Genomic DNA, 287429 nt, shown 5'->3' with positions numbered 1-287429 from the left:
TGGGATGTGATACTGTGGAAATGACAGGACGGTCTGATGTGTCAGACTCTCACGGGACAACAGGCAGATCGGAGAGAGGCTCCAGTGGGAAAGCGCTGAGGTTTCAGTCCGAAAGTGTTGTGTGGGTGTTGCTCACATTGTGTTATTTCTCTTTTTTTTTTTTCCAGAAGGAGATCTGAAGGGCTACAGACTTGTGGGTTTAGTGGTTACAGCCTCAGTGAAAATGACTTGTAATGTTTTAGAATAGGACCCAACAGGGAGATGTTAAGCACAAAAAGACTGTCGCATACATGTTTGGCTAAAACAAGTTTCTGAGAATGAGCTATTGCGTTTCCCCTAAAGTGAGCATGTGTATTTTTTCCTTTGCGGTGACATATAGGTGTAAACATGAGGGGGTGTAGCTCAGTGGTAGAGCATTTGACTGCAGATCAAGAGGTCTCCGGTTCAAATCCGGATGCCCCCTGACTTTATACAGGAGACAGATATCAATACGAGTCGCTTCAGTGGAAAATAAGCTGTTAAACAAGAAACTTTGATCAGTTTTAACTCAGAATTAATGATGATCCTCTTATGTGCTGGTGTAGAGCTAAAAAAAAAGTTACAAAACATGTATGAGTAAGAAGTTACGGGACTTTATATTGACCATTGTGCAGAGGAGTCGGGAAAAGTAACACTAGCAAAGATAAGATAAGAGGAAACTACAATAAACCAAAGTAATCATTGATAGATGAATGTAGGTCTCCATTCTGGTCGAAAACAACTGATCACCCCTAAAGCAGGTGATAAAAGGGCAAAATGCATTAATAGTCACTGCAAAAAGCTTCTGCAGTAAGACTTTTGTGATTCCCTCATTTGTGCTACAAGTAGTCATAAGATCTAGTAAAGCGCCTTTAGGACCTCACACTTCAGAGCGTCCTGTTACTCGATCCGTTACCCAAACCTCCGCTACCTCTCCTTCCTGGGCCTCGGGGCTTTGTGGTGTTTCTCTGCAGGCAGAAAGGAAACTACCGCTAATATCAGGAAAAAGCTTGATCTGTTTCACAATACTCACGTCTGATACTGCAAAACCCCACACAGAACGATGACAGACGCTCAATCATCTCCACCGTACCCCACATCTGTTGCTATTTAGGACTTTAATGAATGTTTGCTCTGCATCCAGACGTCTATTAGTAACTACAAAGAATAATTACCCCCTCTTTCAGTTTCAGATTTCAACCTTTTACTTGTTGTTTTTACGTCTCGTGTGGATTCTAGCTCATGTTTTTGTAATGCGGAGTGAGTAAAGTTCAGTCATGGCTTATTGTTTACCAGGAGGGCGCTCCACAGGGAGCAGTGTGATATACAGCAACAGGAGAGGCAGGACAAATTAAGGAGCCGTGACAATGAAACGCAGATGTGACTGAGGGGCAGTCAAATTACTTCACTGCCATGTGAAAACAGCGAGAGACAATGCGGAGAATGCCAGCTTAATTGTCGAAGACAGTTGAGTAATTGGTCGAAAATACGATAGCAAATTTTTTTACTTTTCTCTGTAAATGTAAGGAGACAATAAAGCATCAAACTCTTAATGGGCTTCTATCTTTAAAAGCCCAGTGTCCAAGATTGAGAGGCATCTCTGAGAGTGATGAAGGAGCAGACACTCCTTGCTTCATACTTTTGAAAAATTCAACAAATACTGTACAAAAGGCGTCTCTAGAGCCAGTGTTTGGTTTGACTGTTCTACACTATATGGTGATGCAACTTGGCTGACACCATGAGGAAATAAAATGCTTATTCTAAGGTAACAATAACACAATAATTCTTATTTTCAGGTGATTACACACTGATGGAAATATAATTATGCATAATATATTGCTTTCTGCCCTCAGATCACTTTCAATTCTATGCACTGGACCTTTAAAGCAGCTTTTTTACATGCTGGAAAATGCACGTCTGCATTTTTTCCTGGTTAGAGCAATCTAATGCATAAGAAGTGAATTTCAAGCTATGGCAAGCAGGCAGTTAGCTTAGCTTAGCATCAACAGCTAGCCTGGTTCCATCCAAAAACAATAAAATCAACTCAAACTGAACTAATTATCACATTTAATAACCCATAAAACTATGTAGAGTTCTATGCTGGACTGTTTCAAGCTGGTATTCAGAGAAGATTATGCAAAGTTACTGATCAGACCCAAGGCACAGGCTGAGCAATTTATGAATTTTAGCATGGATAAAACAAATGAGAGTTCAACTACTCCAGTAAAGCCACATCAATATGTTGTGGGGTTTCAGTTTCTGTGTGATCTCTCATCATTTTCCCAGCTATTTAAGCTCTTGTAGTTCAATAATCTGTTAATTGCTATTAATATCTGGGAATCTGTGTTAAATGACAGCAGAAGGACTCTGCATTAACTGATGAAGCCTAATAAGGCCAAGTAGGGGTTGGCCTAACCCTAAACCTCTGCATTTTTACCAGGTTAGAGCAATCTCATGCATAAGCAGTGAATTTGAAGCCATGGCAAGCAGTCAGTTAGCTTAGCTTAGCATCAACAGCTAGCCTGGTTCTATCCAAAAACAATAAAATCAACTCAAATTGAACTTATCACATTTGATAACCCAAAAACTATATAAAGTTATGTGTTGGACTGTTTAAAGCCGCCACCCGAGAAGATTCCACCATGTTATTGATCAGGCGTAAGACGTAGTCTGTAAAATTAGTAATTGATGAATTTTAGTATGGATAAAACAAATGAGACATGTAATGTTTAACCATTGATTTAAAGCCACATTAATATGTTGTCAGGGGTTTCAATTTCTGTGTGATCGCTCATCATTTTCCCAGCTATTTAAGCTCTTTTATTTTAATAATCTGTTAATTGCTATTAATATCCGTAAGTCGGTGTTAAATGACAGCAGGAGGACTCTACATTAACGGATGAAGCCTAATAAGGCCAAGTAGGGGTTGCCACATGGCATACATTGAATATGCCACCTGTCAGGAAAACCAGCATCGTTACAGACTTCACACATCAACACACACCTTCTTCCCAGACTGTCCACCCTGGTCAGTTGAGGGAATCTGTTCTGTTTGTTACTGGGATTAATCTCTGGCACCATCCTTAGTTCAACTGCAGCCAAGAAACAAGAGCAGCTTCTATCCCACAGGGCAGCGGTTTATCTCTTGTCATGGGTCCAACTGGGCTGATCCTCTCATATTAAATGGATTAGCAGAGGCCTTGCTCATGAAAAGAAAAGGGATTTACCATGTTGGCATTTTATTTTAACAGTAAATGTAAATCATGCAGTCATTCGAAATCAACTCTTTAACCTGTGCACCACTTTAAAATGAGAGAAGCATGAATGTTTTTCTTCATTATTTAGCATTTGTCACGTAAAGTGTCAGAAACATGATTCTTAACCGACCTCCCTGAGTATCGGCCTTGTTTGGCTCTTGTAGTGTCCGTGGGAAACTGTGGCATTAGTGCTGGTTACAAGCCATTTGATTTCCCATGGGAGACATCCATGACAGAAACAGGTTAGTTTGGGACCCAAATGCTGCGTGGCATGACTGGGTTAGAATAGATCATGTTGCAGATATCAGGAAAAATCACATGAAGGGTATACGGTTTGCCCTGAACAACAACGTCACTCCAAACATTTTTTCTTCCCCAGACGTCTACTGCTTTTTTTTGTACGCTGCACAAATACAAACCAAGAATTCCTCAAGTGATCATTCCCACTTCTGGAAGGCTGCACTTCAAACACAGACACTGTGAGATCTCTGCCAGTCTTAGACTAGATGGATGGCAGGTGCTCCTCCCTGCATGTACTCTTTGTATTAATCTCCTTGTGAAGACAGCCGACCCCTCACCCTCACCAGCTTCCATACAGGCGCCACACTAATCACACTGTTTAATGGGAGGCCGTCTGTGGCCGAGCGCTCGCTCCAGCCCAGATGTGAGGAGATCAGGCTGGGCACAAACAGGCCTGACCCTGGATCAGCCCTGAGTCCCTGCTGCAGGACCAGGCTGTGGACTGTCAAGCTTGTGTCAGTCTATGGAGTGCAGCCTTAACATGGATCTTCACGACGATGTTGCTGCAATCAGGAGGTTGTTCTTAATTGGCATAAAACATTAAGCATATGTTTTGTTTTTGGTCTTCTTCGATGAAATTAATGGAAGTAGTCCTTTAAAGTCTGTTCAGAAGTGTGCTTTGTTTACTGCTGCTTCACATTATGACCTTTACTGTGCAGAATGATGTGCACAGTTTGGCAAGTTCATCTGTGCTCAACATTAATCTCAGGATAAGAACTGACTTTGAAACAACTGCAAGTCAATCATGATCTGGTATGAAAACCTCCACATGTGTGATTAAACACTCAGTGAAGTAGGGGGCGTCTTATGTCCAACTTTCTTTGTTAAAGACAACATTTACACATTTCCAGACAACATTTTTAATGAGGTGATCAAGTTTTATTTTGTGGAACACAAAATGCCAAGCATATGTAAATTATTATGAAAGCTGAACCGCATTACTGCACATAAAACATTATATTGCAGTAATTTTGACCACCCACATTGGAGTTCTTTGAAATGCCTCTTCAATCACAACTTTCTCACTGCATTGTTAACAAGGAGAGGAGAGAGAGAGAAAACAAGAGTGATGAAAGCCTGAAAGACGGGGGAGAGGAGTTTTCTGGAAACTCTTTAAGTTGTAATTTTTAAGTGAATTACATTGGAATCTTTATTTGGTGATAAACTTGACTTGACAGCATTTGATGACAAACTGCTAGATGGTATAATGTGTTAATAGAACATAGAATGTTAATGATGTTGTAGTTAAAAAGCACAATGTAACAGTTTGCGTCAGTCTTTTAAAAGTATACGACAACTTCTAATGAAATGATGCTCAACCAACAGGATTTCGGGATTTTCAGTGTTATGTACTTAATTGCAATCATTTAATTAAGCTGACAAACTTTTAAAATGAAGTTGCTCTCATGTTGAGTAGGGAGGGGAGTAAACCTGACATTGTGACATCAATGTGAATAAAATTTACGACAATTATATTGAGCTACCTCAACCTGAAATCTGTTTAAAATCAATGTATGCAGACATTTGATTTAAAATTACACAGAATATTAAGTTGATGCAACATAATTATGTCAGCCCATCCATCCATCCACTATCTATACACCACTTAATCCTCATTAGGGTCGTGGGGGGTCTGGAGTCTATCCCAGCTGACTTAGGGTAAAGGCAGGAAACACCCTGAACAGGTCGCCAGTCTACCAAATGAATATAATTAATTGTGCAATCATGCATTTAATTAAGTGGTGGGAATCTGTCCCTTTAATTTATTTTTAGAGTGTATGACACTGAATAAATGAACTACAAAGGCTAATGTGTTTAAAACAAACAAATCTATCCACATTACTGGGAACAGTGCAGAATGATAAGTTTTTATGTACCTCAATTAAAAGGTTAAAACCAAAAAATTGTCAGGATCCCTGCTCCAGCCCCTGATTTGTTGACAGTCTCTCCTCCTTCTTGCCTCAGTATGTGTCTGACTGAGCAGCCACTGAATCAGCACCAGTTCAAGACCCCTGTGCAGCTATGGTTACCTGCCTCTGATTACACTCCTCTGCATAAAACCCCAGACACATTGGACTCTACTACCTGTTTCTTACCTCTCTGCATTACTCTGACCCTGTCCTCTGCCTCATGGATTCCTACATACCGCCTTCCCTGATCCCGCAGTTAAGTTTTCCTAGTCTTTTGCATTGAATTTGGCTGTGTCCTGTTTCATTATTTCCCTTATTTCAGTCTGTTCTTGTGTGTTTCTGCTGCAGCTGCAGTGTCTACAGTACATCCAGTAACCATAACAACCACCTAGACCTACAACCCAGAGTCTACAAGACAGTTTGTGTAAAAGGCTATTATTAATTATGAACTTCTTAATGTTGTTTTACTGTCAATAGTTTAAAGTCTATAAATATTATACAATCAGAGATTGGATCTTTTTGTGAAATTGACATGGGTATTTGTTTTTGTACTTTTTTGTGGCACTCTGTTCCATGTTGAGTATAATAAGCCATATAAATAACAAACTTTTGATATAATGTATGTTTTGTACATTAGTAATTCATTTTATGCATAATTTTAATTTATTTTTGGTAATAAATTAATTTAAGCAACAGAAAATCTGAGGCGCCACTTGGGAGCCAAAAGAGCCGAATCTTTTTAGTGAGCCGAACCATAAAAATAAATTCCCATCGCTGCTGCCCTGCCTCTTAGCTCCTCCAGTAATTTGGCTTCCTTTTGAGATTCTTAGCTCTGTGGCTTAGTTCCATATATGTTGTGTTTTCCTTTGTCACCCACAGACAAAGTGTGTGACAGAAATTAAATAAGACTGAGATGATACTGCAACAGATGAAGGTAAAACACAATTACGTTAAAAGTACAGAATAAAAAAGTTAAAATGAAGTTGTTTTTTGACATCTTGAATTCAACACGGTTACATTTCTCCCACCAGGTTTCCATCATTCTTGGTCATGTGAGCTACAGTGAGATGCCTCTGCTAAGACTGACATGGATCCGCTATGATTAAAGTCTGTGTACTCCATTCACTGAGGCAGGATTGAGGCCACACTTACTCGCTGGCCCTTTCCCACAACCTCCAGGCACCTTGGAGGAAGTCATCCATGCATAACTGTGCTCCTTAATCAAAGGCTGAATGTAGAAGTTGTCCCAGAGGTTGGCTGCTGCAAGTGCGGCATTAGCAAAGCACATGCTCTCCTTTCACCGGCAAACAATGCTGCCCATTGTGTCGGGCCTCAAGCGTCTATTTTGATTTAAAGAAGGGGGACCTCATGAGCAGACAGACAGTGATGAGAGACCAACAGGAACAACACACAGGATACGTTCAGGACCGCACGCCGCTAGCAAATTAACAAGTCTCGGGTGTCAGCATCATCCTCCAGCTGAAACACTCCTCACGGTTTACTGCAAAATAACACAAAACAACCACAAGTCAAAAACATCTGATATCACAGAAGATTTGATCAGCGGCATAGTTTCTGACAGGTTGAATTTATCTGTGTTTTTAACGGATCTAACAGACTGTCAAAATAGAAGCTTACTGTGATAAATGGATGAGATCCCTTTACGCTGATAATAGCATTAGACCAGTCATTAGTGTGAGGAAGCCTCACACACAGGACAGCCATGCAGACCAATAAATGTAAGGAAATGTCATAAATGTTCATTCAGTTGTGACATTTAACCTTTTTCTTTCTAATTCTGTTGTCTGTTGGTGAAGATAATATCTTAAACATAAGTGAGATCTGCAACTTGATCCCACCTCCTCTGGCCTCTGTCCTCTGGTCTTATTAATAGCAGTGACCCATCTTTAAATAGGACATTGTTTTGTCTATTGTCTTTCTATCTCTGTGCTGTCCTGATCACTGATGCTGAAGCAGTGCAGTAAACATCCTCTGACCCCGCCAGCCCACCGCTCCCATTGAAAAACTCACTGTTCTTAATCCTCAGTTGCATTACGAAACCCTCGGTGTGTTAAGAATGTGCAAGAACAAAGAGGCCAATATGCTTTCTGATTTAAAACATATCTGTTTTTAGTACATAAAAATGAAGGAGGACTTGAAGCTATAAATGAAATTTTTTTGTCTAACGTATTGAATGACAGTGTAACAGAAGTTGCTCACAGACATGAACCTATAGAAAATATGCAGCTCCTTGTGGCTTTGCAGAACTTTATAGCCAGTTTCAGTTCATTGTTGAGGTGGTTTTGCAACAGGTAGCTGTTTCACTTAACAAGCTCAAACTACTCTTTGCCCACTTTCTTTTCAGCACCAAATAGCAGACAGACAGAATTACACATTAGCTGGTGAAAATAGTGAAGCATTTATTAGCCAAAGAGTCAGAAAGTTGCATCGGGAGGTGGAGGAGACCCAAAATGGAGCTTTAAAAAAAGAAAAATGGAGTTAAATCGATCAAGTGGCTAGAGGTGCAACTCCAAGTGAATGAAAAGAACTGTTGGGGATGTAAAAAGACAAATACTTGCTAGCATGCTTAAAAGATGATACATCAATGTTGTTGTTTCTGCATTTGTGGAAACACAACACTAACTTCAAACAAAGACCTCAAAATATTGCAATTTCCCCCCCTTAAATTAGGAAAAGTTATGGAGGCCCCAAAAGGACACATTTTTATGAACTACTTTTGTTTTCCCTCTGATGCACAGAAAAAGTCTCAGCTTTTTAATGATATAATAATATGTATTAAAGCCCACAAAGTGTCATATCATCTCTCCTTTCAGAGCATTTTAAACTGGCCGTGTATTAAAGCTGGACCAACAACAACTGTTTCCATGGATCAGAAAAAATATTGTGAGTTAAACCAATACTCTCTATGAAAATGTTAAAAAAAAGAAAATTGTTGTCTTTAATTTTTCTTAATAATAAAATTCAGTTGACTCAAACTTAACAAATAAGTCTTGACATGAGCATTGTGACTTAAACAGCAGTGATGCTACTGTAAGGAGATGGAAGATGGCAAATGATAAAAACAAAACTGAGATGTTATATTTTCTACTTTTAAATGCTCCAATGGAGAATTGGTGCCACTGACAATTTAACTGAAAACAAAACTCCTGATATTCATATAGGAGTACGTATACATAAAAAGATGCAGATGTTCTTTCAGCTTATTCAGATTAGCTGGAATTAGATTAAAATTTGCATTAAATGTGGACGTAAACTTTACTTTTGCACATAAAGTTCAACTACATTATCACAGTCCTTTTGTCTTGCTTTAAAATTGCCTAAATGTTGAAGGAAAAAGCACCTGCTGTAGGGCAGTAAATAAAACTTGCCTAGACATGGTCTCTCTTTTTTAACATGATTAGGCTCAGCATCAGACTGTTTAAGAGGAGTCTTTTACAAGGATGTGTAGGGGCTTGGAGCTGGGGGTGTGCTGGAGTGGTGGCTCCCCATTCTTCCCATTATCCAGCTTTCCATTTTCATTGGAATGAAGGCCATCTATCAGGAGCCCCTATAGGCCCTTTCAGAGCCGAATAAAAGGATCACTGTGGACGGACCTGTCTGTGGGTTGCTCAGACATGGAAGACAACAGATGTGTTAAACATAGGCAGCTCCCTCACAAAAAGCCCAGCGAGTCGGGGCTGCGTGCTGGCTAATGGAGAGGCAGCTTTATGTTAATTGCTGAATGGAGTCAGTCAAAGCTGCTGCGAGCCTTCGCCGAGTACGTTCAAGGAATCCCACATCATAAAGAAGTCCTCACTTCCCTCCACTCTCAGGAGGAAGGAGCCACAAAGAAAAGGCCATAAAATTGTTAAAGGGTCTATAACCAAAGTGCACCATTGGATCCCTCAAAAATCCGCCCTGTAACTTTACCCGGATGTAAAGCTACAATGAGACTTTTGTTTCACAAGGATTTGGATCAATATAGCTTCAAATCAGAAGCTGGCAAATTGATCCCCAAAGAATTGATACTCCTGATAACTAAATCCTTCTTTTGTACTGATGCTATATTAGAAATAAAATCAATACCTCCCAAACTGATGCACATTTGTGAAGTTTGACTCACTAGACTAATATGCTGCCTTGTGTTTTCACATGAATGTCATCAATTACACATAAAACAGTAAGAAATAAAATGCGCTAAATGCTTTTCAAATTATTCTATATTAAAAATTTGTGGTGCGAGAAATATTTAGCTCATTTAAATTTAAGTATCATTCTTCAATGTGACAATATTATAAATTCTGTATATTATAAGTGAAAGTCCTGAAATTCTTGTCAGCAAATTGTAATTTCAGTATTCAAATTGAATTTATAATGCACAATGGCCCATTCGAATGTACATGTTATTGATTTTTAGCGCAGAGGCAAAGAAAAAAGTAGAATTTTAATCTAAGATGAGAAAAGTGGAGCTGAATTTAACTGTTTTAGTTTCGTTTAGTTAGATTATTTACCGTTTCCCTGAAGAAATCATCTTGTTTCAAAAACTATACAGAAACAAGCGTGAACCGTTACTGCTTTGTAGTCATTAAATTATCATTTTAGCCCCAAAAAATTCACTTAACCCACTGATATCTAATAAAACATTGAAGTTATTACACTTCAAGGACAGATTTTTTCCATTTGTTAGAGGAGAATAAGACTTTTAGGACTCTCATTTCTCAGTGAGATGATGAGATTTGAAGCATTTGCATCAGACCAAGGTACATAGTAGTTCAAGAAATTACTGTAAATAAGTGGAGTAAAAAGTGTAATATTTCACCCTGGAATGTTGTGAAATACAAATAGAAAGTATAGTAAATTATAACTCATTAACTGTATATAAGAATAAAACTCTTAATATCTGTGATTCTACCCCTGATATTAGGTATTAGATATCAAATTTTGTGTTTTCTGAAATTACTTTATTTTGACTTTGAGCTTCTTAGTTGGAGATAACAATAGAAAACATGGCTTCTAGTAGCTGCTGTTTCCCTGCTGGGGCCACGCTCGCCTCCTGTATTCCTGTGGGAATCAAGATAATGCCGAGAGATCACATCGTGTCGCAGCATCACTGATTTATTGTATTTATTAACTGTACTTTAAATTTATTTAAACGTCCTTACAGACGTAGCAACAAGCAGTGCAGCTTATATCAGAAAATACATGAAATATCAGCCACTTTCTGCTATGTTCAGAGGGGTTAAACTCAACCTCTGCACCCCAGTATCCTTTTGTCACACTGAAGGAGGAGGAGGAGGAGCAAAGGTCCCGGCATCAAACCCCAGAGCCCAAACAATGGGAGCTTGGCGTGGACAGCCCGAGGCGAAGCCATCTGCCATGGAGAGAGTGGAGTCTCTTTGTCAGCTATTGTGGAATGTGGAAGCAGATTGATGAGGGCCGGGTGATTCCTTTAGGGCCCGACGGGGCAGCAGGCAGGGCAGAGACACCACCAGGAACTCCCTCTCCTTCTGTCTCCACATTCAGCAGTCACATGCTGCAGCAGCCAGACGCTCCAACCTGGGAACATGAAGAGGGAAAGTGTTTGGAGAGGATGATGTCGTGTGTTAGAAAATCAGACCACTTGTGTTCTCAACAGGCACTCCAATAAAAGAAAAGCTTTATTTTAATCCTTGTCATTGATAGCCTGGAGCAGAACGGGAGGAATTTTCTTCTCCGCGCCGCAAAGTGTAAGAATGATCATTTTCTCCCTTGTTGCATAAGAAGTGGATGCGGGCTGGAGCTACGTGTGTCATTGTAGTGTGCTCCTGCTTGGACGATGACCTCCGACCCTCCCAGCAGGTGTCTGTGGTTGCCCTCGATTGAGAAAAGCCAGTCCAGAAGCTCTTTGGCTCTTTGGAGTGGGTGGGTCAGCAAGGCGAACAGGGCAGATGTTGTGTGTGAAATCCCCCGGGGAAAGTGTGCCGCCACCGAGGGAAGGGGTCAGGGCAAAAAGGGTGGATCTGTGACACAACCAACACAACAGAAAACCATGGTTTCCATGGCAGCTTGTCGCATCACTAAGCCGTCTGTTCTCAGGGACATAAAATAGCACTTCAGGCTCTGGGATCTCTGACAAAACAAGCCTTTATTTTGCTTCTGGTGGCCGATTAACAACAGAATCAGAGATGAGATGGTTTAGTTTGGAGTGCTTTTGTAGATACAGGAAATTTGACTTGAAAGTGAGATTTGCCATCAGAATGAGCAGGAACTAAGCTTCGTGAATTCATTTACATTCTAAATCAAAATTAACTACTACTTGATTTGGTGGAATTCATCTGCAAAATCAGCTTAAACTATCAAATTTAAAGTGAATAAAAAACAGAAAACAGCTCCTGTTGGTGTTGTATTTGTGTATTTAGCAAATTTTGTACATGTTTTATTATTATTATAGTGTATTTTAAGAGCAAACTAATTTTTCTCTGATCTCTTTTTCTGCAGCCCAGACAAACACAAGCCTAAATCCTGACTAATAAACAGTCCCTATAATAAGAAACTTTAATGTCTGGGGACGGATTCAGTTGCGGAGCTTCAAAGCCACAGGGTGCAGTCGAAATAAGACGGAGATAAAAAGCACAGCCTGCTGTCCTGACTGTTTACTGTGGCTGGACTCTGAGTCATTTCCTTTGAGGTGACGGTTGCAGAGGAATGCGACTTTATGCTGATGTCTTTGATCGAAGCCTGGCCTTCATCAGGTTATCTCAGTGTGCACTAAGTGGGCCATAAAACTAGTCAACTGACTGAAAGAAACCCCACTCATGAGCTGACCACATCCTTATTGCAGCTTCAGGGAGATTTTTATTCACCATACTGTAGCTGAAATCCACATATGTCATTATTTTAGTATCAACATGTGACTACTAAGCTTGTTAAAGACATAACCTTGAGCATCAGTAGCCATAAAGAGCATGTGGTAGATCTTAAAACTGTGATGAAATAAAACTTTGTTCCTCTCAAAGGCTGCACAAAGGAAGTGCCAGCTCCAGAAATAAATAGTTTAAAGGAAGAAGAGGAGATTATGAAATGTTCAGTACAGACATTTTAAGATGAGGTTGCAAGGAGAAGCATTGCCTCCATTTTTTTTAACATTTTTTTCTTGCATGACCTTGTCAGTAAAACACCATTGTGCTGAAGGTCTCTGCCTTCCTACAAAGGGTCTTTTCTGCTACAATGCTCGTAGGCCAAACGCTGGCTTCTGATAGAAGAGCTGTCAGTCATGTGACGCATGACATTTGTATAACATTACCGGGGTCACAGCCCACAGTCAAGATGATGGGAGTGGATGAAAGAACGTGGGTCAGGACTCTGGACAAATCTTGAACTTCGGTCTGCACGAAGAAAGCGCAGGTCAGAGTATGCTTAGATATGCATCTTCAGTCAGCGCTTGGCTCCAGTGTTTGAAAAGAGTCACTCAGTGTCTCTTGGTCATTGCTCTGTGGAGCTATTGTTGAAGAAACTCAAGGAACAGGCTCCGAGGATAAAGAGTTTCATATCGTATCAGGATAATCCATCAAAGGATTCAAAAGACAATGAGCATGCTCCAATAAATACAGAATATATTAATTTAAAACAATCTTTTTATGCCATGAAAGAGCTCAGACATGAGACTTTGATCCATGGTTACTCAAACTGAAGAGGACAGTGGTAGTTTAAAAAATACATTAATGCTAGTTCTATGTTCTTATTTGATGTCTGCACTGCTTAAAGTTTAGTTCCTTTTTTGTTATAGTCAAGGAAATAAATCAGCAACACTAAAGGCACACTCCCTGTACTCTGTACCATGCAATATCGCAATCAAAACATAACAGCTGCAATAACACTTTGCAGAACATTGCTTCTGAATACAAACAATCATGAAGAATTTTGCCATCTGACAAGGCTTCAAACATTTTCATTTTCTGGTGTCCTGGATTATATTTCATATTTTCACCCTTACCTTAAACAACACCCTATTCGGATACAGTTTAAGAGTTTCCTCCCTTTCAGAACAGTCAACACACAAAAGCTGACAAATGTTCTACTCTTCATTATCAGTGCTACCAGCTCAATACATTGTAGGAGATGCTGATTGCGTGCAAAGTGTATTAGCTCCACAGTACAACAGTTATTTTGCTTACAGTCTTACAGCCATGCTGGTACCTCTGTGAGGTTGTACATTAGGCACAATAGCAGTTTCGCACAGTGTCTAGATTTACCAAAATACTTTGAATTAGCATGATCAGGTTACTCCTATAAATTTTGTTCTTTACCTTCGTATGATTTCTCATAAATAAAATAGTTGTTGATGTATTCAAGTCTAGACCGAAGTGGTGGACTGACTCACAGACTGATATTGCCAGTACTGGAACCATGAACTCATGGAGCTGAGAAGGAAAATACAAGGAAGGAGACAAGTAAATGAGATGGAAACAGAAAAATTTGAGAGTGGATAGCTTATTTACATAGAGTTAAGCTGTGGTTTGCAATAGCTTTGTCTGTAGATTATATTGTAAAGGAATTTGGGCAGGCCTTCGTCCTAAGTCAGCTGTATGTATAGATAATGGGTCGATAGATGGAATTTGGCCAAAACAATGTGAAAGGTAGCTTAGGGATCACTGTAGTGCTTACACATCTATTTGAGCCACCAGTGCCTAAAAAAATCAAAACTGAAAAGAAATTGGCTCAAAATTTAGAGGATGATAAACAAAATCTGACTGATGAATCTCTGGACTTCCTCTTATCCATACAGAGCCAGAAGATAAATCTCTGTATTCCTGTCTTATGCCAAAAAGGATGCAGGTACCTTCAGACCACCACAAGCCAACACAAACATGGAAACCTCATCACTGCCTGAGCAGAGGTGCCGGGAGGAGTCCTTTCCTCTCTGCGAATCTCCCTCTGATTAGCAGGAAAGGGTCACCGTCCTTTGACATCTCTTTGTCTCTGTAGTATTGACGGAAAAGATCCTGATTTCCCAGGTCATCGCCGCTCCTTCCTTGGTCTTGGCCAAAGTTTGCCTGACCTCGGTGGAGACAACGTGAACGGAGTCACATAACCAGGAAAAGTCCACATTGTGATTTAGCCTTTGTAGTCTGCATGTTCTGAATACCGTCCTGGGTGTTTTTTCCTGTAACATCACCAAAATACTTCACGGATACAGTGACACGTCAGCGGGGCATCAGTGTGCTTTTAATTAGCGGATATCAGTGAATCAGTGACCTGACCATCGGTACATATAAACAGTTTTAACTTTCCTTTTCCTGCCCCACTGTTCTGAAGAGATCTGCTCGCTTCATGGATATATTTAACATCCGAGGACGGTCTTCTTGTTTCAGCCATGAAAAACACAACATCAGCCAGCTTTAGCCTCCACATGCCAAATTCAGCAACAGCCTGGAAATAACATAATACAAGCCAGACAAGAGAAATCACAGAGGGATATAGCATATATGGAAATGGCAAACATCAGTTGGAGGGTCTTCAAAGCCTTCGAGGACATTACACTTGCCAAGTCAGGCTGTGAGGTTGCATCTGGGGTCCTTTATAGATGACAAATGAGCATTTCCAACAAAATATCTTCCTAATTATGCTGTTTTATGTGACTTTTACAAGACTTCATGGCAAGTTCACCCCAATGACTGGACATTTCTTAAAATCCTGCGGCTTTACAAGTGTCACTTCATGCTTTCATGTTGGTTGTGTTGACTGTAAAATTCTCCATGACTTTTGGGGCTTTTGACATGATTCCCAAGCTATTATCCCCGATCGGGATCCTGTCTATGTGTTGGCGTAGACTGGAATAACAGGACGACTGCTGAGTGGGATGTGAGCCACCCAGCTTTGACCTCCATCTGCAGTTTCCTCTCCAGCCTCCCTGGGTGGGACTCTCCCCCAGAGCCCGAGGCCGCTAAAACTCACACATATCCACTGCTCCCCAATCATGTCTCCAGTTATGCAGCGCTACAATCTCCCAGACTGGCTCTAGTGTTTCTCAGGGTGCTAAGGTTAGGGGACCCTCGTAGTTGAGGCTTTGTTGCAGTTGGGCTGCTGCCACCAGAGATATTAATCTGCAGTCATGGAGCAGGAAATCAAAAATAAGCTGTAGAACACACTGAATTAGCAGGAACAGCGAGTTAATCCACCTTCTTCATAACAATAAAGTAACAGACTTGTTTCTCAGAAAACATCTTAGTGCTGAGATCATCTAGCAAAGAGGGAAATCATCTTAACACAAGACCTTGTGGGAAATGAGCCTCTGTTTTATTGGCTGCTTTAAGGTAAGCAAACAGTAAGATTCGACTGATTTAAACATACAGATTAAAAAGAAATAAAGATACAGTTGCACCATATTATTGGATTTGCTTGATGTTGTGGTTAAAAGTGAAAATGAGAGCCTGTGGTAGTCATTGGCTCTTTATAAAGATGGAGAAACCCTTCTCTGTGGTGGCTCCAAGCATCACCATCTTGGCAGTGCATCACTTCATCACCAACGACTGTCCTACTACAGCATCCATCTTTCACTCAAAACCCCTAAATTGTGCATAAGACTTAAAGGTAACATATATGCTGAAAATCCTTTTTTAAAAATTGTATTCTGAATGTGTTATAAACTCGGAGGTATTAAATAAAAGCTGTAAGAAAATGAAGGGGCTTATAACTGCCCTTCCTCTAGGCCCTACTCAACAATGTAGCCAGTAGTTTGTAAATAGGAACAGAGGAACCAATAGTTGTGGAGCTAAAAATGTGCATAGTTCTGCCCCATTTCGACTGACAGTCCACCAGGTTTATTTACTTTGTAAAACTGTTCAGCTAAGTCTAAAATGTCTCAGCCATGAGTAAAGCACACCAGATGTTTAGCTTGTCATGCCCTCCCCGTTAGGGCGCAGCAGCAGCCTTCCCTTTCCCTTTTCCCTCATGTGGGCGTGAGTGAGATGTATGATTGTGGAATGCATGCATGTGCAGCCGCTGGATAATCACCTGAGTGAGCTCACCTGGCTCAGACCAGTACACGATGCTGGACTATCGAATAACAACCCATGCCTTTGCTCTGTTCATGTCTGCTTTGGGTTGACCCTGTGCTAACCTGTGTTGTCCTTTACCTCAGTTCTGTGACCCTTCCTGCTTTCTCCATCTGAAACTTCAGCCCTACCTGACCAGATCCAACCTGGTCCAGTCTGGATTCACTTTCTGTGTCCTCCACCTGGCTCCTGCACCTGCCAAGACGTCATTCCTGCCACGCCACACACCTCATTCGTCCCCATTCCCTCACCATCTTTCCCCACTTAGTTGTCAGCTAAGTTAGCTCCGCTCTCTCTCAGGTTCTCCGTAGAATATGGTGCTTGTGTATGCTGTTGAGCATCCGCTAATTTGCTCGGTGTAGCTTCGCCGTATTGGCGTACAGTATTGTGTGAGTTGGTACACTCTAAGAAATTTCCCTGTAAATTTACAGTTAAGAGCTGGCAGCAAAAGTTGCCAGCAGCGCACTGTTATTTTACAGTAATCCTACCATATTCTAAAACAACAGTTTATTACTGTAAAAAATATTACGGTATTATGCTGTTTAGAGAGCTATTTCCTGGGGCTTTCAAAATGAAAGCTCCAGAAAATAGCATAGCATAGAAATGGCTCAGACAAGAGATGACTTTTCAACATTAAGCTTTTATTAAAGCCAATTCTGTATCAAACATAGTTCAAAAACTGACCTATCTAACCCATTCAATTTCAGTAACATACAATCATTTCCTCATGCTGAACAGGTTCCCATTGTGCATGTTCTAGTTCAGGTACACTGAGTTTGATTGAACACATTCAGCAGCTAACAAATGTCAAGTAATTCAAGTCTTGTAAAATAAAATCTATAAAAACAACTAATGATGTTTAACAGGTTGTCAACAATCTGTTTAAAAATTGCATATCACATTTCAGGTACCCTGCCTTCAGAATCAGTCTTTCATAACTCTTGATCATGTTCAATAAACACCTAGTCAAGGAACAAACCTGGAACTGAAGTATTTTATACTGAATCCAACACAATACTGAGACTTGTTACCTTAAAATGACAACATGAACATCTGGTTGCAGACTGGGCTTTTCCTTTGTCAAAGTGAGGTCCTGTGTGGAGAGGTGCTGTGGGTTTACATGAAGTCCCACTCAGAGTCCATCAGTCTTTTTATAAAGGTGGCTACATGGGGATTTACAGTAGATGCCTTTTTCTGGAGCAGCTTCCTGACCTCTTGGACATCACCTTCTCCTGGCTGGCCTTTGTTCCCCTCTCAGGGTTGATACCAAGAAAGCACCTACAATGAAATGACAAAGAAAGAATATATTAGGTGTGTAGGCAAAGATCCCTTGAACATAATATGGAACTCTGTCACATTAATAAAAAAAACTAATAAACAACAACAACAAAAAACAGGAAACTCAAATTATTAAGCAAAACAGAGGCTTCCACTTAGAACAGCTGTTTAGTTCAATACACATTTAAATCTAATTTTTGCAGCCGTTTGCATAACAAGCAAATTTACCTTTCCTAAGTGGAGAGAAAAGCAACATGACACATCCTACAAACCTTTTTAAAACTTGAAATTACCCAAATGGTCAAATGCAGACAAGTCCATGTGGAGATCTGATAACAGATCAGTGGAGCATCACATTGTATAGTTGATCAAAAATTACATGAAAGACAGAGATAGCTAACCGAACCTAGTTGGATCTGGTTGCTTAGAAATTCATTTTCCTGGTCTGGTTTAAAAGAAAGACCCAAAGTTGTGTCCACTCTGCAGCTAAAGGGGAGCATGCTAGCTGCTAGCTGCTAGCTAACAGTGTGGGAAACGTTAGCATTCATGCTAGCGACTCGTGGCTAACACCAGGCAGTAACTGGCTATGTTTACGTTACTGTCAAAGAATAAAACATAAAATAGACTGACAGAAATAAAAAGTAAGGCTGACTTTTTAATAATCACAGTTACCTTGTTCAGTGAACCAGAGCAGGATGGATCAGCTCCAGGTGGTCCCTGCAGGTCTGAGCCCGGCCGAAAATCGTCGTCTTCAGTTCTTCCTTTTCTCCCAGTTCTTCCCTCAGTAATGAGTAAAATCACTGATACATAATATTTTAAACCTATTTCATCACTTCTTTGTGTTGACTGTTTGCTGAATGCGGTGATGTGCAGGAAGATTTGCTTAGACGAGTTACGGTCGGACTGCAGCAACAGTCACACTCAAATCAACCCAAACCAGAAAAATACTGTAATCTGCTGTAAGATTGTACGGTAGCTTGCTGTTAATATTTTGTTCTTGAAAAATACGTGAATTTACAGTATTCAGCTGTATTTACAAAGAACGGTATATTGCTGTGCAAAATATGCTGTGTTTTTACAGCAATTTGTTACAGTGTAGCTCTGTCCAGCCGTAAGCTTTCCTAGCTTGGTCTTACCATGTCCTGGTTAGTCTCCATCATAAAAATATTATCAGCTTTTTTTTTTGTCCTGCCACGGTTTCCGTAATACTTCTGGTTGGTGCAGGGTGCCCTCCATCCTGTAGTTGTATCCCTTGGGAACAGTTAGCTTGTGTACTTCCTGTTACGTCAGTTCCCCGTTTCCCTTCGTAGAATCTGTTGTAAATATCGTTATTTTCAATAAATCTGTTACAATCTGTCTGTATCTTTGTCTTCCTGCGCTAGAGTCTCTGTCCCGATCCTTGACACAGCTGCAAGAGCAAACACAAGAGTCTTTATGCATTGCCAGCATCTCAGAAAATGAAGATCCAATGGGTTCATTTTAGTTTTGATTGCACACTAAAAGATATCAAGTCTTGCATTTGACTCAGCTTGTGCAGCGATGGCGGTTCTATAATGTCTTAATGACAGTCCTCATCAAATGTTGAAGTTTGTTGTTTACTTTATAATTTTAATTGCAATAATCTTGCTTTGTATGGAGTGATGTTGACAAAATGTTAAGACTGATGGAAATATAACGGCACAAGAAGAAATTCAGACTTGATGGTTCTTTTTAAAATGGATGACGTCTTTACAATCCATCACCAGGGAACAACGTATGTAAAATTTCACATCAGTCTAATTTATGTCATATTATTGATGAACAATCTTTATGATTCATCCACTGGGATTCATTCATTTCTGTACTGAAATTCACAGCTCTCAAATAGTTGATATTTTGTTATGCAAACGCCCTCACCGCTCGTTTCAAGAGGCTTTTCACATGTTCACACACTGTTTTAGTTTTGACATCCACTTACATAAAGACACAGGAGATGAGCAGGATCAGCATGTGGCTTAAATTTGCCTGGTTGCCTCATTGGCCTGCCGAGTCAAAAGCTTCCAGCCTTTAATGGAGAATGGGGTTCAGTCCGACGCATCGTTCAATCCCCTCAGGAAGTATGTGCAGCAGTGCAAGCAGAGGAAGTTTATTCTGCTGCTCAACAGATCACTGTTTATGTTGGGGCCACCTCTTGAGGATGCAGAGCCGGCTTTGATTTCTTTTTCTTTTTTTCAGCATGTCATTAAACGAGTCACTTTTTTCCACACAAGTGAAAAGCAAACAAATGGATTCTGTTTTTGCTGTTTCATTGTTGCCACATACCACCATTTTGGTCATTATTGCAACGTTACGCTGATTCTCTAAGTCTGGGCAGTTGGTCAGCTTAACTGTTGTTGAGATCCAAATCCAGTGTGTATTGTAAAACATTTGCATGCATCATTAGCATTATATATACAGTCAAAAGAAAACATGACAGCTTGGAGTTTCTCAGGGTTACTTGATTGTGAACTCTTTCCATGCTCTTGTTTGTGTTCATATAGAAACTGGTAACGAAACAGATCATTGTGAAACTTGGCATTTCCTTCCCTTTATGTTTTAAGCACACAAGCACAACAGGATCTGAAACACAATCATCCTTTATTAAGACTGTCAGGGCTGAGATAAGTAGCCTATATGTGTTTAATCATATATGTATTGCACAGGAAAGATTTTTATTACCGTTAAAGTTGATTTTTGGAGTGTGTCATGTAGTGAATGTTAAAACTCAGAATTTAACAGACTGCAGATCTTCATTCTTCAAGATGAGGAATGATGTTACACAGACCATTTAGTGTGCTGGCCAAGCTAAACTACTTTAATATTTTGCACGATTGGAGGAGCATGTCTTTTTTCAGCCTTTGCAAAACCAAAAACACAAGTCTAAAAAAAGGGATTTACTCCTTTCTGCAGCAGCTGTTTTGATCATATGTCTGCTTGATTTTACACATTTAGCGCTTTGTTTAATTGGCAGACAAATCTCTTTTTGAACTTCACTTGTTCCCACACTTCTTGTCCAAGAGTGCACCACTTGTTGGTTATTATAAAATAACAGTTGTGCTGTTGGAATGTACTTTTATGAATTGCAAAACAACAGCTGCACCTTTAAGTTTGTTTTCTCATGTATTTGTAGCTGCATTGCTTTGATGAGCACCTTGTTTCACTTTTCAGTAACTACACATTACACATTAGAGGGAACTGCAGAGAGGAAATAATGTGTTTAATCGGCTAGTTTGCACGCTACCTCCAATGATAACCTCACTCAGTGTTATTTCCAAAGCCAAAGAGCATTTGTTTCTACACTAATTTGTGAGGTTACATAAAAAAAAATGCCTCTTCCTGATTGGCACATTTACTGTTAAGTATTTCCCTATTGTGTGAAAGTTTATCCTGCGTGCTACTATGTCAGAGTAAATGTTTGCGGTTCTGTACAGCTAATTTTAGGAGAGCTAAACACAAGGACGACTTTACTATTGTTCTTATCTGTAATTCTTGAAGCCAGAAATGTAGAGAAGACGGACTGAGGAAAGTACAAAAAAATTTTTTTCCTATACAGAAATTCTTTTACCACAAGTCAACACTACAACTTCCGACATCAAACCATGTTTCTTTTTCTTTACGGGCCTTTTCCACCTTTTTTATGAATACAGTTTGTGCTTTGCTGGTCAAACCTGCATCACTTGAGATCCTACAATAGAAAATAACTGGGGGTAACTATCCAGCCAGTGTCACTAGAACTAACCTACACTGCAAAACAGGAGTAGTGCTGTTTCTTTATTTTCATATCTACAAGATCATAAACTGATTAGGATGTGTGCAGTTTTACTCAGGCTATACATATAAAGCAGTATTATATGTGTAGCTATCAAGATCCCTTTTTCAAGTTTCATGTTTCAAAATGAGTCTGCATGGAACATTAAAAACTACACAAAAGGCTTTCAGACCATCTCAAGCAGCTAATGTGACATTTAGGCTCTATTAACTCTGTAAACACACACACACATCAGTCTGTTCTCTCTTTTACCAAAGTATATTTTCATATAAGGTACTAAATGTCATTTGGTCCCCAGAGGCGCAGCGTTACAAAACATCAGAGTTTCCTCTCTTTGAATTGTGGTGGTCTTACAGATGCAATCTATCTTAAGATAAGTAGATCTGCTGTTTGTTTTAGTGGGAGAAAAATGTCGGATTTGTTTTTTCTTTTGGGGAATGTTTGGGATTTGCTGTTATCTCCGTCGTGCTTTACACACTGCAGTGAAACAGAGATGTTCTGGCAGCCAGGCACACAATGGCAGAGGGTTATCAGCGGTGTCCCCTCAGCTTCTCTAGTAGTGAGACCCCCCTAACACCGCCTCTGTTTCTCAGGGAGGGGGTCCTGTTGCAAAATTTGTTTGGCCCGCAGAAGAAGTATGTCAGCCAGAGTCGCGGCTACCACTGAGGACATGGAGGTCATGTTCTCTGTATGGTAATGAATGGAAATGGTAATTTTCATTTTTTACACAAAGACACCATTTAGATGCGTTTTCCCAAGTTCTTGCATTCAAACTTCTACGGGAGAGCTGTGACTCCTTGAGAACTTTATAGTAGTATTCTCAAGAAATAGTTCCAAAAAAATCAGCCTACATCAGCAACTTTCAAAAATTCAATTCGGGGGACATTTTCCTTTGACATCGCATTACTGATTTTTGATTTTATAAAGTGTTTTTTATTATCAAGAAGAAAATTCAACCATATATCTGTGAGGTCTGTCACTAAGCCAGTTCCACTTTTTGCTGTCACAAGAAGTTGCACAATTCATCAGACATTAAGATAGCATTTGTATTTCTGAATTTACTTAATCCTACTTTGAACCTTCCCTAAAAAGAAAAACCCTAATAATCTCATGATTATGGAAAGATTTTTAACATATGTACACATTTTTTTAAAGCATGTCTTCTGCCAAACTGAAAAGATGCAAAATATCCTCCAGATTTCCTGAGCTATGAATCACAAAGTTGGTCTGCAGAAACTGAAACTCTGCCATGATGTTAAACTACATATGAGAATGTTTCGGTACACAAGGGCCCATATCCTCCTTAAAGCACACTGAAGTGGAAAAACTGACGTTAAAGCGACCTTTAATGCTTAACGAGGTCGAATCTGTAGGAGATCCCATGAGAAAAACCGTACTCTCTGTTTCTCTTTGTATTGTCTGAGACCTAAAAATACTTCATTACCCTTCTCTTGGTTAGTTATTCATTGTATGGACACAAAGAGAACACAGTTCAAGTCAGTCAGACAGTGGCTGGGCATGCTCCTTCCATTTGATCTCTTTTGTTCTCTCTTCAGCTGTAATTTACTGAAGCAAGAAGATACTCTTTTTTTCTCTGTTTGTATAGAAAATGATAATGAAACAGATCATTGAGAAACGCCCTTTCTTCCTTCCCTTTGTGTTTGCAGCACAGAAGTAAAGCAGGACTTGAAATACAGTCCATGTTTAAGGGTTATGTCATGGCTGTGATATGTATGTGTTGAAGAGATGTGGACATAATTTCTTCTGGATGAACCAGTGGGCTCAGGGATGCAGAAAGGGCAGGGAAGTTAGAAAATGTGTAGAAACAAACTAACAAATCATTGGTTTGGTCGTGAAAATTGTTGACATCTTTATGTGCAAAAGGAAGCCATTGTTTTCTTAGTGTATGCAGTGGTGGGACAAGCATTCAGATCCTTAAGTAAAAGTACCAAAACAGAAATGTGAGTCATGTATTAAAAGAATTTGCAAGAAAATGCAGCTTCAGAATTAAAGCAAGTTTGCTCCCATAGACATATATTATTTAATATATTATTAGTAGTGAAGTGACCATGAGTCTTGATTTCACATTTAGACCATCCATCTGAGTTCTTCTCAGACCTTCACCTGTGGGTTTTTTAGAAATCCTCAACAAACTTTGATTCTCTTCACTGAACAGTAAAGTTTGTGGAGATCAGAAGGTAACATTAGTTTGATAAATGCCTTCAACTACTAGTAGACTTTATCTGGAAAGCAGTTTTCTGAAATGAGTTCTTAGTAAATCTGTCCACAATCAAACCAAGAACATAGAAAGAGGAAATGTTTGAAGAAACAACTTGATGTTTTCATTTCAGACTAGAAAACGCTTTAAGACCTTGATCTGTTTTTGCTCTTTTTGATCGTTTTATTGTCTCCTCTGTTTAATTTGATCTTCTAAAGTCTAACTGGTGTCTTTTCAAATGTTTCGTCTTTAGTTTGATTCTTCTTAAATGTTTAGTTTTGCTCTTTTCTCACCTTTTATTCTTTTCTAATGTCTGATTTGATTTCAAAATGTTTTGTCTTTTTAATGGTTAATTGTTTTTTCAAATGTTTTATCGGCTTGTTTGAGTTTCTTTTTCTTTCCCAATATCTAATGTTTCGATTAAATCTTTAAGGTTTTTCTTTTGAAATGTTTTACCACCTTTTAATGTTTAATTTTCTTTTTAAATGCTTCATTGTATTTTCTGTGTAATTCCTATTTGAAGTTTTATTGTCTTTAAGATTTAATTTTCTAATTAAACATTAAATTTTTTAATTAAATGTTTTGCCTTTTTTTTGTGGCCTTTTTCAGCTTTTTATTGGACAGGCATAGTGAGAGACAGACAGGAAACAGGAGAGAAGAGTCAGGGGGAAGACATGCAGCAAAAGGTCAGGAGCGGGAATCGAACCCGCACCGCTGTGTTGGGGACCAGCACCTGTACATGGAGCACCCGCTTAACCCGTTGAGCTATACGTGTACCCATGTTTTGTCTTTTTAAAGGTTTAATGATCCAATTAAATGTTTTGCATTTTTTAAAACGTTTAATGTTCTTCTTGTTGAATTGTATCTTTTAAATGTTTGATCCTGGAAAATATTTTCTCTGTACTTTTGAATATTTGTATTTTAAAAATTTTGTATAATTTCATAATGACATGTATTGTATCTTGTCGAATTATCTCATTCAATATTTTGTCTGTTTAATAGAATTTAATGTAATTTAATGTTTCACTTTATTAAACAGACAAAAATATTGAATGAGATAATTCGACAAGATACAATACATGTCATTATGAAATTATACAAAATTTTTAAAATACAAATATTCAAAAGTACAGAGAAAATATTTTCCAGGATCAAACATTTAAAAGATACAATTCAACAAGAAGAACATTAAACGTTTTAAAAAATGCAAAACATTTAATTGGATCATTACACCTTTAAAAAGGCAAGACATTTAATTAGATTATTAAACCTTTAAAAAGACAAAACATTTAATTACAAAATTAAATGTTTAATTAGAAAATTACATCTTACAGACAATAAAACTTCAAATAGGAATTAAACAGAAAATACAATGAAGCATTTAAAAAGAAAACTAAACATTAAAAGGTGGTATATGTATATATAATTTAATTGTATTTAATGTTTAACTCTATTAAACAGACAAAACATTGAATTAGATAATTCAACAAGATACAATATATGTCATTATGAAATTAAACAAAATTTTTAAAATACAAATATTAAAAATTACAGATAAAATATTTTCCATAAGTAAACATTTAAAAAAATATAATTAAACAAGAATATTAAACATTTTTAAAAATGCAAAACATTTAATTAAAAAATTAAATGTTTAATTACAAAATTACATCTTAAATTTCTTAAATCATTTTAATAATAAAACTTTTTAAAAGTTTTATTGTATTAATTTTTTTCCTTTGATTTAATTGCTTTTTGTTATGTAGTTTATTTCTTTAATCTTCTTTTTCTGTCAAGATTTTAACCCCAACCTTAAAAATGAAACAAACCCTTAAATCACAATGAAAATACTTCTGTTGTCACAATCATGAGTTAGTCATTTATTCAGTTTATCAATTCAACTTTATTTGTTTAGCACCTTTTACACAGATGACAAAACTGAACAAGCAAAGAGAAAAAACTATGCTAAAACTATGATTGAAACTCAAAAACATTAAAAAAAAAAAAAAAAAAGATTTAGTATGGTAATAAAATATGTTGTGTCCAGGGGATGGAGGGAGTTTATTGAAGTCTTCTTGGGCTCACATGGGAAATCATTTAATATATAAACTTGATATTCAGTCTAAGGAAACTGGAAACTGCAGAGCAACAGAAGAACCAACAGTATCTCCTGTTTTCTCCTTTAGTGAGTCGACTCTTCTTGTGCTTTCAGACCAAAGAACTACAGATTCTTCACAACCTGCTCAAACTCTTGGTACAGGACCTCACCACACGGGTCAAGAAGGTTTCTGTCTCATTTCTACTCTGAAGCTCACCTTCTCCTGCTCAAACTGCTGACAAATGTTTTTGCTGCTCTAAAGTCTGGTCTCCAGAACTTCCTAAAAACTCTCAAAGTCTCTTCTGCTGCAGGTTGCTTTGTAGAACTGTTACAGAAAACCTCACTAAACCACATGGAGGGGCCTCAAGATAGTCGTCCAAATGAAACCGTACAAAAACCAAACTAGCACAACCCAAATGCTAAAGTCTCCTGCAGCCTACCAGAGAACCTCTGAGAACAGAGAATCAGGACAGGAAATCTTACCTTCTAGACAACCAACACTGGTTCACAAACAAGAATACAGGATGTGTCTGACCAAAAACCTCTGAAGACTCACTACAGCCACAACTCAGCTGGAGCAAATCCACTAATCACTGCACACATTAGCACCATGTGCTGACTGTGGCTAAAGAACCACATTTACCAAGATAACGATCCAGTACAAAGCCCTAAAACACACCAAGAAATACATTAAAGACGATTTTACTGCTGGAAGCTGCAAGCCAACACCTAAAGAACAAACTGAAGCAACAGAGTCAAACCCAGTTCACTGGTGAAGGAAGCAGAGGAAATGTTTGTCTGCAGCTAAATAAAGCAGGAAGACACTGAGCTGCTCAGGTGTTCCTGATAACACCAAGCAGCCACCTGGACAGCCAATAGGAACACAGCCACCTGGACAGCCAATAGGAACACAGCTTACTGGAAGTCCAGAGGGCTGGGTTAGTGAAGGAAATTCAATTTAAAGTTGAAGCAGAAAGTTAACAAAGAAAGTTGAAAACCACCTTCTGATACCTGAAATCTCTGAGTTTTCACACAAAGAACACCTGAACATGTCAAACTGGCTTCATAGTAGAACCATCATTGTAAAAACGTCATAGTATGGTGTGTTGCTCAAAAAACATTAGGACCCGGCTGTCAGGGGACAAACATGTAAGAAACATGAGAACAGAGAGAACCCAACCAGTAGGTCACAGTTTATCATCCCCCAGTCATCTCCTGAAGTCCATATGGTGAGAGACATCAGTATCTGGTTGTTCATTTACCAGAGGATGCTTATAATCATGCTGATGTGGTCTGTACTCTACACTATTTTAGTGACTCAATAAATGCCTCAGTGGTTTTTTTAAAAATGCTTTTTAGTTTTTAATAAACATTTAACAGCCTATATGTAATCAATAAATGGCCTTTGCCTATCTTAAGAAAAATTCAATCAGAACTCTGATTTGTTAACAGTACTAAATAAATCAATAAATACATGCATACACACAAAAATAAGTTAATACATTAACTGTGTTAAGATAAGATTTAGATTTTTTTAAAAAGTTGTTTATGTTTTTGCAGAATCCAGTATTACTCACTGGTTGGTCATTACATTTTGTTAGTTTGATTTCACTGTTTAAAATGATGCCACCTCTTTTCAGACAGAACCTGTGATAATAAAACAATACAGAACTTTTAGTTCCATGTTAATAAAGCACTTAAAGCTTTAAGTATGGCTAAATGCTTTTTTCAAAATTAAATATATCACTCCTTAGGTGGTAGTGGCCCCAGGTTCAGTAAAGTTGGAAAGATATTCACAGATTCGGACTTCCAGCATCAATAACTCATTAGATATAGGTTGTCAAAACATAAACGGTGCCTCTTTCCCATTGTTGCAAGGCAGACAATGTGCTACAAGCCCAGTTTTATCAAAAGTAGCTGTCTTCCAAGCTACAGGAATAACATTGGTGTCTATGGAGTGAACAGGGTCCGTCTGCAATTTGCAAAACCGCTGCAACAGTAAAGAGAGACAAATATTCAATAACTTCACTCTTATACATTGTAGTGTCACTAAAATCACTGCAGCCTTCAACTGGCTCCTGTTGACAAAGTGTTTTAACAGAAATGTAAATGCTGTAATTTGATTCTTTTAATGAACCATGTAACTTGAATGGATGTGATGCTGGTGTGACCACAGTGCACACGTCTGATGTTGCTCACAGTGGTCCAAGGGACGTTCAGGGAGTTTGTGTGTTTGCTCAGACTCAGGAAAAATTAGAGGGAACATTGGTTGTAGCTGCTGCAGATGAAGTTAGTTTGAGCCACTTCATATATAGTTTTAAAAATAAGACGATTAATGTAAGAGGAACGAAGAAAAAAAACAAAGTTCTGTTTTCAATTTTTTGATTTTTTCACAAATGTTTTGGTATTGTAATGGATCATTTGAACACTGGGAAGCCTGAATATTGAAGGGCCAAAAAATAGTGGAGCTGGTAACTCAAAGGAATCTGAAATGTGAGCTCAACTACATACCGCTTTCTGCAAGAAATCGGAAGCCAAAAAGGTTGGAAATCACTGATTTAATCTTCAACGATGTGTCTTTAAAGTTTCTTGCATTAATCACTGTGTAAAATATTCATCTTGAAAGAAGTAACTTAAGCTGTCAAATAAAGTGAGTGTAAGAGAAAGTATAATGCTCATAAGTAGCACAAAGCTGCACTTACACAGTACTTGAGTAAATGTATTTAGTTACTGTCCTAAACTGGGTATATCCCTTGTTAACAAGCAGTCAGATCAGTGTGAATCTTACTCCTCAACTGGTTATCTGAACATATAGTGAACACAGAATTATTAGGAAGAAGGAAGTGGATCATCTCTTGACAACAAGTAAAACATTGCACTTCTATTACAAGCATCCTTTTTGTTGTTTTTGACCCAGTAGGTCACTTTCCCATCCACAGTGAGATCTGTTATACTAAAGAAGATGTACACATTCAAAAAGAAGCAATGATAGTCTAATTAAGCTGAACACTGTAAAAACTGGGCCACTGTGACAATTTCTGACTGAGACGGTGGGAACCGAGGTCACACATGAGTCGGATGGTGTTTTCTCATGAACAGTGACTAAGTGAAAATTAAAACAGTGGCGGCCAAAAAAATTTTTTTTTAAAAATAACACTGTCAATAACAACAACAAGTATCTCCACAACACTGTGGTTTGGTTAAGTTGGTTGCATGAATTGGTTTTGCAAAATGCAACTAACTGTGGTTACCCAGTTCAGCATATTTATGGCCTATGGACAGCTTATAAACTCATGTGGAGATATGTGGTGATTTTTTTTCTATTGTGAAATTATGCTTTAGAGTGACAAAACAAGGGAACATCAGAAAGCAAATTAAACATCACCAACGATTTAAACTACATGGCCCTCTTAACTACAGTTGCTACTTCATAAAAGTACTCCGCTCTTAAATTATCTTCCTCTTTGCATTCGCTGCAGTATAAAGGAGGAAAAGCTACGTTATCAACAACAGCAACAACACATCCAACTCTCTGAGCAGTTGTAAGCAATCTGTGCTTTAAACGGCAGCAAGAGATAAGAAATGGGATCCACCAGAGGAGGCAAGATGGAGAGATCGATTACTCCGAGGTTTCCCATGATCCTGTGTCTCTCCGGGGAAGAGTGAGCTCCTGCTCCGGCGCTGCGTGGGTCTCTTAACTGTCATTATCGCCGATGGGAGCCACAATAGGTCGGGGAGATGAGATAACATTGTGAGCAGCGGAGCAGCAGGTGAGAGGCTCAACGGGGCACGATTAGGTGTCCGGGTCCCAGGGTGTAGCATTGCCTGGGGGCCCCGGGGGCCTCGGCCCCACCATCTGCCGGGGTGAATTCCTCTTGCTGCAGAAGAGCCGCTCAATAGCAGCACAAACTGTTGCTGTGGGGCGCTGCTTTGAGTTTCTCCTGTTACCTTTTTATAGAGAGAAGTGTTACACTTTGCAGTTCTTTTGTTACAGTCTCACAACACCAAGTGAAAGAATGCATGAAAACAAAGGTGAGAAACTCGTGGTATTTGTGTAATTATTCTTGCATTCATTAAGAAGATCTGCTATATATCTGCTGCAGATGCCAAAGCATGTCCGTCTGCAGAATGAAGTCACCTGGCAGCAATTGAAAACAGTCAAACATGCAGTCCAGATTCTGCCTGTTTTCATGGTTTGCAGCATTTTGGGGGCTCCAATGGGAGGCCATCACTCAGCAGGAGCACACCCCGGGGATCCTCCGATGACAGCCGGACTGGATGGTTCACACATGACCAGGGAGCTGCTGCTGCACACTACAGCGCCAGCCCCCACTTTGATCTGACAACACGGCTGTAAAATTGGAGATGCCCGCTGCACTCACACATGCCAGACACGCTGTCTGTCTGACGGACAGGCATGAACGCGGCCAAACATGAGAATATTGAATTAGGAGCAGTGGTGTAAATCTAGGATGTGCTTGCATGGCTCTCAGCTTACCAGGCGGACCAGGTGAGGGACAATGAATCAAAGTTTTGTCACAGATGCTCTTTGATGTGGAGCCATGCAAGAATAAAAATTTTACCCTTTGGATAATTTCCACTCACGGGTAAATAAGAATGAGCGGTGCAGTATTTACAAAGCACTGACAGGCGTATTTGAAGAGATAGAAGCAGCCCTGATAAGTTTGCATGAGAAGGGCAGCAGCCACATCTGTTAAATCACTTAAAATCAGTTAAGAAGCTCACGGTGCTGTTGTAGATATCAGACACTAACAACTGTGACCACAACCTCCAGCCTCAAAGTCATAGATCTAGCCATGCTCATTAGTCACCATATCTACTTTCACTGACATTAACTGACTCCCAAGTGTAGGTGCTGACCCATGTTTAATACGTCTAAGTACAGTTTGCAGCCACTTGTGTGTCGCTCAATGCCACATCACTATGTTGTTGTTGTTTTTTCAATAGGATGCTGTTGGACGCAATTCTGTCCTCGATTCAAGAACACCGTCTGTCTTTGTGCAAAATCTGGAGGGCTGATGACATGTCCAGATGTGGAGGGGTGACCCTGTGCTGACCCATAGTAGAGCCCACATTGTTCCTGTGGTGCACACCAGCAGTGAGCTGCAGGATAGTGATGGGTTTAATGGTTGCATATTATATTGCAGGGAAATAACAAGAGCTGAAAAGCAGCGGGGTAAAAGTAGTATACATTTACCCCTCGTGAGGTTCAGTAGACTCAAATTTATAGGTCATGCAGTCATGTCCGACATTTACCCTCCTCTGTGGAAACTAAAGAATTGTCGTAAATCAGCTTTTAACTTACAGAAAGTGCTACACATTGGTGACAATGCAGATATTTAATCAGTGTGGGAGGTTTTTAAGAAAATAATGGCTTTTCTGGAAAAAAAAAGAGCTATGGTCATAGATATTATTTTGTGGAAAAATACAGTAAACTATACTTAATAGCCATTTATTTGAACTGAGTGTTCTCTCTAAATACATAGCAGTCTATTTGCAGTATTGCAGACCTGTGGTTCATGTAAGAAAAATACAAATAAATAGATGCATTTCAACAGTTTGAGCCCAAACATACACTTTTGTGCACAAGCACAACTCTGTATCCTGCACCGTCTGTTATTCTGCTTATAGATCAGACCACAGGATGAAGGGCTTTATCTGCTACAGCCCAGGCTCCTCTACACTACATAGAACAGGGCCTCCATCTGTTCAGTCCATCAGGTCTGATCCACTGCGGCTGTTTCTGCTGGAAAACAGTTTGGAAGCTGCTGACAACAACCCAAAGCGAGGGTCCAACATACAGCCCCCCTACCTCCTACTGGGCCACCAGAAGGCCTCTGTTTTCATAGCGGCTATTACCCTCATTGGGTTGACCCTCTGAGCTAACATCGCTGCCATTAGATACACAAGTAAGTACGACTGCAAGTATGCGCTATGACACTGAGTAAACATGCTGGCAAACCTGAGGAATGTGAGACAGCTCAGCTGACTGTGTGTCTGCTGCCACAGGCACAAGACAGACATGGACGGCATTGTTTGAAGTCAGTTCATGGTCTCATGCTGTGGATTACAGTCGTACCTGCATGTAAATGGAAGTCTTTTTACTGATATTTAAACTGAAAAGTGTTCCCCTACATAACAATATGTGAGCTAGAAGAACAGAATGTAGGTGTTTGTTTTGTTTGTTTGTTTGTTTGTTTGTTTACTGTCATTTCTCTTTAAAGAATAGATTTGTTTCATATACATGGAGGGTCCGACTGAGCTGCCAGTTTGTACTGACAGATGATGCACTAAATCTCAGTCTGCAGAGTTCATCTTCACCTTTTGGTGATGCCTCCAAATGGAAAATTGAGAGCTGTTTAGCAGAAGCATGAAATTGAACAAGACTGGCTTCTCCATCACTGAGATTAACATTAACACCCAAAGGTGGAGCCAGTGGGTGACCCAGGGTGGCCTGGGGCATCACAGACTAAAAATCTGACCACCATAGACACGGAACCATTTCTCTGTGGCAGTTGTTCTCATATAGATGCATCATTGTCACTGAAAAGCGTTGGATATGTCTGTTTTGTCAAATATAAATAAAAATAATAATCATTTTTGATGTGCTTTTATTAGTTAAAATGTGTATGATTCAACTGTGGAGTTAGCTGAAACTCTTGTTCAGACTTTTAGAGATAAAATGATGTCTGGATGAAACCTACTTAGAACAGCTTGGAAACAAGTCATACAAACTGCAGAACAATGCAAGACTGACCCAGAACCTATATCCAAAAGTAAGAAACTGCAAAACAAAAGGCTCGATAATGACGTCTCAGCTAGATGGGTGTCCTGAAGCAAACAACGACACTTTAGCGAAAGCCGTCTTCCATGTGTTGCCTTATTTAATATAACGTAAGATAAAACAGAACCCTATTAATCCTAAAATAAAATCTTGCGCCAGATATTTCTCAGAAGAAAATACAAAACATGAGAATAAATGCAGTGTCGAAAAGAACATCAGTAAGATATAGGTACAATACATTAGTAAAAATAAAAATTTCTTAATTAAAACAAGGCTAGAATAGAAAAGTAAGAAATAATTTTGGTAATGAGTCTGAAGTAGATTTTAAAAAGCCTAACTTTAGAAACAATTCCACATTTTTAATCAAATAAGGGTCATAGAAAAAACATGAGTCCTCATGTACTTCTACATGGTAGTCTTACCCGCATAAGCAAATGATAAGCATGTGACCAAAAAAAAAGACTTTTTAAGTCTACAGAAATTGACAGGAAATATTAAGAAGACTTTTTTCTGCCTCAATGTGAGTACTTGTCTTGGCCTGACAACCCCTATAAAAAACTGCCTGACTCCAAGACTGTAACCACCTAGAGAATTGCGTGATGCGAGTGTACACAAACATAACAGAACATATATGGTTTCAAATCTGGCAGTCAACTCAGCATGGAAACAAAAAAACATCTGTCTCCATCCTGTGAATCACAAGCTTTATCTGGAGTTTGTGACTGACTGAAACTCACTCACAGATCAGCTGATAAACAGTGGCCACACTACCAAACACATATCCATCACAGTTTGACAGTCAGCTTGGGTTTATTATGGCTGGCCTGGACTTTTGGAGCGACCAGACCTCTGCCCTCAAACAAACACTCGATGGGAGGATGCGTGCTCTCATGTGGGCTGGGTGGCCTGCTGGGCTGTCATGCTCCCTGGGGTGTCTGCTTGTGAGAGGGCCTGTTATTCAGAGAACATCCTGAGGCCCTCCCACCCTCCTGTAGTGTCTGCAATGTGGGGAGAAGGAGCTGGGAAAGCCCCGGTACAAGAGAGGACAATTTGCGGTTTGAAGCTGGGACACTGCTGTTGAGACAAACACTTGCTGGAGAGCTACGTTCTGACAACAACAACAAAAGTATAAACTGTAATTTGAGGGACATGTTTGGTTTTTTTCATAGCAAACCTTCAGAGGAAAAGCCGCTCACTGTGCTGATCGTTAAATAACGGGGGGATTACTTGCACGGCTGAGCTCACATTAACCACTTTCTCCTTCACCATATGGTCCACATTCACTAGAACATTGGGAAACAAACATCCACTGCATCATTATGTTAATAGTGACGCTTCTGCCGTGGCACTCAGTGGCCAGACGGTGGATGGTGGAGGGGGGCCGGCTGATTCCCATACAGAAAATCTGTCATCTTGTCAAGCAGAAAGAAGGACACATGCAAATGAATCAGCTGATGCAGACGGTCTGAGAGACATACTTGTTGAGCATATGTATTTGCATATGTTTATCCAGATCTTGGATGCTATTGAGCATCATCATGGCTGGAAAAGCACAACTGAAGAAGGTTGTATCATGGCAACAGCATCTTGAGAGGATAAAGTTTCTTATGCACAATACAGATAATTTGCATCAGAGGCTTTAGCAAACTATAATTAAGGATAAAGGACATTTAGATGGTTTTAACATTGGTAAAGTGAAGAGGACTGTTTAAAATAAGTAAACTCAGCTAGGTTTCCTGGTTACTCATAGGTGCAATAACACTGTAAAACTCGACACTGTAGGCTTCTTTAGAACTGAGCTTGTTTTATTTTACTGAGTTTTTTTAAATCCTATTCTTCCTTCTTAACTCCCAAATTTCTGTCACATATGCAACACATTCAGTCTGAATGCAGTCTGGATTAATTAGTTACTAGTACACAAACAACAACTCTGCAATGCCAGTCTCCTCACCACATAAATTAGTGAAGCTACATAAACTGGTGGCTCCTCCAGGGTTTCACGTGTTGGATTCTAGTGTGGATGAGAACATAAAACAGCTATTTGTTGCCCTCTGCTGGACACATTACTGAACCACCGGGAGGTGCTGCTATAAACACAAGCTGATGGCTTAAAAATGCCAAATATCAAGGTATAATACTATCAATATGTTAACAATTACTAATTATTTTAGTATTTATCCAAGCTGAAGTATTATACCCCTGCATATACCCTCATTTTGCTTGCATGTTTTGGGTCCACTGCGATAGACTGGTGTCGATTTAAATCAGCTATGATAGACTCCAGCCCCCCCGCAACCATAATGCGGATCAAGCGGTGTATAGATAATGGATAGATGGGTTTGGGTCCGCTTGTTTTCTTAGAAATCAAAGTCACTGCAAATCAATTTACAGGTGCTTTAAGAAAAACATTTCTATCCTGATGGGAGTGGTCTCTTCTATGATGGCAATGCCCGGGACCAAGGGTCACTGCCTGGATTAAAATGATTGCAATCATATGTTAATTTTCGCAGTGCTCAAACCAATTATAAAAGATTATTAGAAGATTATGACTCAACTATCATCAAAACACCTAATCAAGGAACATCTTTTGGAAGAATGGTGTTTCATCCCTCCAACAGAGTTCCAGAGACTTTCACTGAATCAATGACAAGATGCATTGTAGCTGTCCTGGAGGTGGACTAACACTCCACTAATGCACTTTGGTGAGTTTTTACTGTTTGAGATTTTTTTAATTGCACATCAACCCACTTTCAGTACTATTTTTCTGCTCATTGAAATCTAAGGCAATGTTTCAACAACATCTATTAAAAATAAAGGTTTGAAATTTTTAGTTATTTCTCATATCTGTTTTAGAATCTGCTACATTTGAACAAGTAGATCAAACAATTTCTGATTGTGGGTCTGTTGAAACACGAAAATTTAAGCCTCATGAAAAATCCAATCTCTGAACACACTAACAAAAAAATTAATAATGCAGGAGTCAGCTTGAGAGATTTCCTAGAAAATTGTGTGTAGTTGCATGCCATGACACAAAATATACAGAAAACTTTTAATATTAAATACTTGGTCACGTAAATAAAAAGCAAGTTATTTTCATTCAACCGTCCATACCTGGCACAGCAGATATCACAAGTTGTACCACAAAAACAAAAATATTGGTAGACAGCCTCTGAACTGAACTTGCTCTTGAGCTAATGTTGATCAAAGAGCCTCAAATTTCAATGTGAGAAAATACCCACACACAAAGTGATTTGATGAGGGATTGATTTTTGTGTATTGCTATGTAGTGTGTGAATGCTCTGAACAAAATTTCGTTTTGACAATGACAATAAAAGATTGAACTGACTGAATTGAACGCTGTTGAGTAGGATATATCTTTTTTTTGTTAGGATGGGGGTGTGTGTGAAAGTGCAGCACCATAAAATCTGGCAATTACTGGGAGGACAGAGGTTTGTCCTTCTGACAAGTTCTTCTCATTTTAGATTTAGAAAGGTTTCCTGAGGAAGACAATGATCCATTTCATAGATGAGTCCTATAACACTGTGTCACAGAACAACTGATGTCAAGCACTGTAGCTGTACCTCATTTATTTAATCATTCTAGGAATTCAGTAAAAACATGCCGAAAGTAAAGCAAAACAAATAAGGGAATATGTAGCTCTACAACCAAAGATTGGGATAGCAGACTGAGAAAAACAGCAGAAAAGGCAATTTAAACAAGGTTTTCTTTATTTGACAATGACAAGTCAGCCAACAGCAGCCTTCCTGTTCATAGTCACACACTTAAAACTTTTGGAACTGCTTCTTGGCTCCAGCAGCTTTTGTCACTTTGAGGACATTAAACCTCACAGTCTTGCTGAGGGGTCGGCACTCACCAACAGTCACAATGTCTCCAACTGTGACGTCTCTGCAGAGAAACGCAGGCAATAGAAATGTTAAGAGGCTGGTGCATCTCTGTCCAAAACCAAGCTGACAAAATGTTTCTATGGTTGAGCAGGAGATATAAAGCTAAGCTGCATCAGTGTTTGCCAAAGGCAGTATCGTCAGAGCTTCCTGAGCTTGGAAGACCATCGTGAGAAAAAGCATCATTTGCAGCAATATAAGACACTTATTGACAGAACATCATCAAATGAACCGACATAGACAACTGAATGATACTAATTTACTGACAATTCTCATTTCTATGAACGGTAGCATACCTATGTTGCTGTTTGTACACCTTTAGCTTCAATAATCACACTGTTCAGTCATACACTGAATATAGAGGAAAATCTATTTTCCAGATGTTTCACATACACATTCCTAGGAAACTAGGTGTGAAATTCAACACATACATGCTAGCTATTAGTGGATGAATCCTAAAAAAAAAATCTGTATGTGAGAGGTAATACCTGAAGCAAGGAGACAGATGGACAGAGAGGTTCTTGTGTCTCTTCTCAAAACGGTTGTACTTGCGGATGTAATGCAGGTAGTCGCGTCTGATAACGATGGTCCTCTGCATCTTCATTTTGGTCACCACACCTATAAAGGCAGACAAAGAATTACAGTCTGTGTTGAACAGCTTGCTGTGGACATTACAGAAGGAACTCAACCCAGAGGATTCAGCAAGCTGCTCCTTCAACTTCTGTCACTCAACCACATCAGTATTGCCATTAGGCATTGTCGTCAGAGCCCAGAGGACTTGGAAGACCATCGTGAGAAAAAACATCATTTGCAGGACAGTGACAAAAAAAAAGACAAGTCAATATATAGGTTGTGGGCAAGGTAGCCTCTTCTGACTTAGATAGTTTAACAGCATTTTTTAAATGCACAGCAGAGGGAAAAAAAGCTAAAATGAGAATATATTGCCAGGAAATGTGTGGAGTCTGTGAAGTATTTTACTGACCAGAGAGGATACGTCCACGGATGGAGACATTTCCAGTGAAGGGGCATTTCTTGTCAATGTAAGTGCCGTCAATAGCCTGCAGAAAACAAATACAAAGTTTGTTAATGTTATCACTCAATACATAATCCTAACTTTGACATCAAGTCATATTCGTTTTGACTGCATCAGTGTTGCCAAAAGGCACTGTCGTCAGAACCCTGCAGGCTTGGAAGACCATCGTGAGAAAGACATCATTTGCAGCTTATAAGCAATTGCTTCAGTATCTTTTATTTATTTTCAATAGATTGAAGAATCTTTAAGTAGATTAGTTACCTCTCTTGGGGTTTTGAAGCCAAGCCCGACACTCTTGTGGTAGCGGGGGAGCTTTTCCTTGGCTTCCTTGCCACCATCAGCGACCAGGACACGCTTTTTGTTCTGGAAGATGGTGGGCTGTTTCTGATAAGCCCTCTCGGTCTGGAGAAAGGAAAAGACATGGCATGGTAAGGATGTGTAATACAAACGTCTTAAGACTCACTGTGCACATTTCGGGTACTGGCCGCTGCCCTTCCTCGCTAGCTAGCTCAATACCGACTTCCTCTTACAAAAGATTCCAGACACATTTTGATGAAAACACAATTGATCGAATAAATTGTGCTTGAAAAGCTAAAATGAGAAAAGCAATTATTGGAGTTACATGTGAAGAAACACATCGTTAATACAGTCGACGGTTGACTAGAAGCAGGCTAAGCTAACCGAGGTAGCATTCCGGCTAGTACAACGTTACACGAGGGTGTAAAATCGGCAACAACAAATGCTACAGAAACATGTGTGAATGTGGCTTGAAATGGTTTAGCACGACGCATAAGGAAACCGCATTAGTATATACTTTACGTAAGGTGGTTAGGAAGTTTATTTAAACGTATTTATATCGATTTAAATTCACCACGCCGTTTCGCTGAACGTACTTGTGCATCCGCCATCTTTGCCTGCCGAGTCGTAAAGAGGCCTGAGCATGCGCGCGGCGGACCGAAGACGACGAGGCACGGGAAATGACGTTTAAATAAAGGCGAGGCTCAAAAAAATCAACACATATATGTATATGTTTCTTTTTTTTATTGCTTTACAAAATGTTTTTTTCTAATACATCCAGTTAACTGCAACCGTGACACCAGTTTAAAGCCCGGTGTTTATTTGCAGGCAAATCTCTCACAAAGCGCCGTCCACAGCGTGGCGAGGTGAGTAGATCTATAAAACATGGTGAATCCCCTGAACTAGCTTTGCTATATCACATCAGTCCCATCAGGCGCCATTAGGATTTTCAGATCTGATCTATTCGCCGCCGCCATCGGTTGATGTCACCAGACACAAAAATTAAATGTTGCCACATGATTGTACGGAAGTCTGAGCGATCTAAACAGAAAACAAGATGGCATCACACCCGGGAGGAGGCGACCAAGGTACGAGCTAGCATCAGCGATATTATGAAATTAAATTGATTGTGACAGTGTCGCAAACCGTGTGGTAATAACAGATAATATGACGCTTGAACCTTAAAGTCTTGGTTTGTAGTTGTAGCTCGGTTACTTGCTAGCATTAACATTAGCCGTACAGATGTTAGCTTAGCAAGAGCGCTAAACGTTAGCTTTATGTTTGCTAGCACAACTGTGCGTTTTTATAGATAGCTTGGTTAGCTACCGACATACCCCCACACCACAGTGAGTTAGCAAAATGTTACCAAAAGATATAGGAAGAATGCAAGCTTTCACGTAAAATGCTCAAGTCCGTCGGCCAGTTGAAAGAGTGTTTAACTTCGTCAAATCAATTTAGGCTAATTCATTTAGCTGACAGCTTCGACATTACGTTTTTATGTGCTTTACACTGTAAAGCTGCTCGGCTGTAAAGATACAATGATTTTTAAAAGTAAATCAAAATCACGGTCACATCACAAGCAGCAATTTAAAGCTTTTTTATTGCTTAATTTAAGTGTGGATAGTCTAAATCTTACTGTAACATGTCATAGATTCAGATGGAACACAGTTGTTTCTTTAATTTGCGTCTCATGTGAGGTAAAAAATTGTGGTTGTAAAATAGTTGTATCAGCATTTTGATGATTGACCTTTGTTTTTCAGGAAATGGCAAAGAACAGCTCGTGGAAGTAGGAGCTGCTTTGTTAAAGGAGTAAGTACATACTACACACTCGTGTTTGTCATTGTTTTTTCATCTTTGAAATAGTAAGGTGGTTATTGTATGTGTGTCTACCTGTGTAGCTTCATTTTTGAGCGGGTTCAGCGGCATGGAGACAGTAAAACTGTAGTGACAAGAGCACAGCTGGGTGGAGGAGAGCTGGTTGACCCAAGCCATAAGAAGCTCGGTCAGTGCCTGCAGCAGATTGGAGATGAGCTGGATGGAAATGTGGAACTCCAGAGGTAGGATAACTGTCAATGTTAAACCATATTCATGTACTGAATGATTGCAAATCATTTGTTTAACAGTGATAACTACATAATTACCCTCTCTCTAATCACTGAATGTTTTTTTTTCCCCAGGATGATAAATGATTCCTCACTCAGTCCTACAAAAGACGTGTTTCTGAAAGTTGCTGTTGAGATCTTTTCAGATGGAAAATTTAACTGGGGCAGGGTGGTTGCGCTGTTCTACTTTGCCTGTCGACTCGTCATTAAGGTATGTAAAGCAGTTGTGTTATACCTCATTTCATTATGAAACAAAACAGCAAGACATACCTGCATTATGGAATTACTGTCATGCAATTAGATTCAAAATTTTTCTCTTAACACCTTCTCAGGCTCTTGTAACCCAAGTTCCTGATATCATCAGAACCATTATTCATTGGACCATGGACTACCTCCGGGAACATGTGATCAACTGGATCAGGGAGCAAGGTGGCTGGGTAAGGAGTTCACATCATTGATTAGTAGCAGAATTTGTGCTCATGACTGATGGTAAGATGCTCATTAATATTCTTGTCTACCCATGATTTTTAGGAGGGTATTCGTTCCCACTTCGGCACTCCCACATGGCAGACAGTGGGAGTTTTCTTGGCAGGCGTTCTCACCACTGTTCTTGTCATTCGCAAGATGTGAGGGGTGTGTGAAGAGCTGACGGAAGAAGGATGGAAAGAACTATGACTGAGGGAAATGGGGACGGGAACAAAAACATAAAGAAAATATCAGAAGTGAACAAGTTAAACAGGATGGACTTGTGTTTCTGCCTCCCATTCATATTTAAGGATTGGGAGTTGGACTGGAAGCGCTGTCATACCCATGATCCCTATGCCACAAGGAAGTGAGCTGTGCTTGATTATGTGCACATAATGGGAGAGTGAAGAGGTTGTCAGACTTGAGCAAGGAATGCATTTTAAGTAATTTATTTTATACTTGGTACAGAATAAAAAGAAGTCACTGCATTCTGTTTTCTGCTCATAAAGATATATATACAGACATGTTTTGATTAAATTAAGAAGTTCCTCTCTGTGTTATTTTAGTTGTAGTTCTGTTTTTTTTCATTCAGCTTACTTTTCTGATCTTCCCATCCTCTCCATTCATTTCACTATAGTGTCTGTATACCAGCAAATTCATACTCAAATGTATTTGTGAGTGTTCACTGGTGTATATCTGCAGCGATCTGCAGCCAAAGAGTGTGTTTAGTGGTGGTCATGTCCCATTAAAGTAAATAGATATTTTTGCAAACAATTTCAGCGAACAAGACAGTGAAACTGATAAGGAGAACTTAGAATGCCTGCTGCAAGTACTGAGTTCAAACAACCCTGACAAATTTCTTCTCCCTCTTCCTCTAAATGAACAGCTCAGCTTTATTTCAATGGATAATAAAAGTGCCACACCAGGGACTTATGTACAAAGTTGTGTTTACATGTACCATGGGTTATCACATGATTTCAAAGTCATACCAGCAAAAATGCAATAGACTGAATATAAATTGTGTAACTTTCAATCATATGCTGTTTTGTGGCCTTTTGGCCAACCTTGAAAATATAACATAGCTCCCAGTAAGATAAATTCTACCTGTTTTTTTTGTCTTGTGATGTTGAATGGAGCTGCATACTTGTCAAAGAAAAGTGAAAGAAACTGCGCTACAGAAACAGAAGGCTATGGATTGCTCACAGATACCTCACTTTACACATACTCAGTACTGTATTTCCTCGTGAGTTATTCAGACAGAAGACTTTTTATACATTTTTCTTGTTTGTCAGTGCCTTGGTGGGATGTTTTTTTTTTTTTTTTTACTATGAAATCACTTTGATATTCTCGAGTTTTCACCTTTTCTATCACATTTGTAAAGCTGAAATTTGCTTCAAGTCTCCCTGAAAATCTTTTTTTGCAGTGACCTTGTATGTTGTAAAATGAAAAATAAATCTTTTAATTCTTACTGCAGCTATGGATTTGCATTTCCTACATAAGCAGCGATGATTTTATTTGATGCTTAACAGTAGTATTAATAAAACAATCATATTAAAGTCATTTCATTTCCATTAGTTTCAAATGTTCAGTATATAGTCCTAATTTTATTATTTATACATACTATTTAAAGTTTTATCAGTACAAACTATCATGACTCTAGCCCATGTTTATCTCACATATATCAATATTTTGCTATTATTCTCAGAAAGTGCATTGATGTCATGGTAAAAAGTATAAATTCAGTGTTAAGTTCTTGGCTATTAAAAAGCTGCTCACTCAATGAATTGAACTCAGTCGTTTTTACAGCCTTCAGCTCGTTAGATAATAAATTTGTGTGGTTTTTTTTTGGTGGTGGCCACAGACCATTTCTCACTCCTTATCCTTCCTGACTGATTTTTGGATTGTTTTGCATTTTGCAAATACACTTGTGAGTGCTGGCAGCATGAGGCGGTACCTGAAGCCGATTTAGGTAGTGCACCTCCTCCGAGATGGCACATTCATATGTAGATTTGCTGTGTCTCCCAGCACAGTCTGAAGAGCATGGAGGAGATACTAGCAGACAGGCCTTTACACTAGTAGAGCTGGATGGTGCTGTATACGGGCAACAACCCAGCAGCAGGAAAGTATCTGTTTCTTTTTTACGATTAGTACTGCCAGAACCTGACACAATGACTACCAGAGGGTTAGTCGTGGATTTTTCTGACCGAACTGTGAGAAACAGACTCCATGAGGCTGGCATAGGGCCTGTGCTCACAGCCCAGCACCATGCAGGCCAACTGGAATTTGCCAGAGAACATCAGAAGCATGTCCAGGCGTTGCTAGGAGTGTATTCAGGCGTGCGGAGGCCATACACACTACTGAGCCACATTATGAGTTATTATGAAATTCATGCAAGTTGGAGCAGACCGTGATTCAAATTTTCACTTTTACGTTTGGTGTGATTTTAAATGCACCCCTCACTGGGTTCACGATTTCAGTTTTCAATGACTGTTCTCATGTCATTTTGTTCTCAATTAATTACACAATGTACACTACCGTTCAAAAGTTTGGAGTCACCCAGGCAATTTTATGTTTTCCATGAAAACTCACACTTTTATTCATGTGCTAACATAATTGCACAAGGGTTTTCTAATCATCAATCAGCCTTTCAACACCATTAGCTAACACAATGTAGCATTAGAACACAGGAGTGATGGTTGCCAGAAATGGGCATTATGGAGACATTCCATTAAAAATCAACCGTTTCCATTTAGAATAGTCATTTATCACATTAACAATGTCTAGACTGCATTTCTGATTCATTTAATGTTATCTTCATTGACAAAAAATGTGTTTCTTTCAAAAATAAGGACATTTCTAAGTGACCCCCAAACTTTTGAATGGTAGTGTATATTAATAAGGTTGCTGCACAGCGGCTTGGTGGTTATGACCGTCGCTTTGCAGCAAGAAGATCCTCGGTTTGCGTCCCAGCCTGGGCCTGGGATCTTTCTGCATGGAGTTCGCATGTTCTCCCTGTGCATGTGTAGGTTTTCACTGGGTGCCCCAGCTTCCTCCCACAGTCCAAAAACATTGAACATGCTCAGGTTAATTGGTGATTCTATACTGTCTGTACATGTGAATGTGTGACTGTTTGCCTCCATGTGTAGCCCTGTGATAGACTGTCAACCTGGCAACCTGTCCAGGGTGTCACCTGCCTTCACCCTAAGTCAGCTGGGATAGGCTCCAGCACCCCATGACCCCACTGAGGATTAAGCGGTGTATAGATAATGGATGGTTGGATGGATATTAATTAGGGACTTTCAACTTGTATATTTGGTTTGAGATCAGTGTAAAATCCAAGTTGAATGGTAAATGTTGGGGCACCGCAGCACACAACATGTCATTTTAATTGTAGGGAATTTGGATCTGATGATGGTAATTGAATTAAATAATCCACTCTTCTACGTTATGTGATTTTGCAACCCAAACTAGGCCTGCAACAAAATTTATTGGATTCTTCCTTCGCCAGTTCCAATGAAAATTAGCTTGATAGTTTTTACTACTGCTGCCGACAGACAAAACAGTAATGAAAAGATATCTTCCATGGCAGAAGCAGTAATTCTCTGGGTGTTATAAATTTCTGCTCTGAAATAAAATGTTCCGCAAACAAATGGACAAATATCTCCATCCTTCACAAATGAGATGAACCACATGAATATGTGACCACATACTTTTTATAGCATAGTTTTGATCTTATAAAAGACTTAAATAATGTCATAATAACTTTTACATTTGAAATGTCAATGAAGCTTCACTTGACATCAGGTTTTTGAGAAATTTTGTAAATCCCAGATAAAGTAATGCTAACCCTCATATAATGTGGGTGACTGTAGCCGCTACTCCTCAGCAAGTTATTACAAACAGGTTTAAAAGAACTGTTGCAACACTGCACATTTCCTTATTTTTATTTATTTAATGTAAACAACAGTGCAACATGTAAACATCGCAAGACTTGAAGCAACACAGTAACTGTCTGCCAATATGATGACAGCTATTAAAAATTGCAGTTTTTTCTAGCATGGTCCCTGCAAAATGGCACAAATAAGAAAAAAAACAACATAGGTTTAAAACTGTCCAATACAAGGCAACAAGATCAACATGTAACATAACACTGCAGGGCTCTATCTTGTCTCCAGCACTCCGTCTCTGATCCTCCACTTCCAGGCAGAGCTGAAGTCCGGAGCAGGAACACAGCAGAGCTCCAGACCGGACTCCTGCACCTCCTCATCGGGAGCGATCTGCTCGCCCTGCTGCGTCTCCAGAGTGAACACCCTCTCAGAGATCTGCAAAGGAGACGCACATTTAGGTTTCTTACTTTGCCAAACAAGAAATCCAGTCTTGACATGTGAGTGTGCGCTGCTGCCGGCTCTCACCTGATCGCTGATCCCGGTGGCGATGTGGCCCACCTTCACCCGACGCGTCTCTCTGATCCGGATGCTGTTCCTGCTGAAGTCTGTGATGCAGACGTCCACCCCTGCGGCAGTCACAGAGCAAAGATGGTGTGAGGAAAATGTTTGGTTATATATTAAACAGTTGAAAATAAGAGAAGATGTTGACGTTTTTCATCCTACCTTCAAAACAGCAAGGTGGCGGTACTTGTGTGTGACCCAGCAGATCAACACTGAAGACCTGCACGTCTGGCTGACTGCTGCAGGAGAAAACACCGGAGCTGATGTCGTCTCCTGGGCTCAGGGACCAGCGGCCAGAGTCCTGGGAGGAAATGAAAATAAAAAGAGGAACACAAGCCAAAAAGTTAGTCTGTTAATACTTAAGCCATATTGATAGACACCACTGAGCCCTTTACGTGACTTTCAGTTTAGGAAGATGTGTCTGTGTCTGATGGCTACACTATTGATATTAGCTGTGTCATTTACTAACACTGGATTTTTTTTTTAAAGAACCTCTGACAAAAAAAGGCTTTTTCTCTGTGAGTGAATGTCTATTAGATGGCGTAGATGTTAACAAGTACAGACTATGATGTTGCCTGGCTTTAAAAATGGAATATACAGTACAGTGACTAAGCATTTTTGTCTTAAATTCCCACATTTTGGATGGAGGTGTACCAGGAGACAAAGGGATTGCTCCTTAGCTCAAGTCTTAAATTATCACTTATTAATCTCACTCTAAATATACACCCTCCATATACAGCTAAGCATATTGAAAGTATGTTCTTCTGTGTATTTATGGGTTACCTTTTTGTCCCATGGCTCCCAGGTGGAATAAGGATCACTGCTGATACAAGACAACAGCTGCTCCTGTGTCTCGGCAGAATGAAGCTGGGACAGACTGCTCAGGTAGAAATCTGAAAACAAATGGGAACTCAGTGAGCGGATGTCAAACATGCACCAGATCTGACGCATGAAAATAAGCAGAGCACTGAAAGAAACCTCACCTCGCTCCAGTTTCCGGAGCTCAAGTTCAGGTACAGTTGTCATATTGTTGCCCCTCTTGTAGTTCGGCTCAGAAATCAGCATTTGTGGACCGAAAGGTGAGCCTCGCTTTGACTCGTTACAATCAGCCGCTACCACCTCCGTCTCCTCATCGTCATCCAGGTTCTTCGTCCTCCCCCCTGCAATGATCGCCTGCTCAAGAGAATCTTGACGTTCCTCATCCTCAAAGTCAACACTGCTGTTAATGTGTTGCAGGGAGTCGGGAGGCTTGGTGGAAATGTACAAGGGCTCTGTGTAGGGACCCTTCACTGGGCTGGTGAGTCCTCCAACTGCAATCACATAAACCACATTACATTAGTGATGATATATCGCAGGGAGTGTGTTCCTTTATTTGTGGTTCATTTTCAATCATCACATCCAGATTAGAGGTGACAAAAATTCAAATACACTCACAGAGTCACCCTCACTTCAATGCAGTAAGCTAATGAGCAACAGAAAGTGTTGCATAGGCATTTTTTGCCCTGCATTTTGCCTCTCAGGACACATCCAGCACCTGACTACTCAGGGCTGAATAAACATACTACCAGGTACATTTTTTAGCAGATAAAAATCACCTACACCTTCACTGGCAGTTAATATTGTCCTAAAAAGATGCTAGATTTGAACAAAGAAGTCAAATTAGTCAGATTAGTCAAAGAATTGCTATACTATAATAACTGAACTTTCACCTTTGGATGTATCACCAGCTTCGATATGAACACTTTGATTAAAAAATGCAGAGCAGCTTCACTTCACCTTCTCTCAGAGCTCTGTCAGTTTTTTCTTTGAGCTCAGATGCTGATGATCTCTTCACTGGATCCTTCTGGAGTCCTGCTTTTATCACTTCAGCAGTCAGAGGGCTGCAGTCAGGTGGGACCTCTCTCAGAGGCGGTGGCTCATTAGCAATCTGTAACCATCAGAGGAAATGCATTCAGTCAAGATCAGATATCACGAGGACAAAATCAGGAATGAAGCGGCAGGGTGTAGTGTCAGTGTGTTTACCTTCAGGTAAAGTCTACAGGTGTAGTATCTTGTCCATGGCTGACACCCGTTGAGCATGTGCAGTAACATACAGCAGCTGCTCCACACATCTGCTTTGGCTCCACGGGGTTCCCCTTTTACAATCTCAGGGGCCATGTGGGTCTCTGTGCCCTTCATATCTGCATTGAATTACATTGCGAAAACAGTTGATTGAGACACAATAAAAGGCTAAGTTCCGCATCTTCTCAGCTGCATGTCTTAAGTTACATCACATTTACCTTTGGACCCACTGAGGCTCTGTCCTTGAGCGTTGAGTCTCTCTGCATGTCCAAAGTCACACAGGAAGGTTTCTCTACCGTCCTCCGACAGCAGCACATTGTCAGCTGTGGGAAACAAGTCCAGTCAGTAATCTGCTGTATGAATAGTTGATTTCCATGACTTATGTGCAGTTTGTGGATGACATAATTAGAAACAGGGCAGCTGCATAGGAATAAAACAGAAAAAGGATTCAAGTAAAAGTGAAATATGAAGTCACCGAGGGACAGCTGCTGCACTCTAACAATAAGCACATAAAGACATCTGGCATTACTGCCTTGTTTTTTCTGAGACATTACAGACACCAGGTGGCGCTTGAGCTGCACCACAAAAATCACGTTTCGTTTGCCCTTCTGCTTTTGTATTTTTTGTTCTTCCTCCAACTAAGTTCCCATTCTGTTTTTCTGTTTCCTTTATTTAAAAAAATACTTTATACCACTTTATTTTCATCTTCTGCCTTCTTTCTGTCCGTGTACTTTTCCTTCTCTTGTTCTCTCGCTAACTACTTCCTGCTCCTCTTACCCTCCCCCAACAGTTTCATTCTCCCTTTTCTTTCTTGCTCTCCTGATTCTGGACATGCGCTGTTTGTAAAAAGTGGCGGTGAGTCACACTGTGGGAAATTCCCAGCCCGTCTTCTTCTCTGTTGCAATTTCACAACACAGGTGTCTGAAGATCAAATCTAGATATCTCTCTCTGTAAGTCTTAATTTTCCACTTCATACAATAAGAATTAAAAGTGATTTTACTCACATTAAGTTTCACTATTATTACGTTGGAGTTACTGTTGTTTAAATTCATCATGAAAGTGTTTATGGCCCACTGCCAATATCTGATATTGATATTTAGTCTTAAAATTTAAGACTTTAGATGCTGTGGACTATAAAAAAGACATTTACAGAAGTATACTAAAAGGTTAAAGACAACAAAGAACATAATTTAGTTTCAGTAAAACTTGTGAAAAAGTAAGTAACTTTGCTTTCTGCATTTCTTTCCTGTTTCTCAGACCAACAGAAATAATCTCATTTTAAATGCCTGACTGTTCAGATACCTGCACTGAACTAACAAATTAATCATTACTTATCTCTCCGTAAAACAGTTTTTAGCTATAGTTTAGGCATATCAAGTGACAGGAATTCTGTGGCAAAAGAATTACACCTTCAGGAGATCCAATCAGTTTTAAGATTTGTGTTTTGGCTTGGCATAACATACCTTTGATATCTAGATGCACCACTTTTTTCTTCACCAAGTACACTAGCGCTGTTAAGACTTGAGAGTAGTAGTGAAGACTGAGGTCCTCTGGCAGCCGGCCACGCTCCACTATCAGCTGGCCTAGAGAGCCTGAAACAACGAGCAAGGTCAGAGCAGGACAAAGGACTGTGTCTTGCTAATATTTACCAAAACAGCTCATCTGACTCAACTGTTCCTTGTTATTACAGCCGGTGAGGAAGCCAAAGTTTGATGACAAAGGAAAAACGAGTGAGGTAAGAGATTGTGTTCATCAGGCAGGGATCTCCCATCGCAGATATTTGGTGCAATTTGGACCGTAACACTTCAAGGAGCCTCAACAGTCATCTCAGGCATCCCAGAACCACCCACTTCCACGTCTCGACAAGAATCACATCCGCATTTTCTCTACTCTTGAACTTTCTTGTCGTCATGTGACACCTACTGTACATGTGTTTGCACTTAATTCGCCACATGTGTTTGTTGGGCCTCGGCAGCAACAGTGGCAGCTAGTGCCAACAATGTGTGCTGTGTGTAAAGAGGAACAAATGAAGCTTGTTTACCAGATTTGTGGTCCATCAAGAGGACTACATTGAGCCCTTCTCTGACCACTCCAAAGAGCTTCACCACACGAGGAGATCTGAGGGCACTCCACGCACCCACCTCCTCACTGCTGAACCTCTTCAGGGCAATCTGTGAGAAAAACAATGGAACAAAAGATCATACATAAGATACTTGTAAATGAGGCCTGAGGCTAAGAGGGTAATATGCTCTGCGTTACCTTTTTAACGGCGAATCTGAATCCTGTGTTGACATCTTGAGCGATGTGTACTTCGCCATAAGAGCCTTCTTTGATGAACTGTGAGAGGACATACTCACTCCCTTCCTTGTATTCAGAGTCCACAGGCTGGATTTTCTATCAGGAAGAACGAGGAACAAGTTAGTTTGGTTGAAGCACATTTTAAACCAAGGAAGCAGAGTGAAGCAAAGCACGACGTACTTCGTTGTAAAAGATTAGCCCCTCGTTAGTGACAGAATCAGCTGCTGAGAGCTCATCTTCCTCCTCCCTTGCGTCCATCTCCACATCTTTGAAAAAGGGCCCTGCATAGCACGGGTCCCCCTGGCTGACGCTGCCCCTGAGGCCTGCGAGGGCCAGTGACGAGTCCCCCACACTGCTGAGGGAGTCTGAGCTGCTGTCCTCATAGGACCGGAGATTGGAGAAAGAACCCAAGACCTCTTTAGGCCAGTTGAGAGGAGAGCAGCTGGAGCCAGTGCTGTAGATCTTTCCACGGTACAGAGAGGGTCCTCGATCCTGCTCCTCTGAGCTTTCAATGCTACTACAGCAAGAGGTACTGAGGTTGCTGCTCCCTCCAAGAGATGACTCCTCCTACAGGAAAAAATAAGTTGATCAGAGGACACAGTGTTTACATTGTCAGGTGAATTTCCTCAGCGGCTGAACAGCCAGCATTTCACTTCCACAACAGAGGAAGGCTAATGTTTAGACGGAAATGTCCGCCAGCTGCCAAGGAATGTGGCAATTTATTGTTGAAGATGATTCACAAGGGAAGAACTACAAAGACTTTCAGCTCTTCTCAGAATACAGTACACTAAATAGCAACCTGCTTTTCAAATCCAAATGCTTTATTACATACATAACTCAATAAGATGCGAAGAATAACCAGAGTTCTCACCAAGATCTGGACTCGAGAACTTCCACTCTCCTGTTCAGGGACTCCAGAGGGCATCCGATGTCTCTGTCTCTCCTTCTTCTTCTCCAGTTTCTTTGTCCCTTTGCGCTTCTGCCGCCTCCTGGTCTTCTTTCTAGGGGTGAGCTGCGCCGATAAGCTGCTTGGCTCCTGGACAGAAGCTGCTGTCGGCCACGCCACGTTGTTGTGCTCGGAGGATACTCTAGAGCAACATGAATTCAAGACATGGTTAGAAAATTCAGTATAACCTCAGTGAGTAAATATGAAATGTAAAATGCAGGGAATGTTGTCAAGGAAATGTCATACCTGCTGGTGTAGCAGTTAGGGATGGGAACAAAGGAACGTTCAGAACAAGAGGGACTAAATTCTTGAGAGGATTCACCTAAAGAGACCACAGTGTTCGTGTTAAATTCTGTCCAAGCGGTAATTTCATATGCTGCATCTTAGAGAAAAAAAAACAAAAAGACATATTTACATTCTGCCTGAGCAATAATGGTTGAGGTCTTGAACGGCATTTCTCCAACTTGTTCTGCGGTTCCATGTGTGATGAGTTTATTAATTGTATCCCATTTTACGTAGGACATTTTGCTGTCCTTTGCCTCATCCTCCTCTTCCTCCGTCTCCTGCTCTGCGGTGGAGCAGGTTGGGCACGACCCCTTCAGCTCGGCTTGGTGTGATCCGGAGAAAGGTGCTGTTGAGTTGAAAATCCTCTGCCTCACCGCCATTTCCTCTGCTGGGTCTGAAAAGAGAGAAGATCACAAGTAGCTGATAAGTCAAGGTCTTTCTCAACAGTAGCATTGTGTTTTCAGGTTCTGTTTTTTACTTAAATGACCACATTAATGCTAGATAAGAAAAAAATCAGTTTCAGTAATTGGTTACAGATGTCCAGGTGCATTGCTTTTCTGACAAAATTTTTTGGGAAAACCTCAAAAGAAAAATTGAGAAGATGTGTACAACTGATCTACATATCAATCTTTTGTCTATGAAACGCCAGAAAAGAGTGATAAATGTTTACGCAACCCAAAAATATTTCATTTACGATCATATACAACAAAAAAAAACATCAAATCTTCATATTCCAGTAGGTGGAACAAGGAAATGTTGGGCATTTTGCATCATAAAACTGTCTTAAAACTATTATTTAATAGTTGCTAATGAATTTCCATTTGTAACCTTAACAAACAGCATTTTAATTATTGTTTAGATAGAAACTGATCTCGTTGAACTTGCTTCCTCACTTACACAGTTACTACATCGTACAGTTAATCACATGTTTGCTGCCAGTCATTGAAAGTAAGTGACCTTTACAAATGTTGCGTAGTTTGTGCTAGAAAGAAACAGTTCCTCCTAAAGTTCAGAAAGGACATTCATGATCTGTTCCTTTTGTTTAGTTCTTAATATTTTTCTGTTTGTATGTTAATGACCTTTTGCTAATGCCACCAGGCTAAAGAAGTTCATAATGTGTTTTGCAGAAACACCAGTTGTAATCAAGCAAAACAGAAAAGCTCATAAACCTTATTTAGCTTAAAATGACATGTTTACTCTTGTCGAAATATGCACAAACACACAGTTTAATGCAATAATGAACGGCTTTCAGTCGTCTACCTTACAGTTTGTCTGAAGTTTAACATATTGGACTACGCCCTATAAGTTCAGGAACACGATGATCACTTGATTATCAAACCGAACTGAAACTTTGAAAGTTTGTGGTGGGTAGATGAGACAGGAAACTCAACCCTGGCCTTGTTTTGACAGTTGCAACTGTGTCGTTCAGTGCAAGTGCTCTGTTTCAGTCAGAGGAAGTAAAATAGGTAACGGCTGGGTTGAATTTCCAATAAAGATTTGCATGACTACCTACCTGTCGCTCGTAGGCTATGACCGGCACAACATGTATGACTATAAAACCAACACACAGCTCAGACACACCATTCTCAACTGAGAGCTGCTTACATGCAGTTTGAAAGGCACAAATTAAGAACTGGGACAACAGTTGCAGCACGTTGCATCAGGTACATTTGATCTCAGATTCTCACACAAAGATTAATCCTAAAATCTTCTCTAAACCAATTGCACTGCTGCCACAAGACCTTTATGGTCATTTTTGCATTTACTCTACTAATACAAGTAATGTTACAGAAAAACTGTCATCAAACTCTTGTTGAATTTCAATTAAAGCTCTTTAGTAATCACATTACCTTCGGTGCCGACTTCATGCGCTGCAAGATTACCTAGAACTGAGCAATTCAACTGCCACTTCCGTCTTAAACCTCTGCATCACCACACCCCGATAAATTTACGTGGAAAGGAAATAGAGAAAGCTCTACCGCAACAAACACACCATCATAAAAACAAGTCTGTGTACGTGTGAAGCAGAGGAGCGTGTCAGCGTACCGATAGATGCCAGCCTGAACTGCCGTCTCTTTCCTGGGAATCCGCTCTGACTAACGTGTCATCTACACTAACTAGGTGCTTTGGTTGTATGCCTTGTCCTTCATGTTCTAATTTTCAGCAACGTCTCGACACAGTCTTTGCCACTGAGGCGCTCTGCTCTGCTCTGATCGGTGCTGGCTCTCGGCCAAGGGGGGGAGGAGCCGGCTGACTTATGGGAAATGCATCTACACTTCCCCATATTCCCCCCTCCCTCCGCTCCCTCCAAACAGGGCTGGTTTGCTCGCTCTGGCCAAGGACTACCGTAGATTAAAGGATAACATGTTTGATTGTCACGATCGACTGTGAACTGTGGAAAGTGACACAACCCTCTCTTGGTGGCATATCAAGATATAAGGAGGAAATAATGGATGTCATCTGTACAGAAGAGCATCTAGTATAAAAGCAGAGTATCGACAAACAGCTTGTTAATGTGGAAGTGTCACGTTGAGATGATTAGGATGACTTTCTATCCATCATGTGCTCCAATATCAATTTACAGTTTCATTTAGCTTTTTCATCCAAGGTGACGTACATCTGAGAGTAGATACAACATGAGGTAGTAGGCAGGCAGGCAGCACTAAGGGTCATCGCTGGACAACTGAGCCCTGACCAGGATTTGAACCACTGATCTCCACAGCCCTGTAAAATTCTGATTCCAAAGAGTCTGTCATGTCACACCCACAGCCATTCTCCACTATATTTCCTGTTGTTAAAACATCAACAAAGATTTGTCTTTCTTCATGGCATTATGAGTACATTCTTGTGGAAAATATTGGCCGACAAGAGAATTTGGAGCAACCATATGAGCTGTCACTCATGTGAGGCATCTTCTCTGTGTACCTGACATAAACGCTTTTCTTTTCAGAAAAGAACATTTTCAATAAAGCAGCAAAACAACTTACTCATATAAAAACCACTACAGAACACAGGAAAGTCAGAATAGCACTTGACTGGCCCTGTTGCGTGCCATAAATGAAAAAGCTACATGTAGGTTGCTCTCTGCACTTCTACTGATAAGGATATTGTTTGTCATGACAACAGTATCTTAGACAAACTGGTATAAAATAGGTAGATAGGTTTTGAAGCGTCTTTGCCAATCTATTCATCACTAACTTTGTATATTACATAAGTAGTTACAGATGCAGCTAACAGTCATATCTATTATTGATTAATCTGCTTATTATTTTCACAATCAATCATTTTGTCTCGAACTAAAACAACTAGTAAAGCACTCAGACAGTGCAATGCTCTGCCAAGGCTGCTCAGTCATATGATTTCCGATTTTTGTCCACGATTTTTTCCGATGTTTGCGGTTCACAGCGGTGGACTTTTAGTAGGATCGCAATCATGCAATCGTCAGCAGGTAGCTGACGTCGTGTTCACTTGTAGTCATAGTTACAGTGACACCGTGCCGCTGTCTTGCAATGATACAGAAATGTTCAACAAATTCATGGATCCAGACTATAAGCGGCATCACTGCCAAAATCTAATCAACTGGTCCTCGTGTCATTTCTGACCTTCCCTGAAGATTTCATCCAAATCCATTAGTCTGTTTTTGAGTTATGTTGCTAACAGAGACAGACAGACAGTCAAACCAATGCCTATCGTCACATAACTCCGCCGAGGCTCAGTGTCCTTGGCAGAGTAATTAGTCCATTAATCAGTAAAAAAATAATCTGCAATAGGTCAATAGTTTTAGAAGTTTTTAGGGGAAAAAAATGCAAAAAAAACCTCACCAATTTCAACTTTTTAAAATATGAATATTTTATAATATTCTTCTGATTTGGAAATCTTTATATATCTTTAAGACATTTTTAAGTTGTCATGTTGGGCACTGGGGAATTGTGATTAGCATTTTTTGCAATTTGCTGATTTGATCTGTAAAATGTCTGAACACAAAATAAAAAATCTTTTCAGTGTATGTCACAAACCCAAATTTTTAAATACTAATTGCTTAACCATTGAATGGACTACTTGTCTACAAATTTCTTTTTACTTTTCAGCAGTGTTTGGTTATTTTGTTGCTTATCTACCTGAAATATTTACTTATTTGCCCAAAGAGCGCTATTATTGTATACTAACACATGAGATCTAAAATCAAACATGCAAGACAAATACTTTTGAGAAACACAACACTGTCAAAATGAGAAGCAGCAAATCTTCACAACCATGAAACTGGAAAATGATGAAGCATTTTTAGAAGAAAAACAAACTTTGGTAACTGATTATTAAAACTGTTGCTGACTGCTGTAGCTTTGAGTCAGTCAAATAATCTAATAATTGTTAGTGGTCTTAACCCAATCCAGTCAAAACAACCATTAAATACCTCACTACACTTTTCTAAGATTTGCATAGGAGTTACTGTAAGGCAATGGATTCTGTCAGAATGTAAAGGCAGATCTAATACACTTGTAACTTAGAGAATAGACATATTCACCCTAACTGTTACATATAAAAAGATACAACCCATTGTGATTTTTTGTAAAAAATTCTTGAGCTAAATTCCACACAGTCAGTGACTATACTGAGCTCCCTTCTGCTGTTCATTCACATGGATTAATGAAATTCCAAGGCGGTTAGTAAGAACAGCACAAAGGCACTCAACCTGGAGTCGGCCACAGAATACAAACAGCCAAGTGATCCTTGAGGGACATGCTGGCTGCTTCCCACTCCTGGACTATGCAACACTCAGAGTTTTTCAGAAACCATCTGTATCCACACGTTTAAATCACAGGATTCAGTCAAACCTTTCTGCATCTCTTAAACAACTTCCCTTTTTTCACAGTTAGAAATTGGAGTCGTTTCAGTTACGAAGTGCAAAGTCCTACTAAGACTCCTCTTTTTGCATTCAGCTGATAATGTTCTGTTAATTAACTGTAGGTACAAGAAATGTCAAAATTCCTCGGATCATTTTGAATCACGTCAGAATACGTAGGAGACATTAATATTTCAGTTTGCTCATGTTGTTGCTTTCATCTGTTTTATGTTACTGGAAACATTATTGAGTTTTGAACTGAAGGAATCTGAACATGACAACATGAGTCTCTATTTTCAGAGACACGAAAAACAAGAAAATGAATCAGTTAGTCTAGAAAATTACCTCAAGATTACTCAATAACGGGTATTATGCAAGTTTGAACTTGAAATATTCATCCCTTTCAATATCACTTTGATAAATACCAGGAAGTTAGATTTATTGCACTTTTGTTGCACAAAACGATAAGAAACACGTAAATTTGCCATAAGTGAGAAGGAAATCCTCATGTTTCTTTAGATATGTACATATTCAAAACATTACCACTTAGATAAAATGAAGTCTAATACGTAGAACTTGAAGTCTAGGGTGTAATTCATATGTTGTATGCTATGTTAAATTATGCTGCAGTCCAATGTAAACTAACTTTGTATGCAGTGACCACATTTTATTCAAAGTCTTATCTGCACTTTCTTGCCATTGTGCAAAGGAAATGAGAATAGGACATTTGCTCAGACAGGACATTGGGTTTTTTCGCTCAGGAATGGAGCCGGGCCAGGCCTAATTCTCTGTAAATGCAGACCAGGAGTTTGATTCTGGTCCAAAGAATTGTCCTGCACGTATTTGTGCTGTGTGGAGAATGAGCAGAACTTGGACCTGACAAACAGAGCCTGTCAGATATGACTAATGTAAACAATTAAATCTAGTAGATATGAGCTAATAATTGCCTAATGTATAATACATCAATCAGGCCAGATAAGAGTTGATTATTGAGCAAGATTAACAACATAAACACGACATGGAGAGATTTTCTTTCTTGTTTTCTTGTGTAATAGGTGTGTCTTATAGCTGTAAATGTACTTTTTGTACCCTGGGGCATACTTTTGATATATGTATTTTCAGATTATCGTATGCATTTCGCCTTTTCCTAAAAGATTATATCAATAATTCCTGCAATAAGGCCTATTTGGCAAAGAAAAATATCCAACAACTTGGTGCCACTGACAGGAGTAGAGTTTAAACCAGAGATCCGCTTCATTAGGCGTGTGTCCGGTTTTGAAAAACGTTGTTAGTCAAACTTACTGTAAGTAGCTTGAAACATACTACTATTTACAGTTCTGGCCTTTGTTATTTTGTCACAAACTGGGAAAATGTCCATTAAGTTAAGGTTACCTCCCATTAGGTATATTCTGGGTGTATTCGCTCTCAACTAAACCTTCCTTCCGCCATTTCGCACAAAACTTCGCCCCAAATGTTGTAGTTATTCGTTCAGAAGTGAAACATTTGAAACAATATAATCTTGTTCTCGAAAACAAAAGAAGAGACTTAAGTCAGAGAAGTGTTTACCTGTTTAAAATACGTTAAGGTAAAGTAAATACAGTAGAGTCTTCACTTACCGATCTTTCAGACAGAAGGCGTCGGCCGATGGCGACTCACATCTGTCTGAGCCGAGAAAAACGCCTTCCGGTTACATTTCAAATTTTATTTCCCTAATTTTATAGCAACAGCATTTATTTGTATTATGGGGTTAGGGTTAGTGTCACTATTAATAAAAAATATGCAGTTTCATATATTTATTGCTGTTTGTGTTCCGTAAAATATGCTTACATGTTTTTGTAAGTCACAGTTGTGCTTTTAATTTGTAGAAATAACGTCAATGCTTCTTGGATGCATTTACTTCTAACTTGACAATTTAGTTTAAAAAAAAAAAGAAAAAAAGCCATTTCTTAAATTTGAGTTTGTTGTTGTTGTTGTTGTTTATACTCTTTTCTAAATAACCTCCAGTTGGCATTCAGTCTTGCTCTTGAGATTCATTGCATTTCATTTTTACCAAGATCAGGGCAAACCACAGTCAGATATTCCCTTGAGGTAAGACGCCCACCCACTATAATTCCCCTTTGACCACTAAATAAAGTCAGTTTTCATGTCAGGCCTTTTCTTGGTTGAAAATCTTGCTATTTTTACACACTGTCTGAAGAAGACAAAAAAGTAATGTTTTTAAGTATTTTTGATGTAATATTTTGACAGCGCAAAATAAGACAAGTGTATTTTATTATAAGAATACATAAATTCAAAATGCAAAAATAAAGTTTACTGCTTACTTGAGAGGCATATGGAGGTTTATACATTAGTTTGAACGCACGAAAACATTTTTTGCTAGAATATGTGAAAGTGAGAGGAGCAATTTTCAACAATCTACTCTCGATTTTTGATAAAGTATGCACACAATAAACTAATCCAGTAATGTGAAACCTAACCAGAGAAATATATGATTATCTTTCTAAAATTCTAACAGCTGTTCTTATGTTAAACTAATAGCGTTATGCTATATTGGCTTGCTGGAGCATTAGCTAACTGGCTTGAATTCCCCATTATTGCAACCTAAGAATCTACTGATTGTTTATTTGAAATTTGAATTTAAATGTTTCATGTCAGGAATTTAAGTATCAAAGTTATAGTTCAAGTCAAGTTAAAGTTACAGTAAATAGTAACTGTCTAAGAAAATGATCTCTCCATGTGTTATCAAATAGTTATGTTATGAAGTCAGAGTAACTTTAAAATTTGAAAATAAAGTTAATCTTATGCATAAGTGACAAGTTTGTATTGATCAAAATGACCCATGGAGAAAGAATCAGCTTTTCACCAAGCAGATGGACGCCTTTTCAAGACTTTACATTTAGTTTTATACATTAAAAAAAGTTGTCTGTTATGATTTGTTCCCTTAAACATACTTGTATATGTGCACATAATCTACTAATATTAAGAATATATATCTGTGTGTGTACTTTAAAAGAAGATAGACTTTGCTTTTAAGGAAGCTGGTGTGTCCTACATATTCAGATTAGCAAAATATACTGTAATATTGTATTTTATCAGCCCATAGTCACATTGTAATTTAGGTTGTCTGCACTAACACAGATTCACCACTAGATGGAGTCATAAACCACTGACTGCAGGCACTTGTCCTTCAGCCATTGACTGTTTATGTTTACATGCGACATTATAGCTTGCCTGATGTGCAATCAAAGTTAATTAACTGTTACATAATTCAATTACTTGGGCTAATGAGTATTAGTGCCTTTCACGCTCAGTAATTTTACAACCATCTCAATCAGTTGTTGAGCTTAATAGCACTGACATTCACATCCTGTGGTTATGGAGGAGGATAGGACCAAAAGTTTCAGGTGCTGGCCAATAAAAGGTAATGGGTTATTCTCATTCATACTATTATGTTTTGATTATAAGGCATAATATAGTCTGTTTATAGGTTTTAAACTGCCCTTGCTTATGTTGTAAATCAGTTTAAATTCATTCAGCTTAGAAACTTGAGTTCCCTTGCTGCCTTAAAAATGTCAGTTAATTGCACTTCGGTTGATGAATTAGTTCAAAGTTGTGAAATTGTAAAACTAACTGAATTAAATTAAATAAACTTGAGAAAACAAGTTTAATAAACTTAAGACATGTTGTTTAATGAACTAGTCACAGAGACTTTGGTTACAAATTTGATGTCCTTTAATACTTGCTAAGTTTAAAGAATTTCTCTATTTAACATTGAGAACTTTCAGTAGAAACTATTGAACCCATTTTTGGCAAGAGTCAGTACAAAGACAATGTGTTAGACTGGTCTTACTCATACTGAGATAAACTGTAATTCTCGCTGTGAATTCAGTGTGAACCTTTTCACAGTTACAATAGTTCAGATTAACTTGAAAAGAAACAACCATAATGTAATTTAACATGTAACTTATTAAAGACACACAGCAACTTTCCACCATGTCTGGTTTCTAGCACTACAACAAGCAAGGAAGTTTTAAGTCTCTAGCAATGCATTCTCAGAGGTCTGTCTATACTAGTTTTCTGTCTCATAAACTTAATTCCATTAGTTGAGTAAACTCTCAGCTGTTCATTCATTCACCTCATCATTTTAAGTCAAATTGCCTCAAGTTATGAGAACTCATATTTTAAACTTAAGATTTTAGGTGGTGTGAAACTAAAAAAATCTATCATTTATTTGCTCAATTAACCACTATTCAGCAAAACACCTAAGTTTACATTAAGTAAACTAGAAAAGATATGTTGATTTGACTAAATTCCTCTTAATTTCTCCTAACTAACCTCTGTAAATAATGTTTATTTTCAGTGGCTAGTCCATCAACACTAATGAAACAGTGGTATAAATGATGATTAAAATATATATTTGTATATTGGATGTAATGCAGACATATGTGTGAATATGGGAGTGGTTTAAGCGGCTTCATCTACAAAAGTGCTAGGAGGTCAGAGTTTTTCTCGTGTGGATACGAGCCAAAGAGGACAGTGATGATCTGGTTTCTCTTTTCAGTACTGAGCTGAAATCCCTGGATATCATCTCATTGTGACACTTAAGTAAACAAAAGCCAAAGGATTTTCTAAGCGAACCATGGGAATATTTGATTTAAATAAAGCAACCTGGGGAGAGGATTTCTTTCTGCCATTTACCGAACATTTGTGTGAAGACGATAACATAAAAGGAAACAATCTTTTTAAAGAAAACGTTTTTATGTCTCCAGATTGGATGGACTCACAGCTATCATCTTAACACAGGATAAAATTCTGCATTATGTTCCAGTGTTGGGAGAAAACACAGGTGGTCCTCTTGCTTTTTTCTCTGAAACAATATGTGATGATTTGTTGGGTGGGTACGTTTAAAGGTAACATTTATCCTTTGTGTCTTGTATGGAAAATTTATGGCTAGTTTTGTTCTAAATTAGGAAACTTACTATATATAGCTTCCTGTGTGCAGATGTGAATCTAAGCCTGCATCACTGATCTATTTCTGTCACAGATTCATTCTTTTGTTCTTTTGTAGTCACAACATCACAGCTAATGGTTTAATCCCTGTATACCAGTTCAAGCAGCAAGCAAAATTTGAGTCCTGTTAACATCTGAACTCATTTCGCCAAGGGGAGAAGGATTGACTGATGACTGCTTCAACCAGCAAAGATCTCCACAGTAATAAATTGTGTGTGTGGCTACTCTTAGAAAGCATTTAGAATTGTTAATTGCAAAATAGCCTAACATTTATCATCCAGAAGTACCTATTATAATTGAATATCCCCTGTGGACTGTGATGCCTTCATCCATGGTTGGCCACTGAACCCTTACCATGATTCTGTTTACCCAATTTTCCATCCACTAAGCATAATCTCTCAAGTACCCATCAAATATAGTGCAGACTACACATGAGAGATTTATTATAGGATTGAGCTCTTGAGAAAAACAAGTTAAATGCATTTAATGGGCTACAATATATCAAAAAATGCTTTTGTACATTTCCCCTATTATAGATACAATACAGTATTATAATTGTATTTTAAAAATATTTTGATGTAATTTTATTTAAAAAAAAATACTTTGGGTATAAAATAACATTTGAGCACAAAATAAACTAAAATACCTTAAATTAGTCTGCTTAATAGGCCATTTGAAGAGTTTTATTGGGTTAATATTCTATTTTATTACTGCAAATTTTCATTCAAATCTTCAATTCCTGAGATCAATAAAACCAAGGGGGTCTGGTTTCCCTCTCCGCTGCTCTATAAACAGTCTATGATTCCAGCCTCGCCTACATTCATTAGTTTAACCTATTTGCTAAATTATGTCTGAAGATTAGGATTATCTACAGACACAACAATATTAGTGTGGCCCAACAAAAGCCCCATGTGTGGCAGCGTAATGTCTTGATGGATAGGGGCAGTGAAATGTAAATTCACCGCAGACTAATCGTTTGCGAAGCGCACATCCTCGCCACAGCGCGCTTCTGTCGGACACAGACGGAGCGAGTCGAGACGCTGCTGCTGTGTTCAGAAAATGGCCGACAGATTTTCTAGGTTCAACGAAGAGCGTGATTTCCAGGTAATGCATGTCAAACGACCGAACATTTGCACATATTCTAACATGCCGAGGTGTTTGAATACACGAATGCGAATTTAAACGCCGCAGACCGAACACACAGTACAAACAGCATCGTGCATTTCGGTCGCTAGCACTGCAAGCTAGCTTAGCTAAGCGCTAGTGAACGAGGCTAGTGCACTGCGGCTGTTCTCAATTTAACTTCCCTTACGTCTCTGTGTTTGGCTGCGTGCTATATTTGACTACTGTCAGGCGTTATCACCTTCAATAAAAGCCCTTTTCCAACCACTTTAACCCTCCGAACTGTGCAATGGCAGAGTATATATTGAAGTGGAACTAGCACGTTAGTGTAGTGACCTTGGGTATTGGTTATTTATCGACATATGCTAACGATGGATAGCTGGCTAGCACATAGCTAGCTTGTACGCACATTAGGCAGCATTAGCGCTAATAGCCAGAAATGGCTGTATCATTTTGACAACCAAAAAGCCAGCATAGCGGCTAGCTAGCATGTCCATTATTAACCTAGTAACAGCTGGCTGTCTTAAAATGCATGAAATTAACTCCAACAGCTCGAAGCCGCTCAACATACAAGTTTGGTTGGTTTAGGAGAAATTTTATACATGGCTTGCTCAATCATATTGTGATTCTCTCCTAACGCTCACCAGACTGTAAACATTGTCTTCTTCCTTTTTGTACATGTAGCACCTTTTAGTTGTTGTTTTTGTTGTTGTGACAGTGACAGGGTGATTTCTTTCACCCGGATATTGTTTGTTTCTATAATAAAACGTACTTTTTATGAGGCCGCACACTAAGATGGCAATAAGGAGACTTTGTATTTTGCTTCAGCGTGAGGTCATTCATAAATTCTATTAATTATTTACCTATACTCCCCATTAATAACATTTTCTTTGACACTTCAGGTTGTTTATTTCTATACATTTCTGCTAGAGCTGAGTTGCCGAATTTCACAATCTGCTCCTGACTGTTTGTCTTCCCTATCTGTGATCTATGACCGCACCCAGTAAAAGACAAACACAACATTACTCACTGAACTACAAAATTAACTTGTTTCTAGTTGGTTAGTGGGTGTGTTTTTTCTCTTACCATAAACACGCTTATATTTATCACAGGTATTTCCTTTCAAATCCCTCTGGTAACATTATACTCTCCGTGCTTTGCCCAGCATCAGTCACACTTTGCATCCATCAATACTTAAAAGCCATCTAACCAGTTACTATTGTGTAATTGCCGCTACTGACATAGTAGTTGTTGGTTAGTCTACCAACTGTTATTAAACGTTTTTATAACGGTAATAACGCTGCTATTACTGGTATTTCACTAATAGTTACAACTGAAATACCAGTTTTATCATCCATGCTTGTAATTGTAATCTATTGATCAATGGTAATATTGTAATTTGAATTTAAGATGTTGTTTTGTGACACAAAATCATGCTTCAGAGTTCTCCCGTTTGTAATTACAGCACAGTGTCTGCAGTAGTTTCAAGTGGGTTTGTCAAATAAAATCAACCTCTCGCATCTAGGTCAAGAGTTTTGGGATTGCATTAGTGGTGTTGGTGTGTGATTTTTAAACAGCTTCAAAGCATAGTTTCTCTGAAGCATCTTTTCAAACATCACATCAGCCAGTTGGAAAAGTTGTGATGTTGTACTTTATAAACATAGATATTAATATAAATATGAAGATGGCAAGCATGTTTGCTAAGCAAAATGTATACCAGTTTTAAAAAACATTGCGTCTGTGTCTTGTCTCTGTGACCTTGTGTGCTTTTTTTTCCCCAGTGTTTTCTGCAGGGAAAGGAGAATTGCTGCATCAACAGCAATATTGAGGCTTGGTTAGATAAAGAGTTTAGATCAGTATTAAATACATACTCAACTCTTTGGGCCTCTGTTATTTACATTTTATCTTGTCATCAATGCACACTCTAAAACCAACAAGAAAAAAAGTTTGAACACAGAGTTTCTGGTGTACTAAATATTGGGTTGTTTGTTATTGTAGAGAGTAGTATCAAACTTTGCTCCAATGTGTAGCCATTTGTTTTTGTAAGGAATCAACTGTTTGCTGGAGGTAATGTTGTGGCAAAATAGTCAAATTGTAAGACGTGCAATGGAGCATATTACAACTTTAATCATGTGTATTGGAGAAATTGCTTGTTTTTTCCTATGCGGCCGCTGTGGAACTCAGTTTTCTGCTATTTTGTCAGTCAGAAGTGAATTGCTGTGTGGTCTGAATGAGTCTGTTGAGGGAGCTCCGGCTCAGCACAGTGGAGCTCTGTGTGTGAGATCTACTGTGAAGGCATTCATATGCTCAGTATTCAGAAAGTTTCTCACTGAGTCCATGGATTAAAGCTTGCTGCCAAGCAAAACAGCACAGGAAACACCCACAGATGGTCTACCTAGTATCTACAGCACAACCAGCCAAACAGCGTTGTCCACTGTATTGATTTACATTATTGTTGGCGCTTTATCATGCAAGTAGTCTTGAGTTACAGAAAAGTACAAGGCAATTCATGAACACCTGCAAAGACGGCCCACAGTAGCCCTTTCATTTCCTAATGTAGTGTTGTATGGAACATCCACTTCTCTGATGTAGCAAAATTGGCTATTTACTTTTGTAATGCACATCAGAGCTCACATCATTCTATGAAACATTGCTGTGATGTTTGTGTAATAGAGTCAGGATGATGAGGAAGCGAACGGCAGTGAAAATAAGAAGTCAGTGTGGTGAGTAGAGGCAGTGCTGATAGCACATTAAGTGGTCTGAGCAGAACGTCAGGAGAGGAAGAGAATAGGGGGAAGAGCAGGGAGCCATCGATTTGTTCATAAATAAATCCTTTCACTTCCCCAGCATCTCTCCTTCTCATAATCCCTGGCTTCACTCATGCTGATGCAGGTTCCTGTTTCATTTGAATTAATGACTGCCAGTGTAGCATCAAATCACCTCATTTTGGTGGGCTGATTTGAACAATTGCTTATCTCTGCAAAACCAGATTCCCTAGAGAATGGGGTGGTGAAAGCTCGTTGCATGGGTACAGCTACATTAGCATTGTCTTTTTACAGCAATGTTTGCCTCACAGTTCTGCAGAATAATCAGAAAATGCTGTAAGCTGAAGAAAATTTTCAATTAGATTCCAATACAAGAAACTTTCAATGATATAAAGGCAAAATGAAGGTTGTACTGTACATGTTCAATACCTTAAGCACACATGACAATGGAGAAAAAATACCAATGTGTTGTGTGGGGTTTCTCTGGTTAAATTGGATATAGCTGTCCACACATGCTATTACTTGTAGCTGCAAGTGGCTAGTAAATAATATAATACCTTGTAATATTTTTGGAACCTTTCAGTTTTCTGCTTGTATGGAGGTCAGGAGAAAAGTGACTCACAAACATGACCTTCATCTCTCCTCTGCTGCTAAAGAGAGGAAGCCATCTGTCTCAGAGCACAGACTGCTCTATAAACTCACTCCTTTGGTTGGGGTAGAAAGCCCATTACTCACTCTCTGTCCAACCCAGGGCATGGACTTTAATATACATGCTCAGTTTGTATATGTAAAGCTATGCTTTAGAGTCACACAGAAAATATCACAGCAAATATAGCAAGTGTTTCTCCACTATCACTTCTGCAATACATTTTCCAAGAAATAAAGAGAATGAAATCAACCCTATGAAGTCCAGTTTTAGTCATGGCTGTGAATAAACTAAAGCATTTGCAGTGAAAGTGAAATGTAAGTTATACTAAACTGAAGGTTCTTTTATATTACAATAATATTTACTATACGGTATATTATTGATATATTTCATTATATTTTGTATGTACTGTATGTTTCACTTGAAATTTAGAATTAAATGTAGGGATGTGCGATGATAATTTAGGACAACATATGGCATGAAAAAAACACATCTACCTTTTTGATATGTTGGTCAACAAAAGCTCAATGAATCCAGAATCACTTGAGAGACTGACCTCTGTCTTGATTAATGTATTTTGTTCTCTAGAAAATATAAACTCATTTTGTCCTGCTATTCATTTAGTGTGATTGACTGTTATTCAGTGCAAATGACAGGCAGTAGGTACACCTCCCTGCACGGTGAAGACTCACTGTTTTGCTAACACAGACATGAAAATAAAGGCAATGGTTGTCCTGTTTTAAAATGATTTTTGTGGCTGTGGCTGAATTCTTAGTTAGAATCTCTTCCTGTTATTACTGTCAATTAGGGAAGCAACTAAGGATTATCTTTACTATACATACAACTTCCTGTTAGTTTCCAAGTTCGCAGATTATTAATTTGATCTCTGTCAGAAAATTGTGAAGAACAGTTATTACACTGTCCCAGATGTCTTCAAACTGCTTGTTTTTTTCAGTCAGTAGTCCAGAAATCCAAAGATGTTCTGTTTATTATCACATAAGGCGTCTATGACCTCTTAATCGGGAAATAAATAAATTGTAGTTTTTCTGTGAGTTGACCACTTTCAGCTCTACTCTCAATCAGGCAGCACTGCTCCCTGACATAATTCTTAAATATAAATAAAACTCTATTTGTGTCTCCCTCAGGGTGGGAATCACTTTGACCAGTATGAAGAGGGCCAGTTGGAGCTGGAGCAGGCGTCCTTGGACAAGCCCATCGAATCGGTAAGGCTGCATCCATCATCCCGCACCATTGGACCAGCTGTGAGAGTGGATATGATTGGTCCAGGGAGGAATAAGAACCACACCTTTTTACTTCATTCATACTGTCCGTGTAGATGCATCCAGTGTTTTCTTGAAAACAGTTGCCACCTAACCTGTAGAATCACTTGTCTCATGTCCATTAATACCCCTTTAAGTCCCTCCCACTTCCCATGTCCTCTGCCTACTCCATTTCTTGTGTGACAGTTAAAATGATTATTTATATGCTAGATTTTTTCTGTTTTTATGTAGAGCTGACAGATAAACGTTATATTTTTGTATCAGTCTCCCATTAGTCATTGTTAGTCATCTTAGCACTATGAGAAGAGATGACTGAAAGCATGGAGTGGATGAAGCACTGTCATTAATGGCTGTTATCTAAATACTGTAGCTTTTCATTAATTTCAAACTCCTTCAAATGTAATATCCATACTTGGTAATGACCTGATTTTACTCTGGATACTGAGTGCAGGCGCTTTGAGTAAGGTTCCCACACAGAGCTGTACAGTTTTGTTACATTTCTACGATCCATTGGAGACTCACTCATTTAACTACTCTTTGATGTAAGAATTCTTTGGATTTATGTAGTTATAAATATAGCCTTCTTATCTGTGTACACCCAAACTGATTAAATCTATGTTGCAGAGCAGATATGAATTTTGAAACAGCCAGATTATGTAGAGTTTACATTTGTGTATGTGATTATTTTACAATGGCTCAAATTTATCTGTTTATGAAAAACAGGCAGTGCTTATTCCACCCCATTTAGCGAACAAGAGTGCGCACATTAGATGGTGTGAATGGTTACATTTGTGTTTGAGTGAGTGTGTGTCTATGTAGCTTTAGAATTTCTGTGTTAGTGTATAGTGTTTGTGTCTATAGGACAGTTATCTTATTGTACACAACTTGGGGTGTTCGACATTTCTCTCCTGCAGCGAATTGGCCCCTATTAGCTAAGCAGCAATGACCCGGTTTGTATTTGCACGCTCTGCTTTCTTACTCCTATCTTTAGGGTCCTTGTAACGCTTCTCTGACTATCTTCCTCTCTCTTTCTCTCCCTCGCTGTTTCACCACTGTCACACTTTACATCTTTTCTCTCTGTCTATCTCTACTTCTCTCTCGCTCCCTCCCTACTACACAGTGATTCGGTGTACAGTACCCTCTGTCATTCTGTGCTGGCATGGTGCTTGTGCAACTGGGACTGCATTTTTCGCTGAAGAGGCACATCGATAATAGCGCAGGCAGCTCTCTTCTTTCTGTCTTTCCCACTCTCTCCATCCCCCCTTCTGTCTCTGAAGCAGTGTGGTGAGCAGGCCCAAACTCCTCTAACCTCCACAGTGTCAGGTCGCCTCTCCTCCACATAATGAATGTGCTGTGTGAACCAGTCCGACAGGATGAGCCACCAGGTAGAGAACAAAATGGTGGTGCACCTGAAGCATTTATGCAAAGCAGCATAATGATAGCTAACTGAGTGATTACTATAAAATATAAAGGCATGTTTCTTAGTTAAAACTATACTTAGCAGTTCCAATGGTTAATTGCATGTAAATTAGATTTTAAAATCATGAATAAACATGAATGAAGTTTTGTTTTTTTTTTTGAAGCTAAAACATCCGAAATAATACAGCAATTAACACAGATTTTTTCAGAGGACAAAATTAGATAAGCCTCAACATGCAGCACACTTTTCTAATAGTGTACCTGCATTTTTTTCCCAATTAAAAGGGGTGTAGGTTACGAGGATGTTATGAAGCTTGCAACCTGATAGATTTTAGTCTTGATGCAGCTGCAGGAGAAAAACTAATAAAAAAAATTGGCATTTGCACATGCGTTATTTATCATAAGTATGATTGTATTTGTAGCTTGGTGGTGTCTTTTTCATATTATAACTAGAATTCAGAAAACCAATAAGATGAAAATGTTCTGTTCTGGTCAAGGTGTACTGTACTTTCTCACAGACACACCAACAAATTTCCACTATGTGTAGGTGGTTGAGAGGGAGAAAAGCATAGGAGAGAGGTGGCCTGCTCACCTGGCTTGAGTGGCTCTTTTGCTCCTGCGCTATTATTAGTGGAGGAGAGCTGAGGGCCGCGCTGCAGCATCACACAGTTCTTTACACATCCGTGGAAAAACGGCCACAACAGAAGTGCCGTCAACTGTCACTTAGTCATTAATCATAATACTCAAAATAGTCTTTTTGGAAAGTAGGTGCTTTTAAAGAAGGTGATTTTATCCACAAGCAGGTAAACACAACAATTTGTTACCTATTAAAGCTGATCATCCTAATGATCTGAATTTTAGTGGATTTCAGAAGGGTTGTGGCATCAAAGGGTCATAATAAAATTAGGGTATAATTCCAGTTTAAATGTCAAAATTCACTCAATAACTTCAAAAGGCCATTAGAAGAGGAGAAATGTTATCTACACTTTCTAAGGCTCATAATATACCACCAGATATGACTAACAGTACATCTTAATAGATATTTGAAATGTGAAAATATGTCATTAGGTTCAAAGATCAATCCCTGCCTCAAATATAAACCTCTGAGGCGGTGGGATTTGTGGCAGTTGTCCACAAGTGTTACATCTTGGAACTGTTCGTGAATGCTTCAGCCCAGCTTCTCGGAGCCCCTCCCTTGCCACTTATTGTGTGTGATCTATAGGCAGCTAGAGGTCTGTGGTACTTTATTGGGATCTTTTTTCTCTTCCTGTCTTTCCCCTTTGGTCTTTTTTCTATTTCTCTCTAACACTGTTTTTGCATTGCATGTGTTAACTTGGTAGCATTCAGTACTATTTCCTCACAACACTCTGTCCTAATCACTACTACAGTTTTTCTCCCAGACTCATTCCTCCCACGTCTCTTACCCCTCCCAGTCCTTTAAACCTACCATCCTCCTTCCTCCTCTTACCTGACCCAGTGCCAGAGCGATATGCAGTGGGCAGCCTCAGAGCCACAGAAACCACACATACACACCAGAAATCTAAGAAATGCACAGATACAGGTTTATACAGATCTCAGGAAGACTATTTATGTTTATTATGCTAATAATTATCTTTAATGCATTTTCTGATGCCCACCAGGACTTTTTATGTATTACTGTATCAGCTGTTAGCCTTTGCATTACAGCCCTACAGTCTTTGGCACAGCTGTTTCTCTCTGTTAATTGTTAAACTTTTCTCACCTGTCGGGTGGTAAGACGACCACAAGGAAAAGGTCAAATCCAGCCTTTTTAACATCCTGACCTGCGTTTTTTTTTTTACAACATCACAGGCTTTGCATTTAGCACCAGATTTAACCATGTGAGCAGAACAAATGATGGTCAAGGTCATTGCTGAGACCCTACAAGTGATTTCAGTTTTTACGTTAGCAGTGTAGTAAGACTAGACATAAAACAAAACAACTACTAGAAAACTTAACAAACCAACAAACAGTCTGAGCAACCTCACTTAACTACACTTTGCTAAAATTCCAGTCCTTGAAATGGGGCTTCAGAATTTTGAGGTAAGTATGTATTTTTAAATTATTATTTTTAAAATTTCACTAATTAATCTCTGCTTTTGTGTGATTTTCCCCATCACTTACTTAATCAAATCTTTAAATCCTTCACATTGATCTGACACCTCTACACTTGCATCCATTTAGTCGGAAAAAGGGCCATATGTTTTCGCCATTTGCTTCTTGGTACACCTAGACTGTTTTAATTTAGTCACACATGCAACAAACACAAGGGAGCTGCTAAAATTTCTGAGAAGCAGTAGACAGCGAAGCTGTCCACCACCAGCAGCTCACATTTTGCAAGATAGAACCTTAATGTGTCTGTCTCAGTGTTTTTTTTCAAACATACAATATTTCTGATCTGTTGTCTGAGGAAAATGGCAAAATATGTGTTTTTGTTTAGTTTATGTAGAGATGCTCGGGGGGATAAGTTTGCCTGTTCCATGTTATATCCTCTCTAGTAATCTGAGCTAGAGCAATTTTACATTCCCAGACAGGGACTCACAAACACATACACATGCTCTGTCCCATAAAAATGGCTGTATAGACTGAAACAGTAAAACTAAATACTCTGAGGTCTCTAGGTGGGGTCCCCTGCATATCACTGCCCTTACCCGTATCTTTTGCCATGCACTGTGCCAGTGACAGCACATTGCACACTTTTAAAAACACCCCCTCCTGTAGATCTCTTTTGTTTGGATAACATTTTCTATTTTTTCTTTCTCCTGTATTAACAGTCAGTTGGTGGATTTATTGAAATGCCTACCTTTTCTGTTTGTAAACAGTATTATGTTTATTTAAAAGCAAAGAGAGATTTGTATTTTTAAGAACTAGAGAAGCTAGCAGAATTGCAGTTGAAAGCGTTTGGCCGGTTTCTTACGTTGTGTCACGTGTGACTGTTTTTTTGACAGCCCAGTATTTTAAAGCCAGGTTCGTATGGAAATGCCTTCACTCCACTTGCACTGCTGTTGGACTCGCCGTCGTTGCTTTCATCCGTCTGTCTGTCTATTCTTTTGGTGCACTCATCTGTTGTTCAGCACTCAGTCTACACCTCATCTCCGCCTTCTAACCTGTGCTGAGACAATTCTGACCTGATCTCTTTACAGTTGCAACTGTTGCCTCATCCAACTTGCCTTTCCTGATTTTAGTTTGTTTTAAATATCTAATAAAAATGTTGATAAAATACAAACTGAAGAGGAAAGATTTTTAATTCAAGATCAGGCTAAAATTCTTTGAGGTTGCAGAGGTTTGCATTTCACTATGTCGCCCTTGGTCCTTTGACTTGCATAATAAACAAATCAGCTAGCAAGAATTGGGTAGACTCTGAGCAAGTGTAGTTCCCAGCAGCTTGTTTAAGGTGCATTTTATTTTTTTCTCTTCCTTCAAGCCTCATAGATCAGCTAATTCCCCAAATCGATAAAGCTCGTGTGTAGAATGTTGTTGCACCATAATACTGCAGTAGAGGACAGAAGCAGGCCCAATGTCAGTGGCAGGAGTGGCATTCACTGCAGCAAGCTCTGCAGTGTTTCTCTACACAATGCAGTCAGAAGACACTAGGGAAGAAGGAGTCCACTTTAGCAGTCACACAGCCTCTAATTCTGTGCATCTTATAATATATTAAGAACCTGTGAGATAGGAACAAACCATACAGTGATTTGCAGGATCTGTTAGTGTAGTCTTCAGTGTCCCAATTTATAAGGTGATTCAGGCAGGTTGTTTCCACTTGTTTTTCTGCCATTTGAGACCCAGCACAGATTCCTGTCTTATGTCATCCCACTGTGGAAGAGATTTAACAATAACACAGAGTAAACATAGCTCGTACATGCATAAAATGGAGGGGGAAAAGTCCAAATCCCCACAGAAACGGGAAGTGAAGAACTTCAACCTCTCTCGAGTATTCGAGGCAAATGTCAACCAGATAATTTGGATATATTTAATCCAGTAGTCCTGATGCTGAAGTGACATTTGCCAATATTTACAACTTTGTTTTTTGCAGAATGCTAAATAGGGCAAAGGAAAGCAACAGTTTGCTCTGCAATGCCAAAAACTGTGATTTAAAAGAAGAAACAAACAAGGATTAAGCCAAATGTATACCGGTTGTGACCTTGTTGGCGGAGATGCAGTGTGTGCTGTGTGTGTGAGACTTCCACTCCCCCTCACATGCACTAACCCATACAAGCCCAACTCACCTCCACCACCCTAGAAACTCACCCTCATCATGGCTCAGCCTGCTCTGCTCTGCCCCTTTATCCCGACCTCCTCTTTTGTCAAAGAGAACTAATTGAGACCTGTTGAGCCATCACCTTCCTCTCTGTGCCTGATCCACCTGATACTAACACAGTTGGAGTTTTGTTAACCCGTCCTCCACCCCCAGCCCGCCCCACCCCTCTGTATGTGTACCATTCACAGTGCACTACTAACACCGACGATCCTTTTTGTTAAAACACTTTAACAAAAAGCTGCATGCTGTTTTTTTTTCTGTTTTGTTCCAACCCCTTCACTTTCTGTTTGTGAAAGTTGATGTCAACCTCTTTGTGATTATAAATATCCTTTTTGTTTGGTTTGTATGTTTTTTTGGTAGAATGCAGCACTCTGGTGAATGTTAGACAAGCTTGGAATAGTTATAATCACAACAGAAAAACACTGCTTATTAAGAAATCTCATTGTTTCCTGTTTATTTGTGCTTGAGGATGTACTGTAGTGTGTAGTGGTGGGACGGTCTTGCATTTCACTTAATGTTTTTGTTTTCTTGCTGACCCATACTAGTGATATAACGGTCTCCGACATGCACATTTGGCCCCACGGTGTGCTAGGAATTCCTGTTGTGTAGGTTCTTGCACACTTTTCTAGACTCTTTGGTTCGTTATCAATTGTCTGATCTTGTCCACATTGTTAGCCGTGTGCTGTTTGTCATAGCAATCATTGGTATTAAAAGAAAACCAGAAAAAAATACTTTAAAGTAGATGGCCTAAAGCAGTTGCGCGTTTTTGGGGGTCTGCTGTGATGAACTCATTGTAAGTACATTTCTGGAAACTAATCAGAAAAGACCATCTAGTCTGTAAAGTTGGGTTTTTTTTGTAAATTCTGAATACCAATGTTGTCTATGATCAAATTAGTGACATTCTTACTGCATACACTCTGGTCTCACAGTTGTTTAAAAGTGAAAACGTGACTGAGACCTGACAATGGATAACATACCAGAAATGCTGGAGGTGTTCAAAAACATGCACAACAGCTATTTTTAGTATATCTGATGGGGCTACATGCACACAATGTGTCCCTCTCTTCACCTGCACACCCACATATCCCCTCACACGTGCATATTCTGTCCACGCTGGGCCTTGTAATGGTAATCCAAGGCCCACTAGCTCCACTTCTGTCTCTTTCTCTTGCTATATTATTTGTGACAGCTACATTATGTTTCATGGTGCTCCCCTTGTCATGGTTACGGAATCACAGCAAGCTTGGAGTTTCTGGTCTTCGTTTTGTTAATGCTAGATTTCCATACCTGTTCTGTGTCACTTTTCTTTGTGTACTAAGATCTTGCTCTGTAGTGGTTCATATATGTATGCGTGTGATACATATATTGCCCTCTCCTTACTCCTCCTCCTCTTAACTTCTCAGTTAGTGGATGTGACTTGATGTGTTATCTTTATCATCCAAAAAAAGAGAAATGCTCATGCCCAATTTCTTTGCCTGAAAAATGTTTTTTTTAAACTGCACTCCTACTGTAGGAGGATATCTTGTAATTTACAGGCTACATATAGCCTCATGTATTCATCATAGTGGAAATCCTACCCTTCCTCTCAGTTTCCCACCCTTTACCCCCTCCCCCTTCCCCTCAGCTGCCCTTACCACTCCTTGTGCTGGAAGACACTGATTGTTACACGCTGTAGGTGATGACGATAATGACAATGGTGATGGTGGTGGTGGTTGTGCTGATGATGATAGCGTGATCTGAGTGTTTTTATTTTATTTTGTTTGTTTGTGTTTTCACCCGTGCCCACGGGGTAAAGCTCCTCTTATTATTGGAATATTTTTGGTTTTTTTCTCCTCTGTTCTCTCTGCTAGGACAACATCGGGCACCGGCTGCTTCAGAAACATGGCTGGAAGTTGGGACAAGGCCTTGGCAAAACCATGCAGGGTAAGGACGCACTCATCTGTACACCTATGCTCTCATGTATGCTGGTGGTACTGGGCCACTACCTTCTGTCATTTTCTTTCCCCTCACATTTCCGGTTGCTTTTTTTTTTCTTGGCTTTTTTTTTTTTTGTATGAGCAGATATTGTTTTCTCTTCACATCCTTTCTCTGACCTCTTCCTTTGTGTCTGTTGTCAGGTAAAACAGATTATTACTTAAACAAATGGCATTTAAGCTGTTCTTGTCCCTGGGGTGTTGTGAAGGATTAAGACTGAGGAAAGGAACCATGGGAGTTGGGGGATGGAAGGGAAGAGTTTATTGGCTTCTTTCGATGCATTTAGTTCACAGCAATGCAGATTAAAGTTGACTTTGCACATTCAGTTGTTCGAGCCATCCATCTTGGAGAGACGTAGTTGTAAACAAGTGGTTTTCTGATTTGCCAGTTTGTTGCCTGTAGGGCATGTCATCATTATACATTCTTCAGATTTTGAATCGCTGTTTGAAAACTGAATCTGATCAGATCATATGTTTGGGTTTATAACATGGCTGTAGGAGCTGAGTGTTGTTCAGAAATGGGCACTTGCTTGTTTTTCTTTTCAAACGGTTATGTGCACATGATTGACTTCGAAAACGCCTACTAGCCAACATCAAACATGGCTGTGTCTTTGCTGGAATGTATGGCTTCAAATTCATCTGCAAACTGTTCTCAAGTCTTGTCTGGATTTGAGGGAATGTTCAAATTGTGCCCTAAGGTTTATCAAGACTTGCAGTACCAGTCTGACGTTGCGCTCAGATCTTCGTCCGCTTTGTTTGGAAAAATACATCTCCGTCTGTGTAGTCCAACACAGGGTTCTCAAGCAAAAAAACCCCCAAAAACTGTTAAACATGCCTTAATTCTTGCTGCAGTGCAAAATGACATCATCTGGCCAATGGACTGCGATGGACAATCACATACAATTAGCTCCTCTCTCCTTGTAGCATGGATACAGCATTTCTGCTGTTTACTTAAGTTACCACTGTGATAACCTTTAACAACTTTAAAATCCTGTTTGTGAGCACCTGTTAAGTAGTGTTTTTGTGTCTGCTAGGCCTGTAAACACATGTATCTATTATTCTATCTATACTTCAATTACCATATTAAATTGTCTTACTGGTGCTTTAAAAAAAAATCACAGCCCAGTAGTGCAGCCCCGACAGCCAATTTAAAACGGTGGGGTTTTTTGTGTTCTAAACCTTTTTAGTTTTTGGAATGTCTATGTAACATTTACAAGCTTAAAAGTCTCAAACACCATTTTACACCAGAATTTTCTCTATCAGTTTAAGATTGAGGACTGTTGTATGTTTTGAGTTGAAATGCTCTGTGTATTGAATTAATTTTGTAAGAGGTAGAAAGCTTTAGACTAAAAGCTACATTGAAGAGGTTTACTCTCTGTAGACCATTCTCTGTAATGGAATGGCCTAGTTGATACTGACTTGCTCTACGAGGTAGAAGGCTTTACATATCTGAGTGTGTGGGTTGGTCTTGGCTGACGTTAGCACCTCATTAGCTCAACCCTGCTGTGCTCATAGGCTCGTTGGCTCAGAGGCAGTGGTACAGGGCCCTGGCATGTTTTCACTGAGCCCTTTTACTATCTCTTCACTGGCTTTCCTGTCCTCATCAGTATCTTCATTTTCTCTATTTTCCTCACTTTTCATGAACCTTTCTTCGTAGCCTCACCCAACTCTCAACTCTGCCCCAAAAGGATGATGTATAGCATCGTCTTTAAGTGATGTCATCACTGGCAGGCTCTTGACTCCTCACAGTCTGTTAAGAATGAAAGCTTGGTTTTCTACATAATTCCTGACATGTAGTCTTCTCTACCTCCTCCACCATTTCCTTTTCTATTCTCTGGATCCATACCATTTTAGTCATTTCTGACCTATTCATCTCGATTTGTTGCTCAATTGCAACTCTTGCTCAAGTGCATTACTCACCCAGCAGCACATCTGTTCTCAATATTAGCATTTTAATGAGAAACACCACTTATTCTGCAAAACTGAGGCTCCAGCACACACCCAGACTATAGGCATAAACATTTAGGGGCTTGTGCAGAGCTAGTGACGTATTTGAGTTGCTTAAATTCACACTGAAATGATTGAAAACTACAGACATATCCATGTTCACATGAGTGCTGCTTAACTGGATTTGTTGGCAGCATAGTTAGATTATGGAAATGACGTCCGTCAGGTCATGTGTTCCTTGTTTTTGGGAATGACATTTTCACATATGCACTGTTGTCAGACTACAAAAAAAGTCTACTGAGTGACCAGGTAGTGTCCTAACATTACCAGAAAGTGAGTATAATACTAAATGTTTTTGTTTGCTGACAAGTAGAGGAGGAAGAACAACCAAATGAGTACATTTTCAACTGTTGACATACAGGAAATGTTAAACTTACTTATCTTAGTGTAGAAAAAGCCCTCTAGACACATATTGATGTGAGTCATCTTAATCTTTGCTTTGCTTGCTCTCAGCATTGCTCTCTGTGGGATCTTTCAAATGTTGAACCTGTGAATCTTTCAGCAACAGTTATTATTTTACTAATTACAATTTGCGGTCAATATGACATGTCACGCGTGTTCGTCATATGGATTGTTGATATTTTCAGAAGCGACATGCTGTATTTATCGGAAGGCTAGAGAAGAACCTTGCGCTTGAAAGATTGCGGCAAAAAAAAAATCTTTCTTCGGGAGCTATTTGGTGTGTGGATCTCTCTATTTTCAACTCTGATCTTACACAGACACCTAGATCTGATGGCTGGTCCTTGTGCTTTGTTGTTGCTCTCATAGCACCTCTCATTCATGCACATATATGGCCTTGGTTCCCTGTGTCGTCTCATAGGTATTCTCAGCCCGACCATGCCCAGAGACCAGAGTAGACTAGGAAGCTGCTTCATTCTGGGCAGACTGACAAGTGTATGGAAGCTTACGACAGCAAAAATGTCAGAGCTTAGCATTTGGTATCCATCGTTGTTTATTTCCATCTGGCCTTGAACAGCTGAATAGCAATCTATTGGATGTGATAAGGATGTGTGCTTTGTGTGGAGGAGAGAAGAAGTTGCAGGGGCTGACTGTGCGCTTGTTTTTGCCGCTGGCACCACTCGTGGTTATGTAAGCATCCTGCTTTGTGGGCAGATGAGACTGCGGCAAATTGTGTCCAGTTGTTGTGTAGGAATTAATGGCCCAGTGTTGGAGCCCACTATCTGTGTTCAAATTTGCCAATATACTAAGGAGTAGGCTCAAAACACAATTGCACCATTGCATCTCATTGAAGTCTGCTGGATAATCATTGTAATCTTCCTCTCCTTTCCTGTCCTCCTTGCCAGAAGAGACGGTTGTTGAAATTTGAAGTTAAAGCATTGTGTCCCCTTTTTTAAGTTTTTCACTGTATTGACTTTGTTCTTATTCTTCTTTTGTCCCTTTTGCCCCTTTTTAGGTAAGGTTTGTTGGAACCCCTCTGTATGTCAGTATGCGTGTGTGTGTGTGGGTGTGTTTTCTTTCTCCCACTCTGCAGTTGACCTCAGTGTAACACCCCTTTTACAGTGTATCATAGGCTAATGGCCTCTGTCAGCTTCCTCCTCTTTGCTTCATAATCACTAAACCTTTATTTCAATCTGCTTATGAGTAAAGTGCTTCGATTTGAATTAAGAACAAAGATCCATTTGAAATCAAGGTAGATTTAGGAAGCCATGATTCCATCACATCCCTTAGAATCATCACCTCCACGTATTTTAGATTATTTTTTTTTGTTCCTCTTTGAGTTTCCGTGGCTGCTGTCGGGTAATCTGATTGGCTGTAACCACGGCTCAGACTTTGAATGGCTTGCAGAGTAGACAAGTTTTCTCCCCTCTGCTTGTTTGCCTGTTTCTACCTCCAAACCTGTGAAACTTGTGTGTATGTGTGTGGTCATTATGTGGGACTGAGACGTGTGCGTGTCTGCTACTGACCGGGCCATAGAGTCGACTTACAGGGAAAACCTCTCCACCCTTCTTCACCCCGGGTGTCTTAGTCCCCATGGTTACAGGCTCCCATCCTCCCCCTGTTTCTTTGCCCCTCCTGCACAGCATGTTTGTCCCAGAGGTGCACTCCTGCCTGCCTCAAACTGTCACTCACCTGGGGCTTTAAGCAGTGTTTGAAGTAACATAGTGAACGACTGCTTTCACATGAAACGGTGAATGTAATGCTACAAATGACTGTACAATTCTCATTTTTAATTGTAATTTAGTAAAAATTGCTGTTCCATAGCAATGCTGAACCCACTCTCACTCTAAGCACTGCTCAAAGCCTTGCTGGCTCTTCCCTCAGGTACATTTTATGTGTGTCATGTGTTCACTTGTTATGGGGTTAAGCACATCCCAAAATGAGCTTACTGGCTGTAGGCTAGCGAGGAAATGAAAGAATCTCAGGGAGATTTGCTAACTGGGCTGACAAGCGTCTGCGAGGCAAAAGGCACAGAGGGGGAAAATGGTGGTCGTCCCTAGAGGTATCTATCATTTCAGACTAGATATCTGACCACATGGTAAAAAGGCAAAAGTATAGTTTTGAATCACAATGTTTGTGCAACAATAAGCATCTTTTTACTGTCACCTGTTGGAGCTGATAAACCATCACACTTGGCTGGTTGTAATCATTCCCTCACAGCTACAGCTCCTCCAAAACTACTTATCTGATGGGGTTTCTAATTTTTTGTCTGCTTGTCCAAGGTAAAATTTGAAGGGCTGCTGTTTTTTTACTGATATGGGAGTTTGCCAACTTAAGCTGCTTTTCCACTACAGGAATTTAATGACCTGTAACTTGGAGCTTCTTATAAATTGAACCTCATGAGAACTTGTAAGGGAAAAGTGGTCTTTGCTTTTCCACTGTATTTTCCCACTGGGAAAGCGACAGCAGGACAGGCAATCATTTTGTTGTATGCTCAAAATGTCTTTTCCGTTTTTCTTCATAAAGCAAAGTTTAAAAAAGCTCTCGATGATGTATACATGAGTGAGACGGTGGCTACTGCCATGTATTTGTGTTGGTTGTAGTTTTTGTTTGATGATTGACAGGCAGAAGATCTAAGTACGCCCCTTCTGCTCCCTGATAGTGTACCACTTTCTGAAGAGTGCCAAAATTTTGCTTCTTGAACTCCCAACTGTCCCATTTTCAGAAGAGGACAGTGAAAACAAAGGCAGATCCTGCAGTGACAGCTGCAAGTTCAGTTACTGGTCATAAGTTCCCGTAGTGGAAAAGGCCTACTTGTAAGGGGTGGTAGCCTGGTTCTTTGGAGCATATTCTGGTTGAGAAAGCAAGATGATGCCAGGCTAGGGGCCTGGGGACTGGGACAAGTGGCTGGGAGAGAGTGGGGAGAGGAAATCCCTGTAAGCACCTAGCCCTGAATGAAGGGATGAGGGGGGTGGGGGGGGGGGTGACACACGGAAGCCCCTCTGGTAATGAACCCCCCTAAACCCCACAACCACACTCCCAACCCCACCCTCCCTTCTCTATGTGCCTCAATCTTCCTGCTTAACCAATTGGTGTTTCTTTTTTACAGCGATTTGATCCTGCCCATGTTGTGCTGATGGTAAACTTAGTGGTAAATGTTATTTTATCCCCCAATTGAATTGTTTTTTGTTTGTTTTAATTTCTCCCATTTTTTTTGTTTTCCTCTCATCAGAGCACCAATGCTACATAGGCTTTCAATTCTCTCTGTATTAGTCCTCATTCTGCTGCTTGTATATTACCATGCATATGTATTACTCTTAGAACATTGTCATTTTGTTTGTTTTCAGTTTTTTTTTAAAACCTTGTGATTCGCACCCTGTGATTTAGATGCACATTGTTTTTGTCTGGTCCCTTTCTTTTCCACTGGAATGGGTAATGTGGAAGTATTGTCACTGTGTTTAAAGATTGGTGATAGTTTGGGATGACTGTAATTGTTTATTAATCCTTAATTCTGGGCCTGGCTTGTGACTCCATTCAGATAGACCACTGCAGTGGCTGACTAACAGAACAAACCTTGTTTTTGGTTTCATTTCTCTGCCGCTGCTAGACAACAAGCATGAACCCACATGTCTATCAGTAGACTATCAGTAGTCTTGTGATCTCTATCATACAGTCAGTCCTTTCCTCTCACTTCCTCAGTTGAATAAGGCCTCCACAACCATGCAATCAGAGTTAGGTACTCGGTTAAGAGCCTGCCCAGCTCACAGACACTGCAGTGGGACTGAGAGTCCAGGCAGGCCGTTGTATGTTAAAATGCCCATGCATTTATGATTTCAGAATATGTCATTGGGCTGTGATGACTAAATTACTCAAGAAAAGCACAGAAGTGAAATGTATATTTAAATCAAGTAATGCTCTTACCTTCCTCTGCCCAGGAAGTTAAGAATGTGACACACTTTTCATTTTGTAGCAAAAAATTCAGATTTTAAGCAAAGCCGATCACCTTATAATGCATTCGTTTGACATGTTTAATTGAAAATATGTTTATTTGTAGTTAGTCTATTAGAGAAAACCCTGAATAGAACTCAAATTTGTAATATTTAAACTACCTGCAGCCACTTGAAGCAGGTATCGCAACCATGAAACTGTAATTGTACAAGCCCAATGCTGTAGGTTTTCCATATGCCCAATGGTATACATAGAAAATTGATTTGTGGCAAACAGCCTAACTTGAATATGTGGGCAGAAAAAAAACTGAAACCAAACTGAATTGATGATCACTATCAGTAAGATCGATTATTGTATCTGGCTGGCATCAAGAGCAGCAGACTAGTCCAAATTCTTTTTATGCCTTTTGTTTTGAGATTCCCCTGTCTATCTATCTGTCTGTCTGTCCCCCCCTTCCTTCTCCTCCTACTCATACCCATGTTTTACCAGGTAAGTATCCCCCATCCCTTGCACTGTCACCATGGCGATACCTGGCCTGTGACGTCACTCTGCTGTAGTTCAGTGCTTGTGTCCTTTTTTTTTTTTTTTTTTTTAATTTTACTCTTTCTCTCTGCTTTGTTTGGCTGATTATGAGTGGATTAAGCAATTCTGTGTCAATCTCCAAAGTAGTTTTGATTTTTATATATTTTATATCTTTAATGTTTCATTCTGTTTTTTGGTTGTCTTTGGTTTGTTTATTTTTCTACAGTTAATTTCCTTCTGATCTAGCTCTTTTCACAGCTTACATAACATAGCTTACGCAGACGGGAAAATTATCTTTCGGCTCCAGTCATGATGAGGAAGGGGGCCTGGGACAAAGGAACAGATTTGGACTTGAGGACAGCGAAAGGGGCTTGCAAGGGTCGGGAAGGCTGCAAACAGTTCAGCATGATATGATGCAATAGGCCTTAGATAATATTCGGAGGCTTTGTTCCCCTCATGGAGGATGTCGCAGTGGTGCTCAATGAGCAGTGGCAGCAGCTGCGCAGGCCTGTTGCAACTCCCCACACACACAACGCACAAACGCCACACCACACAGTCCCTCGAGCTGTAGTGTCCTTGATAAACTTGGCATTCAGGTTTAACAGGACTGCAGCAATGAACGCATGGAGGAGGGGTAGTGGGTGGCACAGTTAGACTGAAAAGATATGGAAACAGACTGGCTTAAAGCGTAAATCTTTTTTTCTAGTGTACTTTATCATTTTTTTTGGTAAGACATATTGCTGAACAACCCTGATGTCCTTGTCTTCATTGAATTCACCAGGAATACTATAGGTGCAGCTAATTTGACTAATTCAAAGTGCAAACCAGCAGCCCGGTCAAATGTAACAGGAAGGCTAAATTGGTCAGTAGTTGGTGGCTGCAGTAAGCTGTGAGAATAGCTGGTGTTTGGTTCACTGTAGCTTTCTGGTCTCTTTGCACTTCAAGGCAAAATTCTCTAACCCCAGCACCCTATGCTCTAAAAGCAGGCTGTCTCCGAGTTGGTCTCTAGCCCCAGCCTCAAAAACTCACCTTGTCCTCTCTCTGTCTCTTTCCCCTCAGGACGCACCGACCCTGTGCCCATTATCCTTAAATATGATGTCATGGGGATGGGACGCATGGAAATGGAGGTAAGATGCTTATTTTGTCCCATGTGCATATGTTTTCATCTTGTATGTAGTAAGAAACTGAAGCAGAGGCACAAGTATGTAGTTTTTCCTTGGTCCAATGCACTGACAGCATCCAATTGCAGAGGGTGTTTTGACAAATTTGCTTTGAACTTGTTTTGATACTGGTGTGAGTGCAGTTACAGTTCAGTGGAAATAAGTCAGAAAACAGCAGTTTAGCCCCAATGTTGTGGGCCAGTTGGCAACACAAAGTCACATCTTTTATAATTTGTCTTCTGTTGTAATGCTCACTGCTGACGGCCAGACAGCCTCTGGACAGGTCATTGGGAGCATTAAATCCGTTTGCATGGCAGAAAAACCACACGAGGCTAAAAGCACTATTTATGGTGCCAAACGCCAAGTTTCAGCTTGAATCGTGTGACGCTCCACAACATTGTACTATGTAGGAGTAAAAACATACGTAGTAGCAGATGCCAAGAGAACACTTGTCAAATGAATGACTTGTGTCAGATGCAAATTTGTCAATGCAGAAAGATTCTTGTATGGCATAACACTACAATACACAGTCACGTTCTAAAAAGATCCTGCATTAATGTCTATGTGGTGAATAATTACTTGAGAATAATAATGATCCTCTGCACAATTCACAATATATGTAGAGGTGGTGTATTTTGTAACACATTAAAGATTTTGACTGCCATGTGCTGACCCTGACCCCTTTAAATCCCTTGGAGATGGATTTTAATGTAGACTGTTAGCATGGGTGAATCACCTAACATCAGTATCTGGCCTCAGTGCTCATGTTTAATGAAAAGTATAAAAGCTGTCTAGAAATGAAAAATGCAGTATGATACAGTAATGCTGGATACCTCAGTAAAGATGCAGATGCTTAAAATCTTCTGTCTGCATCACTTGTATGTTAGGAATTTCCATTCTTGCTTTCAATAATGTGCGACCTTTACAGTTTGTCAAAATATGTATCTGCAACCAAAATGACGCCATATCTGACCTTGTTTTGAGAGCTTGCAAGTTTCAGTTTAACACCGTTGCATTTGTGCAAGTGCATGTTGATCATTAGGTCTCCGGCCGCAGTTATTATGGTAGACATTGTGGTTGAAAATAGCACTTTATCTTTTTCACAGGCTCAGTCAGTCTCTCTCTGCTTGGTGTTTAAAACAATCCGCTTAGCTTTTACTGCGTTCCAATGAAGAAACGATCTATAGTTGTTTATTTTAATGAGCAAAATAAGCAGAGACGAGCTGACCAAATCGTGCACCAGTGAAACCAACCAGTAAACGTGGTAGCACTAGTGCTTCCTATGGAAAAATTAGTCTGGAGCCCTGGTTGATATGTTCCTAAGATTGATTGTGTCTTTAGAAGTCAACAGTCGGTCATTATTATTAGTAGTAGTAGTAGTATTATTATTACTTTTTGTAGTTTGCATGTGCCGTGTTCATTGCCTTTGTAGACCAGATGTGCCCACAGCAAAGCAGATTGTCTCCACAGTGTGTTACTCTTTTGAATGGCATATAAGATGAATTTGGACTACTGTCATTGCAAGTGCTATAACTGCTGTGTCTGTCTTTTCAGCTGGACTATGCAGAGGATGCCACAGAAAAGAGGAGAGTGCTTGAAGTGGAAAAGGAGGACACAGAAGAACTGCGGCAAAAATACAAGGTGAGATCCTTCAACTCTTGTCCTTGTGATGATTTTTGCCAGTTCTGTAATCAGAAGGGGTGCTGTAGTTTAACTTATTAAAAGTGGAAGGTAACTAGAAGGTACTCCAGTGTTTTTTCCCCCGTACTCTTTTATCCTTTGCATCTACTTATTATGTCTTTTATTCCTTACCTAAAATAGGACCAGATGGAAAAGGAGAAAGCCATTGCCAAGGCTCTGGAAGACCTGAGAGCAAATTTCTACTGTGAACTTTGTGACAAACAGTACACTAAGCATCAGGAGTTTGACAACCACATTAACTCTTACGACCATGCTCACAAGCAGGTACTGCCGATTATCAAGTCTTGCACTCTTTATGTAGATCTTTTGTGATTGTACAACATAGGAGTAATAATTAAACAGAGATCTTGATGAGCTTTGTTTATTTTTGTCTTCCTTTTGTGTTACACAGAGGCTTAAAGAGCTGAAACAGAGAGAGTTTGCTCGTAATGTGTCGTCCCGTTCACGGAAAGATGGAAAGAAGCAAGAAAAGATGCTGCGCCGATTGCATGAACTGGCTGAGCAAAGGAAACAGCAAGACCGGTAAGACTTTATTCCTGGAGTGCCCTCTGCTGGATGCAACCATCATATATATTGATGCCACAGTCTGAAGTTTGTTCTGTTTTATATCATCGAGTAATGTTTGGCAAAGCCCACATGGTAAAACTAGAATAGAGATTTAAAAGTCTAACAATTCACTCTCAGTCTTGTCTGAAAGACATGTTTGGACAGAAATGAATCACATTGATAATTATACTTCTGTGTTGTTTCAGCACTCCAGGAAGTGGACCCATGTTCAAAACAACCACAGTGGCTGTGGATGGAGAGAAAGCAGAGGATGGTGACAACATAATGCCTGAGAGCCTTGGTTTGACAGATGGTACCCTGGAAGGATCACTACCAGAAAAAGCTGGCCAATCATCTCCAAAGCCTGGCCCAACTATCAGCTTCTCTCTGGGGAAGAACACCTCCTCATCTCCAACCCCAAGTAGTGCATCTAAAGTCAGTGTATCCTTCTCATTCGCCAAGAAAGCTCCGGTGAAGCTAGAGACAGCAGCTGCCGTGTTTGCTGATCACGGTGAGGAAGCTATGGAGGAAGAGGAGGGCCAGGAAGGAGAAAAGGCTGGAGGACAAGAGGAGACATCTGGCTGCAGCACAGATAGCCCTAAGGAAGCATCTGGAGGAGGTGAAGTAGCTGAAGGGTGTGGTGTGGCAGGGACAGAAGAGGTGCAGCAGCCTGATGATGGAGGCTCCTTAGCTTCTACGCTCAACAAACTCAAGATGATGATGAAAAAGGAGGAAGGATATGCTGGACAGGAGCCTCAGTACTACCACTATGTTCCTCCTGCTCACTGTCGGGTGAAGCCTCACTTCCAGTTTTTGCTGTTCATGAAAGCCACTGAACAGTGTCAGAGCAAAGAAGATGATGACGAGGAAGAGGTTCAGGAAGAGAAACAGGCTGAAGAAAGTTCTGAACAGACGGAGACAAATGATGCAGATTGTAAAACTGAAAAAGAACAAGATGATGTCGCTTCAAATGCTGATCCAGAGCCAACTCCTCCATCACCTAAAGTGAAGACAGAGGAGGAAGCATCTGCATGTGCAACAGACATAACTTCCACTGTACCCGTTTCACCTACTCAGAATGCAGAATCCACACAAGATACTGTGGAATCAAACACCGGTCCAAAAATCCCCTCTGGTCCCTTCTTTCCAGTCCTGAGTAAAGATGAGAGTACTACCCTGCAATGGCCCTCTGAACTCCTTGAATTTACGAAAGCTCAGCCCTCCCTGTCTTACAGCTGTAATCCCCTCTACTTTGACTTCAAGCTGTCCCGTAACAAAGGAGTCCGTGGTGGGAAATTGGCTAAGTCACCTAAGCCTGGTGAAGAGTTTGATGACAAGGGAAAAGAGGTAGCAGCTTCACCAGCTGAAGTAGATATGGCTACTAAACCTGGAACCAGCACTGACAAAGACAAGCCGATAATGAAGGGAGAGCCTGGCCAGTCGGAAGGTGATGAGCAAAAGCCCACAACTGGCAGCAGTAGTGCAAAGAAAAAAAAGAAAAAGAAGAAGCATAAGAAGTCTGCAAAGCACTCAAAACGCAAAGGAAAAGAAAAAGGAGCAGCAGAAGATGCAGAAGGAGAAACTGAGGAAATACAAGAAAAGCCCAAAAAGAAGAAAAAACATAAACGGAAGAAGAGCAAAAACAAGGCTCCTGGCCAAGACGAGGCAACGGGTGATGAAAAGGAAAAAGCTAAACCAAAGTCAGAAGATAAAGCTGTTGCCTCTTCTGTTCAGCTGACAACTGGAGGGGGAGGAGCGGCAGGAAATGCAGGAGCAGAACTGGGGAAGAGGAAACGTGCTACTAAGGAAGTGCCTTGCAAGTCTGGAGCAGAGGACGGAGGAACCGGAAAAAGTACTGACAAGGCCAACTCCTCAGAGGAGCACAGTGGCACCAAGAGACAAAAGACTGACTCCAGTGCCTCTCAAAGTGCCTCCTGCTCCACCTCAGCCCAAAAGAGTCCTGGACCTGGTAGACCTCCCAGCAGTGAGAGTGAAGAAGAAGGGGGCTCTAATACGCAGCGCTCACGTCATCACAGGTCAAGCCCGCGGGAACAGCGGCGCCATCATAGTGAAGAATCAGGTCGGTCCTGCAGCCGCTCATCAAGGCGGGGGGACAGACGGGGCAGCAGCCGTCGGCGCCATCGTGGCCAAACCTCCCGTAGTCGCTCTTATTCCAGCAGCTCTGAGCGCTCCTCAGCCGGAAGCAGTGCCTACAGCCACCGTAGCCGCAGCTACTCCGACAGCTACAGTGACTACAGCACAGAAGCTCGCAGACGAAGGCACTCCAAACGTTCGTCAGACTCTGAATATGAGCGGAGGGGCAGCCGAGGACGAAGACGATCCAGGAGACATCAGTACTCCTCTTCTTCCTCAGAAGATTCTCGCTCACGTTCACGTAGCTACAGCCGCAGGAAAAGGCACCGGCGGCATCATCGGAGCAGCTCAAGAAGCTCCAGCAGTTGGAGTCGCAGCACCAGTGCAAGATCGTGGAGACGAAGCTACAGTCGTAGCCACAGTTCTGCGAGTCGGTCATCCAGTTCAAACAAAGGTTCCCCTCACAGACGAGGTGCCAGGGGCAGAGGGGACAGTGACACACATCGCAGAGACTTCAACCGCTCTCGCATCTACCGCTCCCAGTCTCCACGTTCATCTTCATCGCGAGGCCTTAACCGCAACACCCATTCATCCAGCTCTCTGGCCTTGAGGCCAGGGGGGTCTCGAGATGCAGGGGAACAGAAAAACACCCTCACTGCACGCCAGCTGCTGGAGAAGGTTCAGTCTAAAAAAAGCTCTGATGATTCTGCCACAGGAACAAAATCTGGAATTAAGATTAAGGATCCACCACAGGGATATTTTGGTCCCAAACTACCGCCAGCCCTGGGAAACAAAGCCATGCTGCCACTTTTTGGTAAACTGCAGGTAGGGAAGAAACCAGTAATTCCCCTAACCAGACCTGACGAAGGAGAGAAATCGGGGGTAGGGAAGAGCTCTGAAGCTGATAGAGAGGTTATCCTGGTAGAACCCATAAGGGAGTTCCCTCCACCACCACCACCTCCAGCTCCACCAATCCAGAAGGTTGAGGAGGCCCCACAGAGCACAGTGATTCAAGAAGAGACGCAGCTCCCCACTACAGAAGAGCAGGTGCACCAAGAACCTCGACCATTGTTTGAACAGGAGCCCTCCATGATGATGCCCCAGTACCAAGGAGAATCGGGTCAGGATCCTTCCCAGAACCCCATGATGGAGTCACTCATGCCTGAAATGCAGCAGCAGCAGCCGCCAATCCATGCTTACCCTGGTTACCCACCACCCAATCTGGAGGAGGATGGCATGGAGGCAGAGGAGGATGGACTGGCTCCTTTGGAAAGTCAGCCTATTACATTCACACCAGAGGAGATGGAGAAATACAGTAAGCTGCAACAGGCTGCACAACAGCACATTCAGCAGCAGCTATTGGCCAAGCAAGTCAAGACATTTCCATCAGCTGCTGCGGCTGCAGCCGCTGCTGCAGCAGCTGCCAACTTAGCCCCAGCACCTCCTCCACCAGCCCTGCAGCAGATCCACATTCAACAGCCAACTGTGTCGGTAGCTTCTGGCACATCAATCACCACAGTGCAACATGCCATTCTGCAGCACCATGCAGCCACAGCTGCGGCAATGGGCATCCACCCAGCGCATCCCCACCACCCCCATCCTGCACATGCCCAGCTGGCCCAGGTACATCACATTCCCCAGCACCACCTTACCCCCATTTCACTGTCTCCATTGGGCCCCTCTCTCGGTCATTCTCTGGGACACTCTCTTGGACACGCTGGGCTGATTCCTGCCCACCCGACAGCCTTCCTCTCTGGTCAGCCTATACATATTATCCCTGCTTCTGCACTTCACCACACCCCATTAGCTCTACACCATGTCCCACATACAGCCCTCTACCCCACACTTTTCACGCCCCGGCCCTCCCAAGCTGCAGCAGCAGCAGCTCTCCAGCTCCACCCACTTCTACACCCAATCTTCTCAGGGCAGGACCTCCAGCACCCACCAAACCATGGCTCCTGAGTAATGATGGAAGTGAGCTAGTATATTCCCAGCACCCAGCCACTGGAAGAAAGACTCAACCTGAACAGCCTTGGTTTAAGGTTTTAGATGAAGTCTTTGCAACAACATGCAGGCAGAGAGACAGGAATCTTGTCAATTAAACCACCATTTTACTGGCCTACACAGTGCAACAAGTTGTAGCCACAAAGTGGTACAGCCTGTGTCGGGTACAAAATTGACATTAACATTTTTTTCTGGTTTATGTGGGATTGTTTTTTTTTTTTTTTTTTACGTTTTCCCTGAATTTTTAAAACAGGGTGTAGAGTTAAAGAGACTTCCTCTAGACATTGGCTTCTACTCCAACTTGGGGTGGATTAACAGCCTGAGAAGTCTGAGAAACCACTGGAGTTTATTCGTTTTCCACATAAAAATGTTATTGTCACAGTTTTTGCTCATGTTGGCAGCCAAAGAGACACATAATGGCTAATTAATATAAGCAGAATCACAATAGGAGAGGAGGAAGAATTCATATTGTTCTAGAGATCTGCTTCACCTATGTAATCTAACTTTCAGAGATGGACTGTTTCATAATTACTGATACTGTTTATGTTCTCATATGACTACTTGCTCTCTATTGGACTCAACATAATTTGTAATGCAGTAACTTGTACATATATCAGTGTGTAATGTGAAGAATCCCACTAGTGATGAACATATGAAATTACAACTACAGCGTCCGATCCCTTATACTCTGAGGCAAAGCTCATGTTCCCTGTGGTGAGGGTACGTCTGAATGAATTGCACTGAAATCTGTACATCAAGATGATGCTTTTGCATCATGTAACAATAAGATTGTAGTATACTGCAATAATTGTATTTTTCTGTTTTAAATTATTTTCCAAATGCTCTTCAGAAGAAGGGTTGTGTTTGGCTTTTGTGTAATTTTGTAAATAAAACTGCTGTAGATTAACCTATTAACACTCACAAGGGTTGAGACCGCGATTGGAAAAAGCAGAATGACGGATGAGTGGGATGGAAGATGGACATTTGCGTATTTTATCAAGTTTATTTCTAAATCATCCCAGCAAAGACGGGCTGGGATGGCATACGATAGTGATCTGTCAAAAAGTAGCAACTCTGTATTTTTTAAAAACTTAACTCTTGTTTCAGCTAATAAAAAATTGAGTTCATGTGTTGTTTTCCGTAATGTTAATGAAATTCACATAGAATCACTCGATCTAAACACTAAAAGTCACAAGAATGATGATGCTTGCATATATTTTTTTAAGAAGATTTTTTTTAGGTCGCATTTCCATGAAGTTCACCAGGTTTTGACAAACAGTTCTTGCAGCTGTTAGTGACAAACATAGAACAGTAGATGGTGCTCTAGTTGCACTGAATAGACTTGTAAAAGCAGTAAATCCTCAAAATCCCTAACAATGGGGTGTGTAGTTCTTTTAAATTCGTATGCAGTGCTTGAGACTGAAAAAAAAAAGGAGTGTGCTGTTTCCGTTACTAGCAGAACCATTAGAGGAAGATATACAAAGGAGATGATGCGGGTTTTTATTCTGTTAGGAGAATTAAATCACCCACATAGTGAGACTAGACCCAAGAGAAAACATGTAACCATTAGAAAAGGGCTGTTTATTCCATTGTATTTCTCAGTGGACCTTTTTTGCCATCCTGCTTATCTCGGGTGTATAACATATCCTAATTTCGCAGTCTATTAGGTACATCTTGCTAAAGCTAATGCAGTCTAATACAACCGACATGCAATAAATCATCAAGATTAGAATTTAATTTTTTTGTTGAAGTGCTTTTAAGGCATGCTAATACAACTTTGTCGGTTTTGGAGGATGTTGTTTGTGGTGCTGGTGAAATGTACCACATTATACTGATGTTTTTCTATCTTGTCCATCACACTTGGTCGTCACCTTGTATTAGACTTTTAGTATTAGCTTGGTGTGCCTACTAAGCTGGTATGGACTGTAAATTATGATATATAAAACCAAAGACTCTCCTGTGAGCATTCAGAGGTTGCAGTGTAATGAGACAGAGCATTATGAACATTTGCACACTAGTATTTCTATTTCTCTATGAAGCATGTTGAACACGGCAGAGTGACACCAACAGCATTAATGACAACTGAAGGAAAAAAACAACTTTTCATTGGAGACAAAAGCAAATTCTGTATAAATATCTAAAGTATTTTTAAGAAGCCATTTGGGTACAGTCACAAGAGTGATTTACAGTCTTTACAGAAGTGGTTTTGATAAAAATGAGTGCATGGCTGTATTTGGGAGGAAAGCTGACCATCGGAAAAGTTTAACACCTTCGAGCTTCAGGCAGCGCAAAATACTGTCTATAATTAAGGTCTTCGACCTTATCATTTTGCAAGTTCCTAAAATAAAACAATTAAAACTGAATATGATGGCACAATTTATAAAAATTACTTTAATTTCAAAAATTCATATCATGAGGGATGATGTGCTGCGGAAGTGTCCTCGACTGATCGAAAAACCGTCATTGTGGATGGATGGTGGTCAGCCCAGGTATCTGATTACCAGGAACATGAAGACGCAGGTCAGCAGCATGCCTCCGATCATGATGAACTTATCCTGGGTGGCTCGCCTTTCTATAAGTCTCATCACTGTGTTCGACAGCCCCAACATGTTGGCCACATCCAGCATCTTCTTATGGGTCCCCTGTGCAGAGCCAAAACAGCTGCATTCGTGTCAACAGTAATGATCACATGTGACAGATTAGACTTACACAGCCATAAATGCACACAGTGTCTGCATTACATGACCGCATTGTAATTATCTACACTAATTCATCTGATTATGGGAGACGCTGAGTGCCAACACCCTCCCTGACGCGCCACTCTGTCAGAAGTCTCTCATGGCTAGACTACCAGGCTGTGAGTGCTGATCAACAGACACACCCTGATAAGAAGAGGCCTGAAGCAAAGGCAGGAAGCCCATCTCCTCCCTGGAAACAAGGACTCAGCCTCTCGGTGAGCATATGCACACTAACAATAAGACTACTGTGATTGATGTGGACACCAGAAACTGGGTCAGGGAATATAATTCAATTCACCCTCATATGCTGTTTCCTTTGTTCAGCTCAGGCAGAGATTTATTTTGCTAGATCTACCGTTGCTGTGAGCACGTACCTTCAGTGTCGATCTCTGATCTCGGAGGCCGTTGAGGATGCTGCTGCCGCTGCCCAGGAGGTCGTCCATACCTCTGTGTGCGTTGTGCAAGTTGGAGTTCAACTGTAGGGTCTCGTCTATGGGGATGGAGGTATCTGCATCCTGTTAAACGACATTTTTTATTCCACAGACTGACACATCTTTTTAGAGGTTTAAAGTTGGATTCACTGGATATAAAGTGGTTGCCAACTCGACCAGCCACACCCTGAGTCTGATCACTATTATCTGGTTTACTTTCCACTCTGTTTAAAGATACATTTGACTTACATTGGTCGTGAAGGTACGGCTCATGAGTTCCTCCCTCTCTCTGTCCTGGGCCTCTCTGGCGTAGCGTCGGTGCTGGAAATTTTGCAGGGCAGTCCGGAGGTGCTGAACATCATACTTGAGCTGGTCCACTCGTCTGTTTAAGAGGATAAAACTTCTTTATTCAGTTTCACAATTACACAAAACATTCTAAAATATTTTAACAGACCAGGAGATATAAAGCTGGATTCAATTCCCTCAAAAAACACCATTGAATGTTATATTTAAACACCTTTACACTCATTTAGAAATGCTTATTATTTTCTTATGTACTGTGACAGTTATATTGGCTAAAACTATTTTTTTGTATCTGATTGTGAAGCAGGAGACAATACTCGTTAACAAACTCATTTTTGGGTTATGGTTTTGTAATGGCAAAGTGTCATTTTTAACAAAAACTAAGATAAACTACTATTTTCTCATTGGTGAATCCATTCATCACTTTTCTGCCACTCATGTGGGACCAGTTCATGGCAATTTATTAATTATGGAGAAGTAACACTGACATAAAAATCTGTCAGTTCTTGTACTTGATAGATAATTGTCACTGTCAGCCTTATTGTATGCACTGGTTGTCCATCATTCTTTGACAGCAGCGCAACCATGAAAAGAGCATTAAATTGCTCTCTGTGTGGTATTGAAAAGCTCTTTAAAAGTCTTGCTCACTTCCTTCTTCCTCCTCTTTCTTACTGCAGCTTATACACAATTTTAAGTATTCATACTTGCTCTGGATGGTGAGAACACTTCTTTTGCCTTCAAATCTCATGCGGTTGGAATGAAGAGTGTCTCACAGCCTCCCCCTCTCCTTAGCTTCACTCAGACCCCACTGGAGACCTACTAAGATCACAGGAGTGCTGTGGGATGGGGTGTACTGTGTCCCCTAAGGCCTGTTTACCCAGCTCAGAAATGAATCTTTGCCCGATGCAGCAGGAATGCTGGTGATGACGGGGCTTCTGAGGAAATGTTTTCATAGAGCCACGTCGCCACAGGGCAGGACGGGGCCGACTGTCTCATCTCCTACACCATGCCTGTGTCTTTATGAGATACGGTTCACCCTACCAGTTCTGAGGCTTTATGGTCACTCCTCAATTGACGCGCTACAAACTCACAATTTGGCGTTCTGGCGGCGGTTTGGTGGTTCCTTGCTGGCCAGGATCTCAAGGCGTTCTAAATGATTGAAGATCTGGTCGATTCTAGCTTGTAGTTCGTTCTCTAACACTTGAAATTTGAGAGAAAGAAGAACAAAGAATTAGAGGAAGGAACAGGACAGTTAACTATAACCAGCAGTAGCGTATTATCTTTTTACTAACAGTCCAAAGTGAAAACTCAATGGTTTACTTATTTATATTATAAAACAACATGCAATTCTAACAATGGGAAGTTGTATCCAGCAACCTCTGGGGTAAATCATTACATTTTTTAAATAACTGACTAAATGATCATTGTCAGATTCTTGCAGTTCTACCATAGATTTTCTCACATTTTCTTTCTGAAACTGTGTCAAGCTTTTTTACTGACACGTGTTTATTCCAAAGCTACTGCAAATTTGTACCTGGCCACACTGTACCAAAATCCCTTAGTGCTGCACTCATCAGTAGAATGACCCTCTCTCTGATTAGAAACTGTACAGGTTTACATCCTCCCCGTGGTTAAAATACAAGTTGATGTCATAATTTGTGAAGGGGGGTTGCCTGGCTCCCACCATTATCTGACAGAAGTCCTCCCAGCCTCCTGTCACTGCACCCACCCTGCTGCTTCCTGCCCTGGCACCAGCCTGGCCCAGAGCTGATGGAGTAGGCACAATCCACAGAAAACAATCAGCCAGGGTACTAACACCAGCCCCCCTTTCTGTCATTATATACAAAAGAGTAGCAGGCAGCCACAACAAGGCGTCTCTACTGAGCAGAATTTAGAAACCCATTCAAAGGAAAATAGACTGGAGGGGGTGCAATCAACACTGATACAACACTCAAATACAGAGCAATGGATGAGCTGAATGTAACAAACCATGACAGCTCTCTACTCACAGTAGACTGACTGACGGTCTGTCTTCTCCAGGTTTCCCATTAGAGACTGCACCTCCTGGATTTGCCTAATCCAGAATAAACATAACGTGACTGAACAAAAACCTAAACAACTTCATTCTTTTCATTTTTTTTCACTTTTACGAGCGTAAGTGGTCATATTTTCATTACTAATAACCACAGCATGTTATTATTAGTTTGCTACAGTTAAAACTAAAGTTAAAAGACGAGTAATTAGCTGGTTCAGGTAGTTTCACTCGTTAGCTAAGTTAGCTAACAGAGTCTGTACGTGCTCCAGGAGAAGACAGGCTCACTCACTTGTTCGTCTGGTGGTAAAGCGTCTCCATTTTCAGCGATTTAATGAAACGCGGCGCGTTCCTTTAACGTATAACACTACTTTTATTAAAATACGTTTATTCTGACAGGTAGCTGAGCTAGCTAACGGTAGGGGAGTGAACACGTCATCACCCGAGCTTTGTGTACGGAAGCTGCGTGGCGTCACACCACAGAGAGGGCAAAAGCGAAGAGCGCTCACTCCGCCTCTTATTTAAGACACTGAGGCTGTAGTTTCAGATGTGTACTTACATAGACTGTATATAGCGAAAGGCAATTGCTCTTAAGTTTTTGTGAGATAGAATCTTATTATTATTATTATTATTATTATTATTATTATTATTATTATTATTCATAATTGTCATGTGTGAGCTGCTTATTACCACATTGCTTTTTACTTTTCTATTCTAGTCTTATTTTGGCTTACTTATTTTCTGTCAGTGATGTGCTTGCATTTTATTGCTTTTCTGCTAGGCACTCAGTCTCTTGTGTTTTGTCTTTTTTTTCTTTGAGCAATAGTTTGCACAATATTTTCCTTATCTTATCGTAAAAGCAACAATAAAACATTAAAAGAAGATATTTAAATAATAACCACTATAAAACAAACATCACAACCCTGCAGGGATTGCTCAAGCTAGAGAAGCCAATTACAAGAAGCAAAATTGCTTGGGGTCAGCAACATTATAGAAGAATAAAATACCCTACAGATGCTTATTTGTTCAGGTGGCTGTTTGATTTTCTGAACTGAGCCACTGACTGAGCTTTTCCTACTCTTAGTGCTGTGGCTAAAACAGAAGAATCACGATCCAGCCGTATTTGATTTTATAGAAGATGTTTAAGTGAAAAACACCTAGCTTCAGCCACTCAGTGGAGACAAAATGTTAAGAAACCCAACAAAATTCCAATATTTATTTATTTTTGTGATTGTCCATCTTGGTTTAAAGTCCTAAATGCTGTTGTACATCACTAAGGTGAAACAGGACGCCAGACGTTTGTACTGAATGTCATGCAGACACTGAATCCTGGTCCAAAACACTCCTTAAATGACAACTTACTTCAGGTTATTCACTTAAACTTGCCAAATTTAAATCTTGGCTGTAGGCTACATTTTCCATTACATTTGATATTCTGTTAAACGTTATAGCTGACAGAGGTCCTTTGGCCTACTAAGACAAGCTCTGAGCGTATGGCATAATCTGTTGACATGTAGACATGTGACAGGAAAGACTCTGAGAAACATCTCCCAAGGCTAGCTTTTGTCATCTCTCCTTGACTGGCTCTAATTAGGCTATCCTCTGTTTTTTTCCACAGATAGGTGTGAGAATATTCCTGTGTGTCCATCCAGATTTTTCCTTCTTGCCTGCAGTCAGAGATACCAGCCCTAATAATATAAAAGTTTTCATAGTGAGGTGAGATTACAAGTCACACATCACTGAGGAGTGAATGACATGGAAGGGGGATGGATTGTTTGTGAATTTGCCAGCCAAAGACTGACTGTCAAGAAGTGATGTGTGAAAGTGGCATGATTGGATTTCCCAGAACAAGTTGTGAAAATTTCACAATAGTTCCTTGGTGATTTAGTGGGAGGAAAATCATCCCGGGGCGCAGCCTGGCGCGTTCACAAAACCACATCTCAATCACCTCACCCCAGAGCCTCCGTCACTGTGGTGCCTGCCGATCTGGGAGGGGGAGAATCGATGAGTCCAGGAGCAGGCGAAGCAAACCCAAGCATCCTTTCGCATAATTAGTGCTGTGAGCTGCTGCAAGCTCCTGTTTGCCACTGATAGCTGTATTTGTTTTCCTCCTTCAACACAGTAACCAGAAGTCGGCCCAGACAGTTCTCCACGGCGGCCTGATGGTACATGAGTTGATGGTTGTATCTCCAGGCTAGACACTTCTCAACAGAGGTCCTTTTCACCCACCCCCACATGTCAGAAACCTTGAGATCTGTTCATGCCACTTCTTGCTCTCGCTGTTCGCCATTTTTGGTTGTCATAACATATCCCCGGGGCAGCGGTTGGACGTGCACAGCCTTAACCTGTTGCTCAGAGTGGAGAAGAAGACGAGAGGAGGTAGAATAAACCCCCCCTCTAACCATTTCTGAGCGGTACATGAGGCACATTTAGCTGTCTCTCTCTCTCTCTGAAGGTCATGGGGTTCTCTCTGTCTGTCCCTTATGTTTCAGCCCCGAGGAAAGGATGAGATGAGCTTACTGGTTTTCCTCCACACCTGAGCACCACGGGCTCAAACTGGAATCCAGACTCCAGGTGTGGAGCTCGATCACGCTACTCTGACTGACCCAGGTATCACGTGGTTACACCTAGTGTGTCATAAAAATGTCACTATCATATTTAAATGCCCATTTTGCATAGTGAGAATTCTGTCCATTTACCACTTTTGTTTTATTGGGATGTCGTTATCACTTTATTCACATGAAAACAGTATTTTAGTGTCATTAAGGGAGAGAAAGAAACAAACTGATATACTGCTTTCAATTTTATTTGTAGCAATGCATATTTCATTAATTGATCACATGTGTATAGATAAAATCTTAATCTGAAAACTAACTAGTAACTGTAGCTGGGTCAAATCAGCACATTTTTAGAACAATTTCTTCTCAACCATCTCTGATTTGCCTGAAATTTTTAGCATAAAGTCTGAATTAGATTTTTTTTTTTTTTTTTTTAAAGATTTTTCCGAACACTAACATAAGAGGCTGTTTGAACAATATCTCAGCAACTGTTTATGATAAAAACCTGAGGTTTCCATATTTCAACTCAACCATGATCAGAGGATATTTGATGTGGTTGTCCAATCGTAATCAAAGACACCATCGGAAATAACAGCAAACATTTCAGGCTTTTCTCTGTCTGGTTGCTGAGTAGCTGTGGATCAAATGTAGCCTCAAATATCAATGTGCAAAAAAAACATGCTGAAAGTGGGTCAAGGGGCTTTAAAAAATAATCTATTGAAAAATCCCGTACTGTAGCTCAAGTGGAACCAATGATTGTCTCACTTCATACGTATTTTAATGCCGACCTGAATCCACATGCAGAATTATCTAGATATTTTCTATCACTAAAGTTTTAGCAAGAGATATATGTGTGTTAAAATGAAATTTATGTGAACAGAATGCTGTTTCTCGGCTCCAGACTTTGTGTCCATCTTAGTGTTGGATCAGTCTTCCTGTCCTGGTCAGACAACATGGCAGCAGAGTTGTTGCTCAGTAGAGGATGAAAGCACTCAGTGTACTCGGAGTTTTCCCCCCTCCCCGCTATAACACTGTTTGGACCATCAGGGGAAAATGATATGTTATTGAATCACTTCTACACAATGTACTTAATGATGTTTTCCAGGCAGTATAATACATCATAACTTTGCAATGATTGCCCAAGACAGACAAAGTGAAGAAGCCAATTATGAGGAGCAAAATTGCCTTGGGTCAACAATTTTTGGATACCAGTCATTTTTTGAAGGCACACTGATCTTCTCGCTCTCCCTCAGGGAGATGAGCCACTCGTCTTTGAAGCTGTGATGAGGCGCTGAATGAAAGCAAATGAGGCCCTGTCAGAGATGACAGGAGAAACTCATAAGCTCCCAACGTACTGGTGGGTTTTAGTGGGAAACGGCTCCAGAGGGTTGACCAGGGGTGGCACAGTTCCCCCTCAATCCTCCCCTGGAATCTGAAGGATGACCCCCCTGTTGCCACCCCTACTGGGGTGAGACGGTGACAGGTAGTTGGCTAGTTGCTCTTACTGATGAAATGACTGCGAGTAGCTGCAAAAAGATGCAACAGAGCTACAAAGAGATGCAAAATAGCAATAAAATGATGCAAAACAAGCATTAAGTAACACAAAACCACCACAAAGAGATGCAAAACTAGAAGTGCATTGTCTCATAGTCTACCCAAAGTATGTGAAGCTACAACCTGCAGTTATTTATTGATGTTATTTAATACAGAAATAATTACAGATTTGGGGGATTATAATAAATTTTCACTCCCTTTGGAAGTTTTCTCTTTTTATTGCCTTTCAATATTGAATCATGTCCAAAATACTTGAGCTTTTTGGACAAAAAAAGACTCTTTCATGTCAAAGTGAGAGCAGATTTTTTTTTTAACAAAATAGTGTCAGTTAATGCAATGTAAAATAAATGATTGCATAAATATTCACCCCCTTTAAGTCACTGTTTAATAGGCGCACCTTTGACTGCGATTACAGCGTTAAGATTGTGAGGATGAGTTTCAATTAGCTTGCACATCTGGACCCCACAATTTTACGGTATTCTTCTTTGCAAAACTGCAAAAAAAAAAGTTGGAATGCTTTTTTTTTGTAAATCCTTGTCAAGAAAAGAATTAAATTGACCATATTTCAATGTTAAAAAGCGATTAAAGGGGAAAAAATCCAAAGGGGGTGAAAACGTTTTTGTATTACACTGAATAAATGCTATTTCAATTACGAATTTTCAATTTATTTCTTCTTGAGGTTGGAATTTAAGTCTTAATGCAGTTTAATTTTTTCCCATTTTGCACCTCATTGTCACCCATCCATTCAAAACTGTCCAACCATGCTCCTGAAGGTGTCTTTTGACCCCCCTTGTCTTCTGTCTGGAGTGAAGGCAATGACCAGCCGTGTTATTTCCCTCTCTTTACTCTATTTCTTCTGATCTCAAAGAGGATAGAGTGATCATGAAGCTGTCAGACACACACAGCCCTGCAGCCATTACCACCTGAGACACCCAGACCTCTGAGGACGAGGTGCCGTCCACCTCCGTGGCTGGATGACGGCTTAGCGAGGATGGAAACATAAATGGCGATGGCATGGAGCCCTGCGCTGGGCTTCCCCTGCCTGACAGCTTCCTACCCACAGTCATGCATGCACTCCAAACCACACTCTCACGATTAATGTCAGTTAGCCGGAGTGTGTGTGTGTGTGTGTGTGTGTAGGTGTGTGTGTGTGTGTGTGTGTGTGTGTGTGTGTGTGTGTGTGTGTGTGTGTGTGTGTGTGTGTGTGTGTGTGTGTGTGTGTGTGTGGTTCACAGAGCTCAAAAGACAACAGATTTGGATGGCACCATCATGGAATACTTTAATGACAGTGAGGCTTTAATTGCTCGTGGAAATAAAGCGTAGCTACAGATATTACTAATAACCACAGACAACATACCAGACTTATTTTTCAAGAGATGTTGCTGGTTGAGAGAACACATAGCTCTGGACTTTATCTGTGTTGTTCTTACTTGGACATTGTTGTTGTGGGAAAGTTTTGTTTCCGTTGCGATGGAGGTCAGAGAGTGTGTGTTTGTGGCTGTATGTGTTTTTTGTGCGAGAAAAGTAAGAGGAGTAGCATGCATTTTAGCAGGGGGAGTCAGTTATGAAGGCGCACGAGCTCTTATCACGTCCTATCGCAGCGGCTGTCGTGTAAACCCTACTGTTAGTGCTGCAGGTGTTACTGTGGAGCAGCATGGGAACAGCCTCCCCCAGGAGCTTCCCAATGGGGGAGCTCACAGGGGACTGTTCAAAAGGAATCCAGTAAACACTTGCAGGTATCTTTGCTGTGTGAAACAAGTTCACAAGAAAGTACTATAGCAGTATGCGGTCCTATCTGCTGTGCTATGCCTTGTCTTTCTGCTAGTAGCCACATCCTCAAGCATCCAGCCTGCTTATGTCCATTGTCAGTTTTATTGTGTTTGCTTCATTTGGAAAGTTTAATGCAATCAAATATGTCCAGTGGTGTTTAACAAAGCAAGCAGGTTGACAAGAGCTTTAAACTGAATGGCCACAATTGCATTGCTAACATGCTCAGGGTTTTTTAGATATATGTTGTTGGAGGGCATTTTTTGCCTTTATTTGAAAGTGACAGTGGAGGGAGACAGGAAATGTGGGGAAGGACAGCAGGGGAATGTCATGCAGCAGGTGGTCCACAGCCAGGAATCGAGCCAGGGACTCACTCCTCGGGGCATTTGTGCCCATGTGGTATGCACCACTCGGGACCAGGTCACCCGAACCGTCCATCTGCAAACGTTTGCTGATAAGCATTAAACACAAAGTACAGCTGAGCACTGCAATGTTTAACATTTTGACCTAGATAAAAGTCAGAACCTCACCAAGGTCAGTAGGATCGTCCTCTTCAAACGACGGATGTCTGCACAAAATATAATTGCAATCCATCATATGTTTATTGAGATATTTCACTTGTGGCCAAAGCAGTAGATGGACCAACCACTGGACTGACATTGCCATCCCTATAAAGCCAAGCTGCCAATGGTATAAAACTTAAAGATATTTTGATGATTTTTTTGGAAGTATTTGTATTTTGCTGAAATAAACCACCTAAAGTATTAACTGATTTTAAAAATACATCCTGATTACTTTTGTGCCGCTCAGGTACTAACTTAATGGTCTTATCATTTCAGTTCAAGAACAGAGGCTGTTCTGCAGGTTTCATAAACATGATTTTGGAAAAAGCACATACAGCCCATATATTCCAGTGGTTTGTTAGATATGTTATCTTTTAAAATTGCTAATGTTACACCATTTATTAGAGTGGAAAATTTTAAAAACAGAAAGAATCATTGGATTTTCCACAGTTTTTACAGTTTTGAATGAATGAGGAAAGTCAACCAACACTTAAGCAGTTTAAAATCCAATTCACAATATTTAAAATGGCTCATGACAAAAAAAATTGCTAAAATTATATGATTTCAACTAATCCTATTTGGTCATAAATAATTCTGGACAACTGAAAAGCCATTAGTGACTTTGCAACAAGAAAAGAGAAAATACAACAAATTCCAACAAAAATTCAAGGACTATTCAGCTGAATTAGGCTGAACTGCAGGCTGTGTTTACACTGAACAGATAGCCGACAAGTCTGGAAACAAGCAAAAAATAAATAATAAAGAACTTCCTGTTCTACTTTTTCTTTTTAAAATGTATGATATTATAACTGTGTCATACTGCACAGAAGACGTTTTTGGCTTTACTTCTAACCATGGTTGCACTGTTCTCATAGAGGTGCAGGACTTTATATTTTTGTGAAAATTAACCTTGAGTGAGTAAAAATGTGACAGAAAGAGAAAACACTCAGAAACTGATGAGGGTTTAGAGAGTTCATCTCTATTTTATGTCTGCAGTTATCTTATGCATTATATTTTACTGCCAAATCATTCAGACTGTATACTGTTGATTTTTCTTTTCACCTGCATGTGAAAATCCATCATTTCAACCCTGCTGCTCGCTCAATTGACCATCACACATGTAAGCATCGTCTCTTCACGCATCTCATCGCCAGTTGCGAGGAACTCAGCCACCATCCCAGTCCACCCCAGCCTCTGAGCTAGACCCCCCCATAGAGGTATGCACACAGCCTTGTCATAGCTCTAGGCAGTGCATGTTCTTGTTGTGGGTTGAGCAACTGCATTAGTCATTTCACATTCCAAATTCCTACCCCATGCCGTATTCACAACTCTCCGTCTCTCTATTTTCCCCTCTTTTTCTCCTCACCAGACCCACTCCTCTCCTCATCGTCTTCATCGTTTCATTTTCCCCGTGCAATGTGAGAGTGTGAGGGGATTAGGCCCAGCGCTGATGCTATCTGTGAATCTTCTCTTTGGAGGCGGAAGTCTTGCAGGGTTTAGATGTTTGACCTGGGGCTCAGAGGTTCCGATTACAGGACGGGCCTGTGCTTTGTGTCCTTGAGCTAAGAAGCCTTCAACGCTTCAGTGAACATCTACTGTTCTTACACGAATGAGTGATGTATAAACCTGAAAGCTATGTAAGCTGCTATGGATAATATCTGTTTGCTAAGCAACACGAATATAAAACATATCTCAAACAATTTTTTTTAAAAAAGCCCTAACTTTGATTTGCCAATTCATCTTCATCTATCAGATCACGGTGCAACCTCAACCGGCATAGTAACCTTTACCTGAACCAAGCCATCGCAGACACAGCAGATAGTGTTACCAGCCATCGTCACCCTACATTATCTACATGGAGAGAATCTCCAGCGTGCAGCAGCCTTCACCCGCACAGGAAAACCTCACTACAAACACACACACATCACTCCCGCTGAAGTGACCACAGGTGTGCGCACCACACGGCAGGTATGCTCACACACATATGCAAAAACCTTTCTGCCCTCACCTGTCTCCTGTCAGGAGTGTTTCAAACACAACACAACGCAGGAGCTCCTCGCACACTGCACCCCTGCTCGGTCCAACCCCCCCACCCCGCTCAAAGCAGCCACCCTCGGGGCTTGTGCGTGCGAATCCGGCTGTGGACTCAGCAGCCCCCATCGCTGCGCCCCCTCCACTCAGGGTAGTGAGGGAAATGAAGGCTTTAGGAGTTCATTATAAAACAACAACAGCAGCAGCAGGGGATAGGCCTCCTGGGGCCACAAACTATCCCTTCTCATCCCTCCATCCTCATCTTTTTCCTTTATGTCCCTCAATATCTCAACCCCAGTCCACCCTGCTGTCCGCGACACACTCCTCTGTCTCGTTCCTTATCCCGCAGATCTGCTGAGAAGAATGTGGCTGTTTTTTCTTTTTAAGTACTTCATGTTGAATGAAGTTAAATATTGATCTGCGATAGTTTAATATCATCAGTTAATATGGTGAGTCAGTGACCGTGTGAACTTGTTTGACCTCAGTCTTCAGAAAGACGCTGGCGCATTTTAAGTACTACTGAAGTTTTCCATTTTATTGTCTGAGAAGGGAAATTAGTTTTGTAGCACAGGATGCATGCAAAGCTTCAAACAGCTAATACAATACTGTTATTAGACAAAGCAAAACAACACCGCTGCTTTCCAGTGAAAATCTCCAAAATGTCTTAGCTAAGAAAAACAGGTCTGTTTTTTAACCAAATCTGGTGCTTCTTTAAATGAAAAAATTTGCTTTAGAAGAAGGTACATTTTCTGTCTGTAAACGAACTCTATGAAATTATGAGACTCATTTCTCGTGAATAGAATTTGTTGTAGCAAAGACAAAAGATTGCATCAGTATTGAAGCTGCTGGTCATGTCCAAATGAGAATCTAAATGTGTAAAGCAGTTTTATTGCTTCTGCATTAAAACATCTTTAAAAGTTACACAATGTCCCTAAAAAAGCATTGAAATTCAAATGCAGGGCCTGATAAATTGAATTTTAGCGAATGTAATACTTTTTAGCCATGGTTATTCTATTTCAGGAATCTAAAAATCTAAAATTAAATTGTATATGCATTACTGACAATGTTTGATTCTATAGTAGAAAATCAAAAAGTTTAAACAAGTGTGCTTTATGCTGTTAGAGAAGAAACTTTCCCCCCTTGTCATAAGGCTGAAATCACTGACAATCACTGGCTCCTCTTAACATTTTGACATTAAAGCCAATGACTGTTACTCATAAAACTTTCATAAAAAAGGGATTCACATCCCAGTGACAGAACAAGTATACTCATCACACCGAGAGATAATTTGCTCCAACAATACCTCCCTGTACATCCATATGACATTTTACAATGTCATTAAACCGGTGAGAAAAAAAATTCACTGCAATACTTGAGGCTCTGAAATTGATGTTCTAATAAGGAATAATAATGTGTAATCATAGTAATTAGAGAGCGACTTCAAAAGCAGTGGAGCACACACTATAAATACTTCATACAATAGCCCTCTGTGTGCTGTAGGCTCGCTGATGCTTCGCAAATGAGCGGAAAGTTATGATTCACGGGATAATAGCGCGTAAACCGCTCTCATCGTGGTGCTGGGGCGGCCGGTTGTAACTTTCTAATGGTGAGCTGGGGGTCAGACGCTGTGTGAGACATCACTCCACTGAGTCATCACCTTTGTCATCGGCGTCATTGTGACTGTCATCGCGGTCGGTGCGCTGGCCAGAGGCACAACACCTGTAAGCATGTGTCCTCCGCCCACCCACCCACCCACTTTGCCTTTTTAACTGGCCGGTTGAGGGTGATGCATCGAGACCACAGTATTTTCAGATGAAAAGGAGGGCAGGGAGCTGTCAGCAGGAAGTGGCTGGATGCATGCAGATTTTAGAGCAGGTGTATTGCACGGTTGCGTGTGAATTGTGTATATCTGTGCACAAGACACAACAAACACATAGGTCTTACAAATGTATGTCCATTTATTAACGTTATTCATTTTAAATAAGAACTTTAAGCAACAGGATAAAAAACTACTTTTGATATCTGGGCTTGAGTATATATATATATATATATATATATATATATATATATATATATATATATATATATATATATATATATATATATATATAAAAACCAAATTAAAAAGAACTGTACAAACATCTAAAATATATTTAATGGAGAGGGAAAGACATGTATCTACAGAGAGAATAACTCATAGCTCATAAATCTTACTGATATTTGCCAAAAGATGAAGTGAGGTAGAAAGTAACGATTCCACATTGTCAGATGCCTGGAGCCCTGACATGAGTTATATTCATATCATATATACAGTTTCATAATCCCTCAGTCGAACCATTAACTGGCCAATAAAAATGAACCTTTGGGGTCTGACGTGCACTTTTGACCTGCACATATGGACACAAAGAGTAGATTTAAGTATCAAGAGGGGGTAAACATGGTGATTTTCTTTGATTGGCAATTTGGGGAATTAAGGAGCATGATTGGGCTTCTTCAAAGGCATTTAGAACAAAGACTAAATGAGACTTTGAAGACCAAATGGTTCAAATTCAGGCAATTTTAAACTTGAAAGTAAAGCAAGTTCTATAAATAGCAGAAATAGTAGAGCAAGGCTGGTATGGTGACAACTTGTTTGTTTGTTTTTTTTCCATTCTTTTTTTAAGTGATTTTCAAAGACAGTGTTTGGTGTTTCCCTCACTATTACCTCGGGCATTTCCCTTTGTTCTGCCGTGCACACATTAGTCGACATGTAGAGATTTCCATAGACATTTCCATAAGAGCAACTGAAACCCAGCTTCTGTCTTTGCACAATGACCCTGTTAATGCATGGAGTTGCAATGTATATCAGCGGCATCAACACAGGTTCCAGTGATTCTATCTATATCTACACCTAAACATTAACTAGGATTTATTTGAGTAATATGTAGCAAGAGCAACTTAAGTGCTTTTTACTCGTTAAAAGAACTTCTCCACAGCAGAAAATACAACACAGCAGACAGAAAGACAGACAGGTAGATTCCTTTTAAGGCCACTTTAGCCTTATTGGCAACACTTGATTAAAAGAATTAAAGTATAAAGCAGCAGTACAACAGACACAAAGACTGGAACAATAAATAGTCAAATGGAGAGGGGGACGACTGCAACACAGCAGTCATTGTCAGAGCTCCCCTGCAGACGGGGCTTGTACTGCTGGTGGCCTCCAGTCCAGTCCAGTACCTGTTTTAAGAGCTTGTTTCCCTCCTTCCCAGAAGAGCGGGATTTCAGTGCATCCAGCGAGAGAAAAGCAGGCTAGTTGGAAAACTTCCTCACCTACGAGTAAGCTGTTGCATGTCAAATCAGTGATGATTAGCGATATTATAGTGTTACATTTGTATATTTCCTCCCAAAATAACATGCAAGTCAGAGTGGAGATCCCTCAGTGTATTGTCTCTACATCCAAGTTCAATGATGAGCATCCTTCTCAAGTCTTTGCACCCTGCCTTTATAGTTTCTATCTCATCATTTGTTCATGCGTTTTTGCAGGTGTACACCTCCTCCTCTCTCACACAGGTCTGACACTCCACGTGGCAGCACCAGCGTACCTGGCAGTGGCAGGACAGGCTGGTGAGGCGCATGGCCGTGTTATAACCACGTCCGCAGCACAAACTCTGACAGCTCGTGTCTTTGGCGCACGACCGGCCGCCTGTACCGGGGGAGTAGCGGGAGGGCCTGCAGAAGCTGGGGGAGTCTTCCAGGTAGACCAGGTCAGTAGTGCGGAGGCTCTGGCCGTGGCGACGGGGGCCCGCGAGCTCGGTCTCCCCGGTGGCCGTGTTGGTGACACTCAGCACTCGGACAGAGGTGTCGTATCGATACTTCAGCAGCCGTCCGGTGTCGTGAAAGGGCGACAGCTGCTTCCAGCAAGTCCGTACGGCACAAGAGCCGGAGACGCCGTGACACTTGCAGGTTGTTTTCAGTCCGCTCTTCACTGCCTGGGAAAAGAAAAGGCATTGGAGGGAAAAAAGGGGAGAAATGTCAGTTCCTTCACTTTGATTCATTACCTGGTGTCTTATCTGGGAGGTCTATCTGGACAGAGTGAGACAGTTTCCTGCAGGGTGGGTAGTGGGGGTTAGGGGTGGCAGTCTGCGGATATGTGCCTTTAGCTCACCTCAGTCAAAAAGTTTGACATAATGGATTGAGGGGGACTGTTCAGCATGCCGTATTTCATTCACCTCGCATTTCTCACTTGGACAGCTTTCACGATTTTTTTTTCCTCAATGTGTTCAAACTAGCTCTGTCTGCCGCTCTGCTGTCTGTCTTCCCTAAAGCCTGAGGCAGAGGTGACAAACACCACTGACGGTGGAATCTCTCCGCCCTGTTTTTTACTGCATGCCTGCTCATGGAAAACATTGATAAGAATTTTCTGTGCATGAAGTGCCAAAAAATATAGCAGCGGTTTGGCGATCGGTGCCGCACATTGGAGGTAAACAGTTCACTGATGGTCAGCGATGAGAGCACAATCAGTCAGGCTGAGAGCTGCTGTCTTGGTGGGGGCCAGAGACAGGTCAAGCAGCAAAAGCCAGAGGCGGCCTCTGGGTTAAAAAGTTCTGCTCAGTTCCTCCCTTTGCAGGTATGAACCCCTCGGGGCCTTCAGAGCACCATTACTGTGAGATGAGGGGATGCTGACCACTTCATGTTTTTGCTAACTCGTGCTCTCTTTTCAGCCACATTGGTGTAAACTGAGGAAAACATTTAGCTCAGTAAAGATGAGATAAGATAAGCGTTCTTCCTGTTGTGTTTTTTCTTTTTTATCTCCACCAGGCCTGTCTAGGTGTGAGCTACGGGGACTGCGACCCCGGGGCCTGCTATTTCAGAGCTACACAGTGGTGGTTATGAACATTAGGTGGATTTATGAAGAGCACAGTGATCCAGTAAGTGGAAAAAAAATGCTTGCTCGTATATTAAAAAGAGGCCACGGTTATAATCGCTCTCTCCGACATGAGACCTTTAATTTTCTGTTGGCCCGCACAGCAAGCTTTATCATGCCTGAGAACACCTGGCTCCAGCGATCCCACAGCCGTCTTGTCTCCTTGCTACGTTGCCTCACCCACTGTCACTATGTTATCCACCCCGGCCAGTGATGGCAGCATAAAAGGGGGCGTTTGTCTGGCTGGCACCTTGAAAAATATACAGTTGAGGATTACAGTTTCGTAGTCTCTGATGCACGGGAGTGTGTCAGAGGTGTAATCGTCTTGTCAAATTGTAGCCCAACTAATTGAGCTAAGTGTGGCTTTGGTGTAGTTGTTGTTGTTGTTGCCTTGGGCTTGGGAAGTAACAACATCGTAAAGCGCCAAAGTTTACGTTGTTTTGCAAGAGAGCCTTGAGTTTAATATTTTCACGCTCACCCGAATTCCAACGTTGATGTTGTGGGCATCGACCTGAGCCCTCAGGTCCTTGCTGACCCTCTTCTGGCCGAGGAACTTCTTGAGAAACTTGGTGCTGTATTTCAGGTTGTCGCCACAGATCCCCCACTGCCAGGCCTCTCGGTGCTGGATGCCGGGGGAGTCGTCACACGTGCACCTCTCCATCCGGCCTGAACTGCACGCTTTGGCGAGTGCATGGGTCAGTGCTGCAGAGGACACCGCCAGCAGGAAGGCAGTCTCCTTGAATGCTGGGATAGATGCAAAAAAACAGGCATCAGAGGAAGTGGAAGGACTTTGTGTAAAACACACATTAAATCTACATTACTCCATTTTTTTAAACTTTGTCTTTCAACACAAGGACTATTTTCAGCATCAAGAATGTGTGTTCTGAGCCTATGTGATTAATTCATAACATACAAACACCAAAATGGCCTTTATGCCAGCGATTAAGCCTTTAAGTCAAAATGTTTACAAAGGGCTCCCTAGGTTGTCATGGTTTAGAAAAACCTCAGCAATTCTGCAAAGTTTCTCTTCTGACCTTTCCAATTGGTTGTGCACTGTTATTTGCTTCACCCAGAGCCATCAGCAGGGTATATTTTGATCCAATTAATTATTATTTTGACTAGGAAGGATTTTCCCACATGAAAGTGGGTAATCACACCACCCTTTTCCTCTGGGAATGGGCACTTTCCCGAGATAAAAATAACCACAGGGCTTGAGCGCTCTACACCGCACCACATTTCTTGGCTTTCTACTCCCTCATTACCTCTGTGCTGACCTGTTCATGTTCTCCCACACGCTGATATCCATATGCATAAAGCATGGAGGATCCTAAAGCACTTTTAATATGCGCAACAGACCTGCGGGGGTTTTGAGCTGTTTGCAATATGGTGATCCAAGTGTAACTAATCAATGATTTTATCAAGGCAGGCAAAATATAAATATTGAAGCATGGAATTTCAGGAAAACTTTAAAGGGGTATGTCAAATCAAGGGAAGAAGAGGAGTCTCCAGGTGTTATCTTCACAAATTCTTTGATAGTACAATTGCTGGAAGGCTATGAGAGTGACTTTAAATAAGATGCTGCATAGCTGTCTTCAGCATAAGAAAGAGGTCACAATGGCAAAGTTCAATAAATAAGCAATTCTTCCAAATGCAGCAACTCTAAATATTTAAATAGTTGAGGCTTATTTCCATGTTGTAACATCAGTAATGCAGTAGGAAAACTGAGGAAAAATTTGGGTCTTAGTTTCAATAAAGCACCCACAGCTAATAGAAATAAAATTAATAATAAAGATTACCAACTGATATGTATTTTATGCTCTTTTCTGTGATGCATATCATTCAATTAGACTATATTTGAAGGCAACTTGTATGCTTGAGACTTTTAAATGGGCATTTTGAGTTGGAGAATTAATCAATTAAACTAAATTAAAGTCTGACAACAAACGTGTCTGATTCCGTCTTTGCAACAGTTCCACTGCTGGTAAACAGTTTGCTCATACTAGTTATTATCACTCAGTTTTCTAGATTACTTTGTGTTTAGACAGATTAACTGATGTTGCCATAAACATCAGAAGCCCTGCAGGACAATGTGGTTGCATCTCCTTCAGTTTTTGTCCTGTTCACATAGCTTCACTTTGGCTGGACAGCTTTTGCATAAAACATAATGTATTTCACCAGAGTGAGTGGTGAGAAGTTTTTAGAAATGCCATCTATATGCACCTGCCTGACTGGAGGTTAACAAAGACACATAAATATTAAAGTTAGATCTCACATCCTTTTGGTAAAATCAAGCAAAACTATGGAACTTAAATGCTTACCTCTTTTCAGGAGGCTTCCCCTGCCATCCAGACTGCAGTTCCAGCGCTCGTTCCTGAACTGATACCGACACTCCAGCAGGCTGAGACGCACCGACTCCCGGAGCGTCTCGGCCAAACCAGGCTCCCTGCGACAGAGTCTCTTCTGCCGCCTGGTCAGAGTCATTTGCTCGCACTGCTTCAGGTGGGCCTTTCCTGTTGGAGCTTCATTGGAAAACGGTCCTGGTAAAAACACCAAAGGTTCCCGACCTGTCAGCCTTTGAAAGGTAGAAAGAAAACAAAACATATTAGACAATGTAAGCCGAGGACAAATACAAATGTAACAAAAGTGCAGCAAAAGTGACATGTTTTTGGTAATTATTGTTTAACTGCCATCATTTTATTATTAATATTATTACTAAGTGACATCTGCATATTGTGTTCTACAATGGCAGCCTACTTTCTCCTTCTTGCATTATTTAAGTAGAACTATTAGGACATGCAGAAAAAACTGAGCAAATCTGGGGGGAAAAAAGTGTCAAAATAGCCGTATAATCGATGTTAATTTAGTTAAACTACCCGTTAAATACAAATTATGATGAAGCATTTTAGGGCAACAAATAATTACATCCATTTACAAAACTTGCAGAGGCGTCTAGCAACACAGTAACAATTTAGTTCAGTGGTTTGTGCGTAATTACGCACGCGTAATTTGGCAAAAGTTTCTAGTTATTTTCTCTTTTAAGAATGAAAACTACAAAGGCAAGCATTAATACAATGGGCCGAAATAAAAAGGTTAGTTGTCTGACCCAAAATAAGCTGCAGTGTGCGAGAGAAGGATGCAGAGTGCAATGATTCGCAGTAGGCAGGCGGTCCTTGGGAGCCTGGAGCGCATGGTGCCGGTTTGGCGCTGTTCTTCATCTCGCTGATTCTTCAATGGAGAAAAGTCTGTGCCGTCTGATCGGCGCTTCTCTTTAAGGGACACCACATGCACTCAGACTTTCAATCCCGTGCGCCAGGCCCAGTGGTGTCCGCTGAGAGGCAGGGCTCTTTTGGGAGGGAGGAAGCATCATCTTGCCGCACCCTCATTGGATTCACTCAATATTGTTACTGTATGTTCCCACCCACTTTCACGCCACCCAGGTGGACGGTGCTGCAAAACCACCGCGCTCATCTGCTGTGATATGGAAACCTCGAATGCACCTGAGTCCCACAAACATATCCAAGCCTTTGTCCATATCTTTACGCACAGGCAGCATACTCTCAGACCATTTTTTTAATTGACAGAGACATCTGGCATTGAAAATACTGCGCTTGTATAATGTTAAATATCTGTATTTCTTAACTCCAATCACCTAAATTAGTAACTACTTTTTACACTGCATAAACTGCTTCTTTAGTAGCTGTATGGTGTTTCTTACATGATCAATGTCTGAAGCTCCATCAGATTCAACCTCTAATAACAGCAAACATCTCTGACCACAGAGATCAGAAAGCAAGAGCAGAATGCTCCTATTTTTATCATGTAAGTTATTACATTATAATCATTGCTATATGGTTGCATGGAATAACCAGTTCTGCAAACTAATTAAAGAACAGCAGTCAGGATTTCAGAAAGCCAGTGTGGATGAGACTTAAGTGATCCATGAAGTCTGAAATTAAAGGACAGAAACAGACTCTGTAGCCTGTTCTTCCAATCAAACTCTGTTTTCTTACAAACTGCATTTCAGAAAACAACACAACCATGGATGGAGCCCCATCTAGTGGATTTAATATAGAGATTAAATCTTGGACAGATATATTTTGCTTTACATAAACTGGCCAACTCTGATCATAATAATAATATGCCATTGTTATTGGAATTAATTTAAATATTATTCGAAAATAGAGTGAATTGAATGTTTTGTTTTTTTAAAATATGTGGCTTGGTGTTACCATAAGAAGTCAAAGTGAATGTTTTGTTTTCAGATAGTTCATCATTTCTTGGAGTAAAAATTATTTACAAAACTATTTGGATATTTAAATGATCAGCAGAATGCAGTAGTACATACAGCATGATACTGGTCACAATGGGGAGCATCTCTTCTTTGCCAGTAACATCTCGTCATATCACAGTTAGATCTGTCACACATCGACCTCAGTTCTTCTTCCGCAGACACGTGTCATATCCTTCTCAGTTTTCAAAATCCTAATTTGTCCCACTTATCATTTACAGTATAAGCTTGATTTCCTTTCTAAAATCTCTCCCAGTAATATCTGTCTATTCACCAAAATCCAGATGAGCACAAGATCAGGGTCATTACTTTGTACAATCAAGTACCTATAAAGCACTTACTGTACTGGTTGATATGTCCTTTAATACACAACGTGATCTGATATATGATGTGGCAAAAGACCAAAGATCATTCTCTAATGTCAGATTTTATTGTAGATGGTCATTGGATCAGTTACTCCACACATTATGACAAATTCCTCTAGTAAAAACAGGCCCAAAGTGTTTGCTTTTTCATTTCTCTTTTTGATGTTTATTAAATACAGCAGCAGCCTCTTTCCACCTGCACTGTAAACCCTTTAAGTTCAGGGGTGTAGGTTCCCCTGCTGGCTTAAAAATGTGAGCTGTGAAAGTGTAAAGCTAGTTGAGTTAAATATATTGAACTTGAGATGACAAGTTCAATAAGTTTCATATATAAAGTTGAATGAACCAATCATATAGACAAGTGTTAAAACAGACTTGTTGTCTTTTTAAAATTTCTACGTTGAAAGAGCTTCTTCGTCATTTAACACTGAGAATATTGAGCAGCTCCTGAACCCTTTTTAAAAAAAAAACCTGAGTCCGCATGAGGCTGATCTCAATGACAGTGACATAAACTGTAAGTATATGACTGAATTCATTGCAATTTTTTGTCATGGTTAGAATTATTTTGATGAGAAACAACTAGAACCTCTTCTAGCGAAGACACAAAGCAAGTTCCCACCATGTTTGTTTTCTCAGACTACAAATAACAGAGTCTCTAACAGTGTATGTGATGTGATCTCTCAGCTGTTCATTCATTAAACTCTTTCAAGTTAAAATGGTTTAAGTTATAAAGAACTCATGTTAAGTTCTAAAATGAAATAAAAAAATTTAACTAGACATTTTAAGTTTAGCTAACTAGAAATTAGCAAAACGTGTATATTTCCATGAAGTAAATTAGAAACGATAAGTTGATTCGACTAAATTAAACTTAAGCCTGCTGCTTGCAAAAAAAAAAAAAGCAATCAAACAAACAAATAACCAACAAAACAATCTATTGCTTAAATATGTAATGCCCCGGCACTATATTGAGAATAATAAACTGAAATTATTATCTACAAGTATTGTGCAGGGAGAGTCGGACTATTAGAGCAATTTACTTACTTTATTTCGTGTATTAAAGAAGTGTTTTACTGATTAAAATTACATTAAATTCGGGAAATTGAAATCAGCATTCAGTTTCCACACCAGTTGGCGGCGCTGAGGCACCATTTCCACAGTTGCAACTGCCATGGATGTAACGAAGAAGAAGATGAAGCGGAGGATGATGACGAAGAAGAAGACGACGACGCCGGAAAACGCCATTTTGTTGTTGGACCGGACCGACGGAGAAGGATCGAGAAGCGCTAGTAAAGGTAAAAATGTAATTTAGAAATATCAAACGTTCGTGTTTCGGGAATATAATGTAGCTTATGTAGTGGTAGAGGCCAAGAAGCCGTTAACGTATTCTGTGTTACTGCTAGTTTTAAGCTGTTGAAGCTTGAAGCCGGATACTTTAAAGTTCATTAGCTGTTTCCTTAGCAGTTCAACTTTAGCACGACTGTCTCGGCTTGGGAAGTTTCTTTCTTTAACATTGAATGCTGAATACAAAACCCTTGATGAAGTATGATGAGAAAATAAATATGCCAATTAATTATTTGTGTGTATGAAGTTTTGCATTGCAAATGTTTGCATTAAATTGGTGTTGATTCCTGAAAGATGCCGAAGCTAGCAAGCTAACATAATCGAGCTGTCACTTAACGTTAAGACCAGTCAGCTTTTCTTTCAGCTGTATTGCCAGCTCTCACACGAACCTAGAAGAAAATGAGAATTGGTGAGATTTCCAACTACTTGCTAACCCACACTCAACTGTGTCACTTCAATAACAATCAACAAACGTTAAACACGTAAACCTAGCATTTGATTTCATGGGCAATATTCAACTGATTGAGATTAACAGCATCATCACTGTAGGTAATTTGAAATACATTGTTTAACTTCTCATAGCATCCTTATATCCGTTTGTACTTCTCATTTCATCTTCATACCGTACACTTGAGTCACAGAGCTGATTAAGGGTGGGTATCTAAACCTGGTGTTCCAGTTTAACTGGTGATCCTGTTAGCGAGGTTGGCTGATGGTCCAGCCCAGCGGTAAGAACTCGAGATGTTCTTGGTTGCAGATTCGTCAAATCGTGGCAGTTAAAACTAATGTTAAAAATAAAAACACAATGAAAACACACACGTTCAGTCTTCCTGTCATTTCGGAAATGTAAACCGCAGAGATTATTTTAAAAAGTAAACGAAGAAGAGATATTCAAACTCGGAGTGTATTAATCTACAATCGAATATGAATTTTATAGACACAGATATTCCTGTTGGACTCTGAAGTGATCGTGCAGCTATATTTATATGTAGGCCAAGGTGAATTAAGCGCACGTCATTAGATCAAATACTCTCAAACCATGCAATTCACTCTCAAGCCACACAAATCTCACCTTCAAACGTATAAATTCCTGACTCAAACTCTATCTTTGTTTCCCAATCTCCAACCTCACCAGAAATAAAAAGTAGAAACAACTCTAGATATACTTTGCCATCCAATTATCTTGTAAGTTGTGATGTGTTGCAGCTGTCAGTATGAGAGATAACCAGAAAGTCATTGTGGCAGGCGTTTTTAAATAGTCGTTAATTGTAGCTTTCCGCATAACACACTGGTCAAAAAAGATTAATAATAGGGACCATTATGTAACTGGCAAACTTTTATGTTTGACATTTGAATGAGTTTTCATATTAATCAGCATGTTAGTATCAAATAAGATTAAATTCTTTTCACTTTATTAACTGTATTAAAGTAAACTACATACAACAAGAGGGAATGAGAAATTAGTGTCATTACGCTATAATTTTTTTTGTAACTTTGCATTTGGTATGTTACTTGTGGAAAATAAAGGCATGACACAAAAAACTTTACAAGGATTACAATAATATAACACAAAATAAGGAACACCTGCATAGTATAATCACTCAGACTGTATTGGAGTGTAAGTATTCTAGTCTTCCTCTGTCCTACATTTGGCCTTAAGTTCCCCTTAACACCACACCTTCTCTGGCTTTAAATGTGTTTTACGTCATTTCTAAACTAGCCCTGGTGTCAGAAGACAGTCATTCCATCACTGGAATGATCGTTATTTCATTTTACTGTGAACGTGCTTTTAAAATTGTATATACATATCGACATGGTTTTTCTGTTTGAAGTATGTCTTTAGTCATTTTTCAAGCAGTCTGCCAGCATGTGAAAAGTGTGCTAAAGATATACAATTTTTTGCAGGCGGTTGAGTAGGAATGAGAAACGAGTTTGTGAATTGTTATTTATTGTATTTTGTAAGAAGTGAAAAAAATGCTTCACAGTTTGATCCACGTAGACTGCTCTGAGTGAGTAGTTTTGATAATGTGGCCTCAGTTTGTACTGATGCATTTTAGCAAATCAAACTAATGTTATCCTGCGTGTTATAATGGTGGAAGACTGCTGTGTGTTTTAATGAACAAACTCCAGTAAAGCTTGAAGTTCTTCTCTGGATCTGCTCTAGTGAATGCACAGACTAACACACAACACAACAGTGGATGTGCTTCTGTGTTGTGGGTTTTGCTTGGAAAGACAATATTTCGTTTTCTGGCTCGTTATTAAATAGGCAGGGCCTGTCAGTGTGAACTAGTGACTATCACCAGTTGACATAGGCGTGTTTCCTGAGTCATCATTAGGTGTTAAGCAAGCCACAGTATGAAAAGGATCTAAATGTATGAAGCGGGATGTTTGTCGAATCAATCGGTGGCACGAGGAAGACGCTTGTCTCTTATTTATACCACTGGATAGAATCCACTCACTGTACTTGATAAATATAAGTGTTTTTTTTTTTTTTTTATTTTGGCCAACACGTTTCATTTTGCTGTCTGTAGATGATTTTGACATGTACAGGGTTATTCAAAAGGAATGAAACGATTTCATTATGCAATATTTTAATAAGGAAAAGCAATAGAAAACTCCAGCCAAGTCACAAGTATTCTACTCACAGTCAACGTTTATTTCCCGTCTTAAAATTGTGCAATGTAGCCACCACCTGCAGCGCGGGCAACATCAGTGCGATAAGAGAATTCCTCCCAGACGCATATCAGCATATCACGATCCACTGAGTTGATCGCTGTTGTTATTCGATGTCATTCGATGACCTTAAACATCAAATAAAAGTTGATTGTGAGTAGAATGCTTGTGACTTGGCTGGAGTTTTCTATTGCTTTTCCTTATTAAAATATTGCGTAATGAAATCGATTCATACTTTTTGAATAACCCTGTATATAGACTTTATTAACAAGTGATGTTTATGTTTTCGGCGAGGCGTTCTTTATCTAGTCACACTTCACACACACAGTCGGGTCTGGTCGTGACGAATCTGCGAATGGAACATCTGATCACCAGTTAAACTGGAACACCTTTATTGCTAAGCCATACATGGCCTGTTCATCTATTAATAGGATCCTGAAAATAAGATTTTTAAATTTTATTGGTACATAAACGTTATTTTGCAAATTTTTTCCTAGTAACACTGCTAAAATCTTTATAGTAGAGGTGACTCGGTTACTTTAACAGATAATTAAAAAGTCATGTTTGATTAAAAATGACACTAAATTATTCTGGAGATATTGCTCAACTCCTATAAGACTCTTATAACCCTCTGGATTAAACACAGAAATCCACTGAATGATGGAAAAGATATTTACCTGTTCCCCAAGTTGCCATTCTGTTTTCTATCTATGTAGGCCATCTATGTTTTGATTTGGAGTTACATTGGCTGTGCTCATTTCAATGGATGGTTACCTCCCTTATGCTAATACAACAGGGGGACAAACTGGGTGAAAAGTTACGTTTAAATAACGGAAAACTTAGGTTTAAACACATAACTTTTATATGGTTGTTAAGCTGTCTTAAAATTATCTTGTCAGTTTTAAATCAAGCCTAAAAATTCCCAAACTTCTAATGCTTCTTCCCAAATACTGCCCAAAACTTGGAACAACATCTCATCTTGTTTGCAGTAACAGGAACGTGTCAGTCCTGTTTACTCCAGGAGATACTTTTTAGTTATTTGACAGCACTTCCTCAGTTGTCTGAATAGCTGGGTGCTAAACCCTATATGAATAAATATGTGTCTGTGACAAGTAATGATTAGTTTAATTTTCCATTCACCTATCCTATTTTTTTTGATTAATCACTAAATCAAAAAATATCAGAAATAAAAAAACAAGCTAATTACATATTTCCAGAGTTGAAGGTTAGGTTTTCAAAATGTTTTAGCTTGAATGATTCATCACATAGAAACATATTTCTTAGTTTATTTCTTTCAGCTGTGGTAACCTCTCCTGTATCAAGACTTTAGTAATGTCTTTTCGCCACCTTTCATTGAGCTACAGGACCATGACTGACCCATTCATTCATTTGTCTTAGCCTGAAGTGTAGTTCATCTCAGGTAGCTCTGGTTTTAAACTGACAAATTAGGCCCTTTGTTGTGTGCCTGTTGTATCAGCTCATAGACAATTAGGTGCGGTACACTGTCAGTCATCAGCCTTGAAATGTGTACAGTAGTCAGTAAACTTTCTTTCTTGTATTTGAAAATGTTTTTCTCTTCAAACCACCGGAATTCTTTCAGATTATGAGATTACTGTGCCATAGCTGTGAATTCTACAATCTAGTCAAATCAAGCCCTTGTGCGAATGGACTTTTCACGTTAACTTTCTGGTGTTGTTTACAGTTAACATGATCAACTCAAACAAGCCTACATTAACTTTTATGATGATGTGCATTTAATAGGTAGTTTGGGGACCTCTTCATGAGGTGGAATGGTGTGAGTTTGGTGTGTTCCTGCCATATGATCAGCCTCAGCTGCTGGTCACAAGTACATAGTGTAGCTGTGAAATTATTTTGAAATCCTGCATCATAGCATTCCCACTAACGGCTTATCTACACAGAAAGAATTTAAGTTTTTCAGTTGTTTGTCTTGCCCATCAACAGACGCTTATGTTTCCATCAATTCAGCAGTGGAAACTGGCCATGTAACGGGTCACGGTTTACTTGTACTAGACAATGATAGATATGAGCCAAAGCATTGTTTTATTCAAGTCTATTTTGTTCTATTTTACATTCATAGCTAACTGCAGTGATTGTGTGATAGCCGCTGGGCACTTTCAAAATGCGTGTGACCTACAACTCAATACAGCCCCTGAAGGCATCCTGCGAAGACGCAAACGAAGCACCAGAGTTGCTGTTGCTAATCTACTACTGTGTAACAGACGATATTCAAACATCCGGCTTTGCAGCAACCATCTAGTCAGTGGTTTAAGGCCTCTTTCTCTGTTTTTCTCTTTAGATTCAAGAGTGTATTTGCCATCAAGATATTCCTGCAAAACTAAAATTATAACATTTTCTTTAAAACTCTCCTCCAAGCTTTCCCAGATGAATTTACATAATCAAATCTTTTAAAAAAAAAAAAAAAAAAAAAAATTCAAATAAAAGAAGGAATAAGAATGATTTTTCACATTTTTTTATAAACAAGATTCCTTATCTGAGTAATTTGTAGATGAAACAGGAATGATCTAGTTGGCAGTTCTGATTTTAACCAATATTCCCTTTGCAGCTGCAGTGTAGTTTAGGTTAACGATCGTTTTCAACTCCAAAACATAAATGGTGACTCACTCGTTACACATTCCTGCTTTTTGTTTTTGAACATGAAGAATGTGCTCTCTTTTGCCTATTGGTGCTTATCCCTGTTGCAGTCTTCTCTTGCACACACATTGTAACGGACAGCTGAGCAAAACCAGCTGAGACATGTTGTCTCTTCGATGTCAACAAACATTGTGCAAAAGTCTTTAAATCCCTTCCATCCAAGCAGGTAGTAGGTTGCGAAAAGTAGGTACAGCAGTCCATTTAGAAAATTAATTGGTTGCTATTGTCTTCTGATCATGTATAGACCAAGAGGTTAATCAGATAGTAGAAAAATAATACTCTATAAAATCAAGAGCACTTTGTAACATTGTTTTAAAGTTGCTCTATAAGTAAAGTTGTTATTATTCACTAATAATGAAGATAATTGTTAGAGTTGTTTGAGCTGAGTTAGAGTATGTTTGTAAATTAAATATTTGATGTTTTCTGGCATGTAGGCAGTTTTCATTTAAGCATTTTTGGCATGTTTTGGACAAAGGCTGCAGGGAAGGCTGTCTGGACACACACTTGCTCATGAAGTATGCCGTTTAACTTGACTGCTTTGTTCAGGTAGAACTATTTGAGATAGTAATGCAGGCGATGCTGAAGTCTGGTTCATCTGTTCGGTTTTGTGTCATCCTGCTTGACTTGATGACCGGGTCTTCATGTTTCTTTTGTAGATGGGAGTTTATGTATGAAGAACTGTGTTTTGTTTTTTTATTTTACATTGGTTTCTGTCAGTCTGTTTTTTGCAACATAACTAGTCGGATTTATTCTGTTGTATTTCAGTTGTCTCACAGGTTACACATGCGGTGATGCTTTATACTCTGCCCTGTGAAAAAGGAATATAATTGCCAGTTGGTAGCAATAGCTTGACAGTCTCATGCTAATGTGGTAATTTTACAATGTCTAAGAAGCTAATTTAGCGCTACTTTGTTATAAGGCAGCAGAAAGCTGAGGGTAATGGTTTGTATTGGGTCTTGTTTACCTCAGCACTTTCTCATCATCATTAGCTTGTTAACAACGCTGCTTGTGGAAGATTCACAGCTTCTGTATTCTTGAAAAGCAAACTTTTTGTTGTCTTTTTTCATTAGAATGGCCGGGAGGAAGTTGGGGAAATGACAAGTAGTTTTTTTAGTCATTGAGATGCACATAATAATGAGTACAGGGAACAAAAACAAATAACTTTATGACCTGATGTAAAGGAAAACGATCAGTAGTTTTTTGTTTTGTTTTGTTTTGTTTTTTTAAAAAGTGAAATGTGAACATTTAGCTGATGTGTAAATTCAGGGGCTTTATATGCCAGAGGATGTAGTATTTAGTGCTGCCTGTTGCAACAGTGTAGTTAGACAAAACCCTGCAGTTAGTCTTCAGCCAGCAACAATAGCTACTTTGGGGAGATTGTAAAACTTTCATTGTCTTTGTGATTCTTTGCAGTTTGGTACCACATTTTCAGAAACCTGACAACTCAAGATAGATAGATAGATAGACTTTATTGTCCCCAAGGGGATATTTGGTGTCACAGGCACTGTCAGGTACATTTAAAATAAATAAATAAATAAATAAATAAAAGAAATACACATATCATGGACAGTTAAACACAGGACGATAGGACAACACACATGCTGGTGAGAGATGGGTGGGAAACACACTACAGTTTACAATATTGTGTGTTTTTCTGCAGGTGAGCAAGATGGGGAATTTCAGTAGTCTGTTTAAAAACCTCTTTGGCAAGAAAGAGATGAGGATCCTGATGGTAGGACTGGATGCTGCTGGAAAGACAACCATCCTATACAAGCTCAAACTGGGAGAAATTGTTACCACAATCCCTACCATCGGTAAGTCCTCTCCTGCATCATTTCTGAGAATTTTATAGCTAACCGCCCACATGGACTGATATCTTGGCATTGGTAAGAAGGCTGCGCACTTAGACATTTTGAACTCTTGTCTAACTCCTCTTTTCCCCGTCTCTTCTTCTGCAGGTTTTAATGTCGAAACAGTCGAGTTCAAGAACATCAGTTTTACAGTGTGGGATGTTGGCGGTCAGGACAAGATCAGGCCACTTTGGAGGCATTATTTCCAAAACACACAAGGTAAGAGATATTTCATGTTTCCACTTCATCGTCCAAACATCAGCCCTTTTATTGGCTGAATCCTTGTTTACATGTGAAGACCCCTGTCCACCTCCGCTATGTAAACGTCCCCTCTTTTCCATTTTCAGGCCTTATCTTTGTAGTGGACAGTAACGACAGGGAGCGAGTGGGTGAGGCGAAGGAAGAGCTGATGCGAATGCTGGCTGAGGATGAGCTGAGGGATGCCGTGCTGCTTGTGTTTGCCAATAAACAGGTGAATTTTTTAGCCGTATATAAACTAATTTTAGATTAGAACATGTAGGTTTATTGAGAATTCCTCAATATAATTTCTTTTTGGCATTTTACTTGTAACAAAAGCACAGACTGGATTATGTAGGTCGGTTTTAATTTCAAATAAGTCTAGAAACTAAATTAAAAGTGGCTCATCACGCACACAACATTACTTAGATTATATTGCAGCATAAGAAGTAGTTATAGAACATATATGAAAGACTTTCATTCATTGAACGCTGAGTCTGAATTTCTGTCATGTGATTGTTGTTTGCATTGGACTCACTAACTTCTTAGTTGCGCTGAGAAGTTTAAATGAGACATTAAGAGTGAAGGGATTTTGTGTAATTTTATTTTTTTTAAGAACAAGTCTTTCAAATCTACCAGTGGATTTTGGAATTTAGACAGTTTACGGTTAAAGTGAAAAAAAAAAAGTACAGGGCAACACAGAATAATACACCATTAACAATGCAGGAAGACTCACAAGACTTGTCCATGAATCTATTGTCCCAGTGCATGCTGGCAGAGTTCCCAGCTCACGTTATTCAACTGCAATCACATGCTCAGCATTTAGCTAGTCATGTGAATGCTGGCCACAGTTTCAACTCTCTACTCACTTTGCTTTTATTTCACAGTCCACTGCTACTTAAGATAACTTAGGCAGGATTAACAAATGAGTCCTCAAACCAATCTGTGGAAATCCTAACAAGGAATGTTAGTCTTGTTAATTACGTGTTTTGTTTTCTGCTCTTTCAGGACCTGCCCAACGCCATGAACGCAGCTGAGATCACAGACAAGCTGACCCTGCACTCCTTGCGCCAGCGTAACTGGTATATCCAGGCCACATGCGCCACTAGCGGAGACGGTCTCTACGAGGGTCTGGACTGGCTTTCGAGCCAGCTAAAGAACGCAAAATGATCCATCACTGCACCTCCCTGTCTGCCAGCTCAGTCTGCAGTGTACTGGGAGACAGCACTGGTCTCGGTCTCACTCTCTCCTCTCTTTTTCTCTAATTCCTCTGCAGCGTTGGACCTTTGGCCAGTGCTCCCCCTGCATCTGTGTACTGTATGGGCGTGTTTGGATGAGCATTTTTGAATGAATGTATGCATGTATGTGTGAGCTAAGTGGGAGCAGCCCTGCTGTGCCTTGAACACAGTTAGCTCTCAAAGTCACCTCATTCCTCCAGTGCCAGCACATCCAAAGGTACTGGTTTTCACAAAGCAAAGAACAACGCAAGATGTTGAGTGCTGTGTGTCATCTCTCAAAATATATTTGCAGAGAAAAACCAAAAGGTAATAGTTCCGTTATTATATCTGCTAGTAACATAAAGGCCTTTTTGATAACTGTTTATTTAGCCTGCGAAGACACACAATAAACCAAAATGTAACCTATGTCATGTTTGGTCAAATAAAATATGAGATCTAACATCCTGAAGCAGTTCACATTCTTTTGATAATTTTAAACATCAAGGGTCAAAAAGATAAAGTCAGATGTTCAGTTTTTGTTTGAATCTTTAAATCAGCTCTGATCCATGTAGAGAAAGTTTCCACATTTGTTGAATTTTCTGCATAGTTTTAAAGTTCAGTTCAGTCCCACATTGTTTCTGAAATTAAGTCTTGTGGTTTTCACACACAGGATTAGGAGATCCATTATGCCTGGGTCTAGAAACGGCAATAAATGTGGCAGCGCATGTTTACATATGTGGAGGAGTGTGAGTGTAGCTACTGCGTCGTTGGTGGATGTGTGTGTCCTCGGGGGGCTGTGTGGGTTTTCATTACACCCAGTCCTTTGGAACGATGAGGCCCTTTTTTAGAGTTGCTCCCACTCCGGCTTTATATTTACAGGTAGACAGATTTTCTCGTGTATGTAGTTCCCTGGGTTAACGTCAGTTTTCTATCGTATTGTGTTTTTTTTTTTTATTATAATGTTAGTCTTGCATGACCTGGTTTACTTTAGCATGAGCCTGACGTGCCAGGTGTGCCCTCCTTTTTGAGTTAAACGCTCTCGGGACCAATTGGTTGGCCTCAGAAAGGGCTCATTGTTTTCAGTTCAGTTTTGGTTTCGCCGGTTCTCGTGTTTTCCAGTGTACGCACACATACTCCTGACCACACAGTCAGCGCTGTGATAGACGGTACATTTAATCTGAAGTGTATCAATCAGCTCTGTAAATGCTTCCTCAATGCTTCAGGCTTTATGGTGTTTTCTGTGCGTGCAGCTAGGGCGCGTCCCCTGTTGTTATTTACATCAAATTATACAGTTTGCACAACCTCATCAGCTTGCACAACACAGGCCAGTGTGACAACAGCAGTTTATCTCAATGCAATAACCCTCCCCATCGCTCTACACCAGCAGACAGTTACAATGTGCAAGTAAGAATGTTCAACCAGCAACAGAATAGTTTCCACTCACACCCACTGATCCCAAAGGCTCCCATGATTATTAAACCGTGGACAATACACAGCCCCTTACTAACTGAAGATGACTCTAAGGTCATAATATCACGCTGACCTCAAAAGGGAGATTCATGTTCCCTTTTTGTTTTTCTACAACTGGACGTTTAGATGTATCTTTTGAAAGTCGTGTAACTGAATGACTAATCTTTTTGGCTTTCTTTGTCCTTTTATGTTATTTTTCCTTCGTAGAGACATAAACTGGTAAACGGCAAGAAATACAAATGTATATAAAATCCTGTATTTCGACTTGACATCATCCACCTACCTTTGTTCAGATGTGAAGCTTTAATTTTCAGGATTGTTTCTGTACAAATGACATGGTATGTGCATATGTATTTCTTAATTACCTTTTACGCTTTTTTTTAAACTCATCTTGTAACGTCTGATAAATGCACTATAATAAAGAGATCTCTATTGTACGTCATCCTTGGTGACCTCTTTAATATATGAGCAATTGAATTCCTTCACAGTTCACTTTCAGGCAAATCGTAGTTTGGAGCTCTGACTGAAAATCAGCTTGTCTTATGTCACTCCCATGAGAATTTACATTTTAATATTTTCAGTATATTAAAGATGTAGCAGGTGTCAGTTTTAGAGGCCTTTCAGTTCTTGTTTTCCTCAGACTATATAAAGAGGTTTTCTTGCCCAGTAAAATATGCTGACTCTGCTCTGTCTCCCCATCCTGAATGAGTCGCGTCTCAAAAACCACATCTATCCTCCTAGGTTGTTTTTCAAGCCCAAAATGTAAGTAATACTGCTGTCTTAGTCTCCAAAAACGGCTAATAAATCAGCTTCATTATCATAATGATGGCCAGAACCGGTGCTACCGCTGTTAATTATAATGATAGCACAAATATGAGGATTAATGTCAAATATTAGAAGTGTTTTAAGGTTAAATGCAGTGTTGTAGCTCCTCCTTTTCACCACTGGAGGGCACACTCATTATACCAAACCACTCACCATAATAATACTTCAGTAGTCAGCGTTAGTGTGTTACATTCACCTTAACATCAGACTGATATGAACATCTCTAGGAGAGAGAAATTAGACCTTTATTATTAAAATGTTCTTTTATAAATACATTTTTCACCTATTTCAAATGTTGCTGTTGTAACATATCATAATAACACACATAAGTTGGGCATTAAATGCAGTTTAGAGAAGTTAAATGACAAAATTGTGAATGAAATGATCCACCTGGCTTCAGATCAGACATCAAACACTATCCTGACCTTCAAGGAAATCATTCTAAGCCAAGCCGAGCTGTCACAGGCCCCGGGGTATTAGAGCTTGTAGTACGGAGAACTGGACTGATGAAGGCTGACGTTCACTGCAGGACATCAGCGGTGAAGATGAGGGTGTATTCCTGACGGTCGGAGAGCCAGCAGACCACTCTTCACCCTCCTTTTCCGCTCCATCTGAAATTCAGGTGGCCAATTCTCCATAGAGTTGTTTCCTTGGAAACAGCACCTTATGTATTTATAGAGAGCAATGGAGTAGACATGGCAAAGGAAGAGAAGGAGACCTGACATGGACCGTGATGCAGGTCTTCATTTCGCTTAGGAGATGGTGTCAGAATTTTTATTTGCTAAGATGAAGCTGTGATCACACTGAATGAAATCTCCTCTCACCTTGAATTAACAGACCTTTATTTTGGAATTATGACCTGATCCGGTAATAATCAAATCAAATCAAATAATACTGTCATTCTGAAAGATCCTGCTTTGTAGTTGTGTCTACACTGAGTTCCACTATGGATCCGAATCACGTTCACTGGCTCTACATATTTGCCATCTATCCCATCTCTGTGAATCATCTCTTTCATATGCTGCCGGCTGTCAAATAAAAGCTGAAATAACCTGGAATGATTTTAATAAGATATGCAGACTCACACTCTGCCCCGCACACGCACACACACACACACACACACACACACACACACACACACACACACACACACACACACACACACACACGCACACACACAGGGTGCTGCACTTGACCTTTGGCAGGTGCTCCATGCTAAATCTCACCTTGAAATGTGACATCACACTCTGTAGTTTCACAGCACATTAACCCTTCGTTCACCCCAGCATGGCATCTACTTTTCAGCTTCCGTCTTTGTGCTAACATTGTTATTTCTCTCTGACTTCCTGTAATAGAAAATACATTTACTCGACAGCTGTACCGGAGTTTGGTTTGTCTTTTTTAAATGTCTGTTTTGCTGCTATTTTAGATAGAATTGTAATAGCTTTTCATCGGTTACATTTATCTGACTGTTTTAATCACTTGTTACTTTCAGATTAAGTTTTCACATGAAAGCCATCAGACAAGCTTATAAAATTCAACACACACCTAAAAGATTAAACCAGATGATCCTGACCTTTTTTGGCTTGTGACAAAAAGACTGTCTTCTTGTTTTTTCCGTAACATTTCAAATGTATTTTGGAGGGTTTCATCTAAATAACTAGGCTTAAACGAGACCCAAGAGGCTAAAGTCTCCATCTATTTCAGAAATAATGAAAATATTTGGCATAATTCCAAAAGATATTAGCAGGTTTTCATGGCAAAACTTTGTGTTTTCCCTCTTTTCTCTACTTTAGTCATCTTTTCACCCCTTTGAAGGGTGCTTGGCCATGATTTATCTACCCTTAAAGTAATAAAATCCCTCAGATTTGACAAGGAAACAGTTAAATGCTGCTTGTGCAGTGGTGCGTTCGTATGAACAATCCAATGTAGCAGTCGCAGGTTATTTTTCTGCACATCCAGTTCTTTCAGCACATTTTTCAAATAATACGTCAAGCCTTTTACCTGCATTCAAATGCATTTACATTGTTCTGTGGCTACTTTCAGTGAAATAAAGGCTCTCTGTACTTGGTCTACCACTGACGACCTCCGTCCCACGGGAGAGAGAGGCTCCGGACCATTATTTTTCATTGATCAGCTGTAACAATGAGGAGGATCAATCAAGGGGACAGCGGTAATGAATTGTAAAAGGGCAGGAAAGCGGCGTATCTGTTTTAGGGTAATTGCTGTAAATGTTTGCTGCAGCACATATGTGGACCTTTAAATCTTCATTTCCGCTGTGGATGCTTGTATGTGTTCACATCAATGGCGGCTTGGCATGCAGCAGTCACAGAAGGTGCTCAGCAGTGCGCCTGTGGCTGGGCTGGTATTTTACCGGCCACCCGCCCACGCACGAGTCCAAAGAAAACACAGTTCACCAGTCACTACACTTTTCTAAAAGACTAGCCATCTCGAGCTTTTCACATCGCCATGGAAACACAGGATTCGTCCACTTGATTGGCAGTGGATTAACACTTAGGCCAAGAACACTTTCACTTTACACAGCTGAAATTATGAAGACAAGAAATTAGCAAAATCATTTAATATGGATTAAAATGTTTCCAATAAATGTAGATGCATTGAATGAGATGGAAAACTTCATCTTTCTCTTCAACTTCTTGTTGAGGTTTTACTGTATGGACAGTCACGCTGATCCATAGGAGGACCTTGTTAGATGTGGAGGTGTCTTGAATTCAGATTCTTTACTTAAATCAAAGTACTGGTACGGCAATGAAAAGCACTCTGTTAGAAGAGAAGTCCATTATTCCTAATTATATGTTGCGGCCTGGCTCCTTCCGAAGGGTCGCAATTAATCTCAGACGCTTTGAGATGATTAATGTGGCAGAAAGGAAGAAAAACAAAGCTACTGCTACACCAAACTGAATTCTTTTTATCTTATCTTTGCTTGTGTTGTGAAGTATTGGACAGGTTTATCTCATTGAGCCTCTATTTAAGATGAAACTGATCAAAAGTTATTTAGAGGGAAATAGAAACTCATCAATCAATCAGTTAGACTTTATTTAAAGAGCATTTCTCATACAAACACAATGTAGCACAATTTGCTTTACAGAACAAAAGGGAAAAAACAATTTTTAAAAAAATACTTACCACCCTCCTCTAATAAATTATTTATTCATTTATGAAAGACTGAGAATAAACCTTTTGAAATAAATCTCAGAAATTTCAGAAATTTGCAGTGAGGAAACGCCTCAGGTAGAACAACACACACACACACACACACACACACACACACACACACACACACACACACACACACACACACACACACACACACACACACACACACACAAAACCCCTAAATAAGTGTTAAAAGACAGATAAATATGCTGAAATGCATAGATAAATAGACAACTAAATGAATGCTTCCAGGGATGTGGACCCCAATAACATCTCTCATTGTTCTGACTTCAGGTACAAATAAAAGGCCATTATCAGTAAACCTGAGGATTTTAAAGGTCGATCAAGACCATTAGGAGTTCTATAAACCAATAAAAGTATCTTAAAATGAATTCTAAAGCAGATAGGTAGCCAGTGCAGAGACTTTAAAATTGGTCTTTTTTTCTGTCTGGGTTCACAGAGATCTGAAACTGCCTTCTGTAAAGGCTCACATGTCAAAAACTTTGGGAACCACTAGTTTAATTTTTAATATTTAATTCTATGGTATAGTCTTTTCTTATTTTTTTATTTATTTTTATGTAAAAGCTTAAATTAAATGTAACATTTAAGCACAATAAGGCTATAAGTGGGGTGATTTTTTTTTAAAAAAAAGGTGAAATATTTCTCACTCAAATGAAGTACACTGCAAGTAAGAAGCGCAGAAATTGTAAATGTTTGTCCTGATGCCCAAATTTAAAGTACAACACCTGCAACATCTTCATTTTGGATGAACACAGAGCGTTGCATCATGGGAGAACTGCAGCACTCCCGCCTGAATTGATACACGGTGCACTCGGCGACATATATCTAACGCACCCTGTCAGGCGAGGAAATCCATTTCAGCTGTCATGGCTGCGTTTACGCATTTCCCAAACACTTGTTCCAGGAGCACGTTGTCGAGCAAACGCGTGTGTCTGCGCATGCTCCGCTGCTCATCAGTTCCCCGGTCAGCTGTCAGCCTCAAACGCCACTAACAAGCCATGGCGGAGTATTTATGGCCCAAGGTAAGAGTTTGTTTGTTCTAATTACTGTGCGTAATGGTGGTGGATCAGCTGCCAACTTCAAACATCCCAACAAAACATTCAGTAAATACAACACAATCGAAGAAATGTCGAGAATATCGTTTTATGACCTCACACCTCTGCCTGTTTAGAAGCGATACTTCAGAAAAATAGAAAGCAGGTTGACAATATTTATGGAATATCACTGTCTTTTGAAATGTGTTCCCTGTACTCTTCAAAAACAAAACAAAACTATAAAATCTACTATAATGCTAGTTTTTGAGGTAAAGCTCGTCTCCACTGAAAGATTTGAAGTTTGATGAAGATAAAAGAAAATATTGCCACGTTAGTATTAGTGGCAGTTAGTCTTAACAATTTCAGACCAAAGAAAAATGAAAAATAAAAATGAGTCATTCCAGAATTGGAGGACATTTTACGCCCCACCCATCAAATTTTAAATAATCCACGTGCAAAATACTAAAACGTGCAGTTGTTGTGTAAGTGTACTTGTCCTGAGACCAAGTCCCCCCAAAAAAGAAAAGAATGTTTGAAAATATTTTTTAAAAATACCAAATAAGTCTGGAGTTCCCTCTAAAATGCCATTTTTCTCTTGTCTCACCCCCCGATGACCAAATTGAATCTCAAATAAAACGGTTTAAATGAAATTTAAATCTCCTTTTTTTGTTTTGTTTTTTTCATTGATGTCTCTTGTAATTGTGGGAACTTTTTTTAAAACAATATGATATTTTAAATAATAATTATATGTGGAACGTGTCCCACAATAACCCTGTTAGCACAACCTTTTTAGAAGCAGAAGAAGACAGTGAATCACGGGATGCACTGGAATTAACATCATCAAACAGTTTTCCAAAAGAATGACCCATAAGTCAAACATCTGTCAAATATTGCACCCACGTCCAACTAATTAGTTAAAGCCTCAAATTTGTGCTTAAGTGCATCAACTCAATAAATTAACTCATGTTAGCTAATGTCTTAGTGCTTCTGCAGCATGTTTCCCACCTTTTATTTTGGTCTCTAGCAGAGAGCAGTCATGCATATTCTCTTTAGGGATGTAAATGTTTCTGCTATCTTGCACACAGTTCAGTCTGTGCCAAGGATTTCTGTGAATCTTATATATTTTAGTCTTATTATCTGCTTCATGGCTGCTCTGCTTTGGCCTGCTGCTGCATCTCAGGTGGTTTTCTGACTTTTTTTTTCTTTTTAAATCAACATCAGCGGGCAGCCGCTGCTCCGGGGCCCCACTATATTTGATAATCACAGTGTATTTCCCTGGTGGGCTCGGGTGCCTTTCAGAGGAATGGCCTTATAGTAATACCTGCCCGGACCGCACACAGCACTGTAGATTCCACATTAAAGTCGGTGTCGGGTTATGTATCTAAAGCAGTTTTTGGCAGGCGATTGCTACGACCGCTCTTTGTGATTTGGCTGTGGCTCATTGTCTTTAATGTTTTTTTTATTATTTCAACAGGATGAAGTGCAATAGCTGCGCAAACGTTTCAAACGATTAGATGATAAATGTTTTTCTTGTAATTGGAACAGTCGTGGTTCACTGTGTATTGAAGGGTGACGGCAGAAGAAGAGAAGTGATTTTCATCGTTGCCGACATTTGCGCTTATACCTCTTATCCTTGGATGCAGAGGACTGGCTCTGTATGTGCAGTGCCTTTGGATAGTGGTCTGAAGGTCACAATGAAACATACGCAGCCGTGTGCTTATGTGCATATGGAGTATTCACATGATTGAGCTGCTAGGACTCTTACCTTTTCTGTTTTCTATATACAGTTAGCACACCTTTACCTCCCTCCTGCCCGCCAAGGTTGTCTTGTCTTCCTGCATCCAAGTCACGCCATCATTGACATTCCTCCCCAGCCCCCCTCTAATAACCTCAGATGGCCAGTTTCCACTGAAGCGAGGGCAGATCTATTGTGCCACCGAATGTGCTGAAGGGTTTCTGGGTCGATGAGCTCTCACAGCTGAGATGAAGAGAAGGAAAGAGGACAACCAGGACAAACTGGGTTCCTTTAACTCCTTCGGGACGACCCAAAAATTTACTCCAAGAATCTAAAATTTGTAGACTTAAAATAAAGCCGCATCATTTTTAGACGAAGCGTCCTGATAATTCGCTCAGTTCCGGAACCAGCAATAAAATAGCAGCTGTCATTTTATTAGAAAACAGTGGCAGTGTGCTCATCAGCTCCTCAGAGCTACTTACTCAGCAGGTTGCACCTCTGCAATGCTTCCTGCTCAGTAAAAAAAAAAAATATATATATGAGCCCCGAAGCAAAGCATCAGCCCTCCCCGACCTCCAGTATTATTTCCTTAAAGGATGTATCGGGCAGGAATGTGGTTAGCGGTTTCACAAATGATGCAGATGACAGCAATCAGCTCAGTTTGTCAGCTGCAGTGTATTTGAGCTGATAATCTATGAGACCCACTGCGGCAGCTTTATGCATGTTTACAAGTACACAGCATGAAATATGGCTTCACAGCAGTGGTATGTAAGGAGTAATAAAACTTAAAGTTGGCATATATATATTCCCTGTCAAGCGCACATGCTCGGAGTGAGACGTTCTGTGTCAACATACTGTATATCACAGGAAATGGAGTGATGAAAAAGCCACTGCAGGATCAATGTAAATAGTGGAAGACGTGATTTTTTTTTTGTGATGTTGAGATGTTGGTGAAGTTTATGTCTGTATGAGTTGATCATGATCGCCTGAATGCACCGTTGATTTGGTTCTCTGTGTGGCTAGACATGTCTTGTTTGGGGAGTACCATGCTCCAGCAAGTTTGCTTTAATGCTAGTGTAAGATAATACGAATAGTGTCCTTTATTTTGGTAATGCGATACCCAAATATGGGTTCCTCATATCCAGAATAAGGGTAGCTGATTTTGTACAGGTGTCCCACTGCACGTTAGACAAAACAATGCCAGACCTAAATATTCCCCCACCATGTTTCACTGTGCGGTGTCATTTTCTCTCCTGTTTGCCTCCTTACATACACCCTTCTGTTTATCCCATATTCCATATTAAATATTCATGGGCAGATATCTGGGTTCAGCTGAAAATGCAGTCTGAAAACAAATACCTGGGAAGGTTTCACACGTAAGCAGAAGTCTGTCGCTATTCATGCGATTTTGTGTTTTCGGGGAAGTTTACTTGTGCTTTTTTGAAACAAATATCATATAATGCATTTTCCAGTGTCTGCTTTGCAACATCACTCTCCCAATTACCACCACAGTAAAACAGTAACCACACTATGAACGACTCAGTTTAATTTTTTGTTTCCCCCACATGAAATTGATAAATATGGTATATGCATAGGGCTGCAGTATATAGTTTCAGCTTTGACATTACTAAGTGCACATCACAGGAAGTGCTTTGTCAAGAAAGGCAAATGAAGTTGTATATATCATGTTACAAACTGTATTACTGGTTGATACAAAAAAGCACCTTACACGGTTCTGATTATCTATGTAATCTGCAAGAGCAGTCTGCCACATAGAACATAATTACTCCATTTTAAGGGTTCTTGGTTTCACAAAATTGTGTTCACAAGATACAGAGTTTGTTGACATGCACGATCTACATGAGGACAACAAATACGCAAAGGACAGGGTAGAAACACTGAGAAAGAAGATCTGGTTGCAAAAAGAAACACAATGTCGGTTATATAGGCCTCTCAAAATTAAATACACACGATAACTGATCAGTCTGATATAAAACAGCCATGTAGATTGCTTTCATCTGGGGTAAATCTGACATTATTTGACTCTTTCAAAGTAAATTTTGATCACCTGCTGTTGTTATGCAATAACAGAGTGGAGACTAGAGGCTTCTCTGTGTACAGCCATCTATTTAGGATCAGATGTACCGAGGTGTTTAGGATACATCAATAAATTGTAGTGTCTATTGATTAGCAAATGTTCAAAAAATGAGGCATTTTGGGTACAGTTTTATTTATATTTTGCCCCCGGGAGATGTAATGAATGCAGGTGAAGAAGAACCTTATTTTAAACCTTTTCTTAATGCAGATTTGCACATTGGCAGGAATGTAGAACAACACGAAAGTGAAAGCAGTGCTTTGTCTATTAAAATGTGAAAATGCAGTAAGAGTATTTTCTCTCTAATATCAATAAATAACTGATATAAAGGACTAATCATAATCTCAATATTGATTATTATTTTGACCATAATACTGAAGGCCTAGCTAGTTGTGTGGAATAGCAGTGGCGACAGAAAGGATACTGTTGACCAAAAACAGCTACTCTGTTGGCAGTGTCTTGCAATTTTTACCAGTACACAAAGCAACACAGCTTATTTGTTTGACCCTTTACTTAAGCATCATAAAGCTGACAAAGTTCCATCTAAAACAATAAACTCTTTTGAATGCTATCACTAGTGTTACACTGTATTAACAAGGTTCCATACAGGTGGCACTCAAAATAATCTTTATTAAAGTCATTATTCAGCTTTTTAGATTAGTTTCTGTTTTCTATGCAGATGCACTTACATATGAAATCACCCATTTGACTGGTAGTGTATGTCTCCTACCATGCATTGATGTCTATGTAGGAAAAATTGTGCTCTCGTCATTGACAATAAGCAACCAATCATAAACAGCAGTACAAATAGAAATTCCATGATGACATTCCGATGACCCAAACTAAAAGATGTTTCTGTTTGGATGCTTTAAAACACCAGAGACGTGAAAAGAATCTTGTAAACATCTCGTACCTTAACTTCAAAATAAATGTGTGAATCTGTGGTGTTGCAGAGTTTCGCCGGCTTGTTTCTGCTCCAGCTGGACAGACTGCACCTGACAGGCTGATGTATCCTCTCCCTGAGCTCGTGAACCAGCTGGACATGACGGACACTCCAGTGTGCTGTGTAAGTCATGAGCAGCCTGATCATATATTATTCATCACTCTCATCACGAAGAGGCCCTCTGTCCTCTTTTATCTCTCCATCTCCTGGCATTTTACTTTCTCTCCCTCGCTCTTTTCCGCCCTCTTAACTTCTTAATTCATCAACACCTATTAGCTGCTACAGCAAAGAACAGCCTCACTCTGTTTGACAGCAATGTTCTCCAACTCTCATCCATAACTCTTGTTTGTCCTCTCCATATGTTTGCTTCTTGTAGCTACTTGTAGCTCATTTTTTGTCCTATATCAACCAGGAGATGCGGTTTTATACATGATTAATGTCAGTTTGGATGTTTTTTTTGATAGGTGGTATGACATTGGATTCTGATTGTTGTGGACTGAAGGTGACAGGTGCCAGGATTCAAAGGAGGAATAATTTATGCCTGCAGACAAACAAGCAGCAGGGCAGAGCAGCAGGCCACAGTGGTGCCGAGGTTGCCCTCCCGTGGCGTCCTTCTCGTCATTCCAACCTGCCACTGAGCTCCGGTTGCCATGCCAATCCACTACAACTTCGCCTCTGGCCCATCACAGCTTCATCATTAGCTGCTGTTGTCACAAGGGGATATTTCAAGTGTTCACTCCCCTCTCTCTCCTCCCTCTCTCCCTCTCTCTCTCTCTCTCTCTCTGTCACACACATCACCAACACCACCCTCTTGGATCCTCACCCCTTTCCTGGTACAATAGATGCTTCAAGCATTTCTCCACCCAACCCCCTGCTGGCTCAGCTTCAGAGCCCCATGCAGGGCCATGTCTCTGGACTCCCCTCTATTACCATATCATGAGATGCGCCTTAGGCATGGAGCAATGCAGCGGCTGCTGCCTGTGTCTTTAAGTGGAGAGAGAGGGAGAGAGAGTCTAATGTGTAATGGGGAGGAAATAAGGCATGGAGAGAGAGAGTGGGTGAGGGAGTGTGAATTTATCATGGGTAAAATTTGTGCTTCATTCTAAGCTGTGGGCTGAGCATCCCTGCACCGGCATGCACAGTCTCCCAAAGCTCATACTGCTGAAGAGTACGCCCATCGCTCCTCTCTCTCTCTCTCTCTCTCTCTCTCTCTCACCCATCCACCCAACCAACCAGCCTCTCCCCGACACACACACACACACTCACACACACACACGTGCTCACACACACACACACACACACACACACACCGTGCTGTCAGGAGCGCCGCTGCTGGACCACAGCCATCTCGCGAAGGAGGTTCCAGCGGAGGCAAGAGAAAGCCAGAGCGAGACAAAGGGAAGGAGGACGGTAAAAGGCGAGGAGCGAATAGGAGCGCGGGGACTGGCACAAGGAAGGAGAGACCCAACGCTTTGTGAAGAACAGAAAGCCAGGATCAGGAGGAGGGAGGAGGAGAGAGGAAAAAAAGAGGAGGGGGAACAGGAAACGCGATCACTTTCAGCTGCAGCGGTCCGTGTCGCAGCATGGGCAATGCACCATCCCAAGGCATGTCAACCCTATCTCTATGCATACTTGTGTAGCAGGTATTTTTTTTTGGGGGGGGGGATTCTGTGGCTGTGCTATCCAACCAGCTGGCTGTCCTCCTGTCACACTCTGTGAGAGAGAGAGAGAGAGAGAGCAGGGGATGGGGGTTGGGCTGGGGGCTCTAGGAGAGTGGCATTACTTCAGGAGGATGATGCTGTAAAGGTAGCATCAGTTAATGGGCAGCGTTCGGAGTGAGACACCCGGGGGAGAGAGAGAGAGAGAGAGAGAGAGAGAGAGAGGCTCGGAGGGATGTTGGATGGTGGAAACACTGGGTGGAGGCACCATGTGTGGGAGCAGGAAAGAAATGGGAGGGGGCTGGTGTAGAGCAGAAGTACCATCAGTGAAGCAGGTGGTGCTGGTGGGTGTGAGTCTCTCTCTCTGTGTGTGTGTGTGTGTGTGTGTGTGTGTAGGAAAGAGAGGGAGGTGACTAGTGAGAGAGATTTCTGTTTTGTGTGTAGTTGAGCGCAAACTGTGATTGTGTGTTGGTGCTGTGGTTGCTGGTGCTGCCGTCAGCCACATGGACAACCTCTGAGAAGTGAAGCACTCAAGGTGTGTGTGTGTGTCAGAATGAGACTGAACAAAGATAATAAGATCAATAAAAAATGGTGGGTGTTATGACTGCTTCACAAGGCGACTTTGCAGCTCTGCCTTGAGCAAATGGGGGATGGTGGTGTGCGTTGGATGAACCGGGTGGGTCAACTACTTCATGTGGTGCTCTTGCTTTTCCCCTTCGGGCCTCTCTCTCGTTTTCATCCTCCCTTTATCTCTCTTTTAATCTCTGTATTTCTCACAGTTTTACGCTCCCTTCGGTGAAATACCAGTTGCAGTTTATGCAGCGTGAAGGAGCTGTGGTCGAAAAATGAAATGAAGCACTCCAATTCCTGGTTAGAGGCAGGAAAATGTGTCTGTACGCCTTATTTCTGCAGAATATGCTGTGTGTTTGCATCTATTTACTGTTTGACACCTGTTTCAAGAAGAGGAAATGATGGAAATGAAGATAAATGGCATTGGAGGAGTGAAAAGGATGTAGGGGGGAAATGAGAAAGACTTGGGTGGGGGGAGATATAGTTGAGGGGTGTTGAAATACTCCTGGAATGACAAGGATCTCTTAGGCAACAGAGGGAAAGTATTCACTCTTCAGATGCAAGGAAATAAAGAAAGGCGAGGAGGGGAAAAGGATAAACGCTCACGCCACACAGCTCAGGGAATTCATCCACATCAATTTCCCTCTCTTAACTCCTCACTCTGCCTCACCTTTCCTCCCTCCTTTCTTCCTCCCCTCCTCTTCATCCCTTACTTGCCTCTCACCAAGGGACAGTCTGGTAGCTAGTGGGGAGAAGGGAAGCGAGACACAGACAATATGAAAGACGGGGGAAGAATGAAAGGAAGTTCGAAAGAACAAAAGACAAAAAAGGGCTTTGTTCGTAGATGGACAGGTAAGTTGGGATGCAGTGCAGTGTTAAACGTCTAAATGAGCTTGTTACTTCAAACGATTGCAAAGGCTCAACAGTGGCTCAGTAAACCAACTTGTTTGCTTGTTTCTCTGCTCGGTGTGGAATTTTGGTGCCTTCAACTTGTCTGGTCAGTTTTTGGCTGCTGTGTTTTGCCTGTTTGTGCAGATGACCTTTGAAGGGTTTCTTTCTCCCAGCTGATATTTGAATTATTTTGCCAGACACTCTCAGCTGTCTCTCTAAATGCTGAGGAAATCGCTTTGAGGCTCAGGTGAAGGCAGAGATGAGCTGCAGTGGCATGAGACCTTTTGCACTGGCCAGAGATCTGTGCGTGTACATTGGATTTTTTTTTTTTTTTTTGCTTTATCACTGCAAAGCTTGTCCTTGGAGTTCTGTCTGTAGTCAGTGTCTACCTTAGAGGGACTGACATGGATTAGGCTGAATACAGACTTGTGGGTGACTTTTATCTAAAAATGGACAATGGGGATGGCCAAATGTTTGAGTACTGAGTTCTTTTTCCAGCAGTTTTGAATAATTTGCTGAAACAATAGATTTCTAATGATATAGACCTGTGGCATTCAGGGCTGTCATAGCTGTTGGTGGCAATGAAAGCATTAATTTAACCTAATGCAGCCAAAGACTGGTCTAATTGCATCCAAGCCGCCAGCGAGGCAGCAAATTGCCAGACCAGGCTTAGCTTTGCCAAGTTGGCCAATTTACATTTAGTAGTCAGGCTTTTACCGCTGCCTATAACTGCAAATAGAAGCATGTTTCTAAGCCCATTACAGAGTTTTACCACACTGCAAGGCTAAACCATAAAGAATAGATTAAGCAGAGTCGAGCGTTAAGCCCAGTATTAGCCTGCCAGAGAGCTAATGCTTATCGTAACGTTGCCATTGTGCACAGACTGGAGATCCTGCTAGCTTTATGCCTCCGTGTTACACCTAGTATGTTCAGCTGAGGTTTATGTCAACACACATGTCTGTCTATGTGCTGATCCTCTCTGCCGAGGCAAAGCCAGAACTGTGTCTAGGAGGGGCCTGCAGTGGCTGAGAAGCTGCTGTACTTAAAGTGATGTTATAGCGTATGAAAGGAGGCAGGGACGTGAGATACAGCATGAAGTGATGAAGGCATCTTATATGTTGGGATTTACTGGATTGGAAATTCAGTCCAGTTGGACGACGGCTGAAAGTGTGAGGAAATGTAGCGAGCCCTTGTCCATAGCAGCCTGCTGTTGTTTTTCTTTGACATTTTCGGAATCTGACCAGAAAAATGTGGAGGATTTGTCCTGACGTTGATGCAGACATGATGACAAGACACCGAGTGCAGCTGGGTGAGAATACTGTAGGCGTGTGGGAGGATAAACCTGTAAATCATTGGTTTGACATTGATAAATTCATATTTGAATCATAGCGCTTGGTACCAAACTGATGCAAGTTGAGGAAAATTAGCAGACAGATGCTTTTGATTTTGTTTTAAAACCAGCTGCTGAGCCAGTCTGTTTGCGATCTTTTCATTTCAGTGCAGAAAGCAAAGACAGGTGGGCTGCACCATCTCATATCATAATGAACCTGTCAGATATTTATCTAGCATGCAACCTCAACTGAACCTCATTATATCCTTGCCTTTGTTGAAGTCTATTTAAGTAGGAATCCGATTGCGAGTAATATGAGATTTAACCAAACCGTTGCTCTAAGCTTTTAAGCATGTGTTACTGACACCGTCATGTTTGTGGAGTCACTGTTTAGCTCTCATGCACCTGCCTATTCCCTAGGTCTGTGCCACACAAAGCCCCCATGAATGCTGCCCTGCCATTGGCTGATGATGATGCAATGTTTCGTGGCGGAGGAGCTGCACGCTTTGAGGGCATTTCTCAAGTAATTGACCCTGTTGGGAATAGCTTTAGCAGAGTTGTACTGGTGTTTAAGTTAATCAGCCAAACAAAATATTAACATGTTCTGCAGACTCCACACATTCTGGGGCAAAAAAAAATACCCCTCTTGTTCAGAGAAGTGGGGGGGGGGAGCTGAGCACATAATGATTGTGCGATGAGAAAATCCCAGCCCTGTCTGTCCACACACCAGCAAGCTGTTCAGGTTTCCTTCATGCAGTGTCCTTGTCGCAGCAAGTTGTAAATGCACCGGCGCTTGAGCTCACATATGTGCCACCACATTCACGTGTACGGAATGAGGCAACTGCTCGAGCCACGCTTCAACAACACTGTAATTGTTCGGTGAAAAATTGATCATTGCATAACTTGAAAAAGCCTTCGCATCTCATTTAGGAGTCTGTGCATTTTCCCAGGTTTCTCGGATGTGGAAAGGATTCCCTAATGGGAGCTGAGGTTGCAAGTCAGGGATTGAAAACTTTGTGAATGGTTTGTGCGTTTACTCCAGGGGTTTGTGGCCTATATGATGGGTCTCTCACATCTGCAATGGTAAGCACACTAGTAAGCTCTCAAGGTCATAAATGATTCAAGGCTTTAAATATTACATGCATTTATCAAAGGTCCTTTTTTCCATGCCACAACTATATGCATGGCAGAGTTTGATATCTGTTCATAATGACGGTCTAAAAGAACAAAAAGCCATTGTATGAGATAGGTGGACATTCAGATTATAGTAAAGTCAATGAAAAGGTCATGTTTAGCCTTTGATGAAATGGAAAAAGTAGTAATGTAGTTCAATTTAAATTTGGCCTTTTCAGAGAAAACAATGTATTTTGGCCACTGTTTCATCTTATGTATCTAAAAAAAAAAAAGTAAGTCATGCATGCCATACTTAAATAAAAAAAACCTTCATGAAGAAAAAGCATCAGGATTGTTTTTCATTTGAGGAGTTCTTCTGCTTTTTCTTGTTGAAAATAGCTTTGTCGTACCTATTTGTAATGAATTTCCCCACCACCAACTGAGTAAACAGAGGTAGAGTGAAAAATGTATTGCAAAAAGATGATGCATTGTTATTGGAAATGATGCAACTAATCTGCATTAAATACGGTTTCTTTTGACAGTGCCATAAAATTCCTTGTTTCTGCTGTCAGCCACATTAAATCAGTCATGGTGGGCTACAGACGGAGTTTTACTGTCACAGCAATCCCCAGCCTGATATTGCCTTGCATAAAAACATTTCCTGTGATGGAGTATGAGTGAGGTATACTGATTTTACATTGGTGGCATCGGATGGAAGCTCTGTATTAATGTATACCGACTGAGTTAAGGCAACGGATTGGTGGAAACAAATATTGTGAGCTTATGCATGGAAATCAAATCAAATTGTCTTTGCTTTGGAAAAAACAAATTACATTTTACACCTGACCAAACAGTTATTTAATTTTTATCAATTAGTAGGAAGTCTGTTATTGCCCACTAAACAACACATACTGTAGAAGTGTGTCCAAATCTGATGCCCCAGTGCTTTCCAAAACTGTTACCACTGGAAAAAAAACAAAGTATTATAATTTGTGAGGTGTAGTTATGGACTTTCTAAGTTTCTAAGGACATCCTGTTTGAATAGTTGCCTCCTAAAAGTCTGAGGTTTTTGTGACCATCCACCGACCCCAACCTCCTCCCTGTATTAACGTTGTTACTCTCTAAGAGGCATTGTAAGCATGTCTTTTTGGGGTGCTTGTTTGCAGGTTTCTTCTCTTGTAAGAAAACATGTTGAAAGAGTATTTATATGTCAGAATCTATGCACGACTGTGGATTACTCTCCAGAATTAAGCTTCGTAATTGTCCTCCAGGTGCTGTGCGTTGCAGTGGCGTAATCATCTCCTGTCAGCTGGTAAAGTTGTACACTAATCAAGTTGGATGGTACACCTCCTACTCAGCCTTCCCTCCAACTGCTAATGCTGCTGCAGTGAGTTTGTCATAATTCCAAAAAAAGAGCAGAAAATAACTGTGAAGTTACTCCAACAGCAGCTCGAACAACATGATCCTGAAGCAACTGCAGCTTTACCGTGGGTCCAAGAGGCCAATATTGACTTCATTATCCTCCCGATTTTTGCTGTTCACAGAGCCGTAGCTGGTCCACAGCGATCTGTTGGAAAAGTCTTGCTGCCCTAATGTACTTTTGAAAGCTGCAGCCTGCGAGTCATAAAAACAACTTGTCGTATATTAAGGTGCTCTATAGTGAGACATAACAATGTGGACCCTAAATCAAAAGTAGCTTTCTGCTGACGCTTTCAGAGACTGAGCGACGCAGCGCTACTTTGAGCTGCAGCAGGAAAAAGGAGGGAAAACACAAATTTGCAAGAGGTGTTGTAATGTAATGGCAAGATAATGAGAATACCACATGTTGCCATATTAGGAATGCAAAATTCAGCTCTTCCATTTGTTGGCTATTTAATAATATATTGGTTGGTTAAAATGTACCCTACCAGTAATTACAATAATTCTCGACAGCATTTGAAAGCAGCATCTGTTTTCTGCTGCAGTGACAGTTGGCACAGTGCAGATCAATGTGTGGAAATCTTGGAGATAATGAGGTAAATATTCAAATTTGGTAGGCCAAAGGGAGTCATTTTATTTCAGAACTCAGATATGCTTTTTCACACCAATTAATTTGCACTTCATGCCCCTTTCGGAATCTTTGAAAAACTAAGTTGTGCAGACATTAGAAGTAAAACTTGGGCAGTTAAAGGGCTAATAGTCATGTGTCACGCTAGAATGCTGATTTCATCACTGCATGAGGCTGCATAGTTTCTCATCTTCCTCCACTATCCACACAGCCTGTGGTAATCAGCTCACACATGATTGACAGCGAGGGCAGTAATCTCACTGTCAGTATTTTCAGGATGGTGACATCTTAATCTTTTAAGTTCACCCAGTGTACTTTTACTGAATGAGGATGTCAACTTGTAAAACCTGTCTGTGGCAAAAGGAGTCTTTAAAGATTGTGTGTGTGCATGTTAATTCTGTTTCTTTTGGTTTTTAAATGATTTTTTCAAACATTAGTTAAATAGATCAAGGTGCTCTGTACAGAATGCAAACTGTCAACACTGGAAATAACCTCATCTTCTGACTTTTTGATACCACTCAGTCTGTGCAATAGAAGCTGCAGCCAGCGGTTGATTGGCTTAGACTAGAGAAAGGGGAGAAATGTCTCATCAGGCATCAAAATTTCCCAACCTTCACCTCTAAAGCACATTTTATTTAATAATGGAAGATCCATCTTCTGTCAGTGTAGAGACAGCAAGTCTGTTTCATCAGCTGGGTGTCAGTTTCCTTCTTTATTGCTTTCTCTTCACACCAGTAATAACTACAAAATTAAATACAATCCCAGGCAACATTAAGGCATCCGTAAACACTCTTTGGCCACATTATTCGGCACTCTGACACAACCCGGTACAACACATCTGCCAGAAATTTTACAGCGAGTAAGACCGTGGTGTTGACTTTTTATTGACACAGTCAGAGGTGTTTATTCAGCTCTTACTGAGGTCGTAATTAGTGGTGGACTGCACTATAGTGAAATGTGTTTCTAATATTCTTCCCCCATGGTGTTTGTATAAGGAGTGGGCAAAACATTAGAAACACCTCTAAGTATAATGCAGTATGTTTAAGCACCACTGCAGACTGCTACTTCAGTTATGAATGTAGAGTTAAATTAATACCTCTCTGACAGATCAGTCAAGCACACATCTTTGTAAAGGTAGATTTTGGGCCTCAAGTACTTGTTAAAAGTGGACTCTGAGTGTATGTATACAGTGAGTGTATTATTTTAAAGGTTTTGTGCTTGTTTTCAGGATAAATATGCGACCTATACGCTACCGCTCAAAAGTTTGGGGTCAGCAAGGCAATTTCATGTTTTCCATGAAAACTCACACTTTTATTCATGTGCTAACATAATTGCACAAGAGTTTTCTAATCATCAATTAGCCTTTCAACATCATTAGCTAACACAATGTAGCATTAGAACACAGGAGTGATGGTTGCTGGAAATGTTCCTCTGTACTCCTATGTAGATATTCCATTAAAAGTCAGCTGTTTCCAGCTAGAATAGTCACTTACCACATTAACAATGTCTAGACTGCATTTCTATTTAATTTAATGCTATCTTCATTGGAAAAAAAAAACTGCTTTTGTTTCAAACATAAAGACATTTCCAAGTGACCCCAAACTTTTGAATGGTAGTGTATATATTTTTAAGGCCATGAAAATTAACTAAGGCTGGATAAGATATAAAAATTGAGCAATTTGAGTCCACTGATGATCAATCTAGGAGGTGAAAAGTTCGGAGACTGCCCCTATAAAAAGCAAAAACTGTACCTGATTTAAATTTGGCCGCCATCCCTCTTGGAGTAGTCTTGTTGTGCAGTGATACAGCGCTCTCAGTGCTCCTGCCACGCTTGGAATACTCCCCAGAAGTCTTTTTCTGCAAGCCCATGAAGCACCATCTGGAACACATGCTGGATTCCCTAAACTGTGTCAAACGATGATCCTTCAACTTAAATTTAATTTTGGGGAAAATGTAGAAGTCGCATGGAGCTAAATTTGTCGAGCAGGGTGGGCGGAGAGTGATGACTGTTTGCATGATCGCACGCACCACAGTTCAGATAGTTTGTGGCAGATGTTCTCACTCAGACACCTCTGGATGTTGCAGTGGAACTTGTTTATTGACAGTGTGACCTTGAAGGACAAATTCAAGGTTTACAATCCTTTCAGTGTAGAATATATTGACTAGCAAGATTTTGGTTGTACTGCTGACTTGATGCACTTCATTCTGTCTTGTTTTTGGCCTCCATGTTGCCAACTCTTGTCACCAGTAATGCAATTGTTGTGCAGTATGACACAAAATTAAATGTTTTGCTCACTGTGAAAATGATGAAATTGCAAATTCGTACCAGCAAGTGGTCAGAAAGGAACTTGAACTGAACGTTGCAAGCATTGCAGGAGCACTGAGAACGGTGCTTGCGGCACAAGAAGACAACTGCAAAACTAAATCAAATACAGTTCTTGCTTTGTAAAGGTGGAATCTTTGAAATTTTTGATTGTACATAGAGGTTATTTTATTCATGCATCTGTACATCCACACCTCCATAGTCTTTCTGTGAAACAAAGAGGTCTGGTATCCACACGAGCCTCACCTGGGGTTTTGTTGCACCTTGAAATAGCAGCTTGCATACACTCTGTTTTAATATTCAGTGGAATTGGGGCACGTAGTGTCAGATTTTTATATATCTGCTTCCTCCCTGCATGGGACAGCAGTGTTCTAAACATAGGGGATGCAGATCATGTTACACCGTTCTCCTTCCCACAAAGCTGTGTTTTGTCGTGTGGACATATTTTTTGTGGTTATTATTAAACATTTAAGACCAGGTGAATGCTTAAAAGGGTTCAGAGCGAGTTGAGCTGAATCACTTATGAACATGTCAGCTTGTGAGTGTAGGAAGAGCCTGATTTAGCTTATATTTCAGATACCTCTGGGCTAAAGACTCATTTTTGGCATCTGTGTTACTTCACGACGGGTGCTGAAGTGTGAAGTGTGAGGAGCCTGAAAGAGGGAAGCTGCCATAGCCTGAAACTTCCCCAGAAGAAAAAAGGAGAAAGTGGAGGAAATGAAGATGGTGGTGTTAGCGAGGTGCAAGCAGGAGTGGTAATCGTCTTCTTTCTTCTCATTCAGACTGTTTCCTCCTACGTTCTTCTCCCATCACTTGTGATTTTCATTCCGAAGATATTCGGGCAGGAATACAAAGCAGGGAGTGTAGGCTCTGATGATTTAGGGCAGATTACTCCCCTTCTGCTTCAGACTGGATCCAAATATCTCTCATCTCATTCTGGTCCTGGTCTCAATAGACTCCTTCAGCATCGCCCTCTTTGCTCTACCTCTCTGCCTTCAGACTAAAGGTTGATTTATCAAACTGTAACTAGAGATTTAGCATCACTCTGCCAATTGAAGCATCAAATATTTCTGCATTGCCTTTGGGCTCAGCCACAATTTAGACTTCCATCTTTGCTCTGGCCCGTCAACATTTAAATCTCCATCACATTTGCTGTCAGCTGTGCACCAGCCTCACTGTCTTAAATCACTGCTTCATTTCAGGATGTCCACGCGTGTTCTGTGCTGCACTGTTCCATGCGACTGCGAGTCTCTGCAGTAAGAAAGGCTGTCCTCTGCTGCAACTTTGTGCATCGCTTTTCATTTCCTTCCTCATTTTCCCCACTAGGAGCTACCCTACTCACAAGGAAGCCTATTCCCACGTTATCGCCCACTAATATACATGTAATGACTTGTAACCAGCTGAGAGGCAGATACCGACTTGCATTATCCAGGAGTCCAGCCAAGCTTAAAAATGGATTTTTCTGTAGCCAGGATCACTGCAGTCACAAACATTGCATGTGAAATTCACGGATGAGGCCAAACTCGGTGCCATAAACGATTAGAGCGGCGAGGAAGAAAAGGTCAGAGCTCTCTCTCACTGAGACAGACCTGAATCCCTTTGGTCCAGCTGATGTTGCTCGTGTTGGTGCATCTCAAGATAAATTAGCTGGATGTCATCCATCTGTTTAATTGGAGCTATTGATGGGAAACCAAAGGCTTTAACGTTGCACATTTCAAAGGTATATTTGAAACACGGCCAACAGCGAGCAACAGAAACACAAGAAAGGCTTTGTACACTGAGATTTTTCTTAGATTAGGAGCAGAGAAGGTGTTTTCTGCAGTGGTGAGAAGTAGCTGAGAGGGAGGGAGGGAGGGAGGGAGGGAGGGAGGAAAATGGCTGCTCTGAATATGACTGTGCTCGTCTGGGATTGTGCGTCGCTCAGTTATTGTTGCTGGTGGTAGTGAGGCGCTCATGGGTCATAATTTCAGCAGCAAGGAGTTGCCTTCTAATGTTTGACCTTGTTCAATAACAAGAGGTCTGTTGAGGACTGTGCACAGAGGTAATTACTGCCAAAGCTGGAGCTTGGCCTGCAACTTGTAACAAGGATGTTTGAAGGTTGTCATACAGCTTCTTCTCTCAACGCTGTCTCTCAGAAATGAAGTTGATATCCGACTAATTTGCTGCCCTTTGAAGGAAATGTAATGCAGAACAGATTACACGTACACTGTCAACATAATGATGAAGTGTTAATCATGAATCTCTCTCAAAAGGCGATTTCATTTTAAAATAACCCTGGCTTAGTAGAAAAGATTTCCAGTTTGAAAGAACCACAAAGGCTGCATTAGGAGGTAGCAGGAGAGGATGGACACAAGTCTGCCACAGACTTTCACCGTGGAAACTGGGAGACTGTTTTTTATGAGACTTTGTCAGTTTTGTCTGTTTGATAAGGTTTAGGCACCAAAAGGATGCAGTTAAATTTAAGAAAATATCTTTGTTTGGGTTAAAAAAAAAAACCTGTCACATCATGTTTAAAGCTTCTCCTCAATTTCCTGGGTTACCAGGGTGGCAAGTTATGTCTGATGTATGATTGGTTTAAACATAGTGGTGATGTAACAAACAAATTGTATCTGAAAGAAAATGTGTCTGCCTCTAAGTGTAATTGACAATGAAGTTCACTTGTATTGGTAATTTTGGGGAGACAGGGTTGTTAACCCTTTGATGCACAGTGTGGGTCAGGAGATGCCCATTTTCCATTGGATTTGGGTCACTTTTGGCCCATGTTGTGCATCAAAGCGTTAACCAGTGTAGTTGGCAAGTGGTAAAAATGTTAAATGACAACATCTTTCAATAGTTTTCTACCAAAATATTCAATTTAAAATGCTACATCTGTTTGCAGTATTTTTACATTTACGTTTTTGCGCTGGTGGTTATCAGTTAAGGACGGGGAAACATTGTGGTCTGCTCTGTTATAAAATCGACAGTGTCTGGAGGCCCGACAGGTTGGTTAAGAGATGATGGTTTTACCAAAATCTCCATCTTTTCCTGTCCTCAACCAAAGTGCTTTTGTTGTCTCAATCAAATCACAGATGGGAGTCGGGATGTGAAACCCTGGGTTCTGCTGTTACACTCCTGCCATCCACCTTGTCTCCTCCCTGAGATTGTAGTATGATTCATATCGGCAGCATTTCCAGTCTCCTCTATACACAATCCAGGATGTGATTAAAGTGGTCACTTAGTTTAATTGGGGGAAACGGCTGAATTTTCAGAAACATAGTTTTAAGGAGATTGGAAGCTGGAATCAGTGAATATTTGGGAATATTTTTTATTTTTGACTAAAATAATTATTTATTGTAGTCTAATTAACTTCCGGTTGACTGACTGATGTATTTGACTAACCCTCTCAATGCTACAATTTTTTAGAATTAAAGCCTGAATATGCTCCATATTCCCATAAACACTAATGCATGAACAGGCCTAAGAATCTGCAACTCTGCAGCAAATACAAACTTCAGCATTTTAACCACATTCCTGATGTTAACATGCTTACATACCGTCTTAGTTTAGCATCACAATCTTCCAACATTCTCTGATTAACAACAGTGTTTTTTTGTGTTGCAGATATTTAGTCATTAACTGCATTATATTACATAGATGATGCTGGTGGATGAAAAGTTCTACAAAATCATCCTGAGTTGAACATGAAAGACTGGACTACATTTAAATTCACCCAGCAGCTGCCTAGACATTTCTTTTATAACAAATATGAGTCACATAGTATAGCTGGAGGAAAAAAAAAAGGTAATGCCAAAACTTGTTGTACTCTTCAACTTAAATGAATGTCTTTACCAACTGTTGTGACAGTCCAGCCGGTATATATTACAATGTTTCCACCTGCTCTTGATGTTGGAGGTAAAAAATCTTATGATTGCCATAGTGACTAAGTTTCATTATCTGGAAATGTGTGCAGAAAATTTCATGGCAGTGGTTGGAGCTATTTAAGGCAGGACTGAAGTGGTGCACCGACATACTGACAGATATTACCGTGCTGTTAGCTTTGCAAGCAAAAAACATATGTAAAGCACACACATACATGTAATTATTTACAAGTCAACGCACGCACGCACACAACTGGCAGACACCTGACGGTTAGCAAGCCCTCGATTCCTCCCTACAGTTACTAGGAAACGGGAGGCTCACAGCGCCGGTTGTCGAGGCTGTGGAGGTGCAGCGAAGCAGCAGACTGGCAGCAAGTGGTAACGTGATTATGAGGAGTGAAGCTCCTGGGTTAAATGCTGCATAAATGCTGGATGCCGTATACATTAACAGATTAGTGAGTCGGCCAGGTTGTTGACACCGCTGCACCGACACCTGTGCACATGCAGCAATCTCTGTTTCGGTCTTTAGTTCCGTTCACTGACAATGAATTCATTTCATTGCACCTAAGCTCGCATATTATTTCCAGTCTCCTCCCCAGCTCATACGCTCTGCAGCCATCCGCAGCATTTCCGTGTGTGTTTTGCTTTGTTTACCCTCTAAAAACACAGCTTCTGAGGCTTCAGCGTTGTAAAGTCATGCTACCTCTGCTGTGATAAATGTGTCCACATCCCTAATAACCCCGCTTACCAGTACTTTTTCAGCAATAAACAAAGTATTAGCCTCATTGCGCATGTGTGCTGGATCACCCTGCCATATATCAAACGGCTAATCTTTCACCAGGCGTATGGAAACAAAGCCTTTATAATCTCTGCAGATGCACACCCAGATCCATGTCTATGTGTATATTAGCACATTGAGGCGGGCGGTTTTTGGTTCGGCAGGTGTTCTGTTGCTCGGCCGGGCACTTGGAGTTGGCTAATTGTCCAGCTTTCTCTTCTAACTGGGTGCCAGGAGGCCATCACGGTAAAATATCAGCTCCACCTTCTAGATGGCAGCAACAATTCTGCACCCAGTGGCTGCAAAGCTGTACTGGGAGAAGTTGCAGAGTTTGGCAGCCTCCATCCCAGCCCAGCCCACTTCCTCCCACTTGCCAAACAGATGCTCTGGAGATGGAGGAGTGTACACAGATGGATTAGTGCCTGTCATTCAGACCTCCATGATATTTGTTCATCGAGTTGAGTATTGCCCGAAATGTCATTTTTACATAAATGGAGGATAATGCTCGGTGGGTGGCATCAGAGATAAGTCACAGATGATTATTGTGTTTATTATTCATTTATTCCCTGTATGATTACATCCGGCGCGTGATGCCCATGCAGGTTATGCATACAATCAACGTATGTGCATCTGCTCATTTTCTCACTCATCACTCATTTATTGCCCTCACAAGTTTCACTCACACTCACCCCGAAACAAAGCTTAAAATATTCATACCATCGTAGAATTATTAATGCGTTGTGTGCTCTGGGGGACTTTGTGTTTTACCGGTTTCATTAAAAAACATTCTGTTCCTCAGCTTGCGGAAAATGCCAGAAAAAGGTTGCCAAAGCCACAGTGGACTTTTCCTTATTGCTTCGCGTCTTCCCCGGTGTTGGTTTTGAAATTGCACAACTGCTTACTTTGTTTTTTTTTTCTTCTTCTTGCTTTTGTTTTTTTTTTTTCTCACCTTCTGTGATGTGTCGAGAACAGAGGAATTGCATTTGAAGTAGAGAAAATCACCCTCGGATTGCAGTTTGAAACAGAGCTGGGAGGAGAGCTAATTATGTGTGCTCACGCTGACATCAACACATAAAGTGCACATGTGTATTTACGTTGTCAGACTGTGAGGTTTCCAGTATTGTGGCTGGAAGAATTCACTATAATAATGCTACTGTGGTATCTGTAGAAAATGTGAAAAGAAAATCACTCACATTCGTCATTAACCTTATTGTGTGTTTTTGTATCTTTGTTTATTGCAAACCATTAAAAATACAGTGTTTGGAGTTGTACTATATAATGGAGTATTAGCCAGATACTTACAGGCGCTGGATTATTTTTGATGCTATAATACGTGCATTAATTATATGATATTTCATTTTTTAAATACCACACATTTGCTAAAGTGATGTTTTAAAGTGAGTAGAGCCCTCGGTCCACATTAGATGTGATGTGGTTAATAAATGCTCCCTCCGAGCTCCAGCACAAATTGACAAATCCGTCGTAGCTCACTGGGTTATCATCGACTGTCCTGTTGCTTGTTACAGCGCGGCGCTCGTTATAATGCGAGCGTGCAGGTAATCGATGTCAAATGTGGCAATGAAATGTCTGGGACACGAAAGTTGTTGCGCTTTTGTAGTTTCGCATCTCCTCCGAGCGTCTCACAGCCACAAACAGCGTGAGAGAGGGAGGAAGCGAGATGGAGAAGGGACTGTCTTTATTTGAAGTAGATCCTTCCTGCATTAGTAGTCTGTTCTGGTTCGGTGTGTAAGCCTGTTAACCACAAACAGTTGTTGCACTGCATGCAAATGGGGTTTTTGTGGGAGAGGGGTCTCACCTTGTGCAGGAAACAAAGAGGGGTTTTTGTGAGCGATTCGCTTGTTTCTCCATTGCACTTCCTGGTGATATTGTTTACATAGGCTGTAGATAATTGGCATGTCATTTGGGATATTCAACGGCTGCCACTAGAGCTGCAACAAATAGTCAATTAACTGATTATTTACAGCAAGTTAAGCGACAAGCATTTGTTGATTGGTATAGTTGCAAAAATGTGCAATATTCTTTGGTTTCAGTGACTTAAATGTATGTATCTGTTCAACGAATAGCGAATAAATATGTCTTCATTTGTCCCACCAGCAGTTTAAAATCCAAACGGTTCCAGTGCTATAAAAGCAGCAAATCCTTGTATTGTCGAAGCCAGAACCAGTGGTGAGCGTTTTGTAACTGGGACAGGACTTTATTCACTGACCAGTTAACTAATCCTTCAATTTACTGGTGGCTTTCATAACATAAAAATCCCACCACCAGTACATTCTGTTCCTTCATGCTCGTGCACATTTCTCAGCTTTTCTGTCGGTGTGTATGTTTTTTGCATGTGCCCCCAAGTGTGAGAGAGTGAGCTTGTGTGTGTGTCGTCGTGTGTCTCCCTCTTCTGCTGTTTGTGATAATGACAGCCGGCTGTGTTTGAATGATTCATAGCTGAATACTAATGAGACACGCTGCAGATGTCTTGGAGAAGCCAAGCTGTGCCCTTTAGGTGTCACTCATCGCTCGGGAGGACGCCGGTCACCTGCACGGCTCGCCGAAAAATGCCAACTGATGCATCGAGTTCTTAATTTCCTATTTGTTCCGGACTTCATTTAACCTTTTCTAACTTTGCGCGTTGTTATGGTAATTCACGACACTCGCACGATGCGTACATGATTGAAAGCAATACGCAGATCCGAGCGAATTGCCTTAATTGTTTCTGCAGATGCTTTACAATAGATGAGAGAGCACAACAAGATCTAACGCAAGAAGGTCACGGGGAGAGAGAACATCAGCACTGTGCGGCTTGGGAGCTGTCTAATAGCAATAGGGAGCAGCGTTGGCCTTCAAAATGTGCCTCATCTCCTCCTTGGCACTCCCTCTCTCTCTTCTTTTCTTGTTTCATCTTCATGGTCGAATATACCTAATGCTGCTCGGGCATAGCATGAGTCCTTATTGATTTCTCTTCCCTCTGCTCTCTTAGTGGGTGTCTGACGCAGGAGTTCAATGACACACATGGCTTTGTTGTGCCCCTTTGTTCCTTTTCGGCGTCCTTCATCTGCCTCAGCCTATCTATATATCACAAAAATGTCCTCCCTTTCTGACAGGACGCCCTCTGAATTCTGACCTCAACGGTGTCCGTCTGGAACCTGCTTGGCTTTCCATCATAGCAGCTGGACGTACTTAAATCTTCACAGTCTTTTAAATGCTGAAGAAAACATCCCAGTGATTGATTTTAGAGAAATCTATGTATATTAAACAGTTTTAAAATTCAACCGGTCTAATGGAGTTTAAAATGTCTGTCGATAAAGTTGCTTGAATTGAGATTAGAGTCAAGAGTACCCATAAATTGCTACTCACTGCTGTAAGTCGGTGAAAGTAAACACAATATTCTCAGTGTTGTGCTGGAAAGCAGCGCAGAGAGGCAGGAACCACATTGTTTGTGCAGCCACCATGATGGATGGTTACATGAATTATGCCTCAGGGGTTTACGTCATTTTTACTGTACAGGCCTTGTAGAGCCCGATAAATATTTAGAAATAGAAACTGCTGCCATAATTAGCTGTAAAAGTCAGGTGACATTTTCTTAATTGCATGGATCATATAAACAATTCATTTTTGGTTTATTTACAAAGGCCTTTTGATGGACAAACTCTGTTCTTCTAAGCTCCCTTAGGGGAAATTTAAATCCACATTGGTGTTTTTTATATCCTCGAAGACTTTTTGTGAGCAAAACCAGCAGTCAGTACCATGACAAAGCACTTCTACCTTGGACCTGCAGTGTAGCAAAGACACTCTCACAAGCGAGAGAAACCTTAAAACCAATTCTGTTGATTGGAGATTTACTGCAGTGTTACATTGTGTGCTGCTGTGTAGCAGAGTAGTTTTATAGTGAGCCGGTGTGCTTGACTTGCAGAAAGGAGTGGAGAAAAAGATGGTGGCATTTTAACAGATGAAGGAATCATTTTCAGGAAAAAAAAAAGCCTCTAAATAGCTTGAAACAATGATCAAAGAATGACTCTAAATTCCTGTAAACAGATTTTTTTTTTGTGTGTGTATAATCAACCCCATAAATACAGTTATAGCAACATTTTTTGCAATAATAATATTCAATATATTAATATGGCTACTTTTTGGAGATATTGCAAGAATCTGTATTTTCTTGACTTTTATTTTTATGTCTTCATTTGAGGGTAATAATGCAGAAAGACTGCAAATATGGGGAATGACATGCAGAAAATGGTGCAGCCAGCTGGGAATCGACTCTTAACCATAGTCAATAACTGTTAACAGTTTCATTTATTACTTTTATGATGCTTAAAGTCAGTTAATTAATCACAGTTGAAGAAAAATGAAATTTCACAACCTTGATTTTTAAAATGGGTTAATCATTTATATCATCATTCAATAAAAAATGCTGCATAATTACTGGTTGTAGCTGCTCATTTTTGGAGGAATCCCTGCTTCCATTTTTTATATTTATCATTGCAAATGGAATGTCTCAGATGCAAGACTAGAGCTTGGCCCATGAATGCTTGCAGATGCGGTACATCATGTCTGTGTTTGCAGTGATTAGTAGAAACAAAGAACAGCAGAGAAATGCTAAGATATTATTTAATTTGGAAGCTGCGTTGCCATGACATCTCTACCAGAGGAGACAAAAAGTCAAAATGTCATGTTGCTGTTCAACAAACAGTGATAGGAAGTTTAAAATGGCATTTTGTAGACTAATAGGTTAACATTGATTCACATAATCCTTATTTGTAGACCTGCAAAAGACCACAGCAGGTGAATTTCATGCTCATTTCACTGCTTAAGACCCCTTTATCTTGCTTGCTCTTTTTTATGCTCAAATTAACATCACAACAGTCAATCAGTATAATTAATTCCATTCACTGTTCGAACCCAGCAGACCACTTAAATGGAAGGTTCCAGTGTCAGTCCCTAGAGCTTGTGCTGAAAACCAACCGAAGAGCAATTAAGAGATATTGGGCTTTGACACCTGCATCTCCTTTCCACATCGAGTGGGTATTACTGTCTCTGGGAGTTCAAGGGGTCGGCTTTTTATCTCTCATCTTTCTGCCCCGTAGGGTTGGATATTCCTGGCTCTGCCAAATCCTCCGCTTGGGGTAGAGATGTCTGCTTTGCACCTGCGCCTCATTCACAGGCACGTTTGTCTTTTCGCTGTCATTATCATAATCGTCATATTACTCTTTCCTCTCTGACACATAATCACTTTAATTGGACCGAAGCTAAAAAAGAGCTATTTTTGTGATGGAGAGAGGCGTTTGGCAGAATTGGACAGAAAATCCTCTGTTTCCTCTCAAATATATGAATAGGTTTAGGGGTTATGTCTTTGTGTATGTGTGTTTGCATATTATCTTTTGGATTAAGAGGGGTAATTGTCTGTCTTTCTGTAGATGTGGCAGGAGGATTTAGCCGAAGCCCGTTTTGTGCATGCACGGTGCAACATCACCAGAGTCTGGGATGTTTCAATACTCGTTTCTCTCACTTATTGCCTGTCACGGGCTTCGAGGAAATCTAATTCACTACCTACTGCAAGTCATGTCTCATGACAGAAACGTGCTTGTTGTAAATCTGGCACACTGGGCAATTCATTTCACTCACATCTGATTGATTTTAATCACTTTCGCTGTAGAAGCTTTGAAAGATTTGAAATTTTTTGTGTATATCCTGACGCTGGAAGAAAAGTAGGTTTGTGGTTACATTACAGCAGCATCACTCTGCATTATCGATCCACAGCCTCGCTTATTATAGAACAGACAAGGCTGTACTATTATTACAAGCAAGACATACTGAGGAGGACTTTCTGTACTTCTGCGTGGTTCTGTTTTGTGACTGAAGGATATAATTAAATCTTTGCGTTTTAATATTTTTCTCTTCACATTTGACTTGAAAAGCAAAGCAAAAAAAACCTCCACACTTGAAGCGTGAGAGAAGCAGCTGCATTGCTGAGTCGCTTATTTTAGAGACCCTGTGGCAGAAAAAGCTGCTTCACGCAGTTTTGACATCCAGAAGTATTAAATGAAACAATAATGTGACGTGAAATGAATTATCCTTTAAATAATTTATACGTTGTCCATGCTAACCCTGTCATCATCACTCATGCAGGATCTTATCCAAAGTACGAAGAACAATGTTGTAACTCCTGATAGCCGCAGGCCAGCTGCATAGACATGATCTCAAACTCTACTTTCCTGGTGGCTTTTGCCTACAAAAACCTTCACTGATCTTTGATTCCTCAAGAACATTTCTGCTCACCGCAGAGAGATGTGGATATAGATTTTTTTTTTTTTTTTAACCTCCTGGATTTCTGCCAGTTTTCAGACAATAACTCTAATTCTCATGGTAGTTTTATCAGTGTGGTGGCATTTGTTTTGGCTTTCTCTCTGTGGAGTCAACTTTACATAAGATGTCCTGCTGGCTGCTCATTGCACCAGTCCCCAGGCCTTTTTGTTGTTCGATTAGCATATTAGAACATAAAAAAGTGTCTTTCTGCGTTTGTGTTACTGTTTGACTATATGCAGGTGTGCATGTGCTGAAACTAATCTCATTGTCACAGGAAGCAGCAGGTATTATGCAGAAGATGTATCTACATTTTACAGTATTGCTGCTGGTGTTTTGTCTCATTATGTGTGTGATTTTGCACATTGCATCATCCGTATATGATGTAATATGAGTGTTGTGCGTACGCTGCTGGAATAAATCCATGCAGAGATGGTTAAACTGAGCATCCTCATGATGTTGCACGTGCTCAGACTTTGGGGCGGCGGCTGCGTGCATCTTTGTCGGGGCGGAGCGCCTCTGAGTGAGCAATTCTGCTCGCACCTTGGGCCGCCAGCGCTGTCTCTGCAATCACGCTCCCATTGAGGGCAGCCTTTCATCTCGGGCCTTTCACAGAAACCTTTCAGACGGAGAAAAGGGGGAGAGATGGAAAGTGGGAGATCAAGGAAGGGAGAGAAAGTGTGGAGAGAGAGAAAAAAGGGTGGAAAGGAAGTGCTTCTGCAGCCCCGAGCGTTCGTCTCCCATCCTGACTGTGAATAAGCGCGATGCTGATGAAGAGCGCAGATGTTGAAAGAATGTATAGTGGCGCTTGTGTGCGCGTCGGTGGAGAAGAGAACAAGAGCAAGAGGTGCTGTTAGTGCCTATTGTGTGTGCTCACTGTGTCATCAGTCAGCCTCCCTATTTAAGGCTCTGCTATATTCTAACGTCAATGTGTCTTAAAAACACAATCATTGAGGCGTAATGTCACCGTGGGAGGATTGTGTTGTACAGTTTCATACAGCATATTGCATTAAAGTACAGTATAGCACCGTAATGCATCACTCATTGGCTGGGCGGGGCTGAGGGAAGCTGTGCAGGTCGAGCGGATGGACAGCGGGTGTTTGTTGGGAGTCCAGGGGGAGGGGATGTTTGGTGAGGACTACCAGGTGTTCCTATCTGATGGGCGGGCACTCGGCCAGGTGTTGGTGCTGGGACCAAGAGACCACGCTGCAGGAGGTAAGCAGCTTCACCTCCAGGATTGGTCCGTGCCACTTCTAGTTCACCCCCCAAAACGCTTCTTTTGAACAGCCACCTTTTTCATTCTATTGCACTGTTACAGAAACCTCAGTCTGCGCCAAGCTTTGCACAGCCTGCAGGTTCTGAAATGGCATCGGGGAGCTACAGGAAAAACTGGGTGCATTTTTTTTCTTCTTTCGGGGCCAAAACCTTCATCTTCCTTTGTTTGCCATCATCAGGTTTGTTAGTTTTTGCTTTGTGCAGCATTTATCTAAAACAAACAACTGGCAAGCTTTGCTGTCTCTCATAAATCATTTAGGCCTACTTTGTCTGCCAAGTGGAGCCTGAGAGAACATTTCACTCAGCAGTGTGAAACAGTTTTTGGATTCTCTTTGCTCCCGCATTCATGGCCCTCTGTGTCTCTGCCATTATTATGTATTTGTGTGCAGATATGGTGAGGTCTTTTTTTCCCCTCTCTGGCTGTTTTATGTGTGAGCTATGGAGCTCATTTGATGTCCGTGAGAATAATTTCAGGCTTGAGTAGGGGTGAACAGGGGAGATACTGTAAAGAAATCGGAGCTGTGATTGATCATCGGAGGAGGAATGGGGTAAAAGGGATGCACGTTTTCCCGTTTTCCTTCCTTCCTTTTTAAAGTTTGCCTCCCTCCCTTCTAAAGGCCGGGATTGTACAAGCAGGGAGGCTAATTAGCCCACTCCGTCCCATTCAGACTGTTCAAAAGACTTTGAAGTGAGTAGAAAAACCACTGACTAAAGCTAAGAGTGGTAGAAAAATGATCGTGAGGCAACTATTGGGCTTCCTTCGTTACGCTATCAAAATGATAAAAATACGGGAAGCAGGGAGGAAGGAGAAATCGAGCCTCTCTATGTACACTCTACTTATGATTAGCATCAGCACTGACTGTCATGCTTTTTCAGGGGCCATGATGGAATATATATATATATATACTACTGTTCACAAATTTGTAGTCACTCAGACAATTCCATGTTCTCTATGAAAACTCCCACTTTTATTCATGTGCTAACATAACTACATAAGGGTTTTCAAATCATCAATCAGCCTTTCAACACCATTATCTAACACATTGTAGCATTAGAATACAGGAGTGATGGTTGCTGGAAATGGGCCTCTGAACCCTTATGTAGATATTCCATTAAAATCAGCCGTTTCCAGCTAGAATAGTCATTTACCACATTAACAATGCCTAGACTGTATTTCTGTTTAATATAATGTTATCTTCATTGAAAAAATACTGTTTTTCTTTCAAAAATAAGGACATTTCCAAGTGACCCCAAACTTTTGAACAGTGATGTGTGTATATATATATATATATATATGATTTAAGCTCACCCACAGTGCATACACATTGTGAACATCTGGTGCAGTTTCCAACCACTATATGCTGCATACAAGGGAGAAACATGATGGTAATGACTTCCACCTCTGCGGCAAGACAATCAAACGCTGTTAATTAGTTCTGGCACTATAGCACTCTCAATCAGGAGGAATTCTCTGCAGCTATGAGCCGCGATGGAGAAAATCCGAGCGTGTGTGTGTGTGTGCATGTGTTAGTGTGTGTTTGACAGCTCTGCTTATGTTGCTCAATGATGATTATGACAATTATTAATCGTGATCATCAGCGCTGATGATTTGAGTTTCAGAATATTTGGTCCCACTCATTTGACAGCTCGTGTCAGCAACCTGAGATATTTTTAAGCTTAATTATTTATTTCTTTTGCAAATGAACATAGCTGAAGATGATAACGTGGAAGTGGAAACAGGTTTTAACCTAAGCAGCCTGCTTGTGACGTTGACGACGGAGCTTTCATGGCGATTTTTTTTTTTGTAGGAATTAAGCTTCAATTCTCCCATCAGTCATTATTTTGGTGACAATACTGAGAAACGTCTGTCTTTTGTTTTAGACACAAAGTGAAGCAGGGAAGTGTCAAATGAAAGAGTGCTATTTTGCTGTTCTGTGACAGCACAGAGAGACAGAGAGAGATTGGGAGACAGTGGGAGGGATGGCAGGAGTGTGCATGATTGAGATAAGCGACAGATAGATGGGGAGCCAGGCAGAAGTCCTCTCCCACCCACTGGGATCCCAGAGATACCTCCCATAGAAACGGTGAAGCACACTGCAGTCTCACTGTCACGCAAGGACATATGAAGGACGCAGAGACAGAGAGGGAGAGGGAGGATGGCTGAACCTCCGTGGCAGAGAGCATTCAAACTGAGCGAGACAGAATAACATAGACCTTCCTCTGCACTGAATAATGGTACAGTAGCTCATGTCCTCCATCGCAAAAGAAAACCCCATTATTGCTCAGTTTAAAGGACAAATTGAGAAGCAATATCTGTTTGTAAAAGAAATGAGCAATAGCACTTTGCACACGCTTTAAACAATTCTGCTTTAAATAGATAACAATTACTGTGGTTGGTGATGCCTCTTACATACAGTTTTATGTACCATTCTGCATGGACAAAACAATATGAGGATAATTTTAACATCATTTGATAAAGAAGGTCTTCCTCTGTTTTTAGAAGGATTGAATCCTCACAATGATCTCAGCTGTTGTTATGGAGATAGTGGACCTGTGTTCCACATGGAAAGTTTTTGAAGGCGCACATCTTGATGTTCACTTGAATATACTTGTAAGTGGTATTTGACAATGCTTTTTAATGAAGCTGCATTTCAAAATGGGATTTACATACTTCAAGTCTTTTTGTGTGTCCGTGTTCATTTCTCTACCACCTGCATGAATGTCCTTAGATCAAATCAGCAATTGCTAATCTGAATTATATTGACATATTGATTCAAGGCTGATTCAGAATATTTATTCAGAACATGCTTTTTTTTTTTTTTTTTTAGATTAGATGTCTTCAGATGAACCAGGTTCTGTTGCATAAAATCTAATTTTCTCCCACTTTTTCTGCTTCTGAAGCACCAATCTTCCTCCTCACTTGCTTTCTCCTTCCCATTTCCTGCATCGCTCTCTCCGCTAGTTTTCTTCACTATAACTGACACGATGATCCCTGTTAATTGGCCATGTTGAGCGGTGATAAAGCATATTGGGGCTGCTACTTAAACAAAGTTTTCACGCTTTTTTTCAGCCATGCCAGCAGAGTGACTGGAGGTTTGTCAGGGCCGTTTGATCAGTCAGTCGAAATCTTTGCTCCAGACTGAAGTTATTCAAAATACTGGATGGACAGCGATAAAATAAGGCTGGAAGATAGAGCTGAAAAGTCTTTCATGATGAAATAGTTGATGTAATTGATAATTATTAATAATTTGTCTTAATAAAGACTAGTAGAAATAAGGTTTAATTTGAATTTAACCATAGTAGCCTAATTGTCAAGGTACACAGTTTAGGGCTGGGAAACATAGCAGAAAATTACCTTCATTATCATTATGTTAATATCATAAAATCCTATTTTAAATAATAAACAGGTGAAAAAAAGGCTGAGTTTAACCACTTTAGAATTTCTAAAACTTATGGCAAAGTAGTAGACAGATGCACTTCTTTTTCTACAGATCCCTTCACTTCAAACAAAGTTGAGGAAGTGCTCTCCTTGAAAGTGTTTGCTGCCCAGGAAAACTAGTTGGGGTCAACCACTCTGAGATGCTTTCTGAAGGCGGACCTTTCAACCATGCTGAGTGGTGGCATATTCCTAGCAATGGTACTGTGGAGGGGTTATGTCCTTGTACAGTTTGGATGTTTTGTCAAACAGTATTGTTTCTGAGTGCCTCTTGTTTCTTGAGATGTGGGTCGTGACTGGTGGCATGTACTCCAAAGGGTGGAGGTGGTTGAGGTGGTACAATACATTTGTTGAATTCTCACCCTTGGTTGGAACATTTTTAATGCATAGTTTCCACGCAGCGAGGTTAGAATTTAAAAACCAAAGAACTGCCATACTGGTGAGCTGACCTGCCCTTTTTAACCCACAATTTCATTTTTGTCTGCATTTATTTTCTTGTTCTGCTTCTATCGTATCACACGCTGATGGTGCAACTGTACAACAACCTGTTCAATGATTGGCTGTTTGCATGTCACGCTCCATTATTAAGGAATATGATTGGCTGTTTATAAGCCGAGGAGGGAGCACACTTGGTGTTTGTTAAAAAGAACTTGCAACTGAAATTGCGTAGGAGTAAAACTCGCTGGCATCCTGTCCAACAGTTTCTCATTTCTATCAATGAAATGTCTATCAATAGCTACATGCTATCTTTCACTGCCCAGGCCGAACAGACGGTCATTGTCCCCAGAGGAGAAACCCTGATTGATTTGCTGATCCCTTGACTTTTCATGTACTTCATGTTTTTCACACTGAATTTTGAGGCAGTAAAGTCATTGATTAGATATTTAAAAAGTGAAATATTCTTTGAGCATAGGCATTTTAGATTAGTTGCATTCTAAGGAAATTTATATTTCCACCTGTTTTACCAGTCACAGATTCTCTTATATCCATGTGATGTGATAATTGTCCATAAAGCTGACATGGAAATGCCCATCTCATGGGTTTTGAACATGCTAATCAACTAGTATGATAATGTCAGCAAGCACAGTTGAGCCTAAAGCTGCATCATACTGTGTTAGAACATCTAATTCTATTGGCTTATTGACCTCTATTGGATATCTATAGCCAACCATTTCTTGAACTTTCTAAAGCAATCAGACATTCGCAACCATTGCATGCTGTGATAAGAGGTGAGAAATGCTAAGTTTGAGCTGTCTCTAGTGCGCTTTAAAAAAAAAAGTTGCACAACTATTTCTGGCACTGCATCGCTAAACAAACCTGCACCACTCTCCCTATAATTAAACAATATATTTAATAAATGTTTCTAGTTTGGTTTTTTTTTAGCACAAACCTGAGTGCACCTGCATCTGTTATACACAGATTTTCCTAAAATACCCTCTGTGCAGAGAATAACCCCTCTTAAATCAGCTAACAGTGAGGCCTTTCTTCTAGTGCCATCCTTTGTCAAAATATTACAATTATCTCACCCACTAGAGGTAACAATCTAAAAATAGTCTCCATTTCTTAGGTTTCTGTTCGACCATTTTGTGTCATCAGCACCGCGGCTTTAAGAGCCTGCTATGGTGGTTATAGATTTTAGTCTTGTTTTTCCTCTCCACTCTTTTTTGCGTGCTCCATCCTCATCTCCACCCATAATTCTACCCCACTGTGTCCTCACAGCGCCACTATCGCTGCTCCTTCTTGCCGTCCTTGGTAACCGTATCCATGCAACAAGGTGTGGGCAGGACCACAGGGAGTTCTCTCTGATTGGCATTGATGTTTGGCATTTTTGATCATGGATCGCATTTGACTGTGGGCTACAAAGTTTGCACACCAATAAGTGAGTTAACTAAGTCTCAGTGGCCTTTATTTCGTCAGGCTATCCATGAAGAAAGTCAGCCCCCTGCGCTGGTTGCTGGCCTAATGAGTTGGCTGCTGCTGGTTTGCACCGGACTCCAGTCAGTGCTTTTCCCTGCAGTGTATCGGCCGAAGATGCTGGCTGGACTCTGCCCTTGGCTTTGCTCTCTCAACTTCATCTGAGAGGCGAGCAGTTCTGAGTGGGGAGGCTCAGTCCCACGGGTGACGGACTGAGATATCCCAATCACCCCCCTCATTCTTCTCAGAGAGCGAATCTGGGTCAGACTTCGCGTGACCGACAGCCTGCCATTATCACCACTCAGACGCACAAAAGTGAAAGGCCAAGAGCTGGAGAGTGCTGTGAGGATGGAGGGGAGGGGTTGATTGAGAGGACGAGGACAGAGTGCTTTCCTGCTGGTCTCCCTCTGGCAGTGTGACAGGATTGAACGTTCCTCCCATGGGTGTCTGCTCCTGTATCCCTTTGACACATTCACACTCTGCCATCATCCCTGAAAGCGGAGGAGTCGATGCAGACATGCACACATATAATAAGATCACGCGACCAAACCAAGGTATTCTGTAAGGCGATGGGTGTATGATGTCTTGATTTTTCTTTTGCGCTTTACTCCTGGAACCAGGTCTTTTTTAGGGTTTAGTAAGTGCAGGCTCTCATTTGTCCGATTCCCACTGTAATAGTCTTGACCTGTAGTGATTCTGTGGTTCACTACACAGGCTGTCATCATTGTGATGTTGGGGTGACAAGGGCACGTGCCCCACTCTATTTCTAGACTGTCACCAGCTGACAGGGGTCACGCTCAGACCCAGCATTGCCTCTCTATTTCCCTCAGCTTTTTCTCTCTCAACGTTCACATCTTCATCCATTTTTTTTCCAGAATCTTTCACATTTACAAATCTTCCTTTTGATTTCTGCTTCATCTCCTTTCAACCATGCTAAATGTCTCGCCTTTTACCCCTTCATCCATTTCCCCTTTCCCAGTCATTATTAACACTCTGTAGACTCTAATTTCTTCTGCCAGTGACACTGATGTTTAGTCAGGTAGAAGAGACAATCAAAGTGAATGCCGAGCCTTTCATCGGACCTGAGGAACTGGGAGTTGATTACACCTACTTTGGTGTTCCAGGTGAAAAAACAACAAAAACACACCCTGCACACTGTTGTTTAGTGCTTTCTTTATACCTGAGGATGCCCTAATCACACGCATGAATCTCCTGTATGTCAGCTCCATGGCGATGGCTTCTCTGCAGCAACTTGGGAATCACATCTCCTTTTTGATATTCAGTCATGTGCGTGAGCCTGTCGGGGTTCGGCAGCGTCCCGGGGAGACCAGTGGGTTTATGGAGACAGATGTGGAATCTCGGCACCTGAGAAGAGGATTAACCAGGATAGATGGCAGCAATTGATTGGAGCCCATTAAATCTGTCTAGCTGATGGCCTAGATGGTCAAAAAACGATGAACCTTGAAAACTGCCAGAGATTTGTTCACGTTAAAGTGCAACAGTGGCAGTGAGGTACACAAACGTTACCTTTTTGCAACCTTATTTTGGCTTTATGTGGGATTTTATGTGGGAGTCACTGTTCTTTGCGCACATAGTCTGCTTCAAACAGACTTAACATCCGAAATGGTTCCTGTCTGGGTACAGTCGAGTTCATTTTCAAAGGATTTCTTTAGTCTTTCCCTTTTGGTTTGTCAAACAGAAAGAATGACAGGTAATCCTGTTGTTTCTGTTCGAATGAGTAACACAGGGTACGTTTGAAAGACTGTATTACAAGTCAAATGCCATTTATATCATACTGCAAGCACCAGCTCCTCTCTCAACCTGCATTGACTACGGACTATAGGTGGTTAGGCTTAAGGAGAGCAAATGATTACCTGGATTCTAGGGCTAGGCTATGACTCAAAGCAAGGTTTTAGGTAAAGGCTGGGAGTTCCTTTTGGATCTGTCAGGCTTAAAGTAGTAAATCCACACATCTCCCTTGACAGAAACCAGGATTACTTATTTCATACCCACTTGTTAACAGGAGAGTCTCCTTAGGTATTCTTCGCTATTTAGGAAAAAACAGGTTGCCAAACTTCAGTTGTCTTTTTTTTTTTTTTTTTAAGAAAATAATTAGAAGTGTCATGAAAATAAAGAATAAAAAAAAGCTTCAAACCCTGATCACTGATGTGTACATGAACTTATTTTGTAACTGAGAAAAGCGGCTTGAAAAGTCCCTTGGGAAATAATATATCTGAGAGCTTTAAACAGTCTCTGAAGAAAAACAAAACCCTAGTTTGATCTTTGATGCATGCTCAGTGTTTGTGTATGCATATCCATTTGCAAATAGAGCTGAGTGAGCTGAGAATCTGTTCCTTACAATTTTACAGCTACATTGAAAGTCTATGCCAAATACAGACAATGTTACGGCATTGAATATGGATGCACTGATCTGACACACGATACTGATCCATTCACATAGATTCCTGATGTACCACATTGTGTGAAACTCAGTTGGATCGTGCATGTAAGGCTGACCTTTTAAAATGCAACTACATTGGGGATCTTTTCTCTTAAGGGCCATTGACAATGAGGACAACATGGTACAAATCATGTTGTTTGTCAGAGACAGCAAGATAGTTTTTGAATTTAGCTCATTTCGACAGACTGAACTGCAGCACTGAACTGTGAAACTGAAACTTTTTGTCCATACTTCATCGCAAACTGCAGTTTTCTACAGAGAGGCTGTGCAGACTCTCTCCCAGATGGCTGTACTGTACTTGCAGCCAGTCACCAGCTCAGGAGAAAAACTCTCCGCCCACACTCATGGCTTTCTGCATCGACAGACCTGACCTCCCAGTTCACACAGACACACACACACACACACACACGCACACGCACACACACACAGACACACACACACACACGCACACACACACACACACGTCAGAGCTTCTGCATTAATACTGTTGATGCTTCTGCCCTCAGAACATGTGGCTGCATATAGCATAGCTGCTAATTTCTTACTGGCTGCTAGGTCAAGCGAAACCTCATTAATATCGGCTGATATTAGCATACTGCAGATGTATGTATATTTGTCAACCAATATATAAGAAGAAACTGCAGCACAGAAATAGCTGGAAGGTGATTCAGAAACCATCACCTTTGCAAAGTTTGTCCAGCAGAAAGCAGAATGTTGATTTTTACAATATGTGTCTTAGTAATAGCAAGAAAAGCCTCAGAGAGCGCAGTACTCTGCCAAGGCTGCTCATTCCTTGTATCATTTCCAACGGATAAGTCCTGATAGGTCTGCAGTAGGATCTGTAGTAGGATCGCAATCATGAGATCATCAACAAGCAGCTGACGTTGTGTTCCCTTAATGTCATAGTTACAGTGACTCCGTGCCATTATCAATGATACAGAAATCCTGGATCTAGACTATAAGCTGCATCACTGCCAAAATCTAATCAATTGGTCCTTGAGTCATTTCTAACCTTCCCTGAAAATTTCATGTAAATCCCTGACTTCGTTTTTGAGTAATGTTGCTAACAGACAGACAAGCCAGCACCAATCAGTACATAACTACGCTGCAATTATTTGAAAAACAATGTTAGGAATTGCCATCTTGATTGCTCATTTACTGTGTTTGTCTTTTAAATAATCCACTGAGCAAATTTTCTCTTTTAAATCTAAAAAAAAGGTCAGATCTTCTGTATCAACCTCAAAAAGTTTCATTTTGTCTATATGTGCAAAATGTAGAGATAATGGATTGAATTTAGGATCCATTACAATCAACTGGTAAAACACCTGTTTCTGCATTAGTTTCTGGCTTGAGTTGACTTTATTTTCGTTCGTCTTGTTGCACGATTTAAGTTTGTTGCTCAAGGACACCTTGGTGTTCTGTTTGTGTTTTGACTAATTGTACTTCTTCAGCAACGATCAGGCTTTATCTTTGTGCAACATTTAACAGGGATATTCATAAACGACAACATTTTAAGTACAATATAATCATAGTCCTCGTGCTGACAGTAATCATTAAGTCACTGATTAAGAAGTATGATTAAAAAGCTGACTGTTTTCCAGCTAATTTAATCATAGATCATTCTGTGTTGATTGAGATTACAAATTGTGTACAAGATTAAATCCATTTCAAACACCTCTCATTTCACAGTGGCCAAATCAGACAATTCTGAACAACAGCTACTTTGTGGTTATAACATAGCACAGTGTTCGCCTTGATAAGCAACATATGCTTCACTAAAATTGACTCATGCTTTGCAGATGTATAAAGTGTTGTGGGTGTGTTGATTGACACCGAGCCAGGAATGAAGAGTGCAAATTAAATTTCATCAAGGGCCCCCTGAAGACCCAGATCTGCCCTGCTGAGCACGGAGAGCAGAGTATAAATCCTCCAGTACCCTCCGTAAAGCATGCATTTCCACTCTCGTAGAAAAAACAGGACGACAATTGCTTTCATATAAAGCACACAAGTGCTGGGTTTGTTTTATGCGCCTCTGTGTTTTGTGTGTTTTATCACCTCTAGGCATTTTCTCCCTTTATTATCTCATCCTCCCCCTTGTGAACTATGATCCTCATTCGTATGGTATTCTACATTTTTACTGAAGGTACCAACAGATACAGCAGCTCATTACTGCTGATACTTAAACTTACTGTTTGATACAGATGTCTCTAACCGCAGCCAATTAAATAGCCAATTAGAGGATTCATTAGCAACACCGTCTCTTTCTCCGCACGCAGATTATCCATGTCAACATCTCCGAGACGGAACAAAAACCTCACTTCTACACTGTAAAACCACCTGATAACAGACGAAATGAGTGATGAAACTCTCGTCTGGTTGTCTTATTGTCGGTGGAACCTTGCGTTTTTCTTTCTTCCAAGGACGTCTGGATTTGCACCGATAAGGTTGAGTACTACTGCCTGCCGAAGCCGTAAAGCCTCTTAAATAAGAAGCGCTCGTAATTTGCCAGTCTGGAAATATTAATACTATAATGCAGGACATCAATATCAGGGTGTAGGCTAAAGGAGTGATGGATGTGTTTAAGTATGACATTGTAAGAGAGCAGGAAAGGTGGATGGAGGGTAAAGCACAAGGACATGTTGCAGACGTACAGTTTGGAGAAGCTGGAGCCAAGCAAGGTATACACAACGCACACAATGATGCACAAAAGCATCAGTGTAGATTTGAGCTCTTCGAATACTCTCCCCCTCCTCCTCTTCCTGTGTAGTTAAAATTCCTGTCGTCATAGCAGCAGTTTGATGTAGTGGTCCTCTCCTGAATGTGATGGCTGCCAGAGCGTAGGGCAGAATGTTAAGATCCAGAGAACCACAAATTAACAGCTGAAAAGAGGGAGTGACAAGAGTGTAGCCGTGACGGTGATAGCGCCCAAGTGCAGCACTGAGTAGCCAATATCCGATCGATATGTCACATAGTCCCGTCCAGCTTCCCGTTGAAAGGCCCGGCCTACTCCCTTTGGATCTCCTTCAGACCTGACTGACTCTTGGTGTCCTCCAGTGCTGAATGCTAATTCGTCCACTGTGCCAGGGGCCCATGTGCACTTTCTAACAGTCATTAAAAGCTGCTTAGGACGTCACAGGACACTGCGCTCCATTTTTTTCCCATTGATTCTGATTTGGACTTGAATGTTTTTGAGCCCTTAGTGCAATAAAATCTACATAATTAATGCATTTTTGGGGATTTTGTGCAGGATTTGTGACAGACATGGATAATCACAATCTCTCAGTAAACTGCAAACAGAAGCTGTGTCATATAACACAGTGACAGCTCTGTGTGGGAAACCATCCTGTCCTGTAGCCTTTGCTGAGTTTTTGAAGGATGAAAACTGCCCTCGTTCTCGTCATCAGGGATGGAAGATTGATGGATAGACCTTGAGAGGGCAGCTTCACAGAAATGCTGACGTAGCACAGCAACAAGATTAATGTAAAGCCCTGTCTGTATTTGGAAGGCTATGTAACAATGGAATAGATTTGGGTTCTACGTATGGGGTGTGGACAGTTCAATTTTTCATGCAGCCTATTTATGGCTCATTATTTTTGGTGTAAAAATAACATCCAGGAATTTCTCGACGTTACGGTTTTGAGGAAGTGCTGAATGTTGCATGAAAAATGATCATACAAGACTCGGGGAGAAAATTGCATTTTAAAAATACCATTTGCTATAAAAACACTTTAGTTGAACAGTTTGCTTTTCACTTAGAAGGACTCTGGTGCATAATCAGCAGCTCATTTGTATTTTCTCTCCTTTCTTCCGCTTTCTGTTGAGGGGATATTTTCAGAATTTTTCAGCATTGCAAGGAGACCTCCTTTGTTCTGTGTGGTGGTGAATCCTTTCGCAAAAGGAAACTGGAAACAACTTTTGGCTGTGTGGAGACGTGGGGTGTTTAGTTGAAGAAGACTTGGTAGTTTTTGGTGAAAGTTATTCAAACCTCACACAGCTGAGCCTGAAGCATGTAAAGTACAGCTCAGTATGTGGGAAACAGATCGTATTTTGTGTTCCAGTTAGTTAACTTTTAGCTCTGTGTGCTGCAGAGCAGTTTGACAGCTCTTTACTGTCTCTCCTGAAGACTTTTAGCACTACAGCGTCGTTTTGAAATGACACACCGTAGCAAACAGTGAAAATCTGAGACTGCTTTACTTTTTTCACTCGGAATCATTGATGCATCCAGGATCAAATAATGTGCCTTTGTTGTTTATGAATGGTATTAGCACACTGTGTTTTATGAAATCTAACGGCTGCTGTTTGCTTGGCCTTCTTCCTCGATTTAATACAACAACCAGCAACGACAAGCAACCTTTAAATGTCTCTCGTCGTTCTCTTTGCTGTTGCAGAAGCCCAGAGATAAATGAGAGGAAAAGTTGACAAGAGTTTCCCTCTGAGAGAGCACATTAAACAAGCAGCACTGTGATTCTCTCATGGTCTTACATTGTAGCGTTTGAAAAAGCCAACATCCCAACATGGCTCTGCTGTCTGTTTTGGATTCCTCCTAGACTGATCACATCTAATGTTAATGTTGCTCTTGCAGCACCGACTCTTTCACTGATGGAGAAACTCACCCACACAGTGACGAACGCTGCCTGACACACATTCAACATCCCGCCTGGAAAAAAGCAGGACTACAAAAGGGGTTCAAATGCTGGTTTCATCACTGCCATCACTCAGTTCGGCTGACTCATTGATGCGCCGTCTGACTTGGGTCATTTGTCACGAGGTGCAGCAGCTAGAGCTGTGGGGTTCCTGATCACATAAAACTGAGTTATGGCGCCCCAATAACATTGGATTACTGCGATGTGGGCCGGAGTACAGTCAACAACACCTCCGAGAGATCCTCTGAGAGGTGTTAAGGGAAGGAGGGTAGATACAAAACCTAGATGCTGCCAGGGACGAGAGGAGATAGAAAGCAGATGAGAGAAAAATATTAAAAGGGGGCATGGAAAAGATGGAGACGGAGCAGGTAAGTGCTGACATACTGGAGTCGGCGGCTTAAAAGTGAAGCAAAGTAGAGGGACACTCCCGAGGCAATGCTAATGGTGTTTTGTGTGTGTATGTATTTAAGTAGATGTGTGAAAATCCCAGCACAGGTTGTTCGGGGTTGCTGATGTTCGAGCCTCCAGCTGAGGATCAAACGAAGGCAAAACTCAGGGAAACACATTTTGGGTTTTTCTGATTTCGTGTGCTGCCTTCACTCCATGTCAGAGATGGATGGAGCTGCAGTATTTCTACACCTCTCACATCTTCAATTACCTGGGTGCACAACCTCGGGGCAGGCGTTTTTGACTGCTATTGGAGAGGAGAGCGAAGCGCAGAGGTAGAAGTTTGTTTGCAATTTCCTGTAAGAAAGAAGGAAAAAGTCGTCATTTGTCTCAGCGCAGACCGCTCTGTCTCAGTGACTCACATCCATTGTGAATGCGTCAGAGAGATTACCTAAACGATACTCAAGAGTCCTTAAATGAGGCAATCTGGACAGCCCTGCCTATCCATTACTGTTAGCGTCATGATTAGCTTGCAGCCATTTACTCAGCAAATCCATCCATCCTCCCTTTCTGCTCTTAACTCTCTTTCCCCTTGCACTTCTGTCTGGGCCCCTCTTCCATTTTGTCTGTGTCTGCGTTTTCTAAGACCAGTTCTTATCGGCTCAAGGTTTTTTTTTTTTCCTCTTCTTTCCTCAACGTCCTCTTATCTACGTCGTGGCTCGGCCCGGCGGGGTAGAGATGTCCTGTGTCGCCAAGCTGACGTATAACGAGACAGGTGCTTCTTCTTCAGCCACCCACTCACACAAGAGATACCAGCTTCATCCCTCTTCCACTAACTCTACCTATCTCTGCACGGGACAGATTGTTTATGTGCCGTGTCAAAATAAGATCTAGTCCAAAAGGTCACACTTGTTTTTGCTGTGCTGTCATTACAGTCTCCCTCTCTCGCTCCCTCGCTGTCTCATCTCAAGATGCTCCAGTGGAAGATAGCATTAATTAGCTGCAGTGTGGGAGCAATTCTATGCAGCAGGTTGATCTCCTCCTACTTAGCCCACAGCTACACACCAATCACCCTCACCCACTCCTGATACGTCTCATTTTTGCCTTCGTCAACCTGACGACTGACACTGCTTTCACTCTGCCCCCCCCCCATCTGGATTTCACATCCTGTCACACGGTATTTTGTCAAAAATTTGATAACACGCACCATAGATGTGCATGAGCCAAGCTGAACGAGGTGGTTCTAGTTGGTGTACAATCAGAAGACACAAGGAAGAGAATAAATGTGTGCATATGCATGTAAAGTTGTAGTGTTTCAATATATACAATGAAACAATGCCCAGTAAATCTGTCTACCATAGATTTAATGATACCATGACTGCTGTTGTAGCTATCCCTTAATGCTCTGAACCCCCAATAGTTTTTTATGCGTTTTATGCTTCTGTCACAATTTTTATTCACTTTTGGCTCATTTTTTACCTCAGTATAAAGCCCTGCACCTCTATGAAAACAGCACAACCATGGCTAGAAGTGGAGAGAACTTAAAAAATGTATATTAGTGCAGCATAACAAAGTTATTGCCATAAATCATGAAAATTAAGAAAAAACTGTTTAATTTCTGTGATTATGATTTTACAAAAATTTTAATCAATTTGTAAAGCAATTTTCCAAGTGCCCTGATGCATTACCAATACTGAAAGAAAAGGAAATGATTCTCCATATATAATTTGTTTCCGTACTTGTCTTCTGTCTGCTTTGTCTAAGCACAGCCTGCAGTTCAATCCAGTACAGCAAAAAGTCTCTGAATTTTTGTCAGGCGGCTGTTGGTCTCAGCTGAGTCACTAACAGCTTCACAGTTGCACCAGGGAGCACAAAATTTTTTTCTTTTGACAGAATCTTGTTTGTACAAATAGTGCATTTTGGACATATTTTCAAATAAGACATAAAACAAAGGGATTTTAATGAAATGTGATTTTAAGCTTAGATTTGGTCACATCTGAGTTGAGTAGTTCAAGGGCCTTCAAAACGGTGGAAAATCTGATTCTTGTATCTATTTTTACAGATTGTAGCGTATGTGTAATTTTATGTTTTGTGTGGTTTTATTTAGAAACCAGTAAGCCTTTCTAATTGGCCTGCTGGTTTAATATCTCTGGGTGTATTTCTCGTCTACTTGCACTGTTTTTCTTAGCTCGTGTCACAGTTTCACATTGCATTGCTGTATTCCCAAAGCCATGCATACTTTTTCTGTGTTTATTCTCTGTAGATGGATGCACCTGTACACGGGGTTGCTGCTGTCAAGCTTCCCTGCACCATGTATGGCGGAGATGGAGCTTTAGCAGGGAGGATGCACAAGTTTCACCCATCCGCTCATACATTACAAATGATGCAGCACCGTCTAGGATGAAAACACTGTGAGGCAGAGAGGAAATGTAAGAGGAAAAGGTGTCAAGTAGAAGCAATATGGTGGTGCAAGGAAAAGAATTGGAGAGAGAGAGATGGATAGAAATGGGAAGATGCAAGTCTGTGATAAGCGATGCTTTTGTGAAGGAGAGGAAGGAGGGGTGGGACAGGAGGTAGGAGAGTGGGAGGTGGAGAGATGGTGGAAAGGGCGGAGAACTGAATAAACATCAGGATGATTGAATGTGATGGAGAGGGGTGGAGACGGAGCCTGTTTTCCAGATGCCTCGCTCGAAAGATAAAGGGGAAAGAAGGAGCCGTGATGCTCTCTGGGGAAATGCTGGGAGGAAGGAGAAGAGGAAGTGGGGAATAGGAAAAGGGGGCAAACAGGGGGCAAGTGGAGTTCTCCAGTAATACAAGCAGGAAAGAGCGGGACAGGATGTTAAGCAGCAGGAAGGAGACGGACAATATATTGTGCCCTGTGTTCCATAACCAATTATGGTCTGTAATGGCCAAATCATTTATTTGCTGATAGAGCATAATTGCACGTCAAACGGTTTGACTAGTGGTAACTGAGCTAATAAATCTCAAATGATTTACTGCAACCACACAGGCCTGCACAGACACAGACGCAGCCACACACACACTCAACATGGATCATTTAGTGTACACAAAAAGTAGGGAGTGTTATCCTATCTGCTTACCGAATCACAAATCCCCTCTCTACTGGAACATTAAGTAAACCTGCGGAGATGCTAATGCAATTACGGCACGCTTGCTCTGTACACAAATCAGAATAATTAAAAGGTCAAAGAGGACACAGTAAGCCATTAATATCTCATCTGTATGTATTTGTAGGTGCTAAATTGCTCAGTGAGTAGAGGGTTGTTTTTCAAAGGTAGAGGATGCGCTGTTTTTGTTGCACGTTGTTTACTTGTCCTTGTGAGGCATTAGCTCGCTGCTTAACGACACGCTTTTTTCCTCTGTCACTTACCCACGTAGGCACAAAAATAGACAGTGTGAACACCGACACTCGCGTCCCACACAGCCCATACATGTGCACAGCTGATATGCAGTAAATAATTAAATATGTGTGCATGTGTCTTTGTGTGCGAACTCTGCGGGGAGCAAAGCTGCTTGTTCAGCAGTTGTCGAGCTCTATGTGGCCATTGTTAACCTCGCACCGCTCAGCAGGTGAAGCTCTGCATAGGGTAAGATATCTGTGGGTGTCACCCTCTGCTCTTCAGAAAGTTGCGGGTGGGCGTTTGTCTTACAATCCCATACACTCACACAGTGACAGTTTTTTGTGTGAGTGGAAAAAGTGCATTGTGGCTGACCTTGTCCCACATAGCCAGACCTATGTTCATTCAGTGGTGGAGAATAGTCTGGAGGCGTCTCATTATAATTCTGCTGAAAGGTGGGGGAATAAATGCTCCGTGTGTTTGTATTTCTTTAATCAGTCATGTTTGTCTTTGGGGGTAAGGAGCCCAAGATGCAGGGATGGTGCCCCTACAAAACCGTGTCAAGAGGAATTAGTGGAATATTTGCACGCAGGATGGTCTTTAAAGTGGCTTATTCACTGCAATAACCAAGAAAAAAAAAACTGTAAAAAATCACAGTGAAAATTGTGTTAGAAAAAAATAAGCAAAAAATGGTGGAATATTGTGAGTCAAAACTGTAAAAACTTTTTTAAAAAATTGTAAAATAATAATTTTAACCCATTTAAATACTGTAAAATTCTGTAATTTTATGTGGAAAAGAATGACGTAGTGTTGGTAAAAATACAGATTTGTAATGAGGACATTATGTACAGCTTTGACTTTTCACAGTCAACATGTAAACAAATACTTTATTCTTTGATTTTACTTGATATTAATTTTAATTTAACAAACAGGCAAAATCTGTAAAATAACCATTTAATATATATGTAAATAAAAAAAATTGACCATTTATTCTTAATGTGCAGAATATTTCTCTTAAATAATGACAGTTATCTGTAAAAATAACATTATTTTTGCTACTTTAAATGCAGGGGGGGAAAAAAAATGTAATTTCAGTCAAACAACAGTTGACCTAAGTAGAACCACTTGAGTTTGTACTTTAAAATCTAATTCTGTGCTTCTTTGTTCTTAGCCACTTTCGCTTTGGTGCTTCTGCAGGAGGTCATAAACATTCGAAATTTATCTAGCAGATTATTAGTTGTTCCACTGACTGACAATGGTAGCCCGATTAAATCATAAAGAGAAATGTGAGCTATTGATGGAAACATCCAGAATTTAAATGATTTTACGTATAAAAGCTCTAAAAGTCTTCTATGATGAAGTAAAATGCAATCAGCACATTTATCATGCCTCAAGCATGCATACATTTTTATAAGATCTTTGTATTGTAACATAATATCAACATAATTTTGTGTATTTAGTAGAGAACTCATCTTTTTATAATCAGCAAGCTCACACTGGCATCCGTTATCTCATTTCATTATTTATGCATGTTTGCTGTTTTATTCTCCGATTAGTTTCAACTAACTCCATAATTAGCAAATAAATGTTACATTTAGTCTTTCGAGCGTCACTGAAAAACACACCATTACATTCAAAATCAACTGTTTTATTCGATTTTGCACACAATTACTGCATTTCAAATATTCCTAAACACTAGAAATTGATGAAATATAAAATCACATAAATCTGTGATGTTTTACGTTTATTCCACTCACATCACAGACCAGTGAACTAAAAAAAAAAACAGATTAACAAAAATTAATAAGAAAAATTCACACTCTTGCAGCAGATTCCTTCTCACTGCGCAGATTATTCCCTGAGATGCTTGCTATAGGAGATTCTCCCTTCGATGGTGGGCTTGACCTTTTCCTTATTTTGGTGACATCCTCTCAGGTGCAGATCCGAGCCGAATCTAACGTGTCCATTAAAAGTTTTCTCCGAGGAGCAGACTGCAAAGACTTCGCCTTGGTTGTTGGTCAGCTTGATTTTTGAGCTTCGCTGAGTTTTAACGTGAACCTAAACTCAGGCCCACTGGTGTTAATTACCCGCTCCTCTCACCTCCCCAACCTGCGACTGGATATCTGTATCTGAGCAAGGAAGCTCCCTGAGGGCGGCCAGTGTGTCTATACACCGCTTTGATTGGGGCTCTTTTTATTAGAGCAGAGCAACATGCACAGAATCAGAGTTGGCCCTGCTGGTATAGATTTCGGAGACGGATGAAATTAAATAGAAAGACTTTTTTTTTTCCCTTAGGTTACGCAGAGGGGAAAAAGGCAAGGAGGTGGTGAGGGGATGAGTGGAGGCAGATGGAGGTGAAAGGGGGAGGACGGGGGAAGCAGGCAGGGAGCGGAGGTGTTGCCGGGGTGACGGGAGAGGAGGATGAAGTGGGACGTGCCAGTGGAGCGACTGTAATCCGGGGCTCTGGCCGGCTGACAGGACGCACATAGACGCACATACTTCTGCTCAATCCACGGCCTCCAGCGCAACAGCCAGCGAACGCAGGTCTGCAGCAGGAGGTGGCCAGTCTGTAAGGTGTTTCAGGGCCAGAGCGAGCCATGTTTTTATCCTCGTTGCCCCGCCAGCTTGGCATGACCGCTCAGATGGACATAATATGAGGAAGAGAGAAAGAGGAAAGAGAGAGAGCAGCGAGTAAGATGGACAGCCAGGAACACACAACCAGACAGAGAGAAAAGAGACAATGTTCAGAACTGGCAGCCTTACTTCTCTCTCTCTCTCTGAGTTTCTCTCTCACTCCCTATGTGTGTGTGTTTTTTTCTTCCCCATACTCCTCCTCTCGCTCCCACCGCTTTCAAAATCCTTTTGTTCCCTCCCTGCTTCCCTCTCTTTGATTTGTTTTTGTACATAATATTCCGACTAAGCCAGTGTCCCGGTGTGGTGGCATCGGCAGGGGATGAGTGAGGAGATGGGTGGAGGAGGGATGGAGTGACTCGGAGTGAGGGATAGAGGGGCTGAAAGGAGCGCGGATGGAGAATGCCGGGAAACCCTCAGGTGGGCGCATGGAGTGGTCCCCTCTCCACGTTAACCTGATCCCTTTTATTTTCCTGTCTCTTTTCTACCTCCTTCCCCCCCTCTCCACTTTGTTTTTAGGGCACACTTTTAACTCGGCGGATTTGCTTGGATGCTCGTGGTATTTAGTCTTGATAACTTGCAGCACTCGGGGACTCTCTGGATGTGTGCGACAGTGTGGTTTTTTTTTTGTGTGTTATCCGTGCGATTGCGGCTGTTGTCATGAGAGTCACGTAGCTCTGCTGTCTGCCTCTGCCTTGCCTCCTGTATGTTCAAAGGCTGTGGAGCTATGTGGCTCCTGTAGGACTCAAGCTGTTGCTGCTGCTGCCTCATCCATGACAAGCTCCTTCACAAACTCTGCCGTGGCGTCCCGTGTGCCCTTTGGGAGTTTTTAAGTCATTTGTAGCCAGTCAGTTTAGGTTCATTTGATTTCTATTGTTGCTTCTTCTGCTGCTACGCTGATTCATATTTGCATTTTTTTTTCATTGCAAGAACTTTTTTTTGTTGTTGCTGTTGAAGCAGATTTGGATTTACGGTCTCTGCTTGGGCTCCTGCTATCCCTCATATATATTTAACGTTGCTGTTTCCAAGGAGATGTCAGCATTCCAAAATAAAAGCCTCTCAGTCAGTCGATGTTGCCACTCCCTTTTCCAGCGTTTCCCTGCTGTCTGCTCATTTTTAGTGACAGTATGATATGGCGAAGATGTTAGCAGGACAGCTCCACAAAGCTCACAGAAAGGCGAAGACGCTGACAATTTCTCTCTAGATATTCCATAATGATAACCTCAGCCCAAGTGGTGAGATGTTAACGCAACGCCTTCACACTCTGATGCAGGGATGTGACAGTAATGGGGTGTGTGTATGGGTGTTTTCATGTGTGTGTGTGTGTGTGTGTGTGTGTGTGTGTGTTGAAGTTCTCATTAGCCCACAGGGTTCCAGTCAATAGAGGCCAACACCTCTCCTCCCGTCTTTTCTCTCCCTTCACAGTACACTGAATCACAAATTAGGATGTGTACATATATGTGTGTGTGTGTGTGTGTGTGTGTGTGTGTGTGTGTGTGTGTGTGTGTGTGTGTGTGTGAAGTGTGTCTATGTATTTCAAGTGTGCGTGCAACAGTGTATATGAAGCCTGTCTAGTAATCCTTGATTTACTACTTGGCCTGCTCCTGCACTCTTGTATTATTGCCTCTCGTTAAGATACTTTTTCCCCCGTTAATTAGTCGAGTGAACCCCCCAGAGTTTAAACCATTATTTATTCATCATGCCCTCAGTTCGATCTCATCACCGAACAGTGAGTTAATGTGTGTCTGCGCGCGATTAGGATCGGTGCCAGGAAGGTGCAGGGTTCACAGTCGGACCATCTAGTAAACACACACACTCAGACTCGGAGGTGCAGACTTTTTGCAAAGCAGCAGCTTCAGCAATTAAAATGAGGTAAGCTCTGGCTGCATAAATGACTCTCCACCCCTTCAAAAAAAAACAAAACACCTACACTCTGTCGTCTTCATGAATGAGTTTAAAGGATCTGAGGCAGCTGCAGAATGGGCAGTGGGAGATCAAAAGTGGGCAGCTGACATTTGTGTGCGCTTGGGATTTCTTACAGTGTCTGTAGAGTAGATGCATGTGTGCTCCATAAGGGATCAGAGACGATATGTCTGTGTGTGTGTGTGTGTGTGTGTGTGTGTGTGTGTGTGTGTGTGTGTGTGTGTGTGTGTGTGTGTGTGTGTGTGTGTGTGTGTGTGTGTGTGAAAGATTGTGTGGTTGGTATCACTACCTACTACTTAGACCTAGATTGTAGTGCAGCAGCTGAAGATTATTTTAGCAGCAAATATATTTACATTTAACTGATGACCAGTTTACCGGCTGCACAGTGGCTTGGTGGTTAGCGCTTTTCTCCTTGCAGCTAGAAGATCCCTGGTTCGCCTGGTCCTGGCCTTCCTGGAATCTTTCTGCATGGAGTTTGCATGTTCCCCTGTGCGTGTGTGGGTTTTCTCCAGCTTCTTCCCACAGTCCAAAAACATGCTCAGGTTCGAAATTGTCCATAGGTGTGAATGTGAGTGTGATTGTTTGTCTGTATGTGTAGCCTTGTGATAGACTGGTGACCTGTCCAGGGTGTCCACTACCTTCACCCTAAGTCTGCTGGGATAGACTCTAGCCCCCTTGTGACCCTAATGAGGATTAAGCGGTGTAGATAATGGGTGGATGCATAGATAATGGATGGATGGATGATTGCCAGTTTATATTATAAAGTATCACAGAATCTCTATTCAGTTCCCAAGAGGTTAAATCACCTGGTTGCTCCTTTTGCCTGACCAACATAATTAAAAACGGAGAAAAATGCTAAATCAGCCATGTGTTAATGTGTAGCATTTGTCCAATTATTGCCTTGTTTGATTTCCCCACTAAATTCTCACTACATTAACTCTGTACAGAGACTAAATAATTGTGCATTGAACTGAAGTTTGCAACAGTAAGGATTCACTTTGAAAAAAACTAAATTGCGGCTCTGCTTGGCCCTGTTTTTTTCTCCAGGCATGGTTGAAAACTGCACTTGAAACTCTGTTTGTCACTACCACTGAGAAAGGAAGAGGGATGCGAGGGTGAAATTGGTTGTGAAGAGACAGGAGAGAGGAGATGATGAAGGGCTGTGACAGTATTTCTGAGAGCCACATCTTCCCCTCAAAGTGATGTTTCTCTTTGATATATTTTCTTTTTTCTTTGCAGTCACGTTGACACGACACGAGCAGTCGACCTCTGGCATTAGCTCTCTGTGGGGATGTGTTCCCACCACAAGTGTTCAGGTTATATTTAGAGTCTATCAACCATGGCAGTTTTCTTGAAAAATAGTTTTACCATACACTGATGCAGTAGGTGAAGTTTTGCACACTTGATTTTCTTACAGGCGTACCACACACGATACATGATAATTTAACATGATAATGGACTGCAGTGATGATACACATTTAATGAAACACAAGTGGTGTGCATCTGTGAAGCCTTTGCCACACCTCCAGGAGTTAGTTTTGGTTACACTGTTAAAAAAATTAATACATCTGTAAAAAAAAAAAAAAAAAAAAAAAACAACAAAAAAAATTGAACAGAAAATCTGGCAGCAAGAGCAAAAATAAATAAATATATAAAATAAATGGTGGCATAAACATTCAAAAAATGTCAAAACATGACAATAGCAGATACTTTCTGTAAAATAATGATATTTTAGCTGATTTAAATACAGTTTTAAAAAGTGTAATTTTACAGTTGCACATTGTAAAGGAATGAATTGCAGTTTTGGCCTTTTTTCATGACAATTAATGCATTTTTCTTTATTTTACTAGATATTATCTGTAAAATAACAGTTAAAAGATGTATCTCAGATATTTTTAGCTCCTTTAAATACAGTAAAATAGTGGTACTTTATATTCTATGGTCACACTGTAAACTAGCAAATTACATTTTTTCCCATTTTTTTAGTCATATTTTTGTTGTGTTTTTAAAATATTTTTCAATTCCTAATATAACAAATTTTTCTTTCAAAAATGTCAAGTGTCTGTAAAATAATAATTTTTAAAAAAAAATTCAAATACAGTAAAAAAAAAAAGTGCAATTTACAGTAGTCCATGGGCTACTAGATATTGTTACCATCTCAGGTGACCAAACCTACGTGGTACTAAAATGTACATTGTGTTAATGTAAGTACATTAAGATGTGATAACCTTTCCACATGGGCAGCTTTATCACTTATTTGTGAAACAGTCACATTCACCATAACCGCGATATTACATAATTCATTTAAATCTCACCGTACGCAAAGATCAAATCTAATATAAGTCAATAATCAAATAAAACGGTTTGAGAAAGGATCAGTCCCAGATGAATGCATTTCTTGTTTGTCTGTACTGTCTTTTCATGCTTATTTGTTTTGGTCAATTTGTGTCTTGTTTTTGTATTTTTGTGTATTGTTTGGTTATTTTGTGTCTTGCTTTTGTTGTTGTGTGTCTTGTTTTTGTATTTTTGTGTATTGTTTGGTTATTTTGTGTCTTGCTTTTGTTGTTGTGTGTCTTGTTTTTGTATTTTTGTGTATTGTTTGGTTATTTTGTGTCTTGTTTTTGTTGTTTTGTGTCTTGTTTTTGTCGTTTTGTGTCTTGTTTTAGTCGTTTTGTGTCTTGTTTTAGTTGTTTTGTGTCTCGTTTTGTTATTTTGCGTCTGGTTTTTGTCTTTTTGTCTTGTTTTTGTCATTTTGTGTCTTGCTTTGTTATTTTGTGTCTCGTTTCTGTCGTTTGGCATCTTGTTTTGTTATTTTGTCCCAGCTTTGTCGTTCTGTTTCTTGTTTTTGTCACAGACAATCTTGTTACCGTAGCAACGAAATCTTTCTCAGACTCAAGTTTGTCGTAGTATTGTTCTGTGTTGTAAAGTTATAAACACAGATGATGATGTGTGGCACTTATTATTTTTTCATAACGAGGAATAATCCTATCGAATTTGACTTTTGGCTCAGACCCTTTCACTGTGTCCATTAAACCAGTGATAACATTTGTTAAGCTGTGAGTCTGCAAGGGCTATCATATCATATCAAAATGCAAACTAGAGACATATAGCTAGTTAAAAATACCAAAAAGAATTGGTCACCTTGAGTGGTACCGATACTGGAAATTTTGGGTCCAGGCCCATGGACTACAGTCAAAACATTGTGAATAAATACATTACCATTTGCTAACTAAAATTGATATTTTGCGTTATGTAAAGCTTTGGTCTGTGTTTTTTATGGTTTACATGCAAATTAAACCTTTTTTCTCTTTTTTTTCATTATTTGTAATTTAGGAAAACTGGAACAATCTGTAAAAGAACAAATTGTTCCAAAAAAAAGAAAAATTACAGTTAAAAGCTTTTAAAGTTTTTACAGTGTGAAGAGCAACTATTGTGTCTTGTGTCCATGAACCCACACAATCAAGAATTTTATTTCCCCAATAAGCTGCTAAACATTCTGCCACGTACAAAGACAAATGTCTAAATCTGTGATGTCTGAGAGACTTCAAAGCCAGGCCAACCTTAGTTAACTGGGGAATTAGGAGACTTTAGATTATTTGTTTGGCTAAAACCTTTGCTTCAGAAAATAATCCCATTTGATGGCCTCAGTAATGAAAACGAAAAAAAGGACTTTCATCCTCAACATTGCAGCAAACTGCACAAATCCCTAAATGTACCCACACTGACAACAACATACTTTTCTCTCTGAGCCTGAAAATAAAATATACTTTAATCTTTCAAGTGTAAATCTAAAAAAACTGTATTTTTTTACAGCCTTGATCATGTTTTTCTGACCTGTTACAAGCTCAAAATCAGTTTCCTTGTCATTCGTTTGTAGGTAGTAAGTAAAATACTGTTTTATTTGCTCTTAGTCAGCAGGTTTTTCGACCCACAGGCACATGGAGCGCTGATAATTCAGTCTGAAAGTCACCAAGCCTTTCCAATGAATAAGTTACCCGTCACTTCTTATAGTTCTTTGTTTACTTTCGTTGGTTTGTTTGGAATCGACTAGAACCAGCGGCAACATTTATAGGCCTTCTTTTCTTGGTCTGAACCACATGAACTGTGCTTTCCTTTATAACACTAACTGTGTCACATTTATAAAATCTATTGCTTTAAAAATGCAACAACAGATTTTTTTGGCAGTTTGGAGTTCGGCAGAAACAAAATCTGAAACCAAATAACATCGACTGACCTTTCAAGGTAGCAAACAGTTGCTTATTTACACACCCAGCAACGTCATCGTTCATTTGTGGTTTTGTTTGCGGCCACCTGGTGAATGAAAGTTCAATATTCTCTCTATTTTCCGTCTCTGCCAACTCCCGAGGGGAATATTTGGCTCCTAAATGCTTGAAAACAGTTACAGTTGTTAACTGTAACGGTTTGCTGTTGAGCACGTAGGGCACATTGGATTTTTAAAGGTTTGTGACAGCACAATGGGAGCAGTAGGAGTAGAAAGCTGAACAATGAGCCGAAAGGAGGAGCTCTGGATTCATGTAATGATTATTTTTCATACGTTTTTCAGGTCAACGCGGCATTGTTTTCACTGCTAACGATCATTAGCAACTTCACTTGCAGCCTTACTGGTCAAGTTGGTATAATAATGGTTGCAGATAGCATAATTATTTCTGCAGCAGGCACTTAAATGCATGGAAAATTCTATACTTTTTGTCTAAAAATACTGATTTGGATTGTGAATTTAGCTGGAGGTTGTTTTAGGCATGCATGAGTTGTTGTAAATTGGTGCATTACAGCAATCTACTAGCTTAATTGTGTCATGTTAAAAAATTGTTGAACCAAACAACATGCACACAGTACTTTCTCATGCACACCTTAAATAGCAGGCACACAGAGAAAGCAGGTAAAGAGACAAGCAGGTCTGGTAAACCTTTAATTGATTGGCCTTTTGGTTTGGAAACCAGTGCAGGCCAATGGCAGGCTAATGGCAGCATTAAAGTCCTGTAGCTTCTTTGATAACTTATCAAGGACGAGGTGTTCTTTGGCAACCATTTGTCAATTCCACGCCTGGCTAAACTTGTTGGCTGAGATATTGCTGGTCAACTTTCCAGCTAAACTGCAGTTTAAGAAACATGTAATGATCATTTTTCATTGGTTTTTCATCATCTTTCCTGATTCCGAGGACCGGTGAGGAGCCACCTTAGGCCTGGAAGAGAGCTGGACCTGCAATACGCTGTTTTAAACCCTGGTTTTCGATTCATCCAGTGATTCTCCAGTCATCCCGAGCTGCAGTGACCTTCCACTTGCAGTCCCCAGACTGTAAGAAAGCGGTCCATGCTTTTATATAATTACATCGGACAGCCACTTACATCGCTTAGTGACACATTTCAGTCCAGTAAGCAGCGATGCCGTCATGCCGGAGCACTCAGAGGCAGCATGAACATCGTACGCCAAGATGTCACCCGCTAATCGACGATTAAATTTGTTCGTAAATTATTTGTCACACAGTTATTCGGGTGTTAGCAGATGTCTTCGGGTCATGATTGAGCCACGGCTCTGAGCTTCCTTTATTCGCTCCTCAGGCTCAGCTGCACTTTTATGTCCTCATGATCCACAGTCTAGCAGGGCCAAAGGCACTGAGGTTACCAAGGGGGACAGAAATAGGTTTTTCGAGGATCTGTGTGGAGGATCAGGCAGAGTGGATTTGTAGGGCTTGGAATAAGTTTGTGTGTGCGTGGCGGAAGTTAGCGGTAGTGGTAGTAGGGGGTTGACACGAGGGCAGTGCTGTAGCTAGAGGCGCCATCTACAGATGGAGAAAATGGAGCAGTTGCACACATCTGCTCCAACTGGCCAGAGGGTGAGAGGAAACAGCAGGTCAGACACACAGCGTAACCAGATGACAGCTGGAGATGCGAGCGGTTAGATTCTTTCTCCTAATTAAAGGACTGTAGGGAAGGGATGCATACAAGAGCAGAGCGAACCTAACAGAGACAAAGAAGCCGGAGAACATGCCGTGAGTGACTGACAAGCTTTTAAAGCAGGAACTGGAAATACTGAAAAAAAAAAAAAAAAAAAAAAGAAGCATTAAGCGAAGCATGAAGAGCTCTACAGTCAGAAGTTGGAGAAATAAAAGGGAAGACACAGCCAAAAGAAGCAGGGATGGTAAGACAGGATGGAGGAAGGCTGTGCTTTTAGAAAAACTGCAGTTAAAATCTACCATGTGAAAGCAAAAAAGTGTTTTGTACAGCTTCACACAAATCAAGGTCATTTTGGAAGATGTGTATGAGTAAGAGTCGGTTTCATTTAGGATCAGACTGATGATCAGAAGTCAGTAAAATACTCTTTCATTCACAGTCGCCCTGACTCCTTACCTACTTTCAGGTATCTACCAAGAAAATAAACAGCTGACATCCAAACGCTAAGTCACTGACAGAGTTGTTAACGAGACTGACTGAACATGACGTCTTTAAGTTAAATGCTCCAAAGTGTGGATACACTTCACTAAAGTCGACAAGACAACTCCAAAACGCAGCAATCGCAGAAAGAAATGACAAGTCTTTGGTTAAATATTTAACTGCGGTCCGTCATGTTGAAGTAAGAAATTGTGGCAGTGCAACGATTTTACCTTCAGGTAATATTAAGTGCAGCGTGCATGAAGAAAAATCAGTGATTCACTTAGTTGATATTTGCTGAATGATAAAGTGGAATCAATATGATTTCCGCTGTGTTGTTTTTACTTCAGTTTCCGCAGTTTTTTTTTTTTTTTTTGTAGCCCTACTGAGCAAACGCCATTTTCAGCAAAAGGAAAGATAAATGCCATGGATCAGTTTTTTAAAAAATGTGGTTAGGTAGTGAAATATAAGCAGTGCATGTGTATTTTTTTTAACTAAATGTCTCCATTCCTCGCAGACTGACGGCCTTATTTGAAAAGGGATTTGGTGTATTTACATGAGATAAAATGCTACACTGTGGTGGTGTTGAGGGACAGAATCAAACAGACTAAAGGGTGGGAGAGGCTTTTGATGGGAGCGGCTGGCTGATAAAATAGCTCGCTTGTTTTTGGGGAGATGCGTCTGTTGGTCTCTCCGTCTGTCTTCTGGGAGTTTTCTGGTGAGATTAATGTCTTGCCGTCAAATCCGAGACTCCCTCCTGTCAAACACGCGCTCCCAAGCCTATTTATAACCAGACGCCCACTCACAAACACTAATGAGTCTCTGGGTGACAAATGGATTTGGAGGACACCTTGCACACCCCAGCCTCTACCTCTCTGCTCCCTCTTCTCCCATCACTCTTCTGGCCCCCGGCCCTGATGCCTACTTCTCTATTTCTTTCTTGAATTCTTTTTTCCCAACCTCTCATACTGTTTCTCTTTCGTCCACACCTCATCGTGGCCCACTTCTGCCCACTCGACCACACCTGGTTTTCAACGCTCACCTTAAACCATCAATTTCCCCCTCCTCTTCGCCGACCTCTTTCTGCCAGCCTCTATATTCCCATTGTCATCTTCTCCTCTCCAAGTTTCATCCACCTCTATACTTAGCTGCTCTCGCTCTCTTTTCTCTTTCGCTGCCTTTGTCGCTCTGTCAATCTCCATCTCCCCCTCTGTCTCTCAGCTAGTTGTGAGTCAGTGCCAGTGCTTACTGGATTAGCCATGGGCTGCTTTGCCAAGTGCTCTGGGGCAGAACATTTAACAATTGTCAGATTTGGGCCTTCTTTCAGCCAGCAGGTGGCAAGAAGAAAAGGGGACGAACAATTGCTAAAATAGAGCCATTTCTTGATGTCTCTGTTCATATTAAAAGCTGCTGTATATATCGAAGAAGCAGGCCCTCACAGGAGCGTCAGCCTCTAAGGCGTGATAATCAGCCTGAGTGTCCAGAGAGGCAGCTTTCCTGTGGGAGTGATTGGCAGCATGGTGCCCAAAGATTGCAGGACAACATTCAATGCGACTGCCCTCGGGACTCATCATAAATGCCACTTTAGCTTGAGTAAATGTTACTTGGTGCTTTTGAGTTTTGGGGAATTTTTTTGGCGCATCTGCATCAAAACTCTGCAGCTGTTGATCCCATCATCCACCACAGGAAGTGAGTAAATATATACAAGCAGGAATACTGTGTGAGACATTATGGATCAAAAAAATCAGAGGCTTTGAGTTGTACATTATTTATTAATTATGGGAAAAGAAAACATGCTTCTGACGACTTTTCTCTTAAGTTTGTGTTAAATATCTTCTTTGATTTCTTGATACTTCAACTGAAAAACAAAGCGCAGCAACCAAAAGCAACATTTGAAGTGCTTCTCTTTTGGTTTGATTGATTCCGACTGCTGCAGTTGAAGTGTTTTTGAAGTGGCGGTAGCGACATTAGCTAATCCTCATCTTGCTGCGTAAGCCATTTGGGAGAGAGCCGAGACATTGAGGATAGTTTAGAAAAGGGATGGATAAAACTTTACTGCTCTTTCTCCAACTTTCCCCAACTAAAACTGCTATTTACAGCAAAAAAAAATCTCCTTTTGATACAGACATTGGTTTTATTTTTATTTCATCGCCTCAGTTGGTCTGAGCCTGACCTGCAGTTTGTGCCTCCACCTTTTGCAGTTGGAACAAAGTTGCATGTCTGTTTGGTGGTTGTTTGTAACACCGGGCTGTGTGAGGGGGTTGTCTTTGTTGTTTTGGCTGTTTGCAGTGGGCGCTGTGTTGTGTTGGCAGTGACAGCTTGTTAACGTCTAACTCGTCATCTCCTCCTCCTCTTTCGTGCCAACTGGCTGCTCTTCCCTGCTCACCTACGGTGCATCACAACAGAACCCCACGCATCCATCTGCACGGCTGCCCCACCCATTCATCCCTCTGCACACCGAAACCCAAAATGAGACACTCGAAACACATGTAGCACCGGTGCAGACAAGACGCAGAGAAGGAAATAAGGCATGACAGGAAGAAGTGTTGCTTTATGCAGCTGGTGAATGAGCCAATACTCTTGATAAATGTGCACAAAGATCAATGGACGTGTGAGGGATGAATGGATAAACAGGCTCACATGATGTGGCATGTATTACTGCACGGCCATCATTGTAAGCTATGCCAGTCAGTGCTACACTGAGGACGAGATGAACGAGCACGATGCACAAATGGATCTTATTTTATTTGGGTCTGGATCCAAGCAGCTAAATGACATAGTTACTCGAAAATCACGACTTGAAATAATGGTGCAGGATGCAGAAAATGCATCATGCCATTATCACAGTAAGCTAAGATGATCAAAAGCAACACTACCTGCAGTGAATACAATTATTTAATACAGGAAATGTCTTTCAGATGACCTTTAAACAAGCTATTCTGTTACCGGGGTACACCTCAGAGTCAACGAATACATTGATGCTATTTCTCAAGAAATTTTTTTTTTTGAAAAATGAAGCTCCAAGATCATGAAATTCTGAGTTTTCCGCATACAAGTGCCCAGACAAAAACACAAAATAAATCACTCCTGGTTGATGTTGCAGACATGAGCATAACCTGTTACATCACATTGCAAACACAGAATTTTGCCTTCTGTCCCTCTGCAGATAAAATCTACCACAACAAAGAAGAATTCAGGCACGACGGGCATTTTACCAGAAACTGCAGTTTTCTAGCAATATTGTAATGGACATTATCAAATAAAAATGATCTAACAAAGTCTTAGAAACCTGCCTGTTTCGATCAGTAGTCTATTAAAAGTAACTGTACGCATGAGCCCTTTAGCTTTGTGTTTCATCACACAACATTTTTGCCATTTGGGTTTGTGCCAAGCATCTAAAGTCTCATAAACATACAGGACCGAATCTTTTTATTCTGGATCTTTCTCAGTAATGCCACGGATCTAATATATTTCTGGTTTCTGATGCAGCAGAAGTCGACACGCTTAAAGGAAAAGGAAGAGTTCACTGTGCCTAGTTGTGACATTTTGTCACTCCGTTCTTTGTGACGGAGAGGAACAGGGAGGCAGCAGAGGATGACGGTAGATCTGAGACAGAAGGTGGAGCTTCTGTTTTACGCTGTTAAGTCGAGCTCCTCTTCAGCCCTCTGTGTGATATCCTCTTGGGACTGGTGAAACAAGCAATTACGCTAACACCCCACTAGGGACTGCTGTGTGCCGCTCATCTCCCCTCGTACTGGGATCACAACAGACATGACAACCCTCCTAAAGAGACTGGAACACTAGATATGGGAATTCCTCTCTGATCTGTGTCACAGTTTTTAACTTCAAATGCACATGGAGGCTTTGTATTTGTGTTTCAAAAATGCATTTTTTCTGATCTAACTGTCCTCATAGATCAAGTTTTTTTTTTTTTTTTTATTAACAACGAGTTGGAAACATGATTTGAAGATGAGAGAATGGAGTCTAAATGTGATTCAGTCAGCTTCAGAGGCTTCTCAAGTAAAAGCCATTTCCAGCGCGGGGGCTGTGGGAGAATCCACCTCCTACCTCCTATCCTCTGATTTTCCATTTGTCTTCCCTCTGATGCCAGTTGACGGAGAGCAGTTTGTACTGTGACACATGATGATCTGCATCACAACACAAATCTGTGGGTCATGTTGTCTCGACAACTTGTAATCTCCGCTGCCCTGCTTGTGCCACATCTGTCACCGGCTATGTCTCTCCCCATAATGCTTGTGTAACCTTTAACTGTTTGCTTGTTGGACGAATATGCTCTTGTGTGTGAGGGAGCGGGGGAGAGGCTAGCTAACAGCAGCTTTGTGGAACAGCTGACCTGTTGCTATGGCAACTGATCTGCAGTGACAGCCGCTGTCATACTCGTCTCGGCTAATGACTAGTTGTTTTGATTGATCCTTTTTGTCTCTTTTTAGTTTCTTGGAGGTAATTTTTTTTTTTTTTGCCTCTTGCTCTTCTTATTTAAAAAAAGTTCTGGCACTAGTATTTCAATAAAAGTGTCAGGATAATTCCTGTCGAAGAGGAAAATTGCTCCTCTTATTCTCCGTGATTTGGAAAGCATCAGCACTTCAGTGCATGTCCAGCCTTGGAGGTAGAAGACATGTTGAACTAATTGTGTGAACCCAATGAAAAAACACTGCAGCGATGAGGATGACTCTGCTGAAGGGCTGGCGAAAGCTGAATGTTTTGCTTTTGGCTGCTCGAGACTGTGAAGGCCGTTCGCTGTCTCATCTTTGACCTTGTTGGCCGCTAGCTGGTGCGACAGTTTTCAGTGCTAATCATATGTTGCCTGGCTACTTGTTTTACGCAGCAAACACACCAATTGCTTCTTTGTGATTGATTCTTCTTCCTCATTCACCATGACCTGGATGACTGAGAATCTACGCAGACTCTGGTCATTTATATAATCCCTAAAAGCTTATTTCTGTTTATCAGAATCACATATTTAGAAGTTTTTCTTATGAAAATAAGCCCTTCTTGCATTAACTGGGCTTACAAGCAGCTCTACACTGTTGCTTCCTTCAGAATGTATGGATCTTTTAAGTGCTTGTACATACCTGCACCTATCCCTCTCTAGGCAGGACAGCTCGAGCACACCAGCTCACCTACAACTCTGAATAGTAGTAATATTAGAGTAATTCAACCATACATTTTTAAAACAGAAGCTGATTCTGAAGAAGGATCCTGAAAGTTGACAGGATTGGTTCCTTTGTTATGTATGAAACCTCCATAGTAAGTGATTAGTACACTGCATTTTAAGGTGGAACTGCTACACCATTGTGTTCACTGCATTTTTCAATCATGATATGCCCTCTAGAATATAAAAAACATCATATTGACATTATATTTATCTGAGGGGATCTTTAATATTAAATCAAGGCCAATGACATTTGCAAATTGCAATGTTGCTGAATGAAACACAGCCAAACTCTGTGCCAGGGAAGCTTTTGTCTCAGCAACACTTGAGCTCAAAACTTAATTTCCTCAGTTTCACTGTTTCCACATTTGCTTCTGGAGCTGAATTCATTCTGTTTTTAAAATTCCCCGCTCTCTTTAAGCACCTCTCCACTGCTCCTGCCTGCATCTGCCCTGTTAAATCATTTAGTCAGCTGATGTAAGTGATGAATGAATTTCACTGTGTGATGTAATTCACCACTTTGATTGATAACCCATGGCCAGGGCCTAACTAATCTGACAACAGATGCGTTCCTGTGGGAGAGTGCTTGTTAGGGTAGCCTGCTGGCTCTGTCTGCAATGAGAATGGCACTGTGCTAATACTACAAGAGGCTTGGCAGCGGGTCTGCTGGGAGTGGTTGCAACAAACTACATGTTGGAGCCAGCTCAGTAATCTTGCCCTATAAGAGAAGTAACCTTACCAGTGCTGCTCCACTCACCAGCAGCTGAGATCCCTTCATTTAACCAGCAGCAATGACAAGACTTAGTGCAAATTACACATCATTACACGATCATTAGGGAACCTTAGGCTCACAATCTTAGCAGCACAAATCGGGTTTCGGCTTTCACTCCACTGAAATGATATTAGAATAATAATAATCTTGTTAAGGGCATTATTTTGGTGCTTAGGAGTTTAATTAAATACAAGAACAACAAGAAAAAAAGAGTAGATATGTTTGCAATTACCTTGAATTTCTACTGGGGTACTGTTTGTTTCTTTGGTTATGGAACCTGTCATTCGATAGGAGTTCATTCAATAATAAAAAATAACAGTTTACTCTACTCTTAGAATGTATTTAAAGTATCCCTCCTGTTGGATCACAGCAGCAAAATAAGATACTGGAAAAAAAAAAAACAACACCTCCAACCTGCACTTGGATTTTTCATGTTCTGTCTTATTTATTTTACAACTCTCCTCATTGTGTACCTGCTGCTTTTCACCATAGGAGAACATTTCTGAACTTGAAAGTTGGTTCCTGCAGTATCTTTAAAGATCCGTTCTATCTCTCAATCTGCTCCATTCAGTTTGACACCTCGGGTTTCCTGCAGAGAGTGTTGACATACCTGCACAAGGGTGTTTTTGCAATCAGCCCGATGCTGTCAGCATGTTGGCCTATGGAGGAGAGAAACAGGAAAACTCTCTGACCTGTGCAGAGTAAACTTAATGAGCCTGCAGTCAGTACAGTAGCAAGACAGTCTCTCCTGTACTTCTCATTCTAATAATGATTATGTTTCATTCATTGCTTCCCAGATTTCATAAGAAAAACTGACATTTTACTATACAATTTCGTTTGCTGTTTGCATTAAAATAACTGAAAAAACTGAAAATTGAAATTTACATCCATAAGCAGTATTTTTGTCTGACTTTCAAATGGTGATCATCTTAAATATTTCATTTATATGAAACCTATGTTTACCAGCACTTAGAAAAAAGGTTTTGCAGAATTTGGTGAAGATTTTTGCATCTGTGATGAAAACATTTAGCTCAACTTATTTGTGACAGAATACTCCATTACTTTATGAATCCAAATAAGCAAGTAGCTGTGTGGATTTTTGTTTGGTGTTTCTGTGACAGTTTTTCTGCTTTTGCAGAAAGCTCATTCTAAAAACTGACAGTGATTTAAATTAATTGACTGGTTAGTTGATTGCATTTCAATAAATCAATACAAAAATACAAATAGGTAAGAAATTTTAGGTGTTAAAGTTACAGTTAATGCTAATAGGAGATGTAGTCTGAAGCTGCTAGAAGAGAAGAGACTTTTTTCATTTTCAAACTTGCTGTCTTCATACCCATCAGGCATTTGGAAGTACTATTCCCCAGATTTTTTTACACGGGCAGAGCTCTCCTTTAAAGCTGAATTAATTGATTTTTTTGTCTGCTTAGGAGCAGAAGATCTCTAAAACACACTGACCAGATCACTTTATCAAGTTCTGGGACTCTTAAAATACCCCGTTTTCACATCCAGGAGACAAGGAATAACGCTGAAGTTGAGATCATTACAGAGAACGATTGCTGAAAATCTGTATGCCAACTAAAATGTTGAACTAAAAGCGTTTTCCACGCTCTGTGGGTGGTAATTCTCATGAGTATATCAGCTATTTGAATCATTATTAATAGACAACAGATTAAATGAGCCTTTAAAGAAGTTTTAATTACACTTTATGCTCAACACTGTAAAAAAAACAATATAACAACGAGGCCGGAAACACAGGGACACACAGAAGCACAATTGCTGAAAGGTTTATAACTGCCTTACTGCCTTCTCTGGTGTTGCCCCCTCCTTCATAATAACCCTGCTCATCTCATGAATATACAGACGCTCTGTGTATCAGCTCAGCTAGAGAAGCCTGCTTAAATCTTCCTCTTATATCCTCAGATTCTCCTTGCTGCTAAAGCTACTCCGCTTAATTTCACCCATCAGTCACGTTTTAGTTAGTGGGTGCTTTGCAGCATTTTTAGCCAGCGTGAATCTGGATTTCTGGATGTATGTGTGTGAAGGATTGTTAATAAAACATGGCCTACAGGACAGATAACGACCTATTAGACTTGAGCAATTTAGTATAGAGTCCTTGGCAGCCGTCACAGCAGTGACCTCTGCCTGAGATTTAGCTGCTTTTTTTAAATTTTTGATCTACTGTGGCTCCCTCTGTCTTTCAAGTGTGGTGTTGAGGTACAGTAGCTACAGTGCTTTGAGTATGCACACTGTTCTTTCACTGCTTTCCATGTGGTTCATGTGTGGAAGATATGTATTAATGTGAGCAAAGGTAAAAGGACAACTGGCAGATCCTGGCTACACAAGTGCTTTTTCCTCCACTTGCTGCAGCCAGAGTTGACCTGTTTGCATGATAAAACGTCACGTTCAACTCCTCAGGAAAGTCTGGCTTTTCCATCCTTGCTTTGCTGCTGCCTCCCTCTCTCTCTCTCTCTCTCTCTCTCTCTCTCTCTCTCTCTCCTGAATTCATCCTAAAAGCACATTAACTTGTTTCTTCATCTGTAGTAATAATTAGAATTTTATGATAATAAACAGCGGCTTCTTGGGTGTTTTTGTGTGTTTTGTTGAGTCAGAGTGAATTAATATGTTGATATTAATAATGACGAGACTGTTGCGAAGCTGCTGTGAATGTAATTTACAGTGTCATTTATTAGGCTACTGTATTTAGTGATTTCTAATCTAAGTGGTGATGGAAAACAAGCTCCTTGTGTTAAGCACCTAAAAGAAAGTCTATATTTAGTATTTTAATATGCAGTGGAGTCTGTGGTTGTCAGAGTTCAATGAATTCATTTTGTGGAAACAAGAAAAGCCAGTTGGATGGTACCACAGGTGACGTTGTTCCCCAACTGCAAAATCTGTCTTTTATGCTGCTTTGTTTTCGCTGCTGCTTTCATTACTTGGCTCACTGGCTCGGCAGTGCTCTGCATCTTGCTGCTCTGCTGAATCTATTGAGATTAGCATGAAAGCACACTGGGCACTTCTTTCATGGCGAAGAAGAAATATTTACTGATAGATATCTGGGTGTTTGCTGTCGTTTGTGTTTTTTTGGCTGGATATCGCTTTGTGTTGTAATGTGAATATTGAGGAAATGCGTGACGAAACAACATAAAATCCAGGTTGGGGTTTGTTGAGCCGAAATCGCAGAAATAAGACAGAGAAAAGTAAACACAGCATCTCATCTGTCTAGCCAGATGTGGTCTGCACGGTTTGCCCTCCTGTTGTTGCTTCTGCAGTTTTGCTTCATTTCACTCTGCATACAGGAGCTCCACTGTGGTTTCACTAATACGCTAACACTGCAGGCAACAAGGCGATGCTGTTATGGAGGTTGAAGGGTCTTAAATTAGAGAAACTGTTAGAGCTGCTCATGTCGGGACAATAACTTACCAGCAGCAGATGCTCTTGAGTTACTGACACTGTACTCTGATCCTCATGTGTGCCGGATCAGGCAGGGAGCGACATTTCCAGCATGGATCAATACTGTTTCAGATTACCAATAATGATAATAATGGATGGTCATTTATAGCATGCAGATACTTCAGTGACTGATCTGCACATACACACCACCTTCCAGTCTGTGCCAAATTCTACTGTGTGAATTTTTACGTGTGTGTTGGTGTGTGTACATAGCTGTGGCAAAGGGCCAAGCTTATTACAATGGCCTGTAAAGGGGCAGCAACAGCCTTGTTGAGATGCTGTAATGATTCCGGAGGCTCATTCATACTCAGCATGTGCAATGTTCCTATTTTATTTTAGTGTGATCGAGAAGATGTCAAAACCCTAAACGCCAGTTGTCTCCATAACAGCACCTGTTTCATCACCAATTTCAGTTTTAATCTGTAGCTTTCAATCTTAGCAATATTTTTTCTGACATTTTGGTCATGTTAAAGGTTGCCAAGTGTGGCACATTCAGTGAAGAGACTGGCTCTGAATGCATTTTGTTGTGCTTGATTTCTGTTGCATCAAATTAGGACTGAAATGATTCCTCGAGTAAAGTATGAAGCTTTAAGGCAGAGAATTTTGCCTTGAGGCTTTGTTTATTCCACTATACTATATATAATACCAGTCAAGGACGCACCTTCTCATTCTCGTTTTTTCTTTACTTTTGCTACTTTCTACATTATAGATACATACTGAAAACATCAAAACTATGAATGAACACATGGAATTTTGTAGCAAACAAATAATTTTGAAATAACTCCATATATATTTTAGATTTTAGATTCCTCAAAGTAGCCACCCTTTGCTTTGATTACTACGTTGCAAACTCTTGGCATTCTCTCCATGAGCTTCATGAGGTAGTCACATGAAATGGTTTCCACTTCACAGATGTGCCTTGTCAAAATTAATTTGTGGATTTTCTTCACTTATTAATAGGTTTGGGACCGTCAGTTGTGTTGTGCAGTACTGAGGTTGGTACACAGTTGACAGCCCTATTTGACAACTGTTAGAATCCATATTATGGCAAGAACCAATCAGCTATGTAAAGAGAAATGACAGTCCATCATTACTTTAAGAACTGAAGGTCAGTTGGTCTGGAAAATTGCCAATAATTTGAATGTATCCCCAAGTGCAGTCACTCACATGAGGACCGCCCAAGGAAAAGAAAGACCAGGAGTCACCTCTGCTGCTGAGGATAAGTTCATCCGAGTCACCAGTCTCAGAAATAGCAAGTTAACAGCACCTCAGATTAGAGTCCAGATAAATGCTACACAGAGTTCTAATAGCAGACACATCTCTACATCAACTGTTCAGAGGAGACTGAACCAATCAGGCCTTTATGGTCAAATAGCTGCTAAGAAACCACTACTAAGGAAAAGCAACAAGCAGAATAGATTTGTTTGGGCCAAGAAACACAAGGAATGGACATTAGACCAGTGAAAATCTGTGCTTTGGTCTGATGAGTTCAAATTCCTAACCCTCCACCTGCTGTCTTTTTGCAACGCAGAAAAGGTGAATGGATGTTGTCTACATGCATGGTTCCCACCTTGAAGCATGGAGGAGGAGGTGTGATGGTGTGGGGTGCTTTGCTGGTGACACTGTTGGGGATTTATTCAAAATTTAATTCATACTAAACAAGCATGGCTACCACAGCATCCTGCAGTGACATGCCATCTCATCCAGTTTGCGTTTAGTTGGACCATCATTTATTTTTCAACAAGATAATGACCCCAAACACACCTCCAGGCTGTGGAAGGACTATTTGACCAAGAAGGAGAGAGATGGAGTGCTGCATCAGATGACCTGGCCTCCACAGTCACCTGACTTAAACCCTATCGAGATGTTTTGTGTTGCAACCCTCTCCCTGTAGTGCTGTTTAGATGTTTGACCCATGCACCTTCCACCTGTGTTTACCGGTCAGCATCGTGCCCTGTGGAGATCCGAAGTCCGGGCTGTCAGAGGAGGTGCAAACATCTTTAAAGTATCTCCGTGTGCAGGCAGGCATGGAGCCTCGATGCTCTGCAAACATCCCATTTTCCATCTCTTAACTCTATTACGTCCGCTTGTCTCTATCTGGCATGTTATTGAAGGTAGCAGCGGCCTCTCCGGCGAGGCAAACGTAGCTGATGTAATGAGGTATGCTTGGAGTACCCAGTGGCAGCAGCGTGCTGACTGAAGCTGCTTCAACGACGGGCCGTAATTAAGAAGCTCTCTCACCTGCTGCTCCGCTGCTGTTACTCCAGCAAAAGACAGTCGGCTTTTACCTGGATGACAAGTGAAACAAAGAGGTGCATTATGCTACCTACCACCACCTATCACTCCTCTCTCCCTCTCTGCCTATCACACTTATACATCATCTTCTGCATTTATCCTCCTGTTGAGTGCACACACATTTGTTGTTTTCAGTTCCGGGCGGCCCTAGAGATGTTCCAGCATGCTCTAATTGTCTCAGCGTGTGCCGTTGTGTTTTAAAACAGGTGCTTTGCCGGAGCCACGTTAGTGCTGCAATTTTAACTTGGCTGCCTCCAACGGTATAGTGTTGTCAGGGGGGAAACAAAGTCAGGAGGTGGAGGGGAGAAAGGGAAGACAGAAGACAGCGATGTGTGGAATGAAGAGTGTGAGTGTCACTTTGTTGTTGCACATGTTTTAATGATCAAGAGGGCGTTTCCCGTCACCTCGTGCAGAGCAACAGATTGCAGTTGTCTGTGTCAGTTTTGCACGAGTCTGTGTGGAGCCTTGTAATTGTCTCGGGCTGTTATTACGTCCAGCAGCACATACATGCAGGCTGACCTTCTCCTGATGGCTCGCTCTTACTGCCCAGCTGTCAATTTCACCCCTTTTAACTCTCCTCTCCTGGCACAGCAGTGCCTCTGAGCTTTCAGAGATTACCTTAATGGAGAGAAAAAACAGAAGTGTACATACCTGCTCGGTTACGGGTTTTTTTTTCCATTTTTGTATTTCTTCACTCCAAATCTCATCGCTCTTAGTGTACAGGAAGCGCAACTAATGGGAAAAAATGAGCTATGAGTGAGAGATGGAAACAAAAGCTCAAAATCTTTTTGGTTCATTTGTTGCTGCCTGTTCAATGACACCCAAATTTCTGCCTTAGAATATCAGCTATGGTAAGTTTTAATATCTGTGACAGCTCGCAGCCAGACAGGAGTCACTCTTTTTGCAGGATTAGTAATTATATAGCAGGGAAGTCTTTGTAGCAGCAGCATCACAGAGCATGTTAACCTTACAGGATTTCTAAGTCTCCTTCTATGACTTTGGATAATAGAGCCAGCAGCGGTCTTTTCAAGGTTTAATAGCCTACTTGTGGAACTGCATCCCTCCTTCTTGTGTTGTGACCTGCAGGGTTTTTAGAGGCCTGATTGGTGGGTTTTCAGAAGGTTAATCCCAGCATGCCCGTCTCTCCTCCTGGATATTTGTTTTAACTGTTCCCGCCGGAGCGTATAGATTGCCAACAGCTTTAGGCTTGGCTTATTTCCTTTTGCCTGCAGCCTTAATAAGGAGAGCCAAATTTACAGTTTTTCACCTACTTCTTGCTCAGTGTTTTGTACTCCTTTCCTCATTTCTTCTGTGGTTTAATATTCAGCCGGTCTATCTGCCCCTGTGCTGTCACAGCCGGCGTCCCACAAGGAGCCTCGCCATGCTAGCAGTAAATTAGGCTGTGTATCAGAGGGAAGAGCTCCACTTGCCTTCCACAGCCATCTGCATAACAACAGAGCTTCTGGGGAGGACACTGTACTGTCACAGAAACTTTTTAAAGAGCTCCCTTTAATAATGCAATTCAACATCAGAGAATCAAAGCTAGTAATCCCGAGAATGTTCCCTTTACAAAAAACACTGTATTTGACAGAAACAAAGGGGGACAGAGGACTAATTAGAGGGAGAGATAATTAAACACTTGATTTAATTGCACATGTAAACAGTAAAGACTATAACATAATGAAAGCATGAGGCTAATAGCACAAACAAAAGAAATGCAATTAGATGAATTCAACTTGATATGAAAAAGGTTAAAAGTGATGATTTTCTATCTCTTTGTGAATAAGTGCAGGATTTAATGAGATAAATATTAGCTCTAGCAAACAAGCACAATATAAACTGTGTTTGAACAGACAAACTGCATGTTCTGAAGTGCATATTGCCACATTAGTTTAAAAGATTAATTCGAGCCACTGTAAGTGAGCTGTGAGACGCAGATAACAACAATTTCACACCTATACACAAAAAAGATTATCTTTCCGCGGGAATTTGCTGACAGGCTCCGGCACACCCGTTTAAGTTTGTCGGATAAAAATGATGATCAATTTATTGCTCTCCTCTCAAGTGCAATTACGTTTCAAATTTGTCTTGACGGGATGTTGCGAGCAGAAAGCCGGTTTCAGGGACTTCTTTAAGCAGGTGGTATGTTTTTCCATTTATTAGCCTCATGTTTATGTATTCACTGTTGCCACTTCAGCTCCCAGTTGTCTGACAGTCTAAAGTGGAGACTTTTCAAATCACAGCATAAGAAGACCTTGTGTGTGCTGGAGTGGCAGGACAGACAATATGTGGAGAGCCACGTGAATAGCACACATACTGGATGTAAATAACATTTCACAGACATTAAACCTTGAAAGCAACATCTCTGACATGTGGGAAATCATTTTGTCACAGTGGGTTTTTTTTCATATTCCAATATTTTTTTTTATGAATATTTCAACTTAATTGAGTTAGTCACTAAATCAGTTTGTGGATAATTGATTAATTGCTCTAGCCAGATTCTCATATTCCAGCTTTTCTGATGTAAATATTTATTAGTTTTCTTTAATAAATGACAGATGTATTAAAGTCAGAGTTTTGAAATTATAGCAGATATTTTATCACTATGGTGTCCCCAGACATTATACCTTTTTATGTCAAGAAAATATTTGCATCTTCCCAAATAATACTAGCCTCAAACTGCAGCTGACAATAGGTGGAGACTCCGAATGTTTGATGTTGGTACCTGTGAAATTAGATTTAGCTATCCCCGGTGCTGTTTGTCTGCAGTCTGTAGCTTTCTTATCATTCTGTGAGACTTAAATCCTCTCATACACCCTCCACTGCCTCTGACCCACTTGTTTAACACCCTCAAAATATAAAGCTGTACTGCTTTTCCTCTTCCTCTTCCGTCAAAGCACAACCAAACCACTTTTCCCCGATTCTCCATACCATATGTCTATGCATATGATGAGTAGCAACTTCTCTTCCTGAGTTGAGAGTCCAGTTCAGCGGGTGGCTTGAAAAAAAAAAATCATTTTAAAAGTATTTGGTGCAGGATTTGGCTGTTGTGATACAGAATAGTGTTATATGTGTGCGTGTTTGTTGATAGCTGTAGTTGTGGGTGGGTTGGCAAATGCCTCATGATACAAACTGAAAATTCCCCGACATACGTAAATAACCCAGTGAAGGTGGTGAGAGTGTGTCTTCGTGAAGACAAATTGTAATAGTTGTGAGAAAAAAGTGGCTCTAATTACAATATATGAGACCATAAATAAAAAAAAATCTATTTGTCATCTTTTTTTATGCTTTATGTTCAGTCTTCACTGATAGATAGAGGTTTCAGGCTGCATGTATTTTGCATAAAACCAAAGAAAACCAAGTTAAATTGCATTGCTTATTCAGGCTGTGTTTGTCGTTAGAAGTTCTTTTTTTGTTGTTTTTTCTTTTTCTCCAAGAAGGGTAATTTCTCCTCCCGCTTGTCTTGTCTTATCTCTCGGTGCCCACCGCAGCAGGGTCTTTTTATTGAGGCAGGTTAATGCTCTTGACTGCGCCCTCTATCTTGGCATTGCAGCCGAGGCCTCATTGGCTGGACTCACAGATCTTATCGCCTCTGATTGCAGGGTCACGTAGTCATTCAAGTCCTGTATTATTTAGCTGACCAACATGCTGCACCTTTTTCCTGGAGGCTCTGAGTCTTTGCAGTTTCGGTTTGGCCCGCTGCAGGTCCCAGCTCGTTTCTTGTGATAAAGTGTTCCCCCTACAAACCCACCCCACCAGGGCTCTTTTTGTGTATGTTTAAATGATGCTGCCATTGCGTGGGCTTTGTTTGGGCTGTCACGAAAATTCTCTGCCGGCTTATGTGGAAATACATTGGCTGTGAATGACAAAAGTAAAGATGAATAGCCTGTTCCCATTTTCTATTCTTACTCTCCTGCCCACACGACTTCTACTCCTGCTGCGTTTGTGTGCAGCTTTGCAAAATCTACCCACCAACTGGTGTTTTGAAAGTTTTTGGGTTAGATTCCAAATTCAATGTTACAAAAAATGCAACCGAGTTCATTCATTTTGGGTGTTATGTGGAAGCCGTTAACCCATTTAGCATTTTTAAATTCTGCTAGATCTTACTAAAAACAGATGTTACACAGCCACATACTACATTGACTCAAAGTACAGATCAGCTTATGAGGTTTCCAGATTATCCAACATTTGTTTTGGGGAAAATAGCCCCATCTTGTTGCTTCTCTGCCACAAACAAGCCAACAGAAAGTCCTGTGGGTTAAATAAGGGTAACAAAACACATTTTGAGCTGACTTAGTCTAAAAAATTCCCAATAATGGGACTTGAAAATCTGACCAAACAACTTTAAAGCTACTTTAAAGGCCATAATGGAACACTTTCGGCAGAAAATCTCCACTGGTACCCCTACTATTCGAGAACAATATCTGATGCTGTTAACACGTAATCATCTAGTCTCTGATGAAAGTGGACGTTTTAAGACATGCCCCACTTTTCCAGCCTGATTTCTAGGAAGAAATCTTCTAGGAATTCAAATATAGTTGTTGTGAAAAAAAAAGCTGTTCTGCAAGATATCATACTGGAGACTTTCGTTACTCAACATCAGCAAAATACAGCTTGTTCTGATCATTAGAAACAGTTGCACAGTGATTTAAATGTTTTATTTGAATAAATAGTTAATAAGGCCTCGGTAGATGATGCTGTAGTAGTCGACCACTATTGTTTAATTACGTTTAATGTTTGATTTGGGTTTTGCCAATATCTTCCAGCTCTTTTGTAAAGGGCTATAACTTGTTTCATTCTCTTTTCAGCTTTATGTGTGTCTATAGGCAGCATAGCCTCCTCAGCTTTTCACTGTCATCATGCATGCTTAGTGACAACAGTAAGCCGTAGTACATAGACCCAGCTTTGCCAGCCATTGTAATGGGGCCCTTGAGTCAGGTCCTTGTTAGCTGATGTACAATAAGCTGCAGTCTAATGAAGTGTAAACCAGAGGTCTGGGAAGTTGAGAGTGGGGGGGCAGATGAATAAGGCTGGAGGCTTTGGTGCACAGTGGAGAGCTCAATGCTAATGCTATTAGCCAGGAGGTCAGTCCATTTTGCCTCACCCCTGGTCAGTTTATCAGCACTTCATAATGTGAGTGATGTAAGGGCAGGGTGCTGAAACAGCTGATCACGCCTTAGTGCGATATCTCTGCGAGAATGAATGGAGGGAGAAATGGGTTCACAAGGAGCGCACAGTTTGATTGCAGCTGCGTCAGAATGATCACAGACCTTCTGACCTTAACAGCCCTCCTCTGTGTTGAGGTCTGTCCACCGGAGAACGTTGCAGCCTCCTTCTGGCCGACTTCCTCCTCGTTGCTGCGTTCATTAACAGTCCATTTGTTGCTTCTGCCCCGAGGAGGCTCCCTCTGCTGCTCCCTCGCTCAGCTCATCCTAATGCTGCTGATGAGATTTTAATGTACAGATGGTCCACTTTATTCAACCCTATTAAGCCTCAGCACTTTTTATGCTTTTAGTTTAACCAATATTAGTTTTATTATCCATCTCTGAATTGATTGTCTACCTGCTCAAAATCAGAATTTTATACTAGTTTCTATTATACTGTAATGCGATTAAATGTGTTGTGGTTTTAGGAAGCACTGTGTATTTTCTGTGTAATAATGCATGATTATAGTCATTCCCCATTCTGAAAGTTATTGTAAGACACTATTAGCATTCATAGCAAACCATTTCCCCCATATGTTAACCCTTATGAATACATTATAATGCATATATAATGCATTAAGTAATTGTAATTCAGAGAAAGCGCTATCATTTCTCGATAGCTCTTTTCTGATGGTCATGTGACACTGTTCTGGTGTGTTTGCTTGCACATCTGTGCACAAACACACAAATTAACCCTTGGCATGTTTCTCTTTTAGCCAACGCCGGGGCCTGTTTTCCTAAGCAAGGTAACTCACCGGGCGAATGGCTCCCCGCTCTGTTATCACACCTTAAATTCATTTGTTATTCCAGTCGCATTTTTGTGTGTGTGTGTGTGTGTGTGTGTGTGTAACCATACCGTCTCCTTTCGGCTGTCTCCCTTCCCTTCCTGTGTGCCTTCCACCTTGGGCTGTGTTGTCTGTCAGTTAGAGTACCGATAAAAGGCCAAGGGCTGTCAGAGTGATGCACCTCCTTAAAAATGGACAGCAGAATCAGTAACTTTCAGGAGAGACAGTGAGACTGTGTAGAGAAAGTGTCAAAAGGTGTCAAGGGATGGAGAGAAAGCTCAAACAGATGGACAGCAGTTGGTGAGGAGCAACAAGAAGAGAAATGAAAAAAGTGTGACCTCATGTTCCCGCTTGACTTTAAGTCACCCAAATTTTTCGTTTTTGCTTCTTCTCTGTTTCCAAGAAAACAATGAAAGCCACTTAAGATGACAAGCAGGCATATCATAATGGAATATCCAGCAAAACAAATTTAGCTTGAGCCTCTGCCTTTGATCTATTGCAGAAGCGTTTTACTTTTCTCATTTTTCTTCCCTTCAGAACTTGAAATCAATAACTCTGCAAGGAACTGCTCCGTCCTGGTGGCAAATAGTCTAACATCCCATCCCATTTCTTTTTCTCTCTCTCCCTCGCTCTCTCTCTATGACTCTCTCTCTCTCTCTCGCTGTCCCCTCTGTGCCTTATTTTTCCACTTTCCTTCTCTGCTTCATTTGTTTCCACCTATGTGTTCCTGCTGTGTGTATGTACGTCTCCACCCTGAAACCTTTCTGCTTGCTGGTGTGGCTGCTGATTCTTTCTCGCACACTTCCCACCCTTTCTTCCTTTCCTTCCTTTCCTTTATCCCCCCTTCCCTTCCTCTGTCCTCATCCCTTCAGATCCCGAGCGTGGTGGCAGTCACATGATCTCGACGGATGACTTGGAGTATCCGCGGGAGTACCGGACGCTGGGGAACAGCGCCCGGCGTTTCTCCAATGTGGGCCTGGTGCATACGTCGGAGCACCGCCACACCGTCAGCGCCGCCCAGAGCCTGGAGGCCCTGACCAACCTACACAAGGCTGACATGGAACGCAAGCGGGACGCCTTCATGGACCACCTGAAGAGCAAGTACCAGCAGCAGCAACAGCAGCTGCAGCATCCACACCACAGCCCCCACCACAACCCGCCGTCGCCCTCGCCCTCCCACGCCAGCATGAGGGGCACATCAGAACGGTCTGCACGAGAACAGGTATCTGATCACTGATCATATATGCATGGAGATATGTATGGCATTTTGGGGGTATTCTGGGACTTTTGCATGTGTTTCAAAGCTCTTAGTGTATTGACTTCAACAGAAAAATGACATCATATATAGACACACAAAGACCCATGGAGTCACATGTATTGTCAAGCAACCAAAAAGTTTTCTTTTTATTCGATGACATCTGGAATGAAAGCAGCACAATGATTCCCATTGTGCTCATTAAAATCAGAGCAGAGACAGCAAATAGAACAGAGAGGGCTGTCGGGTGGTCTTTGTAAACGTTACTACAGGTCGTCATTAAACTGTGACAGCCAAAGCTTGTCTTTATTGCTCTGCTGGCAGATCCTGCAGAATCTCACATCGAGGGGTTCGACTGGTGCTGTTGAGGCACAAACATGTTGAATGCACACATGCAGTTCACTTGTTTCCTCCTCTGCTGTTTGTGGTTTTTTTTTTTTTTTTTAAATCAATTTGTTTCTCCTGCAAATGCCGTTTATACTTTGACCAGTTTCGTAACCTCCACGCAGCAATCTGGCTCGCTTCTATCTGTGACACACACAAGTACAAACTGTACCGTAGACAAACGATCCCTCTTTGTGAGCACCACTGCTGTGTTTAAAAAAGAGTGGGGGGATTTCAGTGTAATGACGTGACAGAAAAGCACATCAGCCGACAGAATGAAAGGAAAGAGAGGGAGAGAGAGAGCATGAGAGAGGGTGGGTGAAAGACAGGTGGAGTCCATAGTTGCCACGGCAACCTCTCCCATATATGGCAAGCAGGGATATCGCATTGCAAAGGTCAGGTTGTGTAGAGAAGGAGGAATTGTACAATAATGAAGGCAGAAGGGATAGAGGGATAGTGAGGGGAAGGCAGGCAGGTGGAAGAAGGAAAAAATAAAGACTTAAGCAGCAGCAGCCAGGAGAGAGTGGACAGATCCTGAAGTGACAGGGCATTTTCACTTCACGGGGGAGGAAGCAGCAGAGCCCAGGATTCCTTGTCATCTCGTGGATGTTGCAGAGCGTGGACGGGGAGGAAGCGGGGAGGGAGGGGGGGAGCAAACGAGGAGCTGGAGAGGAGCGCAGCAGCCAGTAGAGCAGCCCGCTGCTCAATTAGCCAGCACCAGCAGGACCCGAGCACCCATCTGCGAAGGAGTTAATCGGCTGGTGTTGTAATGAATTAAATAAAGAGTTTCCGCCGCATGTGCAACTGTAGAGCGAGACACAGAGAGAGAGAGAGAGAGAGGGAGAGAGAGATTGAGTGAGGAAGAGGGAGGTGGGTAAGAGAAGCAGAGGGCGGGAGAGACGGGCAAAATCGCGATGAGGATTCACTGCACCTGACGGACAGCCTTTGGGATGACTGGAGTGGTGGACAGGCGCAGGTGCACTGCAGGTGAGATGGGACTGAAGAGCTGGAGACTGTTGTAGAGAGGTGTGTGTTTGTGTGTGTGTGTGGGAAGAAGGGAGGGAGGAGGATGAGAATGTGCCAACTGGGATTAGATTCCACGCCTGTTGTGTTTGTTGTGGTGATGGCGTGCATATGCTCAGCCGGCTAGACGAAGGGCTGACTGGACGTCAGTGTGAGCTGAGCGAGTAAGCGTTAATTTGACGTGCGTGTGTGTGTGTTTTTGTACAATAGGGAGCGAGGGCTGCTGAGGATGTTAAGGCACCAAACTGGAGTAAGAATGGTTGAGATTGGGGGAGGTGGAGGTGTGGGGGTGCGGAGAGGATGACGACATGAGAAGGAGACGGAGGTGGAGGAGGGGTGGAGTGAGTGCAGCCTGCTTTAAATGCAGGTCAGGTAATGCAGTGCTCTACTCTGTGAGGCTACGTCCTTCTGTTGGAGCTCTGTGGCTAACTCCAGCGAGCGCACATGCCTGTGTGTAAATGCATAGATGGGTGTTTTAACTGAGCGATGCGTTCAGCCCCCTTACACCTTAAACATGCATCAGTAAATCTGTTGACCTGAGGCTCGCAGCCAAAAAGGAAGTTAAAAATGTTAGGTCTGTCATGTGGGATCATGGCTGAATGAGTTGGTGTCACAGCCACTGACAGCACAGAACAAGGTGCTGAATGTAATTTCTGCGCAGAATTCACGCTTTATTTGCAGCGACCATTGCCAGAACACACATTGCAATAAGCTCACGGTGCAATATTTGCAAGTCAAAGTCCAAGTTCAGTATATCTGCAGCTGTCAGCAGCGCAACAGTTACACCAGAGGAGGATGAATGTGTTTACTTTACCTGAGAACTGAGTAAGCCTCATTAAAGCAACAAACGGAGAAACACTGGCAGAGACAGACACACAAGACCACAAATCACTTCTGCACCATTAAAGCCAGCCCTCAGAGTCATTTAGCTTTGTGGGGAAAATAAAATCATTAACGTTGTCGGAACAAGTGAGCAGCAATTATTTATGATGCACCAATGTTGCCCCTGAGCTGCTGTCGTTTGGACGGATTGTCAAGGACGAAGCTCACCTGCTACAGTGAATAAATGACTGACATATGATCAGATAGTCGAGGCCGATTCGAGACCTCGTGTGTCAGCTTATCCCTGAAAGTGACCCACTTAACTGATGACCTCTCACCCGTATTTCACAATCAGCTTTTTCACCACTTCTCTTCAGATGAGGTGCAAATGATTTACAGTTTCAGATCTTCTCCTGCCCTGCGAACAACTTCCTAGCCATACTGAGAGGCATTTCTTTATTTTATCAAACCATGATTGAACATTTAATCCTATAAACTTTGAAGATAGGCGGTTTTCCACTGGACAGCGACAATGTGGGTCATTTAATAAAGCAGACGAGCTTGCTGGGAGACAGAAATTCTCCTCAGCATCACATCAAAGAGGCGTCTTTAATAATAACTGCTTTGACATATGTTGGGAAAAATTTATATGCTGTGGGGAAAAAAGAAGCGTGGGTTGAGATTATGCTCCATATCATTTCATGTCCCACTTGTCTCAGTGCCAGTGTGGCTAAGCACACTCGTATATGTACACTTCTAACGCTCTAACATTTAAAACTATGTGCTGAACAACTCCCCTCTCTATCAGCCAAATATTACTTTATGGACACAGTATAATAGTGCAATGCCGTAACCATGACTCTGAGAATGAAGGTTATAGTGTTTTGTTTGTGTTTTAGAGATGTGTTTTCATTTTATAATTTGCAGGGTAATGAACTGCATCATGTTGCTGATTGTAATGTGTCCTATTTCCATACTATTACTACACCAATGCTGTTGCACACTGTATGATTTCTAAGCGGTTTGTGCATGGAGTGCATTCACAGTGGAAAAGTGGCAAATAGAAGTATACACAAAGATCCCAAACTGCACAAAAAAAAAAAATCTGCTTGATATGCCCCATAATGCATTGTATAACAGAAATGGACAAGCTATGAACTCCCTGGATGTGTGCTGGAGAACACTTTGCACAGCGGTCTGACTCTCCCATCATCAATACCAGACCTTGGTAGAAAATTAATGCAACTCTGGACAGGAATAAAAGTTGTGACATTGCCGAAGCTTATCAAAATGATGCCACGGTGAATGTGTGTCGTTCTCAGAGCTAAAGGTGGTCCAATTAAATCTTAGAGTGTGCAACTTTTTTTTGGGACGGGCAGTGTATATACAATATTTGCTATTCAAGTAACTTATTATTCTAAACGTTTATAATAAAGTCAGTATAAAAACCTTAAAGTATTGCAAAAGTTTTGAGCACCATTCCACAAAACCCATGCAGTCATATTTTATCATCTTAAAAATATTTATTTTTCCAAAGAAACAATCAGACTAACTTATAAAGACATGGAAACCATTCAACATGCTTTTGTCAAATTCTTCCAAAATTACTACAACTGCCTTTTTTATCTGCCTGAACCAAAAATCTATTGATCAGTTTAAAATTGTACAGAATCCAGCTGTTATGCTTTTGTCCAAAACTGAAGAAAAGAAATGTTTTCACATGACTCCATTTTTATAATCTTTACACTCACTCCTGGTGTGTTTTAGGACAGGTTTAAAGATTTTACTTTTACTCTCATTGTGCACATTGAGAGCTCTTTAGTCTGTTCCAGGGTCCAACTGAAAACTAAAGTGTTTGCAGTTGGGCCCCCTGAGGCTCTGGAACAAGCTGCCCAGAGAAATCAGGCCGGCTGATTCAGTGTACTCCTTTGCTTCCGTTCTTCAAAAATAGTTTTTATCTATGAGGCTTTTGCGATTTTATTCAAGTATTAATTTCATTCCCCTTTGAAGATCTTTTTACTCCTTTTTTCTCCAACATTGTATTCATGCAAATATATATATATATATATATATATATATATATATATATATATATATATATATATATATATATATATATATATATATATATATATATATATAAATAAAACACACTCTATAAATAGAGATTATTACTGTGTTATTATGATTTTAAAATCCCTTGATAGTGGAGTGTCCTGTTGCTGTATTGTTCATGACTCTCCTAGAATGCGATGCACAAAGAGAAAAAATGGAGCTGCTCACAGCTGGAAATAACACCTTCAAGAACACTTCTGAAAGAAATCATTACGGCATTTCTTTGAAGCGTCTTTCTTTGATTTAATTGTCAGTATCTTTCCAAACTCAGTGTGTATTCACACCTGTTAGTATTCAGTGGTTAAGTACAAAGATTACATGTACAGTAACTCCACAACAGTATATTGTAATAGTAGAACATACTGTATAATGTATACGTTGTTTTTTTGGTTTGTTTGTTTTTGGCACTTTCTTGGTGTTTTTGCTCCTGTCACATTTTTCATCATGTGGACTCATTTTTCACTGCACTACAACCCCCTCTTTTATAGAAACAGCACAACAAAGGCTACAAGTAGTAGGAACTCAAAATGTCTTTTGTGCAGTAAAACAGAGTTGAAATGCCATAAATCATAAAAAAGAAAACATGAAAGTAGCTTTCTTTGATTTTTTTTATTTAATAAAAAGTGGATAAAACTGGAAGCAATATGTACTTTTAACACAGTTAAGCCGAATGGTCTCTGAATTTTTGTCACATGACTGTTGGTCACAGTATAGTCATTTAAAGTTCTCAGTTGTGCCAAAGATCACCTAATTTTTTCATTTTTTTACAGAATCTAATTAATATAAACAGTATGTTTTTTGAAATTTTTAAAAATTAGATGTGTAGAATAAAATCATTGTGATGCACTATTATGATTTTTAGCTTAGATTTGGTAGATTTTTCCAAATGAATTAGATGTCAGAGTTCTGTCAGAAAGTTTAAAATCCAATAATTCTTTCTGTTTTTACAGCTCTGATGAATGATATGTTTTTCAAACCCAGCAGCGGGTTCTGGGGTCGAGAGGGTTAAAGTTCTGGTTCTCCTCTAATATTTCTGACACAAAACTGTAAAAGGCATCAATTTCTTGCATAATAACTCCCTGTGTCTGTGTACTGCGGCCAGGAAACATCACTTTTTGTATGACTTTAATTCAAATGATTCACTGTGCATCAAGACCAAGCAAGAAGCTGCACTTTGATCCATAGATAGAAAAGAGAGAAAGCAAGAGAAGAGCATCAGGTGAAAATACAGTGAAAGAACAGCATCAGGGTCCAGAGAGAGAAAATGAAGTGAAAGTTATATTACAATAAGGTCATAATCACTGAAAATGCTGCCACTGATGCTTGTGTTTGCAAAAATAATCTTGGCTTTTGTTGAGACTATATTAAAATGGAAGGTGGATAATGAAAAACCACCAACTGTCATAAATCAAAACTTGTCTGTCACTTTTTTTTTTCTTATCCCTGCACCAGGAGAGTAATGTGGCCTCTGCAGAAGGGAGAATGAATTGACTGAAAATTGCCTGCAGATAAGAATAAGAACTAGAATAAGAGTTTGGATTAGAATTAAAATTCATGAACTCTGCCCAATCTTTTTTTGATTTTCCATGTCATTTTGAGGTATTTCGGGGCCATCAGTGGCTTGGCCTGGTTTCGACTGTTGGGTAATTATGGCTTAATGGAAAGCTCGTTTCCTGAGGCCTCTGCCAACAAGCGAGCACCTTTTCTTACATGGCGCAGCAGCAGGAAGGGCAAATGGACAGATGAGAGATGCAGCTTGGACCGGCAAAAATAAGCAGGTGGGGTGGCGAGGTTCTGATGAAAAGAGCACTGCAGGTGGATCCAGAGTGGAATAGACAGGAAAGAGCAGGCGGGAGACAGAGTGGTTTGCTTGCCTGTGGTGGAGAAGTCTGGGAGAGAGGCCAGCGTTGCAACAACAGAGTGGGCTGCTGTTTGATTCGATTTCACTCTTTTCATTTCCTCTCCTTCACCAGTTACGGCCAACACTGCAATCTTGTTTCAGGTACACTGTAACCCGACGCCTGCAAAACACGGCCGCCGCTTGCATTAACACCAATTTAGGTTCATGCTTGCGGTTTAGACAGCCACATTAGATGAAGCTGTCAGCTGTATTAATGAGGTTCAAAAATAGCCAGAGTAGTCAGGAGAGGAGCATGTCACACAAAAGCACTTATGGTTTTTGGGGAGGATGCATTAGATTTGATCAAATCTCTGCATCAGCTCCTCTCCAATTCATGTCATTCTATGTACCTTTGCTGAAGCCATTATGAGAAAAGTAGAAATCTAACATTTCTCTTTCTGTCTCCCTCCTTTCCCTCTTTTGTCCTTCATGAAACTCTACAGCAACAGCCCAACTACTGGAGCTTTAAGGTCAGTGCTGCTTTTCTAAGTCTCCCTGTGTGTTGGTCATTCTACCTGTCCATTGTCTCAGTGTGTATGGGTGTGTGTGAGAGTGTTTTGTGCTCTGGCGTGACGTCTGAGCCCTCAGGCATCACCAGCCGATCTCCACGCCCCTCTGGCCCCGGCAACACCCAGACCGCTCGACATCTCTGGGCTCCCCGGCCGGTGTGTGCATATGATTGTGGTTTATTCTTGTGTGTGTGTGCGTGTGTGTGTGTGGTGTCGGAAGTGTCAGAGGTGGCGACAGCTTAAACTTCTCCGGCTCAATTTAATCTGCAGGAGACGATTCTCTGTGGATTTATGATACCTCAGTCAGCTGGCATTAATGGCTCGAAGCCACGTGACCCTGCCGACGTATTGCCGGCTGAGACATTAAGAAGACATTTCAGATGTGCCGCTGAGGTATTACTGAAATAATGCTTTGAAATTAGCTCAGGGGGCTTGAGTCATGTCTGGGCTGCTGAATGGATTTTATCTGCTGGTTTAAAGAGGAAAATATAGGCTGTATACACTGGGGAGCAGCCAGACACACTGAAAGTATAAATCACTTATACTGAATGTAAAGAGTTTAGTCTATTTGTTAGCTTTTACACAAGGTTGTATGACTTTCTGGCTTTGTGTTTTATAGAGGTAGGCAGAGGGTTGTAGTATCCAAGCAGAGCATGCTTTGATGCAAGCGTGAGGGGAAAAGCCCAGAGCCTATCTAAGGAGCAGAACTCTCTGAATGTGTGCTCACAACATCGTTTGGACAGGGTGGAAATGTCACTGAATATCAATAGCCATATGCTCTGACCCATGGGGAGGCATAAGCAATTTATCCCTCACTCCCACAAGTGCTTGAACCTGAGAAGAGTGATACGAAGTGGGTTTTGTGTTCAGACGATTTTTAAACTCTGCAGGACTCTCGGGTGGGTTGCAAGAGTTTTAAACACGAAGCTTTGAACATCAATCTGACAAATTGGGGAATTATTTTATTAGATGTAATTAGATCTGAAAAAAACATAGTTTCCAGAAACACTGAAAATGTTAAAAAAAAAAAAATCAGCTTTAAAAAAGTTAACTGGAAACTACATTGATTATTGTAGAAAAATAGATTTTCTTGACTGATAATTTTGTTTATAAAATGCTCATTATTGTTCCTCAGAGGCACATTGACATTTATGAATCAACAGTTCAAACTCAAACCAGTGTAGAGTGAACAATAATTTTTAAAGTGGTTAAACTATTGTTAAAATAGTTGCCAATTCATTTTCCGCTGCTGAGATAATTAGCTGAGCATTTGCTGCAGCTCTGAAAAAAATTAATCTTCAGTGCTTTGTGCTTACTAGTACAGTGAATTGCTGTTCTGTTAATTGCTTGATGTTGCTCTGCATTTTTTGCCCCGCAATCCACCAAATTAGGTAGTTTAATCACCCCAGCAGTCAGAGCAAGAGCTTTTATTTGTTTGCCCTGCAAGGTGCTGCGGCAGCAATAAAATCTAGAATGAAACGAGCAGAAATGGCCCAAGTGCCGGCAGATCTGAAGATATTTGCTTTCAGCGGGCAGACTGTTGTTGACACCTTTTATGCTGACACCTCATCCTGCGCAATTTTCTTCATTTCACGCTAAAGCTTCTGAGAGCCACGTCCTGCTCCCTCGTCCCACCAGCTCTAATCTAAGCTCAGCTCTCTTGCTGAAAATAAACAGGAAACAGAGCTACTATCAGGATCGTACTACACTCATTTTTTCACCTGTGGAATAAATAAGTCTATCGAGGATCTGATCAGATTCTAGTGTGTTAAATGCACATACTTGTTAAACATTATTGATGACAGTTACAGATGTTGGACATGCGGTTCTTCTTTTTCTTCTCTGAGAATGAAAAAATCAAAGACGTGTATTTTTCGACAGCTTTCCAGGCTTCTGTTTCTCTTCTATCTGTAAGAAAAAAAGAACAGTCCTGACCGGCAATCTCAGCCATCATGTCCTGGCTGGAAGACGGCGCTATTTTTGCTCCCTCTCCTTTCTAAGCAAACTGATTGCATCGACTTACAATTCACAGCAATTTGACAAAACAGTTTGTTCCATGCATTGATAACTCCTGGTATTCAAAAGGAGAAGGGACTCTACGGTGTGTTTAGAGAGGGAGGATTGCGTGTCCAGAAGATTGGCCTGAGAGTTGGAAAAAGATGAAGAGAAATAATGGAGGAGGAAGAGCAAGTGGAGCAAAACAGATGTGAGAGATGGATCGATTTAGGGCGCTGTTTTCTCTCCATTTTCTACAAGACAGAGCTGTGAAGTTTTTTTTGTGTGTGTGGAAAAGAGCCAGGTTGTGAGTAGAGGGAGAACATGCGGACTTTAAATGCCCAAATTCAGACAGAATGTGGTTTTGGCCTCTGAGGTGGAGGCAGATATGTTGACATAAAGCAGCTCAAAGAGAATCAGGTGAGCTTTGGGAGGACAAATGAGTGACGGGGGATAAAAAATGGGAGAGGAAGTTGGGTAGCTGGTGGCAAAGGTACACCGAAGCATCTGAGGAAGATAAAAGTATCATTAGGAGGAGGGAAAAAGAAGAGGAAGAGATTTGGACAAGGTGTGAGGTTCAACCATTTAACACCTGTCTACCATAATACCCCAGAGACAAAAACTTCAAACACGTCAAGCTGTGTTTGACATTTCTTTATATAGACTTGCTCAAGTCCAGTCAAATCACTTAAGAGGAGAATTATGGCTCTCGGGGGGGAAAAGATTAGAAAGAAGAGTCAAGCAGCAAACATCATGTAATGAGCCACCCTCTGGACCTTGACTCAGAGTTTGCTTTAAAAGCAGTCATATGTGCTCGTCTGCTTGTTGTATATTCAAGATTTCTCACAGGATATGAAATCTTGCACCTTAAAGCTGCACTAATTCAAGCTTTGCAGACACTGTAGCACATTGTCCTAACTCACTGCACATTTTAATTAGCTGGAATCTGCGATTGTTGTGCTAGATCTGTGCAGATCAGTTCACCAAGTATGATGTTTGAGTTTGACTTTATTAGAATGGCATTTTTAACAAAGTTGATTCAAACATCACTACAGCAGTGCTGACATGAAGAGGCGAGCGGCATCACTTTGTGCTATCCTATCGTGAATGAAAAATAAGAAGAAAATGCAGAGATATGAAGTGACAGGAGGCTTTATGATGCAGAAAATACTGTCTGATCTGCAGCAAAGTTGATAATTATTTATTAAGACTACAGTTTTACCCCTAAATTTTAAAATATTATTCCAAATACATTAAAACCAGCCACATTGTTGATCCTTTTGGCAATTAATTGGGCATTGTGATCCTAAAAGTGGACTTAATCTGTATAAAAAAAAAAATCTTTTCCAAATATTTTACAGATAAATTCATGTTTAGTAAGTTAGGAAGCATTCACACTGTTCTATTACCGTGTCTCATGTGTGTGTCTTTGATCAAACATCATGTAGTGTGGAAAAGTGGAAATCCACTTTTAAGCGGATATTTTATTAAAGAGAAGCTTAAACATTATGTTGGCTGGTGTGCAAGGTTAACTAGTTTGCTGACTAGATAAGAAAACCCTGTGGCATCAGATGTCATTTGCTGAGATATCCTCTTCCAAACATAAAAAGCCGTACACCATGGCTTCCAGTGGTTTGACCTTAAAACAGAGCAGGCTAAGCAATGTGTGTGTGCGTGTGCGTGTGCGTGTACAAGCACAGCAAACAAGAAACAACACAGTGGGAGGTTGCATAGAGTTTAATGCAGTTTGTTGCCTAAGGTCTGTCTGCCGCCTTGTACCACTTTCCACTCCATTCGCTTCTGTTCCACGCAGGATCATACTGTTCCCTACTTGTTCCTCTCTTCAGCCGTGCCCTTATATCAGTGTAGAGTTCTCAGCAGTAATTGAGTGCTGTTGAAAAAAAAGTCTGGATCGCTCTAAAAGGAAAGGTTCGGGGGAAGGAGGGAGGGAGGGAGGGAGGGAGGCGAGCTGTGGAGAGAAAATCGGGAGGTAGAGACGGTTTTCCCCCTCAAAGCCTGTGAACGGCATCATGCGTAACACTGGCATGTCTAGCAGGACCAGATGCATGACCAGATGGTGCGTTCACATATATTATTTACAATGCGAAATTACCGCGGCGAGATATTTTCAGTTTTCATATCACATAAACCACCAATATGGAAGTCAATGTTTGGAGCGTGTTGTAACAAGGCAAACTGACTAGGAGCACATATAACAGCAGCTGTGCTAAGCTTACACACAGTCATACATGGGGATTTCACCGTCTTGTTGAGCAGCACATTGATGGCAGTCATTGTGAGAATTACTTCTTCGCCTTTCCCGCGCGTTTTTTTCTCTTCTTTTTCAGCTAGATCAGAATTATATATTCGAACTTGCAGACGCGCTCACTCATGCAGCATCATGCTCGCAGTTCCCCCTTTCTTTTTTCATCGAAAGCCGAAACTAGGTTATTGAGCGTTAGAGTAAAATTCTCACATGCACCAGCAGACTCAGAATGTTGAAACACGGAGTTGCTCTCATTCCCATTCACACCGAAAGCTGTTGCTGCGCTTCTATGCCAAACGAGTTCCTGGGTGCCACTTTGACTGAGTAGGTGGGTTGTGTTCAGGCAGCTGGTTCCGTCGCAGTTCCTGTTCCAAAGTGGCGAAGTACAGTGTGCGGCAGAAGTGTGTACACGCCTGTGCAACATCTCTTAAATGTCAAATATTTTCAAGTTGAATTACCTCTCCAAATTCTATGATTCATTCTAAATTGACATGTATGTGATTTGCCCTTGTGAGCAATCAACAAGTACATTAGAAAGACTATATTGAAAATACAGGCCCCATAGTAGAAACTCAATGCAGCACAAGAACTCTCTCAGTTTTAGACTTATGAACTGTGTCTATCTGCATGTCTGCATCATGGCGCCACATGAACGACATGGAAAAGATACAGGAATATCAGTGACCAGCTGAAAATGTGTCAAAGCACTGTTGTTGGTGGTAATTGGGTGATATAGAATGAGCAATATTACCAGTAATTGGCGGTCCTCCTAAGATGATGCCTTAGACATATCCAGCTCTGAAAAAAAGTCACAATCAAGTGCTCCAGACTTGAAATGTAGGTTATTAAAGGAAATTCGAGTTCACTTTTTCTGACCACTCAGATAGTGTGATTGACAGTTTGATATCAACTTTGATGGATGGAATCTAGAGGAAAACAAACCTTACTTGCTTTTCAGCACAAATATGCAGGATTAAGAACATGGATAGAGGCCTGATAAATGTTGGAAGCGACTATTTTTATGGTCGTATATATCATAATAAATTGTTCGGCTCAGATGAAGTCCAGCATGTTTGACATGAACATGGCCACTACCACAGTGAATGCATAGTCCCGACAGTGAAACACAGATGTGGGATTGTAATGATCTGTGACTAAACTTTTTTTGACGGCACTAGGAATGCCTGTGAATATACCAGAAGACTAGCAGACAAACTGAATCCCGGTTTGCAGAAGCTTGTCAGGAATGTTTCAGCATGATAACAATCCAAAGCAGTCTGCCACAATCACACAAAAGTTTCTGAAGAAGACAAATGTAAAAACTATGATCTGGTCGAATATGTTGCCTGACCTGAATCCAGTAGAACACCTTTGGGGTGTTTTAAGGAGAGAAGTAGAGGAGCACAACCCTTCCAGTAAGAGCATCGTAAAAAAAAATGTCTCAGAGAAATGGCGGAGCGTCTTGTTATCCTTCATGCAGAGGACTGAGTCTGTCGTCTAAAGATAGGTGAAAATAGGAAGTACTGAAGAAATAAAAGATTGAGGTACATCTAAAGTGTTTGCTTTTACTTCGGCACAAGAGCAAATGTCTTACTGTTCAACTTAGAAGTGACACAATTACTGTAAGATGATACAATTTTGTATCATTTGACATTTCGGTGATATTGTACACTGTACCTGGGTTTATTGAGCGCAGAGTAAAACAAATGTATTTTATCATTTGACTTTCTCAATGGCATTTAGATAATTAAATGGGATCTGCTAACTGGGGGAAACAGCTCACCGGCTCTGTGCAAAGGTAAAAAAAAATAATCTACTTATCTCATCAGCACCTTTAAAGCTCACATATTCCTTCCTTGTAGTCTTGTTCCATAAAAAAACCCAAGTGTAAAAATACCTGTTTTGCCTTGGGTCATATATCAGATTACTTTTTGGTCAAGACAAGTAACTTGATGTCAATTCCGGTTGCCTGGCAAGTGCTCAGAGCCCAAGAAATAGTCTGGTTGTTACCTTACAGAGGTTGAATGGCTGTTTTCCAGTCACTTAAGCGGCTGCTTGTGATAGCTTCATATTTAAACCTGAGAGTGATATCAATCTCCCAATGTATCAGCCGATAAAAAGAAGCATATTTCCCAAAGTGTCACAATATTCCTTTAAACAGGAATTTTCTGTGTCGATAACTTTTGCTTCCTGCACCATAAACAGAATTTAAGGGACATTAAAGATGATTCAGTACGGGATTAAAATCAAATAAAATGCTCACAAGTCGCAGCCATACAAGGCATAATATGTTCTCATTGAATTTCCCCCATAATGTTCCACTGTAGGACTGTCTGGTCAGATTGTGACACAGTGCAATACGTGCCGCTCCTCTGTGATGCTGCTGGCTGTGTTCTTCAGTGTGGTCACAGTTTAGATAAATGACCCTATTAGAAAGCATGGTGGGGGTTATCTGTCAGCATCACGCTTTCTCTGCACATTCACACACTGTCTGCCGCCACCATCACTGGACACCACTCTCATTCTGTGTGTGTGTGGGGGTGTGACTGAATTATGTATGACGGTGACAAGAGGAGCGTAACGTTACACTCTAAAAAACGGCTGTTATGGTACTGCAGGGAATTTGTAACTTGCCTGGTAAATATACATGTGATAGCATACACTAAGAAATAACTGATGATTGCAGTGCTTGCATATTGTTATGTTCCACATAGTGCAGTTTAGTTACTGTACTGCACCTACAGTTTATTGGTTAATTAATTGCCAAAAAATGTAATAACTAAAATCTCATTGATTAATGATTTGCAATTTACACATTCATCATTATTTATTAAGTAACAAACTACAGCCGTGCCTGCAGCTCTATGAGGCTGCATTTAAATAATGCTAACCATCTCATTGTAAGTAGGTGTTTATTTGGGAACTCACGTATCTGACAAATAGGACCACAAACGCCAGTACAAGATTCTATTGCCATCTACCAAAGTAGTCGATCGACAATCTGATGACATTGCTGTTTATAGAGCCATGCTGCCTACAAGGCTAAAAATGTAAATCATTTGCTAGTTTTATGTTGCCTAGTCTGTCAGACTTTGCTGTTTTTTTTCTGACTTCACCATAAATTGAATAACTTCAGGATGTGCCCTGATGGTAACTGCTGACAAGTAATTTGAAGATGTGAGGTTCTGGAAATAAGATGGATTTTATTACCATTTTCCCCCCAAATTTTATTGATTAAACAATTGATCATTTTAAAAAAGAAATCCATAGAGAAAGTAAAGTCTAGTTGCAGCCCTAATTCCCTGTTCAGCACAGCTTCCTGCCTTACTCCCCAATTAACACAACCATAAATGTATGCATGTGTGTTTATGAATGAATTCAAACAGCCCACCGCTGAGAGTCAGTGAGTGCAGACATGGCCCTCTGTGCTGCTTCTGTCAGACTCTCCCATTAATTAAATACCACATTAATGGAAGCCACAGTAAATTCTAGCAGCAGCTTGACTCAGACACTGAAAGGGAGAGAAGGAAATACTTATAAGGGGGGAAACTGTTCATGGTACAAGGAGGAGGAGAGAGGCCCGGCTACTACACTGTGGCTAAGGATGTGTTTGCTTTTGCCATCCAAACAATCAGCAGACAGCATTCTGGGAGCTCATTACAGCAGCCTCAGAGCTGGAGGAGATGGTACAGCAGTGGAGGATCAGGGAGTCAGTTCAGTGAGCTCAGCCCCAGCTGCGTTAACGGCCTTTCAGCAAGAGACGCCTGAGCATAGGCCAGCAGGATAAACCCACAGTGACAGCCCGGGATTTGCATGAGCTTCCCCTCCCATCCCACAAGCACTCGTTTAAAGTTGGTAGCTGCACAGGGACAAGAGTGTGGGTGAGGGCGTGTGGGAAGTGTGCAAAGTCGAGCAAGCATGGCATAACTTTGTGGTGGGGCAGCTTAATTCTGCCCCACCACAGGTGATTCATGAAGGCCCTGGAGTGCTGTGTGATTTGAATACAACTGGAGTGTGTTTTGCTGCTGCACCATTCAGCTGATGTCAGATACTGTGACGCTAGTAATTCTTCGTGAATGGCTGGTAGTTAAACCATTGTCAGGGTCTCGATAATCTTGTTAGGTGGTTCATTGTGTGGCGTCTCATTGTCCGTTCACTGTGTCTTTTTCCAGTTGGTCTTACTCCATCGACCCTGTCTAATCCTTTATTTCCGCCTCAATTTCGCCTCTCAGTAAATTATTGTGTCCTGTCACCCTGCAGAGCCGCAGTCCACGCCATTCCCAGTCTACCCAGTCGGGACTCGCCGACCAGGCCGCCAAGCTTTCCTTCGCCTCCACTGAATCCTTGGAGACCATGTCGGAAGCTGACATGCCCCTCGGTTTCAACCGGATGAACCGATTTCGCCAGAGCCTGCCGCTGTCCCGCTCTGCCAGCCAGAATAAGCTACGTTCTCCAGGTTAAGATTTGAAGCACTTCTGGCAGGCTCTGTCACAACATGCTGGTTGGACTCGAGGCAGATTTGCAGCTGTCTCCTTAGTTGATGTGGCTGGTGATGTGGATCACTGTGTTTACAAAGAATGGAAGGTGTTATATTCTCACCACATTTACCATAACGGTGTTAGTTTAGTCCAATTTTCCTGCTACATAGAATTGTAAAGGTAGTCAGTCCTTCAAAATAAAAGTCAATGTTAACAATAACAAAGCATGCTATTTTTGTAAGTATTTTAAGGACTCTTTATTTGACTGTAGTAGGGTTTATCATGCAGAACTATGTTTGTGTGCAACTGCAAGAGTAAAGAGCAGAGTCGAGGGCAGGTTTACAATGGAAGGGCCTTGGGACTGTAGCGAGACTCATAAAGAGCGAGTTGTGCTGTTACATCAGGTACAGTGAGATTAAAAAAAAAAATGGTTGTAAAACTAAAGAGCCGTAACTGATGAGGGCATATTGAATCAGAAATTCCAACAGACGTGGAACAGCAGACCTGCTTATCTCTCCTGTGTCTACACTAATCACTGTCTTTGTTTTCTTCTCTCCCCTACTTGTTTGTAGTTTTTTCACTAACTCTGCCTGACTTTTAATTCTTGGTCTTTCTTTGCTGTGTTCTTTTTGTTTGTCCCATGATGTATGAAGATGAATTTTCAGGTTAGTCAGGCATCAGTCACATTTTTTTATCTACAAAATACAAAGATTGCACAATTTGGCAAAAATTCTCTAAGAAGTAGGGCCATTTTTGAGTTATTTCCAATATTATCAAAGCAGTATTTGTAAAAGAATTCAACCTGCGCATGCATCTTTGCACACCAGCTGTGTTTTCTCACATTCAGATCGATAGAATTTCTCTGCTCCGATGTCAGTGTTTATTCCTGCTTATTACATCTGATGATAAAACAAAAGTTATTATCCAGATCTGTTATTCCAAAAGGCAACACACTCTGTAGCTTGCAAAACGTGCCACAAGATTTCACAGCATTGGTTTTACTAGTTATTCTCTCCATCCGCTGAAGCAAACGACTTGAAACTCAGCCTCCTTTCCCTTGTTGCTCTCTTTCAGGCGTGCTGTTCCTGCAGTATGGAGATGAGACACGTCGGGTGCACATCACCCACGAGCTGAGCAGCCTGGACACGCTGCACGCTCTCATCGTGCACATGTTCCCTCAGAAGTTGACAGCAGGTATGCTGAAGTCGCCCAACACGGCCATCTTGATCAAGGACGAGGCGCGCAACGTCTTCTATGAGCTGGAGGACGTCCGGGACATTCAGGATCGCAGCATCATCAAGATTTACCGCAAAGAGCCCATCTATGCTTCTTACCCAGCTGCTGCACACCTGGCTAACGGAGACCTCAGGGTGAGCAGAGGGAGCTGAGAGGTGAACAGGGCAAACCGGGTTATTTTAGAGCAAAATGTTGTGTCTGATCTCTTGCAAACTGGATGTTTCACAGCTGACCTGATAGTGAGAACCTCTATAATACTGTGCCTCTGCATAAAGAGGACTAGTATGCATCTTTAGCAAGGTAATGGTGTTTTGTTTTTTTTTATTATTATTATTTTCGTTTCAGTGGTAACTTTGACAGGCTATTGCGGTGTATTTGGGTTAGCAATTTAACAGGTATTCCTCCTGGAAATGCATTTTCTTATCTTCAACTAGGCCATCTGTTGCTGTGTGGACACCAGAGAACAATGTTCCTCTGTGAAATGAGCATATTTTAACATTCGGAGCTATTTCTGCTTCAGTAAAGATCAAGGAAGCCTGAGGGAGATATTTTTAAAATTATTTTATACAAAACCCTGCTTACCATCTGCATTATTCACACAATACTGAGAACGCAACTGCTATTAACCGTGCAAAGAGGCAGAGAAAAGCAATTGTGTCCGTGCATGTTCTTTGCGCATGTACTGCACTGTCTGTTTTGTTTGCGTTCATGTTTGCATGTATGTTTGTACTTGTATATGCAGGAAACCAATGCAGGGAAAAAGAGGTAAATAGATGGCTGACCAGCAGGTATAAACTGCAGAAGCATTTCTACGTTTTAATATAGCCTCAAGCTCCAAGTGATGGCAGGAAATACGGCCGTGATTGAGTGTTTGATGCACTGGCCGTTTCTTCTTTTATCTGTTGGGAACTAAACGCAAGCTGAATCTTAACAAGCGTTTTGCCATTTATTTGCTCCTGTGCACGTTCTGTATGTGATGCTCTCTTGTGGAGTAACAGAAGGATCAAGCTGTGTTTATATTTATTTTGATTCTTTTCTAAGTTGTGTCCATACAGTTTTCATCAGCATATGTGTGTGTGTGTGTGAATTTGGTCTTTTGCATGAATTTTCAGCAGCTCACATTCTTTTGCCATGCTCCAAAATCTTCTGTGTATTTTATGTTGTCAGCAAGGATGCTGAGAAGCAAATGAAAAGAAGATAGACGGAGATGAGTTTAGCAACAAAAGTGGTTATGTAGCCAGGAAAAGCATTTGGCATTTGAAAGCTTCAGAAATGAGAAAAATCTCAACAGGAGTTAATCCACAGCATGAAAATAGGCAAAGGTGGGTTGGGGAAAAAGCACAGGTTCATGTGTAATGATATTATGATGCTCCACAACAAATGTCAGATAGAGGGGGAAAAAGCGCTCAGCTGAAGATGGTGAACATTGGTGTACTGCACAGGTCTCCTTATGAATTATGATAAGGTCTAACTTTATCTCCAGCATCCTGTCACCACTCAGACAAATGGACAGATTTTGGAATGTGTTACCTCCTGAAATCTTTCCATTTTCGTCAGAACACCCCCTTTTTCACTCATTCTATTTGAAAAATATTGCAAGCTTCAGTCTAGAAGAGTTTGAGACTACATTCTGTGATCAATAATTGGTCTTTTGAGAAATTCCTCATCTTCTTTTGGCGTCTGCAGCCTGTGACAGTCTGTCTAGTTCCTGCCAGATCTAAGTCGTCTCTGTGTGCAGCTGACACATGGGAAACACAGCACGCTCATCCGTGGGTCTCCATGGTAACTCCCATCCCTGCTTGTTCCTTTCAGAGGGAAATGGTGTATTCCTCTCGTGACTCCTCTCCGACGCGCCGCCTCAACACCCTTCCTTCCTCCACGGCCTCAGCGTCCTCCGGCTCTCCATCTCGCTCACGCCTCTCCTACACCGGCGGCCGCCCTCCGTCCTTCGCCGGGTCCCACCCCCAGCATGAGCAACCCCGACATCCCCACCATCCGTCAGCCGGCCACGCTGCCAACGCAGGCCTGTCTCCTTCACCCAGTGCCATCCTGGAGCGTCGTGATGTCAAGCCTGATGAAGAAGTTTCTGCGAAAAACATGGCGCTGATGAAGAACGAGGGGTTGTATGCAGATCCCTACAGCTTGATGCATGAAGGTCGACTCAGCATTGCCTCCACCCAGTCGTTAGCTGCCATCGGAGACCCCTTTAGCTTCCCCGTATCCACTGGCCTCTACCGCCGTGGCTCCGTGCGCTCCCTCAGCACCTATTCGGCCGCTGCTCTTCAGGGAGACCTGGAGGACTCTCTCTACAAGCCCGGAGGTTCGCTGTACTCTGACACATACTCCTCGGCCACTCTGGGCATGGGTTTTCGAATGCCGCCCTCATCCCCACAGAAAATCCCTGACATGCAGCTGAGGGACAGGGACTCGTATTCCAGCTCACCCAGGGCCTCACCTGTCAGGCAGAGTTTCCGCAAGGACTCTGCCTCCTCCTCTGTGTTCGTCGAGAGCCCGAAGTCGAGGCCCAGCTCTGGTTCAGAACCTCTGTGTCTAACAGCTGGACCTGGGGAGGGCAGCAGGACCATGCCTGGTTTTGGATCTTCATTATCTGGGCAAGATGCAGATACTAGCAGGTCAGCATGAGCCTGTGTGCCAACTTTTATTTAGGTATCATTTTGCACTGTGGCACAGTTTTTCAACTTTGATTGTTGGCTATGTATTTCACACCTCAAAAAACAAATCTTTGCCCATTTCCATCTATTTCAAGTCTTAATCCATGTCTGTTTTATTGTCCACTTTTCAAGGGATCATCGCCTGGAGCGCATGGAGGCCATGGAGAAGCAGATCGCCAGCCTGACTGGACTGGTCCAGAGTGTTCTGACCAGAGCACCGGACAGCGACAGCACGTAAGACTCTCCATTAAACCCCATTAACCCTCTCGAAGTCACACATACAGCTTTATATTGGACACATTATCGACAGGAACAGCAGCAGGCTATTATCAGAGCCATTATCAGCTGCATAGCTGTGAAGTGGCACATTACCTTTGTGTGCAAGTGCAGACCACTAAGCATTAGGGCACTGTGTTGTTTATCCGGGCACTGATACAGGGACATAGATTTTGACTTCCTCACACTGGCCGTTGTTGTCATCCCACTTTACCCTCCTGTACACAGTAGGGTCTCATTAACAAGCAGATAACTTGTTAATCAGTCTGATAGTGTCCAGTAGTGGTGCCGGTAGTGTTAGCACTGTAATTGCCTTGCCCTGTGGCCGTTGATCCTCAGATGCGGCCTGCTGCGTCTCTGCATGATGGCGGGCTGCCCTCCGGACCAAGGGACGGAGTTTTCACGGCCATTACCTTTCTCTTCCAGCGAGAAGACCGAAACCAACAGTGACGGCTCCGCCACTGGAAGTGAGTAGAGCTGGGTAATTGTGATCTGTGGACTGACCCATTACTAACACTGCCATGCTGATCTCCGTTTAGAAATGTATTTTTCCTGCTAACAGTAGTGCACCAGATCCACACAAACTAGCAGTGATGGTGACCTCCTGGATTGTAGCTACTTTATTGAACTTTGACAACATGGATGAATCAGCTGTACTTTATGATACAGTTAATTGGGAGTACATTCTCATACCCTTACGACCATAGTATATGGTGTGCCAGAAAAAGATTAAAAATGTCCCAATACACAGTATATCAATTGCAATTTGTCAAAAATGCCAGAATGTCCCTCTATGTCTGCTCAGATTTTGCAGCATGCAGTCTGTTTTTTTACTCTCCATTCTGACCCACAATCCTCTGTGCAGTTGCGTTGCATACGTCACAGTGTCTCCCGCGAGTAAAATACAAGCTTGAGGACTCAGACAGATGACGGCTCATTTTGTACAACAGACTGCGATGGACATACGAGCAAGACAGTCAAATTTTAAGGCCCAATATTATGACAAAGTAGTCTGCGACGTCTGCGTAGTGCATCCAGCAGATGTACTTTGTAAGGGCAGCTGTAGCACGTAGTAAGTATGCGATTTGGAATGCAGCCTCAAAATTGTTGAGTCAGTAATTGCTGTTTTCACACCTGTAGTTCGGTTCACTTGGTTCAGATCAGGGGAGGAAATTATACGGTGATGCCTGTTAGTTCTGGTCCAGTCGTGTTCACACTGACTTTTAACTACCAAACCAAGAGCTGTAAACATAAAATTACACAGTTTGACTAGCAGAAAAAAAATCCTTACAAAAATATTCAACAACCTTTTGATGGAGCATCAGGTGCTTTAATGAAGCTGCTGCGCTGGATCCAGAGAATGTTTGGCACTTTTGGTTGGGAAAATGAACAAACCAGTTATTCAGTTGCAAACATGATGTCCATGTAATTTTTGAATTAATCGAATCTTTTTTATCGGGCTAAACAAAGTGCGAAGCAAGCTACACGTCGTCCCACAACCTGTAGTTTAAACTGCTTTTGTTACATGTTACCATGGTTACAAAATAATTTGCATACATTTATCTGCATTGGCAGTAGAGATTTTTTTTCTTGCTGAACACCAGACAATCATCAGATTGATGTGATAGTTGCTCAGCTTTTGAAAATCACGGTCATTCACATAGATCCCTTTCTGCTAGCAGCGTACATTGAACCACACTAAATAGGCAAACGGCTCGGTTTAACCAAACCAAACAGGTTAAGTATTAAAGCACTTTTCATTCCACCTCATTCATGCCTTTTTCTATTTCTCTTTCACTATCTTAGTTTTTCTCTATTAATTTCCAAATGACTCATTCACCATTTTCATGACAAAAATAAAGGCTGTTCAAATCCACTCAATAGAACTGTTGCGGCCAGGGTTAAGCTTTTAAAGGAGTGTTAGAAAGACGCTGGAGAATTGCTCAACTCTATCAGATGAGAAAATCAGCATAAATTTCATCTCAATTTGTCTAGCATTCAGTTTTGCAAATCTCTAAGAACAAATGCTAGAAGCAAGAGGGGAACAGTTGGCATAACTCAGTCAGAGAGAGAAAAATCCACCTTCTAACAGCTTTGGAGCTTTTGAAAGGTGTTAAATAAACAGACAAACGTAGTAAATTGTAAACAGAACCTCCTGGGCGAGGTAATAAGACAGACACCTTTGAAGGAGTTGAAGGTTTATTTCTTCACTTTGGACTCCACTGGGTGTGTGGAGATTGCATTTCATGTTTGAATCTAATTTTGAAACTATCAAAATGGTATTTAAATCACACAAAAAAAAATGTTTCTCAGCAAGGAATTGTGAAATACTGACAACGTGTGTAGCTTATAGATAGTAGGTGAACCCTGTTTCTGTATTTTTTTCCCCTCGCCTGTCTATAATCTTGTTCTGGCACAAACAAACCCTTTCCGATGCCAGACCCTCGAGGGGTCAGCACAAAGATACAGTTATTTTTCAAGCTTCCTCACAAATTGGCGCCACGCCAAAGGACTGAACCGTCACCACAGTCCGTGTATCTGCTGTAGTCAATAAACTGTTCTCCAGGATCGTCGCTCCGTTAGAAATGAACTTTTTAAGACTTTCCTCTCCTTCTTTGTCTCTCTGTCACCTCTCATTAATTTCTCGGCTCACTCTTTCCACATTCCAGCTGGACGGCTGAAGAAGAAAGGTAGTTGCCATCTCCTACTCTATCACCCTTTTTAATTTCTCCTATCTGACATCTCTCATGGCTCTCTGCCCTCTGTATGGTGTTGCTGGGTAGCTGGTGGTGTTTATTCTCTTGTTTCCCTTCCCAGAGAGTGGACTCCCCCCTTTTGTCCTGTCTCTGATCCCACTTTTTCAATTTCTGCTTTATTATTTCTTAAGAGAGGTTTGTTTTGTCACACACTGGACACTCCTTTGTGAGTGTGTTTGTATGGTTGAATCTCTTGGCTGGTCAATGGCCATACTCACAAAGGCCTGTGTTAAGATAAGAGCATGGTTATCCCTGTGTGTCACTACTGAATTAACTAATGCAGTTCTCTGTGAGTTTTACTAATAGCATGAGCTCACATTTCTCCCAGTGGGCTATTGGAAGATCTGTGAATATGGTGCTTTTTTTCTTTGTATATTTTCTATCTATGTACATTTCTTTGGGCCTTTATGCCGAGAGTGTGTGCGCTATTTGTTTGTACTGTGTGTCAATCTGGCTGGCTGACTGCAAATCTCACCGGAGCAAAAAGCCCAGCAAACTAACCAATTTGTTTCCCGCCGACCTCCCGGTGACCCCCATGTCCTGCTCTGTGATTGGCAGCTCATACGCCGTCGGCACCTCTAGCTCTGATGCCGCCGCCACCCTCTAACTTGAGCCAAGTGAACAGCGTTGGTCGCTTGCAGATGCAGCTCCATCTGCACGGGCTGCAGCAAAACGCCACCGACCTGCGCAAGCAGCTCACCCAACTACGCAAGACACAGGTATATAATCCGCCATCAGATGCCATTTATCTGTTTCTTTAAGTCTGTTCTTTTAAATCACACAAAAAGCACTCCATTAGTGGTATCGAACCATTCAAACATTTTTTGATTTTGATATATTTCTACGATGTTCAAGGTTATGATTCTTTGTGTGGCTATTCGGTATTTTAAACCTCTTAGTACACTGTGACAGAAAATGACATTCTGCTTTTGTGCACGCAGCTCTATGCTCCACTCTCTACCTTTTATCCATAAAACTGTCATTTACACATACTCCTTGTGTATCCCATCATCCTATAAAATCCTTTAAAAAAATACACAATAAAGAAATCCAAAGCAAGAAAATTAAACTCAGGTTAATACAATTGTTGATGAAACAATGTTTGTAAATGGCAGCTGGAAATATTGAAATTATATTGAAAGAGGTATAATGCATCAAAGGACAGGGAACAGGAGAGCAATTATAAACTAATCAGCGTTCCAAAGGTGAAATGGAGGCAAATTTGTTTGTTGTGCTCAAAGCATTGAAAATATACATAAAAAATGAATCCGAGACGATGTCCTGATGACTCTGCATAATCCACAGTCTTGTGAATAGTTACTAACAACTTTTTATTGAATAAAAGGAATTCATAAGAAAATTGTTGGCAGCAGGTTCAGGGGATTTTTTATTTTTTTTTGCAGAAATCAGGTTGAGGTGAACTCAAGCATTTTCAAACAAGTGAATTGGCGTTATCATGATAAATGTGAGTGACATACTAAGCTTTGCAGTGTCAGCGTACACTCCACATGTGCTTTGCTTGTGCAGAGGTCCATAGAACGCCTCAGAAAACAGTTAAATTTAATAGAAACACCTGCAACTGTAATTGAACACTACAATATTTCATCACTTATGTACAGTGTGCAGGCGCTTTGATATTTGTTTGATCTTCACTTCGATACAGCACCTATAGTAAATAACACCTGCTTAGCTGTGCTGCATGACACATTGAGGGCGTGATGTTGTTTGAGGATTAATAATCAGATAGAGAGATAAAAGCTTAGTTCACATCTTGTGCTGTTTTACAAAAATACAGGTTGTCATGATGGCTGCAGCGAAGGAAGAAATGAAAAAAAATGCACTGTTGAGGTCCTTATGCATTTCATTTATCTCTGATGCAAGTGGTGCCATGGTTACTGCTGCAGGAGTGAGGAAGAGATGATGAAATAAACAGAGTGGTGAGAGTTTCTTGCAGGGGAAACGAGGAAAGAAGGAGTAGTGGAGGTGAAAGATGATGGATGTGCAAAGCTTTTATTTGTTCCATGGCAGCAGTCACGGGGGTTTCTCTGACTGATGTACGTGGAGAGGACAGTTTAATGTTTACACCTCTGTGTGCCCGAGTGTGACCTCTGCCCCGGGCTCGTTCTGTTGCCCGTGGTGATGGCCGACGGCTTCAATTTTACATGTGGCTCATGAATTATACAGGAAGGGAGTGTGAGGAAGAGACTGGCAGCTGAGTGAGAAGCAGCACAGCACTGCGAGATAAAATAAGAAAAGCTGAAAGTGTATCTTTCTAAATATGTAAAATGTTTTTTAATATGTTACCCCACCCCTGTGCATCTGCATCACTGCTGCCGGCAGTATAATGGGGGAATACTGGGTAATTATAAATGTTACTCATATTGTTGTCTCGCTTCACTTCCTAGAACATAAGGTTGATCAATTATTAATTTTTCTTGCTTGCCAGGTGATTTCATCTCAGGGAGTTGTATTACAAGCAGTAGTCCTGTCGAATATTCCATTCGTAACACTGAGAGGGAGCGGAGTTCACGCTCTGTGTGGACGTTTTTTCCTCAGGGCGTCCCAGCTTTCTGTGTTTGGAGAAACGTTATGTGCACATGCTGATACACAGTCAAGACACCACATTCACTTGGCTAAAGCTCACAAGTGAATGACTGGAAACCTCATGGGCAGTGAAGGATAATGCAAAAATGTTCTTCTTGAATAAGAAGGCAGGAGAGATGGAAAGGTCACAGTCTGCCCTCTCCAAGACGGGGCAAGCCAGAGTGTGCAATTTCTGCAAATCATTCAAGTTTACTTTGCAATGGTGCTCCAGTTTTCCTCTTTGATGTCTCATTGTTATTTTGCGATTGCTGTGAAAGCAGATTTCAGAACTTCAACGAGCTGTCCTCCAAAGGCCAACAAGGCTAACATTGATTTATTTCCAAGTACTTGCAGACGGTATACCATGCCCTGCTGAAGTCTGAGCTGTGTATGGACATCTGTAATGTTGTGTGTGATTGTATGTGTGAGCAGCTAGAGAACCAGGATTCAGTGCGAACTCTGCTGAAACGGACGGAAGCGGAGCTGAACGTGCGCGTGGCTGACGCCCTGAGGAAGCAGGAGGATCCTCTGCAGAGACAGCGCCTCCTGGTGGAGGAGGAGAGGCTCAAGTACCTGAATGAGGAGGAGCTCATCATCCAGCAGCTCCAGTCAGTAACAACAAAAACTTGGATTTAAGGCAATAATGTAAACAGCTGTAAAGCACTGAAATGCCCAGCCTATCAATATTAGGGTCATTCCATCCAAATCATCAAAATATTCATTTTTATGAAGATATTTGTGAAATTTTCTCTTCATATATCAATGCAAATTTAATTCTGTGTCGGATATCTCAACTATTAAATAAAAACGCCTGAAATTTTTACTTTAATTTCTCATCATGCTATTGATGATAGGTTTCATCCTACAAATTGGGGTCCAAAAAATGAAAAATATCATTAGATCTGAAGAACCTTTTTGAAACGCCAGAACTATTAGGCTATTAATCAGTATTTTTGTTTTTGTGGTACAGCTTGTCATACCTGCATCAGTCAAGTTCAACATCAGTAACATTTGAATTCAATTTTGTGGTCACGTTTTTCATATTGAAAAGTGTTTTCAATGTTTTGTAACATGCAAATATGTGTGGTTCAGAAATTATCACGAGTTAATCATTTTTTTGTTAATGTGTGCTCAAAGTTGGGACTTTTAATGACTGCTTCCATTGTTTTTCATATTTAAATGTTTCCATAATTAGATGCTTTTTGTTCTGCTCATCCAATATTGAAAATTCTGAATCAATAGCCTAATGAGAAATAACAGAGAAATTCTCAGGTTTTTGTATTTACTAGTTCCTGAAATACTGTCATCCAAACATCAAATGTGCAATTAAAAAGAAAAAAAAGCAATAATTGAAGTGGTAGTACTCATAGAAGAATGTATGAATCTGCAGTTCTTCTACAAGAACAGTGTTGGTGATTTTGAGTAGTGCATTGAATATATAAGCTGACAGCAGGTTAAGGTGTATTTTAACATGTATTTCATAATTGCATCAGACATAACAATGTTCATATCTGTTGTACAATTAAATGACTTGCAGGATGGCACAGTGATAGGATGAAATTGTAACTGTAATTAAGCCCGGCGTAGAGCAAGATGCTTATTAAGATCTGCGGTATGAAACTGTCCAGCAACTAATTAAAGTGCCTGCAAAACGAGAGCACAGAAGGCTACCTTGAGATTTAATAATCAGATAACTTGCTTCGGTCTCATGTGGGGAAATATTCGCTGTGGTAATGATTCCTGCATCTCTCTTTGAGTGGCAGAACAGTTCTTGAATCTCACTCTGCGCGGCGTTTGGATATTTGGAATAATTGGTTGGACTGTTAAATGATCTCTGCTAATTGATGTCTGTTTTTCTGCCTGGCTAGTGGCAGCCGATTATTATTTTGGTTAAATATATATAAAAGTTTTATTCATTATGTAACTTGTAACAGCCTTGTTTGACATACGACTGACCTGAGTGGACACAGGCTCAACATTAGAGCTCAACATATTCACATTTGCAGATTTGCTGTTCTTGAAGGCGTATCAAGCAGTTATTTTGAAAGATTTTTTTTTAATGTCTCAGTTGCTTTATGACTTTTAAATACCAATCCATACTCCTCCTGCCTGGCTGCGAGTTGATTGAGAGACAGCTTTTTGGCAGAAGTTTTACTGAAATGCAAATAACGTAATTTCAGCCAGTAAAAGTTAAAGTGTAGTGGAGGAATCCCTGGTGCTCAGCCTGCTGTCTGTTCCATCCCAGCGACCTGGAGAAGTCAGTGGAGGAGATCCAGAAGGAGTCGTCTGTCAACCACAAGCTGGTGACAGTGCAGGAGCTGGAGGAGAAGGCCACTGTTCTGAGAAAGCTGGGAGAAACACTGACAGAGCTGAAAAGTGAGTCACGCTGGCACATTTCACATTCTCCACACAGGCGCAAAGCTGAAAACACTGTCTTTTACCCTGGCAGGCAGTTTATAATATAATTACTCACCAAGGCACTGATTATCTTTTAGTCACCCACAGCTCGTCTGCAACATTTAATCAGGCTCAGATTGCGTATTGTCTTAATGAACTCCCTGACCATTTGCAGCGGTTCAAACTTCTTATTGTTTCAGTATCATAACAGGCTTTCACAGCATCGTCGGACTGAGTTGATGTGTTTATGGGAGCACGCTTGGCTTCCGATGTCACTCCTCTGCTTTCTGCTGCAGATCAATTCCCCGGCCTGCAGAGTAAGATGCGGGTGGTGCTCAGGGTGGAGGTGGAGGCCGTGAAATTCCTGAAAGAAGAGCCGCACAGGCTCGACGCCCTGTTAAAACGCTGCAAGACTATAACCGACACCCTCGCCACCATGCGCAAGTATGAACCCGCTCCATACCTGCGTTACAGTTTCAGTGCCAGTTTGAAAACGCCAGTATTTGTTGAATTCTGATAAGCTGTCCATACATTGAGTTAGAATTAATATAATATCAACACTGAGGAAGCGTTTGCCAAATAAATTATTATGCATTTTGACAGTGAAACACACCCAGCATCCATCTGCAATCAGTTGGGACAAGACTTTTCTATTTGTATCTCAGTCAAAGATATTGTGCCTGCACCCCTCTTTGTTGCTGTTTCAGTAGAACATTATGGATTTTCATAAAATGTGGCAGACAAGACAGGCTTCAGACCAAAGAAAATTGATTAGATATTGTTGTTGATTCAGATCAGAGATTTCCACCATTAAGCAGTTTATTGTTTTTATGCCAAAGCTCTGAAACTATCAGAGATACAGAAATGATTAAAAATCACCCAGTGTGAAGTGAAAAAAAGCAGTCTTTAAACGTGCATTCAAGCTGCTAGTGTTGTGATTAACTGGCGTTACTAGGTGACGCCCTGATTGAGGCCATTTTCAGTCACATGAATAATGGATTTTTGATTTTATGGTGAGTGTGGATGAAAATTTGCCCTTCAGCACTCCATTGTCTATCTCCTAATCAGCCTTGTGTCCAAAAAGCATCTCACTTTCTGGTTTAATTAATCTCACTGATAAAAGAGCTCATCAAAATTAGTTTTTTCCTCTCATCTTTGTGGGAAACCGTGAGTTTGAGAATTAATTTAGTAAAAGTTATAGTTTACGCCCTTCAGTGTTTGGAGAGGGGTTTTTTGGGGGGATGTTTTCAGCATTCATCAACAATTGTTTCCACTTTGGTTGATGTATAATTCATGGTTTTGTTTGTGTAACATTTCAAAGAGCTGGTTAATTAATTCATCTTCCATTTCTTGCCAGACAAGCGAATGAGGGGGTATGGAAGAAGCAAGAGGACTTCTCTAGTCCTTCATCAAAGCACAACGAGGATTTGCGAAAGTTTGCAGACTTTGACATCCCCACCAGTCCACCGCTCACCATCAATGACCTTGGGGGAGGTAACAGCCTTTCCAATTGGAGCCCTCACACCAGCCTCAGCCGTGGGCACGGTAACCCATCCGGCCCTCACAAGGACAATCATCCTCCTGTTCCCCACAAGGGTAAAGCCTTGGAGGAGCTGGAGCGCCGTGCTGCTGCTGACAAAGCTTTGTCCGTCGAAGTCCGGCTGGTAGGAAGAATTTCTGCTGTTATTTTTAAAACCTCACCACCTGCTGCACATTCTCTGTGTCACAAATTATATCACAAGACAGTACAAAGTGTTGGGATCCTCTTCTCCACTTTACAGGCAGCAGAGCGGGACTGGGAGGAGAAGCGAGCCAGTCTAACCCAATACAGCGCCCAGGACATCAACCGGCTGCTGGAGGAGACCCAGGCTGAGCTAATGAAGGCTATTCCAGACCTGGACTTTGCTGCAAAGCAGATCAAGCATTCGTCCAACACATCGTCCAGCCAGAACCCCCAGAGTGGAGCAGCGACCCCAGAGCACCGCGCCAGCAAGCCCCAGCACAAGCTTTCTGGAAAAGACGGAGGATCCAGGCGTGGCTCTGGTGAGATAAAGAGTTCAGTATCTCAGTCTGACACAAACTAAGCTCATCAAGTTTTCAAGAGCAAAGGAAATCTAGGGGATATACAGCACATTTAGACATTTAATATTGAGTAAAGTAGGTTTTAAACACTAAATATAAGCCATATGGCATTTAGAGGCATGATGTTGTTTTAAAAAGCAGTGCTTCTTCTTCCAAAAAGAGTGATTTTCTTTCTCATCCAGATGAGCTCACAGTACCTCGGTATCGCACAGAGAAACCCTCCAAGTCTCCTCCACCTCCACCACCTAGACGCAGTTTCCCTTCTTCTCCAGGACTGACCACTCGCAGCGGAGAGCCACTAATTCCTGGAAAAAGCATAAAGGTTGCACCAAAAAAAGAAAAAAAAAAGCATACGCAATAATCACACGCTGCATTTTATTGACAGATGGACATTTTAATCCTCCTCAAATCTGCAAATCAACACATTATTTCTTCTGTATGGGGAGAAGATGGTGTCAGCGTATCTGTTCATTTGTATAACAGACCACATGGGTCAAAATATTGTTGCTTCTTGTTATAATATTGAAGTTGTAAGCTTCTGACACTGGCTTCAGATAAGTTAAAAGCTCTTTTTCTTCCAGAAATCTGAATCTGAAGAAACCGAAGGCCAGAAACCTCACATAAAACTGAGGAGGACCGTGTCTGAAAACCCTCGTCCTGCATCTACGCCCCCAACACTGGCCTCTGGGGACAAGGAGGAATTAGAGGAGGAGAGAATCGCTGCCGAACTGGAGGTAAATTAAGCACTTTGTTCGTGCCATCGTGTTGATTACAGCCTACATAAATACTCTGCTGTTCAACGACTGGGAAAACTGCACTTTTTCATTATTTATGTTATGTCCGCAATCTGCCACTGGTTGCTGCGCGCGCAAGTGCACACGATTTGTGTGCAGATATGCTCACCATCATTACCACATGTTCAAGCAGCAGGTGCCATATGTCGTCCTGCCCGTGGCGCTGGGAGAGCCCAAAGATCACATACTGCTCAGTCACACACATCATCACCCAGGGCTCACAGATCACAGCCAGACAGATGGACCCTGATAGCTGCTTGGGCTGTGTTTGAGACGGCCTGCCTGAAATTTGATGGAACAAAGAGTCAACAGTCACTGATTTTAATTGTTCAGTGGTTGCTGTGTTTTTATCTCACAATTGATGGCTGTTTTTGAACCTCCCTTTTCCCCTCCTTAGCTGTTTGAGAAAGCCCCGCTCAGGCTCTCTCTTCCCCGTTCCCTTCCCCTGCCTGTTAGCCCCTGCAGCAGGAGCAGTGTACCCCCCTCCAGACCAGACATGTGGCCTCCCCAGGCCTCAGGGACTCAGGTAACACTCCGGCTGACCCTGAGCAATGTGGAGTCTTGCCCTTTTAAGCCTCTTTCTCTGCTCTTTTTAACCTCACTCCCACACAGAAATCATCAGCTACTACTCAGCCTTTTGACCACACTTATGAACTCCTCCGGTTTCTCTGATCTCGTCAGTAGATGCTCACTCTTGTGTTTCTATTGCTCATGTGAAAAACATGCTTAAGCAGTCTTAACTAAACTATACAAAACGCATAGAGAATGCATTTGTGTAGTTGCATTTTGTGGCCTAAAATGACAAAAAGTATCTGTATTGTAGCACCGGTGATCAATTTTCTTGAATAGCTGATTGCTAATTTTGTCTGTTCTTTGTTTCTTGGTGGATAGTGAACAGATTTTTTTGTGGCAAATGCCTATTGGTGTCATCAATCTTGAAAAACATAGTGACTTTACATACTATAGATATTTTATGTGTTTTTATGTTTGTCTCCTCAAAAAATCCCAGAATTTGTGTCACGTGACTGCTGCCCACAGCCTAGTCACTACCTGCTTCTCAGTTACACCGAAAAACACAGAATTTCCTGTTTTTATTAGAATTCCGTTTGAGGGAATGGTTTTTATTTAGCGAATTTCTAAATGAGAAGATGGCACTTTGATTCGATTAATTCTTCCAATGCAACAACACATCACAGGTGAGAAGTTTAAGGACCATCGTTTTTGGTGTTCAGAGGGTTACATGAGCCCTATCTAGACATGCACTATCCACAAGTTGATAACATTTCTTTTTCTCTTAGTTGTGCTTGGATGTTTTTATTGCAGTGATCTCACTTGAAGTTTGTGCTGGGACTATGATACAGCTACGTCCAGTTCATTGTGGTAAAATTTAAACCTCAAGTGCTCTTTTCGTCTATAGGGAAGGCACTTGTCTCCTGTCCCCCACATCGTGTTGACAGACTGTTCGCCAGCTTCACCCACTTTCTCAGAGGATCCTGTCAGAGATTTAGCAAATGAACCTCTAGAGGAGAGTCCATCACGAGACTGGACTGGTCATCACATGGCCTATGAGACTATAATTTCAAGGAAAAGGTATTCAGAGGGATTCCAAAGCCCTCCTCAGCGAGAGCAGTCTTGTTTGGATATAGAATCCAAACCGGGAGTTGCCCTGCTGCTGACAGAGCTGGAAGTGAGAGTGGTGTCTCCCCTCCAGGCCCAGGAGCTCAGCAGGACTGCAGGAGAAGTTCTGCAGATTGTAACCATCTCAGCACAGACTAAAGAAGTCTCTGAGGTCCAGCTGAGTGGGCGGCCTGTCCTAGTGCTCTGCAGGGAGGAAAAAACTGTCAAAGATGCCTACAAACTGCTATATTCACTCTTGGAGTCGTCCAAACCGGTTCCTAAACCCAGAATGAAATCTTCCCACCACTCAGGCCAGGAGAGATCTCTAGTGGAGGCTCTGAGGAGAGGGATGGAGACAGAGGAAAACATCCTAACACTTCAGCACACAGCTTACATGACGCAGCAGAGTCCACTTAGCCTCACTAGTGAGTCCAGTGGGTTCAGTCGCTCTGTGGACAATGTCACGAGTCGGGGGAAAACGGCAGAAGATATCCGGCGCAGCACCTACAAGAGGCTGGACAGCTTGGAGGAGACTATTCGAGAGCTGGAGAACACTTTAATAGAGATCAGTGGACATCCTAGGACAGAGCAGCTCTACACTGAAACAGCCACCAACAGTACTTCTCTACAGAGTCCAACTTCAGACACCAAGAAGCCACCGGTCCCACCCAAACCATCATCTCTGAGCCCAGCGCCAATCCAGGTTCATTCTCACACCCGCTGTGCAGATTCCTGCTCTGAAGCAGCATGCTCTGTTTTCCTTCCTCACTTCTTCTCTGCGGATGTCTGTTGGAACTTCCCTTTCAAGCCTCTGATGTCTGCTCCCCGATTAAATCGGCATCTAATTGCATCTGAAATTGAAAATATGTAGAGGGGACAGACAACAGACTTCCTGCCTGCCTGTCTGCTCTGTGATTAGTGCTGGAGCTGCTGTCCTGCCGAGCCCAGAGTTATTAATCGTGTCTTCATCGATCTGTCCTGGCATCTGTTTTCTGCCTGTGAATCAGGCTAATTGCACCTTTTGTTTCAGCAAACAGGCAATGCTACAATAAATGCACAGATAATGCAAACATTTCTATTTTCTTCTTGTCCTTTTCTCTTCTTTACCTGCAATTTCTGTCAGATTCATCTGACTTCTCTCTTTGCTTTCCCTTGAAATCAAGTTTTGAACAAAACTATGTCCAGTTGTGACATAATTTCAACAAGCTTTAGGGCATAATTTACATTACACTGTATTGATATGTGTGCATTCTAATCACACACAGAGCACAAAAAGGGTCAAGTAAGAATATAATTAAGATGCAAAAAAATTCAAGAAAATTCAAGCCTAGAAAGAGTGAAAACAACTGAGCAATCGAAACCTGAGTGAGGACAGAAGTCTGTCTCTTAACCAAAGCCAAATATCACATCTAATACACTTCAGATTAATATCAAATGACAATGTGTTGAACTCTATTAGCAGTTATTGTGCAGAGCCAGTTTTCAACTCACCTCCGACTGACCGCAACACAACAAAAGATTTGACTTACAGTCTTCTTATGTCAGCTGCCACTTCACTGAGGTGTCTTGACAGGCTGCGTAGTATTCCCTGTTGCTCAGAATGTTAGCCTCCCACTCAGGGCAAGGCTCCAACACTTGACAGTCGCACTGTCATGGTGAGTTTTAGCCCTCTGATGTAGAGCCAGGAAGCATTCCCATGGGCATGGCTGAAGATTACAGAGTCTTCACACATTATTTCATCAGTCCAACTTCAAGCACGTTCATCATTTCTACATGACCCCCTCTTCCTACTCGTGTCCAACGCTTGCGAGCGCGCTCACCAGATTCACACTGACAAGCAACCTTCTCTCAAGTCCCTTTACAGTGCAGGTTTTAATTAGCACATTAAAACGAGGATTCACCCCTCTCAACCAGAGAGTTTACTGTATTTTTTATGTCTAAATTTCAAAATTCAGCTTCTCTTTTAAGAACAGGACGGCCTTAGAATGAGGGTGTTGGCCAGCTTTTCTGGTTTAAATTACTGTAGCAGGGAGAGATTGGCTATTTGAGGCTAATACAGCAAATCTTTTATTCGTTTTCCTTTCTGGCTAATGTCTCTGTGTGCAGAAGAGGCACAGTTGGACAGAAATTTGACTCGATGTGTATTTGTTTTTGTGCGTATTAGAGACAGTCGATAGAGTAGCTCAGCAGGAAAGATCATTAAGCACACTGCCTTGTGGATCCCACGGTGAGGCTACGCAACGTCAGTTTTGATGCTGCGTTTCTATATTCCGTTTCTTTGTCATTTTCTGCTGATGGATGGCGAAACTCTGTGGAGTGGATAGTTCGGTTTTATATCAGCTATAAGCTCAGATCTTAAAAACCTCATTGGTCTCAGGAGAAAGACTTTGCTTGCTGGAATCACAGTCTGTGCCGAGTTGATGTGTGTCTGAGGCATAAATTGAAGGCAATGTAGAGGAGAAATGAAATGTGCGACCATGTATTGTACTTAGTCTCTCCTCTCCCTCTGCTCTCCTCTTCTTTATGCTCCTCTCAGGGAGGAAATAATTCCAGCGTCGGGAAGGTTCTTCACTCCTCGGCTGCCTCCAAGCTGAAGCACCTGCAGCAGAACAGCACAGACAAGACTAAAAGTGGCAAAAGAGAGGACTTCCTGAAGATCCAGGGCCAGCAACAGGTACCATCCTTCTATTTCGCACTGTTAAGGCCAAAGCATGCTTGATCTGGCAGCATCTGTGCAGACAGACAGCGCAGCAATTGGTTTTTATTTGCATAAACATTTTTAGGTATTTAAAGATGACAGAATGAAGGTGTGAAAAAGCTTGAAAATGAAGGTGATAATCATTTTGGAAAGACACTGCGTTTTACGATGCCCTCAGATTTACTACAGCCGAAATTGGGTCAAAGAGAGGCAATGATCCATGCCTGCAATGAATCAAGACAGATGAGACAGAGAGGCCCTTGGATGCCGCATTAAAATATTTTTTTCGCACAGATTTATTGACCCTGTTCTTCAAATAGGAACATCGTTTCTCCTAACAGTTTTTTGGCACCTCTATGCAACTTAGCAACCCTTTAAAGTTATTTTTAAAAAAAGAGCCACCATTTCTTTCTTTTACCCACCAGATCAAGCATAGGCAGGCCTTTGCCATCACTTTTCACTGCCACTCAGCCCCACAGAACCTCCTCACATCCTCAGCATGCTGCACTCCTCAGCTTACATGTACCACACTATGTGAAATATTTGAGATATCCGCTTAATTCTTTTGTTTTAGTAAGACAACAGTGCTGATTAATTGAATTTGAAGCCACTTTTCGCTAATGATTGTAAATTGTTTGAAGGCAAAGTCACATTATTTTGACAGTCTCATTATCATGGGATTCTCGAAATGGATCAAAGGATGTTCTGCAGGCTCAGGCCCACAGAGAGACGCGTGTCAGGCAGGTTAAAGTGATGGAGGATTAGCGTTGCAATTACCTAAGAAGTGTTTTTATGTCTGAAAGTCTTAAGCTATCGCTAATTATAGTATAGAAACCCATTTAAAAAGTTAGAAAAGGCACTTACTTTATAATATGCATCACCATGATAGATCTGTTTGGGTCTTTAACAAGCTTGTCACTGGTTTTACAAAATCTAAAACTGCCTGTTTTAGGTAAGAAATCAACCCACAAAACTTCAAAGATGTCGTTACTTTGCTTCTTTTGTGAAGTCTGGCAGAAAGTCAGGTGAAAGGACTTGAGTTTAATTTTATAAAACTTCTTAAAGCCCCTCTCTGTCCAGTTGTTGTTATACATTTTGTCTGATAGCGGCTCTACATCCTCATTTGGTTTTAATTTGCAGGCATTTCAGGGCTTTAAAGTAAGGTAAAGGGCTGGACATAAGGATGCTAGATGGCCTCCAGAGGCAAGGAAATGGAACTGTTGAAGCATGTCAGTCAAGTAAAGCCAGGAGAAGATTTTTGCTCCATGCCCGTGCAGTGGGAAGAAGAAGCTTAATGTCAATGTAATTTGAAAAATAACCGAAGCAGTGAAGTGCACCTAAACCTCCGTACCCCGGAGAATTTGACAGAGCATTCAGACACAAATTCAGTCTCGAAGATTGCAGAGAAACGAACACGTTAGGCGGAGAGAGAGAGATTTGGGAGATGGGGGTCGGGGGGGAGTAATGAAGCTTCGGTCGCCTCAGTTCGAGAGGAGATGGGGAAGAATCTCTGCAGTGCTGTGCAATAATCGCCCCCTGAGTCGCTGGCAATCACTGATTATTCAACATGAAGAGGGCAGTTCCTCTTTCCACCATTAAGTCTTCCACGTTTCCTCTTCTTTATGTCTCTCTTTTCATTTTTCCACATTCTGTACTCGGCAATTTGTGCATTCTGCCCCTTTTCACTCTCCCTTTTGTCAGTCTCGCTCATTCCCTGAGATTTGGAAGCCGAGTGGATTCCTACACTCGTCTAATGAAAGCCAAATTAATCCCATTATTCCAGTATGACACTGGCACACGTTCCACAAACTGCTGGAAACAATGGAAAGATGTTGCGTGTGTGAAATCCTCACAGGGACAGTGGACACTCAAAGCTAATTGTCAGCGTGGGAAGTCGGTGCCGAGCAGTTTAGGGTGGCAACGCACCACAATTGCGAGATGAAAAACAAAGAAGCAGTCAATGTAAAGTGAGAGAATAAACAGTCAGCTGTGGCAGACTTCACACTTGACAATGACTCTGTTTTGTGCCATTTTGAAGTATGAGGTGAAGATCAAGTAGCTCCTTTGTGCATTTGGAGTTGTAGGTGTTACCATACAAAAGCAAGCATGGAGCATTCAGATCATAAAATGCCAGAGTTTAATTTTTGTCTTCATTCTCCACAATAAAACTCGTAATTCAATGACATTTTTATTTCTTAAAGTCCATTTTGATGACAAGGGATCTGTCATTTTTCAGCTAATCGCATGATGCCTGCCTGCCTCCAAACCAGCAAACTCAAAAATAGCAACAGGAAGTAATCAGTCAGCACTGTTAGCTCGAGCAGCAACACTGTTCTAGTAATTGCTGCTGCTTTAAGTAAACACAATGCACAGACACTAATTATTATTTTATTTGCTCATATTTATTCAGCTTAACAAGGCTGCACATGCTATTTAGCTAGCTGGCAGCAAACTCGAATGAATGTGCTTCATACATATACACACGCATATATAGAAATTTATCTTTCTGATGTTTTTCCCGTCAGTCCAACAAAATGATACACATCCCGACAATTTAGCTTACGGATGCAAAATCTTGTCTCGGAAATCATTTTAAATTTGGTATAATGAAACAGCTGAGCGTGGACTCGGCAGGAAAAAAAACATGCTGATTATCTGCAGCTCATCTCATCAAATTATCGAGGCGGCTGGCTGATTTGCATACAGCCTTAAAGAGCTAATTAAGAACTTTTGCCGACTCCACGTTCACTTCGCCCAGTGTTTTTTTAACCCTTTGCTGACGTCCAGTTTGTGATCATTCTGAGGAGAAATTCCTCATTAAAAACCACAAAAACTTTGGATATTTTTTGGCAACGAAAAACAGATTTTTGAAGAATACAGTTGTGCCGAACATGTCAAAACAGTCATCCAGTAGCTATCCACGTATGTTGAGGTTATGATTGAGCAAAACCCAACAATCTGATCTGCACTTTTACTGATATTGTTGTTCTGACAATCAGACGTGCCCACCTTGGGTGACCTCTCTGCTCGGCCCGCAGCTGAAGGTAAAGTCTTCTCTTAAACCTCTTGTGGCTGTAACTCCCTAACCCTGAACTTTTACCCTCCTTCCCTTTGATGTCTCAGATTGTTCTCTTTTGTCTCCTTCAGCAAACCGATAATGACATTTCCAGGGCATTTTGAATGGGGGACAAACCCAAGGGACAGGAGTTTGCAGTCTCCCAGCGGCCTACTATCCCCCACTGCAGCTTATTCATGAATAGATCTAAATATCTGAATACATAAATATCTTTACCATCGGTGTCATTATCCATACAATGACGGTCAGTTCACTTGAAAGGCAGCTGGTGTTCATTAACATGTCAGGAAAGCCAGCTGGAGGGACAGTTCAATATTTTAAAGATTTCACTGTGTGCCATCCTCAATCAGCTAAAACCAAATGAACTGGCAACACTTTGGTTGTTTGGGTTCTGCATGAAATTGCCAATTTCAGGTTATTCAGTTTTTGTAATCTAGATACAATCTGATGACTGATTGAACATTGTGGCAGTCTGCTACCCATAATTCAGATTTTGGGGTAAAAAAATAGCTCAGCCAGTCAGATTTTAGGTGCGATGACTTGCTACAACTTCCCACGTTCTCAGAAATGCTCCTAGAAATCGCGCATTAGAGCATTAGGTTCTTCGAGTTCAGCTCTGATGTTATCTGTGTGTGTTAATTGCGGGTGTTAAAATTAACATCGCCTTTCTGATGGTGCTTTGTGCCACTGTGCTTGGTCTGTCTGCTCGCTACAGCTTTACTCAGAAGTATTAGAACATTCCAGGCATGAGGATCCTATCAAATCAATGTGCTGGATAAGAACAGACAGTTCAAAGCCACAATTTCTCCTCGTTTGCTTTGGCACAGATCAAGGAGGGCATGACAATGTGAATCACTTTCACGCTGCAAAACCCTATTTCCATTTCCCATTTGCCCTCTTATTATCTGGTGGTAAAACAGGCTAGTTAAAGGTGCTGGGCATGAGGTTGGGGGGTAGTGAAGGCCCTTTCCTCAGAGGCTGATGTTTTTTTGGCAGGCAGCTCAGAGGGTGTGCGATGAAGGGAGGCTGCTCTCCCACACTCACACACCAGAATAAATGTGTCGGCCAGGCTTGAGACGAGTTCCTCGAGCAGAAGGAACAGCTCTGCTCTCTGGGGAACGGCTGGCAGCACCGGCTCTGGAACATGCAACAGAGCAGGTGAAAGCCTCCCAGCACTGCAGTCTAGACTAGCACACCTGCTCTCCGTTTCATGCAGAACTGATCCCCATAATCCCAAAACAAACGCCTTTTAAAACTTTCAGATCCGCAGCAAAAACTTTTCTTCTTCTTATGGAATGCATGAATAAAACTCTGATGAAGTCTAGTAAAAAGACAGGTTTTGCTTTTAAAAACATCTCATCTCACTCTGTCATCGCTCTGGTATATTTACCACAGTCTGTCCATGACACATAAAACATTCAAACTGTTTCTGTCATTCACCTCAGCAAAAGAGAGACTTGTTGTTTCATGTTGTTGAAACAGTGCCATCTAGTGACCCATTCCTGCATTACATGAAGAGACTAAAGGTGTGTCTGTCCGTCTGAATATCTTGCATTTTAATGAGTGAACATCATTAAAACAAGTGTGAAAATAAAAGTGGTCAACAGTGCAAGATGCAGCTGACCTCTTTCACTGCTATGAGTGGTGTCAGTGGTTTGGTCATCATGTGTAGATGGCAGCCTGTGTCGTGGCTCACATCACACATGCTGCTATCAACCTGAATAACAATCTCCTGTGTTTGTCTCCTGTTCTTGTTTCACTCCCCCACCCCTCCACTACATCTTTCTTCTGACACTTTTCTGCGGCGCCACCTCACCCACCCCCGTCACCCCGTGTGATCCGCCCTGCACCTCCCGGCCTGCCCGCCTCCTGCACCCGTTACCCTGCAGCAGTGAGCGACCTGCCCAGCCTCTTCAGCTTCTTTCTCCTCCTGTTCACCCGACTACAGAGATACACACATCTCATCTGCCCTTTTTACTCTATCAGCTGTGTTTGCATCTCCAGTGTTGACTCCGAAATATGCTCTGAAACCCACTCTGTGTGCATTTGTGGATGAATGTTAGTGTATATGTGTGTGTGTGTGTGTGTGTGTGTGTGTGTGTGTGTGTGTGTGTGTGTGTGTGTGTGTGTGTGTGTGTGTGTGTGTGTGTGTGCAAGCATGCTTGCACAGGCATGTTTGACGGTAATGGTAAGGGAAGGTGCTGCAGGCCTCAGTGCCCAGCCATGACCAGTTTTAAGACTTTTATTTGCCATGATTTCCCCTTTCACCCCTGAAAGCCTCATCTCTCCTCTACCCCCTCCCGTCTTCTGTGTCCCTGCTCCACCTGAAGGCCTTGGGGACCAACAGCACCAGTGGCAGTATTGAGCCATACCTCTCTGGTATCAAAACGGGCATTTTTTCAGGCCGAGTGGCCTCTCCGGCAGCAGCGTTTGCCCCTGGCCTGAGGAAGTACCCCAAGGAGGGGTCAGTGCCCTCCCTGACAGCCTCCTCAAGCCAAGCAAAGGCCCTCCTAGCAAGCCTGACTGCCTCCGGCCTGAGCGCTGAGGCCTTGCTTCTCTCCTCCACCCTCCGTCATCACCGCCTCCTCCGCGAGCAGCGAGCCTCCTCCCTACCTCTGTCCAGCAGCCAGTCCTCCTCCCCTACTCCCCCCGCTACCTCCTCCTCCTCTTCCTCCTCACCCACCACCCCTACTCCATCCCTGTCTCCCTCCTCTCCCACCCCTTCGAATTCCTTCACCTTCTCGTCTGGGGTTCTCAAGCCCAGCAGTCGTAGCCTTGACAGCTCCAGCCTCAACAGCTGCAAGGATGGTGGCAGCGATTAAGGACCTCGCCCACAACTCCTGGTGATGAATAGGAGGAGGATGAGGACATGGAAAAATGCAATTCAAACACATCACGAAATATAAGGAGAAAACAAGTACATCATGGGAAAAAAAAACACTTTTTTAAATGTTTTTTTAAACTCCTCTGGACTTTCTGGCTCCTTCTGTTCCTTATTTTTCCTCCTGATTATAGATTCACTCCAATCTGCAGAGTCTTCATAATTTCATGGCAACATCCACAACACTGTAAATGGAGTCACAGTCTTCTTTCTCACTCTGATCTGGTTCCATAGTTCCTCTGCAGATCTCCCACGCAGTCACTCTGCCAGTTTTCCAGATAGAGAGCACACAAACGGGCCTCCCTTCCCGCCAGATGTGTGCTGTAAGCTGATGTGCTCTGGATGTATTCACTGACAGTAGCGTCCTCACATACACACCCTCACTCAGTGGGTTGTTCGTGGCATAGATGAAATATCTAGACTGTGACTTTGATCATAGAAAATTAGAGCTGCAATAATCACCGAGTCAGTCCAGTAGTTGTGTGTGTTCAGGATAATGTTGATCTCACTTACCTGCATCACCTGTCAGAGTGTGAGTCTGTCGAGAAAATGTATTGAAAAAAAAAAAAGAAAAAAATCACAGACAAGGTGAAGATTGTGGTTTCAAGCTGTTTTCTGTTTAAAGGGGCATTTGTGGCTTTTTCTTACATCACCTGTGTTTTAAACTCTGAACTGGTGCTACATTTTCCCCTCTGTTTGTACACACTGTGTGAAGAGTTTACATGATTGTTCTCACTTCCCTGTACATTCCACTGTCTGGCTTCAGTTTTATGTCGCATTTCAACATTTATACTCGACGAAATGAAACGCCGGTGTCTGTAATTAGGAACACTTACAGCCGTTTTTAATTGAAAATTGGAAATGACAGTATATTCACAAAAGCACACAACAGGGAGCAGTCTGGAAACAGCACATCTCTGTTTAAAATGCAACAAAGAGGCACAGTTAGACAAACAGAAGGGAAAAATGCAAATGATGAATTGTATACAAATGTTTTCATGTTGTTTTCTTTCGTATGTGTACTATCTAGTTAATTATGACAATCAGGATGTTTCTACAGTAGCATCTTTACAGTTTGCTCTGGCATTTTCCACGCCTGACATCGAAATCCATCCCAAAGACTCAAGCACACATGGTGATGAACATCACACACACACACACACACAGTCTGTCACACATGCACTTGTAAAGCCAAGTTGTACAGCACAGACTTTTTTTTTTCTTGCAAATCTTCTGTGACGATTCATTTGAAGTCACATCTGTTGCACCACTGATAAAGAGCACCCTGGTAAAATATGCCATATTGACCAGAATGTGAATTTCACCCTTAAAGGAATCCAATCTACAGACTGATAGATGTTTTCTTGTGGGGCACTTTGCGTCTTTTGATGTTCAAAGTTTTATCTGCCAGGAAGCGGCTCCTTAAAATTTTCAGCAATTTGCAGGCCTCATTAAAAAGCAGAATACCCACTTTGAGCAAAAATAAAACTTATCCTTAGATGACGCTCAGACATCTGACATTGTTTGAGCACTCGATGAAGATGAAAACTGTTAATCAGCACATATTTAGACTTCACTTAGAACTTTGCTATTAAAAGGGCCCGAGAGGAGAATATAGAAATGTAAAGCAAGCACAGTTTCCTCTTGCTTGCTTGTAATTTTGTGAATCTGGGTCACAACGAAAAGCACAAAACTACAAATGTTTCGTGAAAGCAACAAAAGAAAACTTCCCAGCACATTAGATAAACTGCACATCAGATTGCAAAATACCGCTTTGGTTTTATTAACTACATTCTAAAACATTTATGAATGAAGGCAGTGACGGTAGTTTCTGACTATTTAAAGCACATCTAAAGCCTGTCAGTGTAAACCCCTGCACCACGAGCCACTTTGAAGCTGTCTGTCCTGTGTGTTTGCCTCGAGGCCGCCTGCTGGGGAGGTGACGAGGTAGAACGGACAGTTACAGACAAAGTGATTCTTTTCCAGTGTTGTTCCTCAGAATGACTGTGTGAAATCGATTCTTTGTGGCATTGAGATTAAAACATGTGCTAAGGGGCTCGTGTCAAAGAGTAGGCAGCTTGAGGAGAGGGGATTAGTTTTGGGACATGTGTTTGAAGGCTACTTTAATAAGGCCGGCTTTGACTCGGCCCTGTCTCCATCGAGAGCGCTTGCGATATAAAAGACCCAAAGAGATGAGAGGAAGAGTTTTGACAGTCGAGAGAGCTGTTAAGCAGCTATTCTTTCACTGCCCCTTTCACTTTGCTTTGTCTTTGGTGCGGGGCCTCTCTAAAATAAAAACCACTCGGTTAGACAAGAACAAAGACTCAATTATGACCAACGTGTGCAATATGTAATTAGCACTCTTGCAATTTTACCAAGCCAGTGCTCTTTGCCTTTGACATACTCCTGCCTGTTTGTCTGCAAGGACCTGTAACCATGTTTTTCCCAGTGCCTCTAAGACTTGCCCGAAATCCCAGAGTAATCTTGTACTACAGTGTTAGATCAGCAGCAGTGACAGAATAACACTTTTATCCAAAGAAAAAGCTGCGAGAACTGGCTTGTTCCCAGTTTGTCGCAGAGAAATAAGAGAGAAACAAGAAAAGAAAGCAGCACTTGAAATGCAGAGTGTGTCAGGTTGCAGCAGTGGCATTTGACTAAACACTCCCCCAGCTCGAGGAGTGTGCAGAATCTGCAAGCTCACAGCACAGCGAATTAAGCCTCACCCTGGGTGCTCTGTAGCTCTGCCAGGCAGGTTCAAGCCCTGGGTTTCATATTGAGTGAAGTCAAATGAAAGAAATTCACTTACTCATGCTGTTCCACACTCAAATCCATAACTCTCCAAGTTAAAATTGCTGCATTTGCGTCTGGCGAGCGTTGGAGAGGAAGTGTGCACGCTTGGCTGCTTTCCCCCAGTACAGTCTGAGACGAAACCCCCCCAGAATTGCGTGACTTTGCTCTCTGGACTGATTTTTTTTCAAGACAAGTGTTAGTGGGCTGTGATTTCAACATGGCTGGAGGCTTAGAGGGCATGTCGAACACACTCACAGTGGACGCCTCTGGCAATCAGAAAAACTCATGCAAACTTGAAATTAAAACATAGAAGAAGTATACATATATAAATATATCGAAGTGAGATGTTTGTGTATGATATTATAATTGTGAAGAAAATGTGATATATATATAGGCCTAGATTAAATTATATACTGTAAAATGTCATCATCTTTTCTGTTTTATATATTAGTGACCATTTTGTACAGATTTTTCTTTTTTAATTCATTGAGAGAGATATTACATTTCACACTGAGATTATTTATTCATATGCAGAACATTTTTATATTTGTTTAAAATATCTGTATAGATAACAGTTAGCCTCTGTAATATACACTGAAGTTCATTTTTAAATTCTAGGATTTTCTTTAAGAACACTGGGTTGGATTTTAGGTAATTTTGATTTATGAAAACGCTTGTCCCTGAAAACGCTCGTCCAGCTCGTCTGTAACTTTACCTCCTTATGTGAAGCGTCACTTTAAGGTATAAGAGGCTGGACCAGTGCCTGTGTGTAGGGGCTTATTTTGCTACTATCTTTTCTTTTGTTTTTGTGAGGAGATCGTGTTGTTTACTGCACCTTTTAGGTCTGTTTTTTTTTTTTTTGGTTTCACCCGGTTCTGTATTTGTGATTCAGGTGGTATTTGTGATGTTGGAGATGGTCAGAAACACAGATATTGTAGTAACTACTGTGACAGGTCTGTTTATGGGCCCAGGGGCTTCATATGAGGCCTTGCTGCTTTGACAAAAAGTGAGTTACTTGGCTTTAATTTATTTCTGTGTCATGTTTTGCATGTGAACAGGAATGTTGATGCTCAGTGCAGAAAGGATTCGGAGAAGACAGGCTATTAATATTAACAGGTGGAAGTTGATTTTGTCGCTTCGGTTGTTGCACTGAGTGGCTTTAGGTAGCAGTGAAGCTCAACTATAAAAGCTCTAAAACCACTGAGCTGGATTAATAAGAGAATTACGTGAAGCTGTATGAATTTAAATCTTTTCGTTTGCCATTTTATCTTTTCTTTTTATATATAATGAACCTACATTCTATAGTATGTATATGAGATTTTTACATGAATGTGTGGATGTTCAAAAATCTTGGCATCAAAAGTAGAAAAACAAAAATTGACTTGTAAATAGGCCGAGTCATTCCTAGCGAGTTCAACAAAATTGTTATGTCCAAAAGCTGTTTTATTAATAAACTATGACGATGGGTACAAAGGTATATACAAAACAATGCATGTATAGTCTCAAGCAATCGCACGGTGCAGTTGATTAAAAAAATGTTGTCTACTTGTTTTCTCAAAAGAGTGAGAAAGAAAGCGGGAAGGAGAGGCGGTTCTAATGTTGAGAGGTTTACAAACAGGAAGAACGAGACTTTATTTTGCTAACTGTGACGCAGGCATGTTCAGTTTTTCTGTGACGTTATGTGACGATGATGGCTGAGAGTGTTGAAGGATTCCGAATGCTTGAACGCACCCCAACCAGAGAAGTCGCCAGCGATGGTGTACTCTGTCCACAGAGTGAATCTCCCATTTGTAGAGTAGTGTGATATAAGAACAAAAATAATACAGAAAATAGATCTATAATATAATGATATATAAAATTTAAAAGCCTACTGATACTGGAGATACTAATTTATCAGTGTGGATGCCATGATATTCTGTGAGAAATGTGTGTGTTTTTCCTGTGAGAAGACAGCAGGCAGTTGAACCTGCCTTCTTTTGTACATAATTTGCTGTGATTGTGTGTCCAATAAAGTGCAGCTCTCTTGTACAGTCTTGGTGTCTGATCTTGATATATTATACTGATTTTGTGCCTCCTTGCCAGTATATGATTTTATTTTGCAAAGCAGCAGGTCAAACCTCTAATATGGTGAAGAAAAAACACAGATAATGGTTAAAAACTTGGTTTATTTTTAAAATATAGTCATGATGTTTTTTTAAATTCCTTAATTAGTGGCAGCAGTACAAATTAGAGCATACAAAGCAATGGGGCACCACAGAAAAATAGCTTTTAGGTAATATTTGGAATCAAATTCAGGAACTGTTCATTATTTAAAAAATACTTCCAACTTAATTCTATTTACAGAGCAAACACACTAAAATATTGTTAATACACACTGCCATATGGCTAATTATATATTTTGCTAAATTGTATGTACAGCACATTTTTAAAGCCTGTTCTTTTTGCCTGTATGTGTGAGTGTGATTCCAGTTACGTTTGGGAAAAAACTAAATCTTGAACCAGAAGTGGCTTAAGTGTCCTGGCGCTGTGCAGGCCGACGACCATCTGTTCGCCTGTATGGTGTGTTCCTCAAATCTGGGGGGGAAAAAAGCAAGGATTCGAATGCAGAATCTGTACCCACATTTACATATTAAACCTGCAGCATGTGAGCTTAAAATGTATCCAGGTGTCTCCTGCAGGAAGCAGCGTTTTACCATACCTGTGATGATGTCCTCCAGAGCGCCGTCCTTCCCCTCGCGTACTGGCGGTTTCACCTGCCTCTTCTTCAGCTCTGCTATCAGATCCATCTGGGGCATCTTAGGCATCATAGGACCCTACAAGCAGTAAGAAATTAAAAGGATTTTTAAGTAAATTTAGACTTGCTGTCCTTAAAGACTTAACGTTTTTGACAATGTTGTAAATTGCTTTAATGCTGTAAAAGAGCACAAAAGATATTTGATGAACAACTTCTTAACACTGGATCTTCTCACCTTTTGTGATCCGGCTCTGTTTGGTGATGGTGGCTCCTTGGCCTCACGACTCTCAAGCTCCATTTTCTTTTTCTGCTCAATCTCTTGTTGTGCTGTCTGGATTCAATCGAAGGGGAAAATGATTAACACGCAATGCAATAAAGTGTAATTAATAAATATCACAACCCTATCACACTCCCTCACCTTATAGGCCTTTATGAAGCGTCCAAACATGGGGAAAAACATGGAAGGCTGCGTGGTTTTGGGGTTCTCTCCAAAATACTCCACCACAGAGCCGTAAGCCTCCTGAATGGAGAACAGTGAATGTTTAAGAATGGGATAAGATGTTTAGAGTTGTATATAAGTTTGGAATTATCTGAAGGGCTTGGAAGCAGAGTGGTATAACCCATTTTCTGTAGTTTTTGAGAAAAATGGGTTCAAAGTTTTGTGTTTCAAGAATGGTCTAACATTCAAAGCGCCACTAACGCTATTTTGGATTGTTGGTTAGACCACTTTGCTGCTAAAATCTAGACTATAAAGTATAACAGAAATGATAAAACTCAGTTCGGATTTTTTGTAGGTTAGACCGTTCTGCTTCTAGCTCCCTCATCTCAAGGCTAACCTGTGCTGTCTTGCTGTCCTTGGCCAGAGATTCCAACTGCTCACTGTTTGTTTTAATGAATTCCTTCAATACAGGGCTGTCATCCTGCACCAGGAACTCCTTCTTGGTCATCTCCATTCCCCGTTCTAAGGAGCGGATATCTTGCAGAATGCTGTCCAAGGACACTGGCAAGGAGACAGAAATTAGTTTAAACACATGCCGAGATTAAATAAACAAGCTGCAAAACCAGTCAGCCTGCATGCGTGTATGTACCAATGGCTGCCTTGTCCACAAAGTGTAGCTCAGTGTGGAAGTTGGCCAGGTCAGAGTATTTTTCCAGGATAATATTGGTGATGAAGTGAAGTAGCGTCTGTGTGCGATCAGTGGATTTGGTTTCCAACAGCTGGAATGAAAATACAGTGACACAGTTGATTTTAAGTTTCCTTGAAGTGAAAGAGTAAATCTACCAATGAAAGCTACTTACAAGGTCCAAACTCTGCAGCCGGAACCCGTATGCTGCTCCTCTCTTACTGCTGTTCATATAGTTACCGAAGGCAAGAACAATCTGAAATGAACACAAGAGATGATTTGCAAAATCACACTAGTTAGAAACTGCATCAGTATTTATACTCGGTTTTACTTACTTCTAAGATCTTTTTCAGTTTGGCTGAGGACTTGATGGACATGGATGCAGCAATGATGGAGTTCAGTTGCTGTGGATGAAATAAAATCAAAATCAATACGTCTGTTTGAAATCTGTTTTAGCCCAAGGTACAATGCATTTAACAAAACTGACCGGCTGCAGGCGTTTCACGGTTTCTGGGAAGTTGCCCATGAAAGTGAGAGTGTTTATTCGTTGGTTCAGACGAGGGATCTTCCCGAAGTGTAAAACAAATTGGTCTTCAACAGCCAGCTCCTCGAGTGGTCGGCCTTCTTTCTCATAGTTCTTAAGAAGCTTCATCTCAAAGTCTGATGGGATGAAGGGTTCAAGCAATTCCAGGAAGTCTAAAGACAAAGACTGCTGATCGTACCTGTGCAAACAAAAGTTAAGGTTAGTTTAAGCATCAAAGAGTGTGTGAGAAAGAGAGTGCTGCAGGAAGTAGCTCAAAAAGGTCAATAAAATAACATACGTCTCTATGGCGGTGCAGATTTTAGATGGGTTCATTCCCCCCTTGCGCAGAGTGATTGCAAGATTCTTGGCTTTGTTGGGCTCAATCAAGGAGGTCTTGCTGGGAGCCTTCTGGACCATCTTTTTCTTCACCTTGGACAGGTCTGTTGGATTACCCTGGGCTCTAGTCTTGAACTGCTCCTCAAACATCTCCATGTTCAACTCCTGTTGGAGATGTAATGAGAGTCAGAGAAAAGAAAGTGTGTTCACAAAATAATAGTGTATGCTGTGTAGTAGATGTGGAAAATGGTAGATGTGTCTCCTTACCCCTAAGACCTGGTCATCATCTAGCTCGTTGAAGACCGTGCCTGTCACCTGGTTTGGTTTTAAAGCCTGCCAGTTTAACAACGGCATCCTGAACTTGGTCTGAATAGGCTTCTTGGTCTTGAATCCTGAAGAAATAAAGAAACAAGAGAAACGGTCAAACAAATAACTCTTCCACTGCTAGCAACTCATGGCTGTACTTTTCAGATTTCCTGCCAACCATCTCACCAGGTTGAGCGTTTGGTGCTCCAGGAGGAGGTGGTGGTCCACCACCAGGAGGCGGAGGCGGGGGTGGAGGACCAGCACCAGGTGGTGGAGGGGGAGGTGGGGGTCCAGCACCGGGAGGAGGAGGAGGAGGAGGAGGAGGAGGTGGGGGAACAGCAACATGCAAGGGGGGAGGAGGTGGAGGCACACAACCTCCTGGTGGAGGTGGTGGTGGAGGAGGAGGCGGTGGAGGAGGAGAGGCAGTCTGCCCTGCACCACCAGGAGGGGGAGGTGGGGGAGGTGGAGGAGGTGGCACAGGAGTGGAGCCAGGAGGGACAGATGCTGAGGGAGGAGAATCAGCAGAGCCTCCAGGTTGGGCGGCTGCAGCTGGGCTTTGGACGTATTCAACCACCGTGACGGGCAACACCTGGATGTCCAGACCTCCAGAGGCGTTGCGTCCCACCTGGATCAACCCTTTGTCCTGCAGCTCCTGGATCTTCTGCTCCAGCTCTGAGGGCGTCTGAGAGATGGAGGTACTGAGACGCTCCCTGTCCTTCTCCCTCTCCCTGTCCAGCTCACGCTCTCTTTCTCTCTGCTGCAAAGTGCTGACTTGAGAACATGACTCTCTCAGGCTTTCCTATAAAACACAAATGCAAATATAGAAACATGGCTTATCTCCACAAAGAGCATGAAACAGATTATCACAGAGTTTTAAAAGGGATGCATGTTTGTAGTGGCTCTGGTGGCTATCCCAGCTGACTTAAGGTGAAGGCAGGGTCACCAATCTATTGCAGACAATTTAGAATTATCAGTTAACCTCAGCATATCTTTGGACTGTGGGAGGAAGTTGCAAGGTGACAGTACTAACCACCAATCTGCTATGCAGCCCTTATAGAAATATATGCATTCAATTTAGTTTCACTCCATATTTTCCCAATGATCATCTGTGCCTCCACTGCAGCAAATTTATGCCCCTGCAGGGGGCTCAGACCACCAGTTTAAGGACCCCTGCACAAGAGGAAATCTCTGGCGATCGCCAAAGTATATCACCAATGTAATTATGTTTCATCTACATTTATAAATGTCATGCTAATCTATCCAGCAGCTGATATTTCAGTGTGGACAAAAAGGGTCGACCAATTAGCATTCTGCTAACATAGGGATAATGAAAGGTAATTTAGAAATTCATTTAATAAGTGCAAATACTTTCCTCTTTTTATTAGTTTATTGAAGATGATTAGATTTTTAGTTTTAAATTAAGACTATTAAACTAAATTGAAATTCCACTCTTATTTAAACACATCTTGTGGTGATTACACACCTTCCTTGACTAATTAATCTCATTAAAGATTGCACATGTTATGGGGCAGCACTCACTTTGAGTAGCTCCGTATCCTTGGTGGCCTGCATGAGCTGAGTCTCAAGATCAGTTATTCTCTCTGCTGCCTGGTTCTCGATGTCCTGAAGTCGAGCATTCAGCTGCAACACAACACAACATGCTATGACTTCCTTTTATGCATCGCACTGTAACCTCAAAGCCTGTTTTTCTTCACTGGGGTTCCTCTTTTCCTTTATTTTGTGCCTCACCTGTATGTTGTGTTCCTGTAGTTCGTCCACGTGCTCCAGCACCCCTCCTCGGTTCTCAGCATCCTCCAGCAGAGCTCCTACATCCAACACGTTGTCCAGGTAGGCCTGGATCTGGACCTGCAGCTTCTCGCTCTCTGTTACCTTCAGACGCTAGTACACACACAGAAACAATAATGGCATATTACATGAATAAACTATCACTTAACAAAGATGATAAATATGATTTTAAAAGAATCATATCTCATATTTACTGCATGTTAAAGTAATGTTATACATGTAATGCATACATTGTGCATTTCACATACATTAGTACATCAGTTTACACTTATATAAATATAAAATATTTATAAATATATAAAACAATGGAGTGGGAAAAAGGTTTTAAAATGTAGTTCCCAGGCTTAAATTTAAAGATTTTGATGGAGGAAGAGTGAATTGCAACTTGACAGCTATTAGTCTGCAACTGGGAACTCATGTATCTGACAAAGAATTGAGTGTCACACGTTTTAAGCAGCTGATAATAAATCTAGCAGGCTGTAATACCCAATAGAATATGATTAGTCTGGTGGTACAATTGGTGGTTCACTGATTGCAAAGTTGAATGCAAAGTTAAATCACAGAAGCATATCTAAAATATTGCTAAACCAAGCTGTATAGAGAGTAAGCGAGAGGCTGATGAACTAAAAAAATGTATTTGTCAATATACTTTTGATTTTCTGACATGGAAAGACAATGTCGTTTATAAAAAAAAATTCAATCAACATTTGCTCCCAGCGTGAAAGAGGAGAAGTTAAGAAAGAATAAGTGTTACAAGATGAGGATGCAGCAGCCACATCCTAATAAATAAGGGAGAATGGACATCAAATTTGACCCCAAGTTGTTTTAAACTTTAAATAATAAAGTTTAAAATAACTAATTCCTCCTCCAAGGCAAGAGTCGAGGTATGCAATTAGCGCTGTTTGTCTGTTTGTCATCAAGATTGCGCAAAAACTACTAAGCCAAATGTCATGAAACTCTGTGGCGAGATAGAGCAGAAAGAACACTTGATATTGACAGAGGATGAGTTCTCCAAGTGCCCTTTTAGTTGTATTTTTCATTTCTTATTATGAGTCTGACTTTGTTTCTTTAAACCTGCAAAATATAACTTTGTTTTTGCTCCCTTTGGGCAGTGTTAACAGCTTGTGGAAACAAAATTTCACATCCAGCAGTTATGGAGCAGCATTAACATTTATCTGAAGTCATATTGCAATTCACCTGGCAAATAAAAAATCCAACACTTATTCCTCTTTTAGCTCCCTTTTGGTCCCTACCAACTCCTGAGGGAAATATCTGGGTCTTTATCTGCTGAATTCTCTACTCTGTTCACCAGCTAATCACCATTTGCCTGTTTCCCACTTGGTACAGTGGGCTTTAGAAGCTTTTCTCTGCAAACAGCTGCTATAGTCAGAAACAGCTCCATGAGGCCAGTAACAGTGGACCAAAACATTAAAGTTGCAGGTAGGACTGCTAAATAATGAGCTAAACCTTACTATAAAGCACTTTAAAGCTGAGGGGAGCTCAGGTAATAGTTCGCTGCCGGTTCATCACTATCAGCAGTTTTTTCACTTTGTAATTTGCTTTTCCAAAATTGTCCACTATTACAGCTTTAAATATCCTGGTCTTGTGAGGTAAGCCATGGCTTTCTTTTTTTCTTTTTCTTTACATACTCACCTCTAGATACTTGTCTAATCCAAGGTGAGTGTACTCATACTGTAGATGGACACGGAAGTTCATGTTCTCCACTGAGTGGACCACAATGTTGATGAACTGCATGCATGCAACCTGTAGAAAAACGCAAATTAAATGACACTTGCATCTCCAGTCTCTTAGTGCATCTGCAGCCAGTAGTGCAGGCAGATAATTAGTGATCCTACCATGAAGTCAATGTTGTTGTCATCGTGGATGAAGTACTCCATCAGCTTCTCAAAGCGGTTCCGTTCTCTGCTCACCTTAAAAAAAGAAAAAGAGAACTTGTCCAATTATGCATTTTAATTGTTGCCCACATGGGGGCATGAATGCAAAAGCCCACATCAGTGCGCATACACACTGAGGTTATATGCTGTACCTCTGCACAGCAAGTTCAGAAATACACACATGTATGACTTTTATACATGTGCTAAAATTATGATCACAGTGCATGTGAGTCACAAGATGAGTAATGAAACAGGGGAAGTTTGAAACAATGGGATGAGTGAACAACCAAAGTCAAATCCGACCTCACAAAAGAGTGAAACTGACATTAAAAAAGTCATTTCACCTCTTTGAAATTGTCAAAAGCAGAGAGAATGATGTCATGTCCTCCTCTGACGAGACACACGGCAGCCAGCAGCTCCAGAACGAGAGCTTTGGTCCTGTCACAGCAGAGGAGGAGTTAGATAAGGATCCAGACAGACAGATAACTCCAATTGTGCCTTACATACAAATAAACTCACCTGGGATTCCTGCTGTTGAGGCTGAGAGCGATTTCGTTCACGCAGCGTGGGTGAGTCATCACCAGGTTAAAACCAGACTAAAAACATGGGGAAGATATAAATAGCTGCTTAAAAGGAATTTATGGGATGGATGATGCTGGAAAAGTGACAATAATGAGGGTCAAATTGGTGTTAGATGAGTGAAACAGCAAACAGAGAAGTGTATTTTTGTTTACACAATATCGAAAAATTCCCCTTGCTTTGGAAACACATTTGAGTGACAAATTACGAGTTAAGTGGCTTGTTCACAATGACAGTCCGTTAGGGCGCTACCTGGTAGTTCATGATGGCTCGCAGACACATTATGCACACATGTACGTCATCTCTCTGGGTGGATGAATGAGACTTCTTGTGCATCTTGTTCCCGAGAGTGGAGCTTATTCTAGAAAGAGATAACAAACATAAGGAAGCATGAACAGAAGCCGTGAAGGGCAAAGAAGCCACAATACAGTGTGGAAACAGGGTTTGAAGTCAAGGCCGAGAAATGTTAAGATACATGAAAAACAGCTTGGAGCACACTTGTCGTTATGACATCCGGCTCTGTTTTGGGCGGCCATTGTGTCTGTGTGACAGCTGAGATGTGGCCTCAGGTGGAAGGAACATGGAAAATGAAATACTTGACAAAAGAGCAAAGGCTGTGAATGAAGGAGAGAAACTGAAGGATTTGTCAATGCTGTTTCCAGAGGAAGCTAGAAGTAATATGGCCATGAAATGAGACAAGACAGTTCAACAAGAACAGATTGCAGTGCTCAGAATAACGAAGGCATATTGATTAGGTTATGCAGCCTATTGCACGATTTGCTTCATATCTTAGAGTTAGATTCTTCACTCAATCAGACAAATAAATCGGGGTTGTCAGGATTTTGTGGGATTATTTATATCCGTGATGATGAAAATAACAAAATGCTACCATTCATCATCTTCATAGAACAAAGCTAAACAGCAAAAGATTACAAAAAAAAAGACATCTGAACCCCTCTGTGGTATACTACAGTATTCCACCATCACACCACTTCTGCTTTGCATGATTCTATTTTCTCACTATATGTGCAACTATATATGCTGGCAGTTCCTTTTTTAAATGGGAATCCATGACGTGTAGTGCGTGTTTAATAATTTGTACAACATCTTTGGATCTGCAGCTCTCTTCCTTGCTGCTGCTGTACCTCAACAACCTTTCAAGTCTGGACTTTCTTACCTTACAGTCAGTGCACGTGCAGCTCTGGTCATCCCATGTGACTGAGTGCTGCTGGGGCTCTTGGTCAAATCTTCCATTGACCTTTCTGCTGACTTTTTTCTGTCTGACAGCGTGCCGTTTTCCACAGTCTCCATATCAAACCTGCAAAATGTGCAGACACATCCTTAGCGATAACTGTCGGAGCTCCATTACATTGTAAGACAGTTTTTGTAGCCTGTTTATACTCACGAGGGGTCGCTTTGTGCATGAGACAGATATTCTACCAGAACATCCAAACCTTTATTCTGCTCATTGAGAAACTCCTCGGCCCATCTGAGATAAGAAAATAAAACAAAGCATAAGGCTTGACAAATAGTAGTGGAACTATATATATATAGTATAGCAGATAATAGGCTCAGATTGTGCTTAAAATAAAACTGTGTGACTTTAAAAAGAAACAGTAACACAATCCTTCAAATGCATGTGAATTCCAATAAAACACACTCTTGCTTATTTCACAACACCCAGAGGCTTTCAGTTACTTTCTTAGTGGTTGATGTCTGCAAACCATATAGTAATGGTTGTGTAACTACCATGACTGAGGCAGTTGTTGTTTCTTCCTTATGTGACTCTTGTGCTACATTTTAATCTTATTTGCTGTATTTCAAAGGCCTAACAGTCATTTCTTGAGCACCTATCTTAAAGGTACCTTGTCAAGTTTTTGACAACTAGTAGCATCATAAAGCAAAAAAAAAAAAAAAGCCCCAATATGTAATTCAGTGCAAAGGAAAAATAATGCCCATTTCTGCTACTTGTTGAGCTACCTCTTCCACAAATTTATTGTTGGTGGCACTTAATGTATTGCACCAGACAGGTTGAGCTAAACTTAGAGACCACATTGAAAGCAACAACAACAACAAAACACTAAGAAGGCTACACTGAAATGAAAATATTTTGGGCATACTAAAATCTACATTAAAATGTTTAATGCTTATTAATTAAATGGACATCAGTTAGGACCAATTCCAGCTTGTCATGCTCACCCAATGTGATTGGTGCGAAGGGATATCTCCAAATCTTTGAGAACCTGAGTGGCATCTTGGATCCTTTTCTTTAACTAAAGAAAAATCATAAGACATTCTTGTGTGGGCATAAAAATGAGATGTATTAAAAATATATATAAAAAAGCAGGTTATTCTTTCTACTGACCCTACGAGTCACCCCTCCTTGATCCTGGTAGAAGCTCTTGATCTTGGTCAGGTAAGCGGATGGGGGGCTCTTCACCTGGAAACGCTCCTGTAGAGGAGAGATTTACAGAGAACAGAGTCAAAGCTTGCTTTTGACACAGTTAATTTTATCCACAACCCTAACAGATGACTGGGCTTGATGCACTTTACCAGCAGGCAGCATTTGAGGCTATTCTTGCCTGTACTGTTAAATACAACAGACACAAACCGCTCTCTGTTTCCATGCCGACGCCTCTATGGGTTGCCACCACAGAAACTATGCTGCAAGGTTTTCAGACTGCACTCTGCTCTTTACCACACACACAATCCATTTTGTGTTGCTACGTACTTTCTGTCAACTCTGTCCCAGTGAGGGCACCAGTGCAAGAATCCTGCTCTGTGTGGTGACGTATGTTGGGGTTGAGGTTTAAGTTTAAAACCAACTCATTATCAACAAATCAAACCTCTTACCTGATCACAGACTAATTCCCATTTCTTGTCATTGTCATATTGACTCAACAGCTTCAGTTTATCCGGAGGCAAGTTCATGTAGCTCTGAAAGTGAGACAAAAAAGATGGTTTTAGTCCCCAAGTGATCAAATGGATTTTAAAGTTTATGTGAGAATGGGATTCAAAGAAATTTTGTTACACTTCATCTTAGGCCCCTCAGTTTTCTCCAGCACACAATTATTTTACTATATGTTGTAATTGCTTTGTATTTCCTCCTTGTGCAACAATATTCAAATCTATAAAACCACACACGCACATTCAGAGCAAAGCAGAAGGGTGGTAACTACCTGCTGGAAGCACAGATGACTCAGTGTTTACATGTATGTAGTGACGGTTGTCAATAGGTACCATGTACCTCCAAATATTTACATATTTGGGCCATAATAAAGAAATTATTGAGATGGATGTATTCTAATCTCAAGTCAGATTTAACAACATATAAACTTTACAAGAGATGTTTGTCCTTTGGCATGTGTTTACACTTTAACTAATGCGATTTATAGCATAATCACATTCTTATTTATCATAAACGGTACAATATATCTAGTTATCTTTTCAACTTTATACTTTCTACAATTCAAGAGCCCCCCACACCTCCAAAATTTTTCAATTCAGGTTGGCTCAGTCATCTGAAGAGTTGATATATTAATGCCCCAAAAGGACAGTTTCAATTTGAGTTATCACCTTCAACCTACAGGGAAATGTCTCCTGATAGAAAGGTTATTTCCCTTTTAAAGGTCTTAAGAATTGAATCAATTGTGAACCTAAATTAAGTCTTATGACTGATTCATAATCAGGGGAGTGTGTAGGGGGAAAAAAAGACAAAAAGTTATTAAAAAGAAAAAGAATTGGAGAGAAACCGCTTTACTCTGAGAGTTAAAGTGCTTTATATGACTACTTATAAACTGTAGAAATATATTCCTATATATAAATGTTTTCCTTTAAGATACTTTTTTATACTGTTCTCCCTCCTTCTCTAAAACAGCGATGCTTTACGAACACGTTGATTAATTTCAGTTGACTCTTGGGTGTGGATTTACAGTCTACTCGTGTGTGTACTCAAGCAGCAGTTTGCAGTTTCTTTCTCACACATTGAAAAAAAGACACATGCAAAAAAAACAACTACAAAAAAAAAAACGGAAATAGCACATTGCTTTGGTACTGAGGACTCAAAGCTTCATTCTTGATGGTGTAAGGGAGGGGTCCTCAAGTGGGTTTTGTGGTACAGCGCTTTTCAAAAAATGGTCATGTAACTAACTAAGCTTCTACGAACATAAGAATCAAGTCAGGTCCCTCAGTTTAGAAACAGCGCAGAAATAAAGAAGTACTTCTCTCCACTTCTCATTTCCTTGCAGAGGTGGTGATGCAAACACTAAAGTCTGAGTGTGGGTCTGTCTTAGAGATGTAGGAAATATTCTGCTGAATACAGAAGTGAGGTCATACTTGCAGATAAAGCTAGGGAGGGTGCAGTAGGGATGAAGTAGCACAGGCCAACTTTGTTCATTTTGTGGGCGAACCCAACATGTTATACAACTATTGTGAAAACAATAACCCCAAAACCACATCACATTCTCTTCCCATGTGATGCTATTTCTGTGGCTGACTTTGAACATGGAGTGTTAACGCATAGTTCATTTATTGAATCCTAATACTAAAAAACCTTGTCAGTAATTACTCCGCCAAGGAACGACGGAGTTATGTGACAATCGGAGTCCGTTTGTCCGTCTGTTTGTCTGTTAGCAACATTACTCAAAAACGGATTTACGGATTTGGATGAAATTTTCAGGGAAGGTCAGAAATGAGACAAGGACCACCTCATTAGATTTTGGCAGTGATACGGCTTATAGTCTGGATCCACGGATTTGTTAAAAATTTCTGTATCATTGCGAGATAGTAGCACAGAGTCACTGTTACTATGACTACAAGTGAGCACTACGTCAGCTGCCTGCTGACGATCACATGATTGCGATCCTACTACAAATCCACCACTGTGGACTTATTGGGACTTACCCGTTGGAAATGACACAAGGAGCAACTGATCAATTTGTGGTGTTTCCAAGTCCCATCAATTCCCCCCACCCGCTACATATTTAGGCCACGCGATTCGGTATCCGTACATAACGTACACATGCATAACACACGCCTTTGCTCAGTGCAACATCATTTTGTTTGTGGGTACATCTATATTAAATGGCCTCATTCTATGGTGCCGTGATTTCTACCACGAATGTTTTCAAGATTTCAGCCGTCAGAAATGACATGGCTGAGAAGCCTTGACGGAGTACTTTTCTTGAACTGATTAGAATTTAGCTTGTATTTGGTAATTATTAATAACGATTTGTATTTTAGTTACAATAAATGCAACAAGTCCTACTTTCCTCAATCTTACTTTTTAAATAACTTAACATTAGGCTTTTTAAAAACCAAATCTTATTTATGTAGTGCAGTTAGAAAACAGAAACATTAGTTGTGCAGTCAGAGTCTGCTGTCCAAGTTTCTATATGAACTTAACATTACAGCTAAGATAAACATCTCCTGAAATAGTCCCCTAGCTGCCTTAAAAAAAGAGAAGTTAATTCATTAAGATGCTTAGTTGAGCCAACTTTTATCATCATGTTTGCATGACTAAATATTACAAGCTCATCTTTTAATCTTTAAACATGAGTTTTGTTGGTTTTAATAGTCTTTCTATATTGCCTTGGTAAGGATTTAGGTTTGTCCGACTTTAAATATCTTGTTGATCACTAAAAAACATCTGCTGATTTGTTATCTCGTCAGCTTCACCATGTCACCCCAACTCTATATTCTAAGTTTAAGCAAGTCAGATACTTGTGCAAACAACTGAGAAACTTTAGTTTTCCTAACTCAAGATTTTGAGGAAGAAAAGTTACTAATTATTTTAAGCTGGACACTCTTGTTTATTTTTACCGTGCAGACGAAGCGGGAAAAAAACTTAAATTGTCATAGCAAAGTGTTTGTTCACCAAATTCCACCAGAAAAGCTTCATTTCACCGTGGCACTTATTCTACAAGTCTCTGGAATATTACTGGAGGTAAGAACACCAATTATTCCAAAAGGTATTCAAATCAAAATCCAATCAAATCAAATAGATCTTTATTGTCATCAATAATTGATGAGACGTCGTCTCCCAGCAGACTGGTCAGCAGTGATTCAACAATCTGACCGCCTGAGGAATGAAGCTTTTCATCATTCTTTCTGTCCTTCCTCCGACACTCCTGAAACGCTTCCCCGGTAGTAGCAGATTAAAGAGTTTATGGAGAGGGTGTGAGGAGTCTCTGACGATGGTCAGAGCCCTGGTCCTGCATCGGCTCTGGAAAAGCTCCTGAACAGAGGGGAGGGAAAGTCCAATGACCCGATCAGCTTCCCTGACTGTCCTCTGCGGGGCTTTTCTGTCTGACATACTATATCCAATTATTTGGTGCTTTGACGATGGTGGAGAACGCTGTCTCACACGGTGGTCCAAAAAGCTCCTAGAATTGTTCTGTTGGGTTCAGATCTGGTGACTGTGAAGGCCAGTGCGTTCGATTCACATTATTTTTGTACTCATCAAAACAGTCAGTGACCCCTTTGTGCCACAATGGATGGAGGCCTGTAGTCTTGGAAGAAACCACTCAGAACAATGTTGCAGTTGAAATTACCCCTTAAAATCAGCAAAGCATTCCCCTGCAGAACCCTGCCCCTGTAAGGGTCAAGCTTTCAGGTTCTCCTTTAATTTGTCACAAGTCTGTACCTCAGTAAAATGTCTAATATTTCATTTCATTTCTTTACGCTGAAGCTGAATTTTCTTGATTTCTGAGCCTTCGATTCACTCATAATTAAAACAGCACAGTCTGGACAATTGATGGTGGTCATCATCATAGATGTCCCTCCCATAAGTCATGCTGTTGTTCTTATGTGGAGCAGGACAAGAAAGTAAAGATGAGAATGTTTCATTTTTCTGTAAACTGAGCTTATTTAGGCAAAAAAAATTAATCTTGAGGTTGAAGAAGTAAAACTTATCTATTTTTAACTTCCTGATGAAATTGTTTGAAAAATGCCAGCATGACACCACAGTTCAAAATCCATTTAGAAAAAAAAAATCTGCTTCACTTTTTGACCTCTTTATGCTCATTAACATAAACTACAGCACCCTAACATATAAAAACCAGATCTTTAGCTAAAGTGACATTCTTCTATGTTACGGCTAATAAATTAGACTTATGTTTGTTGTTCAATACAAATATATAGCAAAATAATGTCTCAGGCCTATGCTAAGTACTAATCATGGGATTTTATGCTTTCCAAGTTGTTGTAAGACTGGTGAAAGAATGGTGAAACAGTTGTTTTCCGGTCCTGTGTTCACTCTCATGTAAATATGTGTTGCTCAACTTCCCCTTGGGGCCAGCTGCCCGTGCAGGGGACTAATCACACGATTCCTAGCCCTACATTTTCAAACCAAACAGGGGGAAAAAAAGTATGTTGATGTGTATGGAGACTTGTTAACAGCACTACTTTGAAAGCGATAGCTGTACTTTGAATGGAGCAGTTATTGGTGACCTTTGTACAAATATAACAGGACAAAATGACAGGTCATTTGACTCTCTGCTAAATCACATTTTGTAAGGTTTGGCTCTGTCTGCCTGCCTGACAAATGACTTTAGATATTCCAAAAGACTGTAAACAGAAAAAGGCTGGCATCGTATCCAGTCTGTGCTAGGGTAAAGTGGATTTTTGGCAGCAACAGTGAGTTAGAGAACAAAACAAGACTCAACATTTGTTACTTTAAACAGTTTCAAATTACAGCTGATGAATTTGGTGTCATTTTTTTCTGTGCATCTAGATCACATTTACCTGCATAATACACCCTGCTACAAAACCTCATGCATAATCTGTGTGTTTTCATATACCATTAGGGTGTGGGCCCCCGTCCCGCCCAGCCACTCACCAGCACCACATTGAAGCGCTCCTCCAGCTCATCCTCTGGGGGCATGGGAAGTTTGGGGGTAGCCGGCTGCTTCTTCTGCAAGGTTGGTGTGGGGTCACTCATCGCTGGAGCTGCCCCGACTGAGTTCCTGGCCTCTCGGCCCTCAGCCGGTTCTTGCTCCAGGCCCCCTGCAGCCGCATTCCCCATCACTAATCTCCACAAGTAATCCAGGAGGAAAGCTTTACACAAACCCTTTCTTCTAAGAAATCAGTGTATTCCAAAACAGAGTGACGAAAGGTGATCACTCCAAATGATAAAAACAAGAAGACCAAATTGAGGCTTTCGGGTGGAAAAACACCAAGTCTCTGGTTTACCAAATCTGCCTCGGTCCTGAGGACAGGGCGGGTGATGAGAAAGGGTAGGTTGTCCTCATGCTTGCCCTCTCATTAGCCAACTCTGTCTGCAGGTACCTTTGAGAATAAGGTAAGAAGCCTTGTTAGGGCCTGTTGGAACTCTAAAAAAAAAGACCTGCCTATGTCTCACCCCTCTATTCTCTACCCTGGTTGACCGAGAACTCCTCTGGTGAGTGCAGCATTGAGGCCTGCGTGTGAGAGGAAGGAGAGGGGAGTGTGACACACTCTGTAACGCAGACAGAAACCACAGAAGCGCAAAAGCAGAAGAGTAACTTCCTGTGCATGACAGCAACAGAACCTTGGGTGGAGGACAGGGTGGAAGAAAAACATTCTAACCGTTAAGCGTACCGTGCACATAGTAGGTGGATGATGAGTAAGATAAGGTAGTACAGGAATGAAAGAAAGCAGAAAGTGCCCAGGGTTGGGTGCGTTAACAGATCATCAGGTGTAGCTGTGGAATTAACCAGCAAGCTCTTCCCCAATTTATCATTCAATCATGTTCTCTGCACTGCAGCTTTTCATTCTCCTGCAGCCATCTTAGCTTAGGCCTGGGGTTACAGATGTTTTGGTATTTTCCCTTCACCTGATTGCAGATTGTTTTTATCAGTCAGGTAAAGGTAGACTTAATGTGAGAAGAACTGTCAAACAGCACCTCTCTGTGTTTGAAGGAAAGTACTGCATGTAGCAGCGATGCATTCAAGGTCTCCCGGATATTGAAACTTACCATCCTCGACATCAGTGTTCAAGATCTTTTAAATGAGCATAGCGGACGTGACTCAGGTAGCAAAAAAGTCTTAAATATTTATACAAACAAACACTATGACTCTCAGCTGCTTCAGTAACTTATAACGCTTGGATCAAAGTTTACACGAATTAGTTCTGTTGAGGTGGCTTTTATGTTTCTTGTGGCTTCGAGGTATTATTTTGAGGGTATAAGAATTACTGACGCTTTTACTTCGATGCAGCTGGATCTGTGAGAGATCGTAATTATTTTTTGTATTTGGACAGTGTTCTGAAGTAGGTGTTTACGTGAAGTACCTGAAGGCAACAGCGCTATTAGTTATTTTGCGTTCCAAAATGACGGACCCGACAATGTCTCCTGAGGACCACTGGAAAGTAAGTTAATCGTATTTGTCAGCTTCTACTTTTTGCTAAATTCGCTTGTACCTGTGGTGTGTGACAGCAGTGATACGTGACAAACACCGTGCGGTTTAAACGTTAAAGTTGTTCTAATGTGAGAACGGGGCTTTGTTAGCTTCACAGCTAGCTAACGTTAGCTTGCTGACGTCTGGAAACGTTCGAAAACTGTAGCCGTGTGCTAGCTAGCTAGTTGGGTAAACAAAGCCTCCTGAAGGGGCAAGTCGTGTTCCTCAAATTGGTTTATTTGTTATAAAATACATATTCACCCTCACAAAGGACTTCACTCATTGCTGTTGTTATTTCCTCGTTTTAAGTAAGTGCTTAATTGAACAGTCTAGCCGCAGAAAATGACATATTTGTGTTTAAGAAATGACTGTGCCCACTTTGCCTTGTTAGACAAAATTCTAGCTGTTATTAATGGCAAAGCAGTTGTCTCATACTTGGTCATGTAAATTAACACCCCTGTGATATGTCATTAAAATGACAGCTCCCAATTGTGGTCATGCCGGGGACCCCTAAATCAGGCTGTTTATATCAGTTCTCCTTTTATTATGATAGTAGGTGGAGATAGCAGTTTTTTAAATTTAATCTATTTACACATTTTTGATTTTTTTTTCTCACTGAAATCACTGGAAAGACTGGCACCAGCTTTGGGAACCACAAATTTAAGTAGCTATTGTGCTGTGGTGCCCTAGATCAAACAGCAGATTTGTGATTGAGGTACTTATTTGTTGCAGCTTTTAACCTCTTGTATACTTAAATTGAGCAAATCAGGACAATGCTCAGTGGGGGTTTAAACAGCCCTGTCATTGGTCTTTTGTCAGCATACACTACCAGTAAAAAGTTTGGACGCACCTTCTCATTTAATGGGGTTTTCTTTATTTTCATGACTATTTACATTGTAGATTGTCACCGAAGGGGATTAGCACTTTTGCCTTGCAGCTAGAAGATCCTCGCTCCACGTCCCCTCTTTTCTGCATGGAGTTATGTCTGCATGGTATGTTCTCCTTGTGCATGCGTGTGTTTTCTCCGGGTACTCCGGCTTCCTCCCACAGTCCAAAAACATGCTGAGGTTAACTGGTAACTCTAAATTGTCCGCCGGTGGAGATGGATTCTCACTGAAGGCAATTATGGAATTATGTAGTAAACAAGAAATTGTGAAATAAGTCAAAACATGTTTTATATTTTAGATTCTTCAAAATGAGCTTGATGAGCTTCATGAGGTAGTCACCTGAAATGGTTTTCCAACAGTCTTGAAAGGAGTTCCCAGAGATCCTGAGCACTTGTTGGCCCTTTTGCCTTCACTCTGTGGTCCATCTCATCCCAAACCAACTGGATTGGGTTTAGGTCAGGTGACTGTGGAGGCCAGGTCATCTGATGCAGCACTCCATCACTGTCTTTCTTGGTCAGATAGCCCTTACACAGCCTAGCGGTGTGTTTGGCGCCATAGACAACATGCCATCTCATCTGGTTTGTGTTTAGTTGGACCATCATTTATTTTTCAACAGGACAGGTAGCTATGCTGGTTCAGTGTGCCTTCAATTTTGAATAAATCCCCAACAGTGTCACCAGCAAAGCACCCCACACCATCACACCACCTCCTCCATGCTTCATGGTGGGAACCATGCATGTAGAGACCATCTGTTCACCTTTTCTGCATCGCACAAAGACACGGCGGATGCAACCAAAGAGCTCAAATCTTAGCAGCTATTTGACCATAAAGGCCTGATTGGTTCAGTCTCCTCTGAACAGTTGATGTAGAGATGTGTCTGCTACTAGAACTCTGTGTGGCATTTATCTGGGCTCTAATCTGAGGTGCTGTTAACTTGCGATTTCTGAGGCTGGCGATTCGGATGAACTTAGAAGCAACCCTAATCCTCAGCACCAGAGGTGACTCTTACTCTTCCTTTCCTGGTGCGGTCCTCATGTGAGTCAGTTTTGTCGTCGTACTTGATGCTTTTTGCGACTGCACTTCGGGATCCAGTCAAAGTTTTTGCAATTTTCTGGACAGACTGACCTTCAGTCTTAAAGTAATGATGGACTGTTGTTTCTCTTTACTTAGCTGATTAGTTCTTGTCATAATATGGATTCTAACAGTTGACAAATAGGGCTGTCAACTGTGTACCAACCAGATTTCTGCACAACACAACCGATGGTCCTAACCCCATTCAGAAGGCAAGAAATTCCACAAATTAACCTAGACAAGGCATACCCGAAAACCATTTCAGGAGACTACCTCATGAAGCTCATGGAGAGAATGCCAAGAGTCTGAAAAGCAGTAATCAATGTAAATGGTGGCTACTTTCAAGAATCTAAAATATAAAACATATTTAGAGTTATTTCACAATTGCTTGTTTAGTACATATTTCCACATGTGCTCATTTATAGTTTTGACGCTTCAGTGAGAATCTACATTGTAAATAGTCATGAAAATAAAGAAAAACTATTAAATGAGAAGGTGTGTCCAAACTTGTGACTGGTAGTGTATATAGGGCAGGCAAATTTCCCCCTTGTTATCCCAGCCTCTCAACCTCTATTTGTCCTCTTTCCATCATCTGCTGCGTGGTGATGGCTCAGCAGACAGACGGTGCTTTCAGCGACAGTGGCTTTGACCCCAGTGAGTATTCAATCCGTACATATTTTGGCTTTTGTCACATTATTTTATGTTAAGGCCATGTGACAGCGACCTCTCTGGTCTCTATGATTATACAGTTGATATTAGATGTATATCAATTTATTTTCGGTCTTGTTGTTAAAAAAGGTTTGATGACTGCTGTCTTGTTCATTAGGTTTCTTTGCTGAAAATGCCCGAAAGGGTACCGTCGTGTCCAGGGCCAATAGCATTGGCTCAACAAGTGCTTCTTCAGTTCCAAATACAGGTACTGTGTCTGTAATGGAGGGGACTTGAGCTCGCCGACAGTTTTAAGAGACTTGCGTACGTGTGTGCATGTGTGTAAAATGTTTAAATTGTAATAGAAATGTTTGCTTTTTGCTTTTGTTTCCCAAGGATTTTCTTCATGTTCAACCTAAATTTAAATTTAAAATACCTCAAAATGAAAATGAAATGCATACATTAAAAAAAAGAAAAAAACTCAGAAAGGTACAGGTATTTCAGCAGTGTTTTTGTAATAGGAGTAATTGTAATTTGTCATTTCCACCCCTGGTTGCTGTGTTGCATTTTGCTATCTTTTTCTGTGCCAGTCGTGATACTTAATTGGTCTGGCCCAGTAGAGGAGCATGTAAGTGAAAAAAATGTCAAAGAAGGGACTTTCAAACACTTAGAAAAATTAAAATATATACTTGATAATTACATGTTTAATCAAACTCACTGGGTTCAGAAGTGTTCCACATTTTTTTAGTTTTGTTTAAATTCTGTCAACAATTTTTAAAGTCTAAAGTCATTATTTTTACTTGACTGAAGAATGAATTAACTTCTCCACCAAGATGGAACAGTATGTCACTCTTGACTTCATTTGTAAGTCGGGACAAAGTCAAGATAGGGATGATTCCAGAGTTCCAAATCATATAAATATATCTTCTAGGTAATCTTTTGATTTGTAATGTATTCTGGTTTCAGGCCAGTTAGTAAAAATTGATTAATCCCCACTATGTTAAAAACAAGCTACATTGTTAATTTTGTCAGTGAGCAAACAGATGCTCTGCCAGTATGATATGTCATGTTGAGTCTCCCTGTGTTCCTAAATAGACGATGAAGACAGTGACTACAGGCACGAGACATCATATAAGGACTATAAGAAGGATCGACGGCGACAGGCCCACACACAAGCAGAGCAAAAGCGTAGGGATGCCATCAAGGTAAAGCTACTCTACACTGCAAAAGGATGTAGCTGTGTGACGTACCTCAGATGAGCAACACACTTTCTAAAGTTTTAAAGGTGTCTTCTTTTTTTAGTAGTTGCTAATGGCTCATTTGTTAACATTAGAAAGGATATGATGACCTCCAATCAATTGTACCGACCTGCCAGCAGCAATCTGAATTCGCAGTGGGAGCACAGAAGATCAGCAAGGCCACTATACTGCAGAAAAGTAAGGTGTCTTCAACATAACCTTTGGACAGCATAGTTTAATACTCTGGCTACTTGTAAAGATTACCTTAGGTGTTCAACAACTTTAAAGTTAAGGTGGGAGTGCAAATTTTCATGTTTATACAGGCATAAATCCCTTGGCACATTGTTTAATCCCCTGAAGCCAGCCACGGTGGAGCTGATAAATATGTAGAATCTAAAAAATTCATCATTTGACCTCAAAACCTGTCCATGTTAGTAAAATTTTGTAAGTGATGTGCATTTAAGTGGTTAAACTTGTTTTTAAAACTGGAAGGATTATGGTTTTATTGCTCTTTTCAGCTTCATTTTATTATACTTTCAGCTCCTTTTCACAGATAGTCTCACATGATGTGATTAAACAGTAAAGAAAATGTAGGGCAAAAATATAATGCAGAACAGATGTGTCTACTCCTGCTGGGGCTTTTTTATGAGAAAAAAGAGGAAGCAGCAGATTTTCGATCTATAACAGATGGTGTTTAATGGACAACTTCCTTATATAGATATTTAACTTTCCACAATTTACTTAAATCTGGGCTCTGAAAAAATGTTGCATTCATTCTTTCTTTTTTAGCGATTGACTACATCCATTTTCTTCATAAAGAGAAGAAGAAGCAAGAGGAGGATGTTTCCGTCCTGAGGAAAGAAGTGATGGCACTTAAGATCATGAAAACGTGAGATAGTCTGGTTCAAACTTTCCCTGCCAAGCTACTTTTTCCATTAGACCTACATTTTTGCAAACTAAGACTTCCCCAAACCCTGTAAAGATACTTGCTTTGTTTTCATTCCGCAGTCATGAATGTTCTGTATCCAGACAGATGAAGAGAAGAACATTTTTAAAGAAATGCTGATCGTGGACAATGAGAGAAAACTGTTGAGTCAGAAATGCTTTGATGGCAACCCTGACAGAGTGTGTAGGCAATATCAGATTTAAAGTAAAAATGCAAAGAACTATCATCCACATATAGAAACTTTAAGTGCAGTGTTAGGATTTTTAATGCAAACCAATTCATCCTAGTAAAGAATTCTGGAAATGAATTATTTGTTTATGAAAGAGACAATATTTAAATTGTGTAATGACAGTAAACATGTTTGTCTCTCCAAATAGAAACTATGAGCACATAGTGAAGGCCCACCAGAACAACCCCCAGCAGGGAGAGGACCAGGTGTCTGACCAGGTCAAGTTCAACATCTTTCAGAGCATCATGGACTCCCTGTTCCAGTCTTTCAGTAACTCTGTTTCAATGAGCAGCTTTCAGGAACTGTCTGCCTGTGTTTTCAGCTGGATTGAGGAGCACTGTAAGCCACAGGTAAGGTGCATTTTTGATGGATTGTGGACAGCACATCAGGCATTGTTGTTACGTTAAGCCCTGCCTTGTTATTGCCGAGGTAACTATTTTGTGCTGCTTCTGTTCTTTCCTAGACGCTGCGAGAGTTTGTCGTTGGAGTGCTCCGGCAGCTCAACGGTCAGCTTTATTGATCGAGGGAAACCTCAGGTTAACTCCCAGAAATTGACTTTGGGTTTACTCTGGCCTCTCAGTGTGGAGTAAAAAACATCAATCAGCCTCAGGCCATGCCACAGTATTTACACTCACTTCAACTCATCAGTGACTCCTTGGCTGTAATTGGATTACCTCATCACATGGTATGTTCAGAGATGAAAGGCAGCATTGCATTAAGCAGTTAGGATCATTTGATGATCTCTTTTTGATTGTAAGTGTACATATGCAGCTGTACATAGATAGCTAAGTGTCTCAGCTTCATGTGACTGTTATTCTTCAGGGAAAACACAAGAGTAAAGAAGTCAGTTAAATTGACAATTTAATGCAACAGGCAGGCCGAATGCTGTCATGTGCATCTACTTGGATTACCAAGAGTTGCCCTTCTGCGGCAAGTCAGTATCGTAATCTCACTGTTGCTTCTGCTGCCCGTCTGTTTAACTAATGGACATAAAGAGAGCGGTGACAGAAAACTCATAAGTCTACATCCTCTCTTCTGTCACATTCAGCAAAGCATTTGTAGCCTAATGTTGAACTAAAGGGCTCCTCTCAACCTCAGTGCACAAACATTCAGTCACTCCTGAACCTTAGCAGCTAGTAGAAGATATTCCACCACTATGCTACCACACAATAACAAGCATCAGCTATACAGTGTTTCATAACTACCGTTATTGTGGCTGAGTATAAGGTTTATATAAATGCAGCAGTGACAAGCAGGCAAAGACGCTGGCATCTCAAGCGTGACATGCAGCAGTAAGATCTCATTATTTTGTGTGAGCGTCGCAGTTAAAATCCAGTCATGCTCTGCGATGTAGAAAAAGCATGAACAGGCCCAGTTGATTTAGACTTTGAATCAAGATGGCAAGAGGAAAAGATCTAAGGCCCAATCCCAAAGGCAACGTGGATATTGGGATTGGGCAGACATGACTTTGAAGTAGGGTTCATTGTGGCAGGGATGGCAGGAGCTTCAGTCATAATGAATGCACACACTGGTTTAAAAGGAACAGTGACATCTGTATTTTAGATCTATAAGGAGTCTAGACGAGCACATTTGATGACCAGTGCAGTGTGAAAGGGTGACTGAAAACATTAGCCCAGGTTGTGATCAGATTGTCAGCAAGGAAAGTCCATTAAAAATTTCATAGGGATATTATTGTAGGGTTGCAATGCATAAACGGCTCTTTACAAAGATAAAAGCACATTTGAGAGAAATGAATGGTGCACTGGGCTACAGAAAAGTGAGAAATTCTCAGTTGAGTCATTCGTTATTTTATGTGTATGCCAAGAGAACAGTGCAGGTGTGGTGGTTTGGGGTCATTTTGCTGGCATGGTTTGGGTTCAAATCAATGCAAAGTTATTCTGAGTGATTATTTTTTATCCTATGATGAAACCTTTCTGTCTGGATGGGGGTGATCATGCCCCATCCATAGGGCACAAGGGGTCACTGAATGCTTTGATGAGTTTGAAAATGATGGCATTCATATGCTATGGTCTTTGCGCCACAATTGAACATGTATGTCAGATTTTGGATTGAAGTGTAAGATAGCGCTCTCCACCACCATCATCAAAACACCAAATAAAGGGAATATCTTTTTATAGGATGGTGTTTCATACCTCCACTAGCGTTCCAGAGACTTGAAAAATAATGCCAAGGCACTTTGAAGCTGTTCTGGTGGCACATGGTGGCCCAACACCTTACTCAGAATTTTAATTTGTTGCCCATCTTGTATATATATTATATAATAAAAATGTTAAGTATGTGTTTATTTTGATTAAAGTTTCAGATTGTAGGTTTTTGTGTTGTTTTTTGAGGATTCTTTTCTCAAGCAACTTAAATTCTTGTCTTGTTGCTACAAGTACAATATTTTCATTAATATTACATTTTATACTTGTAGAATGTAATGCAGTGCAATAGCTGAGCCAAAAACTGCTTTTACAAAGATAATGTTGAGCATTGATTTATACTGGGTTGCAATTTAGATGTGTATTAATTAATGAGGCTGTAGTTTGCAATGGTGTAGAATTGTTTAGTCAAACGTGTAAAACTGTTTATATTTGAAGATAATTGAGAACGACAAGAGTTGTGAAATTATTGTTGAGCTTCAACATCAGAAGATACTTTTATGAACATTTAATAACTGGGCAAACAAAACTACAACGATGATAAAAAGGAGAGAATGGGACAGTTAATTACAACCATATTATTCACCTATAACCAGGCTTTATACATTGTGGTTAATTTGTCATTTCAAAAACATTTACAGTAACATGGATGTACAATAACAACAAAGAATGTGTAGCTCTTAAAGCTTTAACGTATAGCTCTTGATATTTACACTGTAAGCTCCGCATTGGTTTAATGGCTTCAAAAAAGTGAAAAATCAGTTTTGACTATGAAATTACAAGCATCCATTAGTGCTGTCAAATGATGTGACTTAACGTTCACAAGCAAAAGGGCTTTTTTTGTGTGTATATATATATATATATATATATATATATATATATATATATATATATATATATATATATATATATATATATATGTATATATATATATACCTTAAGTTAAAATGCTACTTCAATTCAAGATCTATTAAATGTGTACTGTTCATTCAAAAGAAAGGCCTTAAATAAAGTGTATGTTATGGCTCGGACTGCTCTGATTGTAACCTGTTTTCTAAGCTACCACACAGGCTTACATTGATGAGACAGCTGCGTTTTCTCATTCAAGTACTTGGAACGGCCACCTTGCAGTCCTCATCAGTCTCCACTCCAGCTTCATCCTGCAAGGAAGCAAAACACAGTCGGTGATGGCAGGAACTTTAGGTTTTGAAACATTTTATTAGCTTCTTCAACTCACCAGGAACTCCTTTTTGCTCTTTGGATATCCCTCCAGGATTGCATTTATCATGTCTGAAGCCTGACGGAGACAAAGCACAACACATTTTCAGAACAACTTGAACCTTTAAGTCATAGCAGTATGATCATGGGTGTGTATAAAACCCCTTAATTACTTTTCCATGTGGTGCTTTTATTGTATCACAGTAACATAATACATATTAAACATCTGGCTTTAGAGGAGCTCCAGATGGATGACAAACTATTGGAAAAATCAACATGGAAAAGGTGGACTGCCACATATAGCCAAAACACCTCAATGCACCTTGGCATTGATTCTCCAAATTTCTGGAAGTCTACTGGGGGATGAACACCATTCTTCCAAAAGATAGTCCCTCATTTCTTTCTCTAGTAACAATCTCCCAATTTGGTTAAGATCTGGTGACTGAGGGCCATAGCATATGATTCTTAGAACCAAGGGTTGAGGCATTTCATTTAATTTGTTACTCATCTGTGTAATTTCAACATGTGCTTTAGTAAAAACATGCATTACCAGTCTCTTCCTCTTTCTCCACTCTTTGACGTAAACATCTCGCTCTTTGTAAACCTGTAAATTAGAATATTAACAAAAACCTCACTGTGCTGGAAATGGAGACAAACACCAACAGTAGTATATTCACAATAGGTGGTTTGCTGTCAGAAGAAAACATAGATCCACACCTTTTCTTTTTCTTCTGGTGTGACGTGATTCGTTGCAGACTTTATCTTCTCCAGACGCGCTCTGTATCCAGAACATTCTGTTTTTAGCTCTTGGATCTCGGACACCATTTCCTCTGTAGTGAGGGAGCTGTTCAGCTCCTTCAGCTCTGTTATTACAGATTTCACACATGGTTACACAACATCCTCCTTCAAAGAAATGCAGCACAACAAAAACAAGAGTGTGGACAAGTCTAATGCAAACCATGTACCGTATCAAACTGCAACATGCTATGGCCTACAACTGTGCTCTCAGAAACAAATAGTACCAGCTTGCAGAGATCAGCAGTATACTTCACCTGCATCGAGCTGTCTGCAGGTCTGAGTGAGCGACTGCACCTCTGCACTGAGCTCTGAGATCTGAGAGTCCATTGCTTTCAGGTCTGCATCGTTCACATCTTTGAACTGAGCCTGAGGGAGAGATTAGCAGCAGCAGTCAGATTATGGTTGCATATATTCATGTGCAGAGCAGGGCAACATTCCAGGTGAACGGACTAACCTGATCGGCAAAATAAATCTTCTGCTTGCCGTAAGTTTTCTCCTTTATCTTACCCTCCAGAGCCAGCAGCTCCATGGCTTTGACCACGGCCTGGTGGAGAAAATGTGCAATCAATAAATATTTGCCAGAGAAGCACTTCATGGATGGATGCACTTAGATTTCAGTGAGGATGCAGGAGATGTGACTCCCTCAATATTTAGAACAAGTAAAAAACATGCCTTGTAAAGTTAATCTACTGGTAAATAAATATTTGAAAGGCATACAGAATGAGTGACACCCTTACTGCCGGAATCTTGGTTTTACCTTTCCAAGAATAATTTCTGAAACAAACTGATGCAAAAAAAGGCCCAAACTGGTGCATAAAAATAAACGACAAATTGTTAGACACTCACAAATTGTGTTCCCCTAAATTTTCAAACAAAATCTACTCATGTATTGATACACATCACATTCTCACCGTTTTGCCCAACCCATGCTGCTTTTGTAAATTGCAGAAGACATCCTGAGCACTGTAAGGTCGGTTTTTCTCATTCAGGTAGGCAAGGATGACTGACGCTCCTGTGAATGACAGCAAGGTAGTCCGATCATAACAGCTTGTACCTAAAGTTCCTATATTACACTTAATAGACCTGAAACACTGCTAAAAAAAATCACACATAGACTTTTATGCCATTTCTGATATTACTTGAGTTGTTTTCCTAGATGGTATCTTAATTTCTCTTTGTTCTTCGCTTTTCCGAGACAATTTCCTCCCTAAACAACACATTTAGATCCTATTATATGGAATATCGAACACATACGATGTATTTACGACGTGGATGCTTAAAACAAATGTGTCATTGTGTAAACGTGGGCGTCTATGGAGGAACTTCACAATAAATCGCCGGGCTAAGCTAACATTAGCATATCAATATGCCATATATATAGGTAGCTAGCATTAGCATACATATAGCATTTTCGCTAAACTTTTTAACTAATCAGTGACATCTAACAAGCATATTTTGTTCCGTTCTGACACCCCATGTAGCTGACTACAGCCGAAAACATTCAAACATAAACACAACTCTTCACTCACCGTTGTCTTTTTTACTCATTTCTAACTAGTCCACCTGAACTTTAGCTTTCCTGCTTGAGTTTCGCGCAAAAGAAGCGTCACGGGGAAAAGATCGTTTATGAATACGATGCGTCCTCCAGTAGAAGTCCGTCTTTTGCTCTCAAATATGTGGTTTTCTTGCTGGATTTTGTCCCAAAAACTTTCAGTCGACTACTTATTGACAGTGTCTTCAGCAACGCTTATTTGTCTCATATAATGAATATTTATTTTTGAGTCTGGCTTTGTACAACTGTTATGTCTTCGGCAGTGTCGCGAAAGAGGATCCTAGTGAGAGCTCTGTCATTTTGGCTGATCTCAGAGCAGGTCCATTCATGGTCCATCCCTGTCGTACTGTCAATGATCCCTGTAGCATTATTTAGGACAATGCAAGCTTTCAATGATCTGTTTTGGATTGCATATGAATAGAGAAACAATAAATCAAGCATGATCTTCATCGCAACAGCAAAACATACGAAATCAAAGAGTTTATTTATATTAAAAGAACCTGCATTGGCTTAAGTTAGATTAGGAGAAATGTGCCCAGGTGGGGGTCCGTGTACGGATCTGGTAATTGGATTTTCCGTTCTGAAACGGGTATTGAAAAACAAAAAACGAGTGGTTATTTGATTTTCGTTTTAAAATACAAAAATTAAAATTGAAATACAAGGCGTTTTTCCTTTTCATGATCAAAAAGAGATATACGATTTTTTTTTTTTTAAATGCTTTGATTTTCGTTTTATATTTAGAAGAACAAGAAAGTAAAATCAGTAAGAGACAGAAACGAAAAAAAGGTCCGTTTTTTCATTTTCTGAGACCGGAAATGGTCACCAGCAAGTGTAGAGCCAAACAGAGTACGGTGCATAGACTGTACATAATTTTTTTTTCGTGAGTTTTCATGGTCAAAATGAGAGATCAGGTAGCCGATCCTAAAATAAATCAATATTGATTTTTTTTATAGAGCGTTAAAGTGTTGCGAAGCCAGGGGGCGGGACTACTTGATTGACTGTCCGGTCTGGAATGATTGACAGGTTCTATGGAGGAGGCAGCAGAGACTCTACTCTCCTCGTTTGGATTAATTCTGATATAATAACTGTTGGTTTATTTATCGGTGGAGCAGCAGAACATTTTCCACGGTTTTCCTGCCCGTTGGCTTGTTTTAACCAGTTTTCTACCTTCGGCTGATTCTACCAGCAGACACTGAAAGGACTCTAATAGTTCTGTAAGTAAATGTTTATTTTCGTATCAGTGCCGCTTTTAATGCACTTTATATGCAGCTTTAGTGTCAGATATAATGTGTGCCATGCACTCCAGATGTTGGTGGAGTTTGTTTCAGTGTGTGTTGACCAGAGAAGAAAGTTAGCATAGTAAATATTAGCTTTAATATTAGCGATGCTAACCGAGCTAGCTGCTCAGTCGTAGCCTGATTAAAGCTAACGTAGCATCAAGCTAATGTGTTGAGTTTCATGTAAACAGCTGAAGTGTGTTGTGTTCCTGTAATGTGGTTCATTAAGTTCATAAAACTGTGGCTGGTTGACATTAATGTAACGTTCAGGAAACTTAAATGTGATTAAAACAGTAACGTTAATGTTCTAGTTGTCAGTAATCAGCTTTAATTTGACACTAAAACAGACTGATAGTTTTAAATGACATCAGTTTCATGAATTTGTTGAAAATCATCTCATTTATTGTTGTGATGTTGCTGCTGATTCATTAAAAGCAGATGATCCGTGTTGAAGATACGTTTAGTTCTAGTATCAGAAGTACAAGAAGGAAAATGGAAGTTTAGTTCTGCTACATCAAAGATTTCAGGATTAAAATAACTAAATGAGTCTTTATACCTCAAACGTTATTTTTACAATAAAGAAATAATGAAATAATCCCAGATAATAAAAATATAAATAGCAGAGAAAACCTGAGAGAATAATTTCCTGAAGTCTGTGAAGGAAAAGCAGCTTTTTATCCTGAAAGATCAGAATCAGCTCCAACATCTGCATCTGACAGCATCAAGTCAACCAGAAAGAAAATAAAAAAGAAAATGACTTCTTTCTGATCACATCTGTTCCGCTGCTCACAGTCTGCTGCTGCTCACATTCTTCACATTTATAGTCCACTTTTAAAAGTTCAGCAGACAGGTGCTCTGCTTTGGAGTGTGACGATGTCTTCGGTGATGTGGATTTTTCACCCACAGCGTGCTTTAGGGCAGCCGGGTCGGACTTGATGTTTGAAATACTGACCGACAGCTCAGATTTAACTGTCTGTAGTTTCATTTTGATGGGTATTAAACTTTCTTTCAAAGCCAACAGGAGCTGGGTCTTTAAAATAACCACCGTCTCATTACAGAGTGAAAGTAGCAGTTGCTCCTTAAGGTCAGAGATTGCAGCATCTGAGGGCCTCTTCAAAAGAAGACGTAGTTGATGAAGGCGTTCTGGAGCAGGGCAAGAAAGACCACGACCAAGCAGCCTTGAGATCTTAGGCAGCGTCTCCCTCGGGTGGGTGTCAACGGTGTTCACGGTCAGGTCTGTGGTGATCCCGTCAAAAAACAAAACAGAAAAAAATCTAGATTATAAATCAACATGTAACCAAAGCACTCTGTGTATAATGCCATAGTATAGGATGTAGTTCAGAAGATGTCAAAGTATAGTATACTTTTCAAGAATAACATAGTCTGGCCTGTAGTTCATAGTATAGCATGTCGGCAAAAAAACCCAACTGATTATTATGTGGTTCAAAAAGTGCAAAATGATAGGATGTTGTCTAAAATTGTCATGTATGATATGTGGTTCAAAAAATGTCATAGTGCAGTATATTGTCAAAATAGTATGTTTTTCAAGAAAACATCAGAGTATATGTCGTCTAAAAAATGCCATAGAATAATATTTCATTGCACAAGTAAAAGTATAGTAATTTTTAAAACTGTTCAAATTCTTGTATGTTGCTAAAAACGAAAAAAAACTGAAAGAAAAAAAAGTCATAGTAATATGTCAATTTAAAAAGCCTATAGGATAGAGTGTCCCCCAACAAATATCATAGTATAGCATGTCGCTCTAAAAACGTCATAGTATGGCCTTTGGTCCAAAAAATGTCATAGTATAGCATGTTGCTCTAAAAACGTCATAGTATAGCATGTCACCCGAAACACGTCATAACATAGCATGTCGTCCAAAAAACATCATGGTATAGCTTATTGCTCTAAAAACAGTATATCCTTTGGTCCAAAAAACATCATAGCTTAGTATGTCATCCAGAAAACATCATGGTATAGCATGTCGCTCTAAAAACATTATAGTATAGCATGTCGCTCTAAAAACGTCATAGTATAGCATGTCACCCAAAAAACATAATAGTATAGCATGTCACTCTAAAATTGTCATAGTATAGCATGTCACTCTAAAAACGTCATAGTATAGCTTTTGGTCCAACAAACGTCATAGTATAGCATATCACTCAAAAAACGTCATTGTATAGCATGTCGCTCTAAAAATGTCATTACATAGCCTTTGACCTAAAAACGTCATAGTATAGCATGTCACTCAAAAAACGTCATTGTTTAGCATGTCGCTCAAAAAATGTCATTGTATAGCATGTCGCTCTAAAAATGTCATTGTATAGCCTTTGGTCCAAAAAATGTCACAGCGTAGCATGTTGTCCAAAAAAAATCATAGTATAGCATGTCGTCCAAACAACATCATAGTATAGTATGTCTCTTTAAAATTGTCACAGTATAGCATGTCGTCCAAAAAACGTCAAAGTATAGCCTTTGGTCTAAAAATGTCATAGTGTAGCATGTCGCTCTAAAAACGTCATAGTTTACCATGTCGCTCAACAAATGTCATTGTATAGCATATCGTCCAAAAAATGTCTACGTATACCATGTCGCTCTAAAGACATCATTGTATAGCATGTTGTCCAAAAAAACGTCATCATATAGCATGTCGCTCTAAAAATGTCATAGTATAGCATGTTGCTCTAAAAACGTCATAGCATAGCATGTTGTCCAAAAAATGTCAGAGTATAGCATGTCATCCAAAAAACATCATAATATAGCATGTCGCCCAAAAAACATCATAGTATAGCATGTCGCTCTTAAAACGTCATAGTATAGCATGTCGCTCTTGAAACGTCATAGTATAGTGTGTCGCTCTAAAAACGTCATAGTATAGCCTTTGGTCCACAAAACGTTGTTTTTTCCCGGCTGTCTGAAGTAGGTGAGGAGCAACACAAAAACAGTCCAAACGCTGGTTTCCAGAGGGTTAGACGAGTATTTATTTGAAAGAGGAAGTTTACAACAACACAACATGTGAGGGGGTTAAAAGCAAATGGGTGTTAGTAAAATAAAAATAAATAAACAGAACTCAAAGTGAACTTCATGTTGACATTGATGGGCATTCCAACCAGGAACAAAGTAAAACATAATCAATACAAAAAAAACCTCTTCCTGTTCACCTCTTCAAGCCCAAAAACACATCGCAGTAGCACCCTAAACTAAAACTACCAATGGGTTTCCTGTTTTCCTTTCTGAACATTTCAAAGGTCCCTCTCTATCTCCCCACACATCCACCAACCACTGGAACACATCTCCAAAGTTCTGCCGGGCCAGCTCAGCTTCCCCTCAGAAGAAGTTCCACCAGATGAAGGAGCCTTTTGAGAGGCAGCTGGCATCGTGATTGGACTGTACTTTGGTCTGTTCCAATCCAGCTTCAGCTCCAGAGACGGCAGGCGGGACGAGTCAACGGAGGCCGGGTGGACGAAGGCATGCAGCTGAGTACAATCCAGAAAACAACAGAGGAGGAGTGCAGCAGCCCAGGGCCAGAACAGAGTAACATAGTATGTCTCTTAGAAAACATCATAGTATAGCCTTTGGTATGAAAAAACGCCATCATATACATTGTATATTGTACAAATAACAAGTCAAAGGAAAGAGACATACATTGTAGAATTGTAGTAATTGTGGGCTGACTGATTTACTGATTATCAGTATTTTATTTTTTACTGATTTACGGTAGTAAATAAATTTAAAAATGTCGCTACATTGGCTCTGAACCTTTATCTACCTGTGGTCGCTCTGTCTTCTGGAGTGATTTGATTGGTTATACGTCACGAATAAAGCTCCTTTAACTTAACATCTGTAAACAAAACAAAAACCTATCAACAAAGTTTTCTGTTAAAGTTTGTGTTCTTGTAAGTTTAACTCCAAGATTTTAAATACTTCCATTCACTGCAAATGAATATCGACTCCAAATGTCTCAGTAATAATCATTATCAGCCTTAAAAACCCACAAAACACCCCTCTATACTCGACCACACTTAGTACAGTCCGTTTCCCCTTCTATAAATCTGCTTGGAATCTTCCACTTCCTGTTTGTCAAAGTGGCCTTCTACCTGGACAGGTTTTGTTGGAGCTCATGCAACAAACATTTTGGGTAACTGCACTTTAATATGGATGGATGACACTGAATTAGAGTCTGTTTTCATGAGACTGAGTTAAGATATGTAGCTCTGTCATTAAATAGTAAATTATTTCTCAGAATTCACAGAGAAAAGTCTGAAATGTTTGCTAGGTTAGTGTCCCACATGTTCTTTGGCTCAGCTAAAGCTAACTCTCTCCAACTTCTGGATCTCTTGAGTTGCTTGTTGTTAAAATATCTTGCTAGAGGTGCTGAAGCTCAGAAAGTCTGAGGTGTTTGTTCAAAATAAGCTCATTGTCAAGTCTTATCTGAACTGTCCTCTTTTGTTTGAACTTTCCCTAAACTTAGGAGTTAATGAAAGAGCAGCACATCCAGACTCAGTCTTATTTATGTAGAGATTAAACTTCAGTGTCATCCATTGATGTTAAAGTGCAGTTTTTCAAATGTATGTTGCACATGCTCCTGACCAAACCAGTCCAGGTGGAAGACGATGTGAAGAGAAAGCTCCAGAGGATGAATATCACACATTTATGTTGGAAACAAATGTCCTTTAATTAGACATTGTCATGCAAAAGTTGGATTTCCCTTTAATGATGTTCAAATCTTTGCTGAGTGTTTTGTTGATGTTGGTTTCTAAATGTTTTCTGACACTCGGCCCCAAAGATTAAAACCTTTTATGGCTCACAAGCTGCAACAATTCACACATTATCAACTATCTTTCTGACTAAACTAAGATAAAAAGTGAAAAACTGCCTGATTCCTGCATCATGAATGTAAATCTTTTTGGTTTTTATGACAGTAAACTGAATATATTTGGGTTTGTCATTTTATAAACCAAAACAAGAAATGAATTACTGGAGAAAACAATCAACAGATTAATGGACAAAGAAAATGTGTTTTCCATCATATATGGCTGAATTACTCCAACATTACAAGATACATACAATTTGAATTCAATTTTATTTATATAATGTCAATTACAGGTCAAATTGTCTCAAGACGCTTTATTTTTATATTTTTTTGTCATATTTAAAATATGACAAAGTAAGAAATTTAAACCTCTTGGCTAATCCAATTTATTTGGTTTTTAAGAGACTAATGGACAAAATAACTTTCTCCACTAAAACTAATAAACATGAGGTCAAATAGAAGGAACAGTTTTAAGTACTGCAGTCCCATGACGACAAGAATAAAGTTTGTCAACAAAAACTAAATCTGCTGGTGGATTCCATGAAAGTCCTAATAAATGATAATAAAGTGTGATACTAAAGGTTTGTGGTGCTAAAAATCTCCAAGTAAAAATATCAAGTTGAACATGTGGATGGAGGTTGATAAAAGTTGACCTCCCTTCATTTCTCTGGAGCGACTCCATGGATTTTATGGATGGTGGTTAAAGACCTGCTCTTCTAGTGGTCTTCCTTCTAGTCGCTGTATAAAGTCACTCCATCCTGGCCGACTTCAACACCTCTTCATGACAACTTGTTCTGCCTCTGACCTCGTGGAAACTCCAGAAACTCGGGAAAACCCGTGGAGACTCGAAGAACTCGTGGAGACTCGAAGAACTCGTCGGGCGGGGGAAGGTGTGGTGGGCGGTGGGGGGAGGTGGGGGAGTAGAGGGGGGAGGCCGCCACCCACCTCCCCACCTACTCTCCGCCCTGACTCCACCCAGACTCCGCCTTTGCTCCGCCCATGTGGTCACTTCAGAAACTACGATGCCAAAGGGACGACGAATTTATTTCTTTTTATCTGATCTGTAGCTCAGTGAGTTAAGGATTTGCCTGTGGAGCTGCAGGTCGCTGGTTCAAGACCAGACCCTTCTTAAACTTTAGCAAAATCCTGACAAAGACAAACAAAGAAAAGTGCCACTGGTGGGTCTTGAACCTGCGACCTTCCACTTGGTAGTCTTCTTCTTATCCCCCTGAGCTATCCGCTCAGATACCAATTCTTCTTTTTTTTGCGCATTTATCATCTATTTTTTGTCGTTTTCGAGTTTTTTTTTTAACTCGAGTCTCGACTCCACCGTTTTTCTCAGGAGGTTGGACTTCAGCCTTTGTGCTGGAGGGTGGAACCCTCAGTTCCAAGACTTTCCAAAGCCTCCACACCTCCCGAGTCCTCAGGACCTGAGCTTTCACACAGTCTGAGGGCTGAAATTTTCTAAGTCCCACAGTAGTTCTGTTAGTTTGAACCTTCAGACAGTCCAAGGACTGAAATCCTCTAAGTTCCTGAGTAGTTCTCTGTTAGTTTGAACCTTCAGACAGTCTGAGGACTGAAAACCTAAAAGTTCTTGAGTACTTCTCTGTTAGTTTGAACCTTCAGACAGTCCAAGGACTGAAATCCTCTAAGTTCCTGAGTAGTTCTCTGTTAGTTTGAACCTTCAGACAGTCTGAGGACTGAAAACCTAAAAGTTCTTGAGTACTTCTCTGTTCGTTTGAACCCTCAGACAGTCTGAGGACTGAAACTTTAAGTTTCTTAGTACTTCTCTGTTAGTTTGAACTTTCTGGTTAACAGAAGCCTTAAAACTTGTGACCATGAGTCTTGATTTCACATTTAGACCATCCATCTGAGTTCTTCTCAGACCTTCACCTGTGGGTTTTTTAGAAATCAACAAACTTTGATACTCTTCACTGAACAGTAAAGTTTGTGGAGATCAGAAGGTAACATTAGTTTGATAAATGCCTTCAACTACTAGTAGACTTTATCTGGAAAGCAGTTTTCTGAAATGAGTTCTGAGTAAATCTGTCCACAATCAAACCAAGAACATAGAAAGAGGAAATGTTTGAAGAAACAACTTGATGTTTTTGTTTCAGACTAGAAAACACTTCAAGACCTTTGTCTGTTTTTGCTCTTTTTGATTGTTTTATTGTCTCTTCTGTTTAATTTGATCTTCTGAAGTCTAACTGGTGTCTTTTCAAATGTTTTGTCTTTAGTTTGATTCTTCTTAAACGTTTAGTTTTGCTCTTTTCTCACCTTTTATTCTTTTCTAATGTCTGATTTGATTTCGAAACGTTTTGTCTTTTTAATGTAGTTAAACATTAAATACAATTAAATTATATTAAACACAAAATATTGAATTAGATAATTAAACAAGATACAATACATGTAATCATGAAATTCAACAAAATTTTTAAAATACAAATATTAAAAATTACAGATAAAATATTTTTGATAATTAAACATTTAAAAAAATACAATTAAACAAGAAGAATATTAAACATTTAAAAAATACTTTTTAATAATAAAACTTTTTAAAAGTTTTATTGTATTATTTTTTTCCCTTTGATTTAATTGCTTTTTGTTATGTAGTTTATTTCTTTAATCTTCTTTTTCTGTCAAGATTTTAACCCCAACCTTAAAAATGAAACAAACCCTTAAATCACAATGAAAATACTTCTGTTGTCTCAATCATGAGTTAGTCAATTATTCAGTTTATCAATTGAACTTTATTTGTTTAGCACCTTTTACACAGATGACAAAACTGAACAAGCAAAGAGAAAAAACTATGCTAAAACTATGATTAAAACTCAAAAACATTTCAAAATAATGATTGAACATGGTAATAAAATATGTTGTGTCCAGGGGATGGAGGGAGTTTATTGAAGTCTTCTTGGGCTCACATGGGAAATCATTTAAATATAAACTTGATATTCATTCTAAGGAAACTGGAAACTGCAGAGCAACAGAAGAACCAAGAATATTGCCTGTTTTCTCCTTTAATGAGTCGACTCTTCTTGTGCTTTCAGACCAAAGAACTACAGACTCTTCATAACCTGCTCAAACTCTTCGTACAAGACCTCACCACACGGGTCAAGAAGGTTTCCATCTCATTTCTACTCTGAAGCTCACCTTCTCCTGCTCAAACTGCTGACAAATGTTTCTGCTGCTCTAAAGTCTGGTCTCCAGAACTTCCTAAAAACTCTCAAAGTCTCTTCTGCTGCAGGTTGCTTTGTAGAACTGTTGCAGAAAACCTCACTAAACCACATGGAGGGGCCTCAAGATAGTCGTCCAAATGAAACCGTACAAAAACCAAACTAGCACAACCCAAACACTAAAGTCTCCTGCAGCCTACCAGAGAACCTCTGAGAACAGAGAATCAGGACAGGAACTCTTACCTTCTGGACAATCAACGCTCGTTCCCAAACAAAAACACAGAATGTGTCTGACCCAAAACCTTGAAAGACTCACTACAGCCAAGATAAAGACACAACTCAGCTGTACCAAATCCACTAATCACTGCACACATAAGCACCATGTGCTAACTGTGGGTAAAGAACCACATTTACCAAGACAACTATCCAGTACAAAGCCCTAAAACACACCAAGAAACACATTAAAGACGATTTTACTGCTGGAAGCTGCAAGCCAACGCCTAAAGAACAAACTAAAAGCAACGGAGCCAAACCCAGTTCACTGGTGAAGAGAAGCAGAGGAAATGTTTCACTGCAGCCAAATAAAGCAGGAAGACAGTGAGCTGCTCAGGTGTTCCTGATAACACCAAGCAGCCACCTGGACAGCCAATAGGAACACAGCTTACTGGAAGTCCAGAGGGCTGGCTTAGTGAAGGAAATTTAGTTTAAAGTTGAGGCAGAAAGTTAACAAAGAAAGTTGAAAACCACCTTCTGATACCTGAAATTGAGTTTTCACACAAAGAACACCTGAACATGTCAAACTGGTTCCATAGTAGAACCATCATTGTAAAAACATCATAGTATGGTGTGTTGTTCAAAAAACATTATGACCCGGCTGTCTAGGGTCGCCGAGGAGCAACACAAAAACAGGACAAACGCTGGTTTCCAGGGGGTTAGGGCTATTTATTTGAAAGAGGAAGTTTACAACAACACAACATGTGAGCAGAAAAATCACAAAGTCTGTCTTTAGTTCAGCTGAAAATACCAGTTTTTGTCTTTTTTATTGACCAAACTTTTCAGGAAGTAGATGAAGAATAATTGAAGCTCTCATGTAGAAGTCCAACTTATTTTGGATCCTTGTGGAGAGTTTAATCTTAGAGTTTGTAGAGCTGTTGAGTTTTTAGAGTCACATGGATTGTTTTGACATTTAATAACCGAGTCTTGAAATAAAATTACAGTTGTGGATTTCTGTCATTTAGTCTGGACTAAAAAAATAACAGCAGCATAAATCTCAAACGTCATTATGAGGAGTCTGGATTGAGGTTTCTCACTTGATAATGATCAAAACATGAAATTTAGGTTGGTTTAAAGGAATATTCCACCTTAAATCTTTGAATGTTGACCTAAAAGGTTGGTTTCAGGAAGTATTCCACCTACAAGGTCCTCAACCAACCACCTTAAAGGAACATTCCACCAAAAATCCTTGGACATGCACCTAAGATGTTGGTTTAACCGAGTATTCCTTCCAAAATCCTCGAAGAGACCTGAGGGGCTGGTTAAAAGGAATATTCCACCTAAAACTTCAAATACAGACCTGAAAGGGTAGTTTAGAAAAAAATCCTTCAATGTAGACCAAAAAAGTTTGTATGGAGGAATATTCCACCTGAAATGTAGACCTGAGAAGTTGATTCGGAAGAATATACCATCCTAAACATCCTTAAATGTAGACTAAAAGACGGTTTAGAAGAAAATTCCACCTAAAATCCCCCAATGTAGACCTAAAAGGTGAGTTTAATGGTATATTCCACCTAAAACTCACTACTGTAGACCTTGGAGGTTGGTCTGATGGTATATTCCACCCAACATCCTTGAACATAAACTTAAAAATTTTGTTCAGAGGAATATTTCACCTAAAATCTTTCAATGTAGACCAAAAAAATCTTGGTGTAAAGGAGTATTCCACCTTAAATGTAGACCTAAAGGATGGTTTGGAGTAATATTCTACTCTAAAATCTTCCAATGTAGACCCAAAAGGTTGATCTGATGGTATATTCTACCCAACATCCTGGAACATTTACCTAAAAGGTTGGTTTAATGGTATATTCCCACAAGAACCCTTGAACATTGGGCTTAATGGTATATTCCACCCAAAATACTTGTACATATACCAAGAAGTCAGTGTAAAGGAAATGTAAACCTAAAAGGATTGTTTAAAGGAATATTTAAACGATTATTTTCATTATTTAATAATCTGTTATCAGTCAGAACCCTGGCAAACTTATTTTCGTCATTTTTTTAGTGGAAGTCACAAATAAAGGAGCTCTTGGTTTTTCCCGGCGTTACTGAGTCAAAAGCTGCTGTTTCAACACAGACATGTTCACATGCATCCACAAACCTCTCAGCACTCAAACACCCACAGACAGGAGGCCGGCTGGACCGAGGCCGGCTGGACCGAGGCTTGGCGGCGTCCTCAGACCCACGAGTCGGGGAGTCGGTGAACTTGTTGGTCCGGTTTGAAGGCCTCCATGTGGTCCAGTAGAAGTCCACGTAGTCGGTGTTGCCTTTGAACCGCAGCGACTGGCCACCATCAGGTGGACAGGCTCGTCCTCGTAGGACTCCTCCTGTAGCCTTGAGGGGACCACAGGAACATTCAGTAGCTGTTGGAGTTCTTCCTGTCAGGCTCGTGGTAGAACGGCTCTGAAGAATCTTTTACTTGTCTTATCTGGAACAATCTAACAGCCTAAACTGTTAACAGCGGTGTAAAGAAGCAAACACAAGCATAGATTAGGACTCAAACTAGATTTATTTCAGAAAACAAATCAACTTAGAGGCATTTGTTCACACATGTGGCTGAATAGGAGTCCATCCAATCAGATTTGAGGTCTTCACTCTGTAGGTTGTTTGTTTGGTGAGACTCTTGGACCTCCATCAGCTGATGTGGATGTTTGATGGTCTTCTTCTCTAGTGCCAGATGATTCATCCATGAATTCAGCAGCTACAGACTGAAATGAAGCTCATGCTGCCGTTATTGAATTCCTGTTCCAGATCAAATGTTCAGAGTTCACCTTGAATGCAAGCCGTCTGCTGTCTGATAGTTTTTCTCATTGTAGTCTTCAATAAAGTCTTTTTCCTCATGTAAGGATGTGGTGAGACTCTTTCTCAGTCTCTGCAGATGTCCCTCTTTGTGCATCTCCAGAGAAGAAACAGAAAAACGGGTCACTGCTTCAGCATCAAACGCTCTCCAGCATTGAGAGTGTTTTAGGAATTAATTCGTAGTGTTGTGAACTTTGAAGGAGCAGAAACTTTACAGCTGCCAAAGATATGAGCTCCAATTCTGGATGTTTTAGGAAATGAAGTTCATCAAATGAACACTTGATTATTGCTGATAACGCTCATTAAATTACTGAAGAAATCCAACATGAAAACCTGTAAACTCTCAGGCAGCTTTTGTTAAAGTTTGTCTATAATTCTATCATCATGTTCTGGAACCAGGACTCTGCAGAAGTTCCTTCAAACAGATACTTGTGTGTTTCTATTTAAGGCCTCAGGTTTGAACGTACAGCAGAGGATTAGAAAGGAGTGATTTTAATATTTAAATCAGTCCAGTAAACGTTTGGCGTGAAAATTATTAAGTTTGATTTAGATAGATTTGTGTCAAATAATATTGTAGAGTCTCACTTAAATATATCCAAATGAGTTCAGTGTATTTACATTTGATAGAATATTTGATTTCTTAATCGCAATACTGTAGGGTCTGACCCTAAATATTATAATAATGATGTCAATTTAAATAGTATTTAAGTGCAGTCATAAACTTTAATCAGCTAAACTTACATAATAAATATCACTGCACAATCTTAACCTGAACATTCATATTATTGAGGTAAATTTACATAAATCATGATATTCTAGAGTATTAACTGGAATACTTCTAACATTAATCTTTTTGTATTGTGCTGATAAACAACAATAACCCGACTTTCAGATAATATTTGTTGTCTGTGATTGTGTTTTCATCTGGTTGTTTTGCTCCAACATGCTGTGAAGTTCAGTTTTTACCTGAATCAATACAGAGATTCTATTTCCAACCAAGACTGGAA

At 40.8% G+C, this 287429-nt stretch overlaps 11 protein-coding genes, 1 long non-coding RNA gene and 4 other non-coding genes across 42 annotated transcripts; 6 read left to right on the top strand and 10 right to left on the bottom strand.

The window, feature by feature from the left end:
- Positions 1-391: 391 nt before the first annotated feature.
- Positions 392-463, top strand: trnac-gca (transfer RNA cysteine (anticodon GCA)). The gene has a single exon. It is a non-coding gene; the product is annotated as a tRNA-Cys (tRNA).
- A 7425-nt stretch (positions 464-7888) lies between these two features.
- Positions 7889-19716, bottom strand: LOC129347654 (uncharacterized). Its single transcript, XR_008599853.1, has 2 exons — positions 18933-19716; positions 7889-11041 (listed from the first exon to the last, which is right to left on the bottom strand). It is a non-coding gene; the product is annotated as an uncharacterized LOC129347654 (long non-coding RNA).
- A 16698-nt stretch (positions 19717-36414) lies between these two features.
- Positions 36415-38556, bottom strand: rps11 (ribosomal protein S11). The gene is made up of 5 exons (XM_023289961.3): positions 38533-38556; positions 37901-38041; positions 37589-37664; positions 37095-37224; positions 36415-36610 (listed from the first exon to the last, which is right to left on the bottom strand). The coding sequence occupies exons 1-5, from the start codon at positions 38545-38547 to the stop codon at positions 36487-36489; spliced, it is 486 nt and encodes a 161-aa protein (XP_023145729.1). The 5' UTR covers positions 38548-38556; the 3' UTR covers positions 36415-36486.
- Positions 36713-36797, bottom strand: LOC111581691 (small nucleolar RNA SNORD35). Its single transcript, XR_002747272.1, has one exon. It is a non-coding gene; the product is annotated as a small nucleolar RNA SNORD35 (small nucleolar RNA).
- LOC111581689 (small nucleolar RNA SNORD35) lies at positions 37335-37419 on the bottom strand. The gene has a single exon (XR_002747270.1). It is a non-coding gene; the product is annotated as a small nucleolar RNA SNORD35 (small nucleolar RNA).
- On the bottom strand, positions 37744-37827 carry LOC111581690 (small nucleolar RNA SNORD35). Its single transcript, XR_002747271.1, has one exon. It is a non-coding gene; the product is annotated as a small nucleolar RNA SNORD35 (small nucleolar RNA).
- Positions 38557-38914: 358 nt separating the features above from the next.
- LOC111581681 (apoptosis regulator BAX) lies at positions 38915-41971 on the top strand. Its single transcript, XM_023289963.3, has 6 exons — positions 38915-39024; positions 39697-39745; positions 39835-39993; positions 40114-40249; positions 40371-40475; positions 40570-41971. The coding sequence occupies exons 1-6, from the start codon at positions 38994-38996 to the stop codon at positions 40666-40668; spliced, it is 579 nt and encodes a 192-aa protein (XP_023145731.2). The 5' UTR covers positions 38915-38993; the 3' UTR covers positions 40669-41971.
- A 2460-nt stretch (positions 41972-44431) lies between these two features.
- map3k14a (mitogen-activated protein kinase kinase kinase 14a) lies at positions 44432-57058 on the bottom strand. 3 transcript variants are annotated; one of them, XM_023289965.3, is made up of 16 exons: positions 56998-57058; positions 50672-50935; positions 50503-50578; positions 50182-50398; positions 49491-49877; positions 49272-49406; positions 49054-49183; positions 48476-48604; positions 47231-47335; positions 46974-47131; positions 46728-46878; positions 45935-46261; positions 45735-45844; positions 45114-45252; positions 44916-45016; positions 44432-44825 (listed from the first exon to the last, which is right to left on the bottom strand). In XM_023289965.3, the coding sequence occupies exons 2-16, from the start codon at positions 50919-50921 to the stop codon at positions 44664-44666; spliced, it is 2577 nt and encodes an 858-aa protein (XP_023145733.1). In that variant the 5' UTR covers positions 50922-50935; positions 56998-57058; the 3' UTR covers positions 44432-44663. The 3 variants fall into 3 exon arrangements, with proteins under 3 accessions (XP_023145733.1, XP_023145732.1, XP_023145734.1); XM_023289964.3 differs by lacking the exon at positions 56998-57058 and adding an exon at positions 52588-52745; XM_023289966.3 differs by lacking the exon at positions 56998-57058 and adding an exon at positions 52392-52538.
- Positions 57059-61341: 4283 nt separating this feature from the next.
- On the top strand, positions 61342-89380 carry gpatch8 (G patch domain containing 8). 8 transcript variants are annotated; one of them, XM_055005450.1, is made up of 11 exons: positions 61453-61495; positions 66070-66147; positions 67119-67154; positions 70590-70608; positions 73750-73822; positions 79388-79429; positions 81808-81875; positions 83463-83549; positions 83730-83873; positions 84001-84131; positions 84362-89380. In XM_055005450.1, the coding sequence occupies exons 7-11, from the start codon at positions 81849-81851 to the stop codon at positions 88209-88211; spliced, it is 4239 nt and encodes a 1412-aa protein (XP_054861425.1). In that variant the 5' UTR covers positions 61453-61495; positions 66070-66147; positions 67119-67154; positions 70590-70608; positions 73750-73822; positions 79388-79429; positions 81808-81848; the 3' UTR covers positions 88212-89380. The 8 variants fall into 8 exon arrangements, with proteins under 8 accessions (XP_023145719.1, XP_054861424.1, XP_054861421.1 ...); XM_055005448.1 differs by lacking the exon at positions 79388-79429; XM_055005449.1 differs by having other exon boundaries at positions 61410-61495; positions 66070-70608.
- A 433-nt stretch (positions 89381-89813) lies between these two features.
- Positions 89814-94217, bottom strand: gosr2 (golgi SNAP receptor complex member 2). Its single transcript, XM_023289960.3, has 6 exons — positions 94050-94217; positions 93735-93799; positions 92817-92925; positions 91672-91804; positions 91366-91506; positions 89814-90895 (listed from the first exon to the last, which is right to left on the bottom strand). The coding sequence occupies exons 1-6, from the start codon at positions 94076-94078 to the stop codon at positions 90734-90736; spliced, it is 639 nt and encodes a 212-aa protein (XP_023145728.2). The 5' UTR covers positions 94079-94217; the 3' UTR covers positions 89814-90733.
- Positions 94218-104367: 10150 nt separating this feature from the next.
- Positions 104368-110463, bottom strand: wnt9b (wingless-type MMTV integration site family, member 9B). Its single transcript, XM_023289972.3, has 4 exons — positions 110237-110463; positions 109452-109705; positions 107612-107877; positions 104368-106198 (listed from the first exon to the last, which is right to left on the bottom strand). The coding sequence occupies exons 1-4, from the start codon at positions 110320-110322 to the stop codon at positions 105737-105739; spliced, it is 1068 nt and encodes a 355-aa protein (XP_023145740.1). The 5' UTR covers positions 110323-110463; the 3' UTR covers positions 104368-105736.
- Positions 110464-112964: 2501 nt separating this feature from the next.
- arf2a (ADP-ribosylation factor 2a) lies at positions 112965-123686 on the top strand. The gene is made up of 5 exons (XM_023289939.3): positions 112965-113075; positions 120131-120284; positions 120429-120539; positions 120668-120792; positions 121566-123686. The coding sequence occupies exons 2-5, from the start codon at positions 120140-120142 to the stop codon at positions 121725-121727; spliced, it is 543 nt and encodes a 180-aa protein (XP_023145707.1). The 5' UTR covers positions 112965-113075; positions 120131-120139; the 3' UTR covers positions 121728-123686.
- Positions 123687-134119: 10433 nt separating this feature from the next.
- Positions 134120-246686, top strand: srcin1a (SRC kinase signaling inhibitor 1a). 17 transcript variants are annotated; one of them, XM_055005373.1, is made up of 22 exons: positions 134120-134679; positions 199985-200014; positions 200926-201275; positions 207996-208022; positions 216583-216778; positions 217875-218170; positions 219849-220669; positions 220841-220942; positions 221324-221451; positions 223654-223674; positions 224299-224459; positions 226756-226931; positions 228569-228699; positions 229017-229164; positions 230078-230384; positions 230502-230763; positions 230985-231124; positions 231384-231536; positions 233014-233916; positions 235750-235887; positions 238911-238955; positions 241318-246686. In XM_055005373.1, the coding sequence occupies exons 1-22, from the start codon at positions 134658-134660 to the stop codon at positions 241807-241809; spliced, it is 5049 nt and encodes a 1682-aa protein (XP_054861348.1). In that variant the 5' UTR covers positions 134120-134657; the 3' UTR covers positions 241810-246686. The 17 variants fall into 17 exon arrangements, with proteins under 17 accessions (XP_054861348.1, XP_054861351.1, XP_054861345.1 ...); XM_055005370.1 differs by lacking the exon at positions 134120-134679 and adding an exon at positions 135894-136154; XM_055005371.1 differs by lacking the exon at positions 134120-134679 and adding an exon at positions 155024-155168 and having other exon boundaries at positions 221411-221451.
- A 117-nt stretch (positions 246687-246803) lies between these two features.
- fmnl1a (formin-like 1a) lies at positions 246804-262405 on the bottom strand. Its single transcript, XM_023289940.3, has 25 exons — positions 261799-262405; positions 256815-256898; positions 256327-256413; positions 256161-256234; positions 255367-255450; positions 255139-255279; positions 254214-254322; positions 253902-253978; positions 253727-253820; positions 253344-253418; positions 253141-253251; positions 251431-251580; positions 251221-251322; positions 249868-250480; positions 249643-249767; positions 249338-249540; positions 249004-249238; positions 248852-248920; positions 248692-248772; positions 248481-248610; positions 248229-248392; positions 247811-247912; positions 247628-247723; positions 247357-247471; positions 246804-247232 (listed from the first exon to the last, which is right to left on the bottom strand). The coding sequence occupies exons 1-25, from the start codon at positions 261982-261984 to the stop codon at positions 247168-247170; spliced, it is 3372 nt and encodes a 1123-aa protein (XP_023145708.2). The 5' UTR covers positions 261985-262405; the 3' UTR covers positions 246804-247167.
- A 789-nt stretch (positions 262406-263194) lies between these two features.
- Positions 263195-270683, top strand: mlx (MAX dimerization protein MLX). Of its 2 annotated transcripts, none has more exons than XM_023289969.3 (8): positions 263195-263306; positions 265908-265947; positions 266120-266209; positions 267037-267146; positions 267275-267377; positions 267969-268068; positions 268503-268704; positions 268818-270683. In XM_023289969.3, the coding sequence occupies exons 1-8, from the start codon at positions 263268-263270 to the stop codon at positions 268872-268874; spliced, it is 741 nt and encodes a 246-aa protein (XP_023145737.1). In that variant the 5' UTR covers positions 263195-263267; the 3' UTR covers positions 268875-270683. The 2 variants fall into 2 exon arrangements, with proteins under 2 accessions (XP_023145737.1, XP_023145738.1); XM_023289970.3 differs by having other exon boundaries at positions 263212-263306; positions 265911-265947.
- A 299-nt stretch (positions 270684-270982) lies between these two features.
- psmc3ip (PSMC3 interacting protein) lies at positions 270983-274255 on the bottom strand. The gene is made up of 8 exons (XM_023289971.3): positions 274062-274255; positions 273444-273544; positions 272987-273076; positions 272787-272898; positions 272452-272597; positions 272285-272338; positions 271754-271813; positions 270983-271676 (listed from the first exon to the last, which is right to left on the bottom strand). Exons 1-8 carry the CDS (start codon positions 274078-274080, stop codon positions 271620-271622), a joined length of 639 nt encoding a protein of 212 aa, XP_023145739.1. The 5' UTR covers positions 274081-274255; the 3' UTR covers positions 270983-271619.
- Positions 274256-287429: the final 13174 nt, after the last annotated feature.

The sequence above is a fragment of the Amphiprion ocellaris genome, chromosome 19, assembly GCF_022539595.1.
Source record: "Amphiprion ocellaris isolate individual 3 ecotype Okinawa chromosome 19, ASM2253959v1, whole genome shotgun sequence".
Classification (NCBI taxonomy): domain Eukaryota; kingdom Metazoa; phylum Chordata; class Actinopteri; family Pomacentridae; genus Amphiprion; species Amphiprion ocellaris.
The sequence above is the reverse complement of the archived record's forward strand: the minus strand, read 5'-3'. Positions and strand labels throughout refer to the sequence as shown.

Excerpts from the sequence above, each read along its gene's own strand:
- map3k14a (XM_023289965.3), bottom strand. The coding sequence starts at position 50,921 with ATGGCGGTGAGGCAGAGGATTTTCAACTCAACAGCACCTTTCTCCGGA. Across the intron at positions 49,184-49,271 it reads TCAGATTCGCCGTTAAAAAG|ATTGCCCTGAAGAGGTTCAG; the intron begins GTAACGCAGAGC and ends TTTTTCTCACAG. Across the intron at positions 48,605-49,053 it reads CTTGATGGACCACAAATCTG|GCTCTCTAGGCCAGCTGATA; the intron begins GTAAACAAGCTT and ends TCGTTGTTTCAG.
- psmc3ip (XM_023289971.3), bottom strand. Across the intron at positions 273,077-273,443 it reads AGCATGGGTTGGGCAAAACG|GCCGTGGTCAAAGCCATGGA; the intron begins GTGAGAATGTGA and ends TTTCTCCACCAG. Across the intron at positions 272,899-272,986 it reads AGATTTATTTTGCCGATCAG|GCTCAGTTCAAAGATGTGAA; the intron begins GTTAGTCCGTTC and ends TCTCTCCCTCAG.
- mlx (XM_023289969.3), top strand. The coding sequence starts at position 263,268 with ATGACGGACCCGACAATGTCTCCTGAGGACCACTGGAAA. Across the intron at positions 263,307-265,907 it reads CTCCTGAGGACCACTGGAAA|CAGACAGACGGTGCTTTCAG; the intron begins GTAAGTTAATCG and ends GTGATGGCTCAG. Across the intron at positions 267,378-267,968 it reads GGCCACTATACTGCAGAAAA|CGATTGACTACATCCATTTT; the intron begins GTAAGGTGTCTT and ends TTTCTTTTTTAG.
- LOC111581681 (XM_023289963.3), top strand. The coding sequence starts at position 38,994 with ATGGCATCACACCCGGGAGGAGGCGACCAAG. Across the intron at positions 39,025-39,696 it reads CCCGGGAGGAGGCGACCAAG|GAAATGGCAAAGAACAGCTC; the intron begins GTACGAGCTAGC and ends TTTGTTTTTCAG. Across the intron at positions 39,746-39,834 it reads GGAGCTGCTTTGTTAAAGGA|CTTCATTTTTGAGCGGGTTC; the intron begins GTAAGTACATAC and ends CTACCTGTGTAG.
- wnt9b (XM_023289972.3), bottom strand. The coding sequence starts at position 110,322 with ATGCGCTCCAGGCTCCCAAGGACCGCCTGCCTACTGCGAATCATTGCA. Across the intron at positions 109,706-110,236 it reads CACACTGCAGCTTATTTTGG|GCTGACAGGTCGGGAACCTT; the intron begins GTCAGACAACTA and ends TACCTTTCAAAG. Across the intron at positions 107,878-109,451 it reads GGGAAGCCTCCTGAAAAGAG|CATTCAAGGAGACTGCCTTC; the intron begins GTAAGCATTTAA and ends CATCTATCCCAG.
- srcin1a (XM_055005366.1), top strand. The coding sequence starts at position 155,039 with ATGGACAGCGGGTGTTTGTTGGGAGTCCAGGGGGAGGGGATGTTTGGT. Across the intron at positions 223,675-224,298 it reads TGGACGGCTGAAGAAGAAAG|CTCATACGCCGTCGGCACCT; the intron begins GTAGTTGCCATC and ends TGTGATTGGCAG. Across the intron at positions 230,764-230,984 it reads AGGATCCAGGCGTGGCTCTG|ATGAGCTCACAGTACCTCGG; the intron begins GTGAGATAAAGA and ends TTTCTCATCCAG.
- arf2a (XM_023289939.3), top strand. The coding sequence starts at position 120,140 with ATGGGGAATTTCAGTAGTCTGTTTAAAAACCTCTTTGGCAAGAAAGAG. Across the intron at positions 120,285-120,428 it reads TACCACAATCCCTACCATCG|GTTTTAATGTCGAAACAGTC; the intron begins GTAAGTCCTCTC and ends CTTCTTCTGCAG. Across the intron at positions 120,793-121,565 it reads TTGTGTTTGCCAATAAACAG|GACCTGCCCAACGCCATGAA; the intron begins GTGAATTTTTTA and ends CTGCTCTTTCAG.
- rps11 (XM_023289961.3), bottom strand. Across the intron at positions 37,225-37,588 it reads CCGTGGACGTATCCTCTCTG|GTGTGGTGACCAAAATGAAG; the intron begins GTCAGTAAAATA and ends CTGCCTTTATAG. Across the intron at positions 36,611-37,094 it reads CATCTGTCTCCTTGCTTCAG|AGACGTCACAGTTGGAGACA; the intron begins GTATTACCTCTC and ends GTTTCTCTGCAG.
- gosr2 (XM_023289960.3), bottom strand. The coding sequence starts at position 94,078 with ATGGAGACGCTTTACCACCAGACGAACAA. Across the intron at positions 91,805-92,816 it reads CGCCGCCAGAACGCCAAATT|ACGAGTGGACCAGCTCAAGT; the intron begins GTGAGTTTGTAG and ends CCTCTTAAACAG. Across the intron at positions 90,896-91,365 it reads ATCAGAGATCGACACTGAAG|GGGACCCATAAGAAGATGCT; the intron begins GTACGTGCTCAC and ends GGCTCTGCACAG.
- gpatch8 (XM_023289951.3), top strand. The coding sequence starts at position 61,451 with ATGGCCGACAGATTTTCTAGGTTCAACGAAGAGCGTGATTTCCAG. Across the intron at positions 81,876-83,462 it reads TGGGACGCATGGAAATGGAG|CTGGACTATGCAGAGGATGC; the intron begins GTAAGATGCTTA and ends CTGTCTTTTCAG. Across the intron at positions 83,874-84,000 it reads ACGACCATGCTCACAAGCAG|AGGCTTAAAGAGCTGAAACA; the intron begins GTACTGCCGATT and ends TGTGTTACACAG.
- fmnl1a (XM_023289940.3), bottom strand. The coding sequence starts at position 261,984 with ATGGGGAATGCGGCTGCAGGGGGCCTGGAGCAAGAACCGGCTGAGGGC. Across the intron at positions 251,581-253,140 it reads GATTAGACAAGTATCTAGAG|CGTCTGAAGGTAACAGAGAG; the intron begins GTGAGTATGTAA and ends TGTGTGTACTAG. Across the intron at positions 247,233-247,356 it reads TCTGGAGGACATCATCACAG|ATTTGAGGAACACACCATAC; the intron begins GTATGGTAAAAC and ends TTTCCCCCCCAG.